This window comes from Xyrauchen texanus, chromosome 6 (genome assembly GCF_025860055.1).
Source record: "Xyrauchen texanus isolate HMW12.3.18 chromosome 6, RBS_HiC_50CHRs, whole genome shotgun sequence".
NCBI classification, from domain to species: domain Eukaryota; kingdom Metazoa; phylum Chordata; class Actinopteri; order Cypriniformes; family Catostomidae; genus Xyrauchen; species Xyrauchen texanus.
Genome location: NC_068281.1, coordinates 9,172,114 through 9,460,471, shown reverse-complemented (window position 1 = coordinate 9,460,471; position 288,358 = coordinate 9,172,114). Strand labels below are relative to the sequence as shown.

The following is a 288,358-nucleotide window of genomic DNA, read 5'->3' as shown; positions in this document are numbered from 1 at the left end:
CATAGCCAGAACGATAGACTTCAGGTATCTTAAAACCCTTCCCAACATCCCAAATCTGAGAGGCAGAAAGAAAGAGACGGAGAGATTAACCAAAATTATATCTAAACAGAGAAATGCTCAAATTTTTGTATTTGGTCACATGTGAATGGTTATGCTTTTTTGAGTCGAGTCATTTAATGAATGCGTGTGTGTGTACCAGATGACGGATGCCATTGAAGGTGTGGAAAGCCACTGGGAAAGCCAGAGCAAATTTGCTGAAAGCAAGGAATTGGGGCCCAAAGGACATGGAGTGAATCAGATCAAGGTAATATGGAAAATTCTCTGGTAACACCAAAGCGGCGAGTGCAAACGCAGAGATACCTGAGACAGAGACAACATCATTATTTAATATCAACAAACAAGCACTGAATACAAAGAGGTTCTTTAATTGTAAATTGAAGCAGTCTACTAAGGCAATTAGTAGTTACCTCCACTAAGCCCCACTCCTGTTCCTCTGTGTGAGATTGACATCATCATGGGCATAGACCACCTGCAAAACACCATTATTTAAAAAAAAAAAAAAAACATTTTTTGTTTTGGATTGGTTGACTCATGTCATGACATCAAAAGTAATAAATCACTAATAGGAAGGGTGTAGTATTGGGCTGGGTGATATATAGAATATTCTCAATATTATCGCAATGATTTTTCTGGGGATATAAAATTAGGCAATATAGTGAATATTGCAATGATTGTAGTGTGCTTTTTATTTGGCAACTACATTTCCTAAAGAGTGCGTCATTAGGCAAATTTCACGATACTTCAGGGCTGCTCACTTCATCAAAATAAAATCTAAAAAGTAAAATTTGATTTGTTAAAATCAAAATATTAATTGAATTATGGTACATTTTCCCAATAGAGATTAGGATGATTAGCTGAAAGGCAGACGTTGGAAAGCAAATGCTAACCTTAGTAAGAGTACCGCTTGAACAAATATTTTCATTTTCTTGGTTGGCTGCAATTTCTTTATTATTATTTGCAGCAAAGCAAAACAAACTCTGAAAACATAATGATTATGTCCCCAAAAGAGGGATCCACAAACTTATCAATTTCTTAAAAGTTCTGTTGGCTTTGTTTTATTCTATTTAAAACTCCACAAAATTAATCATAATTCATCATACACTTCAAAACAAATACCTTCTGTTTACAGTGACTAAATATTGTTCATAAAGGGATAGTTCACCCAAAAATGAAAATCCTCTCATCATTTACTCACCCTCATGATATCTTATTGATATTTTTCACACCAAAAGTGATTGTATCATTTTAGAAGACATGAATCTAACTGCTGTAGTATCAATGACATTTATGCTAACTATCTGTTCTTTTTGGAGCTTCAAAATCTGATCACCATCCACTTGCATTTAAGGGCCTACTGAGCTGAGATATAGTTCTTCAAATGTGTTCTGGTTATGATAGAAAGTCATACACACCTGTGATCTCATGATGGTGAATAAATAACTAGAGAATTCACATTTTTGGATAAACTATCCCTTTAAGCATGTTTAAGAATAAAGGACTTTAAAGGAAAAAATTATGGAAGAAAATCTCTGTATTAGTACAAGAACTTTCACAATGCTCACACAGACCATCTGACCTTCAAGTGTGCAGTTTAAATGTCTGACATTCAGATACCAATATATCAGTCTCAGAGCTGTCATGTTTAACAAGGACATTTGTCAAATCTACAAACAGTTATTTATAGCTTTAGAAAATAAAGCTTTATAGCTTTTTTTTTTTAATAGAAATTCAAACAGGAGACAGGTACTCAACATTGCAAGTAGTTACACAAGCAGAATTCACAATCCTGCTGATGGTAAGATCCATACACAGCAAGATTCAGGATGGGTAACACTCACCCGTAGATGGTTATATGTGGTGAGACAGGTCGGTTGAGTCGTGTGTTTTTTGTCCAATACTTGTTCATTTCCTCTTTAGCTGTGGTTCCCATAGGAACGGCACTAGCAAACAGGGAGGAGAAGAGCTTTATAAGTACAAAATTTACATTCAAAAACACTCCTGAGGAAGACATTCTTAGCATGAAAGATTTGTAGGGAAAATATTTGAATGGTGAAAAACACGCAAAAATAATACTCACTGTCTGTAGAGTACGCCGCCAAACTGTGACCGTGATGTGTATAGACCCTGCCGGGCCACCGTCCTTTGAGAAAACACAGAAAAAAATTAGTCAGGAAATAAGTGAAGGAAAACTAATTAAAGCAGTTAACATTTCCAATAGCAAGGTGGTTCCTCAAGATTAAGAGAGTTGTATTTGGCTGGTCATGTGATCCTAACATGGCAGCCCCCTCCATGAAGGACCCATGAAGATTTAAACAGCTTTTATAAGGTTACTGATAAGAGTGGAGTCATCTTCTCATGCTCACACTTGTTTCAAAATAACAATTAATTTCTCTAAGAGTACAACTTTATTTATGAGGAAAGAAATTATGAGGGCACCTTTAATCATAAGCAACATTACAGGTCCTAGTTGATGAATAATCAGTGCTTAGTTATATAAAACGTATGACAGGTTAACATCTAATCTGATGTAATTCTCCACAAGTGGAAATAAATTCACACTGTCTGTTTATCAAAAGTACGGTAATGAGAATCCAGCAGAGACAGAAAACACAAAAAGGGACAAGTTGAGAAAATTCCTGTCAACTTGCATACATTATCAATAAATTATTTGTATAATTATTATTCATATAAATGTAAATTACAGCACGTATAGATGTTGAAAGCAAAATACAATGCACCTAGAATAAGTATAAACACACAAAGATATTGTATATGACGTGCATTTTAACAGAACCGATCAAAGTGCAGTAAACGGAGTTACATATCAAACAAATTAACGACGTCAGAAAATCTTCAAATATCGCGACTGCAAAATACTTATCTCTGTTTCATCTGATCGTACTGTCACAACGATAACTTCCATCTTAAACAAATTACATCGCAAAACTGTCACATTTAAATGTTCGTACTGACCTTAGAAGCAACGCCATGTTTTGGAGCTTGAGTAATCGGACGTGACGCAACCGGATATACCAACTGAAACCTATGAGGTACATCAGCTGCCGCCATTTTGATAAGGTAAGCTGTTTGAGAAGTAATTTAGATAAATAGTTTTTAAAACGTACAGTTTATATGAATAGTTGTTTTAATAACGTATAAAACGTACTAGAAAACCTTTACAATTCATTTCTATTTTATTTTAATTTAATTTACATGTTCACAGTTTCATTTGCAAAGTGGATTCAATTTGAAAACGTGTCACGTTCAACCTTGAACGTTAAACATCTAGAGATATTAATGCAACTTCTGCGTTCAATTACTTGATGTTTCTGGCAAATATTTAAATAGAATTATATATTTAGAACGGTCACTAGCAATTATAGTAACTATATGTAATTATATGTATACACTTAAGAAAATCAGTCCATTGTTAAGATTATGTATTTATTTTAATTGTCTGACAAATGAACATCAAACTGAACAGTGTAATTTTTAAATAATGTGCATAATCTGAATTCAGGATAATGTGAAATATTTATTTAAACTTATTGAGGAGGATGAACTTTAAAAACGTAGTTAACAAATGCAGGGGTGTAAAGTAACGAATTACAAATACTCACGTTACTGTAATTAAGTAGTTTTGCCCCGTAATTGTACTTTTAAGTAGTTTATAAATTGTGTACTTTTACTTGAGTATATTTTAAGTGCTGTAGCTGTACTTTTACTGCCCTATTTTCCCACCATCTGTGTTCACTACTTCCCTGTCCTGATTTTGTTTTTATCCATCAATGTGATTGGCTAGGCAGAGTGTGACTCCCATCAAATCAAATCACACACTTGAACAGCAGCTGTAGATCAGGCACCAACTGTGGAGGATGCCTCAAGTTCAACACCTAAAAGGGCTTTTCACAGGGAAAAAGTTGCTTGATTTTGTCATGTGTGTTGAACTTGCTCAAGCCAGATATCAGCATTAATACTGCCTCTAATGTGAAGAAACATATCAAGGAAAATTTGATATTTCTGCTTACTAGATTCTGTGTGTCTATAATGTAGCCTGTAAATTATCTATCTGTCACTGAGATTATTGGATTGATGTGAGAGATTAAGGCGATGTTATCAATAGGGCTGTGAGCTGTTCAAAAGTGAGTGTAAACAGTGGGACAAAAAGCATATTTGCATCAAAATGTTAGACTTGAAGTGTAACCGAATTGAGCAGTGTCTAGTAGGCTATGTCATATAAAGGCTATTAATCAAACAACAAGGAAACGAGAAAAACACTCTCTGCTTTTGGCTGAATAACTTGAGTAGCTTTAAAGGAATTAATGTAATAGAATAAAACAGTGATTTGTTTTAATTTTTTTATATATATAATATTGTGTGTTAATTTTTATAATAAATTACCAGGAAAGTAGAGATGATAAAATAATTTATAATTATGCTTAGCCTTTATAAAGATAGAAAAGTATCAACCATTGTAGAGCAATACTTCAGGAAGAACATTCCACCATTCACAAACTTCAGAAAAGTGGGCATCATGCATTAGAATGAGAACACATCTATTACTGGTCTTAAAAGATACAAGAACTAAATCATTGTGGAACATTGTATCTCAAAAGGAGAACAATGTGGCCCCCCATGGGCTACTTAAAGAAATAGTTCACTCAAAAATGAAAATTCTCTCATCACTCACCCTCATGCCATCCCAGATGTGTATGATTTTCTTTCTTCACCAGAACACAAATTAAGATTTTTAGAAGAATATTTCAATCTTTTCATATTTGCTCTGTAGGCCCATAAAATACAAGTGAATGGATGCCAAAATGTTGTCGCTCCAAAAAGCACATAAATGCAGCATAAAAGTAATCTATAAATGTGAATTGTCTATAAGATATCACATTGCTTCATATCATTTTAGTAAATTTTGTTAGCAAAACAAAAGAAGAAGATTGTACTATAGAAATATTGATCTGTATTGATCTTCAACCACCAATATCATAACACTTCTGAAGACATGGCTTTAACCACTGGAGTCATATGGATAAGGCTACTTTTACGCTGATTTATGTGATTTTTGGAGCTTCAAAATTTAGAAAAAACTTTCATTGTATGAACCAAAAGAGCTGAGATAGTCTTCTAAAAAAATTATTTATTTTCTACTGAAGAAATAAAGTCATACACATCCGGGATGGCATTAGGGTGACTAAATAATGATAATTTAAATTTTTGTGTGAAATATTCCTTTAAAGCCCGATGACCCTGCTTTTGACCACGCACCAAGTGACCCTGCTTTTTTTTTAGTGGATTTTTGTAATTTTGTGTTTTTGCACTCCTTGCATTGTTTTGAACATGTTTAATGCACAACAGTAACTCTCTCCGTTGGCATTAAGGGAAATTTAGACCCTACACATAAACTGATTTTAATGTAATTGTTTCATATATACATCTTTTCATTTCTGGATGAACGGCTTGTAATGCAACTTAAAAAATGAGCCCTTCCCGGACTTCCTACACTCTAAACAAAAATGGTGCTAAACAGCACTAAAAGTGGTTCATTGGCTCGTAATCATAGGGGAACCAGTTTTGGTGCTATATAGCACCCATCTTTACAGGTGCTATATAGGTGCAAGTAATATATATATATATATATATATTATTTGTAAAATCTACATTTCTTTAATATTAAATTAGCGAGTTAATGAAAGAAGTGAAACTGGCTAATACAGTTGACGTCCTCAAGTATTGTTCAGTCAACAGCACAATAAGATGTTTATAAGGATTTCAAAAACAAAAGAAAGTGGAACTAGAACTAGCCCAGTGTAAAAGTCCTTGTTCTCTTGAACTGGCCATCCAGAAAGAGATTATTCAGTCCTACAGTCTACTCAGAGATTGAGTTGTAGACTCTTTTTATTGTGACAGGAAGTCCGGCTGCATCTTTCAGTTTCAATATAACACACTCCAAAAAGGTCAGTGTCTTCTTGAGTCCTTTAGGATACTGGATTCCAAACACAAAATAAACACACAGGAGGAGGCCCAATGCCATCGAGATGTCCTCACTCTCTTCTGTGACTACCTGGCCATCCATAGTGAGCACAATGTGGTCATACTGCATAGGATGACCTTCCCTGCTGCCTTTAAGCACCATCTTAGGTGTTGAGATGCCAGGAGTGCTGGTCTGAGCATGGCCCTGGGGAAGAGAGGACACTAGCATTAACCATCTTCTCTCACATTTATTTGAAGGCAAACCTTATGAGTAAACAAATTAATTTAACTACCGTCATACAACTGCTCAAATACTTTTGGCCATTAACTGAAAATAAATGTAATTTTCTTTGACAGCATAGTTTGTGGAGAGCAACAAACAAAAACCTAATGTCTGCATTGAAATTAGGTCTGTAATGGTTCTGAAACAGAGACCGAAATCACGACGGTCCCGTGTTGCGGATCCAAGAGACAGAACTGCGACACATCCGCTTGTCGGAGTGTTGAGCTCTCATTAAGACAGTGTAACTGTGGGGGATGGTAGCGGTGTAAGCCTATCGTATTTGTTTTGACAGTAGCTTATTCTAGGTCATTTTCGACCTTATTTTAGTGTTTATTTATTACTAATTGAATCTGCTTCTTCTCTCTTCTCCCCACACTCACATACACCTAGTCTGCACCGCTGGTTTCTCATGGCAAACACAACGAAATCATAACTGAGATTAAAATTTGATTAATTGCACAGCCCTATGTTATGTATAATTTGTATTTGGGCTTGGGTCAAAAGGCTCAAATCCAAGTGAAATCACGAGTCATTAGTGTTAAAGTCAATGACGACTTTTGAGTCAAGTCTTTTTAAATTTGTCGAGTCTAAAGTCATATTTGTCATGTGACTCGAGCCTACAACTCTGCACTGTAGTCAACTGTTCATGGCTCACCTCAACTTCAAACAGCAACCCTGGGTCCTCCTTGAACAGTGCAGGCAAGAGCAGAATGGCTGCTTCCAACTGTAGGCCTTAATACAAAATAACATTAAGTTAACATAACATGTTGAACGCTTGTACCTAATGCCTTTTTAAAAAAAACATTTATTACTGTGTGTGAGACGGCTCCTTGCAGAAAAGAAGACTGGTATGATATGGGTCACACAGGTATATGGAAAATATGTAGGGGTGTCAGTCCATCAACTAAGCGGTACACTGAAAATCTAAGCAGTGCAGATTTAGTTACCTTTTTTCAGTCTGCCATCTTCACAGTCATCAATCATGCGCCTGAACTTCTCCTTAAGGGGACTCCGTGAAACCTGAAGGACTCGAGGTGCCATTGCAGAAAGTTGTGTGACAATCTGTTGGTCTGCATCAATGTTTGTGTGGTCTCACAGGTCCCAAAGGAGCTTATGTTAAGATGAAGCAAAGTAGAAAAGACATGTGTTAAAATATAGTTACAACTCATACAATTAAATAACGAGGTAGTTAGCACACTACTGTACTTACCATTTTGGCCAGTCTGAAACACGGAAACTCAGAGAGAGTTTCCTCTGTGCTGTGGTTGGACACAAAATTTCTTCGGTAGCCTTTTATCAGTGCCATCCTTTCTTTGAGGAGCTCTATGTTTGGTCGAAGCTTCTCTGTTTCCGCTTTAATTACTCTCAGATGTTCCCTGATGCTTCGTTCATCTTCTCCTGCATCAACCTATTGAGGTAGTTAAATTGTTACATATTGGGGGCTGTCAGTAAAATGTAAAGTCCTAGTTAATATCCCACCATATTTATAGAGACAACTCTTTGAAACCTTTAAGGTCAAGTTTGCTTTTTTTAACTCCGGTCCTATTTAACCATTGTTTGGCATGACGTTGACAAGTACTGATCGCTTTAGTATTGCGATACATTGCCTCACCAGACTCAAATCCAATGGGACAAAAATCATGATACATGTCCTTTTCTAAAATATGAAGCTAACAGTATAATCAGTATCAAAAGGTATGAGTTTCATATTTCCTCAGTAGAACATATGAAGACACATCTGATTATACTATGAGCCTTGCAAAATTACATTACATTATTTTTACCGTGGTGCTTGGATTAGGGTTAGCTGTCTGGTGAGGCCGCTTCCTTCCTGCCCATCTCGCTTTCATTAGCTGAATTTCACTGTTGGCCACAAGTGGCTGCCTTTCCTTCTTGAACTTATTCCTTAGCGATTCAAGCAGGCAGTCCTGTAAACAGAAGGGGGGGGATTGTAGATTTGGTGAAACACTTAACTTTATGCTAACACAGTGAGCCACACTGCAGAACTGTTGGAGCAAGTTTGGGTTGTATATACTTCTTGACCATCTACATTTTGGGTACATGCATACTTGCAGTATGTTATTAAAAAGTTTGATTTATAAACAACAAAAAAAACACTTAATGCATCATATCTAAATACAGAGCCATCTTGCTCTTAAAACGTTTTACTGCCATGGAATAAACTACCTACTTGGTTAGAAAGTAAATCCATAACTTGCAAATATGAATTCATTTTGAATGATCACTTTTATTTCTAGTGTTTCAGTTACCCTTTAACAGTGATATGCTTAATACAATTTTACAACATGAAATGAAAACTTACATATCCTGACCCAATACTTTCCCTGAGGAATGGATGGTCCATTATCACGATCGACAGAAGTTGAATATACTGAAGATGAGTTGGGTACCTAACAGGAAAATCAGAAGGAGAAAAGCTTGGTGTTCATGAAGTGCCACCCACAGTGCATTCTAAGAGTAGCTGCACGCGCATAGCTCCTTGCTGCAAAGCTGCCTTCACCTATTGGTCGAGCATTTGTTATGTTTTTTTTTGGAGGGAGTACTGAAAGCTACATACACACGACCATAAAACTGTTTCAAAATTCATGACGCCTGAATGGAGATATCCATTCTGTAAAACCTGCATACTCCATTCAGGCAGGCCTCTCCACTGTGTCTGTGTGGCCATCAGATCGTACATGTGGTTGCAACTCGGCAGGAAAGTGATGTTTAGAAACAATGAAAAGAGGAGGGTCTGGTTTGTCTCAGCCAGCGATGTTTACAGGAATATGCTAAATTTTAAAAGGTACGTGGCAAACTAAGCTGAACAGTTAAGACTACAGACAGCTTTTATTTGAGCTTGTTTGTAACAATTCACTATTAGCCGAGCTAGCATGCTGTGTTTGAGGGCCTGTACAGTAGTTTGGGTTATAGCTCTGGTCTGTCAATATGTAAAGATGTGGCTTCCAGCTCATTTTACTGTGTGGTAATCAACATGTTACATTTGATCCTAAATGCTCATCTAATTCCTAAAGTAACTGTTGATCACCAGCCAAGATTTGAACTGCAAACTGCATGTGGAGCGGAGGGGGGCGGGGCCGGGTCGGAATATTGCGCTTTCAGAGGACAAATAGGGAATTTGTGGTAAAAAACTATAAAAGTCTATGTACATTTGGAATGGACATACAGTAGTTGCGACCATTGTTAAGGAGGAGAAATAAATGAATGGACCCACGCAGTGATTAAAATTGTTCAGGTACGATGTAATCATTGCTTTCTTAGTGAAGAAAATATCTCTCCACTCACTATTTGTTACATATGTCATGTACTTTGACTTTTTTTCAAGTTAGAAAGGCACAAGTAGTAGCAACTTACATTGACTTCTTACTCAGGTGGTCAAAAAGAGTCTGGATCAAAAGAGTCCGTAGTTTTGTTTTACTTGCACTCTTCAGATTAGAATCTCTTCTGTCTATGGCCATCCTCAGCACTGTTGGAAATACTAAAGAGGTATTAGGACTGGACTGTGCTTGGCTGGAGTCATCACTGCTTCTCTGAGGTTGCTCTCTACAGAGGAAAAATAGGAGGAGAAAAAAAAGAGACACTGAATAGAGAGATGGCCATCAAAGAATGGAATAAAAATAAAATTAGCAAATAGCAAATAACTGGTGAACAACAATGTAGAAACAGTGTGTTACCTGCTCGTTCAGTTGGTTTTAAGTTTCTCCAACTGGGCCAGAAACAGACTCTGCTTGCGAATGACTGGAATGAGCCTCTCAGACATCCTCTCTGAAATCACAGCAAGAGTGGCCCCATCTATTTCATGTTCTGGGAAGGAGAAAGCATTTAACAAAGAACGAGAGGTTCAATAACTCGTAAATGGCAAGCATTGTTATGAATCTATCAATTATACATTGCATTGAGATTGGCTGAGCTACATTCCAGGAACAAAATCTATGTTAGCATGCTGTTACATGTATGCTATAGACTCTAGTGAGGTCTTGAACCATGCGCTAATAGGTAACTGTGAATCTATGTTTTGTGCCATTGACATTAAGGCAAATTCCTGGTGGACTTGTTATACTTTGTGAATGAAGCATTTGTTCAATCTGATTCTGTTCACTACTGCAATCAAACAATCATAACATTTTAATCAATTTGAAGTTGCAAATAACTTAGTATATCTCACAGGCCTATGAAGCAGTGAGATGTACAGGTTGTCCTCTTGATCTGCATATGTGTCAAGTGCATGGAAGTCAGTTTCCTCCCCAGGTGTAATGGCCACCCACTGAGTTGTTGATTGGACCCCGTAGGCATGCAGATGCTCAGAGAAGCACCAAGTTGTGTAGAGTCTTCCGCACAATTTCCACTGACTGTGGTACTTAACAATATGTATAACTTTTAAAAAAACTGGAATTTCCTCAGCATGCACAAGTTCAAGGATCAAGAAGTCTCCAGTGGTGTATTTGACTCTGTCGTATAGCACTTGTTTGGTTTTCCAAAGTGTCTCACTCAGTTCAGATGTGTCCTTTGCAATAATCTCCCTAAGCTGCGAGGGTAGTGCGTGCAGAGGTATCTCTATTAAAGAGTACGGGACATCTTCCAATTCATGGTTTCTAGTTGATTGTGCTTCCCAACATTGGCGCATTTGATAGCGCTTTGCCAGAGTCTTTGCAATATTCTGGTAATTGTTTACAATCGATGAAAGGCGTTTAAAGTACAGGTGTTTGGCCTCATACCTGAGACACCAATGTGCTCTCAGCGGACCGTGCTGTTGGATTAATCGAGGATAGTGAAGCAGAAAGTGAATCTTTGGAGTGAAGTTGTCAGGGAAAAGCTTCTGAAAGCTCTTCAGAAATTCTGTGATGAGAGCAGACAGTGGACTCAGCCAACTTGTTTTGATCGCAGGTGCCAGTACTATGTCACATATAGATCTCAATAGCAAATAGAGACCCCAGTAAGTGTTTTCCTGAGGGACTAAGTTTCCGATCAAAAAGGTAAGAGTCGGAAAAGGGTCAGTTTTTCAACTGCTTTTCCTGGGATGACACCTTGCTGCAGAGCAGATGGCTTCAGCAATACAGGCTTGTGAGTGACATCATTTTGTCCAAACGGGAACTGTTGTAGCTGGTCATTAAACTGTTGCAGCGTTACCAGTCTTTCACCGCTAAGCTTTAGCAAGACTAACTTCAGAACCTGTGGGATGACTCCTTCAAGAATATCATGCATCAAGTCAGGTGGAAAGGATTCAGTAACCTCAAAATGAGGCAGTTTATCAAAAGGGCAGCGTCCAGTAACACCATACAAGGATTTACCATCTGACACTTGTAAATGTCTACGGTGTGTGTCAGGAGTCCGGAGAATACATTCACTTTCCTCAGTTTTGTTACCAATGTCACGGTGGTGGCACAGACAGAAACGACAGATCCGTCCTTGACTAAAGCAAGTACTGAAGCCGGCCAAGGAATGGGCTGATAAATTATCAGCACAAATGGAAATCACAGAGCCTTTGAGAACACAGGACTGGTCTTCAATTTCAACTGATACCCCGCGGCACTGAAGTTCACAAAGGTCACGAAGAAGAGGTTTCAAAATTGGCTCATAACCATACTTCTGAAGCAATCGGTGTCTGACAAGCACAGCCACATGTATATTTTGAAGACTGGAACGATACTTCAGAGGAATATTTCCAAGAACAAAGTAGACACTTGAAATTTTGTGAATCTGCTTTTTGGATCCTAAACAATTTACAATTTCAAATTCATCAGTGTATAACTGGAGCCTCAGCTGTGTCTCAGAGCCATCAAAAAGGCATGTTGTTGAAAAATGAATCCATCTGTTAAGTCTTTTAGTGTTTCCTCATCAAACAACGTGTCCTCCACAACATAATGAAAAACATCCTCTCTTCTCAGAATATTTTTCAAAACTTCCAAAATGGGAATGTACTGGAAAGTCTCTTTTCTTCCTATTGAGTCGTATCCGAGTAAATACTCGACTGGTTCAATTAACCCAAACTCTCTAATACAGTACCTCTCAAACTGATAGTCTGACACAATAACATCAAAACACTTCCCAAAGAAGTTGTCTTCAACCAAGGACTTCAAGTTTGAATGATTGTCAATCTTGATATTTGCTTCTTCAAGACAGAACCGTAGAAGGTCTCTAGACTGTTCATTAAAAAGTTCAAGCAGTATTTTCACCTCACGAGTAACAGTATACAATTTTGGGGAGGATGTGTTTTTCTTGAAGTTTTAAACAAAACAATGCAAAATGTCTCTCAATTAGCGATCTGAAACCATATATTTTTTCAGCAAAAGAGATACTTGGTTCTTCAGAATCAAAAGTCTTCTCCAAATCGATCAAGGTAGTTAAGGTGCCAGGAGCCTCCTGATTTTTCTCAGAGTCCTCTGCGTTTCTCAAGATTTTGTGAGTCCGAAAAACATGGACACGTAAAGAACTCACTCTTTTGTACTTTTTTTGGCAGCCATTGTGTCCACATACAACAACGAAATTTGGCTCATTCTCGTGGAAATACTGCAGGTGTTTGAGGTATCTGTTGTAAGAGACTGTTCTTACATGGCAGTTAGGGCACTGGTACATCGATCACAAAATACTTGAAGCTCACCCACAAATGTTTCACAGAATTCCCCCAAGTCAATATCTCTCAACCATTGACAAACTTGGACATAAGTCCAACATGTGAAGTCCGTCATAACCTGAAGATAGAGAGAAAAAAATCAAATTACAAAACTAGGATGAATGTTAGCCTTTAGCTCTATCTGCAACATAGTGATGACAAACATTAGGCCTCATGGAAACATTAATGACTCATATCTGCTAACTTAACTTATAACAAACAGAAATACTAGATAAAAAGAACAGTAGCTACAGTAACAGTAATGTTAAATTGTTAACTGGATGAAATTAACATTCACGACAAGATTTTTACATCAATAAATAATGATAAATAGCCTAAATTCAGCCAACATTTAACTTAACAGCATTATTGTTTGTTTCCATTCTAGTACACTTGCAAAGAACTGTTTTACATTAGGTTACACTGGCTAATGTAACATATGCCTCTTGCATGGTAACGTTACATTAATACATCATTTGAGCTTTAAATGGTTACTATATCTATTAGTTAATTCTTGTAATATAACATTAATATTTCATTTTGTCAGTCATTTTTTTTAGTTGTAAGGTGTACATATGTGTTACTTTCATATTCTTAAGTTGTTCATATTTAGTACTTTGCTACACATGCAGCTATACATCCTGTCAACGCGGGATAAGACATCCCTACTTGGATTCTACTGGTTAACAAGCGGTTCAGCCGTTAGCCCACCGCCATTTTCCTGTCAGCCGTTAGCCCACCGCCATCTACTCCCTGTCACCACTATCAGCGATATAAATGAGATTTAAAGGGAGCATAACATAAATATACCTGACAAGCAAGTAACTTAACGTTAATAGCCTGTTTCTCTGGCAGCTGTCGCTAAGACACTCAAAAAATATCTGCGTATTGACACTCTGAAGCCGGATCCTCCTAGTTTTCGAGTCCAACGTCGCAGTTGTTTCCAGATTTTCCGGCCGCTCTCGCGCTCGTGCACTGCCAGGGCGCACCTGACCTACGTGCTCTGCGTGCTCTGGTCAAATGTAGTTCCGTGTCAAAAACACATTTTAATGACAAGTGCTCATTGTGGAATTGCTGGATCTCTTAATATTACAAAGAGAAGGCTCTGGTGTAGACCAGCTCTATATGAGTGAAATGCATACACTGATAGGCCTACATGCCTGCTGTGTTTTAATCTGAATTTTGGATTTTTATTACCTTAAATATTGTATTATGGTTAGTGATGAGACTTTTCAGGATATTAAGAATGCCTTTGATGGTAAATTAATATTTTTATGCCACATTGGAAATTAGTAGCCTACTTAATTCTTGAATGCAGTCCTCAACAGAAAGGTATAGGTTCACAGGGTTTTTTTATGATATGATAGTAAATTATTGAAAACTCTACTTACAGAACGCTACAGTCACAAAACATCAAGATATGGCCAAATTATTTGAAATGACACATAGCGTTTAGTATATGCATATAGCCTTATTGACATAATTTCTGTATTCAGCTGACTTCCTACCTCCATACCTTTGAACCCCATTTTACGTTCATTACACAGCCAATCAGTGTCTTATATTTCTCTCATCCCCCAACTCTATTCCTCCTCCTGCATAATTTAAACTGCAACTGACAGCTTTCAGTATCCTGTCTTATTGCATTCTTCTGGCCACCCCATTCTCCATATATTTTAAATATGTTACTCCACTCTTACATGTTTAACAGGGATTAATTTTCAACAATGGCAAAAGCTGTTTCAAATCACTTGCATGCTTTTCTGAGGTCAAAAGTCTCCTGTGGGGGCCCTGGAATATATCATTATACATGTTGGGGAAGCTTAGGGGCAAAAAGGTTGAAAACCACTGCTTTAATATGTTATCCTCAGGAAATACATTGTTTTATTGTATTCAATTATTTCTAAATTGTTTTCTAAAATAAGAGAAGACATAGTTTATAAAAACTTTAAAGAACCATACAGGGCCTTAACAGGTTCTTTTTATAGTCGAGGTGCTAAATAGCACCTCAACTATACAAAGAACCACTGAAGAACCACTAAAGAACCATACTGGGCTGAACTGGTTCTTTATATGGCAGTGGTGCTATATAGCACCTCAACCACCCCAAAGAACCGCTGAAGAACCAAAATTTTTTTGTGTGTAGGTTGCCTATTAAAGCCTGTAGACTGATATTCATGTGAAGTGAGCGGGTCGCTTTTGCTGGGAAAATCAAAAGCATGTGACGTTTATGCGTGCTCCCGAGAGTTTTGCCTCAGACAGCAATCTCTTCCCTTCCGCTATTCAACAGTGACAAAAAACTGCAACACTAGGTAGAGTTATCTTAGAGATTGAATCCAGCAAACTCCCAGTACAACACCGACTCCTACACAAACTCCAAGTAAGCCAAAAAAATAAATACATTTTTCTACTGAATCCCATCTGGCTAAGCGGAAACGTGATCGCGGTCGAGCGAAAACTAGAGTGAACATCGGCAAGGCATTTGATTTCTGGAGGAACCTTCGTTCGGTTTTGGGGATCAAAACTGACCCTGAATTGGCGTTCTTCTTAATGGACAGGTAAGCTTACATAACTGCAAATCTTGTGAAATTTAGTGCCATGAGGATTGATCTGTGTAAATTTATCTACTACAATAACTACAATAATACTTGAAATGCATGCTATGCATTAGTGTAATGTATCTTGGTTATACAGAAATATATACATTCTATTATTATAAAATGAGAGCGTATCGATATATCAAAATGACAGTTGTGATGGGATCACATCAACACTGAATTGTGTCAACATATTTATAATGTACAGTCTATTTTATAAACATCTACTGTCAGCAACCACCAAATTTAGCAACAGCTATTGATAAAGTTGGCTAGCCAGCTAACGCCAACATAGGCTATCCTATAAATGCAGTCAATGTATCATGAAAAGAAAAGTGATTACTTCAAACTACAGTCTCACATAGTCAGACCTATATCCACACTTTGTTTTAGCCTTGTTCAAGCACTGGAGAATCAAATATAATATACAGTCTCAACGTTTGTAGTAAAACAATCGTAACTGTATAATTTTAATTATGGTATTGTGACAGGGCGGAGGGCGGGGCCAGGTTGTGATTCTACACACCCGGTCCCTTATCAGGTTAATCAAGCCTCCGAGAGGGATAAAGGCCAACTACAGACGATGATGTGACAGAGAGAGAGTGTTTTCGGGCAGCTGTCCGTCATATGTGTGTGTTTGTGTCTTTTTGTTTGGTTTCTTAAATATAATTTATATTGTCAAGCCGGTTCTTGCCTCCTCCTTTCCATTAATCCCTTTACAGTTACCTCATCTGTCAGCATGATGTCGGTGAATCACTTTCAGTCTCTTTGTACGTTACGCCATTGTTTTGGTCGATGCTCGCATCCCTATGGAGTGTGCGCATGAGCAACTGCAGTTCACTTAACGGCCACAGGTGTAATTAATAACAAGAACAATTTAACCTTATTGTTTACACACAGACAGACAGACACACACACTGACAGCAATGCATAGAGAATGCAAATGTTTGGCTTGTTAATAGTAGGTCTCTCTGAATTTTGAATTTAAAGTAAGACCCTGGAGGCCTTCCTGTGGCCCACATATAACAATATATTCACATTGCATTGTATCTGTTGAAAGACAATCACTGACAAAAACTATTTTTTATTATTGTAGTACTTTTCAACAACACATTTTTTAACTGTAATCTCAAAAATGTTATCTTAACTCTAGACAATTCTGATCCCTCTGTGGACAAATGTTGTTTAAGGTACCAAGATGTGTCTTTGAATGTGTATGTGTGTACCAATTGCTGTCCATAGGCATCTTCTAGATCATTAATTGTGCAATCGTCCCAGTCCAGTTGAATCCCCAGCAGTGTTTGTTGCAGGAAACCGTTCTCAGCAATGATCACAAAATATGTGAAGAAACATCCCAGTGCCTGAATCATCCTTACACATACAAGTAAACCCCTTCACTTGAACTTGTAAGATTCACAGGTAAACATTTATACATTAAAACCGTGCTACTAATTAATTTTACACTCCAATAGCATGAAAGAGCAGTGTTATTTCATAAAGTTATATATTCAGTTTATTTGCACAGAGGCTTCAATCAAAAACGACATCTGCAATTCTTCACACACTACAAAGTTTACAAGTGTTTACAGCTTTAAAGGGCACATGTGTGGATTCATTTATATTTGTGTGCAAGTGCATAAAAGACTGACAGATCTGTCCATAAGCCATGATGATGAACCGCTCAGGTTCTCTCAACTGTTTGTCAGTTTTGGGACATACTGTATGTTAGATATGTCTAACATTTCACAGCCTGAGAGATATTATTTTGTACCCTATATTCACCACATTGAACCTCAAAGTGGATGTGTGTGAGATATTTTATGTCCAGTGCCTGAGGGTGGTCTCACACAGGAACTGGCATTATGACCGAATGCACACACGTGTGAGTAAGTGTACCATGTCAGTGCTGAGGTCGATGCAAAGGATGGTGACAGTGCCCAGGGGCAGCGGTACACTGGTAATGATCCCAGTACAACACCGACTCCTACACAAACTCCAAGTAAGCCAAAAAAATAAATACATTTATCTACTGAATCCCATCTGGCTTAGCGGAAACGTGATCGCGGTCGAGCGAAAACTAGAGTGAACATCGGCAAGGCATTTGTATGTTAGATATGTCAGAATGACCACATCAGAATGAGCCAGTCAGAATTGGAGGGAAATGTTTTTACCCAAACAGAATCAAAGACACTTCCTTTTTAGTTAGAATAAAAATGTGCTAAATGTGCGCTGATGTTTTATCCTCTCTTTCATCAGCTCAGTTGTAGCCTGTCACATGCAGTTTGGGAATGTTTCATATGTTTAGTTAAAATGTTAAATCAGAAAATTGTGTGTGTGTGTGTTAAACAAAATGAAAGTAAAGAACAAATAATTTTGGTTGCAAGTTCTTCCACTGATACAGCAGCTCCATTTCAGCTCCATGTATTTGTTGTGGGATTCTTGTGTTGTTTGGTGAAGAAACTGCAAAAAAAACATTATAAGTGTGAAAATTTATTCAAAAGACCTGATGTTTGAATCTAGTGAAATAACACTTTTAAAATTTGATGTTTTAACTCTTCCCCACACACCAGTCTTTGACAGCCCTCCACAATAATGAGTTTTTGTTGAGGTGAAGTGCGAGCAAACACAATCTCTGTATGGTTCCCCAGAATATCATCCAGATACTCAGAGCTCATATCCTTCAGGTCTGAAAAATGAATTGCACAGGTCTTAATGTCTCTAAAACACACATACACTGAACAGTGCCCAGTTCCGTTATCTGTGAGGAAGAAATAAAAGCAGACAAAAACCCATTCTACTAGATTTAGTTTACACACGCACATACACCATTACTCTTAAGCAAACACACAACGAAGACACACACACAGACCGTGGGTTGACTTGGTTTAGTGGAATATTAAGTCTTTCAGCGATATCCTCCACTGTCTCATTGACTTCTGAGATGATTCCGACACCTTTAGCAATGGCCTTGGCAGTTATGGATGGTCATCGGTTACCATGATAACCTGTGAAAATGAAATTCAGTCACAGATGACTGGGAGTGAATTTATACAACTTTACAAGCAACTGAAAACAAAAAGTGAAGAGAAGAATGGATGGATAGATAAAGATGAGTGAGTGATTGAATGATGGATGCCTCAATATGCTGACTGAATGAAGAGGATGATGGATGGATGAAAGGATGGATGGATAGATAAAGATGAGTGAGTGATTGAATGATGGATGCCTAAATATGCTGACTGAATGAAGAGGATGATGGATGGATGGATAAATACTGAATGAATGAATGAATGAATGAAGAGGATGATGGATGGAAAAACACTGAATGATTGAAAAGGATCGATAGATAAATGAAGAGGATTGATAGATAAACATGCTGAATTAATAAATACATGAATAAATGACGAGGATGATGGATTGATGGATAAATATACTGCATTAATTAAAGAAGAGGATGATGTGACTCCAGCCAGGTCTCCTAAGCAACACAAATTGATATATTGCAAAGTCATGTCTTCTTGCTTATACTCTTCTTACACTTTTTTATGATCTCTGAAGTCTTTAGAAAATGTAATTTATGTACTTAATGTTCTAAGGATAATCATGCAGCTTAAGAGATGTTTTTGCCTGTTCTAAAATGCACACGAGCACACTGATTTGTGGCTGTTTTAAACAAAAGGCTGTGAGCTTGAATGCACTGATGGGTAAAATGTCATCACATTAATAAAAATCTAATTCATTATTGCAAATCTAATTCATTATTGCAAATGTCGAGGCTCCATAATGGGCGCTGACCTCGTCCAGAGACAGCTTATGATCATCCTGTAGAAACACGCACGTACACAAATCAAACGAAGCCATGACATTAAAACTACTGACAGGTGATGAGAATGACATTGATTATATTGTTACAATGTCACCTGTAAAGGGGTGGGATATATTGGGCAGCAAGTGGACAGTCAGTTCTTGAATTTCATGTGTTAGAAGTAGAAATGGGCAAGCTTAAGGATCTGAGCAACTTTGACAAGGGCCAAATTGCGATGGCTAGACGTCTGGGTCAGAGCATCTCCAAAACTGCAGGTCTTGTAGGGTGTTCCTCATATGCAGTGGTTAGAACCTACCAAAAGTGGTCCAAGGAAGGACAACCCGCGACAGGGTCATGGGCGCCCAAGGCTCATTGATGCGCGTGGGGAGCAAAGGCTAGGCCGTCTGGTCCAATCCCACAGAAGAGCTACTGTAGCACAAATTGCTGAAAAACTTAATGCTGGCCATGATAGAAAGGTGTCAGAACACACAGTGCATCGCAGCTTGATGCGAATGTTAGCTGTGTAGTCCATGCTGACACCTGCCCACCACCGAAAGCGCTTACAATGGGCCTGTGAGCGTCAGAACTGGACCATGGAGCAATGGAAGAAGGTGGCCTGGTCTGATGAATCACATTTTCTTTTAGATTATGTGGACGACCAGGTGTGTGTGCTTCGTTCACCTGTGCAAGAGATGGCCGCAGGATGCACTATGGGAAGAAGGCAGGCCGGCAGAAGCAGTGTGGTGCTCTGGGCAATGTTCTGCTGGGAAAACTTGGGTCCTTGCAAGATACCACAGGACATTTTCAGAGATCTCATGGAATTCATGCCTCAATGGGTGAGGGGGAGCTACACGATATCAGGCAGGTGGTTTAAATGTTGTGGCTGATTGGTGTAAGGCAATAATGCATGTTTTTTTAAATTAGTATAAGTATCTAAATAGACAAGATAGATTTATTTACTTTAGGAGATGATTTGTAGTTATCATCTCTCACACTCTTTTACCTGCTAGATCATACACTCTCTCTATACATTAGCCATGTTGCTTACAGTCATGTACTTCTTACCAGTGACACCACTTTTTTCAGATCATCTAAATCTTTTTCTTTCATCTTTCTCTTTCCTCCTGTGTGAACAGCCTCAGGGCTACTATAATGTCCAGACTGAGACAGAGATGGAGAGAGAGAAATAATAGGATCTGGAAGTGGTCCCTGTGCAAAAGTCACTCCAATGAAGTGCCAATGTGTCAGAGTAACTCCATGTTCTATGTGCCGAAGTTTAATATTTAGAGTTATGAATTTGCTCAAATCCTTACCCCTACATATGAGAATTAATAAAAGATATGCCTGTCAGCTGAATGTCTATAACTGTCATGAAATAGAGTTTGTACACTGTAAAATAATTTACTGAACACTGCACTGTCATAGTTATGTCATTAAAACTACATATGACAAGCAACATGAAACTAGGATATTTGACAGTGGTATAAAACAGTGGTTGGTTCATCTAACGTAGTGTATTTTGTGCTCGTTTTTGCAGGAACAGGGTGTCATGGACATTACCTAGCCCCATCACTGTCGCTCAGCTGTGACTGTATGTGTGTGTGAGAGACACGTGTACAGACAGAACAGCATGTGGACCAAAGAGAAGATTATTTAATATCCTATTTAATCAGGTTTCGTTTCCTAAATGACTTTCTATAATTACAAATTAAACATCAGCCAGCCTAATCTATCACAATTATAACTACCTAAGAAGTAGCACAGACACCGCACAGGTACATTATCAGGATTTCAGTGAAATAACATTCATATAATCATGTACATGTTTGACAACACACACTTAATCCCAAGCTCATTTCACAACATTACGAAATATTATAAAATCAGAAGCTCCTCTCAGGGTGAATCTCATAAAAATGAAATTTCTGGGTCATATTTCACCCACAAATTATATACTTTTTAAAATCTGAAATTAAATGTGACGTAAAGAAATAAAGCTTATTTAGGAACATTAAACAAATTTGCATTATAACATTATTTTCAGCACATTTTCTGCCGAAATTCTCATTACTGTAATGCAAGGAATGTATATATTATATAAACTGGAAAGTACACATTATGGTAACATTTATTTATGCTGATTTTAATAAAAAAAAAAAAATATATATATATATATATATATATATATATATATATATATATATATATATATATATATATATATATATTTGTTTGGCCAGGATTCATTTGTTTATTGATTTTTCACACTTCAGCAATGAAAATTTGAAGGTAAAATGTGCTTTAAGCTACTGAAAACTGTGCAAAAATCTCTGTATAAATATTTAGTATTGTTATAATTAATATTAAAAATATATTATGTAAATATGATGCAGAAATGTCTTTGTGAGATTCACCCTCCAACACTTTTTCTAAGATGAATCTCTCTCTCTCTCTCTTTTTTGACACATACACACACTCCTATATAATCAGACTGTATTCATGGGAAATGCCCATGTGATACTAACCCAATACATTATTTAAGTGTGCATGACACTAATAACAATGTGTGACAAAGAGAGTTGAAGAGAGAGAGACAGACAGAAAGAATAACCGATGAAGCACACAGGAAGACACACTCACCCCTTTACCCATGTTCGTTGATAATGAATAAGTGACGCACAAATTTCTCCCAATCTTTCCTCACATGTGTAGAATACACTGGTGGCGTTTTGTGGAGGTAACATACCCTTCTCCACCTGGTAACACACACACAGCCTGTATTCTCCCCCCATTTGTGTCTCAGGATAACCAGAAGCTCACTTCCCACCCCCTGCCCTTACACACACACACCTCATGCCATGGAGAAGGAAATCTTGCCCCCTCTCTCTCTTTCTCACACACACACACACATCACTTATGATTATCAGTTATTTTTACTGCCCATTTTAAGAGCAGGAGAGAGGCTGAATTCTCTATCATCATGATTTGTTCATGTTGATCTGGCTTGAGGGTTTCTTTGACTTCTAAATCAGTCAGTCAGTTGACTTCTAAATGTCTCAGCCAGATGAATTAAGAACTGGACCTTAGAGGAGGCAGCTGGTATCTTGGTTCCTGCTGTGCCCAGGAGCGATACTCCACATAAAAATCATAGATACATCGTATGAACTTTACGTGATACACTATTTCCAAATACTGTAGAGTTTCTACGTACTTCACTTTTTTGTGCTTAATCTTAGCAAGCAATCAGGGTACTCTGTTTATGCTGTTAAGTGTCATACTGCTTATCCTGTATTTATTAGTATTAAGGATCCTTCTGAAATTAGTCACATGATTTGATATTCAACTTTAGCATGCAATGCAAAGCAAATTTTAAAATTAAAACATTTATTAATATCATTTGAATGTCAGCTAATGTGCATGTCCTCATTCATCAACATTACATGTTTATGGGTTATATAGATTTTGCTTTTATTTTCTTCTGTTCATTTTGTTTTGAAATTAAACATCATGCTTTCACTGTGTAGCTTTAGGTTTTTTAACGCTTTATGCATTTTCTGAGCAAATGCATAACTTGTCTTTGTCCATCAATTTCTCTTCAAACTAATTATGATGTTACATTTCCCCATTGAAAATAATAATTTGATTAAACAAGCAAACATTCAATGCTGAAATATTTTGAATGAGTGCCACACTCAAAATATTATATTAAGATATGTACATTTCAATTTCATTACACATTTTTTTCAAGTTCATTTGAAACAAATAACAAAATATTTAAAGTTTTATGAATTAATTTTTGTTAATTTATAAATACAGTTTTGTTATGAAATTGAAATACATAAATCTTGGAGGGTTGGAGGGTCAGTGATCAAACTGAGCATGCTCAAAAGCCTGCATGTTCTAACTTCACCACCAAACTTGACATTGTATGTGCTCAATGTTTAAAAATGTAAGTTGCTCTGACATAAATGGCATAAACATTGACTTTATTGGTTGTTTTAAGTAAATTCACATTTTTTGACGTTAGATATTTCAATCAACTTTTAAAATGAAGCTTATCTGACAAAATTTAAGTTGGAATTTTTACAGTGAAGTAAAGTGAACAACTACTTAAGTACAAATATCTAGTTACAAGTATTTCTAGTTATCTCATATCTGCGATTAAAGTATCATTGTTTTTATTTAAATATTTAAACAGTATGCAATGCATTATACAGTATGAGTTACACAGTATAAGAAATTATGGATTCTCCTCAGTACTTCTTCATGCATATAAAAATGTTTACGTTCGGAAAGGGATGGCTTGAATTTAACAGGCTCAAGCTAATCACCAACGAATATCGGTAACACTAATAAGCATAATGGTAACTCACACAAATCAAGACTACCAACCAGCTACAACAAAACAACTATAGTGTAACAGTTACCCTGTCTTGTCCCTCTGTTGCCCTTTGTTTGTGATTTTGTCACTTTTGGTATTCCTTAGTTTTCACTTTTGTCACGCTTGTACCTCCATAGTCTTGTGTTCACTGTTCATTGTTTGCACCTGCCCTTGTTAATTTGCCTTTGGTTTCTGTTAATCACCTTGTTATCTTGTTTGAGTTCTGTTCTTTCATTGGCCCCTTTTCCCATGTTTGTGTATTTATACCCCGTGTCTTTGTTCAGTCTTCGTCGATCGTTGTTTGATGTTGACCCGGTGTATCTTTCCCTCCCGAGTTCCCTGTTCGTGTTTACCTTGGTCAGCTTGCTCAGTTTATGTTTCATTTCCCCATCGTGGGTTGTTACTTTGCGTTTTCCTGTGTTGTTCATTCAATAAAGTTCAACTGCGTTTGGATCCGCATCTCCTCGTCTGCTTCGTTACTCAAGCATAACATATAGCCAAAAGAGCTAAAACTATTAATTCTAACTAACAATTAATATATTTGCCTGCATGTCCCCTTGTTTAGTATAAGGACCACTTGGGTGATTTTATTAATGACAACTTTAGGGTTTAGTGTTACGATAGCTTGATTAAAACTTGTAAGAACAGTAAAAATGTAAGTATGAATCAACACATTTTTTATTTGAGATAACTTTTCGTATAGTGAAGCTATGTAGTCTATGTCTTTTCTCTAAAGCAATACTTTAAACCAGATTTGCTTCACTGCTTTCTACTACTGTGTATTCCAATTTAATCCAATTCAAACACACACAAGCAAGGGATCGGATTTTTATTGACGCTTTTCTGAATTATTTGAACTTGAGATTTACTTTCTTTTTACAACACATTTAACAGAAATCCACAGTCAGATTGGTTAGAGTCAACATAAAAGTAAAAAAAAAAAAATAAATTCAAGTTGTAAATGGAATTTGAAGAGAGAATGGTTACCCCGACCTGCACAAAACATGGGAATTCCCTGATATTTAAACACAGTTTAATGGCAAGTACCATGTGGCTGTTCAACATTTACTCTGAGATGCATAAAAAGCATCTGTCTGTAGGCTAACAAACATATCATTTCCCTCAAGCCCTTGCAGTTCTACAATTTTCTTAGCATTCCAGATGAGAGCCGTCTCTAGCTCAGGGCTGACATGCACAGCCACAGACATGAAGACTTTGAAAAAAGGCATATCCTGTGAAATTGAGAACATTATTGGACTTTGGCTTGGCTTTTCGCCCAAATATGAATTCAGTCAAAGTCTTCCTCCCAGCATTTCAACTTTCGTTTACAAAAAAAAGTTCAGCTGTTTTTTTTTTTTCCATATTGCATAACATCCTTAGCATGCAAACAGAACCACCACATGAATTTTGCCATGTCAGTCAAAAGAAAGAGCAGAAATATTATTAAACATCATTAAATCCTATTACATTTCTCCTTTCAACACATAAACAGTACCAGGGTGCTACTTAACAGCATTACTAAATGTACTAACAATGGCATAACCAGTATTGCTATAATGTTGTCTTTATGCCGTTTTGTGTATGTAATGTCGTCGGACCTAAAACATACATATGCAAACATGTGAAAAACATGCATCTTTCATAGTCAGCAGAGAGCTAGCTAGATTAGCATTTGCTTGTTTTTTTGTCGCAATTGCAACATAATGGTCAAATGCGAATTTTCTCCATTGGGCGGAAGCGGGCAGAGAGAGCACTTGCATTTTCTTACCAGCAGAAACAGGGGTTAGGCTATGTTCGGAATGTTGTACTATCCTGCTGCTTACTGTGCAGTATACTGTATACTGCCTACTATATTTTAAAAATAGCAATATATGTGTCAAATAATACCATGCTACATAGTTGTCACATGACCTCATCATATCGCATGTTTAATTTAGCAACAGGCATCCAGTAAAAATACGATTATTTGGCCATTTCTATTTAAGTTTGTGTAAGAATACTGCACCTAATACAAAAAACCTTTGACAGCCCAATCAGATGAAGAGTCAAGAAAAAGATGCTTTGTTGTATACTGCACACTTTGCCGAATAAGGTCATCCAGGTATTCCATGCATTCGCATAGTAGGCACATTATACATGCTATATACTGCAGAAATAGTACAAGTAGTATGGTAGTATGCTAATCCAATCATAGCCGAGGTGGTGGTGGATGAATCTTTGTGATAGTTAGAGTAGAGGAGGATGAGAGAGTGAAATAATGACTCGAGATGGAGTGATGAGCCTTACTATACACAATATGTGTGGAAAGCATCAAGAGAAAGAGCTACTATACAAGACAGACTTTTAAAGGGTTAGTTCACCCAAACAAATTACAATTATGTCTGTATTTACAAACCGAATTATAAGGAAGAATGTAAGGGACTGACAGCCTCATTCACAATGAAAATGAAGGGTGACTGAGGCTATCATTCCATAACATTCGGCTTAATGTATACTGTTGTGTTCCACGGAAGAAAGTTAAGTCATACACGTTTGGAACAACATCAGAGTGAGCAAATTAAGACTTTTCATTTTCATCTATGGGTGAACAATCCCTTTAAAGAGATAGAAAGGGAAAGGGAGTAAGATAGTGTGTGTTCTCCAGTTACAAGTGAGTGTTAAAATAATCAGCTTTTTGTCAGACAACAGCTTATGCAGACAGACGTGAGAATTTGGCTTTTTTGACAGTTTTTCTCACGCAGTGTGTTTGTGTGTGTCTCTTCCAGCAGTATCAACGTCATTCTGTGGATTTCAGTCACTGCAGTCAAAGTAAACACACACATACCAACTCACACACACCAAGACTAAGATTCTTAAGTCATCGTGGATCTGCTTAAAACTGTGTCAGCTCCAGATTTTTCAGAAGACTCTTAAAATGGCATTTCTGACTACATAATGGGACTGTTAGTGTGTGTGTGATAATTGATGGAGCTTTGACAGAAAATGGACATGCAGACACAATATTTTAAAAATACAAATCATATATTTAGCATAATATAAATGAGGGTGTTGGGGGGGGGGGGGCTACTTTAGGGGGCCAGACTACAGTGGCAGAGGAAGTGATGTAATAGCACCATTGTATCAGATGATGAAAGAAGTGAATTATAGATGAAACAGTCACATAGAAAATAATAATAATATAGTGTCAGAAAAACTATAAATAAGAGAGATTAGAGGATTGAAAGACCAAAGACATGCAGTAAAACAGAGAAACAGAAAAAACACAAGAGATAGGGAGACAGAAGGAGGGAAGAGAACGAGAAAAAACGACAGTTAATATCAAGTTTCCAAAGTAACTTTGTAAAAAATAGTACAGAGTGTAAAAAAGATTGTGTTCTTGTATTAGATGGCATGTGTGTGCTGTCAGAGCTGTGAGAAAGAGACAGACAGAGAGAGAGAGAGAGAGAGAGAGGGAGAGAGAGAGAGAGAGAGAGAAAGAGAGTCTGTCACTTTTAAAAGAGAATGGTTCACTATTCTGACACATTACAGCTCACGAACGCGAGTGTAAGAGTGTGAGTGTGCAACAGAAGGGCTTCAAAATTTGTTGTGAATATGTGATGCTGTTCAAGTGTTATTTTCTAACGAGGTGTGATGCTACAAGTTTAAAGGGGTAGTTCACCCCAAAAATAACACAAACGAAGATTTTTAGAAGAATATTTCATCACTTTACAATGCAAGTGAATGGTGATCAGATTTTTGTAGCGCCAAAAAACACATAAAGCAAATATAAAAGTAATCCATATGACTCCAGTGGTTAAATCCAGATGTGATATAATAGGTGTGGGTGAGAAACAGAACATTTACGTCCTTTTTACTATAAATCTCCACTTTCACATTCACTTTCAGATGAGAAAGTGAAGCTAAACAGGAACCACGTTTGACTTTCAGATGTAAAAGTGAAAGTGGAGATTTAGAGTAAAAAGGACATAAATATTGATCTGTTTCCCTCCCAGCCCTATTATATTGCTTTTGAAGATATGGATATGGAGTCATTTGCATTACTTTTATGTTTCCTTTATGTGATTTTTGGAGTTACAAAGGTCTGATCACCATTCACTTGCATTGTATGGACTTACAGAGTAGAGATATTCTTCGAAAAATCTTTGTGTTGAGCAGAAAAAAGAAAGTCATACACATCTGGGATGGCATGAGGGTGAGTAAATTATTGGATAATTTTCATTGATGGGTGAACTATTCCTTTAAAGATGCATGTAATGTCCTCACTGAAAACTTTACAGCCAGTCAGAACATAAATATTATATACAATGTATCAATGAGAATTTACCAACATAGTCTCATGACATCTTGCAATAATTCATACGACATGACGAACTTGTGACATATTGTTTGTCTTGGCTCATACGAAATGGTACAAATTTGATTCCCATTGAGACATTGAGAACCAACTTGTATGCTTTTTGTCACCTCTAATTATTAGTATTAATTATTATGACTTGTCATGAGACCGCGTAGCTCAACTTGTAGAACATGCGTTAGAAACACTAAGGTCTTGGGTTCAATTCCCATGGAACACTTTTACTCATAATATGTATACCTTGAATGCATTGAAAGTCTTTGGCCAAATGAGTAAATGTAAATGTGAGTGGACTCAAGCTGAGATTAAAATGAGAAACATTGCACCCCTCTTGTCTTGACTTTCTGATGTTATGAGTGATATGTCACTTCTCTCCTCCAAAACTCTCCACCACCCCTTTGTTCACACCTCTCTCTCTCATTTGAGATTGATTTCACATGCTAGTTGAGAGAAAAACGTGGCTGGGCTCGTTTTAGTTTGTGTTTCCACCCTCTCTTGTTTAGTGAGTTCTAGCTCAATGGTCATAAGCACCCTGCCCTGCCTGCTTATCCCTGCTGCCTCCTCCGGGACTTGGGTCTGGGTGGAGGCAGCCTCAACCTGGAGTTCTAGCTCTCTGCTTCTCAACCCCTATTTCCTCTCTCTGCGAGACTCTTGCTTCTTCTTCTCTGATGCCGCCACCTTCTGCTTGGCCGGATCCATCAGAACCGAAGCCTGGAAAGAGAGGGAGTGTGGAGAGGGGAGGAGTGAGTTACTACGGGAGGAGAGAGAGAGAGAGAGAGAGAGAGAGAGAGAGAGAGAGAGAGAGAGAGAGAGAGAAATAAGATATTGAGAGAGAGACAGAAACAAGAAAAGAAAGAAAAAGGAGGATTTGTGAGATGTGGATGGTCAAACGGATTTGGAGGATCAAAATAAGGGAGGTAGATTCATTATAGAGATGAAGAAAAGGATGAAAAAGAGTGAAGTGGGTCAACGAGTGGTTAGAAGGAGAGGAACACCAGGGGAACTCTCCGTTTCTGGAAGGGAGCACAAAAAGGAAATGGCCAGTTAGGGAGTGACAGCGTGACATCACAGCACCTGAATAAAAGACTTGTAATACAGCTGAACATTAAATGTGGGTCGCTGAAACTAGCTTTCCTTTGTGAGGATCAGCTTCACTTGTTCGGTCAGCCGCCTGAAAGGTGTTTTACAGTACATGCAACTGAATAACAGGTGGAGTGTGTTATGTTTTGTATGAATTATAGTTTTCACTTTACGTCAAACTGGTATAGGAGAAAATAAGTTATGAGTCCAAAGGTTCAGTACACCTCCTATCAGAAGCTAATTGGCTAATTGTCTAAAGGCTTGACATAATTTTCTGGAATTTTCCAAGCTGCTTAAAGGCACAGTTACCTTCTATATGTATGTAAACTTCTGACCCACTGGAATTGTGATATAGTCAATTAAAAGTGAATTGTAAAAATTACATGCAAAGCAGATGTCCTAAACGACTTGCCAAAACTATAGTTTGCTAATATTAAATCTGTGGAGTGATTAAAAAATTATTTATATTTTATTATATGCACTTTCAAGACATCAAAATTGATGGAATACATGAAATGTGTCCATTGTCGAAAAGCTAAAACGTGACTAAACTTATGATAAAATACATTTTGTAAAATGAGTGTTCTCATAATGTACCTAGTTAGAAGGTCCCCTGTACCATTACGAGCATTAACGGAGAGATCATTTATTTTATATGTGAGCAAAATGGACGTAATAACTCAAATACATCCAAAGGAATTGGAATCTAATCAAAATCAGATGAATCAAATCAAATGGAGAGCTTCTGAGTTGGATTTTGATTTAATTGGGAAATTTATATCAATATCCAGCCCTATTTCCAAGTAAACTCTTTTGAATGTGAGCCAATATGGAATACAGTCGATACGTGCACATTACAGCTACATTTAGTACAGTCAATGTGTGTGCCTATAGTAGCGTAGAAACTACACACTTTACCTTTAAGTTCTATTGTGATGTCTATAGTCAAATATGTAATTACATCCCAAAAAGTCATAGTAACTTTTTTGCTGCCTTTGTCATAGAAATGTTGTTTTAGCTGTGTTTGTTGGTATTGGATTTTATACCATTTGCTTTGAGTTCTGCGGTCTTTGCTAAGAAACAAAACCTGCTAGCCTGCAGCACATAAACCATTTATCAACCTGCATTCAGTTCACTGGACTGAAAGGTGGACTGGGTTTACACTGACAGAACCAAGAAATAAAGAAATGAAAGAGAGATACTGAAGCTGACAGGAGATACACAGAAAGGAGAACAAATAGAGGTATGTAAATATAAACCGATTACAGAATGAAAGAATGAACAAACTCCATAAAGACAGAATCTGGTAGTTTGATCCTATAAGAGATGAGATGTGTGAGGAAGAAAGTGGTTTAATTGTATGTGACACTGTTTCATGAACTAATACATTGATTAAAGCTGATCCATGATTAAATGTGACAGCAGTTTACTGTTCACCTGCAGTAAGAAGAGAGGATAGCAGCTAAAGGATTGGAAAAGACAGCTAGAGGAAAAAAAGAAATGATTGTACGGAAGTGGGATAATGGCATGGACAAGTATGCACAGAAGAATAAAATCAGAGAGAGAGAGAGAGAGAGAGAGAGAGATTATGTAAATTAGTATATGAATGCGTGGCACAGAAAGTGACATATGAACTCCATTTGAGTGCCAGTTCATGTTTTTGAAAGCACTAGGTGGCTACACTGGTACAACTGAGTACATCAATGGCCCTGTCCCAAATGGCACCATTAGTGTGGACTCGCTGTCTTATAGCTTTCGCTTGTGTTTGTCCATGAAGACCACAAGAGCACTCCTATGCAGCCCTTTTGAGAAAACATAGCGACATTACAAAGTGGCACAAAAGTATGAACTCCAATGTCATTTTCCACTGCACATTACGGTTCGACTCGACTCCACTCTGCTCTCGCTTTACTTTTCAGAGCTTGCTTTTCCACTGCAGTTTAGTGCAGCCTCAATGTAGGTTTGATTATAGGCTGATCTTCGTAGTTTACTGCCGTGACATAATCTTAAACGTGACACAAACACACAACAAAGGAGCAATGGAGGATATCGAAGAATTGGTATTCTTGATTCTCGGCATGTGGCTATTTTTCACAGCAAAAGAGACTGGTGGCAGCAAGACAAAATACCTCTAAAAAACCCGGAGAGTTTGAGAAATCATGCATCACTGTGTTAGCTCGATGACGCACGAGGGTAAGATAACCTGCCATCTAGCTTATAGATTCTCTCTGAACAAGGGTTTTGATTTTACATTTGTTATCGGCTTGGCTCGCTTGGAACCTCGACCAAGGGGGTAGAAAAAAAGTACCAGGTACTGTCCACAGTGGAAAACCCCCCAAAAACGTTTGATTTAAAAGGTGCAATATGTAACATTTTGCCAATGTCTGAACAGCTTGTAACACAACTTAAAAAATGAGCCCTTCCCGGACTTCCTGCAGCTGGAACCAGCTTCCAGAAGAGATCAGATGTGCTCCTACAGTAGTCACATTCAAATCCAGACTCAAAACACATCTGTTTAGCTGTGCATTTACTGAATGAGCACTGTGCCACTGTGTGTCCGACTGTTTGTACTGTATTTTATTTTATTTTATTTTATATTCTAAACTGTTTCAATTATTCTTATTTTTTTATTCTTATTTTAATCTCTTCTATGTAAAGCACTTTGAATTACCATTATGTATGAAATGTGCTATATAAATAAACTTGCCTTGCCTTGCCTTGCCTATTAAAGCCTGTAGACTGATATTCATGCGAATGGAGCGAGTCGCTTTTGCCGGAAAATCCAAAGTTTGTGACATTTATGCGTGCTCCCAATAGTAGCTTCTCTTCTGAGTCAACAGACAGTCAGCTATTTATCTACTGAATCCCGTCTGGCTAAGCGGGAATGTAATCGTGGTCAAGCGAAACTAGTGTGAACATCGGCTATTTGATTTCTGGAGGAACCTTCGTTCGGTTTTTGGGATCAAAACTGACCCGGAATTGGCGTTCTTCTTAATGGACAGGTAAGCTTACATAACTGCAAAGCATGTGAAATATAGTGCCATGAGGATTCATTATTATATTGATTGAGTAATTTTGGCTAACTTTAACTTGTTTGCACAGTAACATCGTCATCAACAATGTTAATATGTAATTATTCAGCAAAGTAAACTACAATAACACATCAAATGAATGCTAGACAATGTTCAAAATAATGCAAAATGTTCCATTCATTAGTGTAACGTAACTCGGTTATACAGAAATTATATACATTCAATTATTCTAAAACAATAGTTATCGATATATCAAAATTACAGTTATGATGGAATCACATCAATTCTGAATTGTGTCAACATATTTATAATGTACAGTCTATTTTATAAACAGCTACTGTCATCATCCAACAAATTTAGCTAACAGCTATTGATAAAGTTGGCTAGCCAGCTAACGCTGGCATAAGCTATCCTATAAATGCATCATGCAAAGAAAAGTGATTACTTCAAACTAGAGTCTTGCATAGTCAGACCTATATCCACACTTTGTTTTATCCTTGTTCCAGCACCGGCGATTCAAATATAATATACAGTCTCAAAGTTTGTAGTAAACCGATCATAACTGTATAATTTTAATTATGATACCTCATCTGTCAGCATGATGTCAGTTAATCAAGTTCAGTCTCTTTGTATGTTACATCATTGTTTTGGATGAAGCTCGGTCGCTTGCATCCCTATGGAGTGTGTGCACGAGTGCGAGCACGAGCAACAGGTAGCTGGCTGCAGTTCACTTAATGGCCACAGGTGTCATTTATAACAAGGGTTTCTGAATCTTACATATAGCACCTTTAAAGTTGAAAACGAGACTAAATAAAAGCATGAATGAGCATCTCTGTATCCCTAAAACTCAAAACCTGTCTCACCTTAGAAATGTTCCTTAACTGATAAAAACAAGACTAAACTAACTTCCTGATGTCATATTCAAAATTTAAATTTGTGTCAAAATAGCCACCCAAATTTCTCACCATTTGCTGAATATTCAGAATTTAACTGCAGAAAATGATATGCCATCCAATTGTTTATATCTGCTATACACACTTAAAGAACATTTAAACAGATCATTGTGATTCATTGACAAATATAACTGTAGGTCATCTGCATGGTAATGAAAATGTATGTTGTATTTTCGAATCACAGCACCAAGAGGTAACCTATATAGAGAGATATATAGGTTACTACATCTCATCTCCACCAGATACTACACATTTTCTATTCAACAAATAGGGAACAAACAAGTCTAAAGCCACCCCAGATATTCCCACTAACCTCTTCAATGTATCATTGTAACTGTATCAAACAGTGCAGTTAAATCAAGCAACACTAAAATGGAGCACTCTCCGGCATACGCCGACATCAATAAATCTTTGGTAACCCTAAAAAGAGCAGTTTTCTCTAAAACCTGCCAGAAATGTTTTCAAAAATGTTATGGCACTGTAAAGGTGTTCCATTGCCTGACGCTCAAAAGATAAAAAATATAAAGAAAACAATTGTAACCGTTTGCTTTGTGGGTGATCGTCTGTCAACAAATTGCAGAGGATAAACGATGCTATGCCGTGCTAGCAAGGTGTATGATTATCAAAGAGAGGATCATCTATCGTGTTTAAAGGTGCATTCAAGTCACGAGGTCAGAGATCGTACTTATGTTTGTTCAAGTGATTTATGTAGAAAAGAACGGACCCGTTTTGCAATGTCATATTTCTTTCTCTCTTTTTCTTACTATCGTGAAGCTTTTTTAGCACAATTGAAAGAAAATGAAGGGAAAGCCGTCCATTAGGTGTGTAATAACCGCTTTATGTATCTATTTTATCATTATTATGCCGCTACAAATAATGATGGGTAATGTAGTTCTTACTGCACAGCTGTCGCTTCATAAACCAGATAAAATGAGTCTTATTTTCTGGCAAGCTTTCCTGTTTTTCTTAAAAAACTGAATTAATATCAATAACAATTTGCTTCTGCAATGATTCCTAAATCGACACCCCCCAACTTATAAAATCAGGGCTAAAAGATTACTTCTTTGTGGTGGAGTTCATGTACTCTCAACTCGTAAATATGATCATTCTGACATGACTTGAATGCACCATTTCACACCTGTCTCTGAACATTTTATTTGCATAAAAGTGAATGATTATCATTACACCTCAGTACATCTCCTTTGGTGCCTTCATGTTTGCATGACATCATACACCTGCATATCGGTGAAATGTAGACAGTTCTAGATTTCCGCATTTTAACGTTAGTAGTCTGACTTCAGGACTCCCCTACCCCCCACCATCCATTACCACAAATCAAAAAATAACTGACAGGTACTGTAGAGAGGCACCTCCAAGTTTTCCAAAATACATTTTGCTGTTTACAGAGCCTAGGGCTATCACAGGGTCAAATGTGATTTCTCAGGATGCCTATGTCAATTATATCAATCAGGTAGAGAGGATTTTTTGCTGGGTATTCAAAAAGCTTACAGCAGATTTATCTAATCACAGAAAAAGGAGGGAGGAGAGCAATGGAAGACAGAAGATTTTAAACACAGCCAAGTGAGAGAGACTTGCAAGCATGTAGTGTGCTTGTGTGTGTGCATCCGTCTGTGTTTGGGTGACAGTAGGTGAGCACTTGCCTGTTTTTGCTGTGAGCCTTCTTTTCCTTTGCCCTTCTTGCCATGTTTGCTAAGGGAACAAAAAATAAATACAAAAATGCATGATCAATGTGGCCCTCTGGTGGCTGGAGGACTCAACCGTAAGCGAGCTTGTCATCTATCAGCTCATAGTTTCAGCCCACTGTACGTTCACTAACAATCTGAAGCATATCGCACACAAAAATGGCAAGAGCTGGCAGAAATCGCCAGTTATAATTTGATTAGTAGGGTTTACATAACTTCCAGGAGTAAAGGCACACAGGTTTTTGATCAGTCTGTCAGCTAGCAAAGTTGTTTTATATTGTACCAGGTTGATACAATGAACGCTTTTAAGCTAATCAAATTGATTTTTGATTAAGCTAATCAAATTGATTGATTTTTTGCATCAAATTGGAGTTTTGTTTGGGGGGCTAAATAGCAACTAGACTAGAACTTTTAGTCAAAGGTCTGGCTAGACAAGACCTGTTGGCTTAGTACTCTCCAAGTTAGTTGGGGGTTCTGTCCATACCTTGCTTGTGATGTGTGTGTTTTTGTGTGCATGCTTTTCAAGGACTGGTGGAGATATGGGCTGTGTCTTGGTAAGAGTGTGTGCGTGTATAGTAGTGTGTGTGTCAAGGCCAGGCAGAGGGTCGGGTCGGGCTTCAGGGAGCAGGTACTCCCAGACTGACCTCATGCTCAAGCTGAACACTCGTCTGGCCACCAGGAATCGCATCAGATAGTAAATTGCCACAATGAGGATCAGCAGTCCCAAAACAACGCCAATAATCACCCCTGTTATCACACCAGCTTGAACAGGAACTGAGAGAGAAAGAAAGAATGGAAAGGTGGAAGTGTTAAGATCACAGCAGCTTAAAGGAACAGTTCATTCAAATGAAAAATATATATATATATATTTCCTTAAACTGCATGCAAACTGCACACAAAAAGGCAAATTATTGAAGAAACTTTGTGCACCTCTTGCTATACAACAACATTTTGTTGTGGCCATGTCAGTAAAGCTAAAAAAATTTTAAAAAAGTCCATATGACCAAGGTTATTATAATTTTGCATTTTCTAATTACACATTTGCTATAAATTTCAGTTTAGATTTAGTTAGTTTCATTGATGGTTTTGCAAGTTAAAGTTTATAGATTTCTACAGTAGTACAGTTTTTAGTAATTATAGTTAATAGTATAGTTTTAGTTACCCAAAAATACAGTCAAACCTTTTTTACTCCATGTGAATGGGGTGGGGTGGGGGCAACGGACATTGCTTATGCAATAACATTACAGAAAAAAGGTTCCAAACCACATCAATCAATGCCAACCTAGACATTTTCTCCTTTTGTCTTCAGAACAAGCCAGAATAACCCACAAATACCAGATTGAGAAGCTACTGTTTTAACAAAAAAGAAATATTCATTTAAATGTACTTCAAAACCACCAGTACAAAAAAGCATTTACTTGATGAATAATGCACCTTGTGAGGCAATTTTTCTCCAAAGTTGTGTTCTCAGAAAAAAAACTGTAATGACCACACAAGGAAACCACTCAGGTTCCTGCTTTGTAGTTATTTTACACTTCCATTAGTGGCAAACTTTCATCTCCCAGTGTATGATCTCCTGGATTTTGTATGCCAAAATGGAATAAGATGAGCCTAAAGGCACAAAGTAGGTCTTGATTGCTATGCAGCCAACTGTAAGCGAGGAGAAAGCAAAAAAGGAATTTGGCTGGTTTCTCTTTCTATTGCTCTTTCTATCACTTTAAGTATTTTTTTCTTAAAGACAAAATGCTCGTCGTAATCTATTACCCTTCTCAAAAACCAGCAGACGAACACTGGAGGGGTGACCCACTATGTCGGGTGGGTTCTTGGCATCACAGGTGAAGGTTCCGTTGTCACTGTAGTCTAGGTTCCGGATCAGAATGGAACCGTCTCGGCGAGCAGGGTTGCCAACAAACTCCAGGCGGTCCTGGAAGGGGCCTTTGTTATCCACATAAGGAGCTCCGCCTGTGTAGTGGAAAATCTAAACAACCACAGAATGCATATGATTATGTAATTATCACATACTTAATAATAGTTACTTAAAATGAACTGATTATAATAAAGGAGGCAGACAAATTAGTCTCCACAAGCAAAACTACTTTTAAAATCCAATGAATTGGTAAACTGTTGAAGGGGTGAATGTTCAATTCCCTTTTACAAGTTATATCTCATCTTTTATCATCCTCGTTTATTCTTATCATATTAATCAATGTGCTATTGTCCTTTTACAATAAGTTGAAAGTAACATGTATGTCATTTGAGGGGTGACTGAGGGTCTGACTCTGATGCTAGGAATGCAATAACAGTGATTTTTCATTTAGTGCGGCTCCCGGAGAATATGCATTTATATTGTACTGCATTTATTTAGAAAGTATATATCTGTTGTAATTATTACATAATTAATCAACTATTCTATAACCATTTGATTCTATTTTAATTCAATCATAATTAACTGAATGAGAGAGATTTTAGTTATGACCTTATTATTATCATCCATGTTTTTATATAGTTCGTAAAAGCAACCAATGCGTACAACATATCGACTTCATGTAATCATTGAACTGAAACATCTAATTTCTTTATGATTTATCATATTGGGTGACTATGTGTGCTCTTTGTCTTTCTCCATGCTCTGTTCTAATTTTCCACAGATGGTGAGGCCCTGCATTCCACCAAGCTTAGGGAGAAGGCCTCCAGTCCTAGAGGAGATAATGCCTACCCATTGCAATGTCTAACTCATTCAGTGTTTGGATTGTTTATGGTGCCCTCTAACATGTGACTTTGCCATAGCCAAAAACCTCAAAGGATTGCTCTCCTTGGTACCTTCTTGATGTAGAGACAGATGTGTAGTCATAACTGATAGCTAACCCATGATATCTGACATAATAATTTCTGTATTGCCAATGATGGGAACTTGATTAATGCTATGGCTAACTAATTAGACCATATTTGTAAAGTGCTAAAATGTTTGAAGTGACCTATCAGAATCTTAGAAAGTTTTGTACTGTGACACCTCTAGTTCTATAATGACTATAATTGATTCTGAATGTTTTTGAATGGGTAAATGTTTCTTTCTCTTTTTGCTTCTTCTCTTTCTGTCTTTCTGATCTACTGGATCCTGTTTACTTAGTGATGCTTACTGGAACTGCAGTGAACAATCAGTAAACTCTCTCTCTACTGATTGCAAACCTGACCGAGTTTTTATTCCTCAATATTCATATTGTGGACCCAGCTGTTTCCCCAACACAGTATTCAGTTATGCATTTTAACCTCTTAAACTCTGAAGATCTGGTCATTTGTGGGGAGGCACAATATGGCAAGCCATTTTATCAATTAAAACACTGAAGTCACTGGATGCATAAATTAGGCGTATGTGGTATAATTTGAAAGCGTAGAATCTGCACTTAGAAACCCCATCAATTTGCATTTAGTTACATAAAATAAGACCTGAAAACATTTGTGTTACAAATTGGCCCCATGTAGAGGTTATATTGCAGGAATTTTTATATTAATATAAAAGTCCTTGCACTTAAATTGACCAGTCATATATCGAATGAAAAGTCTCATTCTCAGGAAGGTGACTGTACATTTACATTTTACATTTACATTTATGCATTTGGCAGATGCTTTTATCCAAAGCGACTTACAGTGCACTTATTACAGTGACAATCCCCCCGGAACAACTTGGAGTTAAGTGCCTTGCTCAAGGCCACAATGGTGGTGGCTGTGGGGATCGAACCAGCGACCTTCTGATTACCAGATTACCAGTTATGTGCTTTAGACCACTACACCACCACCAAGGTAAGGTATAAAATGCTAACTTTTCTTTTCTGTGCTGACCACTTATCTGTAAGCCCCAACTAGCCTCAAACTTTATATCAAACCTTACCTTGGGTTGTTAGCTTTAAAATTAGTTAAATAAATGATTAGTTTACTTGTTTGTTAGCTTGCTTGGGTGAATAATCTAATGTTGTTTTAAAGCATGAGAAACAAATCATCAAAAGGTTCCCATTTATAGAAGATGAAATGTTGCACATCATTGTAAAGCTGGGATCCCTTTCTTTCCAGTGACACCTAGATTGGGCTTCTTGACAACTCAAAAGTCAAGATAATCAACAAAACAGCATGGAAGCTCTTAGCTCTTCAAAAAAAGATGTTGTCTATTGGTGAGGGCTAAAATGTGTTAGAGCACCACCTACATTTCAGATCAGTATAATGTAACCAGTAGTGATAAAAAAAATAAATCTTTATTTTAGTACTTGCTGCCATCCAATGGAATAAAATAAGAATTTTTGCTTGAACATAGAGGAAAATAATTGAAATGGCATGCTTTTAAACTTTAGACACAATTTTGTTTAATCATAAAATTGTAAATATATACAATGTTGTTTATTAATTATTGCAATAATTTCTTAAAATATAGGGGGTTATCTGTAAAATGAGACCATTTTTATTAAATCAGTCCACTGTATATGTGAACAGGGTGCTTTAATTGTGAGCGTGAAACATTTCAGGCGGCAGCACAAAAGTTTTACAGAGTATAAGAGGTTAAAAGCCACACTGTTACATTGTAATCATTGTGTGTTAAAAATATATATAAACACAAAATTTGAACTCTGTATTTTTCAGTCTTATTGTTTTTTCCAGAATTCCCAGTATAATCAAGCATCCACAAACCAACAGTCTCAAAGGCTCAGCCAAATTACAAACTTGTATGACACATTGCTGCTGGCTTTCCATTTTGGTAAGCAGAAGTACACCCACAAGTAAGGCACTAATGTTTATTTCTAATTCACATTGCCTTGGATTGTTAATTTGCGAGGATGTTAATTATCGCCACGAGTCATATTGTCACATTGATCTTATTCCCAAGGGGTAGACATGTTTTGGAACAGATATTAGAGTTGTACATACCCTTTTACAGGTTTGGTGAAATGCAATTACAACTGTTTATTTATTTATTTTTTGTTGTTGTTGTAGTTGTTGTTGGCAGTTCTAGTATAAATACTGAGAGGCTGCATGCTGTAATTGGCAATTAATGTAAGTATGAAAATCATATTTTTTTCTCAAACAAGCATTGGATTATTTTTATATTTTTTGGATTGTACATCCAATCATATAATTGTATTTTAATTTGATGATCAAAATGTGCACATTATGTATGCACTTTAATGCGTCATTCATGAAAAAAACAAAAACTGTTAAGCACAGAATTTCTATTTACAATTAAACATCTATTGTAACTTATAATAAACACTATTGCTTTGTTTGCAATCAAGTTGCGTGTCTGTATTTTTTGCTGCTGATTTGTGAATAAATTACTTTTTTTAAGTCGGTTCTTTTCAAAGAATCATTCAAACAAGCAAACTGGTTTGAATCAGAATCAGTCAACTTTGTACAGCAGCAAAATATATTTTAAAAACCAAGCGAGTATCAGAAAAACTAAAAGAACACAAAACCATTAAAAGTTTGTTTATACATTCCTGTTTGTTTAGACGTTTAGGACATTCTTATTTGTAAAAAATATATATTTTTTTAAATCCATTCATAAATAAAAACAGTTATCTTCTTAGGATTAGAATTGGGGTGCTGTTACATTTACTTCTGTGAGATATCTTCATTTAGACAGCTAAGTAAGCATTGTGTGTGTGTGTGTGTGTGTGTGTGTGTGTGTGTGTGTGTGTGTGTGTGTGTGTGTGTGTGTGTGTGTGTGTGTGTGTGTGTGTGTGTTGCTACGCACTGCGATGCTGTCTCTTGCCCCATCTGCACGGTAGCTCCACGAGAAGGTCACTTCTGGAGAAGTCCAGTGCCAGGAGAAGAAAGAGCAGGAAAGTCTGACATCTGAGCCCACAAGTGAATGTTTCTCCCAGCTTGTGTACACAACTATAGCTGCAGTCTGAGAGACTGCAACACACAACACACAGGGTGAGGAGTATTACTGACACATATACACTTCAAATCTAAAAAAGGAATTAAACTGTACTAATAGAAACTGCTGAATGTTAAATACAATTGGAATGTGAAAAAATAACATAAAAATGTCTGCAGTACAGCACAAAATATGTTTATAGTTATTAATCAATTTATAGGTGTATAGTATTTGCACTAATTAACAAGTGTCTAATAAAGATTTAATCAAATCAACAGTGAAAGGTGATTTCCACATGACATGTAGCAACTGGAGTATTTCAAGTACATATTAGAAACTGAGTTAAAATGCAGCGAATCCACTGTTATAAAAATGAACCTTGACACAGATTAAAAAAAGAACCTCGATGCTTGAATTGTTATTTCTTAGTGCTGAACATGTGCTTTTCAGTAGCCTACTAAAGTTTATTCTAGTTAACATTTGAGGGGAAGAAATATATATAGGCCTAAACAAATCACATTGGAAATGAAGCAATAGTATATAAAATAATAATAAACAGTATATATATTTAATGAGGAAATAATAATAATATTTCCTCACTGCTTCAGAGTCTATTTAACTGAGTTCAGTTAGTTGAAACGCTTTACTAATAAACCTAACACCTCAAACCTGCCCAGTCTTTAACAGGTGAGCATCAGGTGCACACATGACAGGTGCCTCTAAAAGTGCAATAATTCTGTGAAAATATATCCAAGTAAAAGTGCAGGTCTCTTGGCTGTATCTCAGTTAAAAAACTTAAAATAATAATAATAATAATAATAAAACGTTTTTTTTTCTTTTTCTGAAGTGCCATTTTTAGTTTAATGTCTATGTTGTAAAAACAATTATAATAAAAAATAAAAAATGGAGGAAAAGTTCAAAGGAGAGTTTTGAAATGTATATTTACCTATGCCCAAGAGCACCACAGTCGTCAGTGCCAGTACAGACAGCATGATCTCTCTGATCTCCCTGCTGGTCAGTATATGAGGGGCTTCGAGAGAGCGAGGGACAGAAAAGGGAGAAGAGATGGAGGGACGACGGGGATGAGACCATAGAGCATCAAGATGATAGTATTCAGTCCATGACTTTATACCCCACCACACCCCAAACTTAAATCCCACCCCCATCACCTCTTTATATCTTACCCGCCAGCGACTCTATCGCTGGATATCACTAAAGTCGCCCGTGGGCGTTCCTCCATCTATTGCTTTAACGTTATTGGTGGACTGCACGTATGACCATTTCTCTTAACACAACAGATGAGCTATTTTACATGTAAAACTAAGAGATCATTTGAATTTGACAAGGAGGGGAGAATGTTTTTATATAACCGGTAGCAGTGCTCAATGCACATAATTACTAAGTTGAATTAAACTTAATTCTATCCATGTATGTGGTTACAGACAAATGACAAATCATATAAATCAGTGACATCGCTCAGAGAAACGTGTCTGTCGTGCCTGCACTCGACTCGACATTACTCAAAGGATACGGGTGACATGAGCTCCACTGACACCCTCTTCAAAGGATCTTCTGTCAGATTTTCAAATCTATGGTCAGACGTGAAGTCCACCAATAGCGTTAAAGCGACAGCAGTAGGAACGCCTACTAGCGACTTCGAGCAGAGCATGGAGCTTTTGCTTAAAGCCATAAAGTCACTAAACTGCTCTGATGCCATTATCTCTCACACTCTTCCTCATCATCTCCTTCTAAAAAGACAAGTGATACAATAACCTGAGAATGAACCAGCTCTCTGATGTCTGTTGGACAAGGGAAGCTCGACTTTTAAGTAAAAAGATAAACACTGTCTGCAGTAAATAATTAAATGACCAAGAATGTACGCTGAAAAAAGAAAAAGAAACACAAATAAAAAATTAAAGAACTAGACTAGACTATTCAGTAAAAATATTTAGGCCAAATATTTTTTATTATTATCATTAATAATAATAATCATCATCATAATAAGTTTGTTTTATAGAGCACCTCTCTAAACGCAAGGTTGCTTTATAGCATCAGCAAACAAACAAGCACGTACAAAACAGAGGAAGAAACATGCAAACCAAACAAGTTGTAATAAAGAAAAGCAAACAATACAACAATTGAATTTACGCTTGAAAGTAACACATACAGTAAATATATGTTTTGAGCAGTTATTTGAAATCAGACAGGGAAGCAGCTCTCCTGAGATTTGAAGGGAGAGAGTTTCTTAGTCTGGGAGCAGCCAAACTAAAAGACCTAGCACCCATGGACAGCCAAAAACACAGCATCAGAGGACCTTAACGGGAAAGTTCACCCAAAAATGCAAATTCTATCAGAATTTCTCACCCTCATGCCATCCTAGATGTGTATGACTTTCATTAATTTGCTGAACTCAAATGAAGATTTGTCCATACAATGCAAGTGAATGGAGGCAACATTTTGAAGCTCCAAAAATAACACAAGTCAGCATAAAAGTAATCCTTAAAACTCCAGTGGTTAATCCAGATCTTTAGAAGCAATATGATAAGTGTGGGTGAGAAACAGATTAATATTTATGTCATGTTTTACTATCAATCTCCACTTTCACTCTCACATTCTTCTTCTTTTGTTTTTGCGATTCACATTCCTTGTGCATATTGCCAACCAAAGGGCATGAGGGAGAAAAAAGGACTAAAATATTGATCTGTTTCTTACCCACACCTATCATATAACTTCTGAAGATATAGATTTATCCACTGGAGTTTATGGATTACTTTTATGCTGCCTTTATGTGCTTTTTGGAGCTTCAAAAATATCATACCCATTCGCTTGCATTATGAGGGCCTACAGAGCTGAAATATTCTTCTAAAAATCTTCATTTAAATTCTGCATCTGAAAGAAAGTCACACATCTATGGCATGATGGTGCAATGGCATGAGTGTCAGTAAATTAATTGAGATTTTTTATTTTTGGGTGCACTATCAAAGTATTTTATCATCGTAAAATGTCACACTTAACCAATAACCCTTGAAATCACTTAACAAGCAGTTTTCTTTCCTATGTTGATCTTGAAACAGGAGATTTGACCAGATCAAAGGTCCCCCTTTTTTAATGACCAATAGTCTTTCGTTATGTCACAGCAATGAACCATGATTTGCTAATTGTTAGTTGGTAGCAGGTGGAATAAGAGGGGAGGGACTCTTTCATTGCATCTTTTTTCCATACAATGAAAGCAAATGGTGACCGAGAGTAACATTCTGCCTAAGCCATAAAATATGCGTAATTGTGAAAGTGAGTAATTGATAACAGAATGTACATTTTGGCTGATCTATAACATTAAGGAAAAGGTGCAAATTACTGCACGATGTGGACAATGTCACATGAAAAGGAAAGATGGATAAGAGAGAAAAACAGTGAGACTTTAAGACCCCCTGACACTATTTCTTCGCTCGCTGCCCTTTTAACAGGACATGCTTAAGAGATGAGACAAATACATTTATTTCTCCATCCCTCTCTTTCTCCATCTCTCCAGATTTCTCTCCTCTGACGTCTTCCAGCCACAAGAATAGAGAGAGAGAGAGAGAGAGAGAAATGGGGTAAGCTGGCATGTCTAATTTAGTGCTGCTTTCTTTCTCTTCCTCCATTGTTTTGTCTCTAGACAAAGGTTTGCATTCTTTTCTTCCTCCAGACTCACACCCACCCCTCTTATTCCAGGGTAAAATGGACAAAGCTTAGAGAGGGTGATATAAATACATGAGTTGATATGAGGACACTGGCATTGACTTAAGGAAGAACGAATGGAAGTAGACAAGATAATCTTTAGATATGATAAAAGTGATAAATAGACACGTTTAAAGGAGAATATGGCATCAGCTGATTGTGCAAATTTCAGATCATTCTACTAAAATGTGCTTTGGATAAGGGATGCTGGTGTGTTGGTAACCACTATGCTACTAGACAGCAAGACCACATAAGTGACCAGCTAAACTACTGTAGCAAGATTCTGCTGATTCACTGGCTTTATAAGCATTGATTTGCTATTGAACATGAATTATACTAACAGATGAGAATTATATTGCTCTCCTCTGAGGTCCAGATCTGGTGCTTTAACTTGATTCAGTGCTCATTGTATCTTAGGTTAATGCAAGTGAAAAACCCTTTGCAACAATGCGGCCCTATGTCTTGTGTTATAAATATAAATAGCATCATGGTGTGATCATGTTTTTAAACAATGTTTTTCAGGCTTGTTCAATGAACCATGTTCATTTAAACAATTAATGAACATGCACCTGTGGAACAGTCATTAAGACACTAACAGCTTACAGACGGTAGACAATTAAGGTCTCAGTTATAAAAACTTAGGACACTAAAGAGACCTTTCTACTGACTCCCAGGGTCCCTGCTCATCTGTGTGAACGTGCCTTAGGCATGCTGCATGGAGGCATGGGAACTGCAGATGTGGTCAGGACAATACATTTGCAATGTCCGTACTTTTAGATGCGTAAGAGAGCACTACAGGGAGACAGGAAGAACAGATGATCATCCTTGCAGTGCCAGACCACGTGTAACAACACCTGCACAGGATCAGTACATCCGAATATCACACTTGCAGGACAGGTACAGGATGGCAATAACAACTGCCTGAGTTACACCAGGAATGACAATCCCTCCATCAGTGCTCAGACTGTCCGCAATTGGCTGAGAGAGGCTGGACTGAGGGCTTGTAGGCCTGTTGTAATGCAGGTCCTTACCAGACATCACCGGCAACAATGTCGCCTATGGGCACAAACCCACCTTCGCTGGATCAGACAGGACTGGCAAAAAGTGCTCTTAACTGATGAGTTGTGGTTTTGTCTCACCAGGGGTGATGGTCGGACACATGTTTATCGTCAAAGGAACTAGTGTTACACTGAGGCCTGTACTCTGGAGCGAGATCGATTTGGAGGTGGATGGTCCGTCATGGTCTGGGGCGGTGCGTCACAGCTTCATCGGAATGAGCTTGTTGTCATTGCAGGCAATCTCAATGCTGTGCATTACAGGGAAGACATCCTCCTCCCTCATGTGGTAACCTTCCTGTAGGCTCATCCTGACATGACCCTCCAGCATGACAATGCCACCAGCCATACGGCTCGTTATGTGCGTGATTTGCTGCAAGACAGGAATGTCAGTGTTCTGCCATGGCCAACGAAGAGCCCAGATCTCATTCCCATTGAGCACATCTACACGTTAAGTTTGCTGAAATTAAAAGCAGATGAAAGTGAAAGGACGTGAAAGGACGAGTTGATACACTCTTTACAATCTGGATTACTTTTAAGCTGCCTTTGTGTGTTTTTTAGCACTTCAAAGCTCTGACCACCATTCACTTGCATTGTAAGGATCTACAGAGCTGATATATTCTTCTAAAAATCTTCATACACATCGGCGATGGCATGAGGGTGACTAAAGGATGAGAGAATTTTCATTTTTGGGTGAACTATTACTTAAGGCCAGTTAGATATACCTAATGCCAAGAAAAGCCAGCTAACAAAAAACAGCAGCTCTAAAATGGCATGCCCACTGGTTTCCAAGGTTACGGGTTCCTACTCTCATTTGTTCAGTTTAGATCTACAGGGAACCTTATTACATATTTCTGTAAATATACCAGTTTAGCCATTTCAGCCAATTTTTAGCCCCTAGGCAGGTACAACTAAAAACAGGAAAGATGAGCATACATGAGACAAGGCAATACAAACAAAGTTACATACACACTGACAGCAACACATTTTGGATGTTTGTTGCATGACATAAGGAAGGTAATTATAGAGCATAACCCTATTGTTGACATTGGCTTTGACATTGACAGCAGGACCAATCAAAAGGCACCATCACCTGAATCCCAAATGAGAGCTACTGAAACACACATCCTTGACTGACAGCTTTTGAATGAATGAAGGGAGAGAAAGACAGGGCAGAGAAAACCCTGTAAAATGAGAAAATTGAGAATAGATAACAGACGACTGTGTATGTGTGGAATGCATAGACGTAAAAAAGCAGCAGTGTATACATAAGAATAAGCCGGTGAAGTGGAATTTAAACAATTTAATATCTACTTTGCTGAAAGTACCTTTGCAAATAACAGTAAAAGATGCAAAAATGTCCAGAAAGCTTTGAGAAGAGGGTCTTCATTTTCTGTCCACCTTGCTTAAACATTATCACTGTTTCATAATCGGATGTTCTGGTTTAATATAAGTACAAAAATTAAAAAAATTGTTTTTTTTTCATCTACTAAATTATTTACCTATATAACCTTGAGCTTGAACATTTATTTTTGACTTTTCTTATGAATATTAATATTATTCTTATGAATTTTCTCAAATACTGAACCAATCCTCAAACTATATACCACAATATCCATAATTTTTAATTTTTTTTTAAACCAGATGAAGTTACAAGTATAACCACTAGATGGCTACAGAGAGCTACTTATTCATCCCTGGTTGAAGAGAAGATGATTTCTAGATTTTGTCACAAGTTCTGCATTTAGATATATATTTAAACATTATCAAAGACTACTTTTGTCGAAGTTTAGCATTTTGTTTGATTGAGGTAATTTTTTGTCAGTTTTTGCATACCTGAAATGAGTATAATAACAAGTAATAACCTAATTTATCCCTTATTGTAACAAGATGTGTGTGTGTTCAGCATTGTAGATGTGTTATGGTCTCACCAATACATTTTGGTGTGTGTGTTCTGCATTATTGTTTTTTTTTGTTGTTGTTGTTGTTTACAAATATGTTTTGTGTGTGTGTGTGTTTTGCACTGTTGATGTTTGGTAGTCTCACCCCTTCATATCTGTGTGTGTTTTCTCTGTATTGTGGTTGTGATTTTTAGTGTTTAACATTCACTTCCTATTGCTGTCACTTTTGACTGGGAAAAGGCTGATCAAATCAACTGCAATTTTTTTGTGTGTTCAGATATCAAATGGATGAAAAGTTACCAAGTCTCATAACGTCAGATAAAGGAAACCAGTTTTATTGAAGAAACCAAATTGATTTTGGTAATAAATGACAGAACATTGCATGAGGGTTAAGCAACCATCACTGACCAATCAGAGCATGCTCCAGCAAGACCAGAACAGATATAGATCATAAACAATTGTGTACACAGCCATAAAAGTAGAAAAGTATTACACGCATAGACATTATATCTAATGACATTAAGCCTATAATTCACTCAAACAACACAGCAAAGGACCTCTTCAAATTGTCTGACATCACCATAGTCAAGCCATGGACTGCTACTGCAGCATTCGCCTAATGGCAACAGAGATGACATTCAACAGAGTCATGTCAGGACAAAGGAGCAATCTGTCTTTTCTTCCTCCCTCCATTCTACCCTCGGCACTTGTTCTCACATGGCAGGGATGTCACAGGGAGCACCAAAACAAGGGAGGCAGAGGAGGGGCACAAAATGCAGAAGAAAGGCATTGTTTGGTCTCAGAAGGTGAGTTATTGTGTTGCAGATCCATGTGCTGGTGTAGGAGTGAAGGAGAGAGAAATTGAGAGCATTTTAATTTCTCTCTTCCTTTAGTCAACAGGGGAGGACAGAGAATGGGATTCGTTTGACTCATTGCACCGATTCTGTGACCTGAACACTCTGAGGGAGTGTTTCAGGCTGTTTGCTGATAAGTTAGTATAACATACACTGTGGTCTTCTGGGTGTGCCGTGGATTATTGACTCAGAAGAAACAGATTATGGCAGAGAGACCTTTGAATGCTCTCACACATATTTTGACACTTACTTGTAGGCCAAATGAATACATGGGCGAATCTAAAAGAGGGCTAGTGGGCATAGAGGAGGCATTGGACCCACCAGGTTTCTTCGTACCCCCAAGACAATTCTGATGCCCCCCAGAACAATGGCAAAACATATGATGGTCAACCTGTGTATGGTTTAAACCCTGCAAGAAGGGAAATGAAAGATCAAATGGAAAGTCAAGTTGCACAATGTGCGATACAGCATATTTTGGCAAATTTAGTAGGTCATACTGTACAGGTATTCCATGTATAGAGATGAATTGCATCCTGCAGAAAAGGTACAAGTAGTACTTAATTCTATAGAAAGCCTATGTGTATCAGGCGGACCAGATAAATTCAGTTCTCAGATTATACAAATTTGTGTGGTTATAACAGGGGCCCTGTTTAATGAATGGCAAAAGAGGTCATTTAACTGCACGCTTCAAGGCCCTTAAAATCAACATACATCTGCAATCCAAACTAACCAACTAAATTCAGCTCATGGGCTCTTTTAATGAGCAATAACTGTTGAATAATTCATCCTGTATTCATTTCACATTAATTGAATTTGTATTAATTCAGTTTAATTCCATTCTCAAAGACTTTCACAGATGGGTGAAGCCTCCCACTGTTACAAATACTCACTTTTACAAGACTGTCACACCAACACTATAAAATTCTCTTTACAGTTTTAACTCCGACAGAAGCGCCGTATCAAAATCTGCCAGGCTCATTTCAGAGAGCGAGACCCAACAGTGAGGAAAAGAAAGGGAATTCTTTGAAGGAAGCGACAGAGAGGACAAAAAGAGTGATGGAGAGAAAGAGCTGGATAATTTAATTTATCCATCTGCAGTCACTGACAATAGAACCGTTCCCCAATTCATTGCAAACCGACCACCATAAACACACTGTAGGGAGGTTAAAAGGGAAAGGAGGAGGTGAGAACGGGCTTGACAATATAAATAATAGGTTAATTATAAATTTAACCAAAAAGACAAACACAAACACAGGTGTTGGACAGCTGTCCGTAAATGTCCCTCTCTGTTGCACTGTACTTATCCATCTCAGAGGCTTGATTAGCCTAATTAGGGGCCGGGTGTGCGGAATCATGACCCGGCCCCGCCCTCCGTCCTGCCACATTCCTCCCTCGTTCTCTCAGGCCGGAGAGCCCCCGGCATGACGTGCATCCCCCCTCCTCTTTCCCTGGGGAGGGGCGTGCCTTCCGCCCTGTCTACCTACAGGTCATCCCCGTCTACCTGGATGAGAGAGGGGACAAGTTGAGGGAAACAAAAACAAAATTTGGCACCTACACGACGATCGTGCCAAATTAACAAAACTTAAAAGAGAGGGAAAGGCCAACACGGAGCGGCAGTGGGAGAGAGGAGAAAGAGAAAAAAATAATAATAATTACTCGCTGGTCCTCGGCCACTCCTCCACACTCTATTGGAAGACAGCAAATCCTCCCCAGGCAGATTGGAGGTAGTCCTCCGGCCCCTGGTGAACAGAACACCCCGCCATGTTTTTGGTGGATGATCGGGATCTCCCCGCCCCTGGCAGCAGTAACCGCTCCAGGCAGTTGGTTGGTAGCACCTCCTCCCATCGCGGTCGGCGGTCATTCCTTCCGAATCCAGGTACAGAGTATTTTCCAGCCATTTGAATTCACTGGATAAAGTATGTGAACCTATGGAATTTGCTGGCTTTCTGCATTAATGGTCATGGAATGTGATCTCATCTCCATCAAAAGACAACCACAAATGTGCTTAAGCTTAAAACACACAAACAATTATATTATTTAATGTCTTTATTGAACACATCCCATTAAACTTTCACAGTGCAGTGGAAACAGTAAGCAAACCCTTGGATTTTGATCGATCATGCTTTGACAGCAATAATCTCAACCAAGCATTTCCAGTAATGCAGATTAGAGCTGCACAATGTTCAGAGGGAATTTTGGACCATTCTTCTTCACAGAACTGCTTCAGCTTAGCCATATTCTTAGGATGTCTGTATGAACGGCTCTCTTGAGGTCATTCCACAGCATCTCTATTAGGTTAAGGTCTGGTCTCTAACCGGGCCATGCCAAAAGGTGAATTTTCTTTTTTGAAGCCATTCTGTAGTGGATTTACTTTGATGTTTAGGGTCACTGTCCTGCAGCATCACCCAACTTCTGAGCTTCAGCTGGCTCACAGCCATCCTAACATTATCCTGTCGGATAACTTGGGAATTAATTTCCCCCTCAATGATGGTAAGAGGTCCGTGTCCTGAAGCAGCCCCAAATCATAATGCTCCCTCCGTCGTACTTCACTGTTGGGATGATGTTTTAATGTTGGAATGCAGTGCCCTTTCCGCCATTCGTAATGCTGCATGTTCTTCCAAACAATTCAACCATAGTTTCCTCAGTCCACAAAACATTTTCCCAGTAGCACTGAGGAGTGTCAAGGTGCTCTTTGGCAAAATTCAGGAGGTCAGCAGTTTTTGTTGGAAACCAGCGGCTTCCTTTGTGGTGTCCTGCCATGGACACCATGCTTCTTTAATGTTTTCCATAGACTCATAAACAGATGTTACTCTAGGATTATTTTTTACCTCATTGTGCATTCTGCAGTATGCCCTTTGACTCATCTTGACTCATAGCCACTTCTAGGGAGAGTATAGCCATAGTGCTAAATCATCTCCATTTACTGAAAATGTGTCTAAATGTGGACAGTTGAAAATCTAAGCTCTTCGAGATAACTTTGTAACAGTTTCCAGCTTTTGCAAAGCAAATATTATTGATCGTAGGTCTTGGGAGATCTCTTTTTTGGGGGGCATGGTCCACATCAGCGGATTCTTCTTGTGAATAGCAAACTCAAAATGTTTGAATGCTGGATGCCAAGTTTGCCAACTACTGGCAAAATAAAAAAAACTTATAGAAATAAATACATGAGCTTTTTGATATCATTAGCCTAGGGGTTCTGGTGCTGTTTCCAACCTGCACTGTGAATGTTTGAATGAATTATTCAATAAGTGCAAGAACAATACAACAATTTGATCAAACCAGATTTTAAGACAAACTTAAACATAAATGCATCATACATATATATATATATATATATATATATATATATATATATATATATATATATATATATATATACACATTACAGCAAAGTGTCATTTCTTCTGTGTTGTCACATGAAAATATATAATCAAATATTTACAAAAATGTGAGGGGTGTACTCACTTTTGTGAGATACTGTATGTGTGTATATATATATATATATATTAGAGCTGAGCATAACTTTAAAAAAAAAAAAATCGCTTGGGTAAGTTCCAAGATATTTAAAGATATTATTAATTTCTATTACTTTCCCAGGCCTGGAATTACCATTTTAAAATTCCTGGACTGTGGGAACCCTGATCAATGTTTCTGTGAGCTGATAAATGTTGATACAATGATCCCAGACCATGAACACAAGAGACATGATCACATGAAAAGACAAACAAGAGACAAATCATTCATAAACACTTGCACACCAGCAGGCAGACAGTTTGTGAAAAGCAAGTGTTTATTTCAGCTCCATCAAATCATCGGCAGACTATTTACATTTTAATTTCCATTTTTTATCAAGTCTTGCAGTGTCGCAGCATTAAAATTCAGCATGTAAATATGCACTAAAATATTGAAAAACAAAATTCATGCAAACTTCCTCGCTCAATGAGAATAAATCAAGCTGGCAACAGGAGCTAATCAGCCTTAATCCACAGGAATCAATAGTAGTCCTCCAGATCATGTTTGTCACCCTGATTTTGAATCTGCTGCTGTTTCTTGTAGAGATCAGCAATCTCGAGCGAAAAAGAAAGAGATTAAAGCAGGTACCAAAATATGTTTTGTACCTAACCCTGTTACCTACCAACTGCAAACAGCCCACAGCTAGACAAATTATAATTTATAACTAGAAAACTATTATTTGGATCAGGTGGAAAAATAGTTTATTCATATTTTTATTAATAATAAATTGAACAGCTTATTAAACATTGGTGTCATTAATTACACTGCTGTTGCTACCATTTAAAAAAAGCAATAAGCTATTCATACATTATGATTGAAAGAGAGCGTACTGTTTTAAAGCAGTAGATCACAAGCATAATCAAAAGAGTCGATTTTCTATTATTTTTCAGATTACACCAGGTTTACAATATCTAATATATATTTTTGGCCAAAAATAGCCAGACAAGTTCAACTGTTGGCATCAGTATTTCTTTTTTAAAGCCAGGAGAAGCCAAAACATTCCTATGGCATCGTTGCAATTTCTGGAGCAACTTCTGTGTTCTGTAAATACAAGCAAGGATAATTAAAGAGGATTCACTCCTATACGTAAATGTGGTTGTTACTCTTAAATCTTTGCAGTACGATGCTATTGTCTTTGTGAATGTGTGTGTTCTTCTGAATACTGGGAGACACGAATTAATGAAAACCCAAAATAAATGAACTGTGAAAATGAGGGGGCTAAAGGAGTGTGGCAAAGACAGTGTGGCACGTAAAGAGATGGATTTCCTTTATCGGATCCACTCCACTTGCTGCACTAAATCACAATGTCACGACTCCAAAGTACACCAATGTCATTACATTTGACTTTCAAGAGGAAAAACTAAAATCTCACTTTCATTCACATGTGCCATGAAACTTCAGGGCACATAAACTCACAAAGACTCAAATAGTGTAATTTCTGTATTGTCCATACATTGTGTATTTATGACATTTTCAAAATAAATGTTGTCCCGTCTGGGGTAATTACTGCAGTCTCCTGCACTGGCGAGTTCATTCCCATGAGCCTGTCCTAGCTGTGCTTCCAAGTAATTTCCTCTGCAGCATTTTTCCAGTTGTGAGACCTATTTTACGTCTTTCTGTTTTGTGTTACCTGTGACACTGTCGTGGCATCCTCTGTTTTTTTTGTCATCTCTGATCCTTAGGAATCGTGGGAAACAGAGTGAAATCCCTTTCTCTGGGTCCACCTGATGGCCAGGGAGAGAATTGCACCATAAGCCTCTAAAGTACATATTTTTTCCCCTCCTCTTTTCTCCCCAATTTGGCATGCCCAATTCCCAATGCACTCTAGGTCCTCGTGGTGGCATAGTGACTTGCCTCAATCCGGGTGGTGGAGGACGAATCGCAGTTGCCTCTTTTGCATTTTATCACGTGGATTGTGGAGCATGTTGCCGCGGAGACCTAGCGCGTGTGGGGAGTCACGCTATTCTCCACGGCATCCATGCACAACTCACCACGTGCCCCATAGAGAGCGAGAACCACATTATAGCAACCATGAGGAGGTTAACCCAGCGTGACTCTACCCACCCTAGCAACAGGGCCAATTGGTTGCTTAGGAACCCTGACTGGATTTGAACTTGTGACTCCAGGTGTGGTTCACACTTCATAATCGTATTTTATCAAATTACACAATGATCACTAAGACTTTATAGGTATTACGGTTTCATTTTCTGTTATTGCATGATTTTCTGTAAAGCTGCTTTGAAACGATGTGTGTTGTGAAAGATAAATACAAATAAAAATGACTTGACTTGACATAAATAGCCTAAAAGTAATCTATAAGACTCCAGTGGTTAACTCTATGTCTTCTGAAGCAATATGAAAGGTGTGGGTGAGAAACCGATCAATATTCAAATCCTTTTTTTTTTTTTTTTTACAATCGCTCTCCACTTTCACATTCCTCTTTTGTTTTTGGTGATTCGCATTCTTTGTGTATATCGCCACCTACTGGGCAGGTAGGAGAATTTAAGTTAAAAACCAACTTAACTATTGATCTATTTTTCACCCACAGCTATCATAATCACTTCAGAAGTCATGGATTAAACTGCTAGAGTTTTATGGATTACGTTTATGCTGACTTTGTGCCTTTTGTTTTTTTAGCTTAAAATGTTTGGCACTCATTCACATTTACATTTATGCATTTGGCAGATGCTTTTATCCAAAGCGACTTACAGTGCACTTATTACAGGGACCAGTGGGGATTTCTTTAAGACTGCAAGGGAAGCTCAGCTTCCCCTATAATGTCAAAAAAATAATGGTCAAATATGTACTATTGTGTAAACAATTTATTGACTAAAAATGCGTTAGAACACGTTCATCTCGAAGACGAGTTCGTTCAGAATCAGCTACATTACATATAACAGGTCGGCTGACTCGATTTACTTCTCATACATTCCCGTAGCGTCAGTGCATTTCCCTGTTGAAGCCGAGCGTCCATTGACTTCAATGGGGCTGCTCTGAACAGTTTTTTCAGTGCTCGAAAATAGGCGGTCATTGGATAAATGCTGCGATTATGTCCGCCCACGGACGCTCAGCGTCTCTGGGGGTGAATGAGGAGTGGGCTGGCCCGGACTCCGGGCTTCAGCGTGATGATTGGAGGATCTGTCGAAAGACTGCATCTCCTTTTGATTGACAGCGAATCTGTACTATAAGAAGTCACTGAAGCTATTTCAGGCTCAGTCCCATCGCGGATTTCTCAAGTGTAGTCGAAAGACAAACTGCTGCAACCTATTTCTTTATATTTGTTTGGCGAAATTGCTAGTCAATTTGCATAATACATTTCACACAATTATACACCACATTCCTTGTTTCAGTTTTACCAAGTTTAATATATTTTGTTTTAGAGCGTTCGTTCGTTCGTTTGTTCGTTCATTCATTCATTCATACAGTAGGCTAGGCTAGCGTTGTACGGGTGAAACTGCGCACGATGGCAGACGATTAGAATTAAACAGCAGGGCAGATCAACACCTAAGATTGATTTAGTGCAAAAAATAGGGTAAATAAGTTTATAATGTAGGCCGAAAATGAGCTTCCCCTCTTTGAAAGACCAGCAGCCGCCACTGACAGGGACAATCCCCCCGGAACAACCTGGAGTTAAGTGCTTTGCTCAAGGGCACAATGGTGGTGGCCGTGGGGTTCGATCCAATGAATATCTGATTAACAGCCCTGGGCCGTTTTTTTTTTTTTTTAAATAGCGTAGTAACAAGCTAGTTCCCTTTTGTGAAACTCAAGCTGCGTATGACCACTATAGGACACTGCCCGAGTGTCACGTGGTCTGAAGCCCTCATACAATCACGGCAATTTATTGGCTGATGGCGCTTAAGTGGCGCACCCTAGGGAGCTACGTAAAAGGCACTTGCTTGTGCGCAAATTAGTCATATTTTCTGTTCTTCAGTGCACAAAACTGTCTAAGCCCATGTTTGTTTCTAGCAACTCGAAGCGAGGATTACTTTTCTCCCTTTTGAGTGGCAAACACACAAGGACATTGTTGACACAACGTAAATTTCAAAGCAATATCAATTTGGTTTCTTCCAAACATTACAAGGGATCGACGAGGACAACAGCGCTTCGTAGAGGCTTACAATTTCTCACCGTGAGGCGTTATCCCCACTTGTTCCATTTCTACGGCCTCCAGATTTGGAGCTCTGTGTGCTGGAGCCATTTGGGATTCCGGATTTGCGTCTGAGAAGATAGGAGTGCGATCGGACACCTTGGGGTGCTGTACACGAAGGTCATTCAGCCAATGGTTTCTGGAAGGGCCAGTGCCAATATTGGCACATAAACTGGCTGGAGATGCTCACAGTGCTATTGGGATTTAGTTTTTTCCTTCCGGAGATTCAGGACAGTCATGTCCTCATCCAGTTGGACAACAGGACGGTGGTGTCCTACATCAATTACCAGAGAGGGGTGCGCTCTCGTGCCATGCTAAGGCTGGCACGTTGCATTCTTCTGTGGGCACGGGACAATGTATTATCTCTATGAGTAGTACATTTTCCAGGCCGGTTGATCTTGGGGGTGGATCTCCTGTCCAGACAGGGTCTGACCCCTGTAGAACAAATCTGGAGGAGGTACAGCAGAGAGGAAGTGGACCTGTTTGCTTCGATCGAGACGTTGCACTGTTCCCTCTGGTTTTCTCTCTCGCCCCCGGCACCAGTGGACATTGATGTGCTGGCGCATCAGTGGTCGAGAGCACATCTTTATGCTTTCCACTGATCAAATCTCTGCAACAGAGGTGTTTCGGCATCAAAGCAAAGACTGCCTCATTGGCTTATTGATGCAATTTCAAATGCTTAAAGTGTGCGGTTTACCTTCGCCTTCGGAAATTTGCAACGTTTCAGTTACGTTCAATTAAGTATATAACCTATGTAGCTGGCCATACTCTCTAGCAGCTACAAAAGCTCATGCCTTTTGGAGAAAATCTGACTCGATGACACGAAAGCGAGCGCCTTTATGGAACCCGTGACATAGCTCCCTAGGGGGCATCACTTAAGCACTATCAGTCAATGAATTGCTTGTATAAAGTGATTGTATAAGGGCTTCAGACAACGTGACACATAACCAAGACATTTTCCAATAACATCCTGACACATCTGGATATAAACAGTGAAATCAGCAGTCAACAAAGTTACAGATTCAGCTTCATGTTGCAGATGTTTGTGGGGTACTGACCAATCCCATCGCTGCTTTGTAGACCGGTGACAGTGAAAGGTCATCACATTTCACCTCCCATACTTGTACTGCCTCCAGCCAGACGTCTGGCTCTGCTGATTGGTCCACACGATAATATGGGCGTGGCTTAGTTAAAATGTGCTCCTGAAGTGCATTACAAATGAAAAGATAAATACACACCCATATACTTCCAAACACACACAAAACAAATAGTGCAAACACTGCAGTACCTTCAAGAAATTGTAATGTTGTTCCAGATCTTCATCCTTGAAGCCTGTTCCAATCTGACCAAAAACAAAACACTTTTTTTGTGTGATGTACACACACACACCCAAATCCTTTGAACCAGAGCACTTTATGCATTTTAAAATGTGTATGGAAAGTGTATAAATTTCACAGTTCTTTTTCAGACACACACACACACACACACACACACCTTGCAGACAGACTGGAACTCTTCGTTCTCCTCATCGTAACAGGCCAGTAAAAATCCTCCGTAGCTGCCTGCTCTCTTTCCCTTCCCCAGATAAGCACCAATCACACACAGATCCACTGTGTCCCCGACACCTTCAAGATAGTCCTTCTTCAGCTGCAGACAGAAAAACAGACCATTAGAAACAATATACCAGACCAGGATATAATAGTCTTGACAGTAGCATACATATAAAAACAATTGCCATATGACACTGCAAAAAAATCATATTACTTTCTGTATCTTTGGCTTGTTATTTAGAGTAAAAATATCTATAAATCCTTAAAACAGGATAAATTTACCTGGGAAGCACATCTTGAATCAGAGTAATTTGTCATGTTCCACTGGCAGATTTGTTTTTCCACTTGTTTTAGAAATAAACCTTACTAAATAATTGTTTTACTTAGTTAATTGGATTTAAAATTCTGCTAAATAAAAAAAAATACAATTTAACATGCAATTCTAAGCATGGCTAAAAAATATCTAATGAAAAAAAAAAATTTAATTTAGAGTTTTAAGCTTATCTTAAGCTTTTTTTTCCTTCTTCTTTAACCCAAGGCCAAGTGACATGTAATGACATCCTGTGAGTTATTGAGGTGTTAGAGACAAAGGCTGTGGAAACAGAGTTGTAGAACAGCTTAAAGGAATAGTTTACCCAAAAATGAAAATTCTTTCATCATTTACTCACCCTCATGCCATCACAGAAGTGTCTTTCTTTCTTCTGATGAACAAAAATGAAGATCTTTAGAAAAATATCTAAGCTCTGTTGGTCCACACAATGCATGTGAATGGTGAACAAAGCGTTGAAGTTCTAAAAAACACATAAAGGCAGCATAAATGTAATCCATAAGAGTCCATTGAATTAATCAGTGTCTTCAGTAGAAATCCAATTGGATTTGGGTGAGAAATAGACCAAAATATGACTCCTTTTTCACCGTTCATCTTGCCATTGCAGTCTCTAGGCACGATCATGATTTCAATCTCGATTACATTTCCTAGCACTTGACGCATACGCAGAGTGCTAGATGGTGCTATAGGAAAAAAAATTGAGCTTGAAATCATGGTCGCCATGGAGATAGCTGATGTCAAGATTTATAGTGGAAAAAGGAGTAATATTTTGGTCTGTTCTCAACCAAAATCGACTGAATTGCTTCTGAAGACATGGATTAAACCACTGGAGCCGTATGGATAACTTTTATGCTGCCTTTATGTGCTTTTTAGAGTTTCAAAATGTTGGTACCCATTAATTTGCATTGTGTGGACTTACACAGCTGATATTTTCTTCTAAACATCTGTGTGTTCAGCAGAAGAAAGAAAGTCATACACATCTGGCCTGTATTGAGGGTGAGTAAATGATGAGAGAATAAAAATGTTGGATTGAAATATTATTTTTATGGAAATAAATGTAATGACTGAAAAAAAAAAAAAAGGATTCACATTTAGCCGGAAAGTGTCAGAGGCAGGAGCAGCTTCAGTTCTTGCAGTCTGACTTTATAAAATAGACTTGCTGAAATGTAACAAATAACTACCACAAGGTTTCTACTCCTTAAAACTGAAAAGGAAAAAAATAACCTTGAGCCAGTTGTGGGAGCGTTTGGCAATCTCGTATGTTGCATGTTTTTCCAGAGTTTTCACCATTAAGCCCTCACAAGAATCTGTCAAAAAGACAAAATTGCATGTTTAAACTCCTTGAACATAACTAAGTAATAATATAATATAATTGGTTTACTAATGATTATTACAAATTTGTATTGATAGATAATGACGGCAGCTCACAGTGAGATGCACAACCTAAACAATTCAGTTCTCTAAAGACTCTCCATCAGTTGTCTACATTTCACAAATGGACACACCTCGTACAGACTGCTCCATGAACTCAACGATGGTTTCAGTGTTATCAGAGTTAACTCTCTCGTAACAGAGCCCTGCGTTTGCACAGAGGCTCTCACACCAGAGACTGAAAAAGAGATAATTCAAGAAAAGAAACAGAGGCAGACACAATTTATAATATAAAGCATATAAAAAGTTTTACGAGACATGTACAGTTTCTCAAATGTGATTGGCTATTAGCTGTCATCATCATCATCATCATCATCATATTACCTATCTGTTCAAGTAGAGCAGGTCAAAGGCGTATGCACACACCTGAACCTTGATCTCAGAGGCGTCCACATCCTGAAACACATACATTCCTCTGCTCAAGTTTACAATACATTTACCAGATGCTTATATCCATTCAAGCTACTGTATATGTGTATACGGTACATGTGTTCTATTGGGTATCAAACACATTTTCTTGGCATTGCTAGTAACATGCGCTACCAGTTGAGCAACAGGAGTACCCCCCCCTCTCCCAACAATAGTTTCATTCTTTTGATAACACATTTAAGTCTTTTCAAACTTCTCACTTCCATCACGATTATGAATTTTGCCTAGCAATTAATTGTCAAACAAATTATTGCAATTATGTTGATCTGTTTTAGGGTTTTCACGATTAACTGTCAGAAAATGGTGTGCATGTGTACTTCACTCCTTAAGAAGTTACTTTTTTATATATTTAACTTAAAATATGTAAATTACATAATGAAATGGGGGTATATGATTTCCTTTTAAGGCTTCAAAACATAATGAATGACATGAAAAATTATGTTTTTAAGATCAAATTATTTCTAAATACTTAAAATATGTCTCATTTGGTCAACTTTAGTTTTGGTTAATTTTATATTTACACAGTTGTTTTTATAACACACGCGTACATACACACACACACACACACACACACACACACACACACACACACACATAATTACATTTTATTGAGCAATAGTAAAACATTTCTGTCCTAATTTCATCACTTTTACACGCTCTTTGATTAAAAACATGAGCCCTTATTTCTCATGAGGCAATATTTTTATATTTCGTTTCATAATTTTATCACCCCACAGAAATAGAGTAAGCATGTGTCTTCTCCTCTGTGTCATTGCATGTAATTAACACAGCATGTATGCACCTGATATGACCAGGAATATTTGCCATTAAACGATAGTTTAAAGTGAAGCCGGAGGACTTTGCGTTCACTATCAAAGTTTACATTTGTTAGTTTTTATTTTTGCGGGAGTTCCTGACACGTGTATTTGCTCAGTGTCGCTTGGAGTTCAACTGAATGAGACAAACACACCACTGATGGCATTTATATATTCACTTAAAATTCCCTTATTTGGGCATTAAAATGTAATTGGAATTTGAAGTTCACAATAAATCGTTAGATCAAATAACCGTAATCAGATGGTTATTTAATAATCGCAACAGGCCTACTTCCATATTTAGCTTTTTTTTGTATAATATCTCTTCCTCTACTCATTCTTCTCACCTTCCTCTTGTGTGTGGTGAGGACTTGAAATGGCTGGATCTGTTTTTTTCAGAACACAGGACCTTACACTGGCTTTCTTCACCTGAGAGAAAGAGAGATAGATGTGAAAACATCTATTCAATCAACAATCAGCAACTGAACAAGACACAACATCAATGCTGAGCAAAGCCCCCCCAGACACACCCCTCAGACCTTTTAAATCACTTGTTTATATTAATAATAATTTTATTTATATAGCACTTTTCATCAAGCATACAATGCTTCAAAAAAATAAAATGAAAAAAATCACTCACAATAAAGGTCACTGTGGCTTTAAGAAGTACCAATTCGCAAAGCACAATCACGTGACATTTATACTTCTATTGCTATTCCTGTGATAAAGTGTATTCATAGAGTGTATGGCAGTTGCAGCTGAGCATATGAGGTTTTTTGTGAACATGCTTGTAATTTAATTCCCTACATGACGTCATGCTGATGACTCAAGACGGCTTTGATTCTCATATAACACACAGTTTTGCATTTTATATCAGACAGCTTAGAAAAGGGGAGAGCAGAGTGAGATATTGAGAATATGGACACACTGATAAGCAAAACAACAGACATTTGTGAGAGCTTTCACTGATTTATCTGTGTGTATGTGTGGGCTTGTGTCATTCATCAAATTCTTTCATTGCTTTAGGGCTAGAATCCATTATTGCTTTTCTTTTGAAGGGTACGGAGCAGGGTGACGGAGAACAAATATCGCCTTTGAGAAATAGAGAGCAAGAGACAGATGCACAAAGATAAAATAAAGAGTCTGAAAAAGTAAAAGTGAGTGATAGAGAAAGATAGGAGTGTAATAGTGTCCTAATCAGGTGTCACAAAACGATAAAACGTCAAGCGAGAAATCATTTCCATGTTTATTTGAGTCTTTGTCCCAATCAACACCGACTGCAACAAGACATTTTTGGTTGCTTGGTTTCAAAATTTTTCTGAAATCCACTGCTGCCGTACTAATAGCGTTTAAGTATGTGTGTGTTAATGTGTCACCTGTGGGATTCGTGAGATGATATCAGGGTATTTGGTTGTGTTATCCTCTTGGTTTCCATTCTCAAGAATATGGATCTGTCAAACACAAAAGAAAAGTCTGTAATTCAGAGAATGTTCAATGTTCAATGGCATCACTATAGAAACAGAAACAATAGTCTTGAAACTTATGAATGTGGCTCCATCTTGTGGAAAAAGATTAAAATATCACACCTGGGCCCTCTCTCAATCATACTTGTACTCGCAGGTGAAAGACGCCTCAGGAAATCATTCCATTACCTCACCGAACCCTTTAGTGGGGTGAGCCAACATTGGCCGAAGGGGCACACCTGGAACACAAAACACCATTTAGTGTGATTCTAAATGGAAACTTTCAGCCTATTAGCTGTGTAAGAACAAAGTTAGCTGTGATTGGTCAGTACCTGGAGTGAGCTTGCAGTGTTTGGGCAGCTCGTCTATGCCCCCTTTCAGCATGACACGGATAATGGCATCATAATTTGGCATCTCACTGAAAAATAGGAATGTATCCGATATGAACATTATTAGTGTACTGAAGTGATATCTATAGAAACTGTACCACTTGTCTAATTTGGTAACAATATTCTGTAATTCCTGTAGATGTAAGGTACAAATTATGGAAATTTTAATATATAGACAACACTTGTAGCTACAATTGTAATTTTGTTTGTGGATGGATGGATGGATTTAGCTAATAGAACTGGGCAATGTATAATATATATATATATATATATATATATATATATATATATATATGAAGGTTTATATATATATATATATATATATATATATATATATATATATATATATATATATATACAGTATACAAAATATTCAGTATTTCTCTAATGTACATATTTATGTATTGCTTTGAATGTCTTCCACTGCCTAAATGAAAAGGAAGAATGTTTATTCGTGTTAATGTATATGCACCAATTTAAATATACATAGTAGAACTATTTAATATATTTAAAACCTGATAAAACATTCTAAAGCATAAGATGTTAGCAGTGTTCGTACAGATGCTTCCAAATTAAATTCAAGGACTTTCTAGGACTTTTAAAGTGCATTTTTATTTGTTTTTAAGGACTATGCAAGAGATTACATTCAAACAAATTATTAATTTGTTCTATTTAATTAAAAAAATACATATATTTATTTTATTTACAAAATAAGTGTGCAGCCTTATAATGCATTGTGCTTTCCAACAAAAGTAAATAATTGGAACCTTAAAAAGTAGTTCATATGACTCTTGAGCTAAGTTCCAAGTTATCTAAAGTCATACAACAGCTTTATGTGAGGAATTTACAGGCCAAAATTGCAAATGTTGTCAGCTACTACCAGGTTTCTGTGAGACACAAATAGTTCTTTCCCCAGGGGGATGCTTGAAGGAGAAAACCGAATCCTCCAATAAGCTGCATTCAAACCTTAGAACATTTTATTTATCTAATTTTAGAAATTTTTACTCTGGAGATTGTTGAAAAGATTTGTACTTGTGAATGGAAATACAGTGAGGAAAATAAGTATTTGAACACCCTGCTATTTTGCAAGTTCTCCCACTTAGAAATCATGGAGGGGTCTGAAATTTTCATCGTAGGTGCATGTCCACTGTGAGAGACATAATCTAAAAAAAAATCCAGAAATCACAATGTATGATTTTTTAACTATTTATTTGTATGATACAGCTGCAAATAAGTATTTGAACACCTGTCTATCAGCTAGAATTCTGACCCTCAAAGACCTGTTAGTCTGCCTTTAAAATGTCCACCTCCACTCCATTTATTATCCTAAATTAGATGCACCTGTTTGAGGCCGTTAGCTGCATAAAGACACCGGTCCACCCCATACAATCAGTAAGAATCCAACTACTAACATGGCCAAGACCAAAGAGCTGTCCAAAGACACTAGAGACAAAATTGTACACCTCCACAAGGCTGGAAAGGGCTACGGGGAAATTGCCAAGCAGCTTGGTGAAAAAAGGTCCACTGTTGGAGCAATCATTAGAAAATGGAAGAAGCTAAACATGACTGTCAATCTCCCTCGGACTGGGGCTCCATGCAAGATCTCACCTCGTGGGGTCTCAATGATCCTAAGAAAGGTGAGAAATCAGCCCAGAACTACAGGGGAGGAGCTGGTCAATGACCTGAAAAGAGCTGGGACCACCGTTTCCAAGGTTACTGTTGGTAATACACTAAGACGTCATGGTTTTAAATCATGCATGGCACGGAAGGTTCCCCTGCTTAAACCAGCACATGTCAAGGCCCGTCTTAAGTTTGCCAATGACCATTTGGATGATCCAGAGGAGTCATGGGAGAAAGTCATGTGGTCAGATGAGACCAAAATAGAACTTTTTGGTCATAATTCCACTGACCGTGTTTGGAGGAAGAAGAATGATGAGTACCATCCCAAGAACACCATCCCTACTGTGAAGCATGGGGGTGGTAGCATCATGCTTTGGGGGTGTTTTTCTGCACATGGGACAGGGCGACTGCACTGTATTAAGGAGAGGATGACCGGGGCCATGTATTGCGAGATTTTGGGGAACAACCTCCTTCCCTCAGTTAGAGCATTGAAGATGGGTCAAGGCTGGGTCTTCCAACATGACAATGACCCGAAGCACACAGCCAGGATAACCAAGGAGTGGCTCTGTAAGAAGCATATCAAGGTTCTGGCGTGGCCTAGCCAGTCTCCAGACCTAAACCCAATAGAGAATCTTTGGAGGGAGCTCAAACTCCGTGTTTCTCAGCGACAGCCCAGAAACCTGACTGATCTAGAGAAGATCTGTGTGGAGGAGTGGGCCAAAATCCCTCCTGCAGTGTGTGCAAACCTGGTGAAAAACTACAGGAAACGTTTAATTGCAAACAAAGGCTACTGTACCAAATATTAACATTGATTTTCTCAGGTGTTCAAATACTTATTTGCAGCTGTATCATACAAATAAATAGTTAAAAAATCATACATTGTGATTTCTGGATTTTTTTTTTTAGATTATGTCTCTCACAGTGGACATGCACCTACGATGACAATTTCAGACCCCTCCATGATTTCTAAGTGGGAGAACTTGCAAAATAGCAGGGTGTTCAAATACTTATTTTCCTCACTGTATGCCACAGCAGTATCTATAAAATATGTTTTTTTAATCCTCAACTAATAATAATAGTTTGTGATAGGCCCATACTGAACTGCACTGCGAAAAGCCTCGTGACAGTGCCGTCTATGTGCCGCTTCATCAGCAGTCTTCACCTTATTTACACCTGATGATAATGATACTAAAATCTTAATTCAAACATTAAATAAAAAATGCAATGCACTGCCCTGTATATTAAGCTTGCTGGACCAAAGGCAATTAAACAGTCGCAGTTGGAGTGCATTTTGCTTGCTTCAAAAGCGGAATGAAACAACACTACACTGATCAATTATCAACATGGCTCAATCATGGATAAAGCAGCACGAGGGCAGAGCAGGTGGAGCTTGAAAGTGTTGGACCCCATTCACTTGCATTGTATGGATATATTCACATCATCTCCATTAAAGGAATAGTTCACACAAAAATGAAAATTCTCTCATTTACTAATTTCCATCCCAGAGGTTTAAGACTTTCTTTCTTCTGCTGAACACTAAGATTTTAAGAATATCACAGCTCTTTTCATATAATGCAAGTGAATGGTGGCCAGAACTTTGAAGCTCAAAAAGCACTTAAAAGGCAGCATAAAAGTAACCCATATGACTCTTGTGGATCAGTCCATGTCTTCAGAAGTTGTATGATGTTGGCGATTGTGAATCGCCACAAAAATAAAAGAATATCAAAGTGAAAGTGGAGACATGGATTTAACCACTGGATTACTTTTATGCTGCCTTTGTGCTTTTTGGAGCTTCAAAGTTCTGGCCAACATTCAGTTGCTTTGTATGGACCTACGGAGCTGAAATATTCAACAAAATATCTTCTAAAAATAGTGTTCTGCAGAAAAAAAGTAAGCCATGCACCTCTAGAATGGCCTGAGGGTGAGTAAATGATGAGAGAATTTTCATTTTTTGGGTGAAATATTTCTTTAAAATATCTTTGTGTTTTGCAGAAGAAAGAAAGTCATACAGGTTTAAGTCCGCATATGGGTAAATGAGGTGTTATTTTCTTCTATACTCACAGAGTTTCCACTCATGCTGGCAATCTCCTTCAGTCTGCTGAACACGCCCCCTGCACTCAGAATGGCCGGTGCAAACATCATTCTTTGGTTGCTGCGTGAACTTTCTGCAACCAATCCAAGGTCACCTTTCTCCTGAGCCTCTGCCTTGAGTTTGTCTAGCTGTCGCCCTGGCAACAGATGTAAAACCCCAGGGGTCAGGCAGAGAGAGTGTGCAAGAATACCGAATCACTTTAAAAAACACACTAAAATTTGTGTACATCTCTGTGTTCCTCACACCTGTTGCTTGAGCAACGGCTTTCATTAGGATGGTCTCCCCAACGCCAAGCTGGGCGCAGGGCCAAGCTGGTTCAGACACAGGTATACACAGCACAACAGGTCATCTAAACAAACGGACAACAGACTAAATACTGATCTGGAAAACATTCATGCTCTCCCCCTCTTCAAATAAATACACACAGAAAGCATACAGGTAAACCTCAACACACAATCAGGGTCCAAAATCAACTTCGCTTTGCCTGTCGATGGTAGCTGAATTAAAAAAAAAATTACTAATTTCTAATCAGCCATGAAACTGTACTTTACTTTATTTTTATAAAAAAAACTACATAAACGTGCGATGATCAAATGACAGAAAAGTCAGCAATATACATTTGTTTATAACAAATGTATATAAAATTTATAACATTTGTACTGAGGAACACATTTTTAGAAGCAGCACAGGTCACAAATTATTTTATCTTTATAAGAAGGTATTTATTTATTAAAACATATCCCAACTTAAGAATCCTACCTTATCTACTTGGTTACCATGGCAATTTCAGTTAGGATCTCATTTAGGACAAAAGCTGTTACAGAATAACATTTCCTAAGTGCATTGTCAGACAGGAATTTTCTGAATACGACCCCTGTATAATTAGTGTGATTAAAGAAGAACGACACAAACACACAGTTTGTGTCGTTCTTCACCTGAGAGAGTAGAATAACAGAGCGCAGAAAGTGTTTCGATGTTTTTCAGTCTGGGGGAAAAAAAAAGGACCAAGACTAAAATGTAATAACTAGTCACACAAACACATACCTGAAGACTTGTAGGCCTCAGTTTTTATTTTTAAACACCATGCCTATTTCTATGGCTATTTTAATGGCAAAATATACAACATTTAAAAAAATTCTTAAAAATGTAAAAAAAAAAGTTTAAGATCCATTTTTATTAAAACTGGAGTCACATGATGGTATGTGGGTGAGAGCAGCCTAGTGGCGTTCTCCACTACACTTTGCTAAAATTATCCTTTCATTCAAAATTACCCCAAAGATAGCTGCAGAAAAACCCGCCAGACTCCAAAACTGAGAGGGAAAGGAAGGTCAAGATATGGTCAAGTTCCTGGATGGGCTTATTCCGAATTTGTTCGACACAGCATGCGGTCACCTGTAAATAAAGCATGCGCACAGAGCTCTTGGTCGACTTCCCAGAGCGGGTGATAGACACCGATCCATTCTGGCAAGATTTCTGCAGTCGGCAGACAGAGACTTTGTTTTACGTGCAGCAAGGAATAAAGGCAAGTTGTGCTAGGAGGATTACAACATTATGATTTTTCCGGACGTTGCCAGAGTTACACAAGCGAAACAGGAGAGATTCAAAGGGAGTAAGTGGGTGGCTTTGTCTGTGCTGAATCAGCGGTATGGACTACACATCCTACATTTTGCTGATGCAGTCTGAGAGTTTGTTATTTGGTTGGTTGTCTCTCTCTTCTTTTTTATTCTCCTTTATTGGCTTGAGTTTATTTATTCATTTTGTGGGTTCAATGTTGTATTTTACTGGGGCCTATTTCATTGAAAACTTTTATGTGCAGTTCAATTGTACAGTGTATGTAAAAAATGTAAATAAAAACATCAGACTGAAGTAATCTTTTAGCAATGGTGTCACGGAGGGTCTCGTGTGCATGCATGAACTGTCGAATTTCCAGGGGATGGACACAAGTTGGGACTATTATGCGCAAGGTTGACATGCATTTTTTTCCTGTTCTGTGGGTTAAGGATTTTCTGCTTAGGAAGCTGAAAGTCTTGGGGTGGGCATGTGTTGCAGTGCTGGTTCGAGTAAGAGCAGGGGAGTCAACACATTGATAAGTAAGCATTTACAATTTAAATGTCTCAAACTGATCAAATATTACTTAGGACGAGTAATTGTTTTGGCTGAAATACAGGGGCAAAATCTTATTTTGGCCATTTATGCACCCAACACTGATGATCAAAACTTTTTTATAGATCTTGAGAGGAAGTTAACAAGCAGCTGGGATACTCCACGATATGGTTTTGGGTGGAGAGTTCAATCTATTCATGGATCCGGTCTTTGATCATAGTGATGAAGTGTGTAGACCTTTTGAAGCAATGTTGAGACTACAGAGGATGTGTAAAAATCATGGTCTTTCAGACATTTTGAGACTTCTGAATCCATCTGGGAGGGACTAAACATTTCTTTCATCAGTTCATAAGATTTACTCTAGAATATATTTTTTCTATCTAAGTCATTTATTCCATTTGCCACTGATTACTCAATTGGGAACGTTTCAGTTTCAGATCATGCTTTGATGTGTTTAGATATGTTGCTGCATAATAGAGAAAAGAAAATCATATACAGTTGAAGTCAGAAGTTTACATAAACCTTAGCCAAATACATATAAACTCCAAATAATAGTAGAGAAAGTGATATATTTCAGCTTTTATTGCTTTCATCACAATCCCAGTGGGCCAGAAGTTTACATACACTTTGTTATTTGGTAGCATTTCCTTTAAATTATTTAACTTGGGTCAAACATTTTGGGTAGCCTTCCACAAGCTTCTCACAATAAGTTGCTGGAATTTTGGCCCATTCCTCCAGACAGAACTGGTGTAACGGAGTCAGGTTTGTAGGCCTCCTTGCTCACACACGCCTATTCAGTTCAGCCCAAAAATTCGGATTGAGGTCAGGGCTTTGGCCACTCCAGTACCTTGACTTTGTTGTTCTTAAGCCATTTAGTGACAACTTTGGAGGTATGCTTGGGGTTATTTTCCATTTGTGACCAAGCTTTAACTTACTGGCTGATGTCTTGATAGGTTGCTTCAATATATCCAAATAATTTTCTTTCCTTGTGATGCCATCTATTTTGTGAAGTGCATCAGTCCCTCTTGCAGCAGAGCACCCCATGCAGACAGAATGTGTCTCCTTAGCGGTATGATGGCTGCGTGGTCCCATGGTGTTTAACTTGCATACTATTGATTGTACGGATGAATGTGGTACCTTCAGGCAATTGGAAATTGCTCCAAAGGATGAACCAGAGTTGTGGAGGTCCACAATTTTTTCTGCCATCATGGCTGATTTATTTTTTATTTTCCCACGATGTCAAGCAAAGAGGCACTGAGTTTGAAGGTAGGCCTTAAAATACATCCACAGGTTTTCTGGAATTTTCCAAGCTGCTTAAAGGCACAGTTAACTTGTTGTATGTAAACGTCTGACACACTGGAATTGTGATATAGTCAATTAAAAGGAAAACAGTCTGTCTGTAAACAATTGTCGGAAAATTACTCGCGTCATGCACAATGTAGATGTCCTAAACAACTTGCAAAGTTTAAGATTTTGCACTGTTTCTATTGGACTCCCTCTAGATTGTTTAAGTTTGGTTTTAAAGACACACCTTCCTACTAGGGATGTCAGTTGGAGGATGGAGATGCTCTGTGGTTCTGGGCTAAGATTCAATAATTCTGGTTAGGTGTCCAGAATTTTATCTGTGAGGTTTTGGATACTCAAATTTAATTCTGCCCCAGACTATGTATATTGGGTGATGGGTCGGTTATTAAAGTAGATGGCAAATATACAAAAAACTGGGTCCAAATGATTGGCAGACAAATAATTGAGGATTGTCAATTGGTGCACTGAACATTTTATACTGCAAGCACTCCAGATTCACTTAAATTTCACTTTTGTGTAATTCCAAATATGTTTGGCACTACAAATTAATTTACAAATTAAAATACTATACCCTGTGCTATCAGGTATCTGTGGACGGAGATAAAAAATGAGGGGGAGAATATTGCACAGCCGTTGTGACTTCAGCTACACACAAACTCAGCGTTTCATGGTATGTTTCATGTTGACAACCAGATAGAGCCAAACCAAATCTCAAGATGCTTGCTACAAATGTTCTCTTTCAACTCAGAGTTTGATATTGAGTTCACGCTTAACTCTGAAGCGCATGCACATGAGTGACGTTTGCTACGAACAGCCAATGCGTGAAGTAGCGAGAGAGTTGGCGTGATTTACTTCTCGTCAGAAATTCAGCATAATTTACGTCGCTGAAGATCATGAGATCACATTTACATTTATGCATTTGGCAGACGCTTTTATCCAAAGCAACTTACAGTGCACTTATTACAGGGACAATTCCCCAGAGCAACCTGGAGTTAAGTGCCTTGCTCAGGGACACAATGGTGGTGGCTGTGGGGATTGAACCAGCGACCTTCTTATTAACAGTTATGTGCTTTAGCCCACTATGCCACCACCACTCCCACGTGATCATTATTAAAGTATGAAGAATTTGAACATTTACACAGCATAAAGAAACATCACTGCTGCTACGGAAGTTTGAGGTGACTGCTGGAAAAAAAATTACTTAATATGGAGTAATTGAATATATATATGTTCACAAATAGCACAAACAGGCTTATTATTATAAAAGCATAAAAATCAATTGATATATCAAATGTAAAGGCTTTTTTATTCATTTAAATTAGAAGCCTAATATAATTTAAGTGCAAGCCACATCGCTTTTTTTGATAGTCTACTAAATATCTTTACCCAGTATATTTGTTGAGGTGGAATTATACGTCACACAATAAATGCATCTTTCAAGTGAGAATCTCCTTATGAACACATCTGCAAAAAGTTTTTTTTTTTTTTTTCCAGAAGTTCTCAGCATCACCACTGCATGCAGGTACAGTGTGTAAAGAAATGCAAAAAACTCAATATTTTAATGTGCTGCTCAAAAGATACAAGGTTCCCTGATCTCTCAAATAAACCATCTTATAATGTCTTATATACTGTGTGTATGTGTATATATGTCTAATATATACAATTTTAATATATAAATCTAAGTTAATTAAATATATACTGTACATTTTCCTGTGAAGTGTACTGTACTTTGGAGCAAGAGATACAGGGGGAGTGATTGAGTCAGACAAGCCAATTTACTCAAAGCTGATTGGTTCAGTATCTGTTTGCCATCTGATACCCAATAAAAACACAGGTAAAAACTAACCTGCCTTCTTGAGGCTGAAAAAACAGCTTAAACTAAACTCAAACTCACCTGGGTAGCCAATGAAACCCACTTCATGCAATTGGCCACTGCATAGCAATGCCCTGGGCGTGTTAGGATTTTATAGGACAATAGTAATAATAATAAATATAATGTTCAAGTTGAACAGGGAGTATACAGTCCTCTCCTCACATGGAAAATCAGACCATGGACATAACTTTGAACAGAACAAGTGATGCCATTCAATCAGATCCTGAGCAGGTGGCACCAGACACAAGTGAATGATCCTCTCCTCACATGGAACGTAAGACTCTGGACATAACTTTGAACAGAACAAGTGATGCCATTCCATCAGATCCTGAGCAGGTGGCACCAGACACAAGCGAACAATCCTCTCCTGACATGAAAAAAAAAAAAAAATCAGACCACTGATATCACTTTGAACAGAACAAGTGATGTCATTCCATCAGATCCCAAGCAGGTGGCACTAGACACAAGTGAATGATCCTTATCTTCAAATGGAAAGTCAGCCCCTGGACATCAGAAGTGATGCTATACCATCATGTCCTCAGCAGGTGGCACAAGACACAAGTGAACAGTCCTCTCCTCACATGGAAAATCAGACCCTGGACATAACTCTGAACAGAACAAGTGATGCCATTCCATCAGATCCTGAGCAGGTGGCACCAGACACAAGTGAATGATCCTCTCCTCACTCTGGACATCATTTTGAACAGAACAAGTGATACAATTTTATCAGATCCTGAGCAGTTGATGCAAGATACAAGTGAGCAGTCATTTACATTTACATTTACATTTACATTTATTCATTTGGCAGACGCTTTTATCCAAAGCGACTTACAAAAGAGGAAGAACATCAGCGAATCATCTTAGGGAGACATTGGTACAAAAAGTGCCATATTACAAAGTTTCACTATCATCAGAGTAGTATACAAAACAGATTTAAGTGCAACAAGAAATGTAAATATTTATTTTTTATTTTTTTTAGTGACCGGTTAAGTGCTTTTGGAAAAGATGTGTTTTTAGCCGTTTTTGAAGATAGAGAGTGAGTTAGCTTCCCGGATTGAGTTGGGAAGGTCATTCCACCACCGTGGTATGATGAAACTGAAAGTCCGGGAAAGTGTTTTAGTGCCTCTTTGTTTTGGTACGACAACGCGACGTTCCTTAGCCGACCGCAGGCTTCAGGTGGGAACGTAGCTCTGCATAAATGTTTTTAGGTATGCTGGAGCAGACCCAGTGACTGTTTTATATGCCAGCATCAGGGCCTTGAATTTAATACGTGCATGAACTGGCAGCCAGTGGAGAGAGACAAAGAGTGGTGTAACATGTACTCTCTTAGGTTCATTAAAGACCAGACGTGCTGCTGCATTCTGGATCATTTGCAGGGGTCTAATAGCACATGCAGGAAGGCCTGCAATGAGAGCATTACAGTAGTCCAGTCTAGTTATGACAAGTGACTGAACGAGCAGTTGTGTGGCATGTACAGAGAGGAAGGGTCTGATCTTCCTGATATTGTAGAGTGTAAATCTACATGATCTTGCAGTTCATGTGGGGACTGGGGGGGCAGGCTCAGAAGTTCTTTGAGATACTTAATGCTGTGTTTCCCAACCTTTTTTCTGCCACGGCACACTTTCAATTCAGCTATGCAAAAAACGCAAGTCACGTAGGTACGGTGTATAATGAGATCACAGGTGGCAAGAGTGCTAACTGGGTAATGAATAAAACAAAAAAATGCATCTTTTCTTATTTTTAGATTTGTTCTTGCAAATTAATTCTTGCAATGCCACAGCAAATATTTTTTTTATTTAACTATTTATTTACATGGCACCAGACTAACAGTTAAGAGTGGTAGCACCAGTGTTAAATTCTACAAATGGTTGCACCCGTCCAACTGAAAGAAAATTACTTTTCTTTCATGGTTTTTCTTTTTATCAGGATCTTGATGATTAAAATAGTCATCTGAAGATAAACTAAGCCTTTTTCTACAATCAGAGGGCATTAGAAATAATTTTACACAGAAGGAAAGTTCCACTGTATCCAAAGATTTAACTGTGGCATTTGCAATAAGATCATAATAACCAAAAGTAAAACCATGATTAGCAGTAACCATAAAACAAATTAAGGCATTTTTCATAAGAAAAACACATCCAGAAATTAAATTATATTCTCTCACTACTAGATTGATGATTGAAGTTCATGGTAAATATATTTTTAAATATCTGTGATGTGTGGATTGAAACCATACAATTTCCTTACAACCAAGAGTTTGGTTCATTTTAATATGACTCAAGTGTGAGGACCCTTAAATAGTAGCCTACATTTTTTTTTATCGGCAGTAGAGAATTGACCAAAACATTATACATTTTGCTACTTGCTTTTTTGGTTTATCATATTCAGCACTTCAAATCACAATATATATATATATATATTATATTAACTATGATTTGTAGTTTCATTGGATTATTTATATATATATATATATATAAATAATCACAATGAAACTGTACAAATCATGCTAGGTTAGATGTTTAATGAATTTACTGGGTAGTTTCAAGTTGCAATGGGCTGATAATGTACAATTGTGATTTTACACCAAAACACAATTTTCACAATAAATGTTGTTTTGAAGCTTCTTAGGCTTTGTCCACATTAATCTGGATACATCTGAAAATAGCGTTTTCGAAACGCTCTCAATCCACACCGCAGTTTCCAAAAGATGCTTGCCCACACTGAAACATGTGAAAATGCTTAAATCCCTTTATGCGAAAAATCACTGTTCCATGTACAGACTGAAACGCATTGCCCTCGTGTTCAGTCGCCGGAAAGCAATTCTGAGTAAACTTCCCATCGCCTTTGAAGGAATGCAATGTGAAGGTTGTACAAAGAAATATTTATCTTTAACAACACTATTGAAGTAAATAGCAGGTGCAAAAATGGAGCTACAACATGAACCACCATCTTGATTGATTTGAGTTCAATGGATTACTTGACTGCGTCACATGACAACAAATATGTAGTCGTTTTCCTATATTCCTGTTTTGCCTGTCCACACTAAGATGACGTTTTCAAATGTATCCTCTCAGGACAGCGTTTCAGAAAAGCAAAGTTTTCGATGTCAAAAACATTGTCTCAGTGTGGATGAAAGGCCAAATGTAGAGAAAAGGATGCACTTTTAAACAAAAACGAATTAGTGTGGACATGGCCTTAATGTGGTGACCATGGTAGTTAATTTAAACAAACATGCTGCTATCTTTAGAGTCCATTCAAACATCCAGCATTTAGGTTGAAAAATTATTGCGAGGCACTTGCTCCTTCAAAACTGACAGATGCGTTTCTTGTTAAGATTCACCAGTGTTGAAGTATTTAATTTGTTGTATTAGACAAGGCAGCCTAATGCAGACAATGTGAACGCTTGTCATTTAATTCTTATATTCAAATAAGAAAATATTTGTGATTATAATAGAAACAAGCCTTTTAGCACCCCTATTGGAGTGGAAGAAGACGAACTAGTTAAGCAGGCAAAGATGCCAATACAGTCAGAATTTAACATACACCTTAGGCTCCTTAGCCAAATACATTTAAACTCAGTTTTTCACAACTCCTGTCATTTTTTTATCATAGCATCTGTCTTAGGTCAGTTAGGATCACTACTTTATTTTAAGAATGTGAAATGTCAGAAAAATAGTAGAGGGAATGAATTATTTCAGCTTTTATTTATTTCTTCACATTCCCAGTGAGTCAGAAGTTTACATACACTTTGTTAGTATTTGGTGTCATTGCCTTTAAATTGTTTAACTTGGGTAAAACATTTTGGGTAGCCTTCCACAAGCTTCTCACAATAAGTTGCTGGCATTTTGGCCCATTCCTACAGACAGAACTGGTGTAACTGAGTCAGGTTTGTAGGCCTCCTTGCTCGCACACGCTTTTTCAGTTCTGCCCACAGAATTTCTATTGAATTGGGATGGTGTGACCCCCCCGATTCAAATGTTCCCACTACATAAGTAACTGTTTGTAAAAGATTAGATTGAAATATGAAAATCCTACCATCCTTCTCTCAGCTAATAGGAGAGTGGGAATGAATGACCAGAGGTCATTTCACAGTCACATTGTGGTGCCCGGTTTCTTTTCAATCGATCTTTCTGCACCTCAGGACATTTATATGCATGGGGTTGCCCATGAGTAGTGTACGAAGAGTCTGTGTGTTGATAACGATTTGGGTATGTGAGCATTCAGACAGGTTGTTGTAAATTCGGACTGCCTGCTGGAAGATACTGTTCTTTAAGCTACTTGGCATTTTTCCAGAGTGAAGATACCATAACAAATGAGTGACGTCACGTCTAAGGCTGTGGCTTTCCTTTAAATGTCTTTGCTAACAGGAAGTTTGGTCTCATGTTATTCTGCGAAGTTCCCAGTACCTGTTGCTGGGCCAGGGCCAGATCAGCTGCTTGTGTTGTTATTGTTAATGGAAACTAAAACTAAAAGTATTTTTGTTAAAGTGATAGTTCAGCCAAAAATGTACTCATGCTCATGCCATCTCAGATGTGTAAGACTTCTTTCTTCTGCTGAACACAAACAAATCATTTGAAATTGAAGCTCCAAAAAGCACATCAAGGAGTGGTTAAATCTATATCTTCAGAAGTGATATAATAGGTGTGGGTGAGAAACAGATCAATATTTAAGTCCTATTTACTATAAATTCTCCTCCCTGTTCAGTAGGTGATGATATGCACGAGGAATGCAAATCGCCAAAAACAAAAGAATGAAAATGGAGATTGATATTAAAGAAGGGCTTGAATATTGATCTGTTTCTCACCACACGTATCATATAAACATATGGATTTAACCACTGGAGTCTTATGGATTACTGCCTTTCTGTGCTTTTTGGATTTTAAAAATGATCTATCCCTTTAATTAAAATAAAATTTAAAACTTATATGGTTAGAAAAACCGATACAACAAAAATACCTTTTATTAACTCCAAAATTCACTTAAAAAAAAAAAAAAAGAAAGTAAATGAACCCCTCTTCCCTATACTGCTCTGAAAAATATAACGCTGTTAAGCCTACCTGTACATGATCTCAAGTAAAGGGATTGTCGTTTCAAACCTGTACATGATCTCAAGTAAAGGGATTGTCGTTTCAAACCTGTACATGATCTCAAGTAAAGGGATTGTCGTTTCAAACCTGTACATGATCTCAAGTAAAGGGATTGTCGTTTCAAACCTGTACAACATTATTTCCTTGGTGTAACACAAAAACAGGAGATGTTCAGTAGAATGACAGTCTCTTTTTCTGTTAATTATTTGTAAATGAATACGGAATAAACAAATATTTATATGATTTAATATATTGATAGTACTAAATTTACAGATCAGATCATCAGTAAGTGCTGTAATCAGAAAGATTTACACAGGGTTTGTAAAATGGGAATAACAGACATGTACTGTATGTTGTGTGAGGTCTCACTCCCAAACATCCAGTGTGACGTCTGAAGTCTGTCTACATAAGCATTTTCACATTGCAGATGCAATTTGAAACACACACACGCGCCCTAACAATATTTGGTGTGGTTTATCTTTGAAAGTACCAACAATTTGTCTGTGTGTACTAAAAAAGGACCATCATCCCAGTAATGACCTATTGACTAATTTTGACAAATTTCAGTAGTCTTACAATCACTCCTCTTTCCAACAACCGTCAGAAATGATGTGTCATTATCCCCATAGTTCCATGGTGCCCATAACATCTGCCAATATAAACTAATTTCCACAATTACTGTCATTATATTTAAGCTGTAATCAAAAGACTTTAAACAACATGACAGAAAGCTTCTAAAATATCTTTACTAGGGATGTGCCTGGATGGTTGTACTGGACTAACTATGGGATGTTGGTGAAAATCATGGTTACCATATTTTTGTAAGTTAGTTCTGTAATCAGGACACATTTGAAACCTTGAACTCAGTAACAAGCAGAGCTCAGGTTTATCTTATCACTTATGGTGTACTTCAGCATTCTGGCCGTGTGTTTGAATAACAAACGGTCTTGACTCACATGGTGCCCTACAGAGATCATGCCTTCATTTCAGGCAGAATGGATGTTGGCCACAATTCTGTGAAGATTTTTAAAAGAATATTTCAGCTCTATTGGCCCTCACGATGCAAGTGAATGTTTACCAGAACTCAGAAGGTCCAAAAATAATGTACAGTCAGGTCCATAAATATTGGGACATCGACACAATTCTAATCTTTTTGGCTTGAAATGAAACAAACAAGATGTGCTTTAACTGCAGACTTTCAGCTTTAATTTGAGGGTATTTACATCCAAATCAGGTGAACGGTGTAGGAATTACAACAGTTTGTATATGTGCCTCCCACTTTTTAAGGGACCAAAAGTAATGGGACAGATTAACAATCATTAATCAAACTTTCACTTTTTAATACTTGGTTGCAAATCCATTGTGGTGGTGTATAGAACCAAAAAGATTAGAATTGTGTCGATGTCCCAATATTTATGGACCTGACTGTAATTGCGGCATTAAAGTAATCCATAAGACTCCAGTGGTTAAATACATACATAAATACACTTCTGAAGCGACAGAATAGGTGTGGGTGAGAAAAAGATCAATATTTATGTCCTTTTTTTATTATAAATCACCACCTTTGACCAGACCCTATGAGTAGGTGACTGAATGGGAATAGAAGTGTAGATGTAAAGTAAAAAATCAGTTTCTCACTCAAACCTATCATATTGCTTCAAAATAAATGGATTTAACCAGTGGAGTCATACGGATTACTTTTATACTGCCTTCATGTCCTTTTTGAACCTTCTGTGTTCACTTGCATTGAATGGCCCTACAGAGCTGAGATATTCTTCTAATAATCTTTGTGTTCGGCAGAATGAAGAAAGTCATACACATATGTGATGGCATGAGTGTAAGTAAATGGTGAGAGAATTTTTGTTTTTGGGTGAACTTTCTTTTTAATGACATTGCCACTGAAGGTGACTTTTGCTTTCGTTTACTGTAGATATTCACCCTATGAGGGCATTAGGAATGTTGGGCGGTATCTGAAATGTTCAAACACATACCATGTGAGACATGAAAATAATTTACTTTGTGGAAATAATTACTCTGTTGAGATGTCAACCTCAGAGACCATGGTAAGACATCACATTGTTTTTGGGTGTGAAATAAATTCCTGCTCAAAAATAAATGAATGGACTAGTTCTCACAGGAAAGATATGCTGACCTATTTCAAATAACAGCTATATGAGCTATATATAAAATGATTACACAAAATAATTAAACATTTAATTTCTTTATTGATCTCTGTAGACAAATTTGCCTTGGGCAACAAAGTTTCTGTTACATTCAGTACACACACTCAATAAAAATAACTAATTGAAGAAAAAATCTGTTATATGCCCATGGTTCGCTGGGTACTTTGGGACGGCCTGCTGCTGCGCAATCACCAGCCGATCCCACAGGTGATATAGGCGGCAGCCCAGGGCTCCAACATGTCTGCACAAACCCCATAAAAAATGGACATTTTATAAACTTCGCAAGATAAAGCCAGTGCAATAGCTTTTATTTTGTAAATTCGTACACTTCGGAGCACACATCCATATGAGCGTGTTTAATTCGTATGGTTGGAACTGATTATTTTACATAAAAATCACAATAATAGTGACAACAAAAACAACATATTAAGTCTAAGTTGAGCTCTGAATAATCACAAAAGGACAAATAACTGCAAGTTACAAAAAATACAATAACAGCAGCATATGTAAAATTGACAAACAACAAAGCTATTAGTAGTACATTGTCATTTGCATATTTTATTCAGATCGCAAAGCATTTCTGGGAGCAGAAGTGCGGCTTGCTGAATAATGCACACATCTGATAAAAATGCAGAAAATAAGTCATGAACAATATTACTTTGTGGCTATTTGAGTCTTTGAGGCTTACTTTGTTTAAAGGATAGCAGAAACAGCACTTGTCAAAGCATTGGGCTTTTCACTTTTTCTCAAGAATAATCTGGGGAAGGAATTAAAACTGCAGATGTAAAGATGCGACAATTCTCATAGAATGAGAATATGAGCAATTTATCTGAAAACTTTAAGAGACTTTTAAAAAACTTTTAAGAAAAAGAAAATTTTTTTTTTTTTACATATCATATTTGTACATATTCTGCCCAAATTTGCTTTCATAGATTTTTTTAATATACATTTACATATAGTTAAGTTGGCAATTGATATTACATTTTATGTATTGTCATCAGTGTCCTGCTGTGACACTTTCTTCATCTAACTATTTTAAACAACATTTTATGATCTTGCATATATATATATATATATATATATATATATATATATATATATATATATATATATATATATATTGTAGAACAGTTAAAGGATGGAGGACAGAAAACAGGTCTTCAGCACACGGTAAGCCTTTTAATTCCCTTTTGGTGACAGCAGTAGTAACATACACACACACAATACAATAAGGACTCAAACGCTGGGTTTGCTGTCGGTCTCTCTCTCCCCATGCTCTGTGGCTGCTGGCCTTTTATCCGCTCTCCTCGCTCTACTGCAATTAGAGACAGGTGTTAGACATAATTTGGCTCAGGTGTGAGCCCTTACCGCTTTTCTCTCCCGGACGGCGCTTGACCACGCCCCGCTGCCACATACCCCCACCGCCCGACTCAGGCCGAGGCGTCATCCGACCTGCCTACCACTCCCCCATTTCTGGAGAGGAAGTCAGCGGCAGCCATCTGCACCCCGGTCTGTGGACCACCTTGAACTTAAAAGGCTGGAGGGCCAGATACCAACGGGTGATCCGGGCGTTAGTATCTTTCATGCGGTGGAGCCACTGCAGTGGGGCATGATCCGAGCAGAGGGTGAAGGCCCGCCCCAACAGGTAGTATCGGAGGGTGAGGACCGCCCACTTGATGGCCAGACACTCCTTCTCTATGGTGCTGTACTTAGTCTCCCTTAAGGAGAGCTTCCGGCTAATGTACAGCACCGGCGCCTCTCCCTCCACCACCTGCGAGAGTACGGCCCCCAGTCCTCTGTCTGAAGCGTCCGTCTGCAATACAAAAGGAGAGAGAAGTCAGGTGCATGCAAAAGCGGCCCCCACAAAGTGCAGCTTTAATCTGCGTGAACGCCTGTTGGCGCTGCTCTGACCATTGGACCGGATCTGGAGCCCCTTTTTAGTGAGGTCAGTCAGCGGGCTGGTGACGTCCGAATAATTAGGCACAAATCTTCTGTAATAGCCAGCCAGCCCCAGGAACTGCCTCACCCCTTTTTGGTCTTAGGTCTAGGGCAAGTCGCAATCGCCGCGGTCTTATCAATTTGGGGACGCACCTGGCCATGACCCAAGTGGAACCCCAGATACCGTACCTCCACACGCCCAACCACGCACTTCTTGGGGTTTGCTGTGAGCCCGCCCGCCGCAGCGATCTCAGGACGGCCCTCAGATGTTGCATGTGCCACTGCCAATCATTGCTATAAATGATAATATCATCTAAATAGGCAGCGGCGTACGCGGTGTCGCGGTCTGAGGATCCGAGCCATGAGTCGCTGAAACGTGGCTGGTGCCCCAAACAAACCGAAAGGAAGCGTCACAAATTGGTGTAATCCAAACGGCGTAGTGAAGGCTGTTTTCTCACGGGACATTGGTGTCAAGGGGATCTGCCAATAACCCTTCGTTAAATCCAAGGTCGAATAAAATCGAAGCAGTACCTAACCGATCGAGCAGTTCATCAACACGGGGCATTGGGTACGCGTCAAATTTAGACACCGCGTTGACTTTTCTGTAATCCACACAGAATCGAACAGACCCATCACTCTTGGGAACAAGAACAACCGGGCTGGACCAATCACTGTGGGATTCCTCTATTACGCCCATATCAAGCATCGCATCTAATTCTTCCCGTACTATTTTCTTTTTATGTTCGGATAGCGATAGAGGCGGCAACGCACCACAGCGCCCGGCTCGGTCTCGATGTGGTGCTGTATGGCGTTTGTACGGCCCGGTAGAGGGAAAACACATCCGCAAATTCCTTTTGTAATTCAGAAACCTCTGTGAGCTGCCGCGGTGAGAGTTGGTCTCCACAAGTAACCGGAGTGTTGAGATTGTAGTTTTTGTTTATCTCCGGTCCGAGCTCCACCCTCTCGGAACTACCGTGGCCAACGTCACAGAGGCCGCCTCCTCCCTCCATAATTTCAGGAGGTTGAGGTGATAAATTTGACGCAGCTCCCTCTATCGGTACGTTTAACCTCATAATCGAGATCCCCACTGCGTCGTGTGACCTCAAAGGGTCCTTGCCACTTGGCGAGTAATTTAGAGCTTCGATGTTGGGAGTAATACTGAGTACCTTGTCTCCCGGTGCAAATTCCCGTAGCCGAGCACCCCTGTTATACAGCCGGCGTTGGCGTTCTTGAGCTTGGAGCAAATTCTCCTGTGTTAGTTGCCCCAGTGTGTGGAGTTTTGCTCTAAGATCGAGAACGAACTGAATTTCATTTTTACTATTAGAAGGTCCCTCCTCCCACGCCGCGGATGACGTCAAGGACACCGCGGGGCGTCGCCCGTACAGCAGCTCAAACGGGAGAACCCGGTGGAGGCTTGCGGGACCTCTCGTACTGCAAACAACAGGGGTCTAGCCACTTATCCCAATTTCTAGCGTCATCGTGTATGCAATTTACTGAATCATGTTCTTGAGCGTTTTATTAAATCGTTCCACTAGGCCATCTGTCTGAGGATGGTAAACGCTAGTGCTGAATCGATTTGATGCCCAAGAGCTCGTAAAGTTCGCGAAGTGTTCGTGACATAAAAGTCGTGCCTTGATCGGTGAGGATTTCTTTCGGAATCCCCACCGGAGATTATCTTGAAGAGTGCCCCTGCAACACTACGTCGCGGAGATGTTGCTCAGAGGCACTGCTTCCGGATATCGCGTCGCGTAATCCACTAGGACTAACACGAAGCGATGTCCGCGTGCTGACCGTTCTAATGGCCCGACGAGGTCCATCCCAATTCTTTCGAAGGGGACCTCGATTAATGGTAGAGGGCGCAATGGCGCTTTTGGGGTGGCCGGTGGGTTTACCAGCTGACATTCACGGCACGCCTATACACCACCTGCGGACGTCACCGCCAATGCCCGGCCAATAGAAACGGGCTATTAGACGGAGAAGTGTTTTCCGTTCCCCTAGGTGACCGGCCATGGGATTATAGTGAGCCGCCTGGAAAACCATTTCCCGGCGGCTCCGTGGAATCAATAATTGCGTTACTTCCTCCTTTGTTTGAGCGTCCTGCGTCACTCTGTATAACCGATCTTTAATAAGCGAAAAATACGGATATGAAACGGCGACACCCGGCCGGAGTTGTTGACCATCGATTACTCTCACTTGGTCAAAAGCGTGCTTAAGGGTTTCATCCCGCGACTGCTCCAAGGGGAAGTCGCCCTCCGGAATTCCGGAGAGGAGGGCGACCACCTCGCCCCTTCCCACGTCATTCGAGCAGCAGAGGACGGCCCCGGCTCCGCCTCCCCCGCCAAAGCATCGCACATCACACATCCCTTCACTTTCATGCAGGACCCATCCGCACAAACTCCCTCCAATAACTTTCTAAAATTCGGCCAATCAGTACCCAAAATTAGCGGATGGGTGAGGCGGAACTAACCGCTGCCTCCACACTATGTCTTTCTCCCCGAATTTGATCGCCAGAGTCACCACGGGATACTTGTGAATATCCCCATGCACACACCTCACCCTCACCAGTTTAGCTGAGCCCAGAGCCCGGGTTGAACCAAGCGTTGGTGGATGGTGGTCTGGTTACAGCCGGTATCCAACAAAGCTTGGTATGTACCCCCTGGATCCTTACCGAATCCGTACGCTCCAGCCCGATCGGGGCAGCCTGCGGGACATCGGAGACCCGCACCACTGTCCCTATTTCCATCAGCGGACACTGATCCTGGAAGTGGTCCGGGTCTCCGCACCTCCAGCAGACCGGCCCAGGCGCTGCGGCCGCACCCGTGCTGGCGGGTGCCCCCACCTGAGGAGGAGAGCGGCTGAAGGACGGGGAAGGGCTAGGCGGGTGTTCCCACGGCCGGGAAGCTGGTCTCATGAGTCCTCCGTGCCTGCGGGGGGCAGGAACGGGCCCTGGGGAGAGAGCAGAGCGAGAGGGAAGAGGGGAGGGAAGAAAAACAGGGGAAGGCACAGGGGAAGGGGAGGGAGGGAGAGAGGGCTCATCCGCCCTGGGAATCGCCGCCATGTGGTCCTCCGCGAGTCGCACGGCTTCCTCCAGCGACGCCGGGCGGTGGCACTGGACCCACTCCGCCGTTTTCGGGGCAAACGCTGGACAAACTGCTCCAGTACCACCTGATCGACTAGCTCCTCGGCGTCAGCGGTCCCGCGCGAGCAGCCACCTCCGACAGGCATCACGGAGCCGCTGGGCGAACGCATAAGCGGGCGGTCGGATTTATCCAGCTTCAAGGCCCGGAAGAGCTGGCGACTTTCTTCCGGACTCCGACCAACCCGTTGCAGGATGGCTCTCCTCAGATCGGTGTAAGCCAGGAGGCTTGCTGCCGGCAGCTGTTGTGCCGCGAGCTGTGCTTCCCGGACAAGAGAGGGACGAGGCGGGCTGCCCACTGGTCGCGGGGCCAACCCCAAATTTCCGCCGTGCGTTCGAAGAGGTCCAGGAACGCCTCTGGATCATCTGCCGGGCCCATCTTCTGTAGCGAGGGCGGGGCAGGGTGACGCAGGGGTCCGGGGTCGCGGCTGCGTCTGGGGCAGCCTCCTGGCTGAGGAGGCTCGGATGGCAAGCCGGTCCTCTGCTTGAGCCCGCATTATCTCAAAGAACCGGCGATCCTGGTCCTGTCGGAGCTCCACCAGAGCCTGTTGGTGGCCCTGATGAAGAGTAGCGAGGGACTGGAGGACTTCCGCCAGCTGGGAGGACTCTATGGGGCGATTCTGTTCCATAATTTGGAACAAGAACAGGTGTTCCTAATAGCTTCCGGGTTTCGGCACCAGTGTAGAACAGTTAAAGGATGGAGGACAGGAAACAGGTCTTCAGCACACGGTAAGCCTTTTAATTCCCTTTTGGTGACAGCAGTAGTAACATACACACACACAATACAATAAGGACTCAAACGCTGGGTTTGCTGTCGGTCTCTCTCTCCCCATGCTCTGTGGCTGCTGGCCTTTTATCCGCTCTCCTCGCTCTACTGCAATTAGAGACAGGTGTTAGACATAATTTGGCTCAGGTGTGAGCGCCCTTACCGCTTTTCTCTCCCGGACGGGCGCTTGACCACGCCCCCGCTGCCACATATATATATATATATATATATACACTCACCTAAAGGATTATTAGGAACACCTGTTCAATTTCTCATTAATGCAATTATCTAATCAACCAATCACATGGCAGTTGCTTCAATGCATTTAGGGGTGTGGTCCTGGTCAAGACAATCTCCTGAACTCCAAACTGAATGTCAGAATGGGAAAGAAAGGTGATTTAAGCAATTTTGAGCGTGGCATGGTTGTTGGTGCCAGACGGGCCGGTCTGAGTATATCACAATCTGCTCAGTTACTGGGATTTTCACGCACAACTATTTCTAGGGTTTACAAAGAATGGTGTGAAAAGGGAAAAACATCCAGTATGCGGCAGTCCTGTGGGCGAAAATGCCTTGTTGATGCTAGAGGTCAGAGGAGAATGGGCCGACTGATTCAAGTTGATAGAAGAGCAACTTTGCCTGAAATAACCACTCGTTACAACCGAGGTATGCAGCAAAGCATTTGTGAAGCCACAACACGCACAACCTTGAGGCGGATGGGCTACAACAGCAGAAGACCCCACCGGGTACCACTCATCTCCACTACAAATAGGAAAAAGAGGCTACAATTTGCAAGAGCTCACCAAAATTGGACAGTTGAAGACTGGAAAAATGTTGCCTGGTCTGATGAGTCTCGATTTCTGTTGAGACATTCAGATGGTAGAGTCAGAATTTGGCGTAAACAGAATGAGAACATGGATCCATCATGCCTTGTTACCACTGTGCAGGCTGGTGGTGTAATGGTGTGGGGGATGTTTTCTTGGCACACTTTACGCCCCTTAGTGCCAATTGGGGATCGTTTAAATGCCACGGCCTACCTGAGCATTTTTTCTGACCATGTCCATCCCTTTATGGCCACCATGTACCCATCCTCTGATGGCTACTTCCAGCAGGATAATGCACCATGTCCCAAAGCTCGAATCATTTCAAATTGGTTTCTTGAACATGACAATGAGTTCACTGTACTAAAATGGCCCCCACAGTCACCAGATCTCAACCCAATAGAGCATCTTTGGGATGTGGTGGAACGGGAGCTTCGTGCCCTGGATGTTCATCCCACAAATCTCCATCAACTGCAAGATGCTATCCTATCAATATGGGCCAACATTTCTAAAGAATGCTTTCAGCACCTTGTTGAATCAGTGCCACGTAGAATTAAGGCAGTTCTGAAGGCGAAAGGGGGTCAAACACAGTATTAGTATGGTGTTCCTAATAATCCTTTAGGTGAGTGTATATATATATATAAAATATTATTACACTTGTTGTTTCCACAACCTCATATTAACAAAGACAACAGCCTATTTGCACTTCTAGAAAAAGGTTGAAAGGGGTTTAAGATCTTTAAAAACTTTGAAGAAATGCTGACTTGTCACAGCACCTAAAATACACACTTTCACTTGTACTTTCATGTACATATTAACCTAACATCTATATGTTGGGAAAAAGGGTTTTGGACATGCGGAGCTATAAAGTGCTTATTTTGAATGCTTTCTCTATATAAAAATGTTTTATAAACTCATGACATTTACAGTGGTTTTAAAGTTATGACCATTTTTGCACTGGTGGGACCTGTTGTCATGACATTTCTATTGACTGCTAGTCATTTTCTTTTTTTTTTTTTCGCAATCACAAAAATTTTAAATTGACCCACAAAATGAAATCAATGAGCCGGTGTGTTATGTGTGGTGTGTTGCAGGCATGGGCCGCTCTAGGCCAGGAAGTCCAGGGCTACTTTTTAGTCCCAGACCGCACCTGCACAGGAATGACACAATCAGCAGGTGAGTAAACTCCAAACAGGGAAATATAACAATATGCAGATGAAGGGAACACTCACAAAGTATTTTGGTCTCTACAGGAAATGTAAACTAAACAGGAGAATTCAAACACTGGGGAACAAACAGAGAATGAACTAAACTCTGATGAGGGGAACAATAACAGGTAAGTAGCTATATAATTACAGGTAAGACTAGACAAACTAGGGAGTCCGTAGTCTCCAGGGAAACACTGACAATGAGAACAGACAATGACTGTGAGTGAGAACAGGTTTTTTTTTTTGCAGTTCTTGATTAATCACTGATGATGTGCATGTGCGTGTGATCCACTCAAGGGAGAGTGAGGGAGGGAGTCCGATGGATCCGTGACAACTAGACAGCATTGGTGGCATAATGTTGATTACCACAAAAAATAATTTGGAAAAAAAAGAAAACCTAGTTAGAGTGAGGCACTTACTTACTGTGGAAATAAATGGGGCCAATCTGTAAACATTAAAATACTCACTGTTTCAAAAGAATAAAACAACATACGTGTTAACATGATTCAGTGCTGGTCCTACCCCGTTTGGTACCATAGGTGAGACCCTCCAGTAACCCCCCTCCCCCCACTAAAATTATTAGAATATGTATTACTTTTTACACAACAGAAGTACAAATGAACACATAATACATCCTAATGTGTGTAAACCCAAACTAGCAAATCATTAATTATAACAATGTTGCGAAGAAGTATGCAAGTGCATGTTACAGCTTTTTAGGCATCATACATGGTATCACTATATATATAGGATTAACTATAATGTAAATTGCATGTAAATCAAGTCACGTGGTCTAAGATGTAAAAACAAAAATGGCACACTGCCCTAAAGATCTATACACATTACGGAGATAGCGTGCGTGTGCTTGTGTTAGGAAAGATGTGTCACGTGTTCTACGCACCGAGGTTCTCGAACTATATACGTAATAATAATACGTCTCTATCCAATATACGTAATGTATATTTCACAGCAGGCACATTTATAGGCTTTTATCATTACTAGGGATTCTGGGGCTCATCAAGTACAATCTATTTTACTATGGATGATGTAGACTTGTAGTAGAATTATTTATTTAATTTATTAGTTTAGCAAAAAACAGCACCAAAGCATTAATTTCTCGTGATTTTAGGAGCAATATATTTCGTATATATATATAGTAGCCTATATACAGTATGTGTTGCATTAATTTAACATTATACAGCACAAGCTGGCTTATCAACGTTAAAAGCCTATAGCAGAATCATGGTACAGTATGTTAAAACCTTGGTATTTTTTATTAGGCCTATATAGGCCTATATCATGGTAGGGGGAGGGGCTTATTGTGATTTCACAGATTGAACACTATTGGCTCGGTAGATCGGCGCTCCCGAAGCGCTGCTGCACCATAGGCGCTTAATGGGTTCATCGGCACTTTTAAGTGTGATAAAAGTGCTTACTAACCAAACCGTGTCTGTGTAAAGTCAGCTCAAATAATACACAAGTTTTAACATAATAATTAATGTAATTACTTTTATAAAATTATAAGCTTCACATTTCGAATTAACCCTCCAAATATTGTCACCATTAAATTCCGTTGTAAGTGCCTCACTGTAACCTCGAAATAATTTTGAATGGTTATCAATATTATTCCACAAATGCTGTCGATTGAGCTTAATTTGTATTCAACCTGGAATATTCCTTTAATAGTCAAAGACCTATATTAGATGTCATTTGATTCATGTTGGGATGACACATGAACTCAAAGATATACAACGGCTATATAACGATTAATGCACCTGACTCCACTTGTGCTCGATGAAAATATATTTCACACGGATGTACTGAACGTAACTTTTGATAAACAAAAACTTAGTAACCAATTACATCAAATTTTATTTTTTTATAGAGCTTGTCATGAATGTTCATGTCAGGTTTTACTTTTGTTTTTTGTGCAGAATGGAAATCCCCGACAAATGGGTGGAGTCATGTGATTTCACGTGTCTCTAAAACATGCATAAATTGTGTGTGCGCCACTTGATTACATTGAGTTGAAAATATACACAACGTTTTCTGATTTTTTACATTTTGAATATCTGGTCATGGGTATGAAAGAACTTCTATTATTTGTGGTGTGCTTTTGGAACGTCTGTATTTTAGGGCATGAATTCTTCTCATCAACAGGTAATGTTTCTTGCACCAATTTTTTTAAATACTGTATTTATTTTTTCAAATGGGACATTTTATGCTTATTTAAATGTTATAATATTATATGTTACATGACCTGGGCTGGGCTGGATTCGATCCTGCGTTCCCAGCTAACAGCTGCGCCACATTTCTGACTAATTAATTTACACTATTGTCATGACAGTTATGTTATTTTTTATTTGTTCATTTGAGATACTTTTTAGACCAAAGTAAGTCACAGTGAATATAAACAGTAGACACAATATGCTTTGCCATAGTTCCACTCCAACATTGAACTTATACATAATACTTAAATGGACAGTTCACCCAAAAATATAAATTCTCCCATCATTTACTCACTCTCATGCCATTCCAGATGTGTATGACTTTCTTTCTTCTGCTGAACACAATCAAAGATTTTTAAAAGAATATTTGATCTCTGTTGATTCATTCAATGCAATTGAATGGTAGCCAGATCTTTGAAGCTCCAAAAAGGACATAAAGGCAGCATAAAGTAATCCTCACAACTACACTGGTAAAACCATATACACTTATGGTTAGTCCAACATAAAAAAATTATATGTTGGACTAAGTTAACTTTTTTATGTCAACAGGATGCACACAAGTGGGTTATGTTGCATTTAAGTAACAATATTTATTTCGGTAAACATAAGTGAATTACTTAAGGTAAATGCAATTTTGTTTAGTTGAATCAACTTAACAGTCTTGGTTTTGTTTTAAACAATAAAGTTAATTAACTACAATTATCCTAAAATTAATATTTTTTAAATTCATCTAAAATAAATAATAAATTTTCATTCTGTTCCAGTTTTTTATTGAATCCATTCAATAACAATTCTGAAAAATTTCCAAAAAAAATTCCAACAAGAATAACTTTTCAAAATCAAAGGTATCTACTTTACACATTTTTCCAAAAAGAATAACTTGTACAAAATCTGTAATCTCAAAAGACTAACTTTTCTTTTCAAAATGAAAAGAATCTGCTTATTATAAGAAAATAAAAATAAAAGCATGCTGTCTTTAAATTAAAGGATTTATAAAATATACACATACAAGTGTTATACTTGAAAAATAATAGCAGTCTTCTTTTGCTTCTTGTGCCTCCTTTTAATTGCACAACAACAAAAATAAAAAAAAATAAAAAAAACAGTATTATGTACATCAATATATGTACTGCAACAGCCAAACAACAGTGCAACATTATGGAGAAAACATAAGTCCTGGCTCTTGGTCCTGACCTCAAGTTACAGCGTTTCTGAAAGGAGTTTATTTTTCAGGACCTGGACCTTGTTTGACAGCTTGTTTGCATCTAGCTCCATAAAAATCTTTTGAAATACTTCAAAAGTGTACCTCAGGTCTTGTGGGTAAGCCAAGTTTAAAGTGTAAATTAGACCAAGCATCATAGAACAAGCATTTGCCACATTGTTCAGGTCTTCAAGTATTTGGACGGCTTAAATGATAATGCCAACATCTTGGTAATGGTCTGTAGCATCTGCCCCTTCATGTACGAAGACATAAATGGGTGGTGTTTCGCACTGAAGTTTGACCTTCATCATGTTCAACGTTAGGGCTGGGATAAACGATTATTTTTTAAACGATTAATCTAGCGATTATTTTTTTGATGCATCGATTAATCTAACGATTCATTTTTTCAGTCCGATTCCATTTCGATTCGATTAATCGACTTGTGACAACACCGGTAATACCTGTTTCATCGGGGGTGGGGGTGTATAAAATGTAAAAAAAAAAAAAAAACATTTGCCGGGAGTTTGATTGACTGGCGATCTGATCAATCAATCATAATACGCCATTTTTGTCCGACAAAGTAGTCAGGAGAGAGAAGATTAACGTCGGTGGATTTGAATTTGAATAATGGATTGTAGGCTACTGTACTGATGTCTTTCTGCGGTTAAAACAACAGTCCTTCTGATGTAGGCTACATTCATGTTTAGCATATTTGACGCTATAAATTAACAAGGAAAAGATGATCGGTTCACGAGCAGCTTTAACTGAGGCAATCTGTCACGACACATTAAAGAGCCACAAAATAGTAGGCCTATTTATGGTTTAATTTTCTTTGAATGACCAAATTTGAAAGTTGAGACTTTATTAAATGTTACCTGCTTGGTCCTGTCTGTCAGCGCGTTGTCAGTGTCCTCAATGTATTTTTCACGACATTCATAGCTATAAGCGCATTATTAATAGCTATAAGCGAAAACGTTATGTGTCGACAACGTATTATAGCCTACTCCAACATCGAGTGCAAAGTGGGGAGTTGAAAAAAAAACTTACGGCGCTCTGTCATCTGCGGCTGCTCCCGGGTGGCGCTAGAATGGAAGGCCATCTCCATTTTGCAAAGATGACATATCACGGAATTTTTTCCTTTAAAATTAAATAATTCCCACACTATAGAGGAACGAGTGCATGCCGCCTTGCACTTCTGATAGTCTGAGGAGCCACTCGTGTTGGCGCCGGCGTCGCCATCTTTGTTTTGGGTCTGACAATTCGACGCACATATTTTGCGTCGACGTATTTTTTGCGTCGACGTCATCCCAGCCCTAGTGCTGGTGCATTGCCGTGGTGCTAGAATGGAAAGCCATCTCCATTTTGCAAAGACGACATATCACATAATTTTTTCCTTTTAAATTAAAGAATTCCCACACTTTAGATGAACGAGTGCGTGCCGCCTTGCACTTCTGGTAGTCTGAGGAGCCACTCGTTTTGCTTCTACTCTCCGGCGCCGCCATCTTTGTTTTGGTCTGACGAATCGACGCGCATATTTTGCGTCGACTTATTTTTTGCGTCGACGTCATCGATTACGTCGACGCGTCGTCCCAGCCCTATTCAACGTCCTAAAAAAGTTAAATACAAATAGAAACAATTAATAACCGATCAGGGGTGAAAGTGGGAGTTGGTTTTAAAGAAACATACAATAGGTTTAAAAAAAAAAGTAAATAACTTACCAAGTACTCCTTCACAAGGTTTGAGGGGTCTTCGTTCATGTAAACAGTAAGGGCTTTCGAGATGCATTCACGTTTTTTTTCGTTGTGTCATTCTGAAAAAAAATTGAAATGAGCATTAGTTAGCACTTTGCTTTTTAGACTTGTTACTGTACCTCTAACATTTTAAGTAGCATTATACAGATTATCCCACTGTGTTGTTTTCATTCAAGTCAAGTTTGTCATTCTTGTGATTACATGAATAAACAGAAAAACTGAGAAAGATTAAATCCAGAAGAACTGCATCAACATCTCCAAGACACCTGAAGAAACCTTCCTGCAAAGCTACCTGAAAAACTATGAGCAAGTGTACCTGGACAAAAGCTTTTTTTAACGCAAAGGCTGGTCACACAGAGTATTGATTTTATGTAGTTAATAGAAGTTAAGTAAATAAAATCTATTTATGGCATTGTGTTTTAAAGCAGTACAAAAAGTACTGTAGCTTCGCAGGAACGTTTCTTCAGGTGTCTTGGAGATGTTGACGCAGTTCTTCTGGATTTAATCTTTCTCAGTTTTTCTGTTTCTTCATGTAATCACAGACAGACATGATGATGATGAGATCCAATCTCTGTGTGGATCATACTGGCTATTGTCAGACACCTTGTGCATATAAAAATGTCACTGGATTATTACAATTAATGGCAAAAGGAATGTTTGGAAATGTAAACCGATATTTCGTACTGACACACTGCAGTAAAAGATTTAAATAACTGGCTTAAAACCATTTTTTTGGGGTGAAAATATTAACATGCCTAAGACGTTTGCACAGTACTGTATATACTGTATATACATACTTTAAAGGGATACTTAACCCAAAAATTAACCCCCTCGATAACTTGAGGCTATACATAATGACTGAATTTCCATCTTTGGGTTAAATATTCTTTTAATCTATTATTAATTATTGTCAGATTTAAAATTATGATAAATTTAGAGAACATACCTGATCCATAACTGAGAGGATGTTTGTCATCTTCTGTGTTGCTGTTCCTCCTTTCTTTCTGAAGATTCTGAGCTGGGTTGAGAAATGATCCAGCTGACCCATAAATTTGGACACCAAAGGGATAGCTGCAATCCTACTGAATTCTGCAGATACCTAATACAATTTTGAAAGGACAAATCATGTTGGCTGCTGATAAACTGACAATGTTTTCGCCTCTTATGTGAATTGAATGTGCTATACACATTTGATTTAAATGAGCAGTCCTTAAACATACAACTTACTGTCTCATGACTGCGCAAATGCTTATTTTTGTGGAGAAAGTAATCATTTACTGAAGGAATGTCAGTAACATCACAAACATGACAATTTATCTTTGTACCTTCGCTAGAATTTTGCTTCTGAGGTTGCTGCTAACTACCATGTGATCTGCATAAGTGGGAACGCAGTGCATTCCAGGTTTTAAAAGTGCATGTATAGTAAGAATATGTGCATGTATATGCTTGTCTGCGGCCATAGTGTCCATGTACCAACCTGAAGTGTTTTAAAAGCTTTGATCTTGATATGTGAGATGAGCCACAATCTCTGCACAGCCACATGTAGGACTCTAGAACTCCAAAACTCTGTGAGAAAAAAAAAGATGTAAGTCACCAAAGAATAATAATAATATAAACAACACTGTAACACTTTATAATAACGTTCAGTTATAAGTGACTTATAAGTTATTAGTTAATGATAAACTAATAATTTACAAAACATGTCTATATTCATAAATGATTAATAAGTGATGTGCTAACATTTTATGAATGTTTTGTTAAATTAGTTATAAGTCACTTATAAGGTTATTAGTTAATGAAGAACTAATCATTTACTAAATTGACTATACATTCATAAATGACTAATAAGTGATATGCTAAAATGTTTTATTGTTTTGTTAATTCAGATATAAGTCATTTATAAATTATTAGTTAATAGGTTCATAAATTATTAATAAGTGGTATGCTATACAGTAAAAATCTGTATATATCCATGATAAATAGTTTACACTTTAGATTAGGCCTAACCACCAAGCTTGCATTACTTAGCTAACATCAATGCCATCTTATTCATGTGTCAAATGTGTTTATAGCTGTTATTTGGGTCTTCCAAAGTTTGAGTGTTAACATTTGACATTAAATAAAAATGCTCAACACCATTATTTGAGACCGTTATTAAAACTGATAATATTACTAAAATGTGAAAAAGTGCTTTGCTTTATACAGTAACATTACAATCTGTTAACACATAAATGGAGAAACTCTTATTAACTAGAAATTTAATAAATAATTTGTGTCTTTGTGTGGGGAAATTCACATCAAAGTTCAACAAGTATATATATTACATAAGATCGAAACACACGAATGTAACGTTATAGTCCTAACTAACAAAAATGCGAAAACCACACGAGGAATGTGGCAACTTCATTAAAATACCATACAACACACGATATCCGCGATACACCATCTACTGACAGACTCTAGCCTATATAAATACATAAAAAGTAAAATACCTCACCTCTGTGTCCACAAGGACTAAACGTTGATTGTGAAACGTTGCGTTTGACTGCACAAAATGGCGATGAGGGACTTTGAGTGAGCTGAAGGATCAAAGTTGATCGTTGGATGTGCTTTCCATCTGCGCATGTGCAGATATAGCTCCACCTGCTGACCAAAGTGCGGTACTGCAGAAGCAACACAACTGCATTTCATTGCAGTTGTGCACAAGTGAGCTGTGTAAATGGGAAATATCACTTTTTGTAATTTTGTCAACACAACTGTTTTAATTTTAATGCACAAACGTAAGAGCATTATTTAAATTAAACATAATTACATTCTTTGGACCAACAACTACCAATTTTCATTTTTTTGAGTGTATTCTGAAATGATATGGTAGTTATAGGTGAGAAACAGATTCATATTTAAGTCCTTTTTTACTATAAATTCTCCTCCCTGCCCAGCAGGTGGCGACATGCAAAAATACTGCATATTGCCAAAAACAAAAGTAAAAGAATGTCAAATTGAAAGTGGAGATTTATAATAAAAAAGGACTTTAAAATTGACCTGTTTCTTACCCACACTTATCATTTCGCTTCTGAAGACATGGATTTAACCACTGGATTCATATAGTTTACTTTTATGCTGCCTTTATATGCTTTTTGGAACTTCAATGTTCTGGCCACCATTCACTTGCATTGAATGGATCATCAGAGCTTAGAAATGATTCTATAATCTTTGTTTTTGTTCTGCAAAAGAAAGTCATAGATATCTGGGATGGCATGAGGGTGAGTAAATGGTGAGAGAATTAAAATTTTTGGGTGAACAATTCTTTTAAATCTGCATTTATGCCCACACACATATGAATAAACAGTTACTGATTTTTCTTTTTATTTTCTTACCTATTGTATAAACATTTTTCATTTTACAGTACTTGAAATGATATACATCATACAGTCTTATAGTTTCTAATGCATTTTGGGGAAAAAAATGTCTTGACTGTTAAGTCCTGATGTCATTTTTTAAAGATCAAATTGTACAGCTTGTGGAGAAGGAGAAGGACCTTCTGGAGGCCTTTAGTCTGTACATTGATGCTGAAGAAGAGAATTTAAGGACACTAAAAAGGTGAAAACACCTATATAACCTTTCTTCTTTACAGATTAAATTAATTGATAACGCAGCATGCAGCATTTCGTTGATTAAAGAATCTTGCTTTCCATGTTAATAAAAAGTAAGGAAACAATTGTAGAGGTTTGACATTCTATATGTTGTTTCAGATAAAGGATATATGTATTTTATTACATTTATTAAAAACAGCAACTTCATGTGAACCTCTATCTTTAATCCAGGGTTCTTCTGATTCTTCAGATGGTCTCTGTCTTTGATTCTGGAGACCCTGAGAAATCCGTGTATGACCCTGTGGCTGCTTACAAACTCCTTATAAGACTGAGAAATGAATGGAGGACTATTTTGAAATACACTCAAAGGGGCCTTTATCAGGGTGAGATCTTTTCTTCTTAATGAAATGTAAAAAAAAAATAGCATCAAATAAAAAAAAATACAGAAAGGTAATTTGGTAGCAAAAAGTATTTTCTTGAATTACCATAACTTTTAATTTATAGAATTTTTAACATTATTCTGCTCTCACTTTGGTCACTTTGGTGATATTTAAGTGACAAGTTCTTTTCGAACGATTCAGTGATTCATATTTTTTGGGTTCGATTTTTACGGTTAAAAAGTGATGTTTATCATGATATTTTATATCTAATAAAGCTAGGGGGGTTAAATTCATGTGCTAGAAAATCAAACATCACCATTCTGTTCTGTACTGTTGTCCTAATATTTAAAGATCTCAAGGATCTTTAATAAAGTCAGCCACTGCTAGATAATTTGATCTTAGATCTAACACCAGTAAACCAGATTCTGTTTTATTTGAAAACAGAAAAGTTTGAGGAACTTTTGGAATTAATGTTTCTACAAATCCCTCATAAGAACGATTTGGATGAAGCAGCTTCAGGGTTGATCACACTGCAAGAGATCTACAAACTCTACCCACACAACATCACAAAAGGTGAACTCTTTGCAATTTTGCACCTTGGAGAAAGAGATTTTGTTATCATTATATTCTAATTATTTTAGTGGCACTTGCTTTGGCAAATACTACTTCTCTGATTTAGGGTAAGGGATTATTTAAAATTCCTCAACCTAATGTTATTCTTTTGGAGAAAACGTCAGCGCATACCACAAACTGTAACTCCTTCCACAGTGTTTGTGCTATGGACAAGAATGATGCCTGAAATTATGCTACTTTTTGAGGAGAGGGATCAAATCTTTGAATCAAAATATCATAGAGGGTGGGATTCAGTAAATAGCTATACACTATAGCAACATTACGTGCCCCAGGGATGGACTCTTTTGACTCTTTTGAAAAAGCAGCATTTTACACAACTAACCACTCACATTTTTCACACCTGTCTAGTTATTATTGTTTGTATGATTTCATATCTTCTAAATATCAGCTGCTGTGTGAATGCTGCTTTGATTTTACAGGAATGTCTTTAAGCGTGGATGAAGCTTTCCATGTGGGGATGGTCGCTTATGAGGAGGACAAATTCCAGCATGCATTTCTCTGGTTTGTGTACAGTCTGAACAAATTAAGTGAGACAGAATTCACATCTGTTACTATGGAAGAGTTACTACGTTTCCTTGGCTCTTCAGCCTATCATTTTGGCAGTCTACCTGTGGCAATCTACTTCACCCAGCAGCTTCTAAATCTGGGTGAGCATTAGCTGATGTCCTAAAGTTTAATACAGATATATTTATAGTTACAAACCATGGGATTTTGATGTTATTATACTTTCTCCTATACCTACTAACATACTGTATTAAGCTTTCTCCTTAGCTTCATGTGCTATACTATTAATCATATATAAACAATAAGTAAGCCATTCATATGTTAATTTCCCCAAAAGGTGAAACTTTCAACATTGTTCTGTTTGTTGAAGATTACTGACGTAGCAACATTGGCTTAACCAATGGTGTGAGCTTGAGGTGGGACATTCTGTTTAGTAGACCAATAGTAGATGGAGGGAGTGTTTGGGAAACTTATTTGAAACAGTTATTACTTTTGCAATTCCATTTGGTAATGGCGCAGAAATTACACACTTCACATTTAAGGTTGCTAGATAGTCATGAGACTAATTCACCTCATAAACTTTAGATCCAACTAATGAGGATGCCAGACTTGAGCTGGCCTTTTACAGAGAGCTTCGCCTCAAAAGAACTTCAAACCCTGATATATTCACACTGAACCAAGAGTCAAGTAACTCTTATGAGGCACTGTGCAGAGGAGAAGTTGATGAGAGGGCAAGTCCAATGTCTCAAATTTAAATAAATATTTCACATGAAATGACAGAAAAAATGAATTTCTTTTACGAAAAAAAGTATTGATTGGAAGTTGAAATGTTTTGACTTTTAAAAATCAGACCTCCAAGAAGCAGCGGGCACTGTCCTGTAGGTACAGCACAGGTGGAGGGAACCCCAGGCTGATTTATGCTCCAGTGAAAGAGGAGGAGGTGTGGGCCGAGCCTCGAATCATCAGAATTCATGATGTATTATCAGACAAAGAGACAGAGATCCTGAAGAACATCTCCAGATCTAAAGTAAAAGTTTAACACTAGGCATACACAATTTCTTTATTGTTCATATTGTCAGTATAATTGTTTACATTTTATTTTGCCATTTACTTTTGAGATATACATATTTCATATTTGATGGTCTTTACTCATTTGTCCTCTAGCTTTCTAGGTCTCAAGTTGGAGAGGGCACAGATTCAAAAGTCCGGGTGTCTCAAAGGTAATATTGTCATTATTAATGCAAGGACTTTTCCTTATTCTAAAGCTGATAGATTTGAATGCAGACTCTTATTGTGGAATAAAAATCATGTTTTCAGTGTTGGTTTAATGGAAGAAGACCCTGTGGTTGCTCGTGTAAATCAGAGGATTTCTGACATTACAGGACTCAGCTTCGAAACAGCCGAACTACTAGAGGTATGCTCACAGTAAAGAGATACAGTATGTCTAGTCATAGTAGAGACGATTTGAAAGTAATGCAGTATCTAAACAGTGCTTGCTTGCAAGATAGCACTATGTTTATATTCCTCAAACATCCTGGTTAGGATTATTATTACTTATTACTCTTATAATTAGACATCTACAATTCAGCCAATTAAGCATTCAAAATGTAACAGACAGTGATGACATCATCTAAATATTTGCATACTGGATTGTAATTGGTTTTCTTTCGTATGCCAAAGTGGCTCTCATGCAGCATTTCACTTACACAGAAGCCTAAAACATAAGCTTACCCTGTAACTTTATCACTGTTCTTTTGCTGACTTGCAACACTGACATTTCCTTCAGGAAAAGCAAATCTAATATTAAAGGAATATTCTGGTTTCAATACAAGTGAAGCTCAATCGACAGCAGTTGTAGCATAATATTGATTACCACAAAATGTTTTTGATTGGCCCCTCCTTTTCTTAAAAAAAAAAGCTAAAAACAACAGTATAGTCACAAATCATATCTGTCAACCTGTGTGTTAATATGATTTTAGTGTGATAAAACTCGCTCTCTAACCTTTTCTGTGTAATGTTGTCCACATTTTTCCTGAATGTAGAAGAGTTCCACTATTCACCTATTTTCAATTTCTGGTCTCCAGTGTTTTCACTCACATGAGCGGGTAATGTGATGTTTAAGGTTTTACATTTGTAAAAGTTGTCAAAACACATGTGGCTGTATAGAGCCCGTACTTCACAGAGTCGAGATGACTGATATTATTGACAGTGCCTCACCAGAGTGCAGGGCCGTAGCTAGTGGGGTGAAAGGTGGTAACGAATCTAGGGGCCCACAGGTCCAGGGTGGCCCACAACAACTTCGAAACTGTATTATCTTAATAGAAAAGGGACACAGAGTAATATATAGTCAGGGGGGCCAGAATTCCTTGCTACAGCCCTGCCTGAGTGTGTACATGACATGAAGCGATGGTCCGAGGTTACTTATGATTTTATTAACTACTTTGAGTTATGACTGCCAACAAAAGCATAAGTTTGTATAAAATAAATTTTTACTCCATATAACACTTTGTTGGTTGTTGTTCTCCGGATTGCTTGTTTCGGTAGTTTTACATTGTGTCTCCAGACCAGAAACAGTAAACAGGCAATTAGAATCGATTCATCAGGAAAACTGTGGACAGGCAATTTTACAACCTGTTGTCATGACGATATACTGTCAACAAACCCTTAAAACCCTAAATTAACTGCAAAAATGACAAGTTTTAACAAAGAATTGAAAGTGCTTTTATAAAATTATAAACTTAAAATTTCTGCCTTTAAACCTTCCAAAAATTGGCCCATTGTAAAAGCCTTATTGTAACCTTGATTTTTATTTTTATTAAGAAACGAGTAGAAATTCAAATTTGTGGTTATCAAAATTATGGCACAAATGCTGTCGCTTAACTTGTATTGAACCCGGAATATTCCATTAAAGGTATTTCATCCAAAAATGTTAATTCACTCATCATGTACTCAGCCTCATGCCACTTCAGATGTGTATGACTGACTTTCTTCAGCAGAACACAAAAAATATTTTTTGAAGAATATCTCAGTTCTGTAGGTCCATACAATGCAAGTGAATGGTGATCAGACCTTTAAAGCTCCAAAAAGCACAGACAGTCATAGTAAAAGTAATCCATTTGATTCCCATATTTTCAGAAGCGATACGATTGATTTGGGTGAGAAACAGATCAATATTTCACTCAGCCTCTAGCATGATGAAATGTTCATATGAAAGCAAAACCAATGAAGCCTGTGAACAGCATTCTCTTGTAAACAAATCGAGCTGCATTTCCGGTTGTGTCAGTTCACATGCATGCCAACATGCTTACGTCATGCGAGTGGCAGCCTAAACTGATTCCCCTTATGGACATTTATATTACATTTAATCATTTAACAGACGCTTTTATCCAAAGCTACATACAAATGAGAAACATAGCAAGTAATATGTCATGCAAAGGTGCGAGTGATTAATAAAGGTGCAAGTGATTTAGAAGCACACATTAGCTCTGTGAAGCATAAAGGTGAAAGTTCATCAGGTAAATTAACAGACTACTTTTTGCGACCAGGTAAAATTGTTATCACATTGACTCATTTACCATGGCAATTCAAAATAAAAATAATAGTCAATGAAAGTACACTCGTGGCATCATATATTGTATTTTAGTACATCGACATTCAAAATAATGTTGGAATTTGTATTTATTTATATATATTTCTGTTATGCTAATAGAATGTCTTTTTCACTGTATTATTATGTATATGTAATTTTCATTCATAGGAACACTGTTTTGAACCCTATTATTCCACCCTAACCCTCCACGAAAAAAAAGGTGTCCTCTTTTATTCACCCTACTTATAAACTGTGTCTACACATAGGCCTACAGCATATGCGAAGGTTATGCAATGCACGTTCCCCAAAATCATTGTATTATATATTTTTGTTCTGCTGAAGAAAGAAAGTCATACACATTTGGGATGGCATGTGAGTAAATGATGAGTGAATTATCATTTTTGAGTGAACTATCCCTTTAACGCACCCTATTTTTAAATTATAAATATTATTATGTTTATATTTACCTTATTTATCAAACTTGATCCCTTTAATCAGTTAAACATTTATTTTCCCAATGAACTGTTGGGTGTTAACATTGCAAATTTAAATAAATTGTATCTGTGAGTTATGAGTAATTAAATAATTTTCCAGGTTCAGAATTATGGAATTGGGGGCAGATTTGGACCACATTATGACTCATCGGTAAGATGACTATGCTGCAATTTTGTTCCAATGAAATCTTAGGCACATATTGCCAAATTAATTCATTGCAAACTAACTTCTGAAGAATATTTAATCACACAGGATTATGAGGATGATGAAGATGATGAGGATGAAAGGATTGCCACATTCTTAATTTATGTAAGTCGACTCAAATGCCGCAAATAACATTTTGTTGCCCACATTTGACATGAATTAGCACAAATATCATAATGTAAACTTCAAATACCTATTCATATTACTTGTGGTTCACAATCCTGATGGACCCTAATAAGAGATATAATGCTATTGCTGTAGATGAGTGATGTGGAGATCGGGGTGCTACTGTGTTCCCTGAGATTGGAGTTAAAGTGGAGCCTGTAAAGGTAAACCTTTACTTGACTTTTACATTTATTCAGTTTCACTTTGACAATTATTTATTTCATCCATAGTGTTTTACAGATGGAGGAGGAATAAGAAGTGTTGGCTAGAGATGTATGAGCTAGAACAGATACAGATGTGACAACGCAACAGTGAAAAACAGATTAGCTTAGTCTTATTTTTAGTTTAATCGGGAGTAAAAAGGTGTTCCTCGGAAGAGTTGTGTGTTTAGACACACACCTGTGGTCAAACAAATAAAAATGATCACAGTCAAATGTCCATGTCCTTTCTTTTGCAGGGTTCAGCTGTGCTTTGGTACAACCTCCTACAGAATGGCAGCCTGGATTTAAAAACACTGCATGCAGGATGCCCTGTCTTAATGGGCAATAAATGGGGTAGGTAATTGAATAAATCAAATTTAATTGATCAATCCAAAATTTGATGGGTTGAGTTTATTAACAATTAAAATCTGCCTTCACTGATTTATTTACTTTCCTGTTTTATTGCATACAGTGAAACATAAATGTTGAGATGTATAAATTCCCATTTTAGTCAAGAAATTGAGCTCTATAAGGGTAGTTGATGTATAATATGTTCATGGGCTGTATCCAGGGTTGGGGAGTATTGGAATACATGTAACGGGATTACATATTTAAAATACAAAATATTAGTAACTATATTCCATTACAGTTACATTTTAAATCATTGGTAATCAGAATACAGTTACATTCAAAATGTATTTTGATTACTGAAGAGATTACTTTGCATTTTATTGTCATTTGTTTCATTTAATATTTAGTCTTTTCAAATGGAAAACATTTATACATATAAATGATGCGATCCAAAGTGCATTTGAATAGTAGTGAAACACTTTCTTATGATGTGTTACATTCATATGAGCAGACAGAGAAGTAAGTTTGAAGTAAATGTGGAGCAGAAGAAATAGAAATAAACCTTGTGTAAATTGTCAGATTTATGCTAAGCTAAAAATGCTAATTTTAGCCATTTACATGCACACGTTACCAGGAACAATATTATTTTTTTTTTATCAAGAAAATCCATGTTAGATAATATTTTCTCTCTCACTCTCTCTCTCTCTCTTTAGTAAGATATTTAATATTAGGGCAAAAAAATCTTATTCTTGATGAGAATGTTTGTATTTTTCTATAAAAAAAAATATCAAAAAATCCTTAAAACAATATACATTTGCTTTATCTTGTTTAGAAGTAACACTGCATTCAATATTTAGGCTTTTTTTCAAAGAATGTGTTTTTAACATGTGTATTTTATCTTACTGTACTGGCAGATTTCTACCAGTGCTGAAGAAGTAATCCAAAGTATTTAGATTACGTTACTGGATTTGAGTAATCTAACGGAATACTATACATATTACATTTTACAGCATGTATTCTGTAGTGGAATACATTTTTAAAGTAACCCTCCAAACCCTGGCTGTATCATTATCAAGTACTTCACCATTTAAAACACTTTGCCTTTACTAGTTTACTTTGAATGGTATGTTGGTGAAAAAGACATTTATCAAAATACAAATACTCCATGTATTCTCTCAATTATGCTCATTATTATGCTCATTAAAGAAAATTTAGATGAAGTATAGCATGTCACACTGCAGGACATGTCAACATTTCAAACTGTAAATATTTAATGTCAAGTACCCATGTAGCTACCTTTATCAAAAGTTTAAATATTTTCATTTAAAGTAATAGTTCACCTTATTATTTACTCACCCTCTTGACATCCCAAATGTTTCTGACTTTCTTTCCTCTTCTGAACACAAATGAAGATTTTGAGAAGAATGTCTCAGCTCTGAAGGCCATCACTATGGTGGCCAGAACACAGAAGGTCCACAAAGCATATAATGTGGCATAAAAGTAATCTATATTACTCCAGTGGTATATATTTAGTTGTGGGTGAAAAACAGATCAATATTTAAGTCCTATTTTACTATCAATCTTCACTTTCAGATTCTTCTTCTTTTGTTTTTGGCGAATTGCATTCTTTGTGCATATCGCCATCTACTGGGCAGGAAGGAGAATTTATTGTAAAAAAGGACTGTTGGAGCCAATCATTTGTATTTAATTATTTTACAATTTAGATGATCTATTTATTTTGAGAATAGTCATTTGGATTTATTAATTGTTTATGTATTTAGCTGTTCTGATTAACTTTCTGATTTCGGACAGCTGTGGAAGGAGGAAGAAGTGTGTCTGAAGAAGTCCTTTGGGTCTTAACCTACGGTTAGAGAGGACCGACACAGTCTTTGACCTCATGTTTAGTTTGACAGTCTTTTTTGTTGTTCGTTTAGCCTTATATTTTGATCATTTAAACATGTGAGTCAGACGTAGAGCCTGGTAACCTGGCACAGCGGTTTTTAAATTAAAATGGACAAGACAAGGACTTAAATCCCAACACCTATCATATTACTTCTGAAGATAAAGATTGAACCACTGGAGTCTTATGGATTATTTTAATGATGCTTTTATGTGCTTTTTTGAGCTTCAAAATATTGGTACCCAATCACTTGCATTGCATGGACCTACTGAGCTGAAATATTTGTTTAAAAATCTTCATTTGTATTCAGCTGAAGAAAGAAAGTCATACACAGCTGGGATGGCACGAGAGTAAATGATGAAATCATTTTCTTTCTATTCCTTTAAGTGGTTTATGGAAAACAACTTTGCTATTCTTTAGTAGTGGTATTTGCAACAACAACAACAACAAAATAATGTTTCCTCTTCTTTTTCCCAATAATTTCCTGTCTCCCTTCAATGACCTCTCTAATAAAAAATATCCCACAGATAATTTTAAAAGAAAAATAGTACAGACATTTATTAGTTTAACTGGCTAAAACTCTTTGTGGCATTTCATCAGTCCACATTTTTTATGAAATACAAATTGTTTAGCTGCACTGAAGATTTAAAGTTGAATGTTAAATGTAAAATTACATTTTTGTTTTCTTGGTGTTTTTCAGTGGCTACCAAATGGATCCATGAGTTTGGACAAGAGTTCAGGAGACCCTGTTCTTTGTCAGAGTGGGAATAAAAGGAACAGGACATTACAGGACATGTAGCCATATAGAAATAATTACTTTTGTATCTGTACAACAGAAACATCAAACTTATGCAGCAAGATTTGTTACTTTAGTTTTTGCATTAACTTAAACTGTTATCTAGAGGATGGAAATGTATTAACTTGATCCACAGTCAAACCTGAAACACTGAATACTGCTATTACTAATTTATCATTTATATGTTTTTGTTAGTAATCTAGAAATCTCAAAACTCAAACCTCAAACCAAGTCACCTCAGTGTGATCCTCACATTTTTTGTGATGACACTAGAAATCTGGAGAGACACATACAGTTATTTAAACCCACAACATATGTGATAGATGTCGTAATGAACAACATTGTTTTCAAGATGTGAAGTACTTAATGAAACTCACCTTTATTTAACAATATCTTATCAGACAGATACTATATCGTTTTTTGTTTTAGATTAAATTAAATGTTTTACAGATAAATTATTTCTCACATGTCTATATACACAGATTGTCTTTATGTTAAACAGTGTCAAATGTACAGTATACTGTAAAATACTCTACTCTTAACTGGCCAATGAAGACAAAAAAGTAATACCCATTATATTAATAATAAAATATAAAATATAGTTGTCTTCTGAATGGTGGGCTCAGGACATCATTTTTTTGTTTTCTTTTTTGTCATGGTTTTTGCCCTTTTCTCCTTCACTTCCAACCGACTCTTGTAATATGTTGACTCTCTGCCACTTTTGATTGGCCAATTGTTACAATTGTGGGTGAATTGGAGGGTGGAGTTGACTGGCATTAGGCCGAGAGCTCTGATAGGTTATTAGCTGAGGGAGGAGGGCAAGAAAAGAAGGGGAACTGCTTTTGGATTGGATATGCCTGAGGAAAAGGGAGGGGTTTGGGGAAGCAGTGGGGTTGCAGAAAGGGATGAGAAATTGACTGCACAGTTGCCAAAAGACAATGCACAAAAACAAAACAAAATACTAGTGTTAAAAGCTGGGGAAATGTTACATTTCAGTGTTATTTATTTAAAACAGTGACAATCCTTCTTTTGACATGTTCAGCAGACACTTACCCCTGTCAATAGAAGGGTTGTAGAATGACAGCTGTGAAGAAAAGAGGGAGAAGGGGAGAAAGGCTGCAGGTTAAAGAGAGAGATTATGATATGAAAAACTCCAATTTGCTGTTTAATTCAATGATCTATGAACACAACATAAAACACTCTCACCTGTGGGCAGGTTGGTAGACTTGGGTAGTTCACTGAGATTAGTTTGCTGAAGTTGAACTTGTAGGTGAAACGTTTCCCTTTGGTCTTATGCAAGATTCGCTTATTATAGTAATACCTGAGAAAAGAAAACCTCATCAAAATAGGGAACAGCCTCTTCACACAATCTGAGAAAAATTAGTCCATGAATTGGCATTTGTGTGGGTGTTTCTGTGTTATATTTTGTGTGTATGTATGCCTGTGTGTGTCTTTAAATTGTGTGTATACAGTATGGATTGATGTGTGTGTGTTCATGTACCTTAATGCTCTGCTGAGTTTGTCATAATTCATACGCGGTTTGCCCTTCCTCTCTCCCCACAGTTTAGCCAGTCTCTCTGGGTCTCTGATCACAAACTCTCCCCATTCGCTTCCCCATGTGATAGCTCCGCCATTGCCACGCCCCAGCAGCTCTAATAGGAAATGCCATAATTGCACCTGCCTTGAGCCTGGAGACCAAGCTGGCTTATATGCCCAATCAGGGAACAGCACTGCTGAGGGAAGACAAAACACTGAAAGTTTTTAGCCTTTCACAAAGCACAGCACTGCTTACAGACACAAACTGAAACTGCCAATTTTCTTATTTATTTTTCGAATCCCCTTTTCTCCCCAATTTGAAATGCCCGATTCCTCGTGGTGGCATGGTTACTCACCTCAATCCGGGTGGCGGAGGACAAGTCTCAGTTGCCTCCGCTTCTGAGACCATCAATCCACGCATCTTATCACGTGGCTCGTTGTGCATGACACCGCGGGGGCTCATGCTACTATCCGCAATCCATGTTAAACTTACCATGCACCCCATTGAGAGTGAAAACCCCTAATCACGACCACGAGAAGGCTATCCCATGTGACTCTATACCCTCTCTAGCAACCGGGCCAATTTGGTTGCTTAGGAGACCTGGCTGGAGTCACTCAGCACACCCTGGATTGGACTCCAGGGGTGGTAGTCAGCGTAAATACTTGCTGAGCTACCCAGGTTCCCAAAAATGGTTAATTGAATCAAAATAAAGTAGAAATAAAAAATAATACTGAAAACAAGAGTAAGATGAGTGGTTGTATAGCACAATAGTTAAAAAAAAACAAAGGTTCAATTTCCTTAAAGTGTGATCTAGGGTGAATGTCCTCTAAAAACATCTGCTAAATAACAAATAATCAATATGATAGGACATGTTTTAAAACATATCAATACGTATTGAGTGTAAGGTTTGGGATGGAAGCAGTCAGAATAACTCAACACAAGGAGGCTTGCATCACACTAATGTCAACATTTTTGGTCTGGACATGTGCAGACTTTTTCACAAATTCTAAAGTACAGGAAGTTTGCTTGAGTGATAATCTAGAAAAGAGAGTAATCTTTTCTTAAACAACCAAACAATGGCAAAAACAGTTTAGAATCAAATCCCATAACATGGTTCACCAATAACATTCATTGGATCTCCGCATACATGTTTTCTGGAATTTGCCATTAATTTATTATTATTATTATTATTATTATTATTCATATTACAGGGTTGTATTGGTCACCTTTTGTTTGGATGAAATAATGATCTAGTTCAATAAAAAAAGAAATATTGAAAAAAAAACCATTTTAATTTCCATATTTCTTTTAAGATAATTTCAAGGATGGGGTAAATCTAATCAAAAGGTGATCTAATATACAATTCTTCTAAAATAAATCTTAGATAAAAATAGGTTAAATTACTTCTTAAATAAATCATGTCATTTTCCCCAAAGCAACATTTTTCTGGATGGCACCTAGGTCAAACTTTTAACTACTGTCAGCTGATGCTGATCACAAGAACTGAAGTTATTTCAAACTGAATTTAGTGAATTTAGAATTTCAAAGGGATTTCAATGGGATAAATGATGTATGAAGTGAACTGCTCCCCAAAGCACAATTTTTCTATCATGGTGGGGACTCCCCCAAACCCCACACAGAGAGAGAGATAGAGAGAAACTTACATCTGCTCCAGTATGTCGAGGAAAAAGGACCAAGAGAGGAATTGCAATTACACTCCATCTATAAAATATTAAAACGAACATTATAGACATATTTTTATTCTCTCAAAGAAAATAAATCAGTGTGCAAAAATTTGATGCATTTAGACGGTTGGATTTATTTTGCGGAGTAGTTCGAGTGGATCCATTATAGAGTTCGCAGTCACAGCACTATTGTCGCGTAAATATTCGCGGCGGAATATTACAAGGAATTATTGAAATTTGTAGATTTTTTTTCAATGACATTCCATAATGTTCTTCCACATATTTTGTACGTTTCTGATGAGTTTAGAATTTTAAAGCAGCTGCTTGTTACAAATTCCTTTCACAAAGTGAATAACACTAATATTTCATATTTCTATTGATTTGATAAAAACAGCAACCAACGTCATCATTTCGATATAAATTAGCTGTTGTCATTTTTATTTTAAGAAGGAATATGATCATTAATTTATCTGTGTACGTTTAGTTAGTGTTGTGTTTATATCATTTTAACAGATAATTTATGTTCCGATAAATCTGGTGTTTGTTTCAACAGTTTCGCTTCTGTGATTTAATTAAAGATTAAGAACACAACGCTTTAGGCGAAATGTATTTAAATATAGCCTATATATATATAAAATATGGAAATTATTGCCTACACGATTTATCTGTCAAATAAAATTAATTGTAGGTTTTTATTTGTTTGTTGTTGTTTTTCCTTTTGTGAATTCATAAAAACACAATAATATTTTCTAAATTAGTCCTGTACAGTACCTGTTCAGTGGAGATGCTCTTTTCTGGAAGAACGTTCAGAAGAAGACTGTAACCCCTCCCTCACTATTTATCTTTACCTTTATCCCTCTCTTTAATTTACAGCAATTTCTTTAATCCCGGACACTCTCACTCTCACTCTCTCACTCTCTCTCTCTCTCTCTCTCTCTCTCTCTCTCTCTCTCTCTCTCTCTCTCTCTCTCTCTCTCTCTCTCTCTCTCTCTCTCTCTCTCTCTCTCTCCAGATCCAAACTGCTATATTGATATCCAAGCTGTCCTTTTTTTCAGTATGATTGTATTGGATGTGGATTTGTCAGTTTTAACACACACACACACACACACATGTTGTGTTTCCATGTTTTATGGGGACTTTCCATAGACATAATGGTTTTTATACTGTACAAACTTTATATTCTATCCCCTAAACCTAACCCTACCCCTAAACCTAACCCTCACAGAAAACTTTCTGCATTTTTACGTTTACAAAAAAACATAATTTAGTATGATTTATAAGCTGTTTTCCTCATGGGGACCGACAAAATGTCCCCACAAGGTCAAAAACTTTCGGGTTTTACTATCCTTATGGGGACATTTGGTACCCACAAAGTGATAAATACACCACACACACACATACACACACACACACACACACACACACACACACACACACACACACACACACTGCATTCCAATGTTCACACAAATTCTGCTCCAGACAGACATCAATAATTCATGCTGTTAATTGAGTTGAATATTATGCTTTTAGTCGTGGGACTGTCACTCTTCTCTTTTTCTCTGTGAGAACTCTGTGTGTGAAAGTGAGAACTCTGACATTATCCTCATTTAGAGTCACATATACAGTTAGAAACACACAGTTCTGCCATATCACTTCATCAAATATGTTATATTTTTATCAAAAAATTCACAGCTGAATTTGTATCACACTTTACATTTGGCAGATGCTTTTATCCAAAGTGCCTTACAGTGCACTTATTACAGGGACAATCCCCCCCCAAATCAACCTGGAGTTAAGTGCCTTTCTCAAGGACACAATGGTGGTGACTGTGGGGATCGAACCAGCAACCTTCTGCTTAACAGTTCTAAGATTTAGCCCACTACACTACCACCACTCCAGCGGTTTAATTATATAGCGTCTGTTTGTGTGTGTTTGTACTGTGTGTGTTGAATATAGTTTGGGGACAAAGTGATTTAAATTTCTCCTGAAAATCAGTTGATAAATAAAGCCAAAAATAAATGTTTTTTTGTTTTGTTTAGTTTTTTATTCTAAAAATGCAAAACGTTTTCTTTTAGGGGTAGGGTTAGTCTAGTGGGCTAATTATAATTGCCTTTACATAAAAACATAGAATTATATTCTATTTCCACATTAATATACCAAATATTTACATAATTGTGTGTGTGTGTGTGTGTAGCCTTTATATATATATATATATATATGAGGATTTGGTGGTCTTAAAAAATTGTTTGTTTTAAAATGGACTGTGCAAAAGCTCCTTACACCCCTTCCTCATCAATTTATCTTATCCTTTCGTTCTCATCACCCCTTGCTCCTCATCCTTTCTTCCCAGATCTGTCTCCCTCTATCCGTCTTACATCTGCTTATTCCTGTTCATGCTGAGAGCACTGAGGAGCAGACTTTTCAGATTTGAGAGTGTGAGTGTGTTTAACAAGCATGACATAGAGAAGGCTGTGTGTGTGCGTATGTGTGTGTGTAAGGTCACAAGGCTCATCTTTAAGGATGAATCCTGTTATATGTTAGGAGGATAAAAGGCTCTTGTGTGTTTGTGCAAGCTCAGTAATCTAGACCACAATGATTCCAATGGGATCTCACTCTCTCCCCTGAGACACCATGACAGAGAGAGAGAGAGAGAGAGAAAGACAGAGAGAGAGAGATTTGCCTCTGTTTCTCTATCACAAAACTGTTCATTATTGTTACTTGCATGTTTTGTGTTGTTTTTATCTTTATTCAGCTTAATTACACAACATATACATTTACGTCCACAACATATTCCTTTTAATACATAAATTATTCGATTTTCTTAATATTCTAGACTATTTTATAATTTTAATGTATTTATTAATATTAGTTGTTTAATGAACAGTATTGTTTAACAGCATTTATAAATATCAGTTAATGTTAATTTATGAAAATCCAATTGTTTTTTGTTAGTTCATAATGCATTAATGTAATGTTAACATGTTAACTATTACTTGTTAAAATGTTTTGTTTATTGTTGGTTCATGTTAACTAATACAATTGATTAGTGTTAACCAATACAACTTTATTTAAAATCTTTACCAAATCTTTTTAATTGATTGAATTAGTTTTTTTCTAAGATGTAAGGTGTCAGTGATTGTTCTTCTTTTGTCTTTAGAGGTGGCTGTTATGCTGTAGAGCCAAACCATTCTAACTGTAAAATCCTTCGAAGAAGGAACACAGAGCAATAAAAAAAAAGAAGAAAGAGAGTTACGTATGTGTAACAGAGTAAAGGTTAGGCAAGGAGGAGGCGGAAACTAGCTGAACAGTCAACATAAAGTTTAATGGTTAACATAAACTTACCAAGATAAAACATAAGAACACACACACACATCACGGCCACGTCTGTCTCTCTCTCTTGAACCGGCATCTCTGGCTTTCCTTTATCTCATTCTCCCGCTGATCAACTGATTCAGCTCCGGTTGTGCTTCATCATGGCCCGGCCCAGCCATCATCACACTCCTCCCCCACCCGATACAGGCCGGGGCACCACCGGTCAATAGCACCCGATGCAGCCACATTAATAATAATAATAATTCCTTGCATTTATATAGCGCTTTTCTAGGCACTCAAAGCGCTTTACATATTATAGGGGCAATCTCCTCAACCACCACTAGTGTGCAGCATCCACCTGGATGATTAACGCTATAATATCTGGAAAAAGTATCTGTAGATGGCCAATTAACTGCCACACAAATGTCACTTTGGGGGACGGCCCTCAGACGTGGAGATACCTCTACTGTAACTGTGTGGCATCTTACACCAGTTGGTATTGGATGGTTGTTGATGATCTAATAAGCCTGGGTGATTACCTCCACCACCAAATGTTACAACCTCTGCTTCGAAAGAGGCCCTTTTTTACCCACTGTAGCAGAGAAAGAGTTGGTCTGATTGCCCCAAGCTTTCTGTGGCCCTTAGGTAGCCACGAAGGGCTCGCACTGAGTATAATAGTTTGATTTGACTGCTCTTCTGTGTTTTTGACATAGGATGATAAAACACTGCCAGCTCGATTGCCTGGTTGCTCAATAAGGTCAGGAGCCTATGGGGAGGAATGTCGGGTTGGGCCACAATGTCACTAGGGAGCAATCCGCATTCCAGTGCATGCAAGATGCATTAACAGATAATGCGTGGAGCTAACTTAAGTTTTAGCTGAAGTAATAGCCAGGAGAAATGCAGTCTTTAATGAAAGCCACTTCAGGTTACTCTGCTCCATGGGCTCAAAAGGGCATTGTGTAAGCAACCTTAAAACTAGACTCATATCCCATGAGGGCACCGAATGGACTGAGTGGGGCACAATCACTGAGCACCTCTATGAAAACGCTTAATTAAAATGTGAGACCCCAATGGTTGACCGTCTACCTTTATGTGTTGTGCCAAAATTACAGCCACATATACTATTAGGGAAGATTCCATTCTGTTGCTTTCTAGTAGGGACTGCAGAAAACGTAATACAAAGGGTACGGGCAACGTTCTGGGACCATTGTTCGTTCCCTACACCAATCAGAGAACAGCTTCCACTGACAAGCGCAGACACTGGTGGAGGATGCTCTCAAGATTGTATTTTACACCTCTTGGCCACAAGCCCTCAATAGTGATTCTGGCTCTTCAGAGGCCAAACACAGAGCTGCAGACAGTCTAGGTACCAAATCTGCCCTTCTAACTGGTGGAGGAGATCCTGCCTCCTGCGAATGCTCCAGAGTTCCCCCTCAAGGAGATAGAACAATACAGGAAACCATGGCCTCCTGGGTCAATTTGGTGCCATTAGGAGGAGCCTGTGGTGCCCTTGATGGATCTTGTGAAGAGTTAACAGGATTAAGGGGGTCTGAGTAAAGTAATAAAGTAACAGGTCTGGCTAGGCATGCGCTAGTGGATACTGACCCAGAGGGCTGGACTCCTCTGTCAGAGAGACCGGAGGGGATAGTGTGTCGAGGATGCTTAGGCGAAGATGTCCACCTCCGCTCAGCCAAATTGTTGCCAGATAATTTCTACTACCTCTGTGCTGAGTCTCCATTCTCTCTGGGCAGGTATGTAGTGAGACATCAAATCTGCCACCATGTTTGACACACCTGGGAGGTGCAATGCCCTGCCACTCTTGAACCGATGGAAGGCCCAAGTCAGGAGGACCTGTGCCACATTCAGGTATTGGCTTGACCTGGTGCAGCCCTGATGGTTGATGTGATAGACCACCGATCTTTTGTCCATCCTGATAAGGACATTCCTGCCCTCTAGGACTAATCCAAAGTCTAAACTACTAGTGCAAACTACCGGGAGGTCGCAAAGTGTCCTCCTACAAGTTTGAGACCGTGGTGATTGTGCGAGCCAGACTTGACGGAGTGTCTGCGTAAGAGCTAAAATAAGTCTAGCTCTCTTGACATGAATGCGAATGTCTGCAGTGAAGCATCACTTAGGTTTTGGACTGAAGGATCACCCCTCAGGGACTGGAGAGAGTGAGATAGTGCTAACATATTACGGGAGAGCGAATTCTCAATATGACCCATACGTGCTGCTGTGTTGTATGCCTGGATGAGAAGATCATCTGTAATTCGGCACTGAGGTCACAGTCAGCGAGCATTAGGCCTCAAGGCCTCCTCTGGCGAGAAAACAAAAGAGGCAAAAAATTAAATAAACTTTAGGCATCTGTACCAAGCCATAAGAATCAGCTTCAAGGCCATGTTTGGCTGGTATGGTGTGTAAGAGATATGGGATTCGCCCAGCACTTCTGTAGCTCATTGATGTAGTCCTTGGATGGGGGAAACTAAGAACAAAAGGTTGCGAGGCTCTTCTGAAAAAGGCACTGGTAGGGGGTGCCACTGAAGGGGATGTGTCTAGGCTTAAACGTGTCAATGCAATATGCATTGCAATATGCTTTACTACATCCTGATCTGACTCTAATCCTTCAGAAGACCTGTACATGGTGTCCTGGGAACCATCATGGGATAGGTGAGAGTGAAGTTCAGTCAAGACCTTCTCCCTTTCCTCCTCATGAAACTGGGAGGCCACCATCAATAGGACATTATCCACCAAGATTGATGGTTTTATGGTGGGGTTTTCCACTGCAGATGCTAGTGCATTGCCAGGTTGCAGATTTAATATCAGGATTTAATCTGAGCAAACTCCGAAGTCAATGCTTCAACTTTCTTGGTTAAGGGGTCCTCCTTATGTCAGTAGCAGGGGTAATGCTTCCATCAAGAGTCCTTCTACTGAAGCTAACCTAGAAGCCCTATGGTCCTACGACATGGTGCTACAGTTCATGCATGCCTCTTTTGTGATGCCCTGTTTCAGGTGCTCTAAGCCTAAGCAGGAGGGAGAGTAGTCATGTCCATCATCCTTCTGGAGAGTCCCTTGCACACAGTGCAGTCGTGGATTAATTGTTTCATCCTGACAAGTACAACACTTCCTGGAGGCTGAGCGTAAACACTCTGGCTATCACTGTGACTCCTTGAACAAGCCCGAAACCTGGCTGTTCTATATAAATATATATAATTTAAATAGCTAATGTAGTAACAGTATGAATGAATGAAATTAAAGTTTTTTTGTTGCAATGCTAACTAATATGCTACTTACCCAACTGTTCATTAAGTCACACAAGCTCAACAAACATAGACCGCTACATAGAGCGCAAACACTCTACATCAGTATTGTACAGCTGAATGATCTGGTATGGTATATGGAGTGGTGGTGGCGTAGTGGCTAAAGCGCAGGGCTGTTAATCAGAAGGTCACAGGTTCTAACCCCACAGCCACCACCATTGTGTCCTTGAGCAAGGCACTTAACTCCAGGTTGCTCCAGGGGGATTGTCCCTGTAATAATTGCACTGTAAGTCGCTTTGGATAAAAGCGTCTGCCAAATGCATAAATGTATGCTAGCAAATGCTGTATTGCTGATCCATTGAGCAAAAACACTCACTAGCCACTACAATACTATTCAGGAAGAATGAGAACGAACTCCGAAATATACTGTATATAAGCCACACTCACCAGCCAATACGTTGTTTCTGGTATACCATCTCTGGAATACACACAGATGAATGTAGCATGGTTACTCACTTGGTTTCCCAGCTGAATCAATTCACCAACCATAGTCAAGTTGTTTCCAATGAATTCAGTTTGCAATATGCTGCAGCCTCCGAAGGATGTGTTTACTGCGTGACTCCAACAAAACGTTTGTTATGGGACTTTGAAGGACGGAATCCAAAGTTTTTTAATGAAATTCAAAAAAAACTTTTATCAACCTACAATCCTTGTATGTATGCAAGATTATAGGAGGCTCGTTGAGCAAAATCTGCGCAGCACCGATCACCGTGAGGTGCATGCCGGTTAGAAATGTGTCAGAGTGTGGTCCCACTTGCTCTCATGCCATGTTGACATGTGCCAAAAAACTCTCGCGGTAGTGAGGTGGCCAAGCCAGGCAGCACAGTTGCTCTTCCCCGACCGCCCTCAGTCAAGGCATGATGGGAAACGATTTGCTGATGCTGATTGGCTCAAACAACAATGATTCTTTGTTCTTTTTTAAATGTTTGATCTTTTTAACTGTCATATCATGTTTTTGTGTATAAATTATGTGTGAATATTCCCAACACTCTGACAGTGAGAGCTGTGTAAGGGATATGTGATTGGTATCATATTTCTGAAATATCTTAAATACATGTCTTTATTAAATAAAAAATGGATGAAAATACACAGCTATGGTAGAAATGAAATATCTTTACATTCACTGTCGTTTTCGTCATATTTAATTTCAATATAAAGCAACAGAATTTAAATTATATCCTTTTAGCAACAGCATATGAACGTGAATCACGTGATATCTGCTTTGAACTCGTAGATGTCTGATCCACTACAAGAAGTGAGAACTGTCCTTACTTTCAAAGTGGGGCATTTGACATCTCGAACAAGCCTTGGGACAGTTTGCTGGAAGTCACAGGGTTAAATAGGGGAGGACCCTGTGTCATCCTGGGTCACAGGTGACCTGAGCATGAGCAAAGCGAGATAATATCCAGCGTGAAGCACTGCCTCTGGTGGTCAGTAAGAACTAAATAGAACTATCTGCATAGATATTTACCAATAACGATGTTCCAGAAAGCAACTATCGGCACCAATATATCTGTCTACCTCTAGTACACAGTTAAGCTGTAAATGCTTTGGCAATACAAATATGTATATTTTGTCATGGAAATAAAATTACCATTAAAATGAAATGTAATTAAATAGGAATTGAGAAGAGGACAAATCGAAACTTTGCTTTGTGTGAATTTGTTCACAAGTGTAATTCATAATAGGTGTATATAATGAATAACAATCAGGTTGACTCTCCCACAGAGGTCTCATTCTGTGGCCTTTAGTGTCTCTGACTTTTTGTGGTCACAATCTGTGTCACCTCTAGAAGACTGAAACCTCTCTCTCTGTAAGTGTCTCTACATCACTTCTCTTCCATTAATGCTGACAAATCTCTCTCTCTGACCGACTCAGGGGAGTTGTGGTTTCTAAAAGGTTTCTGTACGTTTCCCATGCCTCTATCTGTCTTTGTCGGGGAAAATAATATATCTGCCCGAAACAAGAGACAAATTGCCAGGAACTTTGAGAACAAGAGTGCCGAAAGAGAGCGACATTAACACAGTCAAAAGAATTCAACACAGGAAAGCAGTTCTGTCTTCACTTTTTCAGTTTTATAGCTTCATCATTATAATCAACATTTTAATCATGTGTAATCATAATCTCATGTGTAAACAAATTCAGAGAAGACCTCCATCATTGACCATCTGCTCTTTATAAATAACATCCTGACCCCTTGTTTGGTCTTCCAGACATCCAGACCCATTTCTTTCAAGGAGAAAATAAAGATTCAGAAGTGCTATTATAAAGTTGGGAATTTGTACACACTTATTTGGAATATTTCTGCAAAACAATGCACATTCAAAACAAGCGATAAGCAACTGTATGATTATTAGTCCACATTCAGAACATCGTCCCAGTCTGTATGGACATAAAGGCATATCACGGAATTCCACCAGAGAGAAAAGGGGTCTTGAAGTCTAGAATCCAAATCTATCAACTGATTAATCTCATTTAATCACAGTTCAAACATAATCACTCACAGATCATGAAAATTGACAATTAACTTCACATGAACATGAGCGGGAGGGTTAATAACCCATAAAATGTCCCTGACATTACACAGAGCAGATATCTGACCTTTTTTGCTCTCTGAAGGTGCGTTGGTGTTCATTTGTTTATCTTGACATTTTCCTGGTCATTCAATTATCAGTAGTGATTTTGTCCAATTAAATAAAAACACAAAAAGACAGAGGAATCACAGCATGTTAGAGCTACAGTGCAACTGCTCAGTAATTCATGAAATAAACAACATATATTTACAAAGAAAATTCACTTATTTAAAAAAAAAAAATACTATTTTCAAATTCACAACTAAAGATAAACAGGGAAAGTCTTAAGCTCACTTACACTTTTATGTGCTGATGAGAAATGTCTGCAATTCACGTTTTATTTTTTATAGGTCCACTTGTTTTGGAGTAAATGTGTGTCTGTTCAGAGATACAGGCATCTGTGCGTAGATTATGACAGTACTTCAAAAAATGACACCCTCTAGTGGAGCTCAACTTGTCTTTCTTCCTTCTTGTCTGTCTTTGTAAGGCTTCTGAGCTTATTAGGGCACTAGAGAGACACAGACCCCTAAGATTTCAAGATTTAAATGTGTGAAAGACTTTTTGGTGAGTACGTTTGCATTGTAGTGTAACTAATTTAAGACATATAATATTGAGTTTGTGTATTTTGTATACGTGTGGGTGCGATCAGGTAAAACGAGGGGAGCTTTTGAATTAGCTGCATAATGTAACTGCATGTTTGCATGTAACTATGAGTAACAGGTCAGTTCATATTCAAGGATGAGAACACATCCAGAAAAAATTTCAGAATAAAAATAATTTTAAAATGCTTATCTTCTTTGCCATAGTAGCATTTTCGCTCATTTCTCAACCCTGGATTTAACTTTATTACTGCGTTCATAATCAACTTTTAAGAGTTAACCATGATTCTCTCCTTCTCTCTATCACTGTGGCCTATATTTTTTCCACCAACCCAACTCTCTCTTTAAATCACACCCCTTTTGCTCTCTATGTGAGGTTGTGGAGAGGTTGGCTGACCCTCATGCAGCTCCAGTAAAGCGCCCTGGCCAGCGTCAACACCACCAGCAACAACGCTGCTGCCCAGGAAGCATAAATACCCCCATACACATGCGCCTGTGACCACGTCCCTGCCTAAAGACACAGAGCGAAAGAGAGAGACAAAGTAAGACAAAATACCATTATTGTAAATTACAAGTTGTGTTATTGCAATATTATTCTGACAGGTGTTACTATTGTGTTCGTGTAATGGGGATTGTATAATATAATACTTAGTGAATAGAAAGGACAAACAAAATTATTTACTTATATAACACAATCTATGCCAATCTATAAAATTTTGGCTCGTTTTATCCTTGGACATAAATTGATTATGCACATACATCTTTAAAAACAAACTAGAAATTTGCTCACAGTAAGTGACATGGTAATTGTTTATTACTGAAATTACAATATTTTACCATTTACATAATAAATAATTATCTTTGTTTCAAATTCTGAAATGAAATTAAACATCTTCAACTAAAAAAGATAAAATTAGTATACACACAAACTCCAAAGTAAAAAAAAAATCCACATTACGATAATCAGAATCGACAGGGCGGCAATGCAAACATTCTTAATATAGGTTTCGTTTTATTAATGCAATAGACAGTTTCTCAGAATTTTGTTCTTGACAGGCTTCAAGAGGATCAACTGAACACATTTTGTAGTGCACACTTACAATCAGTCCAGCTGCTGCTATGCTGAACAGCAAGCAAAGCAGGTAACACCACAGACTCCGCCTCCTTGGATACATCTGACCAATCGAAGATCTAGTGAAGGCAAAAATAAGGGGAAGAAAACCACTTAGAGGAGGATAAATGCTGTTGAATATGCAACACTACTTAAAGGAATAGTTCACGCAAAAATTAACGTTCTCTCATCATTTACTCACCCTCATGCATTCCCAGATGTGTATTACTTTTTTTCTGCTGAACACAAATGAGGGTTTTTATAAGACTATTTAAACTCTTCAAATGCAATTGAATGGTGTCCAGAAATTAGAAGCTCAAAAAAGCATATAAAGGCAGCATAAAATTCATCTACAAGACTCCAGTTGTTAAATTAATATCTTCAGATGTGATATGATAGATATGGGCAAGAAACAGATCAATATTTAAGTCCATTGTTACTATAAATTCTCCTCACATCCCAGTAAGTGTTGATATGCACAAAGAATGTGAATCACCAAAAAACAATAGAAGAATGCAGAAGTGAAAGTGGGCATTTATAGTATAACCCCCCCACCCCCCCCAAATATTGATCTGCTTCCCACCCAAATCTATTATTTCACTTCAGAAGACATTAATTAAACCACTGGAGTCATATGCATTACTTTTATGCTGCCTTTATATCCATTTTGGACCTTCTGAGTGAGAAACAACAGAGCTGAGATTTTCATTAGTTATCTGCAGAAAAAAGAAAGTCATACACATCTGGGATGGCATGAGGGCGAGTAAACGATATGAGAATGTTTGGAGGAACTATCCCTTTAAGGGACAATAAATATGCATATTACTTAACAGTAACAATAGGCATTCAAAAATGCATTCAAATGATTCAGACCTTGATGAAGGCTTTGTAGGCTGCAACACTATGGTTTGTGGTATGTTTCAATCCAATAGCCATGACTTAATTAAGGACGTTTTGTTTTTTAAATCCTACTCTGAGTGCCTTGGACTACTAGAGCATCTGAACAGAATATCCCTTATACAAAGAGCACAAGTGGGAATTATTTTACACCCAAGTAGCACTCCTTCCATGCTCTGTTTGACTGCACTGAAATGATTATTTATGGAGTGAAGATTGAGTAAGAGATTATTTGTTGATTTATTATTAATTATCCATTAAAGTGAAGCATGATTCATGTGTCTAGATATGTTGGCTGTGAAATACTCACACTTTTCTGCAGTGGGGGCATCGAGCCAGCGTCTTGTCAGTAAACTCCGTCCACTGAAATGAAAAAAACCTTTGAGCAGCTAATTTAAGGTAGTGGCATAAATAAAACATGAGTAAATAGCAATCGGATATACTTTAAGTCTACACTGAACCTGAGCTGAGCGGTTCTGTGATAATGTAACAGCAGTGTGTAATGATACTCTGTATGTCAATAAAATTTTGTTTTTATGTTTTTTTAATCAGGATTGTACAGTGCTGTTCAGGTTGTAGTCCAAAAACAATTAGCATTTGAGCCATCTGTTCCCTCAGGAATTTCCGATTTATATTTTGGATTGATAAGTAAAATAATGTTTGTGATAAACATTGCTTAATGATACTTGGATAATTTGTTCTACAACATAAATTAAACACAGTCACACACCTAATGTGAATTTTAAAGCTGCTGTGTTTCATAAAAAAAAAAAAAAAAGGATGCTGCTAACAAGTTGCTAGATAAGAACTACAATGGTTTTCCGTTTCGTCAGGCACGTTCACTCGCATGCTTGTGGTATGTGTAGTCTTTATCTAGCAACTCATTAGCCACATAACTTTTTTAAAACACAGCAGCTCCAAAATTCACATTTGAGGTATGACTGTGTGTAATTTATGTTGTAGAAAAAATGTCTAAGTATCTTCAAGTTATGTTTACTACAGACCTTATTTAACTCAGAAATTAAAAAACCCAATAGGAAATTCCCAAAGGAACCCATCCAGGTGGATGCTGCACACTGGTGGTGGTTGAGTAGTCCCCTGTTCACTATGTAAAGCATTGAGTGTAGTGTCAGAAAAGCACTATATCAGTGTGACATTCATTCATAGCGAATTAGACTTTCAGGTTCGCCAACATACAACTTGATGCAGCTGAACAGCTCTATTGTGGGTATATGTGAGTTTTTGTGTACCAGGAAGGTGTTGCTGCAGTGTCCGCAGGAAACTCTAGCTCCAGCAGGTTGTGGTTCTGGACTGGCCGGGCCCGGGTGGACTGGTCCCAAGTTAATGATCCTTTTACTGGTTCAAAGGAAAGCACGGAGATGGGAAATGAATTCTTCATATAAACAAACCTAGCAGCGTACCTCCTCAATCAAAACATTCACTGAACTCAAAAAAAAAATGCGGTTGATGAGTGTCAAACATTTGTTTTGATAATTGTTTTTAATCCCATCTTTGTCTATGTCCTCCCTCACATTTTTGTCTTGCTTACCAGTAGGGCCGTGGGCAGGCAATCCTCTGGGATGTAACCTTGCAGATGAGGAGACAGTTACAGGGACACCGCACATATTTCTTCCCAGATGGGGCATTCTTTATGGGCTGGAGAGAGTGAAGGTTAAAGAAAAGGAGAAAAAAAAAAGAAATCCATACAGAGAAATAGAGAGAAACAGAACGAGAATCAATAACTGCAGCATACAAACATATCAAACAAAACTTGAGTGTTTAAAATGTACATATTTGCACATAATTGCATGAATAAATATCCATATAGCCTAATATTTATATATTAAATATGTACAGTACCGCTTTGTGACGAGGAGGAGGGCAGGGTCGGGCCGTGACTATGCACGCCCGACCCTCAATCGGGCTAATCAGCCTAGGAGAGGGATGAGTGCAGCTGGACGGGGCAGTTCGGGAGCGAGAGAGCCACGCGCAGCTGCAGTGTGTGCGTGTATGTTTTGTGTCTTTTTGTTTTCATTAAACATTATTTTGATAACATAGTTCCCACCTCCTCCTTTCCATTTTTAACATGTTACTGTTAATACTAATAATATATATATATATATATATATATATATATATATATATATATATATATATACACACACACAGTATAAATATACAGTATAAACTGCACACATGATACCTCATCCATTTTCCAGAGTTTTGCTCACACCTCTTTAATAGGGTACTATTGGGCTAAAGGGCCCCCAGGGTAAAAGGCTCCTTTGATTTTATTTTCTTCCAAAACACTAAATAGCAACAAAAACTACTACAGGACTTTCCTAAAATCCTGTTTGATACTATACACTGCAAAGCTTTCCTGATCCATGAGTTCATTGCGTGTAATGTCTAAGGTTGGTATTGAGACAATTTGATCTAAAATTTTATCATTTAAAAAAGGTTGTAAATTTATGTAGCTAATGAATATCCTGGAAATTATTACCTTTATTTTGAGACAAACACTTATTTGTAATTTTCAATTTTGCTTAAGGTGATTATTTCAAAATAATATCAATAACTGTACAATAAGTGAAAGGATAGTATTTGGGATAAAGAGCCCCCCGTTCCAGGAACTAAAGGCCCCTAAAAAACATGTTGTTTTTCTTAAGTGGGGGTAATACTGTAGATTTATTATGAAGAATGTTCAAAGTTGGTTCACAATGACTGATCCAATCACAATGGAGATTTATTTCTTTATTGAATACTTGAGATGTAATGTGATTGAAAAGAACAATAAATTGTGCACACTTTTCAAGTGATAATTTTGAATAAGCATTATCTATTTGCATAAGTTGAGAAATTGTATCTACCGGTACACTATATAAATATAACCTCCTGGGGGGCTTTTACCCTAAGTGAGGGAGACTTTTAACCCTGGTGTGGGGTAAAAAGCACCCTCGCCACCTTTAAAATAAATATTCAAAACAACATTTTCACACAAATGATGTTGCACACAATCAATTTTCAATAAAAATAAGTGTATTTCTTGAATCTTGATACACTTTGTAACCAGAATAAAAACACATTTTCTTTAAGGTGTTCCTTTAGCCCCATTCTACCCTATTCTTAAACCTTTCTCTTCTGAATAGTGTTAATAAATAAATAACAATAATAAAACAAACGACAATACTGCAATATATATATATATACACACAAACACACATTTATGACTGGTTAATTACCAAAAGTGTATAGGCTTATTAAAGACCCTGGATATGCAACAGTTTTGCTTTTCTGTGCTTCCATAAATCATATTTATTTGATTATTTCATAACTATATAAATGGAAAAAGATTTCTTTGTTTAAACAAGACAAATACGTACTGTATTCATAACACTTACTACTACATCACTTTGAATTTCTGTGTGACTATGCTGAATTGTCAGTATCCCATATGTGTGTCCACTTACATATTACAAAGGCTATTTCTTTCTCAAGGTGGTGTTAATGTTTCAGTGATTGACTTTTACATTTAGCATTGCTATTTGAAAAAAAAAAGGTTATGTGGAAGTAAACTATAGCAAGTGTAGCAGATGAATTGGTATGATTTGGCTATCATCATTTGGGTGTACTTCTATACTTATGTAAGTTGCGCATCCATTTAGATTTAAAAAGTGCTTGAGAAAATACATATGTGTAAATTCTGTGTAGCTCAATATACATTTGAAAGCCAGTTGTGTCTCGTGAAATTTCAGTGTGGAAGTAATTAATCCTGTTCTATATTTGTTGCATCATCTCTTTGATATATGAAAACATATATCAGAATATATTCTGTTCTTTTATTTTCATATTGCCTTGAAACTTATTTGAAAATTTGACACTACCTGGGCATTTTGTAGATCCATTTTTTATATACAGTATATATGTGCTTGGTCACAAGACTCAAGGTATGTAATATGTTTGACAAACACCCATGCATTAAAGGGTTAATAAGATTTTACATGATTAAAGCATGTAGGCTGTGTGTATGAGTTCCATCCCAACTCACTGTAGCTTCGTTGCAGACTCCGCACTTGACCACATGTTGGTGGATTTTGCCCTCGACGCTGATGAGCGACTGGCAAACCCTGCAGCTGATGACCGGGGCACTGCCACTTTCGGGAGATGTTAGGGGGGAATAGGGTGGAGGATTCTCGCCAAGCAATACAGGGGGCTGAGACGAACTCGGAAATGGAGGAAAACCTGAAAAGAGAGAAAGATTGTCAATCTATATTATCAATAATGTTTAGTCTGCATATTTAATCTAATATGAGGAGTTTCGTTTACATATATGTCACTGCTGGATAACAGTATCACTAACATATCAGTGTTGTTTCTGTAGCTGAACTGGTAGAACAAGGCACTAGAAATGCTAAGGTCATGGGCTCGATTCCCAGGGATGACACATATTAATAAAATGTATACCTGTAAATCGCTTGGATAAAAGCATCAATTAAATGGACAAAAATGTAAATGTCACTCCAGTTCAGCACAGATATGAATATACTGGATTGTTAAAAGGAGAAAACACAGGCTTTTATTTATGTAACAAAGTGAAACCTGCAGTTTTGGAAGGTGGAATAGTTTTTTGTTACCCAGCCCATTCTGAACCAGGATTAACAAGAAAATCAGATTTGGTTTCGAGATCAGCTCAAAGGAGCTTTATAAAGAGACTGGTGGAATGCACGCGATTCCTAGGTTTTTTTTTTGTTGTTGTTTGTTTTTGAATATGTGAATTAATGCATGTGTTGACAAAACAACATACGCAATGTGAGATAAAAGCCGCCCTATAATAATACACTGATATTTGAGCTCTATCTAAAATGTGTTATCACATCTGTTTAAAAATCGTTAACAATACGCCCTTTAGTAACTTTCTATAAGCCCCACCCACACTGTACAATGATTGGTTGTAGTCTCCTCATCCAATCCTTTGGAGATTCCTGAATGGTCCACTGATGTGTCAATCACGTCTGTCTGGGTGTAGCTGGGGTTAGCGTTTGTAGCAGCTTACTGTAAACATGTGATGCGGAGACGGTGATTTGCCGGAAAATGTGTAGATACTGTATGCTGTGAAAGCTTTTGTACGCAAATAACAAGTCTTAGAAAACATTAGGCTCATATTTCGTTTTATGAAAGGCTAAGAAGAACACAAAACAGTAAACAGAACTGAAGCAAGCAAGCAGTTGCATTCATTCACTAGTGTGTCAGCTTTTCTGATGAATGACAGTAAATACAATGGTTAACATTCAATTGGAATGATCTAAAAATAAAAGCAAAAATAACTGCACAGACCTGGAGTGAAGCTGTAATAAATGCACAGTCGTGCGTGTCTGTGTGTGTAAGCGCGGGCCTGTGACAGCGCAGAAACAAGCCGCGCTCGCTACTCACTCTGCGGTTTGTTTGGTACACCGTGCGGAGCCGCTCCAAGAGACACACCACCGTTACCACTGTCGAGAGCTCCATCGCCGAGATCCGAAAGCAACGGGGACCGCTCGCCGTCCGCCATAACGAGAGCGAGGCGTAGGGAGGGGAAGCGGCGAGGGAGTAACAGAGAACGCGTATTGTTGTGCTACCGGAGAGTGTAGAGCTGTAGATGGATGCCTGAGCCTCACGGGTACGTCCGCTGCTGTGGCAACGCGTGTGCGCATCCGTGCGCACTGGGGGTGTATTGCATGAGACCTCCGACCAATCGCGCACAAAGGTAAATCTCTTACTGTTCTAACTGTCATTTTACTGCCATTTAAAAGAAAACAATAAAAGATTCTCATGGAAGCCCGTTTCCACCACATTGAAAGGAAAAAAAATATTATAATTAAGCATATTTATTTCTTTGTTTATTACAAGACAAAAGAGTACTGTATTCATACTAATGTCTACTATATCATGTCAATTTTCTGTGCAACAATGGTGATCAGTATCGCATATGCGTGTACACATACAGTATATATTATACAAGCTATTTGTTACTCAAGGTGGCACTGTTTTTTCAGTAATTCACTTGATTTAGATTTTGCTATTTGATGAAGAAGTAAACTATAGCAAGTGTAACACATGAACAGTATGATTCGGTTCTTGTCATTTGGGTGTACTACTGAAATCATGTAAACCATGCCTCTACTTAGGTTCAAAAAGTGCTTGAGAAAATACAAATGTGTAGCTTATGTGCTTTGTGTAGCTCAATATGTGTCAAAGCCAGTTGCGTCTCATGACATTTCAGTGTGAAAGTAATGAATCCTGATCCAGAATTGATGCATCATCTGCTTGATATATGAAAAATAAAACATAAAAAAATTCTCAGAATATATTCTATTCTATTGTTTACTAATTGTCTTGAAAATGCTTTAAAAATGTAACACTATTGGGGCATTTTGTAGATCCATTTGTGGTAGATATACTGTACATGCTGGGCCTCTAAAGACCTGTGTATGTCTTGTGATGTTTGGTGAAATACCCATGCATTAAAGAGTTAAAGGAAGACTTTAACACTACAGTTACGGTTTTAGAAATTTCCAAAAATAAATAATTAAGTTGTGTTCATTTGATCTGTAATCTCTACCAGATAAACCAATGCTGAGACACTTTGTCATTTGTACAGTTTGCTTTAAAATATGCTATTGTAAACATCACAACAAACATCATGAATGGAAAGGATTAACAATTTTTTTATGGGCCATTACAGGAAAAATAAAACGGCTTTGTAATAGTAAAAAACAGGACAACTTTTATAGGGACTTCTTACATAGGACCTGTTCCTATTTCCCATCTCACTCCTTTGTTAGTTGAAGTTGTGGAAATATTTCAGTGCAAATATATTTCCTGGTTCTGAGCTAACACAATTGATGATTAGTGAGGTACTTTAATCAGAGGCAAAACTGTCTATACAATGTAAGACTGCAGCTACAGTCCTAGAAATTGCAAATGCATTTTCAGCCCCTTTGCAGGTCTAAGCAGCTCATGGTTCATTCTCTCTCATGGTCTCTCTCTCAGGCCAGGTTGATGCAATCCATTGGTCTGTTCATGGGCAGTGTAATCTCCAGTTCTTCCCTTTCTGTGATGAATCTGGCATTTCCTTCCTGTTTGTGGACTGGATGAGGCAGGTGAAGACCTAACTTACTGCCAACACAAAAACAAGAAACATGCAAAGTCATTTACAAATACAGTATGTACACTTCCCAGTGAATACAATGCAAACATAGCTGGTATGTTTTAGCTATGGATTATGTAAACTCACTAGTTTGGAGTTCTGAGGTCAAGAAATGTCTCTCTCACATCCAGCACCAAATCGGAAGCTCTTGTACCTGGTAGTTTAACTCTCACCTGAGCAAGAAAAAGAGAAATAGAGAGAGAGAGAGAGATTGTGAGATTAAAGATAAGACGATGTTGCTATAACTTTTGAAATAAATAATTTTAAGCTCTTTTGACAGTTTACGTAGCATGCTGATGATTACTGCAGAAACTAATTTAGAAGAAAAAGAAAACAAAATCACACTTTCAATGGAAATCTATGGGGCAAGGCATTCCAATGTGGTTAAAGGAAGAAATGTGCAACTCATTCATAAAAGTACTGTCTTCTGTTGACTTCAGTGTTAAAGCCATGATGGCTTGAGTAGAGATAACAATTTGTTAACTGTTCGTTATGCATTCACTAATGCATATATCTGTCTAGTAACAATTCAGACAGTCTCATTTTAAAACCATAGGGATTAATCCCATTTTTTGCAACTCTAACATTTACACTCACATGGGAAGGCTTTCCACTTGATGTTGGAATATAGCTGCATGGATTTTCTCCCATTTAGACACAAGGGCATCAGTGGGGTCAAACATCAGACTCAGTAAACTATTTCTTTAAGGGCCTCACTTTTATTGCAAAGTTCAAAGCACACAATTCTATAGAATTCTATTGTATGCTGTAGCATTAAGATTTGTCTACACTAGTATTAATGGAATAGCCAAACATGTTCATTAAAAGGGGTTGTCTGCAAACTTTTGGCCATGTAGTGTTTGTGATATTAAACGGAACTGTATTTTATGAGTAATGACATGCTAAATTTATATGGAGGTTGTATTAAGGTTGTTTTCGGATTTTATGTGTGAAGAATGAGAAGGGATACCAGCATGCTATCACAGCACATGGATGAGGGGTCCTTTCTGCTCAAGCCAAGAAACAAGTCTTCAGTCCTAACAGACTGTTTCAACACAATCTCGTACCTAAACAAACACACACACACAGCGAGACACTGTTATTGGTCCTCAGCATATTAAAGGATTGTGACCTGCTTTTACTGTATTTTCCTCCTACTCTGGCTGGGGCCTTGGGTCTGTGATGTCATTAAAGTGCGCTCCCTCAGTCACTTCACCCTCATCCCAGATATCTTTGCTGTTCTTCTTCATATAGGCAGTGCTACCTAGCGGAAACAGAGAGATGAATCCTTAACAGAATCTATCTTCCTATATTATCAAAAATACACTCAATAACACACTTCTGAATGATAACAGCATAACATGCCATATCTAGTCCCATGTCAATGTCACAGCTTACTTTAAATGACAAATAAAAATAATAAACATAACTTGACTGTTATAAATCAATTTAAAGTTATTAATAATAAATTATACTATGTGCATGTTATATATATATATATATACATACATACATACACACACACACACACACACACACACACATACATACACTGACGGCCAAATGTTTGGAATAATGTATGGATTTTGCTCTTGTGGAAAGACATTGGTCATTTTATTAACCAAAATGTATAGTCAGGACATTAATAACATGAAAAATTATTATTAAAATTTGAAAACAATGTTCAGAAATTTGGCATTTAAGCTGTTAGTTTGTCCAGATACTCAGGTGACATTTCACCCCACACATCCTGTAGCACTTGCTATAGATTTGGCTGTCTTGTCAGACCCTTCTAACGCACCTTACAGTCTAGCTGATCCCACAAAAGCTCAATGGGGTTAAGATTCATAACACTCTTTTCCAATTATCTGTTGTCCAATGTCTGTGTTTCTTTCCCACTCTAACCTTTTCTTTTTGTTTCAAAAGTGTCTTTTTCTTTGCAATTCTTCCCATAAGACCTGCACCCCTGAGTCTGTTGTACCACTGTTGTACATGAAACTGGTGTTGAGCGGGTAGAATTCAATGAAGCTGTCAGCTGAGGACTGCAAACTAGAGACTCTGATGTACTTATCCTCTTGTTTAGTTGTACATCTGACCTTCCACATCTCTTTCTGTCATTGTTAGAGCCAGTTGTCCTTTATCTTTGAAGACTGTAGTGTACACCTTTGTATGAAATCTTAATTTTTTGGGCAATTTCAAGCATTGAATAGCCTTCATTCCTCAAAACAATGATTGCCTGATGGGTTTCTAGAGTTTCCTTTTTGCCATTTTTGACCTAATATTGACCTTAAGACATGTCAGTGTATTGCATACTGTGGCAACTCAAAACAAACACAAAGACAATGTTAAAGGAATAGTTAACCCAAAATAAATTTCTTCAGGTCATTCAAGATCTATCTGAGTTTCTTTCTTCATCAAAACAGAATTTAAGATTTTTAGGATTTCATTTCAGGCCTCCTCCTTTAAACAATGCAAGTGAATGTACTCAATTTTTTTGATGGTCCAAAATGCATATTTAGGGTGCATCAAAATAATCCACATGACTCCATTCAACAAATAATGTTCTTCTGAACCCAAACAATTGATTATTTTTAGAAACAAAACAATACATATATACGTTTTAACTACAAAATTTTCTTCCGTAGGCTACATCTCTGTGATGCGCACTCATGAGAGGGATGAGGTAAGCTCGTTGATAAGGTCACGCATCACAAGGAGGAGGAGGAGGCAGGAAGCGCGTCATTGTTTACAAGAGAAGGAGTGCTGTAGAAACGTTTTATTGAAACAGCAGAAGAAGTGTATAGTAGTAGTAATGAAATCAATGTTTTTATGAGAGAAATATTTTACTCTTTATGCAAATGTTTACAGATGGATCTAAAGATCCATATAATCAAAATGTTGGTATAGGAGTATATTTTCTGAGTTTTAAAACAAAAATAAGTCTAAGAATAACTGATAAATTGTCTGCATATTCCATAGAGTTAATTGCTAAAATAGTAGGGCTACAATGGATTGAACGGACTAAGCCAATTAGGTCTGTAATTTGTTTGGATTTGTTGTCATCTCAGAGAAGATCTACTGATGGAAATCTATACATTATTGTACAGATTGAAAGCAGAGTGTACTTTTGTTGGATACAGCACACATTGGGATAGCAGGGAATGAAATAGTTGATAAATTAGCAAAAAAAGCATTTAAGAAAAACTTGGTGGGTATTAAAGTACCCCAGGGGAGAAGAGAGGTAAAATCAGTGATTAAAAAGAAACTAGTATATTTATGGCAACAAAGGTGGGAAAATAGCAGCACTGGGAGATGGTATTATAATTTTGCAAAGTTAGTAGGAAAAGAACAATTTTATGGAAGGTATAGAAAGGAAGAATTAATGATCTCTAGATTAAGACTGGGACACACAGGATTAAATTCAACTCTTGCAATAATGGGGAAGCATGAAAATGGTATGTGTGATGAATGTGATGTTTTAGAAACAATAGAGCATGTGTTTTTTTAAAATGTAACAAATATGATGATCAACGTAGTAGTCTTTTTAATAATATAAAGGATAGACCAGTAAATGTCACGGACCTCTTGGGAAAGGGTTTGAGAGATTCTCTGACATATAGGGCTGTTTTAAGAATACAGGAGTAGTGCACAGGATATAATGTAGTGGTGGTGGCGTAGTGGGCTAAAGCACATAACTGTTAATCAGAAGGTTGCTGGTTCGATCCCCACGGCCACCACCATTGTGTCCTTGAGCAAGGCACTTAACTCCAGGTTGCTCCGGGGGGATTAAGACTCTGTAATAAGACTGTAAGTCACTTTGGATAAAAGCGTCTGCCAAATGCATAAATGTAAATGTATGGGGATCGCAGTGCTTCTGCCCATCGTGGAGGTTGAGGAGCCCTGTGTGGAAGCTGGAGGTGCTGAACACACCAGCTGAAGCTCTGATCCTCTGGGGTTGGTGAGGCATTACATCCTCACATATATATATATAAAAATACTGATGCATCACCCATGTAAGCTATACAATAGGTGGCGGTAATACTCCTAAGGAGTGAGTGAACATTAACAAGAAGAAGAAGAAGAAGAAGAAGAAGAAACGTTTAAATGTCTTTGCTGTAGAATTGTATTTGTATAAGTGTATTGTTCAAAATGGTCGTTTGGTGTGTGTATCCTGGATGCTTCAACCTTCAGCAACCCCAAAGAAAATGCATGGCGGGAAAAAATATAAACTTTTAATTGACTGCCTATACATGATCATGAGCGATTGAAGCTCTGGCTTATCGTGCTGAACCTGGATATCAGTACACCCCTACATTCTCTAAAATATTGGAGTGTGTGCAGTGAACATTTTACCCCTGAGGATTTCAGACATCGAAAGAAACAAAATCTGTACATTATTCCAAACGTTTGGCCAGTATATATACAGTAAATATATTGTATGCATAAATGAATTATAGTTTGTTATAATTTATTTGTAAAACAATATTTTTACGCATTTAATTACAGAATTATTTATATTACTTACATTTATGTTAATTATTCGTTTTATTAATATCATACCCTCTTTGTTGTTTTCCCCCGTAGGTGCAGCAGGAGCACCGATGTGTCCTGGGCCCATTCTCGCCATAGGCTTCAATTTCTACAAAACAACAACAACATATTTAGGTACTTACATCATTAATTGAAAATTTAGAGTAGACAGTTTGAAAAGCATGATAGATATCGCCGAACATGTTTTGGGAGCGTAAACCTGGAGATCTTGCTCCTCATCCTCGTCCTGTGGGGAGAGCAGAACGGACAGCGCCTGCAGATCCTGCACGGACGCAAAACCCTCCATCTCTGCTATTTCTTTTAATTTAAACAACAAGAAAAATATTTTAACTTTTAAAATAAAGTATTTACTTTGTACTGGATTAGCTCACGTGAACAGTGGCCACGCTGCTCTTCCGGGGGCTCGTTTACCGTTGACATGGAAACTTCACGCAGAATGTGGTAGCAACCGTTGCTAGGCGTCGCGTATGTTTTATATATATATATATATATATATATATATATATATATATATATATATATATATATATATATATATATATATATATATAGCCTAACATTTTACAAGTTTCCATTTGTTAACATTATTAACAATGAACAATACTTTTAGAACATTTAATCATCTTGGTTAATGTTAATTTCCACACACTGACACTTTTTTTTTTAAATCAAAATTTGTATTTGTTGACATTAGTTAATGAACTATGAACATGAACTAACAATGAACAAGTGTATTTTTTTTAAATAACTCTAACTATGATTAATAAATGCTGTAATAATATATTGTTAATTGTTTGTCCATATACCTAATGCATTAACTAATGTTCACAAATGGAATCTTATTGTAAAGTTACCATTCTATTTTTTTTTTAAAGAAAATGGCATTAATTAAAATAATATTTTTTTAAATGCCTATTGAAATGACTTGAATTTTAAACAACCATTTTTAATATGAATGTTTTAAATGATAAAAAAAAAACTTGTATAGATCAATTTAATAATTTTATTTTATATTATTTAATAAAGGACTATTTCATGTATTAAATTACATATATTTGCGACCAATATTAATGTTATTTGTAAACACTTTTATTTTTAAACATTTGAAGATCAATTTATTAATTGAATTTAAAATATATCCTAATAAAAGCCTATTTTATACATTAAATATCATATGATTTATTTGAATGACTTTTATCTAAATATTTTTATTTTAAAACTTTTAAAGATCAATTTGAATCATTTTAAAATGTCAAAAAGAGCGTCTTTGTGCCTTGTTGCTGCCACTGTATTTTTATTTTGTACATATTTTAACACATATAAACATGAAACATTTCTTAAAATATCTTCATGGCTACGGACAGTGGCGGATTTAAGCATGGGCGGCACGCCCCAGAACCGCCAATGTCTATTAACGACATGAAGTAATAGCTTTTCCCGCAAATAAAATGGATCTTGCAGTAGCAAATATCGCACAGCAGATGGCAGACACGTATTACTCTGAGTCTACAACATTCAGCCACACATATAAAGCCACTGTGAAACCTGGAAGCATATTGCCTGCTTATGCACATTCATAAACATTAATATTTTTCCAACTCAGGAAGCAAATTAGTGCAATAGATTATAGTACTAGTATATATAGTAGTATATAAACTGTAATTAATGTATCTTCTCTTGTCTGAGTTGTACATATTCTGTATTTTCTTTTTGAATGAGCAAACCAATTAACCATGTTTTCTAGCTGTTGGATATACAAGTATATAAATATGGATTTGCCTGTTATGTTGTTATATCCAAAAAAACAACAACAGCTAAACATTTGAGCCTCAAGATTACTGTAAGTCTCTCTTCACCTGTTTGTATGCACATGTACATTTAACCACTAGAGGGCATGGTCAGTTTGATTTAGAATAATTTACTGAACGTGTAACGTAACATTGTAATCAGTCAAGCCCCTGTTTAGAAATAAGTACAGATGTTGTGAGGAATATGTTAGATTATTGCCTCTCATGAATGTCAAGCAAAGAAAAGTGGTTTAATAGTTCAGGGTCTTTAACAATGTACATTTATTCTTAATTTTTCTTAATAGAAATACAGTATGTCAGTTTGTCATTAAAACACATTAGGCCTACTGCTTACTGCAGTTAAATTGTGCAATACCTATTTACTAGAAGAATATATGTTTAGGACATATAATAACATACACTGGTGATCAAAAAGTTCTTCTTCTTCTTCTTCTTTCTCTCTACAACATATATCTCTTTATGTTTTTTTTTCCCACACTCTCACATATTCAGTGTCTCTCTTGTCTTTCCTCTGTCTTTCATCTTGCCCTCCTCTTTTCATCTCTGTACACTCAGTGCAGACTTCTTGAAAGTAATCCTCTCTTCTCTCTTCCTCTGCCTGTTTGCTGTTCTCAGGTTTCAAAGTCTTAATTTGTGTACAATTGTATTTATTGAGTATGAGCACAAATCTGTTGAAGTGATTCTAAATAGGAGAACAAATCTGTTTAAGAGAGTCTGAATTGAGAACAGTGGTGTAGTTGGGGCCATACACACATACTTTTTTCCCAGGGCTGTTTGCGTATAACGACTTCTAAAGATCAATATTTGCAAATACCCTTGGTATGCCCACTTGTTTTGCAGCTTCAGAAGTACATAATCTACTGTCGTTAGTTTCCCTTTAACTTTATTGGATGCTGTTTTGTGAAACTGGAGATTCTTTGTTGAAATTGGTGCATTATCACTTGAATTCTACCATTTCCCACACCTGACAACCGCTGTCACCGCTTCCATTTATGGAAGTGAGTGGGAGAGAGACTCACCCTCTTGCTGAAGCAGTATCATTTAAAATGATTTAACAAAATATGCCAAATGGGAATCACCCTGTAATTAAGGGGAAAAAATTGTGTTCTGTTTGGAATCCATACGTGTGCAGTTTGTCCCGTATTTTAGCATCACACACCCAAACTGCTGAGTATGTTCCACAAAATGGAGAAATGGACCTGAAACACACACCTTTCACGTGAGTTGTGTGAGATATCGGATGTTGCTTTACACAGATGCTACACTTGACAGGAACGGCTGGGGGAAAGATCAGAGACAATCGGTGCACATCTACTGTCATGTTTTCTTTCAGAAGCAATATCATTTTGTCAAAATCATATAGCATTAAAGTGCATATTGATTTAAAACACCAGTAAACGCACTTATTCATGACATGCTATTACATTTTATTGCAAATGTCAGAGCTCATTCTGGAAGAGAGAGAGAGGGGTAAGAAATTTGCATTACTTCATTAATTCAAAATAAAAGTACAGTAGTACAGGTTTACTTATCATGATTTGTTTTACATTTCCCTTATTATAAACATGATATACTGCCAAAACAATGATACCAATCCAATGAGAAATACACAATTTTCAAGTTAATCCTTTCCTCTCCCTTTCTCTCTTCTTCCTGGTCTTTGTATTATAGCGTTTTTCGTTTCAAGATTAGTAGGGGACGTTCACACTGAATGCGTTTTTGCGTCCGTCCATGCTGTTTTTCAATGATAAGCAGCGTCTCGCACAGGAACGCCTGTAAAAGGGGTCATTCCTACAAATCTTTTTCATTTAAGTCCCCATTACAAGTCTGTGTGTGTTTAATTATTGTTTAATTTCACCTGATTACAATTTTCATAGGCTTGCTGACAAGAATATAGACTTTTTATAATGTTACACATTTCTTTGAGCTTAAAAGTTCAATTTTAAATAGTTGAAATCCTTTTCTATTGTACTGTCACTTCCTCCTGTCACAAAATATGCACGTCAAACAACTTTGACAAAAATAAATGCTAAATCAATGGATTTCTATTTTCCCCCCCACATACAGTTAAGAGTTTAGTATTACATTCTCTCACTAACATGTATTCATTTGTGGGAAATGTGTGATTTTAACACTGACAGTTGAGGTTTTATTTGTGTCCCTTGATTTATTGCCCATCCTGTTATGTCATGATATCATGACCTTTCATTGAAGATATATGCTAGGAAATGACATCACACACACACACTGGATGTGGACACCAGCCATTCTGCAAAATGTATTTGACTAAGTTTATAACTCTATTGTTTTATTTACGTTTTTCTTTATTTTGTGGTGTTAGTAAAATGTGGTCATGCATAACATGTCCACCTTATTATGGGAAGATATATTGTAAATTAATATAATTTTATTTATAACATTTTAAATTTATATATTTGATTAACAACTTTATTGCATTTTTGCATAGATTGAAGCAGATACATTTTTGTCAGAACCCCTAGTAAATTATGTTACGTTGTTTAATAACCTTATGTCCAAGTTTTATAAATCATTGAAATAAGCATTTTTCTTCAGAATCATGTGAGAATCATGATCTTTATTCAGAGTAAAAAAATACAATTCTCAATTTATCCAGATTCGTGCAGCTCTACTCTGAATTGAGAACAAATCTGTTTGAGTGAGTCTGAATTGAGAACAAATCTGTTTGAGTGAGTCTGAATTGAGAACAAATCTGATTGAGTGAGTCTGAATTGAGAACAAATCTGATTGAGTGAGTCTGAATTGAGAACAAATCTGATTGAGTGAGTCTGAATTGAGAACAAATCTGATTGAGTGAGTCTGAATTGAGAACAAATCTGATTGAGTGAGTCTGAATTGAGAACAAATCTGATTGAGTGAGTCTGAATTGAGAACAAATCTGATTGAGTGAGTCTGAATTGAGAACAAATCTGTTTGAGTGAGTCTGAATTGAGAACAAATCTGTTTGAGTGAGTCTGAATTGAGAACAAATCTGATTGAGTGAGTCTGAATTGAGAACAAATCTGATTGAGTGAGTCTGAATTGAGAACAAATCTGTTTGAGTGAGTCTGAATTGAGAACAAATCTGATTGAGTGAGTCTGAATTGAGAACAAATCTGATTGAGTGAGTCTCACTCTTTCCTAGCATTTGTCCCATGTAGGTGCGGGGTCCTCTTCATGATAGTCTGTATATTTATATATATATTTGGTTTAGCACAAGTTTTACACCGGATGCCCTTCCTGATGCAACCCCCAGTGGCTGGGGGACTCTCACTCACACACATATGGGGCAATCTAGAGTCTCCAATTCACTTAACCTGCATGTTTTTGGACTTGTGAGGGAAACAACAAGGTTACTGTTGTAACCTCCATGCCCTGATGGAGAGAATGAGAAAATGTGTCAAATGAAGCGACAGTAGGGGTCCTTCTTGAAGGCCTCGTGGCAGGGGGGACTTCAAATGAAGCGAAACTTGGGGTCCCTAATCAATCACACCATGCGCTGAACCATGTACATGAACTGCTGATGCAGGTGCGGGCAGGCAATTGTGTGCCAAAGCAGTAGGCTACATCAGACTGCACATACCCTTCCCCAATGCCCCATAAAAACCTCATAATCATTTTAGGTTCCCGGCATCCTCAAAAAAAAGGGGGGGGGGGGGGTGCAAGTGACGTGCCAAGCATGGGAGCAGGCCGCGCCAGCCACGCCTTTTCTCTCTATGTTTTCTCGCATAGAGTTAAAGCGGCTGGGACCATTTAACGCTATAATGTTCTTTTCCAACTCCTATTCTTTCAGGGGGAAAAGACCCCAAGGAGACCACATCCTGCCCAGGCAGGGGGGAGGTTAAATGTGGCGAATACGTCACATGGGTTTTCAGGCCACATGTGGAAGTGGCACAGCGTGGTAGATCTTACCTAGCGAGGGAGGAGTTACTACAAACACAGCGACCGGGGGGGCAGAAGGGACAGCTCAACGGAAACGCAGATCCGCAGGCAGGGGTGATTAATCCGTGATGGCCAAACCCTGTGGAGCACCTATTCTAGTACAGAGTAGTTAGTACCCGTAGTAGGTCTGGTCGGGAATACCTCCGCTGAATTCGCAAACCAGAGGGCTAAGGAGGAAATACATCCAGGGAGCGCGAGTTTAGTGGACTCTCCTGGGAGAAACAGCACACATGATCACCTCAGTGGAGGGGAAGGGTGCTATGTGCAAATGGAACACCCGGTCAGCCGTTCCACATCACCGAGTTCTACGTGCTTAGACCTAAGAAAATACAGGACGAGACCGACTCAACCCTGAAATTGTAGAATCTCGTAAAGATGTTGGGTGTTGCCCAGCCCGCCACTGCAGATGTTGACTGCAGACTGCTGACTCTAGCGGCTCGAAGGGGGGGTCTCTGAAGCCCCAAAAGGACCATGGAGAGATCCCACGAGGGGAACAGGCATGGCCTTGGAGAGTTCAGCCTCCGGGTGCCTCTAAGGAACCTGATGATCAGGTCATGCTTCCTTAAGGACTTGCCATCCACTGCATTGTGGTAAGCCGACATGGCGGCAATACATCCAGCAAAAGGGCAACAATGTAATAAGTGCTGTAATTCAAGTTTCAAGCAGCCTAGAATAGTATACGTACCATGGGAAGGTTTTATTTTTTGGGTTAAGTGTTCACAAAAGAGATGTGTCTTTAGTTTTTTTTTAGGTGGCTACAGACCCCACTAATTAGGCAGGTCATTCCACCAGTGAGGAACAGCCATGGTGTAGGTCTGGGACAGCGATTTCGTGCCTCTGTGGGATGGCACCACGTGGCGTCGTTCACCTGCATATTACAGTTTATTGTGATAATAAATTATATTCAAGCCTCCACTGAGGATGATTTGGAAGTTTTTGTCAACACCGTCAAACTATTTGTCACCACCATCAGACAGAAAACCTGACAGTGTTGATGGCTGATGGTGGTGTCAAAAACACTTTTTTACATGATACGTATAAGCCATCTTGTTTTCCCTCTGTCGCTAGCTGCCTCTAGCCTCTACTTAAAATGCATGAATTTATGTCATAATTTAAAATAACTATTTCTGTATAAAAGAGACAGAGTTGACATGTCATGTTTGTGACAGTAGCAACATCAATAAATTGAAAAATCGTAAACATTCAGGAGCTTGTTTGAGCTTGTTGCATTTAGCAGATGTGTTGGGTGGAAAGGGGGTCAATTTGACAACAGCTTTTAGTTTTAAATAGGTTTCACTCTATTCTTTCATCTGGCATGTATATTATACATTTTAAATGATTTTTTCACAGTTTATTTTGTCAAATTGAAATGATAATCTCTGATTTTGTGGGTACTGAGCTATATTTAATCATATAATTAAAAAATTAAAAACAAACATATGTATGTAAAATTTACATTTGTGCAAAAGAGTGTATCATTTATCAGATGATAAACCCTGATTATTTTAAATAAGAAAATGTATTTTATGTTTTTATTTTTTTATATAATTAATATTTTTCTTAATGGGACATGTTTTCGCCAAAGTCTCAAGAATTAATGAAATACTGTATCTTTAATTGAGTCTGAATTTCATAACAAATGGAGTCTGAATTTAGTTTGTTTTTTCAAATGAGTTTAAATTTGAGTGCATCTTTTATGACATGAATCTGAATTTTGGTCTGTTAAACGTTTTGTGATTCTGAGTCAGTAGAGGTTCTTTAAAAGAGTCAGATTATTGATGGTGCTCCATCTCATATTTGTATTGGCTGCAATTCACTTAAAACCATTCCACGGATCTGGGCTGCATTTCCCAAAAGTAGATCGTAGAAATCATTGGCACCAATGGTCTCTACTATCAATTTAGGCTTACGATGCTTTTGGAAAACGCAGCCCTGATCAGATGTCAGAAATATGGCCAAAGCTTTTCCCAGCTTACTGCAACAAATGTGCTAGCAGCCTGCACTGATTCCAGGCAGTGCCAGAGCCCCAGCAAGAGTAGCAGTTGTTATCTGAATTACATGTCAATCATAAGGTTGTATCATAACCTAGTGCCCTTGAAAGCTATCTGTGTTTAGCAGTTCATGTTTGGAATAAGTGAAGTAACGATTTACAGGTATATATGACTGGTTTACCACTTGTCTAGTAGCATTTTAGATAACTAAACTTTAGGCTGACCTTATTGTGGCCTATCTGGGTCTTGAGAAAATGTACGCCTAAATATGAAGTGAACAAATGAATAAGTAAAGCACTATTCATTTTTAGAAACACAATCACGTATACTAAGTTTGTTCTTTGCACTGAGCCTATTATTTTGTTCTGTTTTATTGGCACAATTACAATCCATTTCATATAAATATAATTTAATTCAATACAGGTTTGATTTCATATGAGAATCAGGAGCCAGTTTAGACTGACATAATTAAAATTATTAATCCTAATTTATTTGAATTTTAAAAATTATTAATTCTGTAAATACAGCATGCTGTAGTTTTTCATTTGAATTCACTTGTGTACTTTGTATTCATTATACAGAATAAATTAGATGACCAGTAATGGCTTACACAAGTAAATTAGCAAATTAAACAAGATATGTATTCAGTTTCTGACTGTTTGACTAAATTAAGATGTTTGTATTTACAGTAATAGAATTCACAAAGCTGGAAAATCCAGGTCAATGTGTTTAACCAAGATTAAAGCTGTAAAAGAAGGTTTTAACTGCATCTGACATATGTTTGCTACTTTTCAATTAGGCTTGTTTGTTGCATACTGTATGTAGACACTTTTCATTTTTAGATCATGTCTTTTGGGTTTGTGGAATGAAAGCACAAGTGCCTGTATGATCAGTGCGTGAAAGCAATGTATGGTAATGGTAAATATTGTCTATCACATTATAAAATGTTGATTATGTTTTGAAACACATGAGTCAGTTGAATCATTCTATTCTTTTGCTAGAACCAGGAGGAGTGACTACTGCTGGGTAAAATAACGTTATTAACTCTGATCAGCAGCCATAAAATACAGAGGAGAGGATACAGATGTTGATGAATATTCTGCCAGGGTTGTTTTCTGGGGGCCCACTAAGGTCTTCAATGGAGTGGTCCTCACCTGGTTTTGCTTCGGGGCCAGATTTAACATTAGACATCAATTGAAGAACCAACACAGTGGCAAAATTGTTCAATTAACAAAAATGTCTTTAAAATCAAACTTTTAAATGTATTATTATTCACATAAAAAGGCCCAATAATATGCTAATTGAACACTTTTTAGTTCCTTATCCAAAGTGCTTTCACTCATTTACGGTTGAGAATTTTATTTGGGGTCCTGCATAGCTCATTTCCATGGCCAGTTATTGAGAGATTACGGATTCAAACTGTTTGTATATTCAACATACCATCTAATGGTCTTTAAGAGGTGTAAGATTATATATGCAGAAGAATTCCACCAACATGATTTGAAATGAGAAAAAAACAGCCTTTCAGTTTGGAATGTTTCAACGTCGTTAATCACTGGCCTTCACAAGGACCACCACAACAGACTTCTCTTTTGTAAGGCTACCAGGACCATCAGATTTGCAAAACTCTTAAGACATTTCATCTTAATCTAGCCTTGCTAGATAATGGTGAAAATCACTTTGAACTGTGGTAACTTGTATAACTGACAAATTAATGATTATAGCCTGATGTACCTCTTTAAAATGTGTGTAGCGATGTGCAATCACCAATAACTGATAAATATAATCTTTAATTTTGAACGATTCATCTCATTCTACTAAGAATGGTAACTATAAGGCTTAACTTGATAAAATGAAATGATGACCAATATGATTTTGTAACCAGGATATTCATGTTTTGTTACCTACACGTATAAGATCTATAAAAAAAACATATGTTTAGTATGTAAGCATTCGCTGGTGTATGAAGAAAAATCTGGTGAAAATTAATATCATGTCTCTTGTACCATTCTCAAGATATAAAATCTCATGATTAAATATGCACTATTTTTGAGAGGGTCTGAAACAAAGGACCATAACTCAACTGTCGGAAAAGACAGCCCAGTTGACAATGTGACTCTGAATAGTCACTTCTGATTGACGGAATGAACTTTCGACCAAGAACCAAGGCACACAAAGAACGCAAGGAAACACCACAAAGACAAGCAAGTACATCTCCAATATTGTGCTCAAAGTGCTGGTGTATTAATTCAATCATTTGGGTAATCCGATTACAAATCGATGTAGACTCAAAGAAGGATAAATGGTTCTTAAGGTATTGTCAACAAACTCCGTAAAGTTCATTTTCACTGCACTGAGCAGTTATTTCACATTCTGTCACTTTTCACCAACCTGTCTCATGTATATATACTGTATATGTTAGATTAGATTTATGTTTAGAATAGTAATAAAGTTTGTCTGTGTTCAAAGATGACTTGACTGTGGTATATTTTGAGAAATAATCTCATCCCTGTTTCTGAAAGATTTAGCTTCAAAGCTGTACCTAAATATATGTGATATTATTTTCAACAATTAATCATAATTCACTTATTAAAGGTAATTCCTTACAGTAGAAATTGTGAGCTGATACAACTAGATGTTGTATTACGATTTCAATGGTGGAGAATCTATTAAAGACAAATAATCTAGTTATTTATCATTTATCTAATTTATAATGGTTGTCGAACATGACTAAATTCCATTATACATTTCATTACCTAATAAGGTACGATAAGGACAGTTTAATCTAGTCCATTGCTCACATATTTCAAGACCCTAAATTCCCTCCTAAATTTATCATGCATGCAAATACCCATTTTAACTGACTCCGTCCACATATTTAAATTATATATGTAATACCCTACAGAGGCATTAAGCTCATTTACAGCAAAAACAAAAACAAACCATCTGCATAGGTTTTAGCAGATATGAATGATAGTGATCATTAGCGATGCAATGTGGACATGCCCAGCAATGAGAAAGGTTTACTCTTATGCAAATGACTCAAGTAATGTGGGAACTACCAATGGGAGTGAAGGCATTGGAGTATAAGTGATCCAACCCCTGTGAGAATGATACTGTGGTTAAAGCAATAGTTCACCCAAAAATGAAAATCATTTACTCACCCTCATGATACCCCATGTGTGTATGACTTTCTTCACCAGAACACAGCTCAGTAGGTCCCTAAAATGCAAGTGGATGGTGATTAGGCCTTAGAAGCTCCGAAAATCATAGACAGTCAGCATAAACGTCATTGATACGACTACAGCGGTTAAATTAATTTCTTCTAAAGAGATACAATCACTTTTGGTGTGAAAAAGATGATTATTTATGTACTTATTAACTATAAACCTTTGCTTCCGGTAGTCTTCAAGAGAGGTTGGAGCTCACGCGGTCTATTGTGTCACGGATATGCATTTGCATGTTGTCTCACATTCTCACATTCACATTCATCTCTTGGTTGAGACCTCCAGGACAAGCACACAAATGCACCATTGTGAGTAAAGAAACAGATACAAATACAGATCTAAAACAAAACCAACTAAGCTTCTGAACAGCGTTCCTCCTACTCTGTTGTTAAAAGTTTACAGTTAAAAAGTACTTCAATATTTATATATTTCACACCAAAGACGATCGCGTCGCCTTACAAGACTAATTTTTTGTTGACATGCTAACTACTGTATCTGTTATTTTTGGAGCTTCAAAAGTCATCATCCACTTGAATTTTAAGGACCTACTGAGCTAAGATATTCTTCTATTTTTCTTCAAATGTGTTCTGGTGAAGAAAGAAATTCATACACTTTGGATACAATGAAGGGGAGTAAATTATGGGAGAATTTGCATTTTTGGGTGAAGTAACCATTTCAATGCAGGCAAGATAGAGAAATTAATAGTAACTGTGAGCAATTTCCCTCTGTAAAGCACTTATCCCTGCGCACTTCCAGGAACATGTCAAAAATTGTCAGTATTCCAAGTGAGTTTGATTTATGCATAAATAATTGTTCATTTTGTTCGTGACATGATGCATTATGAACTGCTGCAATTTATATACAGACACATTTCCCTCTTTTTAGCAGCAAGAGAATGGATTTCTTCAATTTTTTACTGGCAACACATCCCATTTGTGATCATATTTTCAAAAGCCACTACCAGTTATACAGCGCAGGAATACATTTAAGGCAACCAGCTGTAGGACTGCCCACCACAACCAGCAATAAAATCCTTGTCATTATGAACATACCTTTATTGTGGTGCCCACACCAGATTCTCACATTTAATTATGTTTTTAAATCAGTCACTTTCTAGACTGTTCTTGGAGAGGAACTTTCCTAGCTAACACTAATGTATAAGATAAACTAAGAAGTTTAAAATGAGGCAGCAAGGGTCCTCTGAGAGCTCTTTCGAAACCACGTTTGACTAAACTAATTTCCTGTACGAGCTCTTTATTTGGACGGAGCGTAATAAAGTGGGTTATCTCTGACTGAGTCTCATTGTCAGGGGGACATTTAGAGTGATCTTTGTCTCAGGGTGCCAGAATAGTTTTCCATACGGGACGCCAAAGTGTGACAGCATCAGCTTAAGCTTATTTTAATGACACACTTACACTCAGTTAAGACTGTCAGATGGAGGGAGTCCTGAGTAGGCACACACATAGCACTACATATGTAGATTATACATATGTAGATATAAATATCACTCACACAACAATAATTCATACACTGTGTGCACAATTATTAGGCAAATTGTATTGTTTAATTGTATTGTTGAACAAACCCAATACTCTCAGTCAATCCAAAATGTTATTGAACCTCAAACCTGAAAGTTTAACAAAGGAAATGATTTGTCTTTCCCAGGGGAATATATACAGTAAGTGTGCACAATTATTAGGCAACTAAATTACTAAAAGTATTTCTCCCAACTCAATTGTTTGTTCTCAATTTTTAGAGTAAGTGCAACAAATAAGTAACACAAAATGACAATTAAATAACATTTTTGGCCTTTCAAAAATATTCAGTGACCAATATAGCCACCCTTCTTTTCAATAACTGCCATGAGCCTTCCATCCATGGAGTCTGTCTGTTTCTTGATCTACTCACGATCAACTTTCGCTGAATCAGCAACCACAGCCTCCCAAATGCTGTTCAAACCGGCGTATTGTCTTCCCTCACTTTAAATCTCATGTTTGAGAAGGGCCCACAAGTTCTCAGTAGGATTTAAGTCAGGTGAGGAAGGGGTCAAGCCCTTATTTGGGCATCTTTGAAGCCCTTGCTGGCTAGCCAAGCAGTGGAGTACTTGGATGCATGTGATGGAGCAATGTCCTGAATAAAGATCATGGCCTTCTTGAATACTGAGGACTTCTTTCTGTACCACTTCTTGAAGAAAGTACTTTCCAGAAACTGGCAGTAGGTTTGGGAGTTGAGTTTCAGTCCATCTTCAACTTGAAAAGGTCCAGCCACCTCATCCTTAATGATAGCAGCCAATACCAGTACCCCACCTCAACATTGCTGGCGCCTGACTCAAACTAGTGCCCTGTGTCCATTAGTGATCCAGCTACGGGCCCATCCATCTGGTCCATCAAAAGACACTAATTTCATCTGTCCATAAAACCTTTGAAAATCTGTCTTCATGTATTTCTTTGCCCAATCTTGATGCTTCTACTTGTTAACATATTCAGTGTTGGTCGTGTTTCAGCCTTCTTGACCTTGGCCATGTCTCTGAGCACTTGACACCTTGTACTTTTGGACACTCCAGGTAGATTGCAGTTCTGGAATATGGTAGCACTGGAGGATAATGGGTTCCTGGTAGCTTCATGTTTAATTCTTCTTGAGTCTTTTGCAGTTAATTGCGCCTTTTCTTCTTCATGCATTTTTTTGTGCCCCAGTTGACTATTCGCAACAAAACGTTTGATTGTCCGGTGGGCACGCCTCAGTTTAGCTATTCCAAGAGTGTTGCATCCATCTGAAAGGCATTTTACAATTTTTTTACTTTTCAGTGTCAGTTAAATCTCTTTTTTGTCCCATTTTAGCTAGAGGTAATGAAGCCGCCTAGTAATTATGCACACCTTGATATAAAGTGTTAGTCACTTTCAGCATACCCTCCCTCATTACGCAAATACATATCACCTGAAAATTATTGAATCCAATAAGCATTCAAGTTTATATGGTTTGGAGTTGGAAAATATGGATGTAAATAATGATAAGATCAGAATAATCAATTGCCTAATAACTGTGCACGCTGTGTATAATAATCCTCCACAACTATAAAAATATTCATACAATTGTTAGAATGTCATAATCAGTCACAAGACACATTAGAAAGCCAACAGCATTTGGCATCACTGATGTCATAGCTGCCATAAGGTTCTTGAGAATGTTTAAGTGGGCTCAAGATCTGACTGTTAAGGCAGATGGGAACATTGTTCCTCAAAGCGATCAAACGGCATCGAAAGACCTGGGATATAGCACTCCAAAAGAGGATTTCTCTCATGGACATTTTATTTGTCCTTTTCTAATTTCTGAGCCATAAATCAACTGTGTCCCATGACAATAAATATAAAAATTAATTGATAAAGAAATGAGGAAATGATGACAGAATCAACTAATTCATTTTGGGTAAAGTAATGGAATACTCCACATTTATTAGAATGTGGCATCAGAGTGACATTTAACAGCTGAACCAAGGTTGAAATTTGGTTTGGCCACAAAAAAGGTTGCCCCAGTGATGTTTTGTCATGTTGATTCTGGAATGCTCTAGGAGAGAATTGCCAGAAAATGTCCTCAGGGAATTCTGTTCTGAATAGACTTTTGCTACCTAATCTAAGCCCAACAAGACCCAACAAACTGTGGGGTTTTGGGCCAGGTTCGGTTCAGCATACCTTCGGGTTTTCATCGGACACAGGAGGTTTAGAATTGATGAGAACCCATACATGTTTTGCATGTGTGTATTGTCTTGGAGTATCGCCAATGCATCTGGGTCTATAGATTTCGGGTTCAGTTTGGTTCACAGTTGTTTACATTGTCATAAACTTACTGCAGCAAGAGGGAGACTTAAGAAGCAGAGTTCAAGACAGCATTGTGGGATAGGACTCCTGAAACAAACCCACTATTGCAGTGCAATGCAGCTGCAGGTCGTGATAGAACATGAAGGAAACAAACACAGCAACAACTCTGGATTATATGGAAATAAAGCAAACCAACAGATAATAAAATAGCAAAGTCTTTCTCGGATCTCGTGTTTTTTATTTGTTATTTGTTAGTGTCGTGGCGTGGGGAAATTGTGTTGCTGTGGAGAAAGCTGCTTAATGATCGAGCCAAATGTATAGTAACTGGAGTAAAGAGTATGCTGCTTATACAGTGAATGTAAACAGGAACGCTGTCGTCTCGCAATAAACCGCTTTCTCACAATAAGACGCGTTCTCATGTCCATGTAAATGTAGTCAGTGCAGCGATAACAACTGTCTGAAAAGTTTGGCATGTTAATGTGGGTATGACATATTGATAGGATATTGGACTTGGCAGACAAGATCTTCTACACTGCTGCTCTATTGAAAATTGAAAATCACAATTTTCGAGCATGTTGAACATGCTGCTGAAAAAATAGACATACAAATAATTCCCTTGTGGCAGATCTAAACAGTGGAACTTGGTTGGAGGTGGGTTTCAGAGAAAAACTCTTGCAGCGTACTGCAGTGAAACTGGCTTATCTGCAAAACTGAGGAATTTAAATGAATTAAAAAGAGACGCAAGTTGATTGGTTACCTGATTACATGTGAAAGAATCAATCAGCTTACACCATGCCAGCTGATTAATGCCATGTGAACGAGCCAATTAGCTAACAGATAACAAGTTCAAAGAACCTATCAGCTTGAGCCAAATAGAGCTTCATAGCTGAACTTTGGTCATAACATCAAGAAACTATAGAAAAATAAATCCCAAAATAGGAGATTTGCCTTAACATGGAGGCTGCACATTTGTGTGTTATTTGACTTGTAGAAGACCCAGCTACATGTTCTTACAAGCGTTTTATCTGCAAAAAATATCAAGACATTGTGTCAGTGATTAACTGTTGCATCATACACTGTTCAGTTTTAGTACTGTGGCACAATTGAAAATGTGAATGACATCCGCATTATTAGGGTGTCCATGCATATCACACACACACACACACATAGTCCCATCCAGATGGATTGTCTTCACTATCGCTGTGCACTGAGCCGCTGGTGAGAGACTGCAGTTATTTCAGTCCTCATGCAGTCTCACTCTCTCTTCCCCCTCTTTCTCTCTCTTTTCCTCTGCTTCTCTCTCTTTCTCTCTCTCTCTCTCTCTCCTCCTCCTCCTTCCTGATCGTCTTTGATTGAACATCATTCTCACATGCTTTGCTTTCATGCCTCTTCTTTCACACACACTCTTTCTATTTGCTTCACTTCCAGGCACAGTGATCATGCAGCATCCTCTTTCTTCCTCTCTCTCTCTGTCGCCTCCTCTGCCTGTCGGCTTTTGTTTACATATTTCCTCATCAAACTGACTGTTTTCAGTGCCAGCCAACTGCATTCGCCTTTAAGAGGACATGTAGATGCGGAACACAGAGCGGTTTTACTATGTTCTGACCTTTCATCTCAGTATCTCACAGGGTGGACCAGATTTGGAAGGGGTCTTGCTCTGTCCTGGAGTTTCAGTGGTCTATCAGTCATCCAGTTTGGTGCCTGCTGCATTGCTGTGCATTTCCTGCACTGCATGCTGACAGCTCTTATAGTCTCGGTGTGGTGTGTTGCCTGAAGAAAACTAAAGAAACCCCCACCCCCCACCCTCTACCCATCATCACCCATCTCTGTCTGGGGAGGATCTCCGTGGCAGTTCAGCTAAGACCATTGGAGGGGAAATAGTGACAAAAAGGAAGATAGGAGTGAGAGACAAAGCAGTTTTGCACAGGGTGAAGAGCACATTATTGTTAAACGGCAAAGACGAGAGTCAGAGCTGCATGAGGCAAGAAAGAGTGAGCTTTGATTTATTAATTCCATTCTTGAATCTCACTTGAAGGTGACTCTGAACTCTTCCACCTTTGGGATCTGATTTTTGCACTTCAGAATTGCATCCTTGTTCTTCAGAACTTCCAGGACGAGCAGTGTCATATCCCCTGCTAATCTGAGCCAGTTCTTCTACAGTTAACAGCCATGCAGGTGTCCTTTGCATGTACGGATCACGGGCTTAAGGCCCCGCGGACAAGCGAACCAAATAAGCAGAACACTTCGAGTCCAAGCACGGCTAGCGCAGCACGGGCTCGGTTCCGAACAGTGGCGCTGATCGCTCGCAGTCTGGGTTCCTTCTCACACAGACACCATATTTCTCTTAAAGAGTCCACTGGGAAACTTACCGGCATGAAGTACAGGTACGGAAACTTGTGGAAATCACCAGGACACTAGTCAGAGGAAATAATTTTGCTCAATGATTGCTCCATCATAGCTTGGTAGGCTTAATGGTGTTATGTTTCTTTCATGTTTATCCTTATTCCTTAGAAATTAATATAGAATCAAATTAAAGTAATTGTTGACATACAGAGTATCTATTAAATTAAAGCTTTTATACTTGTAAAAAAAAAAAAGGCAGATTAAAAGCAGAAAATGTGGATTGGTTGGATAATTTGCTCTGGGAAGAATTGGATGAGAAATGTTGAAATGTTGATTGCAGAAATGTTGTGCATTTTTTGATCCCTTATGAAACTAGGGGAGACATGTGAAATTGCTGGGACGTTTTCTCAGAAGGAAAATTAGAGAAGCAACAAAAATCTTTCTCTCCATTTAATCTCATGGCTGTCTAGGAGACACGATTGAGAGATTCTAGTAAATAGATTTCTTTCTATTTAATAAGCATCCACAAACATCTTATTACATGTTATATTGCCTCTATTCTTATAAATTGTGTGACTAAATTGAGTACTCCATCTTTTTCAACACTGACGGCTCAAACTTAAGTCATGGTTTTAATAACGACCTCAGATTTGTACAGTTCTGTTTATATTGTTCTATTAAATCTATTAAATACTATTCCATTTTATTCCTTTGTGTCTATCACTTATAAAAGGCTTCTATAAAATATAGTTACAGATAAAGCTAAAGTTATAGTTGCATAACCCTTTCTAGTAAACTCTGACTTACATTAAGGTAATTGATGGAATTGATAAAGTTATTGTTTGCTTAATGGAGTGATTGCTAATGTAATTGGTGGAGTGTTTGATAAAGTGAAAGTAGATTGTGCTTTGTGTGACAGCAGAGGTTTAGATTTTTATAACACATTAAAACCTAATAGCGGTTACAGAAATCATTTGTGTAAAATTGTCAGTTAGTGAAAAGACTGTAGCTGGCAATTGAGAACAAGTGTGTGTGTGTGTGTGTGTGGTGTGAGAATATGCGGGGGAGGTGTGAACTAATGGTTTTTGTGCTGGAAATAATTCATTGCAATTGAGACACAAGTATACCACAAGCATGCAACAATTATTATCACATAGCTGCTAGTTTCCATAATGATTGAGAACTGGCAGTGTTCCAAGCATTATTCTAATTTGACACATTAGCTGTTGGACAAAGGTCACAACTGGGCAATAGGGTGAACCTTTTTTTTTTTTTTGTAATGAATTTTTTTTATTGATTCATATGTACATGACAAAGAAAAACCAAACGCCTATACCAGGAATTAACATTTTACATTCAAACCCCACTAATAAAATCCCACCCTGACCCCCAACGAACAACACACACACACACACACCAAAAAAGAAGAAAAAAAGACATATAAATAATAATAATAACAACAAACATACATAATTAAACTAAACTTCACTCTCCACATCTCCTCCCAGCGAGTCCCTTAAATAACTACCACATTTTTTTAGTCCCTAAATCCCAGACATCTACTTACCACTTCATCAAATGCAGCTACGCTCCCCATTTCCACACACCACATGAAAAAGAGGGCACTCCATTCGACTTCCAACCCCATAAAATTATTTGCCAGCCGATCATGACATTGGTCAGAACCCAATATTGAATGTGATTATCCCCAAAATTGATGACTGCCCTATCACCCAAAATACAGAGTCTGTAGTAGAATGTAGTAACCCCTCTCACAATCAAATCTGACGAACAGAAAGGGGACTTGTTGATTCATAATTTGGGATTCAGCCATATGCTTGAGGCAACATTTAAATAAATGTCTGAATTAAATACTCTGGCCTCTCTTGTCCAAATTACGTGCAAATGTGAAATAACGGGGTGTGACTTAACTTCTCCGGTTCGTTTGATAGAAAGGCTTTGTAGAGGCGAAATCGGGGCAAGGACTTTCTTTTCAATAAAAAACCAGGGAGGGGCTCTTTCAGGTGGAAGTGACCAATGAGCCAAATGCCTGAGACGGAATGCATAATAATAAAACAAAATCTTGGGTAGGCCTAGCCCATCTTTGTCAGTCAGCCTATTTAATTTGATGAAATGTAGTCTGGGACCTCTACCACTCCAAATGAAGAACTTCTCTATGCTATAAAACTACTTGAAATAAGAGAGGGGGACATCTATAGGGAGTGACTGTAGCAGGTAATTGAATTTTGGAATACAATTCATTTTAATAACATTAACCTTCTCAATCTTCGATAAATGTAATGAAGCCCACCTGTCTACATTGCTCGAAAACCTTTTTATTAAAGGGTCAAAATTAACTCAGACTAAATCAGACAAATTTGCTGGGAATAAAATACCCAAATACTTAATGCCCTGTTTGTGCCACTGGAAGATGCCCGGCTGAAAAGCTGTTACAGTATGCTTCGTATTTAGACCAATTGACTTTGTATTGGAAAAGGAATGAATAATTCTGTGGAGGCAAGGCATAGATCTAGTAGGGTCAGAGACGAATAATATCATCTGCGTAAAGCAGAAGCTTATGCGCCCCATATCCCGCCACCACCCCTGAAAAATCATCCTCCTTTCTTATCGCGGCTGCTAATGGTTCCAGGGTAAGACAGAACAATAATGGGGAAAGAGGGAAACCCTAACGAGTGCCCCTATTCAGAGTAAAATAATCAGAAATGAATCCATTTGTTTGTACCGCTGCTACAGGGTGTCTATAAAGTAACTTAATCGAACCAATAATTGTACTCCCAAACCCTTACATTTCCAAAATCTTAAAAAGATAATCCCATTCTACCATATCAAACACATTTTCAGCATCAAGTTAGATGGCAGCGACCAGAGACTAATTGTTATGATTCAGACGAGGGCAGACGAGGAGTGAGGATCTAAATGCAGTTTTTAATAAAGGAACAAACAGTGAACAGGATAACTAAAAATAACTAAACAATACTGTGAACAAACAAAACATCCACGAGGGGAAAACAAAGTATAATCTTGAGAAACATCCACGGCGAACACAGGCAGGAGAAACATAGAGGACAACCATAACATTATTTGACGACTGACAATGAATGAACAACCAACAGGGTTTAAATACAGTAGGGTGATGATGATTAAATTACATACAGGTGAGAACAATGACACTGGCAGTGATGAGGGCAGGGGATTATGGGAAGTGTAGTTCGGGACAGGTGACAGGGGAGAAACACTGAGCAGACAACGGTGAATCGTGACACTAATCATTCGCTACTGATCACGACATTGATGAAACGCCTAATGTTATCAGAAGAGCTATGTCCCCGAATAAACCCCACCTGATCTATATGTATAAGAGATGTCATAACTTAATCAGTTAGCCAACATTTTTGACAATATTTGTACATCTTTACCCATGTGTGTTTGACATTTATTAATCTATTCTACCCTTTCAATGTTTTAATCACATTATTAAGAATCATGAAATACATCATGAGAAATGATTTGTTCAGTGTAGTTTCATGTAGTATGAAAACATACTACAACTGTAATATTTAATGTGTGTGTTCATGTAGTTCATGTCTTTTATTTTCAAAAGTTTAGTTCCTATTCATGTCATGTGTTCCCTAGTCATGTGATTCCTGTTTCCCTCCATGTTCATGTGTCTTGTGTTCATTGGTTATTGTCTTGTTACTCATTATCAGTTCTAGTTTGTCATTGGTTTAAATGTATTAGTCTTGTTATCTTGTTTATAGTTCTGTCTGTTCATTGGTTAACTTGTTTGTCTTGTTCTGCCATGTCATGTATTTAAGCCTCATGCTTGCCATTGTCAAGTATTGAATGTGTATATAGTTGTTCATGCCATGCCATGCCATGCCATGCCATGCCATGTTCAGTTTAGTTCATGTATGGAGTTAGGGTTTTCACGTATGTAAATAAACTGCACTTGGGTTCTCCATCTTCACCTCTTTGTCATTGCCAGCGCCAGCATGTATGTTACAACAACTTTGAGAACTCAGAACTTCCTCTCCTGTCCAAAAAGTCAATTTATTTACACTAAGCTGCAAACAAAGGTCTAGTTTCTGATATCAGCTAGGTGAATTAATAATGAGAAGGTGGCATAGATACTATTATTCCTAAACAGCAAAATAACTTAAGCTGAATGTGAAATGTGGTTTAAAACTTTGCCAAACCTTGTGCTGTTCCTGGTTGTGAGTAGCACCTGCAACTCTGCATGACCTTCCGAAGTATCCCATTGTTTTGAAGGAATGAATGAAGTTTAGTTTAACAAGGTTTCTGCAGCACATCTCAGCACAGAATTTTTGTGTGAACTTGTCAGTGCAGTGCAGGCTTTGCAAAGAGGCTGTTATTTAAAAATGGAGCAGCACAACCTATTGTAGATCCGACAGCAAACCCTTCCTGCACAAAAAATTATAAAAAAAAAAATTTAAATCATATGACCCCTTTAAAATAACGAATTGTGATAAAATTATAGAAGCGTCTTGGGGAAAAAGCTGAGGAGACAGCATATTGAATTAATTACCTCAACTTATTAAGGTCAAAATCAATTCACATGTCAACACGACATTCCAAGCAGTACTTATGGAGAGGCACATTGCAAGCAAACAAATTGCTTGCAGGGAACGACTTTCTCTTGCCGATTTATATAGGTTCTTTTCACAAGGCAATGTTAACCATGAGTAATGGCCCTCTGTTTATTTGGATATGTCGAATGTCCTGGAGAACAAATATCTGTCTCTGTGGTTTAATCATCTGTCACTCACAGTGATTTAATCTTTATAAATTGTAATTGCTCTGACAGCATAGAACCTCAGGTCTTTTTGTAAACATTAAATTTTTTTAAGAGATTCCTCTTGCATTTTTCTGAAGCACCAGTATGTGTGAGTGTGTTTAAGAGTGTGTATGTTGAGTGATCAAAGTGAGTAAAATTAGTTTAAATTAGGGCTGTCGATTTAACGCGTTAATTCAGTGCGATTCATTTTACAAAAAATTAACGCAATTAATCGCATGCCGACGGACCATAATAAGGAAGATTCCAGAGTAATGCAAGCTTGTAGTACCAACTGTTTACTCCAGAGGGCAGTAAGTGAAATTTCAGCAGTATGAGCAACACACAGTTTAAACAGTGAAGAAAACACTTCAGTAGGCAGAACAACACAAACATGCGTTACGTTCTTGCGTTCAAAAAACTAGAAGGAGCGCAATTGCGATCTAAGGGATCTCAAGATGTGTTTAAAGATTGAGTATTGAACTATATTTAACTTGAGACAGTGACCTAAACATTTTATGTTTATGACGCAACACACCCGAGACATCTGACGTAGGTGTAAATTGATGGGCCCTTAAACAAGCCCTCATAATATATCTCAAACTGATTGACAAATATACTTGTGAAATTGATTGATTTATGATCAATAATATGGTAGTAAACAATACATTGTATTCTGAAACCGCTTTTTGTATTGTCTTATTAATGATTAACTCTTCTGCTACAGGAATGTAAAGCATTTTAATTATCTGAATATTTATATATATAATTTTTAAATATTTAAAAATAACTGTATAATTATATATTGATATGAATATGTCTAATCATTATATATTAAGTTATTGTTATATGAGGGGCTTTCTCAGCAAATATTTGTATGCGATTAATCGCAATTAATTAATCGGGACACCATGTAATTAATTCTATTACAAATTTTAATCAATTGACAGCTCTAGTTTAAATGAATAAATGTGTGATATGGAAGTAAATCAGTGTCCCAGTCTCCCTTCTGTTCTCTAGTTATTACTATTTCTCACTTCTGCCAAGGGTGCAAAATTGACTCTCTGCCTCAGCTGTGAAATTAAGAACATTTACTGGCCATGGATCTCTAAGAAAGAATAACAAAGGAATAATGCATGTAATATACAGTCTGATTTAGTTTCTGAAGTTCGCATTTCAATTTCACAAGGAATGTATTGTTCTGGAGATAAAATGATTAAAAAAAAGTTTCTCACCTTCTTTGGAGGTCATTTAGAATTTCTTTGTAGATGGTTAGTAGATCTTTTCGTCGTCGCTTACGCAAGATAAAAACAGTGAATGTCAGTGTAACCCGCACAAGAAGAGACAGTCACAATGTAAGTCAAAACTGCGTTTTATTGCAGGCAGGCAAAAGTACAATCAAGGGGCAAATCCAGTGAAGAGTAGTCAAGGGGAGCGAGAGGTCGAAGCCGGGGAATCGGAGAATATAAAAGGGGCAAATCCAAAGAGAGAGGTCGTGGAAAGCGTAAGGTCAAAGCCGGGGTAATCAGAATCAGCGAGACGGGACTAGTGGGAGCAAAGAGACTGGGGAGCTGGCAAGCTAAGGGGTAAACCAGAGGAGTACTAAACTATACGAGACTAGCGGGGGCAAAGAGACGGGAAACTAAACACAATAACCAACAAGCGGGAGACGAATGTGCTGTGATATTTATAGAGACGAGTGCAGGTGTAAACAATGACAGGTGATAGGGACGAGTGCAAGTGTATGCAATGAACAGGAGTGCAGATGACGCGAGTGCAGGTATACATAATGTTCTGACAATTGGGAGCGGGCATGTGAGCCCGAGGGGGGAGATAGTGTACGAGCAGGAGAGCTCGTAGGAGCAAAACAAGCGTGGAAGCTCGAGGGAGCAAAACGAGCGTGCAAGCTCGAGGCGAGCAGCGTCGAGCTCAGCGAGCAGTGCGAAGCTCGAGCGAGCATGGAAGCTCGGAGGGAGGGAGCGGGGTTCGTGACAGTCAGACTATTGTTTTTACATTGTGATTTAAACAATGCATAATTTTGCAATTCCTAACAAAGTTTCAGACCAATAGAAAGTTACTTTTATTTACTAACCAAAGTCACATTTTCCCCACATTTGGTGCTTGTTGAGTGTTACATTTGACTTCTAGACTTTAAGGTGCAGTTGGTCTTTTTTCTGCAAGCAAAAGGGATTGCAAAAATATTGTCTATTTTCAAATTGGTTTCCCAAAAACTCTCCCTGGCTCCCACTTTTGGTGTTAGTCTGGTCATGATGCTCAAACAGGCGAATGTTTTGGTAGAGCCACAAAGCGTTACCAGTGTTAACACTTTTCAAGGGAAATTGGCATTCAATTGGCCTACTTTTAGTTGTCTCTCCATATTAAGCTGAAATAGGAGAAATTGTTTTTAAATTGAACAAATTGCACACACTGTGAGCCATAAACCAATCTTATCTGAGTACAGAGCAAACACGCTACTTTCTGTTTTCTATACTCTTTTTCTCTATGTTTGTTATCGTGGATTGGAAGCTCAGTGCTTTGGCAATATAATCACAGTAACAATCTCTTTGACATTAGAGAGGCTTAAAATATAGTTGAAAAAACTTTGATGTCCACAGATATGTGAAATGCCGTATCTTATGCTCTGGGTATTAAGAAAAGTGTCTGTGAGTTTTGGGGGGTAGTGGGAAAAGTCAACATGAAACGTTCACATCCCATTTTACTTGATGTATTTCCAAGTGAAACAGGATATTCAACAAAGAAAAAAGTAGGTCGGGATTTTTTACATCAAGAAGTAATTGGATTGTGAAAAGTGGTCTCTGTAGATTAATTTATTGTTTACAAGCAAACTCTTGGAAATGGCCCTCGAGTTCTTTTGGCACCCCAGAAAATAACTGCTTTTAATGGGTGCTTCGATCAAATGAATCTGAAAATTCTCCAAAAGTGCTGTTTGAAAGGTTAAACACCCCATTTCTATTTGGGCTTCTGTAGATTTCCATAAGGATTAGTTAATCAGGACAAACTCAGGTTTTGACATAAATTATTATATTTTAGGGATCACCGTCATTGCTATTGCGTCTGCTCTAAGACACAATGGCCTTTAGATAGTGTTGGTAGATTTGAATTTTCACAATGTAATCCTACAAACTCGCCTCTTTTTTAATTCCCAAAGTGCAACTGCTGTGACAGAAATGAGGTCAAATGTGATCTAATGATGTTCTCATGTAATATGTAACAGGACAAATGCATATAAAGAGCTGGACATACCGGGCCCCATCTCCACCATCACAGTGTACACTGTTTGTGAAAGGAGACTCAAATACAAATAATATAATACTTCTAAACTATGTCTTCCCTGCTGGAATCTTAAGATGGTAGCTGTGTTTTGGGACATGGTAGCTTATTTCTAGTTGGTCCAAGCTGGTCATGAGCTGGTCATTAGCTGGTCCAAGATGGTTGTTAGCTGGTCTAAGCTTAGACCAACTACCAGCTTGTCATACCAGCTCAAGGTGGTCAGGCTGGTTTTTGGAACATGGTAACTGGTCTATCAGTTTGGAGCAGCTTGGACTAGCTCATAACAAACTTGGACCAGCTCATGATAAGCTTGGACCACCTTGGACTAGCTAAGGACCAGCTTGGACCAGCTATTATTTTCCAAAACAAAGCTACCTGCTTAAGATGGATTTTGCATTTATTTTGAATGCAGTCCCTTATCGTAAACGGCTGTTTATAAGTATGAATAACGAATAATGCAAATACAATTTTTTTTATAATTTAAGCAGTAAAGCTGCATATTTCATGTCTGATGGTTGTTTTAAATTTTATATGATACATTTCTCAGACTTTAGAATTGTGTCAAATGAGGATGTGTATTCACCAACCTTTTATATGTTTTACAAAATCATACAGCCCTACTGAATCAAGTTTAAACTGGTTTTGTCAATAGTTCAAGTTTAACCTACGTATATTTCTTCATTATAAAGATATGCCTTTATAATAACTTTCATTAACAGTGACAAACATTTTACATTATACTGTATAATGCTTAACATATTATTAAAACGAAAATTTATTGAAAAAGCAGCTTTCTGAACAATGCACAATAAGACCAGGCACGTCTATAAAAAAAATAAAAAGGTTTTGATTTCATGTTGACCTTAAATGCTTCAAAAAGAGATCCCCTTCTAAAGGTGATGAATGAAATGTAGCACTTACTTTTTTAAATGCCTCTTTTTTTGCTGTATTCAATAATTCAAGTAATTTTTGCTTCAAAGCACAACAGCAAAGAACTATGTATAATTATATATTGATATAAATATGTCTAATCATTATATATTGAGTTATTGTTATATGAGGGGCTTTCTCAGCAAATATTTGTATGCGATTAATCGCAATTAATTAATCGGGACACCATGTAATTAATTCTATTACAAATTTTAATCAATTGACAGCTCTAGTTTAAATGAATAAATGTGTGATATGGAAGTAAATCAGTGTCCCAGTCTCCCTTCTGTTCTCTAGTTATTACTATTTCTCACTTCTGCCAAGGGTGCAAAATTGACTCTCTGCCTCAGCTGTGAAATTAAGAACATTTACTGGCCATGGATCTCTAAGAAAGAATGCAATTTTCATTGCAACACAAAACAGCTGTTAGAGGTGATTTCCCACAGATGTCAATGCTTACTGATCTTCTTCTTCTGGCCTCACTCTCCAAAGACATCGCTCGGCCAAGCCCACATCACCACACACCCCCATCGCCCGACTCAGGCCGGGGCGCCATCCAGCCTGTCAATTACTCCCCCCATTTTTGTAGAGGAAATCCACAACACCCATCTGCACCCCTGGCCTGTGGATCACATCAAACTAAAAAGGCTGGAGAGCTAAATATCAATAGGTGATCCGTGCATTGGTATTCTTCATTCGATGGAGCCACTGGAGCAGGGTGTGGTCTAAACAGAGGGTGAAAGCACACCCCAACAAATAGTACCGTAGGGTGAGGACCACCCACTTGATGGCCAAACACTTCTTCTCCACTGTGCAGTACTTAGTCTCCCTCAGCGAGAGCTTACGACTAATGTACCGCATGGGATGTTCCTCCCCCTCCACCATCTTGGACGGTACCGCTCCCACTCCCCTGTCCGATGTGTCTACAAGATAAAGGGGAGAATTAAGTCAAGATAGTGCAATAAAGGCCTGCTGCAAAGTGCAGCCTTCACCCGAATGAACGCCTTCTGACACGGCTCTAGACTGGATCTAGTGCCCTCTTTTCAGTAAGATCAGTCAGCGGGCTGGTGACGGTCAAATAATTAAGCACAAACCTGCGATAATAGCCAGCCCCAGGAACTGTCTCACTGCAGTCTTATTAATTTGGGGCCGCACCTGCCCATGACTCTGCCCAGATACTGTACTTCCACCCACCAAATCGCACACTTCTTTGGGTTTGTTGTGAGTCCCGCCCATCTCAACGACCTCAGGACAGCCCTCAGATGCCGCAGGTGCACTGCCAATCACTACTGAAAATCTTGATGCCATCTAGATTAGCAGCGGCATAAGCAGTGTGCAGTCTGAGGTTTCTGTCCATGAGCCACCGAAACGTAGCCAGGGCACCGAACAAACCGAACGGAAGCATCGCAAACTGGTGTATTCCAAACGGTGTGGAAAATGCCGTAATTTCACGGGACAGGGGATCTGCTAATATCCCTTCATTAAATCCAGTGTTGAAAAAAAGGGAACCACACCTAACCGATCGAGCAGCTCATCAATCCGATGCATCGTGTATGCATCAAATTTAGACACTGCATTGACTTTTCTAAAATCCACAAAGAAGTGGACCGAACCGTCGTTCTTATGAACAAAAACCACCAGGCTGGCCCAGTCACTGTGGGATTCTTCTATTACCCCCATATCCAGCATGGCCTTTAATTCTTTCCGAACCACTTCTTTTTTGTACTCGGGTAATCGTTAGGGATGACTATGTACCACTACCCCTGGCATCATTTCTATATGGTGCTCTATGAGATTCATACAACTGGGAAGAGGCGAGAACACGTCAGAGAATTCTCCTTGCAACCTGGCAACTGGCGTGAATTGGGATGGGGACAGGTGGTCTCCTCAAGTGACCGGCATGACTCGATCAGTGACTTTCAAGTTCACCTCCGATCTGAATGTCCCTCCTCCCAATTTTACCGTAGAAAGTCGAGCATGCCGACGTTCCTCGTGGAGGCTTGCAGGACCTCACCAACTGCAAAAGGGGCTCGAGCCACTTGTCCCAATTTTGAGTGTCTTCATGGACGTACTTACGAATCATATTCTTTAGGGTCTGATTAAATTGTTTGACCAAGCCATCCATTTGGGTGTGTTAAACACTGGTCCAAATCTATTTAATCCCCAATAATTCGTACAGTTCACGTAGTGTACATGACATAAACGTACTGCCCTGATCAGTGAGGATTTGTTTCCGGAATCCCTGAAGAATCTGAAGAGTGCCTCCGCAACAATTCACACTGAAATGTTGATCAGAGGCACTGCTTCCAGATATCGTGTTGTATGTGTGTGCAACACACCAGTTTCCATTTCATACCACAGAGAATGCACTGTGTAATTACATTTTAAAAGGAAATTCTCAATTTTTACAATATATTTTTCATATTTATTGTACTACATCTACAAACCCATACCCATTTGTACATAATATCCTTTGCACATTCCTGTATAAAAATCTGTGTACATATAATATTCATCTGTTAAATTCATCTGTTCATCTGCAATTCTGTGTCTAGCTGTGTATTTCTGTAGGTACTGGAAGCTTGTGATCAGAGGCCAAATTCCTTGTGTGTGTGAGCACATCTGGGCAATAACAATTTATCTGTTGGTTATCTGTTGGTATCATAAGATGGTTATGGTATTTTTTATGTGTTCTTGTGTCGGCTACAAAGTGTTTTGATACTCTTTTGTCATAAAACATCTTTACCTGCAGTAATCATTCACTAGGTGCACATGTGTTGAACTTAATATAGACCTTCATCACTGGCAAATGACAGGACGCATTTGCAGGTTTGGTTTCCATTGATTGTAGATCCACTACAAACAGCATTATCTCAGTTTTCCGTGTTTTTTTGGTTGTTTTTCTCCCCTTTTCTCCCCAATTTGGAATGCCCAATTCCCAATGCACTCTAGGTCCTTGTGGTGGCATAGTGACTCACCTCAATCCGGGTGGTGGAGGACGAATCTCAGTTGCCTCTTCGTCTGAGACCGTCAATCCAAGCATCTTATCACGTGGCTTGTTGTGGACATTACTTTGGATACATAGTGCATGTGGAGGCCTCACGCTATCCTCTGCAGCATCCAATCACAACTCACAATGTGCCCCACCGAAACCCAGAACCATATTATAGTGACCACGAGGAGGTTACCCCATGTGGCTGTACCCTCCTTAGCAACCGGGCCAATTTGGTTGCTTAGGAGACCTGGCTGGAGTTACTCAGCATACCCTAGATTCAAACTCACGACTCCAGGTGTGTTAGTCAGCATATTTACACGCTGAGATACACAGCCCCCCTGTTTTCTGTGTTTTAAATATTCCGTGAGCATGTTGGAAAGTGAGAGCGCGCACCAAATGATTCAGCAGCGCACAAGGCTTTTCAGAGTCATTCAGATTGAATCGTGAAACGATTCACACTGCTTTGCAATCACATGTAATCAATTAATTGTAAAGATAGGTGTGGTTGAGCGCCGGTTTGTGAATGGAGAGCGAGAACAGGAGATGAGAATGGTAAGGATCATCACCTGGAAATTATTGTCTCTAACAGCTGTTTGTCATTACAGTGAGAGTGGAGAGGGTCTTTAAGAGTGAGCCAGATGCAGTGAGATGAAGAGAGTTACGAGAAAGAGACTGTGTTCATTTGTGTTCGCTGAAAAGCGTGTTTTGAAGTGTCTGCTGAAAAGTGTGAATTTTGAGTGTAAAAATAAAAAGACTGTTTCAGTTGTATTCACCGTTTCCCGCTTCCTCTGTTTCCCTAACTGTGAACATTGTTATACTGGTGCCGCAACCCAAGATTAAGGGAGGAAGAACACACCATGGAAACCTCATCTCTGGAAGAAGTGGTCAAGACCCTCACCAGCATCCAGTAGACACAACATCAAGCCCTCCTCGAGCTGCACATTGATCAGGAGCAGTGATTCATTGCACTCCTCGGAGGTGGTTGCTGGCTGAGCAACGCAGTGTTGGAGCTGTCATTGATCTGGTGGTATTAGAGCAGTTCATCACTCGACTTCTAAGAGGGACGGTGCAGTGGGTCCAGTGCCACTACCCGACGTCGCTCCAAACAGCCATCCAGCTGGCAGAGGACCACATGGTGGCGTATTCATTAGCTGGCGAGCCCCGAGATCCTGCTCTCTCTCTCTCTCTCTCTCTTTCTCTCTCTCTTTCGTTCTCTTCTCTCCCCCTCCTCTCCCTGCTTTCCATCCTTTTCCTCCTCCCCGAAAACAGAGTATTAAGGGGGTACATATCAGGCCTTGGTGGATTTGGGTTGCAGGCAAACCTCTATCCATCAATGCCTGGTTCAAGGTGAGGCTTTGGGTGCTAGTCACAAAGTGAAGGTAAGATGTGTGCATGGGGATGTCCGTCCGATTATCCTGTAGTGACCATGACGATTACATTTCAGGAACAAAAGCGCAGTGTTCGGGCTGTGGTTAGATCGCGCCTCACCCATTCACAAATTTTGGGTTGGAATTGGCCTGCATTTTCCACTATTAAGGGAAATTTGTGTGAATGGGTCCTGTAACAGAGTTTTCGGTGTGGGATTTGTTATGTGCTGGCTGGGTAGGCTGAGCCAGGACCATAAGGGAGGGGGGAGTGTCAGCTTCTCAAAGGATTTCCCACAGGGGATTTCCCTCTGGAGCAGATGCGAGACGTGACTCTTAGGCACGCCTTCGCCAAGATGAGCGTTATTGATGTTCACCATCTTCAGCCAGACATTGCACTCGTGTATCTGTACTTTCCTATTATAAATGACCAGTTGTATCGAGTGACGCAGGATGCTCAGACAAAGGAAGATATGACCCTGTTATTGATACCAAAGAACCATTGGGAAATGTTATTGGCGGGTCACTTAGGGCAGGAAATAACACTGAAGTGTCTCCCGTTTTCATTGGCTGGGCATTCGAGATGTTCACCGACTGTGTGTGGCATGCCGTGAATGCCAGCTGGTGGACCCCAAGAGTGCCTTTGCACTGGCTTCCTTTGATCGAGGTCCAATTTAATAGAATTGGAATGGACTTATTCAGGCCATTAGAGTGGATGGGACGCAGGCATTGATTTGTGTTGGTTATGGTGGACTACACAACACGATATACAGAAGCAGTGCCTTTGCGCAACATCTCAGCACATAGTGTTGCAGAGGTACTCTTCAAAATTATCTCCTGAGTGGGGAATCCGAAAGAAATCTTTACTGATCAAGGCACTACTTCTACGTCACATACACTATGCAAGCTGTATGAATTATTGGGCATTAAATCGATTCGGACAAGCGTGACCCACACACCAATGGTCGGCTTGTTCGAACGGTTTAACAAAACCACAGATGCTCAGTTCCTTGTCTCTGTCCACGCAGCGGTCATCAGTGAAAACACCCTCTCCACGAACGCGTTGGTGACAGGAATGCTCAAAGATATCAGAGCTGTCATGTTTGGGGCACTGAAATGCTTCAGCAGAGCTGTCCGTGAAACTTCGGTGGCATACCCTGCACTCTCCTTTTTTAGGGTCACCTGTAACTGGTTTTAACCATGTATATATTTTCTCCAATTCTTTATTATACGAACAAAGACACTTTTTCTTCTCTGGAGCTCCGGATAGACCCAGTTTTTTTTCCTCAGTGTTTTCCCGCTCTGGCAACAAAGCTTCCGATTTCGGGACTGCTCACCCTACCATAGCGTCAGACATGCTTGTGTCACGTCTCGGGTGTGTTGCGTCATAAAAATAAAATGTTTAGGTCACTGTGTCAAGTTAAATATAGTTTAATACTCAATCTTTAAACACATATTGAGATTCCTTAGTTCGGATTTGAACCCTTAGTAACCACTGATCAATATATATAGATCAGTGTTAGTAACGCATATCTGTGTTGTTTTCTTCCCTGTATAATCTGTGTGTTGCTCACACAGCTGAAATTTCACTTACTGCCCTCTGGAGTATACAGATGTTACTACAAGCATGCGATTAATGTGTTAATTTTTTTTTGTAATAATTAATTTTTTTTTGTATAATTAATCACGCGTTATTAACGCGTTAACTCAACAGCCCTAATTTAAACATTTACACATATAAATGATGTGATCCAAAGAGTTTGAGCAGCGGTGAAACTCTTTCTGATGTGTTACATTCATACGAGCAGACAGAGAAGTACGTTTGAAGTTTGTTTGGAGCAGAAGAAATAGAAATAAACCTTGTGTAAATTGTCAACTTTACGCTAAGCTGAAATGCTATTTCTAGCCATTTTACATGCACATGCACGACCATATTTTTTATCAAGAAAATTCACTGAAAATTCTGTTTGCTAAACTTAACAAATTGTCTCTTCAGTGCCCAAACACTTAATTAAAATTATTAGAATAAATGGTGATGTTATACAGAGTGGTAAACACTATATCTAGTATATTACCATGGTCCATTGTCAAAAAACAACAACAAACAAAAAAAAAAAAACATGGAAGTACCATAGTACATTTTGTAAATAAAACAGTGTCTGATACCATATTTCTGTGTTATTTGTGATTTGAGCATCAAGTCAAACAAGGAAATAAATCTGTTATGTTCCTATATATGCAGATAAGCACATATACAAACAAATACAACCTGCTATCCTGTCATCACACATCTGTTTTTTATACAACTTCCTCTGAATAATGTGAGCGAAATGATGCATACAGTTTTCACCAGCTTACTGAGGGATTTCTTAGCTCTTCTGCCATGCAGTGTCTCAGTCCTCTGACTCAGCTCTGTGTGAAGAGGAAAGATCTGTTGACACCCAACAGCGCGTGTGTCTGCTTCCCTACACCCTCTTCACACAGAGCCCTAGGAGTTTTAAATTATTTATATCTGCAGCTGAGCATGTGTTCTGGTTGTAATGTTACACAAAACTAATAACAGCTCAGAAAAAGGCAGACAAAAAATATAAAGAGGGTGATGATCTTTGGCGACATACAACAGCTGTATCTGTGTGAAGGATGAGGCTGCTATTTTGAGAGACAACAGATTTGTCTTAAAGGTAGTATTCTGAGAAGCCTGACCTGACCTGCAGGGATGAGATTGCAAAATAAAGTGGATCATTTCATCTTTTTTTTTTTTACTCAGCTTTTACTCTGTTAAATTTGTTTCGTACTCTGGTTTCAAACAGACAGTTTAAAGGGATTATATGCAGAAAGTTGGAGTGAAAGAGATCAGTTTGAAAGGGAATGCATACTGTGCATGCTGATTTAGTATTCTCACCATAAGCTCTGAATATCAGGGTGTGACGGGTGTCCGCAAGCCAAAATCAATTCTCTTAATTTCTCTCCAAATCAAATGCATCCTAACTCACTTCCTGAAAAGTCAATGCAGCATAGTTTAACTGGCTCACAGAAATAAACAGGGCTGAAGAACTACGGTGCTTCTTTTACTTTGAAAACAAGTACCGGATTTTATCCAAGTTTTGAAGGGATAGTTCACCCAAAAATGTAATGCTGTCATCATTTACTCACCTTCATGTTATTCCATACATGTATGACTTTTTTAGGAAGTTAGGCAGTTCCCCTTCTGTCGCTCTCTCCTTGTTGTGTCGGAGAAGTGACACTAGGGGTCTCTCTTGAGCGCCGATATCCACCTCTGATCTATGAAAAAAGGCCAATGAGAGTTGGCAGCCGGTATTTGCATGTCCCGCCCCCGGACATACGGGTATTTAAGCGGCGCAAATACGGGAGTTCATTCAGAAAATTTCTTCGGAGCCGATGGTCTTTCTGCAGTTTGCTGCGAGTTACACACCACTTTAAACATTCCTGTTTCCTCTGACGATCTGCTTGCTGTTGGATCTTGACGGCGCACAACAGCGGTTTTCTCCTTCACATTGCACGGAGTGCATTGTTCCCCCTGAGCGCTTCGACAGCGCAGACACACACACACACTGTGTATTAAAAGAGTAAATTCCTATTAAAAGAGTAATTTCTCTAAAAGAGCAAAACACAGCGGCGTTGAACGTCCTTATCAGGATGCGTCTTTTTCAAGATGCCCTTCCGCCCCTGTGTTGTTCCTGGATGCGGTAGAGTGCTCTCCACTTCAGACGGCCACAGGCGCTGTCTCGTGTGTTTGGGCCGCGATCACACCGAGGCGGCGTTTGTGGATGGCTCATGTTCTCACTGCGAGAACATGACCATGACCACGTTGCGGTCACGGCTTGCTTTCAACAGAAAGCAAGCCACCCCAGCTGCACCCCGCATTGCTCCTTCTTCCCACGTGATTGAGGACAATGCGGTTGGCGCTGGGGGCGATTTGGGGGCGGCAGCGGGTGCAGTTTCGCCAGGTAGCACCCCGCGAACCTCCCGTTCCCCGACACGCTCGCTGGTCCCTGTCTATGCTCGCGGCGATAGCGGCTCGCCTCACGGCCCGGCTGTCTATCCTGCCCGAAGCAGATGAGCTCGCCGCTGCATCGGAGAGTGTGATGTCTGATGCCGAGGACTCCCCTGGACTGCCGCCTTCGGGCCAGCAGGCCCAGGCTGAGGACGACGCTCAGATGTCTGACATGCTTTCCCGGGCCGCCGTGAGCGTGGGGTTGGATTGGATCCTCCATCCTCCCCACAGCCTTCACGGTTGGATGACTGGTTCCTGGGGGCAGCGCGCGTTCGCGGCCTCGCATCCCCCGGTCCCGCTTTTCCTGGAGGTGCATGACGAGCTGGCGTCTACGTGGAGAGCCCCGCTCTCCGCCCGTCTAGGTGCCACCCGCTCCACTCTCACCACCCTCGACGGCGGAGAGCGCCACGGATACGGGCCGATTCCCCAGGTCGATAGGGCAGTTGCGTACCATCTATGCCCCGGTAGCCCTACCTCCTGGCGTGGCCGCCCCGTACTCCCATCCAAGCCCTGTAGGACAACATCCTCACTCAACGCGAAGGCCTACAGTGCGGCTGGACGCGCTGCCTCCGCCCTGCATGCGATGGCCCTCCTGCAAGTCCACCAGGCCAAAGCACTCAGAAAAATGCACGGGGGTGGACCTGATCCTGATGTGCTGCAGGAACTGCGCTCAGCGACCAACCTCGCCCTGAGAGCGATGAAGGCCACAGCGCAGGCACTCGGACAGGCGATGGCCACCCTAGTGGTCCAGGAATGCCATCTTTGGCTCAATCTGGTTGAGATGGGTGAGGCCGACAAGAACCGCTTCCTGGACGCACCTGTGTCTCAGATTGGCCTTTTCGGCAACACCGTTGAGGACTTCGCCCAACAGTTCTCCGTGGTGAAGAAGCAGACGGAGGCCATCTCTCACTTCATGCCCCGCCGCAGACCTGCCGCTACGGGCCCTGCCCCATCTGCCCGCCGAGGGCATCCCCCTGCGAAGAAACCAGCTCCTGCTCCGCCTCAACCCGGGCCCAGCTCTCAGCCCCAGCGTCGAGCACCCCGCAGGCGGCGCACGCCCCCTGTCTCACGAACCCCCTCTAGGACCCGGAAGGCTCCCAAGCGTTCCTGAGACAGCCAACCCAGAGCCGAAGACGTTAGCTCCGGAGGTGGTAAGACCGCTCCGTCCCCCGGTTGAGGGCCGGGAGGAGAATACTTTGTTTTTTAATTTGCCACACCCCCTGACGGGGGCTGCGGTACCCACATTCTCAATAAAAGAGCTATTTCCTTTGCCTATGGGTCATCTGGCGCGCAAATGCCGTTCTCACGGCAATCTGCTTTCAGATTACGATAGTCCCGGTACACCAGACGCGGCGATCCCACCTTCCACCTGCCCACGACTGTCCCCCGGCCGGCCGGTTCAGACGAGTCCAGAGGACGCCAGCATCAGACCTCCTCTTCAGTCACGAACCCGCCCCCTGCCGGGTGCGCGGAGCAAGGTAAGTGCTTTGAGTCTATTCTCAGCACCTCAGCCTCAGGCCGCAACGAAGCCGCCCGACGCTGCACTACCTGTTCCGCCCGCTCGCGAGGCCCGCCGGTACGTCCAAAATACTGCGTCCCTTTGGTGCCCCTAGCGCAGAGCTGGGAAGCGTGGCTTTCGCTTCCCAACGCATCACGCGGGCTGCACCGGACCATTCGACTCGGTTACGCAATTCAGTTTGCCCGGCTCCGCCCCCTTCAGGAGCGTCCGCTTCCGCAGTACACGGCGAGCATGCCAGTTCCCTGCGCGACGAAATCGCGACCCTCTTAGCCAAGGGCGCGGTAGAGCCCGTCCCTCCAACCGAAATGAGGAAGGGTTTCTACAGCCCTTACTTCATTGTACCCAAGAAAGGCGGCGGCTTACGACCAATCCTGGACCTGCGAGTTTTCAATCGGGCCTTGTTAAAACTCCCGTTCAAAATGCTCACGCAGAGAAATATTCTGGCTGGTGTTCAGCATCTAGATTGGTTCGCAGCGGTAGACCTGAAGGACGCGTACTTCCACGTCTCAATTCTGCCACGACACCGACCCTTCTTACGGTTCGCGTTCGACGGCTAGGCATTTCAGTACAAAGTCCTCCCCTTCGGCCTGTCTCTGTCCCCTCGTGTCTTCACGAAGGTCGCAGAGGCGGCCCTTGCCCCGCTACGAGTAGCCGGCATCCGCACAGAGACCAGGTGCTCCGGCACCTCAGCTGCTTGGGGCTTCAGGTCAACTGGGAAAAGAGCAAGCTCACTCCGGTTCAGAGCATCTCTTTTCTTGGGTTGGAGTAAGACTCAGTCTCAATGACAGCACGTCTCAAGAGCGAGCGTGCTCAGTCGGTGCTGGACTGCCTCGCTTCCTTCAAGCCAGGCACAGTGGTCCCTCTAAAACTTTTCCAGAGGCTCCTGGGGCATATGGCGTCCTCCGCGGCGGTCGCGCCGCTGGGGTTGATGCATATGAGACCACTCCAGCACTGGCTCCAGACTCGAGTCCCGAGACAAGCATGGCACCACGGCACGCATCGGGTAAGGATCACCCCCGCCTGCCTCAAAACACTCCGACCCTGGACAGACCTCTACTTTTTACGGGCAGGAGTGCCCCTTACAGCAGGTGTCCCGACGCGTTCTGGTCACAACCGACGCCTCCCGGTCCGGGTGGGGTGCCGTGTGCAGCGGGCATGCAGCAGTGGGCCGTTGGAAAGGGGCCACGCTGCGTTGGCACATCAATTGCCTGGAGTTGCTGACCATCCTTCTTGCTCTCAGGAAGTTCCTCCCGTTAGTTTGGGACAAACATGTCCTCTTGAGATCGGACAGAACCACGGTGGTGGCGTACATAAATCGCCAAGGCAGCGTACGCTCCCGCCACATGTCACAACTCGCCCGCCGTCTCCTCCTATGGAGCCAGCAGCGACTCAAGTCGCTGCGTGCCACTCACATCCCCGGCAAGCTCAACGTCGTAGCGGACGCGCTATCACGACAACGCCTGCCCGGCGGGGAGTGGAGGCTTCACCCCCAGTCGGTCCAGCTGATTTGGGAACGGTTGGGCAAGGCCCAGGTAGACCTGTTTGCCTCCCAGGAAACCTCCCACTGCCCGCTCTGGTACGCCCTAACAGAGGCTCCCCTCGGGACAGACGCGCTGGCACACAGCTGGCCCTCGGTGCTGCGCAAGTACGCATTTCCCCCAGTGAGCCTTCTTGCACCGGTGCTGTGCAAGGTCAGGGAGGACGAGGAGCAAGTCACGTTAGTGGCCCCCTACTGGCCCACTCGGACTTGGTTCTCGGAACTCAGACTTCTCGTGACAGCTCCTCCCTGGCGAATTCCCCTGAGAAAGGACCTCCTCTCTCAGTGATGGGGCACGCTCTGGCACCCATGCCCAGACCTCTGGAACCTCCACGTCTGGTCCCTGGACGGGATGCGGAAGAGCTAGCCGGCTTACCGGCGGCCGTTGTGAATACAATCAACCAAGCCAGAGCCCCCTCTACCAGGCACCTTTACGCCCTAAAGTGGCGCTTGTTCGCAGATTGGTGTTCTTCCCGAACTGAAGACACGCAGAGATGCGTGATCAAGTCAGTGCTCCTGTTCCTACAGGAGAGGCTGGACAGGAGGCTGTCCCCGTCCACCCTCAAGGTGTATGTGGCCGCCATTGCCGCCCACCACGATCCTCTAGACGGCAAGTCTTTGGGTAAGCACGACTTGATCCTCAGGTTCCTGAGAGGTGCCCGGTGGTTGAATCCCTTCCGGCCAAGCCTAGTTCCCTCCTGGGATCTCTCGGTAGTCTTGGCAGGACTCCAGAGACCTCCCTTCGAGCCGCTTGAATCAATTGGACTTAGGGCCCTCTCTCTTAAGACAGCCCTGCTGATCGCGCTTGCCTCTATCAAGAGGGTCGGGGACCTGCAAGCGTTCTCTGTCAGCGACACTTGCCTGGAGTTCGGTCCGGCGGATACGTCTGTGATCCTAAGACCGCGACCGGGCTATGTGCCCAAGGTTCCTACCACACCCTTCCGAGATCAGGTAGTGAACCTGCAAGCGCTGCCCCGGGAGGAGGCAGACCCAGCCCTTTCGTTGCTATGTCCAGTGCGCGCCCTGCGCATTTACCTGGACCGCACACAGAGCAGATGCTCTGAGCAGCTCTTTGTCTGCTTTGGGGGATGGCAGAAAGGAAATGCCGTCTCCAAACAGAGGCTCGCCCACGGGGTTGTCGACGCCATCACACTGGCTTATCACACCCAGGCCGTGCCCCTACACTTGCGGGTCCGAGCTCACTCAACAAGGGGTGTTGCGTCCTCGTGGGCACTGGCCAAGGGCATCTCCCTAGCAGACATCTGTAGAGCCGCGGGTTGGGCAACACCCAACACCTTCGCGAGGTTTTACAACCTCCGCGTCGAGTCAGTTGCGTCTCGTGTTTTGTCAGGTCCGAGCCCGTAGAACTCGGTAACACGTAGACCGACCGGCCGGGTGGATCACTTGCGCCCAGCGCCCTTTTCCTGATGTCAAGGTAAAGTAGTGCGCCTTCTTCCCAGGGCGCCCCACTCCAAGTCGGGACCCTGGTCGATTCCTCCCCAGCCCTCTGGGTCCGCGGTTCAGCGGAGGAACTCGCCGCCCAAGCCACTGCGGGTACCCTGAGGGCTACCCTGTACTGGTATAGGTGCTCCACAGGTAAGGCCTCCTGCTCGGACTCCCCCTGTGTGTAATTCCACGGTTCTGTCCCCTTACGAGCGGACCCCCGTGTCTCCCTTAGGCAGTTACAGCTGCCCCGGTTGCGGTGCTGTAGCAACTCCCCCCTTTCGAGGCTGGATCTACCACCGCACCATACTTTCCACACGAGCCCTAAGACGGCCGTGTGACGTGTCTACCACTTTTCCTCCCCAAGAAAAAGGGCAGGTGTGGTCTCCGCAGGGTCTGGGTAAGACCCCCTTCCCTATATGCGTGTAAGGGCCCCGGCCGTGATTGCTCTATGCGAGAAACATAGAGAGAAAAGTTCCCATGTTGGCAAACATCGCCTTGTTCCCCTTCCAGGGTAACTAGAAGGATTCCGATGTTCTTATGGGGCATTGGGGAAGGTGCAGCCAGGTACAGACGATGCGTGACACTGGATGAAATGCCTGCCCGCCTCTGTATCGGCGGTTCACGTACATGGTTCAGCGCATGGCAAGATTGGAATGGGTCCCCTAGTGTCGCTTCTCCGACACAACGTGGAGAGAGCGACAGAAGGGGAATGTTTGGTTACGTATGTAACCTCCGTTCCCCGAGGGAGGGAACGACACGTTGTGTCTTTCCTCCGCCATGTCGCTGAACCGAGCCACTGTTGTGGCCGGACCATTTCCGGCTCCTCAGAAAAATCCTGAATGAACTCCCGTATTTGCGCCGCTTAAATACCCGTATGTCCGGAGGCAGGACATGCAAATACCGGCTGCCAACTCTCATTGGCCTTTTTTCATAGATCAGAGGTGGATATCGGCGCTCAAGAGAGACCCCTCATGTCGCTTCTCTGACACAACATGTTGTTCCCTCCCTCGGGAAACGGAGGTTACATACGTAACCAAACGTTTGTTAGTCTAAGTCACCATTCACTTTGCTTGCCTCTTTTTTCCATACAATGAAAGTGAATTATGACTGAGGCTGTCATTTTGCATAACATCTCCTTTTGTGTTCCACGCAAGAAACATAGTCATATGGGTTTGGAACATGTGGTAGAGCTTAGCACAAGAAATCCTCAGAGCACCAATGTTATTTGTATCCCAACCACACACATGCATGCACACATACTGTATCTGTTCACACAAACCAGTGGCATAGCCACAGGTGTGCCAGGCTGTGCAACTGCCCCTGAATGTAAGCTTGCACACCTAAATTAAATTGCAGTTTTTTTTACGCTTTACTCTTTGTATCATGTCAGACATGATACAAAGAGTAAATTATCCTTCATTTGTATTAGCTTAATAATTAATGTAACAACAGTATTATTTTTCTTTTTTATTATGAACCAAACCGCCCTGTATAAATATAAAGGATATTAGAAAAAGATTTTGAATCTTCTAAACAGTTGTGCATTCTTCTGTTTAACACAATGCATAACTGATATATTTATTTTCCACAAATTAAAAATGTTGTTAGTTCCACAACTAAAACCTGGTGCATTTTTTTTTATTCTGAATTGTGCAAATTGTACCATGTCTTTAGCAAATTTGGGAAATAATGAAAATATTAATAATGGAAAATTATTAAGCTTAATTTTTGTTATAAATATTAACAGGGCAATTTAATACATTTTTTTATACCAAGCTTAAAAAACTATTATAGTCAAAAAGAAATGGATGCAGTGGTTGCTAATGGTCATTTTGTATATTTAACTTACTATAATTGTTATTTAGTTCTTGCACACCCAGTTTTCACTTGGCACACCAAAATGTTGTTTCTGGCTATGCCACTGACAAAAACAAACTGAGGGAAGATCAAGAGCATCCCAACAGTGCAGTCTTAACACTTCAGTAAATGGCTTGAATTTACAGAGCCATTTAAGGGATCTTCGAAGAGCTTAGATTAAACTGCTGAACCAAAGCACTGTATCTTAATGCCCTACTTGTGTATGATTAAACACACCAGGCTTCTTCCGCACTGGATCATCGTAATCACAGTAGTCTCACAATGGCACATAAGGTCTGGTCCACATCGCGGCTTACTCTTGCCAAGAAACGACTAGCATGCACATTAAAACGACCGAAGTTTAGGCACTTCAAGAAAGTAAAGTCTTGTTAAAAAAAAAATTCAAATTCTCACTAATTTAGTTTATTTGGCAACCAACAAAGTCCAACAGTGTATGTACATGCATCATAGGGGATTTATGTCGTTTTTGTCATTTTTTCTAAAAGTCATGAAAATTCCCTTCACAAGAGTGATCAATTGATTTCCATGGAAATTACATTTATATTTTAAATAAAATGGCTGACTTGCTATGGCTAATTTCATAGCTAACATTTTATGAATCATAGATTGTTTGGAAAAGGAAGTGGTGGTGGCGTAATGGGCTAAAGCACATAACTGTTAATCAGAAGGTCGCTGGTTTGATCCCCACAGCCACCACCATTGTGTCCTTGAGCAAGTCACTTAACTCCAGGTTGTTCTGGCGGGATTGTCCCTGTAATAAGTGCACTGTAAGTTGCTTTGGATAAAAGTGTCTGCCAAATGCATAAATGTAAATGCCCAGTAAAATATTGTGCTCACAAGTGATTTTTACCTTAGTTTGTTTTCTTCAAACATCACTTAGTTGTCTCATATTTCAACTCAAGTATAATCTTTACTGACTCTTTTGTCAACTTGGTATCAAGTAGGCCTACACTATCTTTTGAAAATACTTTGAGGCAAAATTGTTTGGTGTGAATGTTGTAATTTTTGACAAATTGATAGAAATCATTTCTGCAAAATAAATATTAAAAAGGTCTAAATTTATTTCTCACTTTGTTCAGATTATCATAGTTTTAAACATGTATGTAAAGGGATCAATGGAAAGGAGGAGGCGAGAACCGGCTTTTCAATATAAATAATAGTTTTAATGATAAACTTAAAAGACCACATAAACACACATGACGGACATCTCCTGCACAATCCTCTGCAGTCGACCTTTAAACCTCCAGAGGCTTGATTAGCCTAATACGGGACCAGGTGTGTATGATCACGACCCGGCCCCGCCCTCCGCCCTGCCACAATGTATGTTTAGTATATTTAGTTTAGTATAGTTTTCCTATATTGAAAGTATGGGTCACTGGCGACCTGTCCAGGGTGTCCCCCGCCTTTCGCCCAATGTTAGCTGGGATAGGCTCCAGCCCCCCGTGACCCTGTACACAGGATAAGCGGTTGACGATGGATGGATGGATGGAAAGTATGGGTCTGGGACAAGGCTAAAACAGTCAAATTTATATATAAAAGGGATTTGAAAAGTACCAAAATAATGACGGCACAGTAAAACGTTTCCAATTCAGTTTTAATGTGACCTTAATAAAAAAAAAGTTGGAATCTTGGGACAATGAATTGCCTGAAGAAACAACCATAAATAATTGCACAGCAGAAAAATAGCAGAAAACGATTACAGACTCTGTGATCAGAAATATCACAATGGTTAACTTGCTTTAAGTGCCTTAAACAAACCTCATGAATATCTACTGTAGCCGGTGGGTTGTGAATAAACCACATAGAATTCAAAAATATATTTTGGGGTTTTATTCTGACGGCTGTTTATAAAAATAATAATAATAATTTTTAAAAAAAAGTGATCGATGGGGTGTATATATACATACAAAATAAATTTATTAAACATGTGTTAAGCGTGTGCACAAAGCACGACTTTTGTTAAATAAAGACTGTATTATTGGAACAAAGTACGCTGTCTCCCACTTCCTCATTCCTTGGAACTAAGGGATTTGTTACAGTTGTTTTCCAGACCTGTCCCTTCCTCTTTTACCAATAATTGATGTACTCTCTCTCCTCTCATAAACAAAAATGTAAGAGATTTTTTTTTATGTCATTGTGAAAGCCTGTCCTTGGTAACACATTTTTTGCTCTTTCCACAGGAATCTTGGGAAGTCAGGACTACGAGTGTCATGTCTTGGACTTGGTAAGCACTTTTTTGATAAACATTTTTTTTTATACATTTTCAATTTAATGAGCACATCATTACTAGTTTTGCATAGCATTCATTCATAACCATTTCCAGGTCACACAATAAATATTGTAGATCGGTGAATACGTTCACACAGGATATTTCAATGAGGTACATGTAACACTCTCCTGTGTTTATATACTGTGAGGAGTCACGTGATCTTTAAAATGTCCCCCATGTTACTCTCATCCATTCATATTTAATTTATAATAAATGAAAACAGAAGCTCACTAATTGCCTCACACACTCCAAACACAGCGGGAGAGTGATGGGTTGACGCTTAATTTATTCACTGCTCGTTTTTAGTTTTAGGATTAGCTGATTTCATTAACAAGCCTCATGAATGCAGACATAATGATGGTTTTAATCTGTTCCTGGCTTCCCATTAAGAGGAAAACACACAGTGTGACATAAATATCATGCAGTTGTACAGTATATAATTTAATAATCAACTTTTAATTTTATAATTTAATAATCAAACACTGAAAACCCCATATCAGTCAAACTTCCAAAACACATTAAAGGAATATTCCGGGTTCAATACAAGTTAAGCTCAATCGACAGCATATGTGGCATGACATTGATTTCCACAAAAATTTGTTTTGACTTGGTATGTGGCTTCATTAAAATAATCGATGATTGAGAAGGTTAATGTTATTAAAATGAACTGTATTCCAAAATTCAACTACCTGCTACAGTCACTCCCTATAGATGTCCCCCTCTCTTATTTCAAACAATTTGATAGCATAGCGAAGTCCTTCATTTGGATTGGTAGACGTCCCAGTCTACATATCAACAAATTACATAGGCCGATTGATAAATGTGGGCTAGGCCTACCCAAGATTTTGTTTTATTATTATGCTTTCCATCTCAGGCATTTAGCTCATTGGTCACTTCCACCTGAAAGAGCCCCTCCCTAGTTTTCTATTGAACAGGAAGTCCTTGCCCCTATTTCGCCATTGCAAAGCCTTTCTATCAAACTATCCGGAGTATTTAATTTGGACAAGAGAGGCCAGAGTATTTAATTCGGACATTTATTTAAATGTTGCCTCAAGCATATGGCTGAACCCCAAATTATGTATCAACAAGTCCCCTTTCTGTTGGTCAGAGTGGATTGTGAGGTGGGTTACTACACTCGGCGACCTGTATGAGAGTGAAGTGTTGAGATCTTTTGAGAATTTGGGTCATCATTTTGGGATCTCAGTGTTATAGGTATTTACAGCTGCTTCACATGCTCTGTACTGTTTTGAGATTTGAATTTGGTATTAGAGGAAGGATTGTGGACTGAGATTCTAAAAAAATGTCAAGTCTGCATCTAGAGATGCAAGAGTTTGCCTAATGCAATTTAAGATTTTACATAGATTTTATTGGACCCCCTCTACAGGCTTGGTCTTAAAGACACACCCACCTGCTGGCAATGCCAATCAGAAGTTGGAGGCACAACTAATTTATTTTGAAGATTTTTTGTTGAGGGTTCAGCTTTATTTGTGTGATGTTTTGGGCACTCAAGTTTTACTTTGCCCCAGACTTTGTATTTTGGGTGATGGGGCAGTCATACATTTGGGGGAAACATTTATAAAAAAATTGGGTTCTGACATGTCAGGGTAGTAATTTAAGTATTAATTCTGTTTGTAAATATTTTTGCTTTTATTTGTTAATATATGTATGAATCAATAAAAAAAAAATTATCTAAAAGGAAACATTAAAACACATACTTTTTCAAAAGTATATACACAATATGCATGTAAACATGATTTCAGTGTGATAAAATTGCTTATTAACCTTTTCTGTGTAAAGTTATTGCCAATTGTACAACTTCGTTGCTATGCCGATGTTATGTCGACAAACCCTAAAACCTTAAAATGACTGTAAAAATGTCAATATTTAACTTTAAAGCTCAAAATACATGAGTTTTAACAGAAGAATTAATGTAAGTGCTTTTATAAAATGATAAGCTTCACATTTCTGCATTTAAACCCTCCAAAAATTGGCCACATTCACTTCCATTGTAAGTGCCTCACTGTAACCTAAATTTTTGCTTTTTTTAAGAAAAGGAGGGACACATCGAAATAAATTGTTTTGATATTCCACATTATGCCACAAATGCTGCTGATTGAGCTTAACTTGTATTGGACCCACAATATTCCTTTAACATGATGATTTGAAAATTCACCTTGCGAATGTACTTTTATCCAAAGCGACTTACAAACGAGGAATAAAACAAAAGCGATTCAATCGTGAAATTAAGCATGACAGCAGTAATTTATCAAACAATTATCAAATGAAAAAGAGCATTATAACTGGGCATATACTGGTGCTAAATCAATGTAAACTTGCAAACCCAATGTTATTTGTGGCTGCAATTCTTCATGTATTCCACCATCCAAGAGCAAATCTTTCTAATGATGCTGTAATGAAATGAGGCTAAACTGGTTTGGACAAGAGCGAACTGTACTGTACTGATGTCTAACATGAAGGTTTTCAGTAAGACCATTGAGGAGCAAACATCTGCTATTCTACCATATGGAAAAAGCCCCAGGCATATCTTCACAATGAATTTTTGAATGTGGCCTCTGATATTAGATCAGGTTTTATCCTCTGTGTGTAAAAGTGCTTGACTCTAAAACTAAAGGAGCTGCTATTATTGCTAATACATTATGAGCCTCAACTCAATAACTCAACTGTAATTCAGTCTTTGTAGCTGTTATTTTCCTGGCAAAGGTCAGTGCCCCAGGTCAGACATCGTGCACATTAGCAACATGCTCAAACGCTGCTACAATGCTGCAAGCTAATCAGACTTCAACGCTTAAATCAGATGTGCACTTTACTGAATGCATGAGAATGGCTTTTAGTGGAAACCACCAAAGCAGCAATAATTATTGTATGTGCTTGCATGAATGCATGCATGCATGTGTGTGCATTCATACTGCATAAAGACTGTGTATGTTAAAGCAATGTCGGTAGCACTTTACAATAAGGTTAAGTAATAATCATGAACAAACAATTAACAATAGATTTTTACAGAATGTATTAATCGTCATTAATGTTAGTTAAAAAAATACAATAGTTCATAGTGCATTAACTAATGTTAATATTTACAACTTTATGTTGACATTGACATTAACCAAGATTAATAAATGCTGTAAAAGTATTGTTCATTGTTAGTTCATGTTAACTAATGTTGTTAACTAATGTCAACAAATTAGTGTAAAGTGTTATCTGAATATTTAACCCAATAATGAAAATTCCGTCATTATTTAGTCACCCTCATGTAATTTGATGTTGTTCAGTTCACTCTGAAACACAAAAGGAGATTTTGAATTATCTTTACACAGCTTTTTTCATTACTGTGACTGTTTATAGTGAATTCTGGCTGTCAAGCTCCAAAGAAAGACATAAACACCTCAAAAAAGTTATCAAAACAAAATTTTGGTATTCAAACAAAATTTGAGACCCACTTACTGAGTTGAATGGATAGTTTGATATTAAAGTGAATAATGACAGATTTCACTCTGTTCATCACACAAAGCTATCATATGGCTTCAGAAGACATGGAATATAGCGTACAAGGCAAATGGGCCACTGTTATTGTGCTAAATCTAAATTCATCCTTTTATGTTCCACATAGAAAATAACAGTATACAGTTTGGAACAACATTAGGGTGTGAACTATGAAATAATTTTCAGTTTTTGGGTGAACTGTTCCTTTAAGGTATGTAAATGTACAAAGGAGTAATGCTTAATTTTAACTAAAGCAGTGATACATGAGGAGAGACAGAGAAAGGGACTGAAACTAAGAAAAAGAAAGGAATGGATCCAGGATAGAGATGAGATCCTGTTATTCCTTTGTTTCTCTCAGTTGATGAATTGCCCAAGACTTTGCTGCTAAGTCTAGCTTCACACAAGTTATTTGGCAGGATAAATACCATCACATGGTCTACATAATGTACGAAATACTAGAAAGGCGCCAGACTTTCCTTATTGCTGCACAGGTGTCACCAAGGGAACATAATGCATGCAGTCACCCATACTATTTCCTCATTTATCCTACAACCCATGGGCACTTAATCACCATGAGAACAGTTAAGAGGAAGTCACCCCTGACAAGTTCGCCAACCTGAAACACAGTCGGGTGTCTTACTGAATGTCAATCTGAGCGTGATAACAGTGATATTGAAACCCAGGATGCCAGTACTTGCCGGAGAGATTCTCAACCTGCAGCCGGGGTGAGTTTTAGGGTGACAGTAGCTGTTTTTGACAGGGATGTGGGGCACTAAACTGACAGCGATAAATCATGGGTGTTTTAGGCTGCAAGGAAGTGTGACGCAGGCCAAGAATAGCAGCGTCCTCAGGAATCATGGGACAGTTTTTACCAAGAATTAACCTAATTTATGCCTCTGTCTGTTAAGCCTGGTTAGTACAAAAGTTTAGACAGCCAGTTCACAGATAAGGATGCTTACTGAAATTGTTTCTGACAAACTGTTAGTAGTTACAGACTTGTATTACATATTACATACCATATTTAAATAGGTTCAATGAGTAAATGTGGACTTCTTATTTCTAATGATAGGACGTAAAAGCAAATGAAGAATTGAAATGTCATCTTAGTCACAATTCTTATGTTTATTTGACACTGTTTGTTGATGGTTAGGGATGCACTAATGTAGATATTTTACAGATTTTGGAATGTTATGGGCGATATTATAACCGAGACCGGAGCTAATTGTCACTTTGGGAAGTTGTCACTACGGCTGTGTCAAAATCGAAATGCATGTTTTCTCAATGAAACTTTTGTATGTTGGTTTTAAATGGCTAGTTCAAAACCCTTTAAATGGCTAGTTCAAAACCCTCTAAAATTAAAATAATTTTTGTGAATTCTACCATCATATTTTTGTAACAGCTCTTGGGTAAACAAGTGAACATAATCAAATCACACTGGCTTACATTAAGGCATGGGTCAACTATATTATGAAATCAGATTTTTACCGAATTTTAACCCTTGTGCTGTGTTTGAATTGTGCTAAAACATTTTGTGTTCCAGGTCAAAAATGGCCGGCCCACTTATATGTTTATAAATCTCTCAAATTGCATATTTTATCACAAGATATTGCATTTGATCTTTTTAACAACTTCTTTTTTAGTAATTATGAATGGTTTTGTACTCCTTTTTGAACATATTTTTATTGATAGAAGGATAACTTGAATTGAGCTTATACCGGGCTAGCGGATGGCACTCCCTGCGGAAAAAAACAAACAAAAAAACAAAGAATTACATAATAAATTAATAACTACTCTGAACAAAATAGGCGTCATTGCTGACAAATAAGAACTGTTTCGTTCTCATCATTTGCAAATTTGTCATCACAACAACTATATACAGATTTGGTTAAAAAAAAACAACAACAAAAAAATGAGATGAGATAGCGATGTGTTATATCATTGGAAAGGTCTCAATTAGTAAAATGCAATGAGCAACTCTTTTTTTGAAGTGCATTTTTGTCATGTTTTTCCTTTAGTCCAAACACAACGTAATATGATAAGTAGATCTTGATATATTCCTCAAAGAGACAATGCGCAAAAGGGCGCTAACACATGGTGTGTGTGTGTGTGTGTGTGTGTGGATTTGGGTGGTTGATGAGGAAATTGTTTGGGTGACAAACTGCTAATTAAGGGTATTAAGAAATATATGTGGTTTATGAGGACATTTCTAGTGTCCCCATAATTCAAATTGCTTAAAAAACACACTAAACAACTTTTTTTTTGAAAATGTAAAAATGCATACATTTTTATGTAAGGGATAGGGGATAGGATCTAGTTCGTACGGTATAATAATCATGTCTATGGAGAGTCCTCATAAGGATAGCCGTACCAATGTGGGTGTGTCCAAGGACTTTGTGTGTACAAACACACATCCACATAAATGCTCATCAAATGGATTGGGATGCTCCTAAACACTTAATGTGTTTTGTGGTCTAGTCAATTAATTTCCAATGGCCGGTCATTTTTGACCGGGAACACAAAGTGTAACAAAGTGAAATAACACCAAAAGCATTTAAAGAAAATGGTCAAAATGTTTTGGAGTGTGTTTTTAGATACCATATGTACAAAAAGTCATCAAAATTTCCTGAACACAACATAAGGTTTAAATGTATTCTTAGGACAAAAGTATTTTTAATGTAAGTCAGGTTGGGGCATGTTGCCACATTTTTATCGGGGCAGGTTGTTACAGGTATTTTTAATGTAAAAATTTATGCAAATGATCCAATACAATATTTCCTGGCCAAAACAATGCATTGATATTTTTCTATGTTATTTGTGCAGCTTAATGAGATATAACCCCAATATCGCTACAGTTCCTGGATCACACCTGCTTGTACATCTATTTATTATGTTATTGGCTCTGATTCTGGTTGGACTACCACAATCCCAGGTAGAACAAGACAAAACTGAAGCAAATGAAACTAGTCATGTTCAGGTGAATTCTTATGTAGGGTTAGGCGACTGCAGCTGGTGTCGGTCAGAGAAAAATCACTGTAAAACATTCGGGATCAGGCCTGTGTTTCATTCTAATCCGTTCAGATGTTTCTCTGACAGGAACCAGAGCAAATACATCAAGCTCTGCTCAGAATAAACTAACTGACTGAAAGACCTCTGACTCATCCTATCTCTCTTTCTCCCTCTTTCTCTCTCTTTCACTTTCTCTCTTAGGCACTTGGGTGACGTTTGGGGGGCAGATTTCAGATGAGGTGAGTTATGCACATTTTCATGTTCATAAACAGAAAATTAACATAATTGATAGCCAAGAAATCTCCAACAACAATTAGTACGTCTTTTACTATACATTATAAATCAATCAGTATTCTGGGTTTTCAATTAGGTACTTCAGGGGACAATGGAAAACATGTATAAAACATATAAAACTTACATTTTCATGACTAACTATTTTATAACTATAATGATAGTGAGTGTTCGTAATAAAAGTAATTTTAATGTGTTACAGAAAAACAAAATGGCTCTTTTTATATTAGGAGTCTCTGGGTTAGAGTCTTGGTGGGGGTCCCTCGGTCTGTAAAGGTTGAAACCCTTGGTTAAAATTAATAGTATGCTGATTTACCTGTGTTTTATGTCTTTACCCATAATTCACATTTCTAAATCCGGTCTAGTGACTGGCACAAAGTTGGCAGAGTTATCCAAGATAACCATGTTCAGTGTTTGACAGTCTTTGCATGACTCATAGACATGTCATGCTGTGGTCTTCCTCATTATTCAAAAAATAACATCACTCAGCTAGTGCCCCTTTCTGACACTCACCCAGGGCAAATGCACAAGAATACTAGCGCTACTTACATCATAAACGTCCCTTTGGCAACAACTTCCACGACAACCCAGTCTCTCCCCAGAGGCGGAGTCTCCTCTATTGTCCAGTCATTTTCATATCATCTCTTGTCCTAACAAATTATACAGGATGTGGACGTCCCCATTCTGTCCTGTTCTACACATGTCGGAAGTCACCTCGTCAGTAGTTGAACAGATGGTTTTCCCTCATCGGCTAGCTAATACACAACTACACAGACAGAATGTATAAATGTCACACATACTGTACTGACAGTTCTCCATCACATACAGAGAGAGAGAGCAGAGAGAGAGAGAGAGAGAGAGAGAGAGACTAAATAAAAGACTTAATCCACCTACCTAAAAGACCAAACAATGAAGTAAACACTGCAAAAACTCATTTTATGAATCAATATGTTTGTTTTGTTTTCCCATAAAACAAATACATTTACTAGATAAGACAAATTGCTTCCAGCGAATATATCTTCAAGGTTTTTTTATTCTTACTACATTAACGTGTTGTTTTTACAAGTTAAAGCATGAACCTCACTAGATTTTGTTAGATTTATCTTTAAACAATTTGCCAATGGGGTAAAAAGAAGATAAACTTAATTCAAGATATGTTCTCTCAAAACTTTGTTCTTTGAAAAATTATACTGAGATATTTCTTTTAATGAAAAACAAGACAAAATACTGATTGGGGGGAAAAAACTGAAATAGAGCAACGTAAGGCGACAGATGATAGACTCGTTTCATTATTTTGGTTGATTAGTCACTGGTAAGACTCATGTGACTCAGTACTTTAACAGCTTGTGCTTTAAGTAATTGAATATGATCGTGATATTACAGTCAATTTTTATTTATCTCATCGTGACTGGCTGCTGTGTTTTGATATATAAAATAATAAGCATGATTTTTTAAATCATACATTTATAAAGCATCCATGCATAATACTAATTTGGTGTTAACATGCACAAATGTACATCAGCCTAAAAATCTTTCCATAAACTTAATGCATTTACTATTTTATTTTGCATTGATGTATAAACAAATCAACCGATAAATAAGAGCACATATATGCTCCAGCGCATTGAGCTGTGACATTCATGGCTGATGCGAGTTCAAGTCCAGCTCATAATATTTTCTCATGTCTCCATTATTTCCAGATTTCCCTTCACTGTCTATATGAATAAAATTGTCTAAAAGTCCAGAAAACTAAATAATGATATTCTGATATAATTTTCTTTAATTTAACTATTTATTTATTTTGCAAATTCAGGCCAACCCTGAATTTTGTCTGGACAAATCTGAACACCTTGGGTGTTAAACATGATATCTTTCTAAATACTGTGGGGTTCATAAGTCTTGAGTTCACTTGTGAAAATGCTTCTGCTTTTCAGTTCTGAATCATACATATTTCCTAGTAATTTTATGTTATAATACTTTTTATAAAAAAATTTATAATAATTTATTTTTTATCCTACAGCTTTGGGTTTATTATTTAAATAAAAATTTGAAACACAGATTTTCACTTTTGGACTTTTGAACCCCACTGTATATTATACGCTTGTGTATATAACAGCTTCCCAACCATGAGTCATGTGGAGTGGATTTAAATAGTTCTGTTTACAGACAGGTGAGCACAGAAACGGCAAACACAATTATGCGCTTACATGCACAAAAACATTCTGTGCAATGATAAGTGACAGCTGTGAGTACCTGATAGGTGTGTGTGTGTGTGGGGGGGGGGTGGCATGTTTATGTGGTTTACAAGGATACTTTTTTAGGTTATAAACTAGTAATTACAAGGGTATTATGCTATATGTGGTTTATGAGGACATTTCTAGTGTCCCCATAATTTAAATAGCTTAAGAACTTTTAAAATTTTTTGACAAAGGACATTTTTATTGAAAATTTAAGTTTTTTGTGTGGGTTAGGTTTAGGGGTTGTGTTAGGTTTAGGGTATAGAATCTATAGTTTGTACAGTATAAAAATCATTATGTCTGTGGAAAAAGTCCTCATAATGATAGGTAGACCAACGTGTGTGTGTGTGTGTGTGTGTGTGTGTGTGTTGCAGGTGGCAGAGCAGCTAATGACTATAGCCTATGAAAACGGTGTCAACCTCTTTGACACTGCAGAGGTCTACTCAGCTGGGAAGTGAGTTTGACCTTTGACCCACACATCTACACATAAGAGAGTGGGGGAATCCCAATTTACATGCTAAATGTGAATATATACAGTATAGACACAGTAAAATGATTCTAGCACAAGGGGGTAATATTAGCAGAAATAGCATGCATAGATTCATACTTTAAAAATAGGTAAATAGATATGAGAATTGAGATACTATTATCTAGTATCTCAATGGTATCGAGTGATAACTAATCTAATCATATGATCTAAATTGTAAATACTTTATAGGATGAATAGTATGCAAATTGGGATTCAGCCATTATGTAAGAGCAGAACTAACACTCAAGCATGTAAACCTCACACCCAGACCTACAGCTTACCAGCTGGTTCATCTAAATCTGTTAAAACATACAGTGCCATGGAAAAGTTTTTAGACGCATTCTCTTGATATGTGATTTACAAATCTGCTTAGACTCAAAATGAGTAACTTTCTTTTTCACAGAGCTGAAATAATCCTAGGAAACATTATCAAGAAGAAGTGTTGGAGGTACTGAATGAGTGTGTGCTTGTGTGGGTTTATTCCTAATGCACTGTATATTACTGTCATATAACATTGGTGTATTTGTAACCATAGTGATTTGAAAAGTTATATAAGCTCTAGCTGATTTGTTAGGACAAAGCTTGTGGGTGGGGCTTCCACTGATCAATTTCATTGGTTGAGGAAATTAGCAGACCATTAATCTCATACTTAATCTGTGTGTGTGTGTGTGTCTGTGTGTGTCTGTGTCTGTGTGTGTGTGTGTGTGTGTGTGTGTGTGTGTGTGTGTGTGTGTGTGTGTGTGTGTGTGTGTATTTATCACTTTGTGGGGACCAAATGTCCCAATAAGGATAGTACATTTTTTACATTGTGGGAACAATTTGTCAGTACCAATGAGGAAAACAGCTTATAAATCATACTAAATTATGTTTTTTGAAAATGTAAAAATGCAGAAAGTTTTCTGTGAGGGTTAGGTTTAGGGGATAGAATATAAAGTTTGTACAGTATAAAAACCATTATGTCTATGGAAAGTCCCCATAAAACATGGAAACCCAACATATATGTGTGTGTGTGTGTGTGTGTGTGTGTGTGTGTGTGTGTGTGTGTGTGTGTGTGTGTGTGTGTGTGTGTGTGCGTGTGTGCGTGTGTACGTGCGTGTGATGTGTGTGATGTGTGTGTGTAGGAGATCCAGTCTGGTTATCACTACCAAGCTCTACTGGGGAGGAAAGTAAGTATTTAGTGGGGTGAATACTAAGTTACATGAAATCTATCTATCTATCTATCTATCTATCTATCTGTCTGTCCGTCCGTCCGTCCATCCGTCCGTCCATCTATTTTTATGCGGTGCATAATTTAACACCTTTTACTATATTTTTGTTATTCTCAGGTTAGGTGAAGTTAGTCGAATCTGGCCTTAATTATAAGCATTTTAAGCACTTACAAACTGCACAGAAGACTCCTTTGTGAAATATGTTCTTGCTCACAATCTCAAAACATAAAAAATCAAAGCCTTGGTTGGCAAATTTCTTACAATCTGTAAAATTCTATTTAATGGTTACAATTTCTGTTCTAGCAGTTAAAACGATTTTTGGTAAATACAAAGTAAAAAATAAGGTACAAAGATCAAAAAAGTTTTTCTATCAAAAGCAATATCAACAAGGAATCTACCATCGGAAATACTGTTTAAAATGAAGCAGCATCTGATGTAATCATCATTGCATCAGTATTTTATAGAGTCCTGTCAATCCGTAACTGCCCAGTTGATGATGTCAGTTGTAACTTCGAGTCCGCCGACAAAAGTCTCAATAAATAATCTTCGCTTTGCCTCCTCTGTCGACAACGACAGTCCCGCTGTTGTCCACAATGCCTCACCTGCAAAACATTACACTCTATACATGGTAATATATATTTTTTAAACTTCTTTATATAATATGTAATATTACATATACACTGGCGGCCAAAGGTTTGGAATAATGTATAGATTTTGCTGTTTCGGAAGGAAATTGGTCATTTAATTGACCAAAGTGGCATTCAACTGATCACAAAGCATAGTCAGGACATTACTGATATAAAAAACAGCACCATCACTATTTGAAAAAAGTCATTTATGATCAAATCTAGACAGGCCTCATTTCAGGCAGCCATCACTCCATCAACACCTTATCCTTGCATAATCATGCTAAATTGCTAATTTGGTACTTGAAAATCACTTGCCATTATATCAAACACAGTTGAAAGCTATTTGGTTCATTAAATGAAGCATGTCTTATGGTCAATATTAGTTAAAAAATGGCAAAAAAGAAACAGCTTTCTTTAGAAAATTGTCAGTCAATTGTTGTTTTGAGGAATGAAGGCTATACGATGCTTGAAATTGCTTGAAAAGATTTCACACAAAGGTGTACACTACAGTCTTCAAAGATAATATTACAACTGGCTCTAACAAGGACAGAAAGAGATGTGGAAGGCCAGATGTACAACTAAACAAGAGGATACGTGCATCAGAGTCTCTAGTTTGAGAAATAGACGCCTCACATGTCCTCCGCTGACAGCTTCATTGAATTCTACCCGCTCAACACGAGTTTCATGTACAACAGTAAAGAGAAGACTCAGGTGTGCAGGCCTTATGGGAAGAATTGCAAAGAAAAAGCCACTTTTGAAACAGAAATAAAAGGTTAGAGTGGACAAAGAAACACAGACATTGGACAACAGATAATTGGAAAAGAGTGTTATGGATCTCAACACCCATTGAGCTTTTGTGGGATCAGCTAGACTGTAAGGTGTGTGAGAAGTGCCCGACAAGACAGCCATCTATAGCAAGTGCTACAGGAAGTGTGGGGTGAAATGTCACCTGAGTATCTGAACAAACTGAATGCCAAAGATTTGCAAAACTGGCATTGTTGCATGTGGAGGATTTTTTGATGAGAACTCTTTAAAGTAATTTAAGAAGTTCTGAATTTTTTTTTTTTTTCAAATTGTAATAGTAATTTTTCACATTATTAATGTCCTGACTATACATTGTGATCAGTTGAGTGCCACTTTGGTGAAACAAAGTACTAATTTCTTTCCATAAGAGCAAAATCTGTACATTATTCCAAAGTTTTAGCCACCAGTGTATATAAAGTTGGTCTAACTTATGACATGTTTTTCTCTCAATTCTAAGTCAAATAAAATATTTGTAAAACTAAACATCTTCTTGACCAGGAATTCAAATTCAGCTCCTGCAGCTGGGTCATAAATCTAACTTGGCAAACCATTTTCTCTATCTGTTATCTCCTTTGGCTGACATTTTGCCTGCACAACATGTTCAGACATGCCCTATCTACAGTAACATGTTCACTCTGGTTTTAACTGTATATAATAAATGATGTTTACCTTATTGAATACATACAACACTAATGGGTAGACATACGGTAGTGTACAAATACTATACTCATTGTTTAAATGTTTAACACACTATACAGAGAACAGAAGTTCACACATAGTTTCACGTATCTCTTGTAAACAAAATACTGTATTTAATACATTGTCTAAATGTGTGTATCAAAATGTATATATAAAATAATCAAAAAAGGTGGCAGGGTAATTGCGCAACACTATTTACTTTCAGCTTAGTTTCTTTCTCTTTCTTTTCTCTTTGACTTTTTTTTTTCTTTTCTCCAGGGCTGAGACAGAGCGTGGGCTCTCAAGGAAGCACATTATTGAAGGTAGATATTCTCCTTCTTTTTGTAATTGACCTGAACCTTCTTTTATCTTTTCTTTTCTCATTCCCTCCTCCCTTATTGATTTTTTTTCTCTTGCGCAGCAGTAGACTGTGTGTGGCCTCATTCCTAATAAAAGCTCAGCACCCACACTAACATTCATTCTTAAACAGTGTGTAATTTTCTCTTTCTTTATCCCTGTCTCTCTGAATCTTCATTTTTTATATACATTTATTTCTGTGCTTTTTTGCCTGTACCAACCGGACAGTATAGTGTGCTTAAAGGCAAAACAGCCCAGGAAAGTAGGCATGAGTGAGCAGGAACATGGGACAGCCGATGTCAGTTTTGAACCTGGATACATGTGAGCCAACAACTCTCATTGGCTAGTCTGTGTATTTATTAAATCAAATGCAAACTCATCCCCACTTTATTTAACATTTATCTTAATGAACTGGAATAGTTACAGGACCACTCTAAAAGCCCAGGTCTTGAGCTTTATGATGCTCAAATAAAATATTTACTGAATGCAGATGACCTGCTACTTATGTCTAAGACACCAGAAGGTCTCTAAACCAGTCTGGACATCTTAAATGAATATTGCCATGATTGGGCCCTAGAAATCAGCATCCAATAAACAAAAATCCTGATATTTCAGAAAAAAATACAGAAATCTTGAAAAAAGACACATATTTACCATCAACAACTTCAAACTTCAGCACACCTCACAGTACACGGGGTTGGGCGTGGTGTTCGCTGTCCTTTTCTGCATATTACGATGCCGTTTTGTGGTCCATTCTGCATAACGCAGCAGCTCATTTTAGCTTATCGTGGCCCGTTTCACGGCCGACCCACCGGACCCCTCGGTTCTCCCAACGGCCAGTCCTCCCCTGATCGGCCCCAAAGTACATCGGCTCACCAGGAAAATGCCCGGTATGCCAGATTACCAGTCCAGCCCTGACATACATAGAACATTGGAAAGAGCATATAAAGAGCTGTATGAAATGTTATGTTGATCTGGAAAGACGATACAGTCTAGTTGAATATCTCAGACATAAAACGTAGGGAGTGATCACCGGCCATAGAAAAAGGAACAAACAAAAAAAATGGCTGCCCAAGGAAGACCGACATTATGAGATGAGATGCCCTTCATCTTTCACTGCCCAAAATACTCCTCCTTCGAGACTCACTCAACACCAAAATACAAACATCTATTCCTGAGTTTCAATCATTAAATGAGAAAGATCTATTTAAAATTTTACTTGGTGAAGGGCCCACTTCCTCCAGAGGTGCCCATCATTTACAGAAGTGCCATATACTTAGAAAACACAATTAGATATCCACTATATGCTGTGTATATACAGTACAGTACACCATCTCTTTATTCACCCCCTCCCCCCAACTTATCTTCTACTTTTTTTACTTATTTATTTATTTATTTATTTATCTTTCTATTACTGTTATTCAAATTTTTTATTATCATATTTATATTGACCTTTTTTAATGCTTTGGCAATATGTACGTATTGTATGCTATGTCAATAATTTATGAATTAATCATTTGTAATCAATAATTTAATCATTTGAAATTGAATGCTTCAATTTCAAATGTTCTTTAATCTAATTTAATTATTATCCTAATGTGATTACATGTTAATTTGTTTTTTTATTCACTTTATTGAAAAATATTTAATTATCATTTAAAGAAAATTATGGAAAAAAGGGAGGGGGTGGGGGTTCAGAAAATGTCACAAGCCAGATACAAACGTGCATCACCCATATTATCGGCATGGCTCAATGTGTCAGAACAATAAATATAGACCATTTCAATGCCCCCATACATAATTAAACGGACAAATGCATGTGATATTATGACGATCAATCATCATGTTGATGTGATGATCAACCACATCAGCTTTATCTGAGTGCTGGATTTAGAGTGGAAAATCATCATTTATTCATATTCTGATTCATCTTTCCCATTACTTTATTCCTTTGAGGCTGACCAAGAAAGGATATTAAAAGTTTCAAATCTGTCATTTTATTCCCATATCCCTTTCACATTAATTTGACTGTCGGTATCTCAAGAAATCGAACTATTTAAACTAATTCAATCACTCACATACTGTGTTCATCCATCCCTCACTCCCTCTGTTTTAAAAATATTTTAATCACTCTGGTTCATGTGTAGTTTTTCTGCTTGGCTCTAGTATGTCTCTTTTCTCCTTGCCAGCATCTCCGTGTTTGTTTGACATTGTTTGAGGGCTGGAACAACCCACTGTGTGTTTTATAAAAAGCTTACTGCTAAGAATATCTCCTCCACAAACCCAGTAACTTCCATCTTATTAGCAGAGTGGCAGGTGCAAGGGTGCTTTCAATGAGCACGGGGATGATTAATAAGTCTGGGATTAGCTGGGTTACAGTGTTTTGTGACAGAGGTAGTGCATCTGTCAGATTCATTTCAGTATAGCAGAGTGACCAGACTAATCACACCAGCACCTGACAGCTGACAACTTGTTCCTTACACAATGCTATCATATGACATTAAAACACTTTTACTAGGCACTATATTTAAAAATTTCCTTTAAATAACCAACTACATTTACAAGCTTGTAAAATCTGACCAAATTGTGCATTAGCTCAACTGATAAAGCGTTGCGCTTGTGATGCAAAGGATTGTGGAAACAGTCCAGAAGAGCATACGAGTCAACAAATGAGCTGAAAGTGTTACAGAAGCAACACAAAATGACAAGGTTGCTTCAGCAATTGTTATTCATTTAACATTTTCTTTATGTTTAAAGTTAATGGTAGAGAGGTTGTTTTAAAGGGGTCATATAATGCCATTTTTGTACAAGTTAATATGAATCTTTAGGGTCTAAATGAAAACTTTGTAATATACTTTTATTAAAAATTCTCATTAGTATTTTAAGAAAACACTAATTTTACCTGCTCAAAAACAGCTCCGTTTTCAGCACGCCGTTTCAGAGCATATGACTTTAAATGATAATGAGCTTTGGTCACCCCGCCCCTCCGTTCTGGAGTTATTCTCCGTATAACTGTTTTTTGACATTACTTCTTAATCAGTAACATACAAGTAAACCAGGTGTAACTTAGTGTTACCATGTTAACTGTAACACCTGCGTACACAGTTTTTAATAACACAATAACCATAACGCGTTGTTCATTATAAACGTGGGATCATGAATTATATTGAGAACGTCGTAACGTTATGGAAAACATGCCGTAATGTACCCTGAGTGTAAACATTAGCCACATTCATTGTGAAGCATGCAAGCGATTTGCAAAGATTAATATAAAGGTTAATAAAACGTTACACTTACTTCTTCTGGAGGTGCAGAGGGAATATAAATAGTTGGTACCGAATCTTTTTTCAGCAGCAGCTTCTTAGCAAAACCAGCTTTATACTGACCCTCGTTTATAAAGCAGTCTGGTGAAAAAGATTCGCGCAAACATGAACGCATTGACGTTGCTCGTGGGGAATATTCCCATCGTAAACAAAACTCAGCCACTGCGTCTTCAGCGGTTCAGATTTAGGAACATCAAAATGACTGCTGTGTTCGTTATTACACCGAAGAACAGAACACCACAATCGCTAGGCGCCATTCTGCTCCAGTGTATCAACAATGATGACGGACTATGATTGACAGCTCGCTCACGAGCGAGGGCGGGTCTGTGTTGAAACACTGCTGTCAATCAACAATCCTGGGAGGGGCGTCCGACCGTGTGACGTCACACGGTCGAACGGCTCGATTTGAGGCAGGGGAAAATATATAAGGAGATTAAAACAAAAACACTGGATGGATTTTTATCATAATAGGATGGTTGTGTACAGGCACAGCCAACACACATTTCAGTACAATCAACTTGAAAAAGTGCATGTACCATTATATGACCCCTTTAAAAATAATAAATTATTACTGATTATTGAACTTAATAGAGCATTACAAAAACTCATCTGTTTTTATCTCACATTTGTTTTTTAAAACTCAATATAGCATTAACCTAAAACAAATCATCTGTTTGGGAGAATATTTAACTTACTTGTGGATATTTCATATTGTAACTGACATGATACTTGTAATGAACCACGCAAATAAAATTTTCGAAATTTCAAAAATGTCACCACAGTCATATAATTTCATTGAGAGTAGGCTATTAAAACTGGTTAAAAAAGGGGTTATATGGTGGGATAAATAATTAAAAAATAAATTAAGATAATAAAAATAAAATAAAATAAATACAGAAAAATAGCACAAGCACCCTTTTCAAGCCAAACATTCCACAAAAGGATGTTTGTGCGGTTCTGAATGATAAAAAAATAAATACACTGTTCAAATTTAGGACAAAATTAGTATTTGGGCATTTTATGGTTATCAAAAGTTTCTACACCTATAGTAGTATAATCCTGTGTCATCTAACGTTTGTGGCGAAACTGCAGACAGCAAAAGTTAGTATAATATAATGACAATATTAAATTATGCATGTTTAATTCAATTACTGCATATTCTTTTTAAAAAGCCTGTTTGATTTTACGTGTAATGTAACAAAAATTTGTTGTAACATTTTGGGAGTTTACTACCAAATTTTAATGCATTAACTATCAAACATGTACTAACATGTAATTAAGTTTGCCGTTATTCATGCATAAAATCATGTAACTCTAGTCGTGGTTAAGGTTAGCTTTTCATTAGTTCTTGACTAGCCCATGCCTTAACTTATCATTAATTCATGCTTAACTAAGTATTAATTCAGGGATTCATTTGTGATTATTCATGTATGCTTTTTGTAAAGTGTTATCTTTAAAAAGTGTAATCTGCAGAAATACGGATGTCAATATTTTTCAGTGAAAAACTCCTAAAAGGGATAGTTCACCCCAAAATTAAAATGCTGTCATAATTTACTCAGCCTCGTGTGGTTCCAAACCTGTATGACTTTCTTTCATCTGTTGAACACAAAATGAGATGTTAAGCATAATAGCCTTAGTCACCGTTCACTTTTAATGCATATTTTTTCCAAAAAATGAAAGTGAAATGTGCCATTCTGCTAGACACATTTTGTGTTCCACAGAAGAAAGAACTATCCCTTTTAGTTCTCATATCATGTTTTTGTTTCCTTATACCTTCTTTTCTTTCTCTCTGTAGGTCTGAAGGGTTCCTTGCAGAGGTTACAGCTAGAATATGTGGATGTGGTTTTTGCCAATCGCCCTGACAGCAACACACCTATGGAGGGTAGGTGAGGCATTCTCTGTGTGTGCATATAACAGAATGTAGGGTGCTATTTCCATACATCTCAGGAGGCCAATTTTTTCTACAGTGTTATCAAAATCCCTGTCTAATCTCTCTCAATTTCTATGGTTCTGCAGAGCTCAGGAAGTCTTCCTCTTTCTCACTACATCACTATATCTGTCTTTCTCTCTCTCTCTCTTTGACTCCCCCTCTCTCTCTCTCTGTCTAAGGGGATTAGAGATTTGTCCATTGAGTCAATGCAGTATTTTAAAACTGCTCATTCCCTGATATGTCTTTAAGCTCAAAAACTCTCTCTTTCTCACACACACCTGAATTCTGTTCTCGGGCTGCTTTAGGTTCTCTCCTCTATAGGAGTGCGGCATCATTACTCTTGTCTTTCTCCTATGTCTTATCAACACATAAACACATTTTGCATCAGGGTTACAAGCCCAGTAAAGCAACTTCATACAGTGTGTGGATAATCTCAAGAGGAACTTGCCATATGTAGCAGAGTTTAAGAGCTGCTGCTTTGCCTTGATGTTTGGAAAAAAGCAATGTTTGGAGAAAAGCAGTTTTCAAAGAAAATGTTTTTAATCATGGTTCTACCAGCAAGACTGGAATGGTGTTAATCCAAATGAAGTTTCAAAAGATGATCCAAATTATCCAGAGTGTGCTTGGCACACATAGTTTGATTCTCATGAGAAGAGAATGATGATAAAAGTTTTTTTTTGTTTTTTTTTAAAGAACATTCTGGACTTATTCAGAGAACTCATTTCGCTACCTGTGGTTCCCCTAAGATTTGTTGTGCTTGTTGTCACTGAGCTCTATATAATGTATGATAGATTACCAATTTGATTTGAAACAAAAAAATTGGTGTATGGCTTTAGAAGAATATTTAGTGTTTGTTAAGCCTCATGGGGCAAGGTATTCTTAAGGGTAAAGCAGAATGTGGTCATATTTATGGTAACACTTTACAATAAGGTTCAATTCGTTAACATTAATTAATGCAGTAGGATTTGTGAACAAACAATTAACAATATATTTTTTACAGAATTGATTAATCTTTGTTAATGTTAGTAAATAAAATGTATGTTAGTTAATAGTGCATTAACTAATGTTAACTAATACAACTTTTGATTTAAAAAATGCATTTCTATATGTTTAAATTAGCATTAACTAAGTTTAATTATTGCTGTAAAAGGAATGTTCATTGTTGGTTCATGTTAACTAATCTTGTTAACTAGTGTTAACAGTTGAAACCTTATTGCAAAGTGTAAATAAATTAATTCATTTATCATGCACTATTTATTGTTTAATTCGCAAATTTGTGTTATTTGAGCTTTAAAGTTGTGTATATTATCCGCTTAGAGGTAGAACTATTGTTTTAAGCAGATAAACTTCTGCCTATGTGTTACTGATGCAATTCCTGAAGGAAGAAACAGTCAATATCTAGTATCTTTGTGAGTATAATGTGAAAGGTACAGGTACAGAGAATTGCTGCTGTTTTGAAGCCAAAGGTGGTCACACAGAATAATGATTTAGCTTTTTTTTATGTTTACTGGACTTTGTATGATGTTCATTGATAATTGAAAACAATTTATGGCATTATTTTTAAGACATCCTCACTGTGCAACATTTCTCCCAAGTGCCTAAAACGTTTGCACAGTACTGTATAAATGTGTATATATATAGTATATATATATATATATATATATATATATATATATATATATATATATATATATATATATATATATAGTCTCATGTTAACACAAAGTTTAGTGGCTATACTTGCAAAAATGTATTGCAGTGTTTATTAAGGTGCAGTGCATTTCCCCATAAACTTGTGAATTACGTGAAGTGAATTACACTAAAGGCAATTTATACTTTTTTTTTAAACTGAGGGATAAGTTGGTGTGGGATACCACACACTTACAAAAACAGTCCTGTCTCTGTGCATTTAAACATCTTTTAGGGAACATTCAAAGAATAATGAATACAGCATTACTCTATAATGCCTTAGTGTTCTGTAATATTTGTCAAATGCATGTTCTGACATTGTGCATCTGCTGGGGGTTTCCACAAATATCAATTGACAGACCTCAATTGACTTGTTTGTGGTTGAGTAGTCCACATCAATCCACAGGAGAGATATTAAACCCACAAATCAAAATCATAAAGCACGCTGTCTTACTCTTTCACACACACATACACACACACTCACACCCTCTCACACAAACGCACACACATAGCACGCAGATCATATTGATTTGTCAAACAGCTACATTCAGCACAGAATGACTAATCCCTTACAAAACTGTAATGGTTTCAAAGTGATTACACAGTGATGGTGTGAGAAAGTTATATCATGGTTACATTTTCAAGTTAAATTACTTTATTGGCATGATTGTGTTTACATACAATATTGCCAAAGCATTAATACACAAAACAGATAATGACAAGACAATTAATTATAATGGAAAATTCTTGCTTACTCAAGCATCACTTCAAAGCACCATCTTTGCACAGCTGCAAAACCTCACTGCGCTTAAGGGATCTGCCCTTATGTTGTGGGAACTTGATTAATCAAGACAATCTTAATTAATTTTAATGAAGCAAGATGCACTGTTGAAGTATGTGACATTTCTGGTTTATTTAAGGTAAAAAATGACCTAAAACTGTTGTGCCGGGTATGGCGAAATTAATGAATGCATCATGTGTTATGAAAAAATAAATATTTCTGGCATAAAAAAATTATTAAAGATAAACCTCCATTAGATGTTAGTTAATGGAGAAAAAATAACTGTGGGAGAAACAGGGCTCACTTTGGGGGCCAGTTGAAAGTTCTGCTGTCTGTGCTTACCAAAAATCGAATTAGTGCCCCAAGTGGTTGAAGCTGGAAGTGTTGTTGAATGTTTAAGCACCTGTGAGCTCCAGTTTTGCTTGAAATGCCTCCCTGGCCTCCTGATCTTGTCTCGGCCCTGTGGCCACCTCCCAGGCCTCCTGACCCTGTTTCGGCCCTGTGGCCACCTACCAGGACTCTTGACCCAATCCCAGCCCTGAGGTGGTCTCCTTGGTCTCCTGACTGTCCGCTTGGTCTACTTGGCCTCCTGGCCATCCGCCTGATCTGCTCCGGTCTCCTTGGTCTCCTGGCCATCCGCCTGATCTGCTCCGGTCTACTTGGTCTCCTGGCCATCTGCCTGATCTGCTCTGGCCTCTTTGGTCTCCAGGTCCACAGGGGTCCTCCCTCCCATTGGCTCTGCCTCGGTCTTCTGAACCCTTAGCTCCACGTCAGCCCTCTGAACCTCTGACTCCAGCTTGGTCCTCCGAGCCTGCAGCGTCGCACTGGCTCTTTAGCTGCCTGTTTCTCCCTTCCCCCCCATGGACACATTTTGTGAACATCTAGAATCCACTCCTTAAGGGGGTGGGGGGTAAACTCTGTTACGTATTGCCTGTTTTTTGCCTTGACATTTATGTTGAAATTCTTGTTTAGTTCCCTGTTCCTGTTTCCTGTTAGTTTTGTAGTCCTTTTGTAGTTTTCTTTCATGATTTGTTTTCCCATGATTGTTTTCCCCAGGTCTTCATTGTTCCCTTATTTACCCTTGTATATGTAAGCCCTTGTTTCCCCTGGTTTCTTTGTCAGTCTTCACATGTGTTGTCATGTTCTGTGCCTGGTTCCCTGTGTTTTGTTTCCTTTTATTCTGAGTTATCTTGTTTATCTTTTGTTTCATTTAAAGCTGCGTTTAGATCCTCATTCCTTGTCTGCCTCGTCACAGGGTGAATATAGTATATAAATCACTCTTTTTCTTTTTATTAGCATTTTTCAAACTGTCCCAACTTTTTTGGAATTGGGGTTGTACATATGGCTGCTATTTTCTACTCACTTGTTCTTTTCTCATTTCAACTCTTTTGCCTTTTTCCCCTCTCAGAATCCTGTCATTTATGTCTTATACATTCACCTGTCTTGGGCTACCCTACTCTGCCGCTGTTGGATGAAGAGGGTAGCTCAGACATTATTCATCAGTGGGATACATTGAAGATCTATAATATATTTGCAAAATTTTGTTGGCAATATAAAATGGTAGATCTTAGATATCTTGATGATTTTAATGCTGTTTTTGTTTGGCCATTAGTTTCCTAAAGACCGCCTCATTAACTAGCAAATATTATAGTGTTTATACATAATGTTTGGGAAAATCCAATTGAAGTGATCATTCCTCTGCATGGCATTACTCTATGAATGTACCCTTCACAAACAGTCCTGTGGAAGGGCCATTAGTAAAAAAAAAAAGTTCTTATTTTCGTTTGGAATGATACTTCGAGTGGTGTCCCCTTCCTACAGTGCCATTCAAGGGAGCAAAAATGCAGTTTGGTAAATTCCCAGAGTCTGATTTAAACTTAGCAAACATTATATATATATATATATATATATATATATATATATATATATATATATATATATATATATATATATATATATATATTATATACATGTGAAACTCGAAAAATTAGAATATCGTGCAGAAGTTCATTAATTTCAGTAATTCAACTTAAAAGGTGAAACTAATATATTATATAGACTCATTACAAGCAAAGTAAGATATTTCAAGCCTTTATTTGATATAATTTTGATGATTATGGCTTACAGCTTATGAAAACCCCAAATTCAGAATCTCAGAAAATTAGAATATTGTGAAAAGGTTCAGTATTGTAGGCTCAAAGTGTCACACTCTAATCAGCTAAACACCTGCAAAGGGTTCCTGAGCCTTTAAATGGTCTCTCAGTCTGGTTCAGTTGAATTCACAATCATGGGGAAGACTGCTGACCTGACAGTTGTGCAGAAAACCATCATTGACACCCTCCACAAGGAGGGAAAGCCTCAAAAGGTAATTGCAAAAGAAGTTGGATGTTCTCAAAGTGCTGTATCAAAGCACATTAATAGAAAGTTAAGTGGAAGGGAAAAGTGAGGAAGAAAAAGGTGCACAAGCAGCAGGGATGACCGTAGCCTGGAGAGGATTGTCAAGAAAAGGCCATTCAAATGTGTGGGGAGCTTCACAAGGAGTGGACTGAGGCTGGAGTTACTGCATCAAGAGCCACCACACACAGACGGGTCCTGGACATGGGCTTCAAATGTCAGACGTCTTACCTGGGCTAAAGAAAAAAGAACTGGTCTGTTGCTCAGTGGTCCAAAGTCCTCTTTTCTGATGAGAGCAAATTTTGCATCTCATTTGGAAACCAAGGTCCCAGAGTCTGGAGGATGAATGGAGAGGCACACAATCCAAGATGCTTGAAGTCCAGTGTGAAGTTTCCACAGTCTGTGTTGGTTTGGGGAGCCATGTCATCGGCTGGTGTTGGTCCACTGTGCTTTATTAAGTCCAGAGTAAACGCAGCCGTCTACCGGGACATTTTAGAGCACTTCATGCTTCCTTCAGCAGACAAGCTTTATGGAGATGCTGACTTCATTTGCCAGCAGGACTTGGCACCTGCCCACACTGCCAAAAGTACCAAAACCTGGTTCAATGACCATGGTATTACTTTGCTTGATTGGCCAGCAAACTCGCCTGACCTGAACCCCATAGAGAATCTATGGGGCATTGCCAAGAGAAAGATGAGAGACATGAGACCAAACAATGCAGAAGAGCTGAAGGCCGCTATTGAAGCATCTTGGTCTTCCATAACACCTCAGCAGTGCCACAGGCTGATAGCATCCATGCCACGCCGCATTGAGGCAGTAATTAATGCAAAAGGGGCCCAAACCAAGTACTGAGTACATATGCATGATTATACTTTTCAGAGGGCCGACATTTCTGTATTTAAAATCCTTTTTTTATTGATTTCATGTAATATTCTAATTTTCTGAGATTCTGAATTTGGGGTTGTAAGCTGTAAGCCATAATCATCAAAATTATATCAAATAAAGGCTTGAAATATCTTACTTTGCTTGTAATGAGTCTATATAATATATTAGTTTCACCTTTTAAGTTGAATTACTGAAATTAATGAACTTTTGCACGATATTCTAATTTTTCGAGTTTCACCTGTATATACTGTAAGTAGCTTTATGAGTTCATAATGGCTGCTTTTGCCCAAAAGCTAAATGTTACCACTGAAGAGTAATGACTAAAACTGAACCCAAAAAGCAGTAAAGGGCTCCACTGATACTCTGGTAATGGTGCAGAACAGTAGTGCCTTGAGCATGCCAGGGCAGATGGTCTTTCTGCAGGGAGCCAAAGTGGTGCTCTGTCCAATGTACACCAGTGCATGATAACATGTTTTGTAGCTGTATTTGTTTCTTATTATTGAGTTAAGATGTATACTACATGGCCAAAGATATGTGGACACCAGAACATCATACCCACATGAACATGTGTAAAACCAAGTGAGTTAATAGGGAGTTGAGTCCTGCCTTTGCTGCTGCTTACACTAGATGTTGGAACATGGCTGCAGGTATTTGCTCCCATTTAGATCCCAAAGAGATCCATTCCAAAGGGGTCCACTGGGTTTCTGTGGGCTTTGTGCAGGCCAATCAAGTACATTTTTTATTTGCATGTATTATTGAAGCGCCCAATTCACTAAAGGAATTATACAAATCGGGTAATGGTGTAAACAAGGCCACAAAATTTGTCCTGATCGCAACTTGAACTGTGCAATTCCCCGGGCCAGATCGAAGTGCTAAATTATGGAGGCTGCATACTTAACTGGGACTATACAGCATTGCTTTTGCACTGTGATCCAGGCATCTGAATTGTCTCTTTAAAATGTAGAAAGTGCACTTGACAACACTGTCTGGATAAATGCCTGGTTAATGTTCTTCTCCATCATTTGCTCATTCATCATGATGAATTTCTGCTACCATTATCACAAAAATGTATACAAACATTCAGTTTTAAGTAAAATGAAGTTTAGTTTACCACCAGCTTTGCATGGGGGGTAATAGTGCAGCGGTGACTGCATCTGGCAAATTCCATAATGAGCCTCATTTGCATAAAAAGGAGCCGTGATTGCCCAGAAAACAATGAAAATGACTGAATTTAAATACACAGCTATTTATGCAGTGCCTGGATCATTTTTTGTTTTACTGCAGGTGTTATGTGAATAAGACATTTTATTAAGATTTTGCCCTGAAATACTAAGTGTCCATTTAAGAAATATCGCCCCTGTATCTTTCATAAATGGACACTTAGTCAATGGACACTTAGTCCAGTAACTTCTCTGAAATGGAGCCAAAACACATTACATTTTAAGAACAGTCTTTCTGGTAAGCTCAAATAAAAGTGAACTGAATAAAAGGGAAGTGAATTAAGGATTGATTAATAAATAAAATAAAGGTATGCTGCATGCTTATAATGTATAATATGCTGTGATGCCTTTTTGGTCTCTCTTTTAAAGGGATAGTTTTCCACGATCATTTCCACGCCCTCATGCCATTCCAGATGTGTATGGCTTTCTTTCTTCAGTAGAACACAAAAAAAGATTTTTAGAAGACTATTTTAGCTCTGTAGGTCCATATAATGCAAGTGAAAGGTGATCAGACCTTAGTAACTCTACAAATAAAATAAAGGAAACATAAAAGTAAAACCTTCAGAAGCAATATAATAGATTTGGGTGACAAACAAATCAATATTTAAGTAATTTTTAATCCAAATCTCCACTTTAACTATCACTTTCAGATGTAAAAGTGAAACTAAACAGGCACCACATGTGAATTTCAGATGTAAAAGTGAAAGTGGAGATTTAGAGTAATAAATAAATAAATAAAATGACTTAATTTTGATCCGTTTCTCACCCACACTTATAATATCGCTTCTGAAGATATGGATTTAACCACTGAAGTCTTATGTATTACTTCTGTTACCTTTATGTGATTTTTGGAGCTACAAAGATTTGATCACATTCACTTGCCTTGCATGGACCAACAGAGCTGAGATATTCTTCTAAAAATCTTTGTTTGTGTTCTGCTGAAGAAAGAAAGCCATACACATCTGGGATGGCATGGGGGTGAGTAAATGATGCGATCATTTCCATTGTGGGGTGAACAATCCCTTTAAGGAGTTATATATTATGGTACATGTGTCATATCTTAATTTAATGGATTTAAATTTAGTTCACTCTTTTAGAAACTATTTCTTAACTCTTTCTGCTCTAACAGAGAGCTGATGATCTTAAAGCTTAAAAAAATGTCATCTTTTCTAAAAAGCTTTAGAATGGAATAGATTTGACTGTTATCCTTGAATTTATTATATTGGGAACTTTCAAATCATTGCACATTGTTTTATGTGTGGGACCCCAGAATACTTTCTAACTGAGATACTGAGGCGTTGCCTGACTCACAGCTAAACTGCCTCTTGTGTATAACCCTGTTCATTCAGAGGGCTGTGAAATTGCTCTTCAGCTTAATTAGAGTTTACCTTTCTGAAACTCTGTTTGTCAGAGAAAATGAAGGCAGTGCAATCTAACGGTGACCAGGCACATAAGTCATAAACAAAATTACTCTCTCTGGCACAGGCTGTTTTAGAAGTAGATACAATTTTGTCTGTGATTGTGTGTTTCAGAGATAGTGAGAGCCATGACTCATGTCATTAATCATGGCATGTCCATGTACTGGGGAACGTCACGCTGGTCAGCTATGGAGATCATGGTGAGTAGAGGACAAGCATGATATTTCCATGACATTTTTCTCTTAATCTAATCCTTGTGCTTGTTCTGTGCACTCTTTATAGCTTTCTTTGTCCCTCCTCTATTATTAAAGTCTGTGCTTTTTCTCTATATATATATTTGTTCCAACCTATCAATAAGAACAGTTGTTTTCTTTGTTAGGCTGTTTACTTTTTGATTGCCCATGACAGTGTGAGTGGGCGTTTAAAGTTTGGCAGGACTCAACATTGTTTGGAGATCGAATATGAAATAATGAGATTTTGAGTTTATTTGTTCTCATCCTCTCTTTCTTTTCTCCCTGTAGGAGGCGTACTCTGTCGCAAGGCAATTTAATCTTATTCCTCCTGTGTGTGAACAGGCAGAATATCATTTTTTTCAAAGGAATAAAGTAGAGATGCAATTGCCTGAACTGTACCATAAGATAGGTATAAATGCATGCATGTACACAAACATTTATGATATCAAAATTTGACTTCTAAGATAGCCCAAAAGGGAGTTTCATGAAGCCCTAAACACACAATTTTGCTTTTCAGGTGTTGGTGTGGTGTCCTGGTCCCCTCTGGCTTGTGGGATCATTACAGGAAAGTACGAGAAAGGCATTCCAGAATCCTCCAGGGCCTCTCAGAAGGTACTTCAGGCCTGTTTGTTGTGGCAGAACCGTCATATGCTGTAAACAGATATAATAATTTCTGTTGAGTAAAAAACTGACATAGTACCAGAAACACAAGAACAAGAATAAAACTGGTGGAAGGCAGGGCCGGGTCGTGATCATACACACCCGGTCCATTATCAGGCTAAGCAAGCCTCCGAGCAGGATAAAGGCCGATGACAGACGGTGGTGCAGGAGAGAGAGATCGTTAACGGACATGTCCGTCATATGTGTGTTTGTTGTCTTTTAAGTTTCTCATTAAAATATTATTTATATCGTAAAGCCGGTTCTCGCCTCCTCCTTTCCATTGACTGCTTTACAAGCATGTTTTTATGTCCCAGAGGCCGGTCTGCACGAACAAAGAGCTGAAGCCCGAACCTGGCCTGAAAACCTGTAAATAAGACCCTGACCAAACCTGATTCGACTGGGATTGGTACAAATTTTAAAACTGAACCCGACCCGTACCCAGAATACTTCACCAACAGCTCACTTAAAAGGGATTGTTCTCCCAAAAATGAAAATTCTCTCATCATTTACTTACACTTATGCCATCCCAGATGTGAATGACTTTCTTTTTTCCTGTAGATCGCAAACAAAGTTTTGTAGAAAATATCTTAAGTGAATGGTGGCCAAAATTTTGAAGGTCAAAAAAGCATATAAAGGCAGCATTAAAGTAATCCATATGACTCAAGTTGTTAAATCAATGTCTTCAGAAATTATATGATAGGTGTGCGTGAGAAACAGATCCATATTTAAATCCTTTTTACTATAAATCTTTTTTTACCCAGCCCTCCTATTCATGATAGTTCTTCTTCTGTTTTTAATGTTTTGCATTCTTTGTGCATATCGCCATCTACTGGGCAGGGAGGCGAAAGAAAAAACTAAGGAAGGGATAAAGCAAAAGAAAAAAATAAATAATTTTGCACAACTGCCCAGTAGGTGGCGATATGCTCGAAGAATGTGAAACGGCAAAAAACAGAATAACTCTCGAGAATGTACTGAAACTCTCGTGTGTGAAAATAGTTTTATAGTTAAAATGACTTAAACATTTATTTGTTTCTCACCCACACTTATCATATCACTTCTGATGATATGGATCTAACCACTGGAGTCGTATTAATTACTTTTATGTTGCCTTAATATGCTTTTTGGACCTTAAAATAGTTGGTCACCATTCACTTGCATTGAATGGACCAACAGAGATGAAAAATGCTTCTAAAAATCTTTCTTTGTGTTCAGCAGAAAAAAAGAAAGTTATACACATCTGGAATGGCATGAGGGTGAGTAAATGATGAGAGAATTTTCATTTTTGCGTGAACTATCTCTTAAAGCTCTGACTAAAAGTTGAAGAAGCATTTGTGTATGTGTAGTGCACACAAATTGACCTGAACCAGACACACAAACTTTAAGTTACAAATGAAAAATGGACCTCAGACCTGACAGTTTGTTGGATCCCTTCAGGCTTGGGTTGGGTAGAAGACCTTTAGTCCTAGACCACATGATACATTAGATTTCTGACTACCATTCATCATTAGTAACTATAGCACTGCTGTGATGGCAACTAGCAATCTGAGTGATCCATATTTAGTTTTATTGGTTATTTACATGGTCTAATGTAAATCATTTTATCCAAAGTCTCTTTCAGTGCACTCATTTCATAGACTTACCTCTTGGAGCTGAATTATCTGGCTTAGATCACAGAAACGAGATCTTATAACCTCCTCTGTTCATAAATTACACTTACATTGGTCTAAATTTAGAATCATCGTATTACAAGTCTATATTAGACTGTTTACACACCATCACCATCCAACCACATCGTTAGCTAGAATTCAGGCTTGAAGGCAGCAAATCTGTTAGGGCATATTTGGTGTGGGTCTATCTGTGAGGTTGTCTGTGAACTCTTCTGACTCTCTGCAGTCATACCAGTGGCTGAAGGAGAAGATTCTGAGTGAGGATGGCAGAAAGCAGCAGGCCAAGCTTAAGGAGTTGACCCACATTGCTGAGAGGCTCAGCTGTACCCTGCCACAACTTGCCATCGGTCGGTCAAAATAACTTTCCCCATTTTCACTTCAACTGTCACAGTGTGCTACATTTTAATGCTACTATAGAGATTCAACTGTTCAGTTATTCTGTTAGTGTTTACTGTACGCAGACCTGAAAAAAAATGCTGATTGTTGGGCCCCAAAATCCAGTTTGATGCAATAGACTTCTTACTTCATGCATATCTCCTCACTGAGAAACAAACCTTTTTTTTTTCTAAATTGCAAGTCCGGACATTTACCCACAGGATTTTAAAGTCCCCAAATGAGAGGTTTCTCTTTTAATTCTTTGTTCATTGTAGGTAAAGCATTCAGTTGCCTGTTCATTACAAAATTAAGAAAGTCCTGGGATTCTCTATAGACAAACAGGATGACATCAGATATTACTTTAGAATAAATAACCTACTATATGAAAGACATACCTGACATGTTTTGGTCAATTTGGAAAGCTTTTTATGATGTTCAATAAAAGCTTGATGATGACTCTTTTATACACTTAAATGGCTCGCCCAAAAATGCCAACACTGTCATTAATTATTTCATGTAGTAATTATCCTCATGTTGTTCCAAACTCTTACGATTTTTTTTCTTCTGTAGAACACAAAAATAGATGTTAGCTAGAATGTTAGACTGTCACCAATCGTACGCAGTCATTGCATCTTTTTTTCCATACAATGAAAGTGAATGGTGACTGAGAATAACATTCTGCTAAACATCTCCTTTTATGTTCAGTGGAAGAAAAAAGTGGTACGGGTTTGGAACAACATCAGAGTGAGCAAATGACAATTTTTAAAATGTTTTTTAATGTTTTTTTGTATGTGTGTGTTTAGTATAATGTATGTATTTATTTAGTTTTTACATTTTCCTTCCTTATCTATCAACAGTAATTTAATAATTTATGGGCGAATTCCAAACCGAAATTGTGTGCCCTTGGAGGGCACAGCCGGAAGGGACAACACTACAAGGGTCATTCCAAATGAAAGTGAGCCACTAAATTCACAAAGGGCCCTTTTTCAAGACTGTTAGTGAAGGGTATACTTTCATATACCAGATAATAAGGATGCTCACTTTTGACTGGAATTTACCCTATACTTAAAAATCTCAGTTGTTTTCTTCTATCTCTGTTCTTCACTTTGGAAAAAAAAAAAAGTTAACCAAAGCGTGTCCTATACAAATTATTACCATATACTGTATACAATTTCCAATAATTAACAATTGGAAGCAGCAATATATCAGAACCCCACCAGCTCAAGTGAGGATCAGATTTCTCATATATGTGTTGTGTATTCCCCTGTAGCCTGGTGCCTCCGTAATGAAGGAGTGAGTTCTGTTCTCCTGGGTACCTCTAACCCTGCACAGCTCACTGAGAACCTGGGGGCGATACAGGCAAGAGATTTATCAAGATATCGCAATTCCACTTGCACACTGTGAATCACGGCCATCCCTCAAGCTCCGGTGACCTGCTACAGCATTGTGCTCTCATCTCTTAACACATTTCATCTCAATCTCACAGTCTGCCTGTGGTTGATTTACATTTAAAGCTTTAAACACAGAGTATTGCTTGGCATTTTGTATGTGCCACAGCAAAATATATACTTTTCACACACTGCTGGAAAGGCCAGCTAAATCTTCAGTTTCTAACTGGTCCAAGCTGGTTTAGAAGACCAACTGCATGGTTAAAAAACAAGATTGACTACTTAAAAGAATAGATCACCCAAAAATGACCTATTTCTTCATTAATTTATTCACTGTCATGTTGATCTAAACCTGTATGGCTTTCTCAATTCCATGGAAAACAAAAAAGAAGATATTCAGCAGAATGTAAAGGCTGCAATGAGATTTGAAAGCTATTATGGAGGGCAAGAATCATTTTTATAGGAAAAATGACAAACTGTGAAATATCTCAATGTTCCAATGAAGAAAGAAAAATAGACGGGTTAGGAATGAGGGTGAATACATGATTACAGTTTAAAGATTTTTCAGTTTTGAGTGAACTATTCTTTAAAGATGGTATGCCCTGTTTATTTCCTGCAGTAAATCTATGTGATTCTGTTTATGACCTGTGTGATTTATTACATTCTCATTTACAGGTTCTTTCAAAGATCACCTCTCATGTGGCCACAGATATTGACAAAATCTTGTGCAACCGCCCCCACAGTAAGAAAGACTACCATCAATAGGCCTTCCTGTGAACTTGTACTACTTGAGACTCAGGATCCCAGCCCTCTTGTGTCGACGGGTATCCGTAGTTATGTGATTCCACATTTGTGTGTCTATCTCAACTTCTCCTGCAGAGATCCATCGTTACTGTTACAGTAGAAATGCTAAAGTGTTATGCATGCTTCTGTTCAACCTAAACCTGAGCTCAACCTTGCGTGTAGATCTCTGTGAAGACACACCTGCCTGTGAAGCACAAAAGATCCTGGACTCCCTCATCCATGGGATTATGCATTCAGCTGTCCATCACCCATATGTGCCAAAGTAAACCCTGGTCTTGACCTTAAAAGGTCCTCAATAATGGGTAGACAGAGGGACACATGACAGGCCCTTGTGAGGGAATGGTCCTGATTATTGTCTATTAAAAGAACATACTGTAGGTAAACATTTCATATTGTGCTGAGAATGTAAATACTAAGAACTGTGAAATGTGGCAGAGCAGCATGTAGAGTTGAACAGGGTAAGATGTGTGCATCAGTAACAAATGTGTTGGATTAAAAAGCCATCAACAGCAGAGTGGGCTGTTATTTTGTTAATATGATCTCAAAAATTTTCCACATTTTGTCTCAAGCATCTTGAAATGCGTTACGACTGTGTGTTTCCCTATGTGATCCCTGAAACTTGTGCTCTGTCTGATCTGTCCATAATTTCTTCTTTCCTTTCTGCTTTTAATGAATACTATAACTTTATTCTATCACACTAGTTAAAGGAATAGTTCACCCAAAAATGAAAATTCTCTCATCATTTACTCATCCTCAGGCCATCCCAGATGTGTGACTTTCTTTCTTCTGCAGAACACAAACAAAGATTTGTAGAAAAATATCTTAGCTCTGTAGGTCCATAAAAATCAAGAAAATGTGAGCAGAACTTTGAAGCTCCAAAAAGCAAATAAAGGCAGCATAAAAGTAATCCATATGACACCAGTGGTTAGTCCATGTCTTCAGAAGAGATATGATAGGTGTGCATGGGAAAGATATCCATATTTAAATTCTTTTTTTACTATAAATCTCCACTTCTACCGCCATTGTTCTTCTTTTGTTTATTGGCAATTGCATTCTTTGTGCATATCACTACTTACTGGAGATTTATGGTAAAAAAGAACTTACATTTTAATCTGTTTCTCACCCACACCTATTATAAGGTTCAGAAGACATGGATTTAACCACTGGAGTCATATGGATTACTTTTAGGCTGTCTTTATGTGCTTTTTGGAGCTTCACAGTTCTGGCCACCATTCACTTGCATTGTATGGACCTACAGAGCTGAGATATTCTTCTAAAAATCTTCATTTGTGTTCTGCAGAAGAAAAAGATCAAACACATTTGGGATGGCATGAGGATGAGTACATGAGGAGAGAATTTTCTTATTTGGTTGAGCTATTCCTTTAAAGACATGCTTGCTGCTGTATTTGCAAACTTTTGAACTGCTAAGCAGTACATACTTGAGACTCAGAGACTGATAGAAATGCAGAATAAGTTAAAGTCCTTCACAAATAGGCTCAAAATGTTTACAAACTTGAAAATGATAAAACTCTTAATTAATGCATTGTGCAGAGTGCTTTTAAAATCAGAATAAAAAATGTGTATCTCCAGTTTTGTTTACTTTTATTATTTTTGAATAGATGTATTTTTTAATCAATTAATGTTAAGCTACGTTGATGTTTGAGAAACACAGCTAGAGTAGTTGTTGCTTTAAAGGAATAGTTTATTCAAAAAGGAAAATTATGCCATTATTTATTTACTTTCTTATGTTGTTTCAAACCTGTATGTCTTTCTTTCTTCAGTGGAATACAAAAGGATATGTTAGGCATACTGTTAGATTCAGTCCCCATTCACTTTCATTGTGTGGAAAAAAAATGCAATGAAAGTGAATGGTGACTGATGCTACATCTTCTAACATCTTTGATGTTTAACATAAGAAAAAAAGGCATACAGGTTTTGGAACAACATAAGGGTGAGTAAATTATGTTTTCACTTTAAAGTTGCAAATAGTTACTAACAACGTGTAGGATAAAGAGGGGAAAAATACAACAAAACAATCAAATAAAGAACAGTGGCTTAACTGAATGGCGAAAACTCGGTCATTTGAAGCAGCGGAAAATACTAAATAACACAGACACTTCACCATGTGTCTCCATAGAAACCACGCCCCTCCCTTAATAAGACAACTTCCGCCCACTAAAGCGTTCTATTGGATGAATACCCCGTCAGTTTCAAAATTCAGTTTTTTCATTGGCTCCAACTATCCCCTCACGTTATTTCGATTCCACACGCGCCAAACATCGTACTAGGCCGCGACCAATCTCAGTCAAGCAAGAGAAGCTACACTTGTTTATGACCACAATGCACTAAATGACCTTATTTTAAAGTATTTATTTGTTTTTAATAGTAGAATTAAGTCGTCTTAAAAAAAAAAACTCAGGAAAAACAGTATATTTCTCCGTCTCCAAGGTTGCAGGCAGCAAACGGAAAGCTACGCGAGTGTGTTGTTGAAACGGTGTGCGGTGGGTGAGTCGCGCGCCTTATGTTCACATTATAAATCGCGATATATTATACTATTATTTGACATATATGCGCAAGAATAAGGTCTTTAATATTTACTGCTGTCCAACTTCATTTGTGAAGTGTATGCTGCGATGTGGTTGATGCACGGCCGAAGGAGCAGCCCCAGGGGCGACAGTGTTTGTGTTGCTGATGGTGACTGCAGTAACAGCAGGCTGATGAAGAATGATTCCTTCTGCTTGAACCAATCCTTCCCCTCCGCACGAAACTGCAGTCTTAACAGCCTAGACGCAACAGGTGGGACTGACTTTGAGTTTGCTCCTCTGTAACTTTGCACATGTTGACGATTAGATCGAAGTATTCTTGATTGTTACATTTTTATTAAGTGACAATGTCCAATACAAATATATGTCATGTGCAATACCAGGGAAACTATGAAAATCTCATTGCGATTCAATGGTTGTCAGAGTGGTTGCTGAAGTTTACTGCATTTAAAGGAATAGTGTCTCTTCTCTTCCTCCTGAAAATGCTCTTAATTTTGTAACCCTCATTCAATTCTAGATGTGTAGGATTTACTTTCTAATGCAGAACACATGTTTACATTTTTAGAAGAATATCTTGGCTCTTTTGGTCCAATCAATGCAAATGAATGGCAACTAGAACTTTGAAGTTCCAAAAAGCACACAAAGGCAGCATAAAAGTAACCCATAAGACTCCAGTGGTTAAATCCATGTCTTCAGAAGCGATATGTCAGGTGGGTGAGAAACAGATAAAAATTGTATGTCTTTTTTTTTTTTTTTTTAACTCTAAATGTCCAGTGTCACCAGCCTTCCTTAGTAGAGGGAGGCTTTTGAAACACGCTTCAAAGAACGAAATGCTGTATTTATAAGAAAGAAATGTGATTTATTTAAAAACAAAAATTTGTGTGTGGAATTTCTCTGCTTTTCTCCCCAATTTGGAACCGCCAATGCTCAAAGTCCTCATGGTGGCATAGTGATTCACCTCAGTCCGGTGGTGGAGGAAAAATCTCAGTTGCCTCCGCATCTGAAACTGTCAATCCGCGCATCTTATCATGTGGCTTGTTGAGAACGTTACCTCGGAGACATACGTGTGGAGGCTTTTCGCTCTTCTCTGGAGCATCCACGCACAATTCCCCACGTGCACCATCGAGAATGAGAACCACATTATAGCAACCATGAGGAGGTTAACCCAACGTGACTACCCACCCTAGCAACCGGGCCAATTTGGTTGCTTAGGAAGCTCGATTGGAGTCACTCAGCACACCCTGGATTCAAACTTGTCTTGACTAGCTGAGCTACACAGGCCCCATAGAAATGTGATATTTAAAGACTTTATTTGTTTTAAAAAAAAAAAAAGCGAATCTGGAATTTTGACTGTTGTACATGATAACGAGCCTTCACTTAATTTTCTTTTTTTATTTAGTACACTCAATGACAACGTTACAAATGCTGCACTATGTAGTGGTTAACACACTCACCTTAATCTAAAATACTTGATATTTGAGTTCGAGTCCCACACTGATGTAGTGTAAACTATTACCTTAAAGTTTCATTTTCAAATGTTTATGGCACCATCTGTAAAAGCTGCATTTCAATCAATATTGTATGTTATTTAAAAATAATTTAAATAATAATTTAAAAAAATATATAAAAACTTATCTGTTTCTCAACCCCACCTGTCATATCACTTTTGAAGACATGGATTAACCACTGGAGTCATATGGATTACTTTTAAGATGCCTTTATGTGCTCTCTGGAGCTTCAAAGTTCTAGCAAACAATCAGTTGCATTAAATTGACCTATAGTGCTGATTTTTTTTAATTTATTTTTTTAACAGTCTTCGTTTGTGTTCAGTAGAAGAAAGTTAATGATGAGAGAATTGTAGTTTTCGGGTGAACTATTCCTTTAACTGCATCTGCTGATGTCTTCAGCCAGTGTGGACAAACAACTCTCTTGTTATTTTCCCAAAGGTGATTCTCATGGTGGTTCATCAGTGGCAATGAGGAATCTTCAGCTATCTGATTTGCATATCTCCCACTCTGCACCTCAACCTTCAGATCAGGGGTCTCCTGTGTTGGAGAACTCCCTGCTCAGACAATTTATTAGTACCACTCCTGAGAATAGAGGCACAACCCTCACGATCAACCCCAATAAAGCAATCCTGTCCATCAACCATTTAACATCACAGGTATCAGACAATTAGGCTTGCTGTAAATGGGTTTTCTAGACACTGATTAAAAGTACCTCAACACTGAATCATTTTGGTTATAGTGATTCTTAAGCCCAAAGTATAGGTTTTTATGTGTACGTTAGCATATAAGTCGAATGCTTTAGCCTTACAAAGTATACTCCTTTTGACCATGCGGACATATGCACGACAGTCAACACAGGCACGCTGTGACTCCTATGCAATACTGGAATATTTCTGGACCGTAAATTCCATAAAGATGCCTTTTTATAGGCTTTTTGACTATAGAGATACCTCCTGAGGTAGTCATGTCTACCTCAGATGTGCTTTTGACATACACATCCACTGCTGTTGCATCCACCTTCGTCTCCTGTTGTTCACCAGCATTTATGTTGTCTTCTTGCACCACTTTATGAAAGAAACAGGTCAATGGGATCGTTGCCTCCTCGTGGACACAGACTATGCATACAGAGTAAATGTAGTTAGACAAATTGGGCTGTAAATGTACAGTGCTCACGTACCCTGCTAATGATGAAATGTACATCACTCGTCTTGTACGCATAGGCTGGCGTACACGTAAAAAACACATTATACTTTGGGCTTTAGCTCCAACTGTATTTATGAAAGTGCTTCTGATATTTTGGTTGATAATAACAGTTGAGCATTTTTAGCAAATAAATGGTTGAATATTTTATTTTTCCGTTAGGTTTTGGATGCAAACAAACACGCTTGTAAACTATTTGAGTGTGAAAATAGTGATTTGATTGGCCAGAAGCTGACCTCTCTCTTGAGAGTCAATCATATGCTAGAGGAGGTCCTGAGGGAAGACATTCTGGATTCTGCTGGGAACCTTATTACTGTTTCTGCAAAAGTGGTATGAAACAAAGCGGTGTCTCTAAATTAAACAACAACTTACTTTGTAACAGCTGTCACTATATATCATTTTCACACTTATTTGTGCCATAAATACTTCATATATTCCACACAGTGTGTGTTGTTACTGACATTTATATCTCAAACGCTGATCTCTGTTTTCCTGCACTGGCTGTGATATTAATTAATTAAAGCCAAGCTCTGACCTGTTGTCTCTGACAGGTGACTGCTGTGAGTTTGTCAGGAGCAGAGTTTCCTGTGTCAGTGTGGCTTCAGACTCCCAAGCAGCAGCTGCAGATCTTTGCGATCCTGCTGGAGAGAGTGGAGAGAATCACGGCACATGTGACATTTGCTCGGAATGTAAAACACACTTCCTTACTGTTTACCTGACATTGACAGGATAGGTTAATTTTTTGGAATTTGGATCGTTGCATTTTAATTGCCTATACAACTGTTATTCTATTATATTGACATGAATATTGACATGACCTCAGAAATCTTATAAACCTGTTGTGAAGTGTATAAGAAAATTCTAGCTCCTCCTGCTGTTTCCTCAGGGTGGAATCCTCAGTTGTGACGCCACTTTTGCCTATCTCTATGGTTACCACACTGCTGAGGAGATGACAGGCATGTCAATCATGTCTCTGATGCCATCATTACAGATCCCTTTTAACTGCAGGACAACTCTGAAGGTCTGAATCACACTGAATCTGTGCTACCCACTTCACTAATTTAATGTTGACCGCATAAATGCAGCATTAATAATGTACACGTCACTTACTAAAACAAATACCCTTTTTGTTCAAAAATTGTAGTAAATTCACAATTCCCTTCTGGTTCTTCGTGAGCTATCCTGGTCATTTGTCTCATTTATAAAGACATTTTCGGATTCTTTCATTTGTGACATTTTCAGCAAAACCATAGGAAGCAATCATCAAATATAACTAAAAGGAAAATAATTGTCATGAGCACATGTAAATGATTGATTGATTAATGTGTGAGCATGCTGGTCCTAGATTCATACATGTTTGCTTGATTGCTTTTGCCAAATCAGCAATCAAGAATGTACCTTGATATGCAAGCCTGTTTATTTGTTTGTTTGTCTTTGTGTCTCAGGGATTACGTGTACAGAGGTTGTGTTTGCAGGCCAAGTCTGGTTTAGCTATTCCTGCATGTGTCCGTCTGCAGGCAGCCGTGTCCTGTGTTAGATCAGCACTGCTGATGAATGGACCAGTAAATCCAGAATCATCTGATCGCCGAACACCATCAGGTGAGCTTACGCTCGTTTTCATTTACTGCAGCACATAAGTCAGTCTGTAAATTTAGATAGTTTTGTTGCATTTTTACATGAAAATAAATATGCTCAGGATGAATAATGTTAGTTTGTCTCCTGTGAGAGACATTGAGACAAAGGCATTATCTCTTTTACACACCATTACAGCACATCAGACTTCATTACCATGGCTCGCATTTTATTTCCATGGTCCAGATTTCATAACTGTGAATCAGATTTAATCAGATTAGTCTCCTCTGCCTGTGTGTGTTTTTTGGTTTAGTTTTTTCATAACCTATTGTGGTTTTTCAGGATTTATTTTAGATTTGGTCTGACAAAGTCATCTAGTTGTTTCTTCTAAGTAGTTAACAAAAATATTCCATTTACTTTTTAAATTGCTTTTGATTTCAGTGTGATCAATACAATGCTTACCACTTTTGTCATCGTGCAGGTGGTAAATCAGGTGCAGGTGGTGTTCTGTCCCCCAGCTCAGGTGTGCTGTACTCTGGATCAGTGTCTGTGTTTGCTCCTAGTAGCTGTCTCCTGACACTTCAGCCCAACGGCACCATCCACAGTCTCAGTAACATCTTCAGCTTCCTGCTCCTCGGGTACAGCAGCAGTCAGCTGCTTGGCAGGGTATGGAGAACTCTTCCTAACTCCTTTAATAATAATTAATTCTTTTTAAAACTGTTTCCCAAGGGATGTGAGTTTAGTTGGTCTAAATTGATTTATCCAACCATAGTGATATGTTTTCAGCTTAGTTATAGGAACTGTTCACCCAATATTGAAGATTTGCATAATTTACTCACCCTTATGTCATCCCAGGTGTGTTTGACTTTTCTTATGCTGAACACAAATATTTTTAGAAGAATATCTAAGCTCTGTAGGTCCATACAATGCACATGAATTGTGGCCAGAACTTTACGACTCCAGTAGTTAAACCCAAGTCTTCTGAAGCAAAATGATAGTTGTGGGTGAGTAACAGATAAATATATAAAAACTCCTTTTTGACTATAAATTCTCCTCCCTGCTCAGTAGGTGGCGATATGCACGAAGAATGTGAATCACCAAAAGCTAAAGGAGATATATTGTAAAAAAGAACTTAAATATGATCTGTTGCTCACCCACACCTATCATATCTATTCTGAAGACATTGATTTAACCACTGGAGTCATATTAAATATTTTTATGCTGTCCTTTTTGGAGCTTCAAAGATCTGGCCACCATTCACTTGCATTGAAAGGACCAACGGTGATGATATATTCTTTTAAAAACGTTTTTGTTCTGCAGAAAAAAAAAAGGCATACACCTGTGATGGCCTGAGAGTAAGTCAATTATTAGTAAATCAATTAAGATAGAGAATTTTTATTTTTGTGTGAACTATCCCTTTAACTCTTTCCCCGCCATACACAGAATTTTCCGGGTTTTATGAAAAACCGCTTCCCCGCCAAACACGGAATTTTCCGGGTATCCGTGTTTTAGGTGGTATACGGTAAGGAAGACCCGCACGCATGTTTTGAAAGAGTACGCAACTCTTTGATCAAAGAAACGGACTGCGATCGTCTCAAACGTGAAGTGGAACACCATACTAATACTAAAGCACTTGTTTGATAAAAATGCCTTTTTCTCAGCTTTTTGTCCGAAATGTTGTTTTTGACAAAACCTACCTCTGTTCAAGTGGCAATAAAAAAAGAACAAATGAAGATAAAATAAAATCGTTTTTTTTGGCCTAAAAGCAGAGGCTCAGATCTTTATTTTGATATACGTATAGCATCTTCATATATTCATGGAAGAAAATATTCTGCGGGCCTTTAAAGTTTAGCGAAAATCGTCAAAAACCCTGGCGGTGGCTGGCAACTTTTTTTAAAAACGCTGGCGGGGAAAGAGTTAATAGTGGCTGGCATTTAAGAGCAGCCTTGTGTGTGTGTGTGTGTGTGTGTGTGTGTGTGTGTGTGTATATGTGTGTGTGTGTGCAAGGTTCTCTATAGCGGTAAGGACCACATTTTTTTAAACAATCTCACAAATGTAGCAAAAACTTTTCCGAAGTCCTCACTGTCTAAAAGGGTCCAAATGCTATTTTAAGAACAATCTAAAAGTATAGGATGTAGCAATTATACAGTGTAATATATTACTTTAAGAACAGTCGAGGTCAATGTGGGATCCTTATGTGTGTGCACGTGTGTGTGTAGAATGTCACCTACCTGATACCAGCATTTTATGAGCGAGTTTGTGCTATGGAGCGAAGCAACAACCCTGTATCTCATCCAAATGACACATCCAGCCCGTCCAGTTGCCACACAGGTATACTGTAAAGTCAACTTATAAGGTTACATTTACTAATGTAGTGTCTGAGATCATACTGAAATTCCCTTCTCTTTTAGACCCCCGTAGATTCTCTGTTAGTGCTAACTTTCCTCCTGTTGATGTTCTAACCCTTACTACTGACACAACAAAGGACAATCAGCAAGACACATGTAGTGAGTTATTTTACTGCTACTGTAATTTGAACACTGATGCCCTGTTTTCACCTGGTATTAAGATGTGTTTTCGGTGATCTGAACACAAGTGGTCAGCCAAGATGTATTGCTGTTTCCACCTGGTATTAGCATGCATCGCAAGTAAGCCTCCTGTGACCACTTGTGTTCGGATTTCAAGAGGAAAGGTCCCTCATTTAATTATACGTCAATCACTTGGTGTGTTGCTACATGATAATAAACCACAAAAAAAGTCAGAAAAGACAAATCGTGAAATAATGGTGCACTGTTTCTTCCCAATTGAAATTTTATCTAAGCAACATTTCAAATACTATTTTAGTAGTGTACCTGTATTAACCTGATCTTCAGATGTGTGTGTTTGTCATCTATGTCTCTGCATGCTGAGATCAGACACACTGAAGAAGATCGGTAAAGTTCTTATGTTTTCTATATGAATTTAATTTTTTCAAATTTTCCAATCGGACAGTTATTCCTTTTTAAAGCTAGACATAATCAGCAAAGTTTAAACTCTTGTTTTAGTGCAGCAGAAAATTGACAGGTTTGGGGTGGTGCTTCACTTCTGTCCGGGACGCACTCAGGACAGATTAGTGGTTACACCTTATTTTGACGACCTCCGTGGTTTCAGTGATCGTATTACAAAACACCCCGTTTCCACCTGTATTTAGCACTTACCATTTGTTAGCGGACCACCAAAAGATGCATCTTGCACCAGGTGGAAACGAGGTCCCATTTAATGAATACATGACAGTACAATCAAAATACTTTCTATGATTGTTTGGGTGTGTGTAGATCCAAATACAGTGCTTGCTGGTGACAGTGTGATGGTGCATCTGGCCATGCGGAGGAGAGCAGGTCTTGGGAAAGGAAAGAGGATCTTTACTGGGAACATTGCTAAACTGCAGAAGGAAGGCAGCGTGCCATCAACCATGACCTCACCTGTTGTCACCTCCACACCACTTAATGGGTTAGATACTAGAGCTGTCGGAAAATAATTGCACTGATTTGCACACAACGGGGGAAAACACAGAAGAAAATAATGATGAGGCAGCGGTTCGGGAGATGTTTGTGATGTTTTCATTTAAATATTTTTTTCTACCCCCGATGCCTTTCTCTATTCTTGCGCACTCAATTTCATTTGCTTTTTTCATTGCCGGTCACTCGTTTGTCAGGACAGTATGCACACCTGATGATAAGTTGTATCTTCTATTCGTAGAGCAAACAGATAGAACAGTACGTATGAGATGCTTGATATATTTCTGAAGCAACAACTGCACTATTTAAACCGCTTTACTATCACCTGTGCCGGTGAGAGGAGAAGCTGCTCACAGCTGTACTCTCATAGAAGCAGCTATATCTCTCATTCTGAACCAGCAACTTCCATTTCTGCTTAAAAATGAATAGCATTGAATAGATTAATTTTAAATAATGATTAAATACTATTAAATTAATTACAATTACAATGCTTAAACAAAAATAATAATATAATCAGTTGAAGTAATAGTATTCAGTGTGTTTTGATGGAGAACCAATATTTTTTTGGTGCTTTTATGAGATTTTTTTGTAAGGTTCTAAAGAAAGAAACTGAGATATTCTTTTAAACTATAGAACCATTTATTTAGTCTTGTTGATGTTCCATGTTTTGTTCACAGCTCATATTGAATGTAAAAGGCCAGTTTATGTAATGTGACTAATTCTGATTTTTAACACTGCTGTTAAATAAAAACCTAAATGGGAAAAAAACAGTGAGTAAAAAATGTATTTTGAAGAAACTGAAAAAATAATGATATTGAAGGACTAGATGGATCAAGAATTGTTTTAAAATGGAATCGTTACCCTTTGAATCGTAATCGAATTGTGAGGCCAGTGAAGATTCACACCTCTATTAGATACTCCACTTCAAGATTATCACTGTATTTAGAGACGTTAATAAATGAAGAAGGGCCATTGACTTTTACAAATGCTGTTTTATTATGTGGTTTTTGGATTTACAATTTTTAAATTATGGGCACAATTTAAGCATGAATCTTACAAAGCCTTTCAGAAAAAATTATAATAAAATGAAATTCTCTTTGATCTCAGGTTGGATGATACTACAGAACTTTGTGAGCAGGCTGTAGACGTGACTGCTCAGGTTTCCGAGTCTGACTCTGCCAACTCCACAACTGCTCTGCTTCGGACCTTTGCTTTGGTGGAGTCCCTGGAGGTCCATAAGACCTGCCTATTTCCCAAATTCTCTCCTCACTCTGGGCAGCCCCTCACTGGGCAAGACGCCTCCAAGTCCCCATTGAAACAGGAACCCCTGAAATCAGACTGTAAGAAGGCTCCAGTGAAGTCTGGTGTATCTGCACCACATGGTGAACCTCACTCATTGTCCTGCCAGTGTTCAGAGCAGGCTCAGTTTCAGGACTCCAGCTTTGAAGTGATTTCCCTGGGCAGTGGCTCATCCTCTGGGTTTTGTGAGAAGCTTGTAGGAGGTTCAGGTCCAGAAAAGTTTGATGAATATCAGCAGGGACAGCAGCTTGCTGAATCCGGGAGCTGCTTCCTGGACTTGAACTCTAATGGAGATGTTATTGTTCATGCAATGTCAAAGATGGACCTCAATGAGAGCATTGAAATTCCGAACGCCCCTGCTGACCTCGACGGATCGCTGACCTCATGCGATACTGCTGAACTCCTACGAACCCCTTCGCCCTTCATTGTGGAGTCAGACCCTGAATCAGAAGCTCAAATCCACCCAGAGGAAGAGGAAACCCAAAAAACTACCCCATCACTAAAAGAACAAGAATGGCAAACAAGCTCTCATCAGAAGGCTGTAGAGCCCCTGCAAAACAATCATCTAACCAAAGTCCTGGAACAGTGGAACTCGTTTTCAGAACACACTGTGGGGCGGGTTCTAGATCTCCGGAAGGGAAGTGGTGTAATGCTGTTACCTGGTGATGCTCCCACAACCTCCACCCCTAAGAAGGTCCAGGCAAATTCTCCCATTCCAGAGGGCAGGTTTTATGTCACGTGCTACCACAGAGATGGAACCCCAGTTGGTATGGGTCATCTGTGTCTCTCTGGCTCTCCTGTTTCAATTATATGTTACCGTTTTAAAGAGTAAATGCAATAGACTGTGTATTTTTTATTTATACAGTTGTGTTTAAGTTTACATTCCAGCAAACATGTTTCTGGAGAGTCTTTCTCTCTCACCTCCTTCCGTCTCTTATTGTAGAGGTGCAGTGTGATGTGCGCGAAGTGTCCTTGTGCAGCGGCAGTTCTCTGGTCTGTGTATGGCTGAGTGGGAGTCATCTCTTGATCCACCATCAGGAGATCTTACAGAGCGTAATGTCTCCCACACTTGGGACAGGAGCTCCAGAACAAGATGCCTTGGCCTGTAGCCTTGCTGAGGTGATCTCTCTGAATACTTTAAACTCTCCTAAGCACCTGTTTATTGACGTAAAATGGTGACCGGTTTCCATCCAGAATTACACCATGTCCAAGCCAAATGTGATGCTATAAAGTGACAAGCAATGGATCCCTCCATGTTAGTCTGACATTCCCAATCATGTATATGACCATCCTAATCAGCAATATGATATTTTGTCAGTTGCTTGGTTTATATTTGTCACATTGTGCTGGGTAGCTCAGCCCACAATAAATTCTTATTGTTCTAAAAATCCTGCTCCAAATAGCTGTTTATTAAATATCAAAATATGTTATCTCAATTATGTGTTTTTCATTTTTTTTTTGCTCAGGCAATCCGTTCAGACGCCTTGCATTCCTCTTTAGACCTGGAGCAGTCTGGAGCATGTGAGGGTCATTTTGAAGAAGACTACCGCCCACTGCGTTCAGTTGGAAAAGGAGCCTTTGGCTTTGTCTGGCTTGCTTCAAGACGACAAGATGGAGAGGAAGTCAGTTACACTCTCTGTATTTACTTCTGTATATCACTCACGTTCCTCCAATTGCAAGATCATTACCACATAACTGATTTTAAACATTTGACTCTTGATCGGGTCCTAAATAAAGGACATGTACACTCTGCCTTGGTTTACAGACGTTGCAGAGTCTTTAATAAAATATTTACAGCCTGATCTCATGAAAGTTGCATGAACATGACATGTTTTGCAATTCAAATTTAACATGTGGTATAAGATGTCTGGCTGTGGTTTTCCAGTGAAATGTCCAGCTGGGGGCGAGTAAAATAGTGTCGTATTCAGACTAGGTTTTAAGGTGAATTATAGATGGATGTTTTTAAAACATACCTCCCCAACCTAAAATTCTGCCTAATCCCAGGGGCGGACTCGCCATAGGGTGAACCCTGAAACAAGGACGAACGGGCGGTGATAAGTTGAAACGGGGCGCCGCATTATGCCGATCTGGCCGCGACTGGCCAAAGAGGGCCGCAAAACGGTGTTGCTATAAGTTGTAGGGGGCCACGATATGCTGAAGAGCCCCAAAGTCAAAGCACACAGTTGCTGTAGCGCCTCTAGTGTTCATTTCACCTGGAAACTGTGAGACATGTATAACAAGATTGCAAAAATGTAAATAGTCACGTTTTCACTGAGACCAGGTTGAATTCTTATGATATATGATTATATATAATACAATTAAAAATGATAAGTAATGTTTTTTGTAATTATAAAATTTGGTGTAGTGATTAAGGTTATTATATACTCAGATCTGTTGATTTAGAAAATGTTTCGTAAACTGGAATAAAATTCAAGTTTAAAGAATATTTAATGCATATGGATGTAAAGCAGATGTGATATGTGTTCTGGATACATGGCTTAAACCCAGACTCTGATTTCGTGCTGGGGGAATAGCTAGTTGGGAAGTTCTAAGTAAGTGCACAATGGGGAAGTGATAATTTTCCAATATTATCAGGGCTCCAGACTAACTTTTCCACTGGTTGCACTGGTGCTACCAACTTTCTCAGTTGGTCGCACCAGCATATGATTTGGTCGCACCTTTTTTTTTTTCTGCTACATGCCATGGGATTAATCAATGCATGCTAATGAACAGTGGTCTTAATCTGCATACCCTAGTTTTGCACTGATGTAAAAAGACTGACAGTGACACAAGACCTCATGTTAGCAAAATGTTTTAATCTTTTAACTATCAAATCAAAAAAACTATTATAAAAACATTTATGTTTTTAATGTTTGATATATAATTTTACTGTCTTCACAGCTGTTCAACCCTTTGTTGCCTTGGTTGTGAATAAATGTCAACCTTAGTAACACATTGCAATTGAATTCAGAGGGGCCAGCTCTTATAGTTGGGCCTCCTGGTCCTCTTTGCTTGGGAGAACCACAGCCTAACATCCTGACTGGCATCATAATCCATCAGCTCTGGCCCCTCAACACTAATTCAAGACTAGCAAAGGCTTTCTTGGTTGCAGCATAAATACCTGTAATTTATTATATAAAAACACATGTAATATTTGGTAATTATCACTGCCAAATTTCAGGATTTTCATAGATTTTGGACAGTAATTTTAAGCATTTTACATTTGAATTATATACAATCTATTTACATTTTAATTATATTCTATCTGTCTGTCTGTCTGTCTGTCTGTCTATTATCATCATCTTTCTATCTTTTGAAAATCATTAAACATTCAAATGTATGCATTCAATTTTAAAAGATTAGACTATTATAATACGCTGATACAGATTTTTCGTTATCAAAGTTTATAGTTGTAATAAAAAAGAAATCTCACACTCCTTACCTTCTGCATGGGCGTGTTGAACGTCAATATGACCAATTAGGATATTGGTAGGTCTTCCATTATCAATGACACGGGCATAGACAATCTCACATTCTTTGTTGATGGAGATGTCTGTATCTCCATCAATCATAAATTATAAATAGTGGGCGGAGGAAATTTTTTCAGCCGTCTTTTTTCGCAGATTGTCTGCTATCACTCCTATAAATTGGGCACAGGCCATGTCGTTGGCATAAGTGGGATTAACATTCAACCCGTTCTTTTTCATCAGTATAATTTCTGATTTGAATTTTGTGAACGGGAGTTCCTCTTTTGCTATGTTATAAGCAGTGTTAAATTTTATAATCATTTCCTTTCCTCTGTCGAGCGATTACTGTCATCTAACCGCTGAAAAGACGTAGGAAGGGGCTCGGTGTTTCGTGAGACACACCGGTCCCTACAGGTTTTATGTTTTTTGCTTTCATTGTGCAGTTTAATAGACTCAATCTTAAATTGCTTAGACCCTGTAACAAATTTAGAATGACCTGCAATGGATGGGCCACACTGTTTACAGTACAAACAATGCATGGCATTAGCCTCGTATCGCAACCACGGCTACTGTTTAAGCCATTGCTGCAGGAAGTTGTGCCTTTTCTTTTTCCTTTGCTCACTCGGTTCCTCCCTGTCCGCACCTGTGCTCTCGTCATCAGTTGTGTCTGTGTGCTGGCTCATTGGCTGGTCCTTTCCACCAGCATCCTTGACTTCCACACTTTGTTTTTAAAGTATTCAGCAATTGACCTTTTCATTTTAATTCGTGAATTCGGAATTGGCGCGTTTCACCATCAGTGTGCAATGCGCGTGACGTGTACGTTGTTTATAAATAAACTGCACGTTTCTTGCGGAAGAACACTGTAGCCGGAGCTACTTCTCTCCGTTAATGTCTATGGCGAGTCACGCAGGCACTGGGCAACATCGCAGCCAAGCCGAGCCCGGGATAAAATAGTCAGAATATAAACACTTATTATAGGCGTACCGTAGTGATTCAGGATAAGTCAAAAACACGATTTGGAAAACGGATTCATGATGTACTCGTTCATTTTGAACATAAGTTACGGACTGCAGCAGCTGCTGTTGATACAACGGCGTTCTGTTGCACGAGCGTCCACTCGCACAAATGCGACCACATAAAATTTGAACTCGCACATTCTTAAAAAATGGTCGCAGTCTGGAACCCTGATTATGTACATGGTGATGTACATTATGAGTGGTGGTGGGATACGGAGTAATGGTCAGGGGAGTACAGGGAAATGGATGTATGATAAAGCTAATGGGGCAGAATTTGTGAAAATGTGTAATGAAGGGTTGTGTCAGATTGAGGTAAATCAAAGTGGTAGTACTGAGAAAATGAAATAAAAGTAGACTTAAAGTAAAAGTATTTGAAAACTAACAAAAAAATTTTAAACATACTCTTTTCATAATAACTGAGCAAGCTTCACATGACAACAGAGCCATCTTACCTGTGTGGGATTAGATAACCTTCCTGCAATTGCTAAATGCAATGTTATGTATTAATAATAATGAATACATAATATTTCAATAATAATAATCATATATATCTATGAGATCAAAATAAACTGCAACAAAACAATTTCTGAAACTAACTAGAACTATTATTTTAGAAATTATTATTTCTCACTTTACATTACAGGTGATTGTAAAGTTCATCAGGAAAAGTGCAGTGGTCAGTGAATGTTGGGTGGATGATCCTGATCTGGGTCGAGTCAGTCAGGAAGTGGCCATTCTGGCACGTCTGCAGCACCCCAACATTGTGAAGGTACATGCAGAGGTCACCAACTCACTGCTGATGGTTAATGTGTTTCTTGACCAGTGATTGATCTGGTCAGTGGAGTCTTATTGTGGCTGGTGTAAGTATTGTCAGACCTGTGTTGTGTTGCTGCAGGTGCTGGAGGTGTTTGAAAACGAAGGGTTCTTCCAAATGGTAATGGAGAAACATGGAGATGGCCTTGACCTATTCGAGTTTATTGACATGCAGCCGAGACTGGACGAGGCTCTGGCAAGCTACATCTTCAGACAGGTGTGGAAGAGGAAGAATACATTCTTGGAAAAAAGTTTGATTTTATCATTTTATTTCTGGCTGGTGTTTTTTTACATGTGTTTGTACACAGTTGGTAGCTGCAGTGAGCTACTTGCGTAGTACGAAAGTACTCCACAGGGACATAAAGGATGAAAATATCATCATAAATTCTCACTTTCATATCCGGCTGATTGATTTTGGCTCGGCCACCCTGCTGGAACCCGGAAAACTCTTTTACACCTTCTGCGGCACTCTGGAGTACTGCTCGCCTGAGGTGCTTCAGGGAAACCCGTAAGTTAGTCTCATATAATGAATGTTGCTTTAACACATTTTTTTGCAAACTGACTTTTACGTGCCCTGTTCAACAAAAGTGTTTTGTCTCAGTTTCCTGTGGAAATTAAACTAGAGGCACTATAATAACTGCAGCTTATTCACTTTCACACAAATCATGACTACAATGGCTGTTTTTGACTTTATAAACACTTAGATAAGCACTTACTCCTGCACTGCTATGTTATAGAAACACTTTAACTCTTAACACATCATTTGAAAAATGATACATTTTAACACTTTAATTACAGACCCACCTAGATTTACACACTTAATCCAATGTAATGAGCTTCTGTGGTATCTCACCTGATGGAGTGTTGGACTTTGAACTCAGAGCTGCAAACCCACAAGTTGACACATGAGATGAAATATTCATAAAGCAACTCAAAATGACATTGGCGCTTCGGAAAATTCTTTTGAACACTATCGTTTAGATGTAGGATATCTGTTTATTTTACCTCTCATTTGCTTTTTCAGAACACTTGGTTTAGGTTACAAGTGTAGGTTAGGGAGGTATGTATTACTCATTAAAGCCTCCATCTGATTAAAACCTTGTCTGATTAAGACACTGATTTCACTCACTTTTGGCGTCCCCTGCTAGACATTTCACTAGGAAACTGTAGCGTAACGTGTAATAAGGCACGTAATTTCATTCGATCAGGCTGGTGCTGAAACATCATATATATACTGTATATCGTTTTCAAAATGTATCTAATTTGGTGTGTAGGTATGAGGGTCCAGAACTGGAGATGTGGTCTCTTGGAGTACTTTTATACACCTTACTGTTCAGTGAAAATCCATTTGGCAGTGTGGAGGAAACACTGCAGGCCCAACTTAACCCTCCCTGCCAGATATCCACAGGTGTGGAGCTCGGCTTCATCTCAGCCTTGTTATTGGAGACACATGACTAATTTTGCAGATCCTGACTTCATAACTTGATAACAACCCATTGCTTTATGTTTTTAGAGTTGAATGGACTCTTGGCTGGTCTTTTGCACCCATCAGTTGATCAGAGAATGACTCTAGAGGAGCTCTTAGAGTTGTCATGGATACGGCAGCCCATAAACCTAGCAGAGTACTCCTGGGAAGAGGTCTTCCCCTCCAGCAACGGTAAGAAACCTCATTCCCAGGGTAACATGGAATTTGCGCCCACAGAATTGCAATGCCTGACAAAGGTCTACACATCCCATGCCCCTTGAGTGTTTTTGAGCTTTCTTCACATTTTCCCCATAATCATTGCTGAAAATGTGAAAGTATGCAGATTCTGTCTGGGCCTGCTAATTTCTTATACATTATCCCTACCATAAGAAATGAAATGGGAGCATATTATTTTGACAATCTTTTTCAGAATCCACAGAGCATGTATTGTCGAGCACATGTGTGCACAAGGCAGACATCCTCTACCTCGACAACAACTGGAGCACCTCTGAGGACACCCCTCTGGAGGATGAGGATGAAGAAGAGGATGACGAGCAAAAATCAACAATGGCAGCGCTCCAATCTGAACTGCTGAAATATCTCACAGATGAGTGAAGAGCTGTTCTATAAGAAGCATTTTACTGCATTCTGCTCCATTGATTTTGGCATTACATCTAATGTCACCATGAACACTAATGCACAATCTCTCCAGAGCCATCCGTCCACACCTGCTGCTATTCATCATGATACAAATCCATCTAAAGAGCAAGAGCAAAGTGTGACTGTGTATGGAAAGGAAGCCATATGTGTTGCTAAGAAACAGCTATATCTGTCTTTGATGAAAGAATAGGAGTGTTGTAATAATTTATTAAAAATTATGCATTTCACCAGTCATTAGCGGTTTAAAACATACTCCGATTTGTAGAAACCTTGAAAGAATATCTGTTTTTGGCTCTTGGGATTGTAGGAAATACCGCAGCCATTGTTCTGTTTAAAACATGGAGCACATGCACTAGATTTGGTTGGGGGTCAGGCCTTTAGAGCTTCAAAAGAATCCGTTGTGTAAGCAACTTATATTAGGTTGATTTTAAACCTTTTTAAATGTAAATTTTAATTATTTTTAAAGCTTCTATATTTATCCAATTAATAAATTGATATTCGCAATGTAATTATTTTCTTTTGCTGTCATCAACTTTGTTTTATTTCAAACTGTGCACAGGCTTTGTAAAGCCATTGTATGAATCGTAGTATGTCATTGAAATGATCTTCAATAAAAATAATTGCAATCTATTTGTGGTAACAGGCTTCCCCATAAATATTGAGGGTGGAGGAGGTAAAAGTAATAAGTGACAGAAAAATACGAAACAATCAGGAAGGCTTTGTAAGTAGCATAGGGGATAGTGAAGGAGAAGGGTGAGATGACTAGTAGTAGATGTGAATTTAGGATGGTGTCAAAGAGTAGGAAATGGTTTGAATGGAGTAACCCCAATAGCATTGACAAATTACCTGAAAAAGTTAGTTGGAGAGCTTAAATATGGGAACGTATTTCAGGATGGAACGTTGATTGTATCATGTAGTAACTCCCGGTCAAGATGGAATTAGTTCCTCAATTGTACCTCAGAATTGGGAAGAAGCTCTGAATTGGCCAATTCAAGGAAACCAGGGAAAGAGTCTAGTAACCCATTGAATTATAGTCCAATAGCCTCGCGTCTCACTTATGCAAAGACATGGAAAGGATGATAACAGATAGGCTGGTGTATCCTATGGAAAAGGAATGTTTTTTTTTCCTCCATGTCAAAGTGGGCTCAGGTATGGATGAGGAACGATGGGTCCAGTAATGTGTCAAGAGGATGATATCAGGAAGGCAATTCTTAGTAAAGCGACTGTGCAGCAGTATTTTATGATGTTGAAAAAGGCATACAATATGTTATGGAAAGATGATTGTTGGTGAAACTAGGTAAAATGGCTATAGATGGAAGAATATATCATTGGATTAAAGAATTTCTTTTCGGTAGATTGACCAAGGCGAAGGTTTAAGAATCCATATCTTCTCCGGGTTTGGTTGAAAATGGAACTCCCCAAGGAAGTGTAGTCCTCTGTTATTTATTATCATGATTAATTATGTATTTTCATCAGTTGACAGAATTATATTGTTTGCAGATGATGGGGCTCTTTGGTTTAGAGCCAAGAATTTAGAATAGTGTACAGAAAATGCAGATGGCATTAAATTAAGTAGGAAATTGGTCATTTAAATGGAGATTTAAGTTCTCAGTAGAAAAGACAGACAGTTTTTTTTTTTTACAGACATAAAGTGGATAAGAATTTAAAATGATAAAGTATTACAGTGAGTATCTATTGTTAGATTCTTAGTTTTGTGATTTGATAGAAGGCTAATTTGGAAAGGGCACATTTTTATATATATATATATATATATATATATTGTAGAGAAGTGCAAGCGAATTATAAATGCAATGAGTGTCAGGAAGAGAGTGGGTCGGATAGGATGGCATAAAAAAAAACTATATGTAACGATGGTCAGTTTTGTATTACATATGGATCAGCAACACGTAATCATTTGGCTATAGAAGCTTAACAGTCAGACAGTAGGCAAGATATAATTCTGGACATTTTGCAGTGTTTTAATAGATTATATCAAGCAAATATAGAAGTAAAATTAGTATGGGTCCCGACTCATGTGGGTATAGAGGGAAACGAGGAAGCAGATCAGTTGGCCAAGCAGGCTGCAGAGAAGAATGAAGTTGATCTTCAAATAGCACATTTTAGATCAGAGATTAAATTTGTAATTAAAAAGGACTATATAAAGAATGGGATAGTGATACAAAGGGTAAACGGCTATATCTAATTCAACAAACATTAGGGAGAGGAAGAGTATCTTGTAGGAATACGGTTGAGGAAAACAATATCAAGGATGAGATTAGGGCATACTGGATTAAATAAAATGTTGCACTTAATAGAAAAACATCCAAAAGGTAAATACAAGTGGTGTGTAGAAGAGGAAACAGTAGAACATGTATTAATTCATTGCAGGAGATATATATGGGAAAGAGAAAATTAATGGAGGCAATGAGGGGAAATGCTATCATAAATCCTTCATTAAGGAATATTTTAAAGCCAGAAATGGGAACTAGTTAAGCACTGATACAGTTTCTGAAATCTATGTTTAATAAATCCGATATAGAGATATGTAGGCCTCGGGCCAGAGAGAAAGAGATGCAGGTATGTATATGTAGGTTCGTCAGTATGTAGTATATGTGCTAATATACTGCATGTGTGTGCAAAGATAGGAAGGAATAGGTTAAATGGGTTTTCCCTAAGATTGCATAATAATTAGTCAAATATAGGTGATACTATATGGGTTTTATTTTCATCGTGCTGATCCTGGGACTGTGAGGCTCTCTAAGTATGAGGCTGGAGGAGCTAAACACGCAATGCCAGACGAAAATATTGGTTCCGAGAGGTAGTGGTCCTTGCTAACAGAAGGTGGCGGTAATGCACTATTTTGGTTTATGAGCCGCCATAAAAAAAGAATAAGAAGAAGTCTGTGTATAGTTTCAGTGGGGATCTGATGCCGCAACAGTATGAGTGCGCACGCTTGCCGACGGCAGGTGAGGACGAAATGATAAATCAATGATTTGACACCCGATATTTGAGACATTACAAACTGACATGAATGTTTTAGAACTGCTACGCAAATTGCCGTAAGATGTATTGCAAAATACTGAACAGTTTCCTTGTTCTGTTATGGAGTCCTTGAGGTCAACTAGAGTAAATAAGTAAACTCTTTTGCGATGCATAAAAAACATTGGCAGACAATAAGTCGAGTTTAATAAAGAGGTGTAGCTAATTTACAAATTATTTGTTGACGCCGAATATTAAATTGAACTGCACAGAAGCTAAATGTTGATTAGAAGTAGTATATGTTTAATCATCTCATATATTTACATTTTAAAATGCATTTTAAAATGACATATATTCACTAAGATAGAGAGATAGTATGCTGAACTGAACAGCATTTGTTTCCTCTCTATCTCAGATAGTACGATGGATGTGGAGATGGAGTGTTTGTCCTGTGGAGACGAGCAGAGGTCTTATGTCATTCTGTTCCACACAAAAGGAGCCCAATCAAGCCAGTTCATCATCTCACAGTCAGGTCACACACAGACCTGTGAACCAGCTTACCATGCCATCTCTTCTTGAGATGGGCTTTACAGAAACTCAAGCCCAGGAGATGCATGAAGGCGCGATAAAGAGCCGTGGAAAGCATGTTCCCTCTGTACTGACAGCACTGTTAATCCTGGGCTTAAATCCATCAAGTATCCTTAAAATAATGCAGAAATGTCCAAAGTTATATTCACTGAAGGGCATGGAGTTACAGCAACGCATTGATCATCTGAGGCAGCTGGGATTGGTAGAAGGTAATGTTCATGCTTTGATCGATTACCAAGCTTGGGGAGTAACGGAATACTTGTAACATAATCAGGATACAAAACATTGTGTAACTGTAATCCGTTACGGTTACATAAAAAGCCAATGTAGTCAGATTATAGTTACATTTGGTCAAAATTGGGAGTACTAGCAGGATTACAATTTATAACACAAAAGTTCCTCCTGACATAAAATGAAAAGGCCGCTGCTTCCTTTAGTACAGAATACAGATATGATCAGATGCACGCTCAAGATCTTTTCTGGTTCTCTGTCGTGATTCACGTGAATCTGGTGCCACATACTGTCGCATTTGCTAATAACATCTGACTCACATCAACACTGTGCTCTTGAGGCAAACAAGGTCAAACCATTAAGGACTGTTTCATCACAATGGCCAATGGAGAAATATTATTTTTGTGGAAATTTCTACATTCATGTCTCTTCAGCGAAGAAAAGATAAACAACATTACAGTTCAGTGCAATTTAGAGGCTACCTTCCTGTTGTGAAGATGCAGTGATTTTTCAAGGATCTGACATATAATTTAAAGAAGTATTTTAAGGTAAGACCCACACGAATATCACGTTAGCTAGGACAGCTATAATTAGTCATAAGTGATCCCTAATTTCGCTGTCCGACCATCTGTCGATCGTTTTCGACGTTGCAGAAATGGAAGTGGAGAAACGACCACTCCCCAGGCGAATGGCCAGTGTTCAGGTACACGGGTGGCCTACTGTTGAAACTTTGACTTCTCATTTCCATCTTAACTATGTTAAAACTGTTCTCTGAAATGCAGTCATGTTGTAATGACAACAGTAACTGGTACAGCATTTCTTTTTTTTTTAAATACAGATTGTACACATGGAGACCAAATTAATTGAAAATGTTCTTAGGGGAAAAGTGCAATGGATAATTGATCTGATTTTGATACTTTTTAAAAAATATAAATATATTGTTAAGAGCAGTTTGGGTGAGGAAGAAATACTGGCATATGTAACATTTAAAAACTCATAGAAAGTAGGAATAATAAATCAAGACACTAAAAGGGTTTAAATCTATTTCGATCTATTCTTTAAAACAGGATTTTGTAAAACAGAACCACCCATAAACGTTAGCTGGTGATGTTTGACTGGATCGTGAGCAAGTAGAGGACAGACAATGGAGGCACTGCAATAATAATAATAATGATGAAGAAGATAGCTTGTGATCTACCTATTACAGTCGGAAGTTAATGAATGGTCCGTGCCAATTGCAATGCTAACTGCAGTACATGGCAGAATTTAACTTGGTAGTTTTTTTTTATTTGAGATATATCCTGTTAGATTTTGTTTAATGTTAACCAAGACATAATTTAGTCCATCTGTTCTAACTGTATTTGATTGATGAGAAAATAAACCAGTTTCTGTAAAAGGCTAAAATAATTTGGTTAAAATGCGGAGTTATACATTTTAACATATTCTGTTTTCCTAATAAGGAGGCACTGTCCCTGCTTCATGTTTTTTTCTTATAATAATAGCTACATTACTCAAACATGGTTCGTTTATATTCAGAAGGCATGATTAAAATCTTCGAGAAAATATTGCTTTTCTCTTGACTAATCACATATGCGATCTTGTGGCAATTAAAAAAAAACAAAGCAATCTGATTACATTAATTTCTTATTGAGGTAACTGAATTAAGTTACTGATTACATTAGTTACTAAGTATTTGTAACGAATTACATTTAAAAAGTAACCCTCCCAACCCTGTCGATTACATAATAATAATAATAATAATAATGACCTTTGTAAATGGCTTATCCAATTGTATAAAAAGCACATTTCTACAAAGATAATGCTTAAACCATTGCAGTTTTATTACTGTAGGTTTCTAAAATCTGCCCTTTCCACAGGCAGTCTGCAGAGGGTGATCAGTCACTTCCCCAATGTCATTGTCCTGCCAATCAAGAGGGTAAATATGGTGTCTCGATTGCTCAGAGAAAAATGCCACTTCACTGTTCAGCAGGTCACAGACATCCTCAGAGACTCACCTGAGGTTTTGGAAGAGGACTTGGCACGGCTGGAATACAAATTTCAGGTAAGGCAGGTGTTACAGATGTACAAAAGACAAATCCTCCAGGGGGCCTGGGTAGCTCAGTGGTAAAGACGTTGCCTACCACCCCTGATGTTCACTAGTTCAAATCCCAGTGCGTGCTTAGTGACTCCAGCCAGGTCTTCTAAGCAACCAAATTGTCCCTGTTGCTAGGGAGGGTAGAGTCACATGGGGTAACCTCCTCGTGATCGCTATAATGTGGTTCGCTCTTGGTGGGGCGCGTGGTGAGTTATGCGTGGATGGTGTGAAACCTCTACATGCACTATTACTCTACGGTAATGCACTTGTTGACGTTGGCACTACGAGGACTTGGAGCACATTGGGAATTGGGCATTCCAAATTGGGAGGAAAAAGGGGAGAAACCCCCCCCCCCCAACACACACACACACACACATTACTTTTGTGATATTATGTTTTTTTGCATAAATTATAGCCACTACTTGGATGGAAACATAGCTAATGTCAACTTTACTGATCTTCTGTGGCTATTCTTTAAAATATTTTAATTTATGGTTTTTGTGGTAAGTGATCGCCTATTATGTGATGTCCTCTAACCTTAATGGAATAGTTCATCCAAAAATGTACATTTTGTTATCATCTACCCACCTCCATATCAGTTTAAACATGCATGATATAATTGTATTTTATTTGATGATTTATTACCATGAAATGCCTAGGGTGTTAGCTAGCAGAATGTCTAGCCTGCTTTTTCCAATGAAAATGAATGGTGACTACGGCTGTCAAACCCCAAAAGAAAGAACAGTACCATTAAGATTAAAGTAATCCATATAAATTGTGCACGATTTTCCAAGTCTTCTGAAAATGTACACTCACTAAGCACTTTATTAGGAACGCCTGTACACCTGCTTTTTTTATGTGATTATCTAATCAGCCTATTGTGTGGCAGCAGTGCGATGCATGCAGATATGGGTCAGGAGCTTCATAAATATTCACATCAACCATCAGAATGGGGAAAAAGTGATCTCTCTTCGACTGTGGCATGATTGTTCGTGCCAGATGGGCTGGTTTGAGGTTTTCTGGAGCTGCTGATCTCCTTGGAATTTTATGGACAACAGTCTCTAGTTTAATCAAAATGGTGCCAAAAATCAAAAACATCCAGTTATGTGTATGAAAACACCTTGTTGATGAGGACAACAGAGAATAGCTACACAAGTTCAAGCTGACAGAAAGGCTACGTTAACTCTGATAACTGCTCTGAACAATTGTATCGAGTAGAATAGCATCTCAGAATGCACAAGTCGAACCTTGATGTGGATGGGCTACAAAAGCAGAAGACCACGTTAGGCACTTTATTTGGACCATAGTGCTCTTTATGAAGTGCTCGGTGAGTGTATAATTGCTTTGTGTGAAGAAGAGAAGTCGCTATACATCGAAAATCTTTTCTTTAGCCTTAGCTTTCAAATCTCATTTGCGCTTTCACGCGTTCAAACCTGGTTGATGACAGAATTTCAATTTTTTAATAAACTCTTTTTAAATGTTGTTCTTATGATGTTTCACTATTGTGTGGTACATTTGAATCATAGTGAATCATATAGTTGACTAAGGGCAGTCCTTTACATTAGTTGCGGACTGACATGCATGTTTTTTGTCCACAGTATGCATATTTCCGCATGGGTTTGAGGCAGGCAGAGATGGTGAAGGCGAAGCTATTCCGGTTTTCTTTGTCCGAGCTGCGGTGTCGTCACTGTTTCCTTGAGCGGAGAGGACTGTACCAGACACCAGACAAGAAGGGCCAAACACTTATCCTCAACCCCCCACTCAAAGACTTCCTCTGCGTCACCGAGGAAACCTACCTGACGCAAGTCGCCGTGGCAACACCAGAAGAGTTCCATGTTTTCCGTAAGATGATGGCAAGAGAGCAGGAAGAAGAGGAAAGAGAACAGGAGTATAGCAGTGATGAGGAAGTGGAGTTATGTGAGAATGATGATGATGATGATGATGTTGAACAGAACAGGAGAAGGCCTGACAAGAACACTGGCTACAAGAGGGACAAGAAATGAAGATCCATTTTGTACCATTTATTCTTTATATTTCTGTTTGGAAAGAATAAAACTGTTTATTCAGCAGAATTCCTTAATGTTTTATTGTTTGTTAGGGAAATCTAATAACAGCATTTCATGTGTTAAAATGCAAACCAATAGTATTTTCATAAGAAGTAGTGTTTTGTGTTGTGACTCCCAACATTTGTTTGGTCATTTGTTTCAGGTTTGGTGTCATGCCAACATTTTTGTATATGATTTGCATGTAAACCCTCCATCTCATGTTTTGCTTTATAATCTTTACCAGCGGATATGAGATGCGTAGTAGTGGGCAGGAACATCAATGTAATAATAGTGTTAGTTTATCTGAACGGCCTGCCATGGGTTGGGTCAGCACAATTTACACCAAATGTTGAGTAACCATGGAGAGCCTGAAGAGTGTTAGCGATGAGGGATCATTTACAGACCTGTGCGCATCAGTGAAACGCCTGCTCACTGATAACAAGGGCAGATTTGTGAGGTATTGATCTGGGGAGTCAGTCTAATGGAGGCGTGGATCGAAGTAGAGGTTGCAGCACATTTGGCTGTATGGAAAAGGTAAGTTATATGAACACTTACTTAATAAATAATCAATGTGTCTGTTTTTCATTCTTTCTCTGTAGGCCATGTGTTACCACGTCACTGATAAATCTTGAAAATGAACAATATTGACTATAAATATAGTATAGTTATAATATAGACTATAAATACGTTAGAACTATGACGTGTGTATTTAAGACAGGCATTTACATCAGAACAACCTATTTGTATTATTTTTGCATAGATTTGCAAGACCAGCAAATAAGATTTATTTCTGACATGGCTTTGGAATGACTAGTGTAGTCAAGAATTTCAAATGAAACTTTAATGTTGTCTATTAAGCTAATCTAATTCTACTAACTAATAGATTTTTTAAATGAGTTTAATATTTAGTTAAGATTGTACAAAAAACAAATTTCATGCTGCATCATCACTTTGAGCTTTTTTAACTTGACGTCCATTTTATGGGTTTCTCACAGGGATTTTAAAAGTTCTATTGGGAAAAACCTAAGAAAAAAAGTTTAAACATCCATTCTGATACTATAGACCGAGTATGGACTATCTATTTGTTCTATTTCATTGCTGAGACCCACATCCTATCAGCTGGGATGAGATACATAGAAATGAGAGATGAAAAAAGATTGTCATTAAAAGCTTGAAGTATCAGGGAATTTTAAAATTGGGATTCCCAGGTCCGGAAATGTCAAATTAATTAAATCTTAAAAGATTTTGGGAATAAGCGTTGGAAACTTTCTAGTCAATACAAATCTTACTTATTAGGCAATGCTGAGCTAAAATATTTCATCTTAACATTCCTTTGTGAGTGCAACTTTATAAAATGATTCTTTCTTTTTATGCGTATCCAATAATCATGAATGACAAGAATAGTCAAGTAATTTCATTATTCAAAATGTGTGGGAACCCTGTATGATGTTCCTTTTAACAGTTATTTATCATTCAGTTTCGATTTGCACAGGATCTCCTAAACAAATTGATAGGATTTAGGCCATTATAACCATTTAAAAAAAATATTTCCATGTACTGTAGTGGTATGAACATTTATCAGAAACCTTATCCTTCTCTTACAGGTCATACCCTGTTAACATTAAATGATGCTCGTGTTTCTATGTTTGTTCCTGTTTTCTGTAGGTAGACAAACCGTAGGGGTGATCCACTGTTCCTATCTCAACGTATGGAGGAGTCTTCTTTAGCTGGAGACAGTTTCAGGGGTGAATGCCCTTCAGCCACTCTCAGTATGTGTCCATCTCTCCTTGTTAACATCTCTATGGAGTGGCTCTCCATAATGAAAAGCAGACACATGGATATGTTCCTCATCCCTACTGTTCTACTAACATCTGCCACAATGCTGGTCAACCCTGTACTGTTTCTCGGCATCCTGTGTTTCCCTTCACTACGTCAGGAGACCCGCTACCTGCTCCTTGCTAACACGCTCTTCGCCGACATGCTCTTTCTCACCATAAACCTCGCAGTTGTGTCCTGCAACAAAGTGGGAATGTTCTTGCCCCACATGCTATGCGAGTTTATGATGGTAAGCACGGTAACCACATACAGTTGTTCTGTGCTTACCCTCACACTGATGGTCATCGACACGTATGTGGCGGTACGCTGGCCGCTACGTTACAATGAGATTCTCCCAGCATCCCGGACCAGGAAGATAATCATGAGCTTGTGGGTTGTGGCATCATTGTGCCCAGTTTCTCTTCTTGTAATGTTTGAGTTGGTGATGGACAACAGCCAACAAAAGCGGCCGGTTTGTTTGGTGTTGATTGCGTTGTTTTCATTGGATCACAAGATGAAGATTGCCATTAATTTGTACTTCATCTTTGCTGTTAGCCTCTGCACGGCTCTCATTGTGTACTTTTACATCCGTCTCTACATCATCACAAAGACTTCGGGAATATGGCGTAGTCGGTACTCCCGAGCACGGATGACGCTCCTGGCTCACACTCTGTTGCTCATGATGTATTTCATTCCTGCACTGGTCTTTGCAGTTGAGCTGGCTCTTTTAAAGCAAGATGAAACTCTGAGTGATGTGGGAGTGTGGATTGATTTGGTGAACATGTGCGTGCTTATGTTGCTGCCACGCTCTTTAACTCCTTACCTGTACATCCTACGCTATCGTGAAATTTACAAGACTCTTCAGCAGGTGTTGTGGAAAAAAGACATCTCAGCCAGATCAGCACAGCCTAGTGGAGTTGACTTGAGGCAAGAGGCATCCAGCGTTCCTCTAGAAATTTGAGGATGATTGTGCAAAAAATGGATTTAAAAACAACACACATGTCTCCACCCAGAAAGTGACTATATTAAATGACTATGAATTATAACTATATATATTCATATGTTATACTATTTTTCAATGAAGGCATTTTACTGTTAACATGAAGGTATTGATGGCACCAATCTGGAATGGATGCATTGAATCTTATATAAAAATTATCTTCACAATGCAACTATATAAATTACAGCCATACATCTAGGCTGCGCCATGATTTTGCATACTGTCGGAGTATGTACTGCAAGTATAAATACATTCTTGGACCTAATTTATATGAGACCGTGGACACTGTCTAGTGACCCGTATATATGACGTAGTAACAACAACCATGAAAACAATATACTCTGCAGCTCTAGTGGCATAAGAAAAGGGTTCAATGGATATGCACTTCAGAATCTTTCCAGATTTAGTAGGTCATCCCTGAACTTTTTGCTTACATGAATACTGAGGATTCGGATATCCTACTCCATTGACACTGCTTTTGGCATACTATATAGTAAGGAAGTATGCATATTCAGCTGCGGCCTTTGTTCTGCATGCCCAGTTTCCCACCATATTGCTTCAAATTCTTGTATTCCTATGTTGCCAGTCAAAGGTCGATAGAGCTGTATTGTTCTCATGGTGATATTTAATAAATGTGCATTTTTTACATGGTTGTGTCTTCCTCCAGTTTCCTATAAGCGATCAGTCTTTAACCTGTGTGGCACTTAAGCCTCTATGCTAACCAATCAATCGGGCCAAAAATAACACTGTAAATGTTTTATAATAGTTCTGATTCTAGGAAAACATATCAATAATAATGCCTTGGTCCAGAGTCTCTGAGTGCAATTCAGATCCATTTAGCTGTGAAGTGATATTTACCAGGGTTTTTTTTACATCTCCATGGAGACCTGAACATGAAGTGTGTCTGTGACAAATCAACATCTGTCCATTGTATCACTTACCGCAGTCCGCAGGAAGGAGAGACACATTTACCTGTCTGTCTATCTGTTGTGGACACACAAACACATGCTCAGAGATGGAACTTCTGATGGAGGGAAGGTCTGAGCGTTTTTTCCTAGCAGCAGAAGACCTCTTTTTATCTTTGCTGTGCACGTTTGGCAATTGGTACAATAGATCGGGTCGAGCAGAGTTTAATGGACATTTTTTAAATTTTTCGAACTCCTCTGAAAACCAAGTAGAGATGTTTGCACACGAGTGGCATGGGTTTCTCCCTCCCTACCACACAAGGGTACTCCAAGTGTGCCCCATTTTGGCTTTCCTGGCCATGCTGCTAACCACTCCTGTTCTTCTTGTACGAATAATGTCCCGTGTTGACCTGCGGCAACAGACGCGTTACCTTCTCCTGGCTAACGTTCTCTTCAGCGACCTGCTCTTTGTTTGCTTGAACATCCTGAGTGCATGCATCAATTCAGCTGGAGTTTTGATGACAGAGTGGCCCTGTGCCATGCTGCTGTTCCTATTGGGAGTCTTATACAGCTCTGGAGTACTAAGTGTAACTGCAATGGTGCTGGATACCTGCTTTGCAGTGTTAGCACCTCTTCGCTACCTGGCGCTGTGGCCTGTGTCCCGAACCTATGGAGCAATTGCTGCCATCTGGGTCGTCTCAGTCTTTTTCCCTGCAGCATCTATTGGCATCTTTGTGTGGTACCATAGTACAGGCCCTTGTGCACTCCACATCTGCTCAATGCCTTTATTGATGGTTTTAACAGTGAGCCACTTTCGCCCACTGCATGTCTCCATGTTGCTGACTGTCACTGGTATCATTGTCATCCTTCTCCTGGTGTTTTCTGGTTATATCATCCTCTACTGTTGTACCCGGAATTCAGGCGTGTGGAAGGGCAAAGCCTCATCCCGTGCCAGAGGAACATTTCTTATTCATTATCTCCACCTTTTCCTGTCTTTTTGTCCTATGCTGATTTTAGTTATAGAACTGATGCTTTACAGCCAACAGAGTAAGACTCTGGACCTCAGAGCCAACCTGTGGGTGTCCCTGGTGGTGTGCCATGTCTTACTAATCTTGCCCAAAGGCTTAGCACCTTACCTGTATGGGCTCCGTTACAGAGAACTATGCGGAGTGCTGTTCCAGTTCTTTAGGTTGAGGAGGCCAGCAACCATCACACCTGTGATGTAAAGATAGTAGAATGTGGCAAGGAGTGAATTGTTTATATGCTGAACTTGATCCTGTGAAGAAGACTTTTGTAATTAGGGTTACTGTGCTTTCCAGCATCTCCTTCAGTCAAAACATTAAATTAGCTAGCTTTGATGACACTGTTATGATGCTCAACTGGGAATTTGTTCACAGAAGGAAATTAAAGCAAATGAGATTAAAAGGTCTACACATGAAAATGGAAAACTTTATGAATATCATGGCATTCACACAAAGGTTTTCAGAATAATAAATCTAAATTGAAGAGTTGTGGTAATTGGTGTATTTAAGTACGTGATACATTTTTTTGTAATCATATATATATATATATATATATATATATATATATATATATATATATATATATATAGATATAGAGCCTTTGTCCCTATCACCTTACAAAATATCACAATGATTACCATTCTTTCCGACATATATTACTACTTATTGTTTCCACTGTAATAAATTAGGATCCTTGAAAAAGTCAAAGTATTTCATAATCAATCCCGTCATTGAGTTTGATTGATGATACAGTAATAAAAAAAGTTACCGCCGTTTTATTGTAGAATAATTGTAACTTTTATTTTGGCGTATATATTGATACTTAGTTATTTTTGTAGTAGGCTACATGCTCTCCCTTAAAATGCAATCAGAGCACTAAGCAATAGGACCTGAAAAGTTGTCAAACGCTCGCGCCTTTTTGGACAAAACGGGGCCGGTTTTCTTCAGTAGCTTCAATGACTACAGTCATTGCAGTTTTTGATTATTTGAAAAGGTACTCTGATTGAATCACAATAGCAACAACTTGTTATTTTATCGGGGGTTTTCCTCACCTAGTGTTAAAGTTTTGTCTCGATTCATGGAGTGCCCGAAAACGCGCGAAATACCCGCGAGATTATTGACATAACCACGAGATGGCGGCGTTGGCGCTTTTTTTTTTTATCTGAAATGATCTTTCCTAAATTGAGTTTTTGTTACTAATTAGATGACATTTTATATAAAGTAAGCCAGATTTATGGATGAAATTATACGTTGCAGCCTGTCTCATGCCGTGTTAAGTTTAAAATTATTCTCCTGACATACGCTCTCTCTATGATCTGGCACCTCGTTATATATGCTACATCCATACACACAGCACGCACTCTTCGTTCTTCCGATTCCAAATTGTTGTCTATCCCCAGATTTCGTCTATCCACTTTTGGTGGGAGATCCTTCGGTGAAATTGCACCTAAACTGTGGAACTCTCTACCTCAGAGCCTCAGTATCTCCTCTATTTCTATATATTTAAATCTCATCTTAAAACACATCTTTTCTCAGAGCATTATCTATATATTTACTGATTGATGTTTTCTATCCCCCTTTGTAATTGAGATGTACCTTCTATTGAAATGTATATTAATGTACTTTGTCCTGTTGAATGTATATTAAGTGTAAAGTGTCCTTGAGCTTATGGAAAGGCGCTATATAAATAAAACGTATTATTATTATTATTATTATTTCTACCATACATTATCCCATAGTGTATCATATATTATATGACTGGTTTCATGTATCGACAAATAATATTTGTATCCAGTATTTTTATGACCACGCCAGGAAGCTCCCTTAGGTGTCACTCTAGTCCATTTGTCACGCCAAAGTCTTTCTAGCAAAACAGTACACTGTCGGCCATCTTCGGAACACTCTCGGGAGGCTAATTCCAGTCATGCCAGTGCAGCTCCTATCTACTTGAATGAAGAAAGACCGAAATCACAAAAACGGTTGGTTAAGATTACGATCAAAGAACATATTTCAAATCAGCAATAAAATCTGACAATACTGGTATCATACTTTTTGATTCTCTACCTCATATTTCACAAAAAAACCGCAATTTTTCTGGCTTGTATCGCTAATGCGCATGCGCCTTCTAGATGTTGATTGACAGTTGATGTCTGTATCTAAAAGGTGATTGGTTCATTCTACATCCGTTGACCGCTGGGCTCTCATAGCTCCTTGATGGAGCGTTCCTATATCGCCCAATAATTTTAATAGAAGTAACCCATCTCTGCCAAATACTCTCTGGTCACGCTTTCCTTTTCCCCTGATCTGTCCAGAGATCTACGTTGTTTTTCAGCGTTCTACAGTTACAGAAAAAAAATTAGATATATATATATATATATATATATATATATATATATATATATATATATATATATATATATATTGCCAGCCTTAAAATATCATCATAGACGCTAATACTCTCTACTAAAATACTTGTAGCATACACATTTATTATCATTCTCAATCTAAATAATATAATTCCATTGGTTTGATTAAATAACATCCATATGTGTATTATGACAACAATATTATGCGGCTTTGCACATTTCATAGACTGTTCACGTTTGCCATGAACGTCGCCATAAAATTCCACTCTCTGTTTTGACGGTTGAAAAAGTGTTGCATATTCAGTGTAAACATACTACTCGCACTACTTACACTTCAAAATGACGTAAAATAGTGCAGAAGTGTGCTGTTTGGAACGCAATGTCTTCATCCATTTTTCCGAACTTCTCCGCTGTTCGAGTTTTTGTTTGTAAACAACAAACGGCCACATGGAAAGTCGCGCGCTAAGAACAAGGGGATATGATGTTTTTTGGTTGGCTTGAAGCGGCTTGAAGTGCTGTGATTGCTGATCTATAAAACTACATTTCCCATATACATGCCGCTGAACAGCTGACAGGACAACTGCGCTCGGCGGAAGGCAAAGCTGCGTGTGCGCTCTTTGTGTCAAAGCACGGGGAGAGTGACTATGAGACGGACGTTAACAAAGAAAACTTTACACTGTAAGCACAAGTGCTCACTGTTATGGACCTCTTCTTCATACAAGGATGTTTCATCGCCTTAACGTTTGAGGAAGTTTAACTGTTGATACTTTTTTATGTTTTCCAGAAAGTTGGCCTCCTAGGGATAAGGTGAGGATTTTTTTATATATATAACTTTTATTTTTTTTAACACATCTTAAATAATCGAGATCAGCACATTTGTGTAGTTTTATAAACACTTTTTAAATGCATATGAAGTATCCAGATATGTCGTTATTGTAATATTTCAATATACGTCTAAGACAGAAAACGTTGCCTGAGAAACCATACATCAATCCATAAAAAGATGTTCATTTAGAGTCACATTGTTGCTTTTAAAAGGCTCCACAATTTTAAACGGTGTTCAATGTTGTATTTGTTCTGATACTTGGTAGTCGTTCTCAAGGCTCCAGATAAAATCTGCTTGTGTGCGCAGAACTTGTTTTTTTATTATTTGAGAAAGCATTTTTGGTCGTCAGGTTGGGTATTTTTGGGATATATAATGTAGGTAGCAGTCTTCAGAATCTGCAACGTACTCTCAGTTCTCAAATATTTTTTGGGAGTCTTTCAATGTGTTTTAAAGCCTTTTTAAAAAGAGTCTGAATCACTGATCTAAATATAAAATTACACAATTGAGTTTAGTGCTATGACGTCATTATTTCACTCCGCATGGGGCATGTTTTGCTTTGGAAGAAATATTGAGCAACCATCTTCGTTCTTTCAAATCTAGCCCACTTCCAAAACAAAACAAACCTGAATGACTTTCTTTTAAAAGGTCGCGCAAACTCCGTCTCTCTCTCTCTCTCTCTCTCTCTCTCACGACGTTTTTACTATTCTCCAATAACCTTCTCTCAGATATTTCTGAACTCAGTGCCTTGAGCAGATTTCGATGACGATTGTGCAATAGTTTGCCTTTCATCATATATCACTTGGGCTGGACACATGTGACAGACCATTTTTTATAACACAAATGTTCTTTTCGTAACAAAAGCAGCTACTTTAAATTGACATGAAATCATGGTTTTATTTAGCATTATTCATCAGTCATAATCTTTCATAAAAAAATAAAGTAATAACATGCTCCACCTCTGAAATAACTTTTAAGCTGAGCTTTTAGGCCACACAGGTGGGGAACATTTTAAACAGAGCATAAGGTCTATTTGGACAATGTTTTAGGTTGTTGTATATAATTCAGCCTTTCTAAAGTGTTCTGTGCAGTAATTTAATGCCGGTTAATGTAAAAAAGGTTATGCAAATAATAGCAAAACATACAACAGCTGTGAGCAGCAATCATGGGGCCAAGCACCGAAATGGCCTAAAGGCCTATTTGACCCAAAAAAAGGATAATAGTCACTCCAAGCAGGATTCAAAAACCTCTACTTTACCGATCTCCAGTCCAGTGCACAATACACTTTACCACATGGCCTAACAGTCACCAAAGGAAGATACCAAGGATAGGGAGAACAACAAATTTAAAATGTTGTTGTTGTTACAGCTAAGTGGTTATGAATTGTATCAGGAATAATTAGGTGAAGTACAACTTGCATGTAGTAAGCCAGATGTGAAGACCCTAAGGTGAACAAAAGTATAAAAAAATAAAAATAAAACATCCTCTGTGGGATTCGAACACCCTACCTTCTGGTTGTAGTCCAAAACTGTACAGACTCTGTGTCACTCAGTTGACATCTCAACTATGGCAAATAGACATGCCAAGTTTAGAGTCAGCACACAAAATTGTTTGTTATCTTTTGAACTACATGTGATGTTATCTCCACACTGCTCAGGAAATGATGTCGATGACGCATACCAATATTATATTAAATATGACTTAATGAAAAAAGATCCTGAACGTTTAAATAGATTTCTTGACCCATAGGTGGCACTGTCACCAAACTCAGCAAGCACCCTCCGATCATGGTCTAAATCCAATAGTATCCAGCTGCAGACCCGCAGCACCACCAGTTTCAGAACCCCAGCGCCAGAACCTGAAGTGAGGGGCGGAGCTTACGTTCTAAACCGAGTAGCGCCACCTAACGTTTTGGAGAGTACTTTGCTTTTATTACAAACTAAACATCATACTTTATACATATGTTATAATGATACATTAAGGTACAGTACAATAAGCATTTTAAAACATTGAGCTTTTATAAATGTATATAGTTATCCATTTCATTGTATTATGAGCGTTACTTCCTGATCATGATGGTGAAAAATAATGCTTGAAACTTATGGGCATTTTATATAAAATATACTTTATTTCACAAGAACATGTGCGCATGCATTTTTCTTTATGTAAAATAAAACATTTCAAAAAAATAAAAAAGTGAGAAAATTCAGCATCATTTTAAAAGAAACAATAAAAATATATACAACAAATGACCAATTCACCCGTAGGCCCATTTTATCATGACAATCCTGTATAAATTAAACTTAAAATGTATCAAATGAGGAATTCACTCTCAGGCCCATTTTGTCCTTACATTCTTGCAAAAATAACTCCATGTCATCCCTGAACACAAAATGAAATAGAAAGGGCTCTCTGGAAGCTTCTGACTGTTCCAGGAGATTGTTGCGGTCCTTTTCCTTGTCGTCTTCATTCATTCGAATGAAAAGAGGCTCTTCCACTGGACCCCTGAGCAGATGGCTGTTGGAATGGAGCCATTTCACAGCTTCTTTCATGTGCCGGATTATTGGGAGCTCCTTCATTACAGAATATTAAAAGAAAATGTGACTTTATAAATGTGACATATAAATGTATTATATGTTAAGAGATTATATATACATATATATATATATATACACACACTGCCTCACTGCTGCTAAGCGTAGTTTGTTCTTCACATGGAAGGGACTCTTGTAGGGTTTCTGCACTGGAATATATACATCTGGTTAATTTAAAATTGATCAGAAGAGGGTGCAAATGTAACGGTGGGCTGGAGTAAATGTCCAGTATCTACCTTTCAGAGAAAACCCCAAAGTTCTCCAGAAGAATAAGAGCCCACCATCTCCGTATGTTTGGAAAGTCGCACTGGAAGACAAAAATAGAGAAATCTTGATATTTCAACTGCTACAAGATCATAAAGGTCAATTACTTGAACTGGTAATTACTTACAGATGTAAAAATCAAAGGGTGCTCCCAAGACAAGATGTAGAGCATACTGGAAAACAGCAAAAATTAAGGAACATTATCTCTGTAAACGTCAAATTAAAAAAATTCTTCCTTGTTCTGTATTTAACAACTTTATAAAATTAAAATAAAAACACCACCACACCAATCATTGGTTTAATTATATCAAAACAATGTCTCACCATCTACATGAAGACTCCATAGTCTACACCACCTATCTGTTTGGGGATATCCTAAAAAAAAAAAAGCATGATTTTATTAAGGGTTTGACACTTCAGCAGTCCCAACTTTAGCAGACTTCTTTATTACCTTGTTTTTCAGTAGCACCCATGTGCCAGGTGCAATTTTGGCTGTCATCTTACTGCAACAAACATACAAAAATAATAAAACAGATTTGTTAATATGAAGTTACATTGTGCAGCACACAGTTTGAAGCTCTGAATCCATGCAAAAACACAGTCAACAGTATTTGGGTCTTTCTTGTAAAAACTGTCACAGCATGCAAAATCAGAACATCATGAAAGTAGCCATGCATATCATAATGCATATAACAGAGGAACGTGGAACAAACACTTTAACACCTTCACAAGATGTCTTCAAAACGTCACCGCAAGGCCCATTTACAACACGCAAAAATGTATCGAACCATCCGTACAATTTTTTTTTAATACAATAAAGTATGACAACATATTCAAGCTTCAATAAGATGATAAAGTTATGCACAAATTAAATATTTAGCAAACGCTGAACTTAATATATGCGATAATGTTTCACCACATGATGTCAAAAACGTTAGACAATTCACCATGCTCTCCGCCATGCTTGTCTCATTGTCAATAACTCCGCCCCTCACTTTTAGGTTCTGGCGCTGGGGTTCTGAAACTGGTGGTGCTGCGGGTCTGCAGCTGGATATATCTCTCTAAAATTAAGCATATCAAGTTTTGTTTCAATAAACCAAAGCATTGCCGAGATACAGCCTTGCATCCTGTTTAATGCAAACATAGTTTGTTTTACATTGGGCTAACTTTGGAATGGCAGAACAAATCAAAATTCTGTTTGGTCGTTTCTCTGCGGCTTGGTCTGAAGGTTCTCTGAGCCAATTTTTGGTCTAATCGGACATAGTTTGTAGGATGTGAAAAGAAAAAAATCAAATGTCACAAATCAAGATGGTGGCTGGCCACTCTAATTTGGCCATTACAATCATCACAAGGAGAGAAATTAGATAACATTCCCCCCCAGGCCAAACAGTTCAAAAGTCATGTGCAAAAGAAAAGTGAATTTTTTTTTTAACTGGTGGTGGCTCTATAAAGTTTGGCAAAGAGAGCCTCAAACTTGGTCAGGGGGTTTGTTTTTTCTCCCCATTTTCTCCCCAATTTGGAATGCCCAATTCCCAATGCGCTCTTAAGTCCTCACTGTGGCGTAGTGACTCTCCTCAATCCAGGTGGTGGAGGACGAATCTCAGTTGCCTCTGTGTCTGAGTCCATCAACCCGCGCATCTTATCACATGGCTTGTTGCATTTACATTTATATTTATGCATTTGGCAGACACTTTTATCCAAAGCGACTTGTAGTGCATGGACAATCCCCCGGAGCAACCTGGAGTTAAGTGCCTTGCTCAAGGACACAATTGTGGTGGCTGTGTTATGTGCTTTAGCCCACTATGCCACCACCACTTTGTGGCTTGTTGAGCGTGTTACCTCAGAGACATGTGTCTAATCCAACTCCCCACGTACCCCACAAAGAGTGAACTACATTATAGCGACCACGAGGTTATCCCATGTGACTCTACCCTCCCTAGCAACTGGGCCAATTTTGTTGCTTAGGAGACCTGGCTGGAGTCACTCAGCACACCCTGGATTCGAACTTGCGACTCCAGGTGTGGTAGTCAGTGTCTTTACTCGCTGAGCTACCCAGGCCTGGTCAGGGGGCTTATTATACACACGGTTCATAGGGTTGCCATAGACACCCATTGGGGAGGAAGATTAATAAAAAAAGCATCTTGGGTGCTTGGCCCCTAAAAAATATATATTAAGAAAATAAAGTGATGCCATTGGGAAATCTGGGATGATGCATTAACTTATATGGTTTGTAAATGCCATTTCATGTTGACTTCAGATCTAAGGAACACTGCAATACATGTAAGAAAATATTCAAGACATCAATAATACATGGCAGGGTAGTCAATCCTACTTCAGGTCCACCTTTCCTCAGGTAGGTGGACCTCCAGGAGTAAGACTGAATATAAAGATAAATGGTGTGTGTTGATTTTAACTGCTGTTCCTCTACAGGTGTTGATAGTTGCTGATTGTTTTTCTGCAGGCAGGGATTGTTAGTTGGTGAAGGGTTCCTTTCAGACAAAGTCATGGTGCTAATTTTGGGTCGGCGTGCCAATCATGAAAACTCTGGTGGTGTGCCAGAATCCCCTGCAATCAAACGGAAAGTCTTGGAGATGGAGTCCAAGAACCTGAGTGACGTGTACAACTTTTCTTCCGGTTCTTCTCATGCTGAGAGTGTACTACAAGTCTTCAATGAGTTCCGTGACAGTCGTCTGTTTACGGATGTGATCATCAGTGTTCAGGGTCGTGAGTTCCCATGTCACCGCGCTGTGCTGTCAGCTTGCAGCAGCTACTTTCATGCCATGTTCTGCAACGACCACCGGGAGAGCCGCGAGATGCTGGTGGAGATCAATGGCATCCAGGCGGATGCCATGGACACTTTCCTGCAGTTTGTTTACACCGGTCTTGCCTGCATCACCACGCACAACGTCCAGTTTCTATTCGAGACATCTAGCCTCTTCCAGATCGTCACTCTGCGAGATGCTTGCGCAAAATTCCTAGAGGAGCAGCTGGACCCCTGCAACTGCCTTGGAATCCAGCGCTTTGCAGATGCACATTCTCTCAAACAGCTGGCCAGTCATTGCCGTGGCTTTGCCCTGCAGAATTTTCCAGAAGTGGCGCAGCACGAGGAGTTTCTCGACTTGTGCAAAGACGAACTGGAGGGATACATAGCTAGTGATGAGCTGTCCATTTCCCGGGAGGAAGTAGTGTTCGAGGCAGTGATGCGTTGGGTCTACCACAGTGTGGAGGTCCGCAGGCCCATGCTCAAAGACTTGTTACAACATGTTCGACTGCCTCTCCTGCATCCAAACTACTTTGTTCAGACGGTGAGTGGCATATTCAAATAGGGTTGAGTGGGTCTGAATGGAAGGTGCCTTTCAAACAGAAGAATTCAGATAATTCTGATCATTTTTAAACAGTTTTGCTGTGATGCTTCGAGTATGATCCAATTATGAATTCAGCCTTAATTAATGTCCTCAAGTAAAAACAAACCCCACCATGGGTACAAAATGTATTGGAAGCAGAGGTCAGTCCTGCTTCTGGAGATCTGACCTCCTGCAGAGTTTAGCATGAACCCTAACAAACATATATATGGTACAGTTTGCGTAGCACCAACCCCCTAGGGGGGCACAAAAAGAGTCCACCGACTGCCCTTCCTTGCATGCTATATGCTATTGAAGGACCCGATAGCAGTCGTGGAACACTCTTCCCATCAGACGTTTGCTATGGCAACCCCACTCTGCGTAGGGGTGCTGTTTGAACAGCACTGACCTTGCACATGTAAACCAGCTAATCATGGTGGGTCAAAGATTTTCTTATAAGGGGGTAGATTGTGACTTATGGGTCTGTATTACTTGAAAAAGTGTAATTGAAAACTTTGATCAAGTGCCCCTTTAAGCCAGTCTTAAAAAAATAACTTGACATCACTTAAACATTTTCAAATTTTAATGACATTTGGTTATCATTATTGGTGACCTTTTAGGTAGGGTAAATACAAAAATTACATGCAGGTGTGTTAGATGGAAGTCAACTCCTTTGGAAGGTATATCTCAGGTTTTAGTAGAATTGTGAAAAAAGTTAAAGCAAAAAGATGATGGTAAAAAAACATAATATTTCTGTTGCAGGTGGAAGGTGATCAACTGATCCAGAATGCTCCAGAATGTTACCAGCTGCTGCATGAAGCACGTCGCTACCACGTACTTGGGAATGAGATGATGTCACCACGTACCAGACCCCGCAGGTACAATCTAGTTTCTGACCAGAAATTGGTAAATTAAATTACAAATCACAAAGCTCCAAATCCAAAGAAGCATCTTCTTAGCAACATAATCAGTACTGCTCATTAAATCGTTTTTTCTCCCTCTGAGCTGCTAAAATGACATAAATGTCACTGATAAATTGAAACCACAGACAACATTACAGATGACTGGCTGGATAATCACTGGCTTTGATTGTAGATTGAGTGTGTGGTCCGTGTAGAACATTTTCTGATTCTTGTCTGCTTTTTATAATGAAGATGAGACATAAGACAGGTTAGGTTTTTGCCTGTCAGATGATTAAATTGGCGAAAAAAAATGCCATAGGCTTCCATTGATAGAGGGACCCAAACCATATTTTCCTGGTCAATGCTATTTTGCGTTTGTCTATTTTAATAGTTTATTTTTCATTAAAAATATATTATCAGCATTACAGTTTGAGTGAAAAATGTGTGCAAAACCTGCATGTGAAAAATCTTGCATATGAAATTTCACAGAGCATCTTGTGAAAGTGCTTTAATGAAGGTAAACCTGTCCTTAGGTACAAAATTAGTTGTCACTGTTAATATCACAAATTTGCTTATTTAATTACTAATCACGAAATTGTGTGGAATCTTAAATATTTCTTATATATCTCATACATTTTTCAAAATCACAGAGTGTTAATCATTAGCACGCAAGCAACGGTGAGAGAGGAGCAGGCTATTTTATTTATATGACGTTTTTCGCACCTGACCTGCATTCCAATCTACATCTTTGATGTAATCCCTCCTCATGACAGCATGTTTTCATCAGCTGAATGGGAATGTGATGCCGTGTTCACACATTCTCCATGAGTGTGGCGTGAGTGAGTCGCGTGCGGCACGTGAGTGTGGTGGTCGCGTTGGACATTCACATTGGCCTCGTCTCTTCCACAAGAAACAGCAGCGCCTCTGCGCAGAATATAAAGTTATCTATGGGGTCCTACGCCAAATATTTTCTTAAATAAAGTCATAATAAGCTGAGGTTATTGGTGCTTCAACTACAACAGTGGGCAGTCACGTGTACTTCATCTTTATCAGCACACTTGGTTGTGATTAGTTCATGTTGTGTCTATACTGTATACACATTATGGCAAAAGGTCTGGCAGTTTATTAATTCTTTCTTTTATTAAGTTATTTTATTTGGTTTACTTGCTTGCAGACATAGAAATTGTAGTGTACTATAGGTTCGGTTTAAATAATATTGATTTGCTTTTCTGTCTTTTCTATATTATCCTGATTATTTTAGTGTTGTACAGTACTGCCCCCAGAGCCACTGAGTCCAGCATGAGCCGCATGGCAAAAATAGACTCAATGCCAAAACTATATGCTTACTGCCACGTCTGGGATGCGTCACCTCACGACTCACGCTTGCTGTGTAAATGGTGTCATCTGTTAATATGGGCACTGAAACGAAAATGTTGTGTTAACACATCCTCCGTGAGCACCCGACTGTGCATGCTAGCCATTCACACATCACAAGCCGACCAATTATTTAGCTCTTTTCATTGAATCGCACCTGCAAAATCCTAAAATTTTATTTCCAGGTTTAATTATATTTTCAATAGATAATTCTTTTAATGTAATTTAGAATGTGTCCATGGTTTAAGGATTGTGTTCCTGTATGCTGGGTTGGAAATCTCAAGGATTAATAGTGGTGTTTTCCTTATTACATCACATGTATTTCTGAAAGCAAAAAGAAACTAATGAAACACGTAGTACAGGTCATCCGCGCAGCTTCACCGAAGAAAAGTGTGAGTTTACTCTCGTGATTTATCAAATGCGCTGCCGGGATTATCTGCCTGACAAGATGTGCTACCTAGGTTTTTAGCTCATTTCATGCTATTGTAGTACATAACGACAGGTTCTCCCATCCTGACATGTGCTACCCATGTTTTAACTTTACATAATCAATGTTTTTACTGCTGGTAGCATGTCCTGAGCAGGTAGCACAGATTGTCAGAACACCGGCTCGTGATGCATGCATGGCTTGCATGGGAGATAGATTTAAACTTGGTATTGGAGGAGAAAGTGTGGGCTAGGATTAAAAAAAAAAAAATTTAAGTCTACATCTAGAGATATAAGGGTGCACCTTATGCAATTCAAGATATTTCATAGATTCTATTGGACCCCCTCTAGATTGTATAGGCTTGGTCTTAAAGACACATCCACCTGCTGGTGATGCCAATCAGAAGATGGAGACACAACCCATGTTTTTTGTGGGTGTGTTAAGATCCAAGAATTTTGGTTGAAAGTTCTCAACCAGAGTGACCATCACACATACAACCAGTTGTATTTGTGACGTTTTGGGCACTCACATTTTACTTTGTCCCAGACTCTGTATTTTGGGTATTTTGGGTGATGGGGCGGTCATAAATTTGGAGGATAATCGTATAAGAAATTGGGTTCTGACCAGGATGTTGGATGGAGTGGCCTAATTTTTGGAGTGGTTTGTAGAAATGGATAGGGTGGCTGCTTTCGAGGAGGTGGCAAGTAGAAGGCTGGGGTTGTGGGACTTATTTGATAGGAAATGGGTAATTATTTGGTATTTTTGAGGGACTCTTGGAGAGGGGTTGTGGAGCATGTAGTTTAGTTTAATTATGTATGTGTGTTTAATTTATTTTCTTATGTTTTGTTTTTTGGGTTGTGTGTGTGAGTGAGTGTTACTATGTGGAACCACAGGGGTGTTCATTGGGGGTGGGGGGTTGTTGAATGGGGATGGATATTAGTGGGGTTTGAATGTGAAATGTTGATCGTTGTATATGTGTTGGGTTTTTCTTTGTTGTGTGTGTATATATGAATCAATAAAACATTTGAATAACAAAAAAGAAAATGCCTAAATGTAGTTTGGTTTTGGCTCTACACATAGGACTCGTAATGGGTACAAAGGTAATTTACAAATTGTACTTTTATTTAGAGACCATTTTAGTTTGAGACAGTATCATTTTGAAGGGGGCATCAGAATTGGGAAATGACTGTTTAGCAGCAGCATATTTGAAGTAGAAGGTGATATGTCATTAGGTCTGTAAATTTGTATTTTAAGACTGTATATTTATTGGAGCCAACTATGTATTTAGAGGCAGTATCCTAATATGGAGTCCGTATCTTTATTTTGGAGATTTTATCTACATTAAGACACAGTATATGTATTTGTGAGGTGGCTATATCTGTATTTAGACTTGGTATGTGAATATGGCATCTGGATCTGTGTTTAGAGGCAGTGTCTATATTTGGAGTCAGAATTTTGTTGCTTTCATTAGGAGGTGAAAGTGTATGTGCATGTTCTCTGAATTCTGATTCACAAGCTCTCGATTCATTTCTGATTTGATTAAATTCTGATTATTTTGTGTACATCTCAGTTATATGTAAATTTTTGCTTGTATTTGAAATAAATTCTCTCTCCACCAATACTGTAAATTATGCCAGGAACCTTCTAACATGGTACATTATGAAAATAGTTTTCTTATTAACAATTGTTATTGACTCATGTGTACAAAAAACAGAATAAACTATATATAACCGGAATAAACTTTAACCCCAATTATTTCCCACTCCCCAACCCCACCCTATCCCTCAACAAACATCCCTGTGGTCAAAGCCCAAATTACACAATGCACACATAAACAAACAAACAAACAAAAAAATATTTTAGAAAATACAAAATATAAATATCAACAAACATAGTGAAAAGAAAGAATTCCACAATTTTGTCTCTATCCACCTGGTCCTCACTGAGAGCCTTCCAGAATGGACAAATACCTGTCCCATTTCTTACCATACACATCCAAGCTGCTTATACGACATCTTTTCAAATGCAGTTTTCCAATTCGGTGAACCACTCTTGAAATAAGGAAGCACCAGCTGACTTGCATCCTCTAAGAATTATCTGTCTGCCAAACATTACACTAGTTTGAACCCAGCTTTTTGTATATTTGTCACCTACTTTAATAACAGCCCCATCAGCCAATGTACATAGTCTGGGGTAGAATTTGAGTGTCTATGACCGCACAGATAAAATCCTGGACAGAATTCTTGAATCTTAGAGCAAGCCACAGAGCATTGGCCATGTCTCCTTCCTCCAACTGACATCACCAGCAGGTAGGTGTCTTTTAAATCAAACCTAAATAATCTAGAGGGAGTCCAGTTATGGTCTTTTCAGACATTAAGACCCCTTTTTAGTGCGTAAATATGTGTGACTTTAATTTTAAAAGGAAGCGCTACAGGCCTTTTGTCAACACATCTACACTGTGATACAGTACATGTGTGTCCCTGTGCAGAAGTGAGTGTGTGCTGATCAGTCTCTGTGACCAGTACAGGACACATCAGAACCAGTATCCTTGCATCCATAGACATGGTTTTAACTTTCTTTTTTTTTTTTTTAATTGTCCCACTCCCCATCCTACAATACCAAGTTCAAATCTCTTTCCCATAACCTCTTTAAGAGCTGTTAAGTCCCACTCACAAAGACACTGAATCGACAAGGAATAATACACTGATGCTTCATGCCCCTTCCAAAGTCTTTGAGCACCATATAGAGAGTGTCTGCAGCTTTAGGGGGTTGTGTACTACACCCAAAAATGGTACAAATAGATACTGCAACTGTAAATACACGAAAAATTTAAACCTAGAAATCCCAAATTTCTGTGTTATATTTTGAAATAAAGCTCCATTTTCATAAATGTCACCAAGTGTAGCAACACCCCTCTCCATCCGTTCTTTCCAGCAAAAGGGGGGCTTTTTAATACACAATTTGGGGTTCAGCCATATGCTTGAGAACATTATGAAAATATGAATAAACAATATTACCAAAAAGGCTCAAACTATGTAATTAAACTGGTATTAATATAACTGGTGCAATAATCAACACAAATAAAACTGAAGTAAAAGTAAAATCAATAGCGAGATCTTAAGAATTGATATATGAACTGCTCAAATTAAGATCACAATTAATCAGAAAATCAGTATTTTTCCCAGCCCTAATGTTTGGCGATTGATTAACGTCCAATATCAACTTGTTCGATATAATTTGCTATCATTAAAAATTTGTGTTATGTATTTATCAGCATTATATTGTACATCAGCCACCCAGCTCTCTAGATATTGGTATCGACCATTACAAAATCACCATGATATTGGTTAAAGGAATATTCTGGTTACAAGTTAAGCTCAATTTGTGGCATAATGTTGATTACAAAAAAAAAATTATTTCAACTCGTCTGTCCTTTTTCTTTAAAAAAAAGCAAAAATCAAGGTAACAGTGAGGCACTTACAATGGAAGTAAATGGGGCCACATTTTGGAGGGTAAATACAGAAATGTGAAGCTTATAATTTTTAACATTAATTATTCTCTTAAAACTTGTGCGCTAGAGCTGTAAAGATGTTTAAATCTTAGATTTGACGAACAAAATGAATGTTTATTTGATGTCTGTTCCTAGAGATCACATTAATTCTCCTATGAATCATGGCTGAAGTCCACTTTACCTTGTCTGTGGAACCCATTGTTCAACCACAGTCTGATGGTGTCACCTTTTTATCTTACCAGTGCAAAGCCCATACTTATCTGATGATTTTGTATTTCCTCTCTCTCTTTGCCACCAGGTCGACTGGTTTCTCTGAGGTCATTGTGGTAGTAGGGGGGTGTGAGAGAGTGGGAGGATTTAATCTACCCTACACAGAGTGTTATGATCCTGTGACTGGAGAATGGACATCTCTTGCTAAACACCCCGAGTACACCAAGTCCGAATATGCAGTCTGTGCCCTCCGCAACGACATCCTTGTGTCAGGTGAGCTCCTTATGCGCCTCTAAATGGGTCCCATCTTTGTATTTTCTGCAATTATGTTTACCCAAAAATGAGAATTCTGTCATTACTCACTCACCATCATGTTGTTCTAAACTTCTATGACTTGCTTTCTTCTGTGGAATGTGAATGTTAGGTGATTATGTTGGCCTCAGTCACTGTTCACTTATATTGCATCTTTTTTATTTTTCATACAGTGAAAGTGAATGGTGACTGAGGCATCATTATGCCTAAAAAATTCCTTTATCTTCCATGAAAGACCAAAAGTTTGTAAAGGCATGAGTGTGACTAAACGATGAATCATGGGTGAACTATCCATTTAAAATAAGTAAAACTGATAAAACTAATGTTCCATGTCCTCATTTTAACATGTGTGGTTTGACACTATGTCCTACCCAGGCACAATGCAGCAAAGCAACAAGAAATAAATCTCCATGTTAATCCTGAAGGAATATGTTTTGATGGTCATTAGGTTTTCTATTACTGTTCTGTTGTGCTTAGCAGACCCATGCAGACCCATGCAAATATTGTTGTTCCAAAATCCCCATAGTTGGATGTGATTTTGTCATGCCACGCAGCATTTTCGTTTTCATGGAGGACAAAACATCTACTTGGCGCCAGAAATTCAGAACGTCTCGCCTGTTTACATGGTGATACATGCTGTCCTTTTTTTGGCTGTGGTGTGTCCTGTACTGGTCACAGAGGCTGATCAGCACACACACACAAACACACACACACACACACTTTTCTGCACAGGGACACACATGTACTGTATCACAGTGTAGATGTGTTGACTCAGGCCTGAAGCGCTTCCTTATTTATGCTCTAAAGAGGAGACTTAACGTTTGCCAAGACCATAAATCAAATCTTTCAAAAAGTTAATTTATGACTCCTGCTGACAGGAGTATTTAAATGCATTTGGATCCAAAGTCTGAGACCACTAGTTGAAAATGCTTCTTCTATTCAGCATTTTTCTAATTTAATACAAAATTATCATTACAAATTATGATCAGAATAATCATTTGAGTGACAAGGTGAATCGAATAATGTACATGAATTTTAGAAAGCCTTGGTTATTTTGGTATGTCCCTATTTTGCTTTACTGACCGCATGCTCTCAAGTTGGCATCCAAATTTTTTTTAGCAAAACTTAATGATCCATGTTATCCAGCATGATTTGAGAATATTCCAAAGAGCATCTAATGTGCTTCAGAGGAAGACAGTAAATCTGACCTTTTGTACAATGTAGTCAACATGGTCAATGTCACAAATTTGCTTATTTGTTTAGTGACCTAAAGCTATAGTGTATCTGTATACTGTATCTTAAATACAGTAGTTCTTATTCATTTTACGTCATAATATTTATTCATTAAAAATCTTCAGAATCCAAAAAATTGCTTATTTCCAGTTAACTGTATGTTAGACTTTTGTACCCCATTGTAGTGTTGTTTATAACCAGATATTGGCTTTGAAATAGACTCCATATTTATACTTGTTCAAACTAGTATAATTGTTCATATTTCTGTGTGCTTTGTTTGGAGTTTTAACCATTTTAACTGTTTTAATTGTCTTTATCTCATACACATTTTAGGTCACCTTTGATAAGACCACTTATGTATAAACTGTGCAAAAGACTGTTCTATCTTACCATAAAGAGAATGATTCAGAACTTTACTTTCTCAAAACTTTCATTCCTTGGCTTCACTGGTTTTGTTTTAAATTCATTTTTCAGCTGAGCTTCAACTAAACGATAAGTTCCATATCATGTTTGGATGAGTTTGACAAATGAGTCCAGTTTTCATTTCTGTGGTGGGTTTAGGGCTTTAAACCAAATGCCTTTTTCATGAGGAAATAGCTGGAACAGCTGGTTATGATTTGAGGAAAACCAGAAACAACAACTGCCTCTGTGACCAGCCAGAGCATCTAGGGAGGGTTCACGCTGGCAAGCACTTATGCCCATTGGCCAAAAGTTAAGAACATTTAAACTCTAACTGACTAAGAGCTGGGCAAGTGGCATCTTGAGGGTTTCACAACAGTTACAGGAACGTCACATAAAAAGTGTTTGGCTGCAAATGTTGACAAGAGACCCAAAGGTTACCAGCCATATTATGCTGGTCATGTACTTGTGAAGTTTCCATGATTACAATTTTTTAGTCGACATTCATAAAGATTTATGTACTTAAATTTGTCACACATGCTTTTTGTTTTAATATGGTAAACAAACAAGCTTTGTGCCATAAAGCGGAACTCTGAATTGTGTTATTCTTTTTCTTTGTCCAGAGCTAATTTTTAGCACATGGAAACATGTAGTAAAGCGTGTGTGTTTGTGTGTGTCCATTTTCTATTAATTGAGCTGTAAGAAAAATGTAATCCCACCTTTTGAGTGCAGGTTCTGTGCGTGCTAGATCATGATATTTTACCTGGATTTGAAGGAGATCCTAAAACTTGGTCCTAACCAGATGCGACAATGATGTTTCCAGTGTGACGTAATTTGTTTTTGTCCTCAATGATAGCAAACTGCATAGCAAAGTGACAGAATTACAGCCAATCAGAACATATTTTATGTTAATAAAGAGCTGTATGTGGCAGCATTTTGGACCAAAATATTTCACTAGGGTTGTGGCTAACCAATGACAGTCACAAGTGCCGATATAATTAAATTTGATATTTAATATGCAGCTTAATGAAGCTTAATATTGGACCAATAATATTAATTCTGGTGCTTGTATGATGTGGTTTAAGACTTTAATTTATAAGAATTTATCAACAGTTCCTGCCCAGGTCAATGGATTTGAAAGAGATATGTGCAGCAATGTTAAGAAATTCTCCACATGCCTTACAGTCAAGAGAAACCATAAATCATTTTGCCTGTTTCGTACATGATCCATAAAAGAGAGACCTTCTGTGTTACAACTTGACTTTTTGAATGAACGTCTAGTAATCAGACGTTTCCTGGTCACAGTAGACATAACATACAACAGGTTTTTTGCAGCAAAGTTCATCATGTTGATGATATAGAGGCTTAAGAAAATCATCTATCAACTATGATATGCACGTGTTATAGGGATAAGCACCAATGTATTATACCATCAGACTCCATTTACTTTACCCTTGTGCCACTGAAACATTTAGAGGCTATCCAGCGATGATTCAGCACTGCAGCCCCTATAGTACATGTCTAACAATGCCCCTGCTTATGAGTAGCTTCACTGTTCACCTGTAGGTTTTGCATCCGTTCTTAAAGAGTGTTTGTTTTAAACAGGCTCAGTGACAATACGTTAACTGTTGGCTGGAAACAGACTCCTTCATAAATATTGTTTTGGCTGGTCTTCAGTCTCGGTGAATGAGGTCTCATGGTCTTTGACGGGATATTTATGAGAGAACAGTGAACTAAAAGCCCTGGAGACAGGCTTTATTATATTTACTCTAGATCAGAGGACAAAGCAAGCACATCCCCTTTAATTAGACAGAGATTTGACTCCAGTTTTGTTTACATGGCTGTTGCTGAACTACTCTGCTAATGGAGTTTGTGAGTGCTGTAGTTCTTGTTTTGGCACTTCTCCTTCCTCACAAAAGTTCTTCTTTTGCTTTTTCTCATTGAGTTTCCCTTTTTTCAAATCCCAACTGTAATTTGTGTTTTTGGCCAGAAGAAATTCTATGCAAGTAGGCAAAGGCAGACAAATGATTGGCCAACACATTTCAAGCAGTGCTGCTGTGCATGCTTAACATGTATTCTTGCGTTACTCAAAGGGGAAATACTGACTGTTTACATGAACACCAGAAAGCGGCTTATTGCGAGAAAATGTGTTATTGCGAGAAAACCGCATTCCAGTTTACATGCACAGTTTACATAATTTTTTACTCGAGTATACATTAAAGGAGGAAGGAGCTTTCTCCACAGCAATGTACTTTACCCATGACTCTTGTGTAAATAACATAAGACGTCTCTGTTGCTTCGCTTTATTTAATATATTCCAGAGTTGTTGCTGTGTTTGATTCCTTCACTTTCTATTATGACCTGCAGCTGAATTGCACTGCAATAGTGGGGTCTCCCTCAATGTAAAACTCTAGGATTTCCCCAATGTAGAAGCGCATAAGCAAACGTGTTTGTTTTAAATCCAATGTTTGAATGTGACGTCTCCTCCACTCCCGATGCATTGTGGGATAGGAAAGGGTTCAACCAATCCACACTTTGGATTCCCACCAGAATTAGTAGGTCATCTGGGCATTTCTCGCTTACTGTCTTATGAATACCATGGATTCTGACATAGTACTCCACTGGCATACTGTTTTGGCATACTATATAGGGAAGTATGGTTATTTGGATGCAGGCATTGACATAAGTAATTCAGACCTTTTGCTCTGACACGTGAAATTTAGCTCAGGTGCATCCTATTTCTCTGGATCATCTTTGATATGTGTCTACACTTTGATTGGAATCCACCTGTGGCAAATTCAATTGATTGGACATGATTTGGAAATGCATATCAGAGCAAAAACCAAGCTATGAGTTCAAAGGAACTGCCTGCAGAGCTCAGAGACAGGATTGTTCAAGGCACAGATCTGGGGAAGGCTAAAAAAAAACTGGGCAATCGGGGGGAGAACGGCATTGGTAATTGAGGTGACCAAAAACCCGATGGTCACTCTGGTTGAGTTCCAGAGATCAGGTGTGGAGATGGGAAAAACTTGCAGGACAGCCATCACTGCAACACTCCACTGATCTGGGCTTTATGGCAGAGTGGCCAGATGGAAGGCTCTCCTCAGTGCAAGACACATGAAAGCCTGATTGGAATTTGTAAAAAAAAATATATATATAAATAAAAAGCACCTAAAAGAATCTCAGACTGTGAGACACAATATTTTCTACTCTGATGGAATGAAGATTGAACTGTTTGGCCTCAATTCCAAGCAACATGTCTGGAAGAAACCAGGCACCACTCATCATCTGAACAATACTATCCCAACGGTGAAGTATGGTGGGGGTAGCATCATGCTGTGGGGTGTTTTTCTTCGGCGGGGAATGGTCAGGGTTGAACAAAGCAAAATACAAAGATATACTTAATGAAAACCTGGTCCAGAGCACTCAGGACCATTGACTTGGCTGAAGGTTTAACTTTCAACAGGACAGTAACCTAAGCACACAGCCAAGACAATGCAAGAGTGGCTTAGGGACAACTCTGTGATGTCTTTCAGTGGCCCAGCCAGAGCCCAGGCTTAAACCCAGTCAAACATGTCTGGAGAGGCCTGAAAATGGCTGTCTACCGACAGTCCCATCCATCCTGACAGAGCTTGAGAGGATCTGCAGAGAAGAATGGCAGAAAATCCCCAAATCCAGGTGTGCAAAGCTTGTTGCATCATACACAAAGACTGTAATCACTGCCAAAGGTGCTTCAACTAAGTACTGAGTTAAGGGTCTGAATACTTATTTCAGTTTTTTCTGTTTAATACATTTGCAAAGTTATCAAAAATCTGGTTTTTGCTTTGTCATTATTGGGTATGGAGTGTAGCTTGATGTTAAAAAAAAATTATTTAAAGTATTTTAGCATAAGGCTGCAGCATAAAATGTGATGCACTGTAACAAGAATCTCATCAACGTGTTACTGTCATGACAGTTGTCGACCTATAACTGTCCTGATGCCTGAGATAACTGTCCTTGGAGAATACTTCTACCTTAGAGAAGTTTCAACATAATCACACAGGAAATCGACATAATTATACAGAATTTTACGGTACCCTGAAATGAACCTCATTGTGAAAGTTACTGAAAATGTTTTTACTAGGGTTGTCAGTAGATACAAATTTTTAAAAATAGCTGCACAGCAGGCTTGTAAGAATATACAAAGACACGTGAAGTCCCTTCAGCATTCGTTTTATAAGAGGTTCTTTCTCCAGCACTTGATTGTTGGCACAGACTTGCTGTTATGTGTTTGTTTTTAGTGTGTATATAAGTGTAATGTCCCCACTAAACACATTGCAAAGGCCCCCAAAGCTTGTTGCACGAGCAGCTTCACGAGACATGGGCTCTTGTCCAATGGAAACCAGGAAGTAATCGCATTCTCCTAATCGATGAGCATGATTCGTGGTTTCATTTTACCTCTATGATTTAACTTTTACTCCACTGATGGCTAGGGTTATGTTTAGGGTTTGGGTTAGGGTGTAGTGTCAAAATAATATACATTCCTCCTGACTGTATTACATCATTTACAACTAATAATCTCACTTTTGGTGCCACTTTATGGACATTTTACCCAAAATCTGGAGCTCACACATGCCCATAAATTCAATAACACTTCCAGCTTAGGCAATTAGGGGCAGTGGCTCAAACTTTGGTGTGCACAGACCGATTTCAGTCTTTCGACCTACTGTTGGTGAATTCACAGTGAGATCAGTCTGTACCTTTAAAGTACTCGCGGCAAATCTGAGAATGCAATATGGACTTGTATTGTGCTATAAATTGGCGTTTGAAACATTTTGGAATGCTTCAAGCTTGCATAGCTAGAAGTGTTTGCATTTAGTGTGCTTGCATAGACCGTTTTGGGTCTTAATGTTTTACATTCTGCAGAATGGCACTCTATGAGAAAGTAATGGCCTCATGTGCTATTTGAATGGTTCTGGGACCATTATTATCAATGTCTGAAAACAGAATTAAAGTGAAGCGGGCTCATGCCGGGTGTTTGCCGTGCATATCTATGTAGGAGAACATGAGGGGTAATCAGAGCTTATCTTGAAGCTGCCGCTAAGGTGATAACTGGCCAGTTGGCTGATATGTGAAACAGCAAAGAATATAGCAGCATCTGCAGGTGTAGGTAAACATAGCCATCAACAAGGAAGGACGTTCAGATCAGAGGGAGCATTTCTGTTCAACAGACACAGCTGTGATGCCTGAAGCACTGTAGTTTGTGTAATTACAGACATGGTGTTGTTTGCAACTGTGATCTAATAAGCTGTTGAATGGTTTGCTAAGTTTAAAGACCACAGGAAATAGAAATTATCTGACCCAGATAAGGCATGCCCTCTCTATACATTTTCTAACAAAACCCCAGATCAAAGCCAAATCGGTGTGTCTGCTAGTACAGTCGGCAACGTTCCTGAAGTATAAGCATTTCAGCAATGTGATCTGAGCCAGTCTTGAGCTGTCACAGATGCTGCAATATTTTCAAGCATGTTTGATATCATCCCCATATAAACTTGAAGTGTGAGTGAACTGCTCCAGCCAACCACATCTTCTGCATATTTGTACAGGAATGGAAAGCCACAGTTTGATCATAATTGTGTTTTATTGTAATATACTTACAAGCAATTTTTTTACAAATAAATATATGGTCTGGGCACTCCACTTGATGTTTTATTTACCTCCAACTCAGACATCCTGCCCACGTCGCCCCAATCAATGTTTCTGCCATATTTTAATTATTCATCTCTTCTTTTGTTATTCAGACATAATTAGTACACAAACAACTGCTGGACAGCATGCTAATCATAAACATTTAGTTCTGCAAAAGCCTTGTGTTGGCCAGGGATGCATCTTGGCCGCTGCTGTGTAGTATGTGCGCTGCTACAACAAGCAGACAACAGATGAAAAGAAACCTTGTTGTGTAATGTGAGGAGTACAGCGACTCATGTAGTATGAGCACGACTTATGTGATAAATTGCCCTGGTCTTATTGCACAAGATTAATGATTTTCTATTGTCTCAAAGAAATCAAAATATAACACCTTTCTATACCTCTAAAATTACTTTCCTTCTCTGTTGATGAAACCAAGGCCACTATGGGCAGGAGAAAAATATTTACCTATAATGTCAGCTTTCTTTTCACAATCCAATTAACTCCTGATGGATAAAATCGAGTCCTGTCTTCCTGGGCCTGCGGCAGGTGAGAGGGGAAGGTGGGCCGGCCTCTAGCCTGTCGGCCGCAACGCGTACTGTCCTCCTCGGCGACGCATCTAAATGCGCAGGGAGTCCGTACCCTCCCCGCTCTCCTCCTGGGCCTGCGAGGATGCCACTGTGTGCACACAATAGAAGCCATGTCCCCGAGAAGAGGCGCTCTGTGTTTATTTGGCAGCAGTAATGAGGCTAAACACAAATCAGGTGTGCCTCATTCCCCCGCTGCACAAATGTAGCTTATTAATTATGCGCCTCTTTTTGCCCAACTCCCATCGTGAGCCTGGCTGAGGATGGTCCTCAGAGGCGGGGCGAGGATGACAAGACGGACGGGTCGGTCGTTTCGCCACAATCATATACAACTTGTACCATGAGATAAATGTGATCCATGATCACATGCTCACATAAATCACTGCTACTAGATTGTTTGTTTGGCTTGTGTGCCTGCTCTTTCTGATATTAATATTAATGTTGTTGTGGTTGTTATTTACAGGTGGACGCATCAACAGCAGTTACGTGTGGATGTATAACTCACAACTCAACCTCTGGATCAAAGTGGCATCTCTCAATAAGGGTCGTTGGAGACACAAGATGACTGTCCTGCTAGGGAAGGTGAGAGAGGCTCTTGATTAAAAGTGGCGTGCCTATGTGTGTGAGTTTCCATTTCCAGCTCAGTCACTTCCCACTTCCTGAAGCAGTTGCACGCTTCCTCTACTGCAATGTGACATCATACAGTATGGAGAAAATAACAAACATGAAATGGGTAACTGTTTTTCTTTCTGAAAATTTAGTTAAATTAGATTTATTTAATAAATAAAAATAAATTGATCAATTGTCACACATTATACATACATTTCTGCATATACATGGTGAAATTATTTATTTTTCACATATCCCAGCTAAGGTCAGAGTGCAGGGTCAGCCATGATACGGCGCCCCTGGAGCCAGATAGGTTCAAGGGCCTTGCTCAAGGGCCCAACAGTGGTGTCTTGGTGGTGTTGTGGCTTGAACCCCTGACCTTCTGGTCAGTAACCCAGAGCCTTAACCGCTGAGCCACCACTGCCCTATTTGAACATCCTTTTTACAAATTCATTGTTTAGCAGTCTCATAGGACACATGGAATCTTTTCCTGCAGGAATCAGCAGAAATTTCAACAGCTGTCATCAACAAAATTCTTTCACCCATACCCCGTACCACTTGTTTGTTATTAACAGTGCTTGTAAGAGACATTGTATTGAAATCTCTTTCTCTTCTTTTCTCATTCTTCTCTTTTTCCTCCTCCTCTTCTGCCTTCTTTCTCCTCATCTTTTCCTCTTTCTCTTCCTCCTTTTTCTTCTCCTCTTGCTTCTCATTCTTCTCCTTCTTTTTTCTCCTCCTTCACTATCTCGCTCTTCTTTCTCCTCCTCCCCCTGCTTCACCTTTTCACTCTCCTCTGTCTTCTGCTGTTTTTCCTCCTAGTCATCCTCCTACTTTTTCCCTTCCTCCTTCACCACCTCCTTTTTTTCCTGCTAATTTTATTATCATTCTCTTCCTCCATGTTCTCTTTTTCTACTACTATTACTAGTTTTGCCTTCTACTACTTTTTCTTTATCTCCTTATTTTTCTTTTTGTATTTCACATTTCCCTCTGCTTCTCCTCCTTTTCCTTCCCCCTCCTCCTTTTCTTTTTCCTGCTACTTTTACTTCTCGTTCTTCATCTTCTCCTCCATTTCTTCCCCTCCCTATTTCTCCTTCTCCTATGTCCTTTTTGACTTCTACTCCTCCTTCCTCTCCTTGTTTTCTCATCTCATCTCATCTCCTCTCCTTTCCCTCACTCCTCTCGTTGTTCTTCTTTCTCTTCCTTCCTCTTTTCCTTCTTCCTTCTGCTTCTCCTCTTCCTTTTTTTTTCCTCATTCTCTTCTACTTCTCATTGCCCTCCATTTATTTCTTCTCCATCTTTTTTCATCCTCCTCTTTTGCCCCCTATTCCTCTTTCTCATCCCACTTATTTTATTTTAATTCTCCTCCGTTTCCTTCTCACCCTCCTCCTTTGTCTGCTGCTTCTTTTCTTTCTCCTTTCTTTTTCTTCTCCTTTTACTTCTCATTCTTTTCTTTGTCCTTCCCTTACTACTTGTCCTTCTTTTTACTCCTCATTCTCTTCCTTTTTCTCCTATTCGTTATTCTCCTTTTCACTCTTCTCTCCACAGTTTTCTGCAAATAATTACACTTTGTGCGTAACAAACTCCATTTAAACTTGTTTTGTAGTTCAGTTCAAGACCCACGCTGAGTGTCATGAGTGTCATGACAACAGCAAAGCGATGCTCAATTGCTTATAAACAGAAACAAAACCTAACCTTTAGCTCTAGCAAAATCAAAACCGTTCTTACTTGTAAGGGTGTAGTACTCAACTCAGCTCTGTTTAACACATTTAAATCAACTCAGCAGAATATTCATTTTCAGATACCATTTGGCAACAGTTGTAATCAGTTGTGTTGTTTAATGTTTGTGGTGTTGCCGTTTGGCTGATTATTTTCAGAAATTAGCCTCTCCATAGCAGTGTGTTGGTGTTTAGTATGCCCAATCATGCTCTACTTTCTCTTTTAACATGTATATGAGTATTAGCAGTCCAGAAATGCTGTAATTACAATAATACATTTTTGGGTCTTGTGTGTGCGTTTCCAAATTTTATCTGTGAAAAATATGCTTCTCTGGGTGTTTGTAGATGTTTATGCAGCACATGTGCTTAATTACAGATTCAGGGGGGTAAAACATCCTCCCAGATTGGATGTAATAGATTTTTTTCTTTTAGACACGAACACTTGTCCTTAGAGACAGTTCTTGGAAAATAGTTACTTCTTTCTTTTCCTGTGCTTGTGTGTGTGCGTGTGTTAGTGCCCAGTGCCCATCCTCCTTGGGTATTTACAAACTTATTTTTGGCTTTCAGGATGTTTGCAGTTCTTTAGAAAGCAGTTATGAAATTAGTTTCCATTTATTTTACATGCATTTCACTCCGATTTCTTTCGGATTTTCCACTTTTACCATTAAAGTTCTTTTCTTTTTTTCTGGTACATCTATTTTGGTTCTACTTTTGTTTATTGTAACACATTGATTTTCAAATATTGATATCTTGTTTGCACACCAGATCATTATGTTTGGCCCCTTGTAGGTCAGTGTTTACTTTCTGAAGAAAGGTCCTCAAAGTTTCCAGATAAGCTTCTGTCGTGTTTTGCTAAAAATATGATCAAAGATTTCATGATAAAAACATCTAACTTTAGATTTCAAAGAATCTGTATGTTATCTGATTGGGTCTGTGGGTCATTTCAAGGGGTCAAATGTGCAGAAAAAGAAAATTGTAATTTCCTCACCATTATGTTGTTCCAACCTTATGGATTTCTTCCTTAACCTATACTTTTTGAGAGGGCACCAGTGGCAGTCCTGGCTCATTTGATGGCCTGAGCGAGATGAGACATGACCAGAGGAAAAAAAAAAATTGGGGGGGGATCAAACAAGTTAAAGTGCCTGTAACAATTCAAACGTCTGTCACGGTCTCCTCTCCTTAAATACTCCCGCCGCCCTTAACTGGAACGCAAGACCGGTGTAGCACACATGTGGACCTCATTCACCGCTTATCTTCCTGGCCTCACTCTGCCCAGAAGCCGCTCGGCCCCACCCTGCACACCACATACCCCTATCGCCAAACTCTCCTATTCTCCGGCCTGTGATGTACTCCCCCACCCCCATTTCTAGGGAGGGAGCATTGATGTGTCAGGATGGTCTCTGGGTCTGACACACATGTGCCTGGGAGTGGGAACAGGAGGAGGGAGAGGATAGGGGGAGAATGGAGAGCGAGGAGAAAGCAGAGAGAGAGAGACATGCCATCGACTGGCCCTCAGCTTGCTGTACTGCTTCCGTCTTCAATGCCGGGTGATGGCACTGGCCCCCTCAGCTGTTCCTTTCAGTTGCCAGTTGACGCAGAGTTCAAGCGCCACTGGATGGAGCACTCTCTTGGCATCACAATCCTCAGTCAGCAGTGAGGACTCCTTGACAGTGCATCCTTCCTCCTACCCTAGTTTCGGCACCAGTTTAACAATTCGGGAACGGAGGAAGCTGGGGCCGGCTTGACAAAACATGCAGACATTTATTGTTGCACATTTCAGCCGCACACAATAAGACATCCCTTTTCAGCAGTGCACAAAAGGTTTGCTTTTCAGCATACACCCCACTGACACACAGACACGCACACACAGACACCCACACTGGAACACGAGACTGGTGTGGCACACAGGTGGACCTAATTCACCACTTATTTTCCCGGCCTCGCTCCACCCAGACGCCGCTCGGCCCGCCTTGCTCGCCACAGTGCCATAGGGGGGAGTAGATAATGACAGAATTACACATTTTTTTTTTTTTTTTTTTTTTTGTTCAAGGTTTTTTTATTATTATATAGTCATGAAAAAAGTTACAAACATTGTACAATAATAATACAACATAAATGAGGATAAAATAGAGCTTTCATTTACCCGAGCCCCTAACATCCCCAATCCCATATCACCCACCCCCCAGGGTAGGTCTTACATGTCACACATATACATAAACGCACAAACAAACCTTTACTGAGAATCCAAATTAAGTGAAAGTATAAAATAAATAAATAAAAATGTAAAAAAATAAATAAAATAAAAACAATGGAGGAAAAAGTGGTTGTGAGTGAATGCGCACCCTAATCAAGGAAGTGTTTGTAGCTCATTGAAATAGGTAATAAAAGAGTTCCAGCGTTTAAAAAAGTTATCAGTGTTCCCTCTGAGAGTGAATTTCACCTTCTCTAATTTTAAAAAGAAAATAAGGTCCTTCAGCCACAGGGACACAAAAGGGGACTGTGAGGATTTCCAAGAGAATAGGATCCTACGCCTTGCCAGCAGAGCAGCAAAGGTAACCACATCTGCCTGTTCTCCATTAAGGAGCTGAGGAACTGGTGTAACACCAAAAATAGCTAGTAAGGGGGCTTGGGTCTAAGTGGACGTGAAGGACGTCTGAAAGGATATTGAAGATAGAATTCCAAAAATGTTCAAGTTTGGGACATAGGGAAAACATATGGCTAAGATGGCAGGGAGTTGATCCACACTTGACACAAGCGCCAACAACATCTGGGTAAATTTCTGATAATCTTGATTGTGAAAAATGCAATCTCTGTACCACTTTAAACTGGATAAGACCTAGGCGAGCACGTTGAAGAGGTACGTATTCTTTTGATGGCTCTCTCCCAAAGATCATCCCCAAAATCAACTCCCAGTTCAGTCTCCCATGCAGCAGAGGCTTTAGAGCTAGTCTGCTTGTCAAAAGACAAAATAGTTTGATATATTTTTGAAATGAGAGATTTTTGATGAGGTTCATGAAGAAATAACTCTTCCCATGGTTGCCTTGGTGGTGGGGAGGGAAAGTCGGGAAAGGTGTTGGAGACACAGTGCCTAGCCTGGAAATATCTGAATAAGTGAGTAGGGGGTAAGTTGTGAAAGGTGGATAAATCTGAGAAGTTGGCAAAAACATTGCCAATGTATAGGTCACTGAAGCTCACTATGCCATTTCTCTCCCAGAGACGAAAAACGGGATCTAACTGAGGAGGAAAGAGATGATTGCTGCAGATGGGCATTAGAGTAGAGGCAGAACATGACTGAAAGTGACGTCTGAATTGATACCATATTTTAAGAGAGGTACAGACAACTGGGTTGTCTGTGTAGCGAGAAGGAGATAAGGGGATGGAAGAGAACAAGAGAGCAGGTAAGGAAGATGACACACATGACCCAGCCTCAAGTTGACACCACAATGTCTGTGGAGCATCCAGCCAAAACCAGCACTTCTGGATGTTGGCTGCCCAGTAATAATACATAAAATTAGGCAGAGATAGCCCTCCGCTGAGCGTGCATTGCTGCAGTAGGGATTTCCTAACTCTGGGAGTCCTCCCTCCCCATATAAAAGAGATGAGAGCCTGATCTATAGATTTAAAATACGATTTGGGTAAAAATAGGGGAATGGATTGAAATAGGTAAAGAAATTTTGGCAGTATGTTCATTTTAACAGCATTAACTCTCCCAAGCATAGACATGGGAGTGTTAAGCCATTTCTGAAAAGTAGTCTTCATATAGGAAAGGAGAGGAGTGAAGTTAGCATCTAACAGGGAAGATAGTGAGCGAGTAACATTAACTCCTAAATATTTGAAACCAAGATGATTCAATTGGAATGGCAAATCAGACTGTTGAAGTGGAAGCGCTGTTGCATTTAAAGGCATACATATACTTTTTTGCAGGTTGAGCTTGTACCCAGAAAAAGAGCCAAAAGTTTCCAATAGAGACAAAATATTAGGTATGTGGGAGACAGGGTCAGTTACAAACAGAAGCAAGTCATCGGCGTATAAGGCAAGTCTGTGTTCTGACCCTCTGCGGGTTATCCATAAAAATGAGGGTGAGGTTCTGAGCGCAATTGAGAGAGGTTCAATAGCTATAGCAAAAAGCAGAGGGGAAAGTGGACAACCCTGGCGAGTTCCACGAGACAGGGTAATATGATCAGAATTGAAATTATTAGTGTTGATAGAGGCTAGAGGCGATGTATACAAGCGGCGTATCTAAGATATGAATGCATCACCAAAGCCAAACTTACTCAATGTGGCAAAAAGATACTTCCATTCAACTCTATCAAAAGCCTTCTCGGCATCCAATGAAATTACTAACTCAGGGCGATTATTTATATCTTTGGAATAAATTATATTAAATAGGGTTTGAATATTGAAAAATGAATGACGACCTTTAATGAAACCAGTCTGTTCTTCCGATATTATGCTGGGCAGAACACGCTCTATGCGAGATGACAGTAACTTTGCCAACACCTTAACATCAGCATTGAGAAGGCTAAGGGGCCTGTATGAACCACATGTAGTGGGGTCTTTCCCCTCTTTTAGGAGAAGGGATATTGAGGCTTGTCTCATTGTGGGGGGGAAGAGAGCCCAACTTTAGTGACTCCTCAAAAACAGACAATAGCAGTGGGGCCAGTTTGTCATGGAATTTTTTGTAAAATTCAGGGGGAAAGCCATCAGGGCCAGGGGCTTTCCCTGACTGTAAGGACTTGATAGAACATATGATCTCCTCTAATGTTACCGGGGCATCAATTTGCTCAGTCAGCGTGGTATCAATTGTGGGTATCTCCAAGTTATCCAGAAATTCTACCATCACATCTGAATTATCTGGGGACTCTGATGTGTAAAGTGAGGAGTAATACGTTTTAAAAACAGAGTTGATCTCCATAGGGTCAATTGTAAGAGTTCCAGAAGGGCATTCAATTTGAGATATAGATCGCCCAGCTGCATGACGTTTTAGCTGATGGGCCAAAAGGCGACTGGCTTTGTCACCATACTCATAATACGTGCCTCGAGAACGTAGTAACAGCCGCTCAGCTGTGCCTGTGGATAGAAGATCAAACTCTGCTTGAAGGTCAAGGCGTTGTTTATAGAGTTCAGGAGACGGAGTCAGAGCATATTGGCGGTCAAGGCTGAGAATAGCATTGGAGAGATCCACCTGTCTAGCTTTCCTAATTTTTGTTTGATGCGATGAGTAAGAAATAATCTGCCCTCTGAGATACGCTTTGAGTGTCTCCCATAATAAAGAGTAAGAAATACCCTCTGTTTTATTTATAATAAGGAAATCGTCAATAGATATAGAGATGAAGTCACAAAAGGCTTACAAAAGGAAAAAAATTAATATTCTCTGGATTGAGGGTTATGAAATCTCCAGGGATCAACACATCCATGTTGGGCCATAAAGTCAGAAAAATATTTTGACATGGCAGAGGGAACATTAGTACATGACCTAGACCGGTCCATTGCAGGGTCCATGACACAATTTAAATCACCGCCAAATAACAATAAATGCGCATTTAAGGCTGGGATCTGCATCAATAGATTATTCGTAAATTCTACATTATCAAAATTAGGGGCATAAACGTTTACCAAAATAATAGGCGTGTAGTCAAGCAAGCCCACAACAATCAGATATCTTCCAGCCCTATCAGAAAGAACCTTATCTAAGGAAAAGTGTATGTTTTTATGTATTAATATAGCTACTCCTCTAGCTCTGGAATCTAAATTAGAATGAAAATACTGACCAGCCCATCGGGGTTTAAGTCTAAGTTGATCTTTAATGCGTAGATGGGTCTCCTGAAGAAAAGCCTCTGGATCTCTTCACAGGACTATTCCCCCCCTTTACATTCCAACTCAGAAATCTCAGGGAGGAACCATTTCTGCACCTATCAACCATGGCTTAGATTAGGTTGCATGGAAAAGTGAAAAAAGATACTTGATAACATTAAAACCATTATGACAGTGTACAAACCGAATTAACTGACTGTAGGGGCAAGCCAACCACATCAGGTAAATACATAAAGTAAAGATAAGTAAATAAAAGAAAAGGATAAAATAAAAAAAAAAAAATAAAAAACAGATACATGAAAAAAGACAGACAAGACCTTGTCCCATACCCCCCCCCTTCCCTTCCCTTCCCTCCCTCGTCAAACCTTCAATTTCCCTTCCCAAATAAGGGAAACTGCAGGCTATTACCACATCTCGACATCCGTTGCATCTAAACAAGTCAAACAGATTACCTCTCGTAGTCAAAGAGGCTCCTCAACATAGAAAACAAGAAAAAATACCCGGTGAAAACAATAGTTATTGTAAAAACTCACATAAACATTGTAAGTAATTATTGTAAAGACACGCCTAAAAATTGCAATAAATAAGAACACAACTTCAAAAACAGTTGTTTGTAATCATCAGAACATAAAAGGCAGACTGTGCACTGTAATCAGACAAGATTACATTGGTCTACAGTCTAGAGCTGGCTACTGGTAACATTAGCATTTCTCCCATCAATAAGCAACAAACAAACAAAAAAAACCTCAGAGCATGTAACATTAAATCAGCTTTAAACGAGCCATATTGCCCTATCAAGTGAACCTAAACAACATATTAACACACACAAAAAAAAAATATATAAAATATTTAAGTAAGCCAGTGGCCTATTGATGAAAACATTTGCCTCAACAGGGCGGGTGTGCAAAACTAATCAGTTGCACTTTGCTAGCTAGCCAGCCAAAAAACTAGGTCGCAAACTTTATGCTAAAGCCTGTTAAAGCAAGTCTGAAGCAGGAATACAAAAAACTGTTCCATAGGCCGAATACACACCTGTGTCATCTCACCCAAAAGCAGATAACACTCATTCCTATTGGAAATGGTCGTCAAACCATCTCTGTGCTTTATTTGGACAGTTAAATTGTAGCTTCTCTCCATCATAGTCAATGCGGAGCTGGGCTGGAAAACGAAGGGAGAACTGCACATCCTTATCGCGTAGACAGCGTCTCATATTGGAGAAGGCAGCCCTCTTCTTTGCAGTGCTGGCGTTATAGTCCGGAAAGATGTAGATTTTCCTCTCCCGGTGGAAGAGTTGTCGCCGATTAACAGCCCCCCAGCGACTGGCACGTTCCTTATCGCTGTAATAGTGGAAGCAGACTATAAAAACCCGTGGTTTGCCGTTGGCCTGGTTATCCAATGGTTTAGGGCCGATTCGATGAGCTCTGTCCAAGACTGGTGGGGATGAGAAGACATCAGGTCCTAACACATCCGAGAAAAAACTAGACATGAACGCAACAGGGTCCTGTCCTTCGGCACCCTCTGGAATGCCGATAACACGCAGATTGCAGCGGCGGGAACGTGATTCGAGGTCCTCCATCTTATCGATCAGTTGCTTATTGGATGTAGCCAGGTCCTTAACTGCCCTCTCTAGAGTTACGATGCTGTCGCTATACTCATTGAGTTGCTGTTCCAGTTCAACTATGCGGCGGTCTTGGGCTTCAAACTTTGCCGTAAACCCCTCTAAGGAGGCGGCGATGGGTGCAAGGGCGGTATCAATGGCGGATTTTAGCTGACTGGTGATAGCTGCTGTCAGCTCTGACAACAGAACCGTGCAGAGATTTTCCAGGTCAGCGGGTAGATTGGCAGGCCCAGCCGCGGAGCCATTACCATCCGAGGCGGCAGGACAGACCGTAGGTGTAGCGGAAGTAGCTTTAGTCTCGTTGCGTCGACTTTTGGCCGCCATCCATAATTGATAAAGTAAAAAAAAAAGTCTTACAAGTTGAAACTAGTGCGTTTAGAGTGGGAAAATATAGGTTTTTTTAGGAAATTTTATTGATATCGTCGGGAGCCTACTCAACTGCGTGCCTCACGCTTACATGCTCAACCGGAAGTCCTGACAGAATTATACATTTTGATTGAACAATCCCCTTAACTGATCCATGGAAGACCATACATATTTTACTCACTTACAATTTTGTTTGGAAGTTGCTTTCAAAATCCACTTAGAAATCTGACGGTGTACAATATTCCAAGTCTTCTGTGGCCATACGACAGCTTTGTAGGAACATACTGAAATTTTAGTTCTATATATATATATATATATATATATATATATATATATATATATATATATATATATATATATATTTTATAAGTGAATTATGTGTTTAGCTGTGAGAACAGGGTTTACTGTTATCCCCTAAGTGTGAGACACGTGTTTGATCTTCACTCCCAGAGGTCAAATGTCATCTCTCAGTGTTTGTTTATATAACACATGATCTTAGGCATTAGGCAAGTGTGATTTCTGCTTCTGTCTGTTCTCTATTGGATAATGCTTCCTGTTGAACAGCTTTAATGTGGGTCAGTGTTGTTACTGTGGCCCTCTCGCCCCCTCCATATTTCCTCTGTTGTGTCAGTTTGAGGATAATGGGTTGTGTCTGTAGAGTGGATGCCTCACATTATCTTGCAACAGCAACTATGAGCTGAGGTAATGTGATAATTTTAGATCTCTATGATGAATCAACAGTGCTGTCACGGTTGATTATGTTGGTCTTTTGAGTAATCTGCCAATTATGCTGATGAATTTTGACTTGCATGTTTAATGTCTTAACACTCAATAACGTAAACTGTATTCAAAGATTTCATTTTTTAACCAAGCACTCAAGTATAACTGGTTTGAAATGCAAAAAGAAATGAAAATGAAAAAAAGTTCTTGCTGGGTTTATCACCTGAATTGTTCCTAGAAGTGAGAAAAATCTGACTAAAGCTTCCTTTGGGGACATCCTCAATTTCTGTTTTATATATTACAGATGTGCACACATTAGTTGATATTTGGTGTACTGCTCGACGTGCCACTATTTGGTTATTCTACACATGCAATAGAGGTCTTCAACCTGACCTGAACTCGACGAGTTCTGACAATCTTTCAAGTTTGGATCAGTTTTTCCAAGTATAGGCTGTTCAAACATGCTTTGTTGTGCATCTGTGCTGTATTTCTATGTACTGTTAACAGTCTTTGACTGTTGCGTTAAATCTCACTGTTCTCTCTTTCAGCCTCTCATGCAGGATCACCAAGTAAAGTTAAAAATATTTATATATTTTTTAATTTTAATAAACATGTCATGAAACACCTGCGTTTTCATTTGTTACGCTGTGCTGCTTTCTGAAAAAGTTCAGGTTGCAAAGAGGACTTCATGTGTGTCTGTTAAACCTGATTCCAGGTTGTTTTTCACCAAGGAAAGTTTCAGCACTTATAGACTGTTAAGACTTTGTTTTTCCTTTTTCTCTAATGTGTACATTTATGCACAATAGTTAAACAAGTTCAATGTCATTTGATTTTAAACCATTTAAAAATCAAAGCACCCAGAAGAGGCTATTTAACCACAGCACATGACAATACTTGTGTTCACTGCCTCGCGGAAATGTCGGCCCGTCCGGTCAGAGCGCATATATTACATGCAATGGCAATTTGATTATTTTTGTTCAAGTTTAATGTGAGATTTTATTAATTGAAGATCTACGTATTTTGCTATTTAGGCTCATAGCACATTGTGCACTTTATTTGCTGCTATTTTGAGTGTTTGAGGAAATTCCATCAAAATAAACATTCTCTATTTATGTGTCCCAACAAAAAAACTATTAAAAACCTCAACCTGCACATCCTTAAAAAAAACATGTGTGTGCAGTTGAAGTCAGAAATTTACATACACCAAAGCCAAATATATGTAAATATCACAATTAAATTCACAATTCCTGACATTTAATCATATAAAACATTCCCTGTCTTGGGTCAGTTATTATGATCACTACTTTACATTTACATTTATGCATTTGGCAGATGCTTTTATCCAAAGCGACTTACAGTGCATTTTATTACAGGGACAATCCCCTCGGAGCAACTTGGAGTTAAGTGTCTTGCTCAAGGACACAATTGTGGTGGCTGTGGGGATCGAACCAGCGACCTTTCTGATTAACATTTATGCGCTTTAGCCCACTACGCCAACACCACTCCACTTTATTTTAGGAATATGATATTCAGAATAATAGTATAGAGAATGATTTATTTCAGCTTTTATTTTATTCATCACATTCCCAGTGGGTCAGAAGTTTACATACACTTTGTTAGTATTTTATAGCATTGTCTTTAAATTGTTTAACTTGGGTCAAATATTTTGTGTAGCCTTCCACAAGCTTCTCACAATAGGTTGCTGGAATTGTGGCCCATTCCTCCAGACAGAATTGGTGTAATTTATTCTGAATGGTGCCAAAAACAAAAAACATCCAGTGAGTGGCAGTTCTGTGGATGAAAATGCCTTGTTGAGAGAGGTCAACAGAGAATGGCCAGAGTGGTTTGAACTGACAAAGTCTACTATTCTGCTATTCTGAGATGCGGGTATATATAGGTTATCTGTAACGCTTAAAAATTAGATAATATAAAAGAATGTAAGTTTATATAAAATACTTTTTTATATAGACAATATACTGTAGTGTTCTCACTCTTCTGAAATACCAGACGTTTTTGGGATTACTCAAGATCGTTTATTATTTCCTCGTTTCCAACATGAATAAAGAACCGACTATATGAGTTACTGTTAAGGCCGTAAACCACGCCAACAAAATGCAGTCCTTGCATCTTTAGGCCTCCGAAATAAAGGACAAGCAAGTGAAACTTCCCCAGTATCCCCCCAAATAATCACACCCCTTTTTACCAGGTGCCAATCAGAGAACATATCAATCTCTCTGAACTTGGAGAACTCTAACCTTTTAAAGAAACATTAAGTCCATTTGACATTGCATTACACTACGTATTTATATAAAGACAATAGATGTCTATGGGATGTTTTCATTTAGAAAGGTAGGTAAACATTTCTGTGTATCCTGCAGGCGTATGCAGTTGGAGGTTATGATGGCCAGTGCTGTCTCAGTAACGTGGAAGTGTACGACTCCTTCTCCAACCGATGGACAGAGGTGACCCCTATGAAAGTAGCCGTCTGCTCCCCGGCGGTGACCAGCTGTGATGGAAAACTCTTTGTCATTGGTGGAGAGCCCAATGAAATCAGTTGCTCCAATAAGGTGGGCGATATATTCCACTACACTGTGCTAAATAAACACAAACATCTGTATGAATGGATAAAATATCTAAGATTAGGGATGTAGTGGTTTTAAAAAGAGACTGTTATCAAACCGTTCACTTAACATTATCATTCACGGTATTACTTTAGCTTTTTTTTTTTTTACAATACAAGTAAAGAAATAAAAGTTTCTGTTAATTTAAGAGCGAATCCACTATATTCACACATCATCAAATAAACTTGATAAAATAAATGTGGAATATATGAAATATGGTGGAATTTAATAACCATCATAGCTCAACAAGAACTCAGTTTTGTGAAGGTTATCATACCGTGAATATTTCATACCATTACACATCTATCTATGATGATGCAAAAAATTTATTCCATTGTCATGGAGACTAGAGTTAAAAGAGAGAATGAAGCTGCTTTTAGAATATCAGACAAAACAAAATCACGCAAAGCTCATCCGCAAAACAAAAAGCACTCTTAGTGTTTGTTCTATACATAGAAATACTGTTGAAAATGCCACTTATGTCTTTAGTCTTTAGTTTGGATCTGGGTGTGTACATGGGGAAAAACATCATGTCTTGGTGTATGTTTAAAAAAAAAAAAAAGGGTGTGTAGTCGATGACTGTGTCAAATGAAAACTGCTTTTTCGCTACTTTTTGTTTGTTTCTGGAAGGGCAAATGTACCCACGCCTTTTCTTTCCCTTTTATTTGCCATAACGATAAGCTAATGCCAGGTTGAAAAGATCTGTCACACCTAATTGGACTGTCATGAATTTTCTGTTTGAGACAATGCCTTTATGAAGCAAACCAAGCATAACCAGAGCAGGAGAGAATTTTTCCAAACTGTCATATGGGCTCTGTTCCAAACCTTAGTGCGCCGCCTATACATCATTTGAAGGCATAATAGGCATGTTCTGCATGTGAAGGTTGAAATAAATCGTAGTCAGCAATATTATTCTGCCTTAACAGGGCCATAACCACCACAGAAAAAATAAAATAAGAGTAAAATGATGCTTGATCCCTACATTATAAAAATTTGATTTATTGATTTATAAAAAATATATATATTTTCTCCCCTTTTTCTTCCCAATTTGTAATGCCCAATTCGCAATGTACTCTAGGTCCTTGTGGTGTCGTAGTGACTCGCCTTGATCCAGGTGGTGGAGGACGAATCTCAGTTGCCTCCGCGTCTGAAACAGTCAACCCGTGCATCTTATCACGTGGCTTGTTGAGCGCATTACCGCAGAGATATATGGAGGCTTCACGCCATCCACCACGCCATCCACGCACAACTCACCATTCGCTCCGCTGAGAGCAAACCACATTATAGTGACCATGAGGAAGTTACCCCATGTGACTCTACCCTCCCTAGCAACCGGGCCAATTTGGTTGCTTAGGAGACCTGGCTGGAGTCACTCAGCACCCCTGTTCGAACTCTCGAACTCCAGGGGTGGTAGTCAGTGTCTTTACTTGCTGAGCTGAGCCCCCCCATTTTTAATTATTAATAATTTGTCCCCCTCTCAATCTTAAAGATACATTTCTTTGGCCAAAATGTAAGCCAGTGTTTCATGGATCCTTTGCAGATAAAACAATCCTTAAAAATACATTGCGACAAATCAGGTTAAGTCATTTTTATTTGTATAGCACTTTTCACAAGACACATAGATTCAAAGCAGCTTTACAGAAAAGATGCTATGACAGAAAATTAAGCTGTAATGTCTATTATGTCTTATAGTCATCATTGTGTGATTTGATGGAAATGTTTTTATTGTAGATTATGCCTTAAAAAATATTTAACCAGTTCAGTGACAATTTTCATTCAATATGGCAGAAAGAGTCAAGGGAATTGAGTATAACCTGAGGGCAACTGCTGTGTGCATTTTCCATTTGTCTTTGTATCTAGCCCCTAATAAAAAGATTTTTGACAAGCAAATAGTTTTCCTAATATTTTGGGGGGAAAAAACAATATAGAAAGCTATAGAAAATTCTGACCATGTTGAGTGGTGCAAACTTCATCTGCAGCTTGAAACTGAACTTTTGACCGGAAGTTTGGAGTTTATGCATTTAGCTGCATAGAAAAGCTATAAGCTGCTCCCTTGCTCCCTATTTAGTGAATGACTTAACCTCCAGTTTGCTGGCTGTCTGCACTGGCATCAGAAATGTTTGAAATGCACCTTAGTTTTATCCTAACTCTGTATACAGCCTCTGAAAGCAACATTTTCCATGTTTTGAATTCACCCATTGATTCTCAGTATGATAATGCGCAGTGAATATAAGATTTCTTAGGGAAAAATAGCCCTCTAGTCTGCAATCATTGTGTTTAACTTCGTGCCATTTCACGATAAATCGATGACATTTTCAAAATGGCATATCGGATGAGACTAGAGACCTTTTGACTCAAACAGATTTTAATGGAGAAGCTTACTGAGATTTCTTACCAGATGTAGTTTTGTTGGCGTTCTCCCAAAGACAAACTTTGCTGTGATCGGCACATGTTGTTTTGTAACATGACTCGGTGCGTCAAAAGTTTAACCCTTTAATGACAGCCCAGAGTGTCCTGAACTGAGATCAGTTGGTTTAAATTAAATTAAATAATGCATATTGTATAGCGAAGACAAACCATAATGTATGAGCACGAGAACACGTGGTCGCACGATGGTAAATATACTTAATGTTTTTGTTTATTATGCTCAGTGCTGAGAAGTACCAATAAGAAGTTCCCTCTAATTCACATGTCAAACTCAAGGCCCGCGGGCCACACGGAATAAGGTGGTGGGCCGGGTGCGCGCGAGGGATAAAGGTGCCCGGTGACGACAGTTCGAGAGAGAGAATGACATGCAGCTGCTCTGTGTTTATGTTTGTGTGTTATTCGTTTATTTCTTCATTAAACTATTATTTATATTGTCAAGCCGGTTCTCGCCGCCTCCTTGCCCATTAACCGCTTTACACCATGTTAATCAGCCCAGTCATTATAAACAACAATGACAGGGCACACATGAATCAGAAGAATTTTTACTCCACATACACATCATATACCTTACAAACTTTTACCACGGATTCACTGTTAAAAACACTAACTGTATTAATTATGGTATTTTGCCTAATAGTTTCTAAATGTATTTTGATTACTGTTCTTCTTAACTGTTCTCCCATAATTTTCATAATTATTATGAACCAAGCTATCAGTTTCCTTCTGTGTAATTTCTGGACTCTATAATAATGCTGTATGGTTGATGGAAAATGTAACTGGTTTGCTTGCTTTCATAAATTCTAAGAGATGACTGTATTTTAATAATTAGGAGCCTGATGAAAGACATCTATAGAGGAGACCCATATTAGTTGCTCTGTCAAAATATTAGAATTTAGCCCTATACAGATTTGGCATTAATTTTCTCACTAATGTTACTGTAAATATAATAATTTACATATACATCCCAACCTCCAATTCAGTGCTTTATTGACAAATGTGCATTTAAATGCACAAAATATGCAATTTGCAATATTGGATATTGCATGGTTGCTACCAAATAAGATTTTCAACCGGCCCTTTGAGGGCATATATAATGCTGAAGTGGCCTGGCCTGAAATTGAGTTTGACACCCCTGCTCTAATTAAACATTTACCATTTTACCCAATAATTGTTTGTACTGATTTCAGTTGTTAGTTTAGCAACATGCTGTCTCTTTTGGAATCAGTCTCGTTTGGCATTCCATCTTTGCGGTATGTCTTCAAAAAATATATTTCCAAAGAATTCTCTAGTATCCAGGTCCTAGTAATCATTTTCGTATATATTATTCAACCAGAACATACTTTTTGTGTGGCGTGCATGAGTGACCATTTACTGTTGACCGTTGAACACCCCTGAAAAGCTTTTCAGTTCATTCACTAATGGGGTTGCATTTTTAGATCAAGATGAGATCTGATCTTCTCTGTTTCCCACAAAATTGGAGACATGATCAGACATGATCAGAGCTGAAGTCCCTATAACATTTGTCTCGAGTACCCTTCTATCTTTCCAATATGGGCATCTCTTTGTACAGAAGGACTGTTAACGGCAGATGGGGAGTGAATGTGTGTGTGTTTGTGTAGGTGGTCTGTACCTGGTTGACAGTTGGGCCAGTGTGGTGAGCTTATTGTCCTCTTAGACAGTGCTGCTGTCTCAGATAACATTTAACACAGATTGCACTCTTTGAATTTCCACTTCTCAGATTACTGCATTCTTTACTCGCCATCTGGAACAGAAAGAAAGAGCGATAGAGAATGCCGTGTGGAAGAATAGGAAGTGTTTAATACAAGCTCTTTGCCACAGAATGTTGCATTTTCAGAATGTTTTTCCACTTATGTAAGTGGTGTATCTGTCATCTGAGAGTTTCTAATTGGTATCTGTCCAACAAGATGTCTTTACACTCTGTCAGTATGCCTGTCTTCATCAGAACACATTTGAAGAAAAATAGAAAGATATCTCCGCTCAGTAGGTCCTTAAAATGCAAGTGGATGGTGATTTGACTTTTTGAGCTCCAAAAATCACAAATAGTCAGGATAAACATCATCAATACTCCAGCGGTTAATTTAATGTCTTCTAAAGCGATGTAATCACTTTTGATATGCAAAAGATCTATATTTAAGTACTTTTTAACTATAATCCATTGCTTCTGATAAGCAGCAGTATACTCACGAGAGCCAGTAGCGGTTCTAGCTTTATGGCACCCTGGGCAAAGCCCGCTTCAGCACACAATTGTGATTGTAATTGTGATGGCTATTCAACAATAGACTAGTCAACATTGTGTTGGGAATGTTAGAGCATGTCTTCTTAGAACATCAAACTTTTTTTATGTATACAGTAAAAAGAGAAAATCCTGTTTTCCATTATATGTTCCATTTAAAAAAAACTTATTTGGGGGAAAATGGCTAAAATTATTCCACAATCCCATCTCAAATCTACACACTGTTAAGTAGGAGCCTATATACCAAAAGTAAATGGTCTGTTAGGTTGTAGAATTTAAAGTTTAAACCTTTCTAAATGGAGATTGTGTGTCGTCTTTCCACATAAATGTGTCACAGGTCCAGTCTTATGACCCAGAGACTGACAGCTGGCAGCTGAGGGCATGTGTTCCCTTCACCAAACCCAACATTTCTGCTGTCTCTCTCAATAAACTCATCTACGTATGTGGCGGCCTGACCAAGTCCATCTACTGCTATGATCCTTTAGAGAACCTCTGGATACATGTGGTCAATACCTTCAGCAGACAGGTATCCAAAAAACTTAACTCTTCCTTAATTAAAGGAATGTTCCAGTTAAACACAACTTAAGCTCAAACTGTAGTGTTGGTGGCATAATGTTGATTACAACAAAAATAAATTAACTCATTCCTCCTTTTCTTTAAAAGATGCAAAAATTGAGGTTACAGTTATTCACTTACAATGGAAGTGAATGAGGGCCAATTTGTGAAAGTTAAAATACTCACCGTTTCAGAAGTATAGCAAAAATACATAATATGCGTGTAAACATTATTTTAGTGATGTAGTAACATTATTTAATGTCAACAAACCCTAAAATGACTGAAATAATTACAATTTAAACAACTTTACAGCTCCAATAATGCACAAGTATTAACAAAAGAATTAAATCAAGTGCTTATGTAAAATCATAAGCTTCACATTTCGGTTTAAATAATTTTAAGTGCCTCAGTGTAACCTCAATTTTAGGTAATCAAATTTATGGCACAAATGCTGTCGATTGAGCTTAACTTATACTGGACCCGGAACATTCCTTTTTAAAGTTCTTTTGATTTCATCCTTTACACAAATATAAAGGCATTCTGTAATATTGTGAATGTATATTTAGGAGAGCTGTGGCATGTCCGTTTGTAATGGAAAGATCTACATTCTGGGTGGGCGGGGAGAAAACGGTGATGCTTCTGACAACATCATGTGCTACGACCCCGCCTCTGGCATCATCACGGGTTTGGCTGCCATGCCCCGCCCCGTCTCCTACCATGGCTGTGTTACCATACACCGTTTCAGCGAGAAACGACACAAAACCTGAGCATCCACAAACTCACAGCAAGCCGAATGTGTCACCATCTCCAGTACTGCTTACATTTTTATACCTATCCTCAAAAAGCCAGAAGTGGTCTGTTAAACGGTCACACATAATTGATATTGATCTCCCAGTTATACAGTTAACGAATAGAGTATATGTGGAGTTAACACATAGCTTGTCCACTGATGTTTTGTCATCAAAGATTTTAGGGTTCAAATTTATAGGAATTTTAAGGGGTTATGATACAAGGAATAACATTTTCCTTTATATATTGACACATACAAGGTCATTGTACTATGAAAACATACTGTTAAGTTTCAGAACTAAAATTTCCTCCTCACTGCAAAAACAGCATTTGTTGAAACCAAGCTGCTAAAACGAGTCGTGCTCACTACAATGTGGAGGAGGACATTTGTATCTGACCGCCTCCACAACAACATGTCAATGCCTGCTTTACCTTATCACTTCAGTAGCCCTGCCCAGTAATGGTGAGCAGTGAGATGGCAATGAGAGAGCAGGTCAGTCAAGAGCAGAGAGCCAATCATAACAGTGGCCATTTATTGTCAAGTCTTAGAGGAGCAGCACCAAAACAGAGCGTTTCTGACAGACGCTCAAAATGAGGGTGGAAAATTATTTAAGTTTTACAAATAAATTACCAAAAATTGTTTATCATAAGTTTATAATTTTATCATAAGTGAACCTCAAGGAGCTTATTAAAATAATAATAAAAAAAAAGGCATGTCATGACCCCTTTAAGGGAAAGTGTATTTTTAGATGTCAAGACTGGTAACCCCCTCTTCTGCATTTTTCACCATTTTTAAATCACCCTTTTATCTTGTCCAACAGTGCGAAAAATACATTTTTAAAAATATTCCATGTCTCTCAGTTTAAAATGGAAAATTACAGATGCATGCATAATTATTATAATCTTTTTTTTCTTAAATAAATAGCAAAATGAGGTTTTGTCACACTGCAGAACAAGTCAACTTCCCAATAGTATTTCATGTCACACAGAATTCGGGACAGTATTTAACCGCTTAAGTGAAGAAAAGTTCAATTTCATTAGCGTCATGCCAATCCTGTTAAGATTGTTATCTGTGAGGCAACAGTTCTCTGGCATTGACCATTTCTTTGAAACACTAGAAGCTTGTAAAACCTCCCCATCCTCTTAACTGAAACTGCAGGCTGGTAATCATACATTCCATAAAATGATCAAATATCCAGTGGATCAATCTGATTTTCTAGGTGCTGTGATGGTGCCAACATAAACAGACTCAACAAATGCTCACGTCCTGTCCTTTTTCCCTTTTTTCTTTAGTTTCTGACATACAGTTAACATACAGTTCCTTTTATTGTAATTTTTGACCTTTTAAATGTACTTTTTTACATGTTGTTTATGTCTTAATCTTTACTTGTATGGTATTTTTAATGTTTTTGTACCATTTGTTTTGTATTTTGACATTGCTTGGTTGATTTCTTGACGTGTCAGTCTGCAGACCTAAACGGAGGTTTTGACTGGTGGAATTTGGGGTGGTTTTAATATTTTAATAAGACTTTCATATTGTTATGCTATTGAGCTTACTAAATGACAGACAACACTTAATTACTACATTAGCTTTAAGGGGGTTTCATATAGAGGTTTTTGTTTTCTAATAAACTTTTTTTTTTTTTAAGAAATGTAGCAGTTGATTTGAAAATCTAAGGCAGTTCTGATTTTGAAATGTCACTATTCCTTTGGGTTCTCAATGAACCGTACAGCTGTGAATTAAATTTTTCCCTAGTCTGTCATATCTGTATTTAAGTGAATGAATATCTTTAGTGTGACAACCAGGATGTGCCTTTCTGATTTGTTTTTTGAAATCAGAGCCCCAATCATGCACTTCTATGTAATTAGTGTTAGTAATATGATTTCTTAGTGTAAATAAAATTGTTTTGAATTTCCTTTTTTAAATATTTTCCTATTTTATGTTGTGATTGTATCTTATTCATGGAAATGGAGTGTAAGGTTTGTGTGCTTGCATGTACTGTATGTCTGTGTTCATATTAGATAGTTTTAGATCAATGTTATGTTTATCGGTCAGATAACTGCATCCTCTGCTGTAGTGTTTATCAGTACTGGAGAACAGACATGTACTATATCAGAATCATCTACCATCAGTTTAATTTCGCGAAATTCATCTGAAAGTTTCAGACAGGATGTTGGCAGCATGGTCTCCAGGATAACTGTAGCACTACACCTCAGTTACTACCTTTAACGACAAAGATACACGTATGTCTGTATGTAAATATGTATTTATATATTTTCATATACATGATTTGTAATTGGATCATTTTAATAATTACAAGCTGTACTGTTCAATACTTTTTGTAAATGTTATTTTGCCAATGTATGTACTATTGTGCTATTATGCAATGCTGTTTGATTTTCTGTCTATTATATGATCTTTGATTTGTATTGAATATGTTCATTTTACTCTGCTCTGTGCTTTAGTGGAGATTCAAAGCTTTAATCATCATGTTGCCATGGTCACAAAATCTACAGATATTGACTTGCTGAGCAAAACTCCACCTGGTTATAGAGCACAAGAATGTGTCTGATCATCTGAGCTCGGAGTTTGTCATTCTCAGGATTTTTATTTAAAAGCACATCCTGGTATTTATATATCCGTAAAAACTGAAATGCCGTTAAAACCCGACAATGCAGTTTTACACCATTTCACTTCCCTGGAAAGAAACTGTAGCTGAGTAGTGATTTGAGTATGTGTCCAAACATTAAAAAATATTGGACTGTATCCAAAAATAGTGATGGGCCTTAACCCTTGTAACTGATTGAGAAGATATGTGTTGAACTATTCTGTTTCTTGTCTTAAGTGTCTCAATAAAGTTTTTACTTTCATCTGATGATTAAATATTTGCTGTATTGTTCATACTCTGGTCTGCTGTTTCAAAAGGATAGTTCATTATTTACTCATGTTGTTCCAAAACCACATGACTTTCTTTCGTAAAAAAACAAAAGGGGATGTTCGAAAGAAGGACAGCCTCAGTCACTACTCGTTTTCTTTGTATGGAAAAAAGAAGCAATCAAAGGGAATGGTGACAGATTGATATTCTGCCATCTCCTTTTGGGTTCTGCTTAAGAAAGTCATAAAGATTTGGAACAACATGAGTTAATGATGACAGCATTTTAATTTTGGGGTGAACGCATTAAGCAAATAAGAATTCTCCGACCCCTTCATACAAATACATAATTAAATTTTCAGCAGGGCTTACTAATTCAGTCATAAAACTGTTTGGCTGAAGCAAAAATAATGATTTGATTGTTTAAAGTGCTTCAGGCACTGATTGTTATTGACCTGCTAAACATTTAATGTGGACAAAATGCTCAGATAAATAGAAATGTTACACATGCACACAATTTTTTTATCAAATGTACCCAACACTGGCAAACCTCCAAAACAACAATTTTCTCTGTCCAGTACAGTTCTGAATAACATCAGTAAAATGCTGACCAGCAGAGGATGGGGTTTCTTTTTGAGAATGTATTCTTTTCAAGGTTTATTCCATTTGCATTATACCATTGTTGCCTTGAGCTTGTTCACTGGAGAACAAGTGTATGCCTTATGTCCTGAAATGCTGCTTTGTGACCATTGTTAAAAGTGCTATGTCCATACATTTAAATTATATCGAATTGATTGTGTTTGCTCTGCTGCTGTGAAAAATGACACTTGCTGATAAGGTGTCCTTTGAGAATGAAAACGTGGAATAATAAGAATATTTCACCAAAAAAAGGACCACATTCCTGACCTGGAAAAGGCATGAAGTGTGAATTCCTGTAAAGTTTAAAGGAATATTCTGGGTTCAATACAAGTTGGGCTTAATCAACAGCATTTGTGGCATAATGTTGATTACCATAAAACATAATTTCATCATGTCCCTCTTTTTCTTTAAAAACAAAAGAAAAGCTCAGTTACAGTGAGACACTTAAATGGAAGTGAATGAGCCTAATTGTTATAGGGTTTAAAGGCAGAAATGTGAAGCTTACAGTTTTATAAAAGCACAGAGTAAATCGTCTGCTAAAACTCATTTATTATTTGAGCTGTAAAGTTGTTTAAATCTTACTGTCATTTTAGGGTTTATGGCGTTACATCATCATGGCAACGAAGGTGTACATTTAGATATAACTTTGCACAGAAAAGGTTCGCAATTGGATCACCCTAAAATAATGATAACACACATATTGTTTATGTCTTGTGGCTATACTGTTCAACAATGAGTATTTTAACATCTATGTATTATTGGCCCCAGTCACTTACATTCTAAGTGCCTCATTCTAAGCTGTTATCCAGATTACATTTTTATTCTATTTATTTAATTGTATTTTTTTCTGTCCCCATTATCTCCCCAATTTCGAATGCCCAATTCCCAATGCGCTCTAAGTCCTCGTGGTGGTGTATTGACTTGCCTTAATCCAGAGGGCCTCCGCATCTGAGACCATCAACATGCGCATCGAGCCCATTACCGTGGAAACATTGCGCATGTGGAGGCTTCAAGCTATTCTCCACGGCATCCACGCACAACTCACTACACACCCCACCGAGAGTGAACCACACTATAGCGACCACGAGGAGGTTACCCCAAAGAGACCTGGCTGGAGTCACTCAGCACGCCCTGGATTCAAACTCAAGACTCCAGGGGTGGTAGTCAGTGTTTGTACTCATGGGGCCCGCTTATTTATTTAGTTTAAGAAAAGGAGGGATAAGTCTAAATATTTTTTTGTGTCTACCACATGATGTGCTGTGCATTAAGCTTAACTTGTAATGAGCCTGGAATATTCCTTTAAGTCTCTTCAGAATTTACTCCGCAAGGCCCTCAAGCCAGGTGAGGTGTTGATGTATAAAGTGCTGATTGGAGCAGCTGACTAAGGCAAATGTGTTGTTTTCAGAGACAGAGAGATAAACATGAAGCTAAATGAAACTTCAGGTTTTATTTCAGGTGTCTTTATTGATATGTCACAGTTTTTCCATTGTTTTTTCTCCTATGTTTTACCATGATAATTCCATGTTTTTTGGACATGTGCCTTAGTAGTGTAACCCTTATTTTTTGACTCTGCGAATGGCATTCTGAGATGATATTCTTCTCACCACAATTGTACAGAGCGGTTATCTGAGTTACTGTAGAATTTGTCGCAGGAGATAAGCAGTTACAGAAATACTCAAACCAGCCCATCTGGCACCAACAATCATGCCATGGTCAAAGTCACTGAGATAACATTTTCCCCCATTCTGATGGTTGATGTGAACATTAACTGAAGCTCATGACCTTTATCTGCATGATTTTATGCACTGCACTGCTGCCACACGATTGGCTGATAAGATATTTGCATGAATAATTGTTGGTGCCAGATGGGCTGGTTTGAGTATTTCTTTTACTGTTGTCACATGTTCAACAGATTCCATTTCCTGCCATTTATCACATTAACCTGTGTTAGGTTTGCCCATGATGTGAAGTGTTGTGTTATGTTTAGTATGGCCCATTCTTAAGCGTGTGAGCATGACATGTTCCTCTCTATACCAGAACTTCTGCCATTTGTAATAGCAAGCTTCTAAACTCAAGTTTTTCCCTTCCGCCCCACTTAAATTGACTGTTAAGTTTATATTATCTAATTTAAGTGCTTCCTTAGCCATTTTATCTGCTTTTCCATTTCCTTGCACCCCAACATGTGCTGGTACCCATGTAAAATGTACTGAGATTCCAATCTGCCTTAATCTAAACTGACAAATATTTCTGTCAAGATATCGTCACTAAATGTTTGAAATGTTTGAAGGCTTAAGAGTGATGCCATTGAGTCCAAACATAACATCCTTATCTGGCAACACTTCCTCCACCCAACCAAGAGCCATTTTAGTAGCAAACAATTCTGCAGTGTACACAGATGTCCCATCCGTTAACCTCCCAAAGTTTCAGATTTTCAACTCTGGTACAAAATAGGTTGCACCTGTTCGTCCAGTGTCAGGGTTTATTGAGCTATCAGTGTACACTGGAAGAAATGCATAACAGGCAGTTAAAATATGTTCCAATGTTATAGATTTTATATTAACTTCACATATCATGTTCACTGAATAAGCACGGGGGTGTCGGGGATATTGTAACAGTTGGTCCAAAGACTATAAGACTTAGAATCTAATGACATTTCTTCTGCCCACTCCTTAGCTTTCCAAGCAAATCCTGACCCTCTTGAATTTATTGTTTCCCAACTCTGTTCTAATACTTTCCATGCCATATGTTCTTTATTACGTCACTGTAAATTTAACCAATATGCCACAGATAATTTTTGACACTGTATATTTAACGGTATTTCTGATAGCTCTGCCTGTATTGCAGCAACTGGTGTTGTTTTAATGGCTCCTGTAATACACCATAATGCTCTGGCTTGTATAATATCTTGAGCAAAGAATGTGATGCACACTCATACACAATGCATCCATAATCTAGTACAGAGCAAAGAAGTGCATAGTATATATCCAGCAAGGACTGTTTGTCTGCACCCCACTCCTGTCCTGCTACACATCTCAATTAAATGATATAGGCTGATAACACTTCCTTGAGGTGTTCCATTCTCAACATTAAGTGTCACCCACCTTCACTTGAATTGAATGTCCAAACAAAAAACTCAAAACCCAATTGTACAGCCATCAACCTATTCCTATCTTCTGCAACTTTAATAATAATCCTTCTTTCCATGTCATGTCATGTC

At 38.5% G+C, this 288,358-nt stretch overlaps 11 protein-coding genes, 1 long non-coding RNA gene and 1 pseudogene across 17 annotated transcripts in view; 7 read left to right on the top strand and 6 right to left on the bottom strand.

Moving 5' to 3' along the window:
• LOC127645318 (succinate dehydrogenase cytochrome b560 subunit, mitochondrial-like) overlaps positions 1-3,073 on the bottom strand; it is a 3,620-nt gene extending 547 nt beyond the window's left edge. Inside the window, exons 1-6 of the mRNA XM_052128895.1 lie at positions 3,034-3,073; positions 2,138-2,200; positions 1,899-2,000; positions 468-529; positions 197-360; positions 1-55 (exon numbers count right to left, since the gene is read on the bottom strand). The exon at positions 1-55 is cut by the window's left edge and continues 547 nt beyond it. Of these exons, the coding sequence (XP_051984855.1) occupies positions 1-55; positions 197-360; positions 468-529; positions 1,899-2,000; positions 2,138-2,200; positions 3,034-3,050 (463 nt within the window). The 5' untranslated portion in view covers positions 3,051-3,073. The remainder of the gene's footprint in view (positions 56-196; positions 361-467; positions 530-1,898; positions 2,001-2,137; positions 2,201-3,033) is intronic.
• Positions 3,074-26,780: 23,707 nt separating this feature from the next.
• Positions 26,781-41,834, bottom strand: LOC127645756 (myelin protein P0-like). 4 transcript variants are annotated; one of them, XM_052129422.1, is made up of 6 exons: positions 41,671-41,834; positions 40,596-40,759; positions 36,623-36,836; positions 35,503-35,632; positions 34,817-34,865; positions 26,781-26,929 (listed from the first exon to the last, which is right to left on the bottom strand). In XM_052129422.1, the coding sequence occupies exons 1-6, from the start codon at positions 41,714-41,716 to the stop codon at positions 26,921-26,923; spliced, it is 612 nt and encodes a 203-aa protein (XP_051985382.1). In that variant the 5' UTR covers positions 41,717-41,834; the 3' UTR covers positions 26,781-26,920. The 4 variants fall into 4 exon arrangements, with proteins under 4 accessions (XP_051985382.1, XP_051985381.1, XP_051985379.1 ...); XM_052129421.1 differs by having other exon boundaries at positions 26,781-26,817; XM_052129419.1 differs by lacking the exon at positions 26,781-26,929 and adding an exon at positions 27,800-28,801.
• A 10,409-nt stretch (positions 41,835-52,243) lies between these two features.
• LOC127645077 (DNA ligase 1-like) lies at positions 52,244-66,298 on the bottom strand (annotated as a pseudogene).
• Positions 66,299-88,523: 22,225 nt separating this feature from the next.
• On the top strand, positions 88,524-104,580 carry LOC127645555 (prolyl 4-hydroxylase subunit alpha-1-like). The gene is made up of 14 exons (XM_052129210.1): positions 88,524-88,605; positions 95,129-95,225; positions 95,450-95,601; positions 96,043-96,171; positions 96,651-96,878; positions 97,321-97,466; positions 97,586-97,762; positions 97,900-97,955; positions 98,053-98,149; positions 100,919-100,969; positions 101,081-101,144; positions 101,300-101,352; positions 101,646-101,742; positions 104,340-104,580. The coding sequence occupies exons 1-14, from the start codon at positions 88,524-88,526 to the stop codon at positions 104,408-104,410; spliced, it is 1,500 nt and encodes a 499-aa protein (XP_051985170.1). The 3' UTR covers positions 104,411-104,580.
• LOC127645556 (uncharacterized) lies at positions 89,634-94,165 on the bottom strand. Its single transcript, XR_007970788.1, has 5 exons — positions 94,123-94,165; positions 93,103-93,191; positions 92,572-92,724; positions 91,593-91,684; positions 89,634-91,481 (listed from the first exon to the last, which is right to left on the bottom strand). It is a non-coding gene; the product is annotated as an uncharacterized LOC127645556 (long non-coding RNA).
• An 11,770-nt stretch (positions 104,581-116,350) lies between the features above and the next one.
• pip4p1a (phosphatidylinositol-4,5-bisphosphate 4-phosphatase 1a) lies at positions 116,351-125,118 on the bottom strand. Its single transcript, XM_052128926.1, has 7 exons — positions 124,900-125,118; positions 123,518-123,711; positions 121,019-121,125; positions 120,720-120,825; positions 119,780-119,832; positions 118,562-118,652; positions 116,351-117,972 (listed from the first exon to the last, which is right to left on the bottom strand). The coding sequence occupies exons 1-7, from the start codon at positions 125,015-125,017 to the stop codon at positions 117,829-117,831; spliced, it is 813 nt and encodes a 270-aa protein (XP_051984886.1). The 5' UTR covers positions 125,018-125,118; the 3' UTR covers positions 116,351-117,828.
• Positions 125,119-126,195: 1,077 nt separating this feature from the next.
• dnaaf6 (dynein axonemal assembly factor 6) lies at positions 126,196-131,632 on the bottom strand. Of its 2 annotated transcripts, XM_052128928.1 has the most exons (7): positions 131,618-131,632; positions 131,406-131,503; positions 131,216-131,294; positions 127,814-127,919; positions 127,626-127,722; positions 126,743-126,828; positions 126,196-126,624 (listed from the first exon to the last, which is right to left on the bottom strand). In XM_052128928.1, the coding sequence occupies exons 2-7, from the start codon at positions 131,490-131,492 to the stop codon at positions 126,495-126,497; spliced, it is 585 nt and encodes a 194-aa protein (XP_051984888.1). In that variant the 5' UTR covers positions 131,493-131,503; positions 131,618-131,632; the 3' UTR covers positions 126,196-126,494. The 2 variants fall into 2 exon arrangements, with proteins under 2 accessions (XP_051984888.1, XP_051984889.1); XM_052128929.1 differs by lacking the exon at positions 131,618-131,632 and having other exon boundaries at positions 131,387-131,561.
• Positions 131,633-147,444: 15,812 nt separating this feature from the next.
• Positions 147,445-207,159, top strand: kcnab1b (potassium voltage-gated channel subfamily A regulatory beta subunit 1b). The gene is made up of 14 exons (XM_052128772.1): positions 147,445-148,388; positions 174,316-174,359; positions 181,113-181,150; positions 183,814-183,893; positions 184,372-184,416; positions 185,090-185,134; positions 187,567-187,610; positions 192,763-192,849; positions 201,399-201,484; positions 201,806-201,926; positions 202,035-202,129; positions 204,071-204,191; positions 205,490-205,578; positions 206,283-207,159. Exons 1-14 carry the CDS (start codon positions 148,174-148,176, stop codon positions 206,370-206,372), a joined length of 1,200 nt encoding a protein of 399 aa, XP_051984732.1. The 5' UTR covers positions 147,445-148,173; the 3' UTR covers positions 206,373-207,159.
• Positions 207,160-208,806: 1,647 nt separating this feature from the next.
• On the top strand, positions 208,807-226,000 carry pask (PAS domain containing serine/threonine kinase). Its single transcript, XM_052129100.1, has 20 exons — positions 208,807-208,916; positions 209,034-209,207; positions 210,901-211,118; positions 211,825-211,992; positions 212,214-212,351; positions 212,549-212,683; positions 213,108-213,261; positions 213,716-213,900; positions 215,454-215,565; positions 215,646-215,741; positions 216,549-216,723; positions 217,839-218,797; positions 218,974-219,149; positions 219,497-219,652; positions 223,157-223,282; positions 223,409-223,543; positions 223,635-223,834; positions 224,601-224,734; positions 224,840-224,983; positions 225,222-226,000. The coding sequence occupies exons 2-20, from the start codon at positions 209,045-209,047 to the stop codon at positions 225,404-225,406; spliced, it is 3,759 nt and encodes a 1,252-aa protein (XP_051985060.1). The 5' UTR covers positions 208,807-208,916; positions 209,034-209,044; the 3' UTR covers positions 225,407-226,000.
• Positions 226,001-228,344: 2,344 nt separating this feature from the next.
• Positions 228,345-233,467, top strand: mterf4 (mitochondrial transcription termination factor 4). The gene is made up of 4 exons (XM_052129081.1): positions 228,345-228,417; positions 228,846-229,227; positions 231,127-231,311; positions 232,943-233,467. The coding sequence occupies exons 1-4, from the start codon at positions 228,391-228,393 to the stop codon at positions 233,345-233,347; spliced, it is 999 nt and encodes a 332-aa protein (XP_051985041.1). The 5' UTR covers positions 228,345-228,390; the 3' UTR covers positions 233,348-233,467.
• Positions 233,468-233,658: 191 nt separating this feature from the next.
• LOC127645456 (probable G-protein coupled receptor 148) lies at positions 233,659-236,670 on the top strand. The gene is made up of 2 exons (XM_052129080.1): positions 233,659-233,923; positions 235,055-236,670. Exon 2 carries the CDS (start codon positions 235,098-235,100, stop codon positions 236,163-236,165), a length of 1,068 nt encoding a protein of 355 aa, XP_051985040.1. The 5' UTR covers positions 233,659-233,923; positions 235,055-235,097; the 3' UTR covers positions 236,166-236,670.
• A 176-nt stretch (positions 236,671-236,846) lies between these two features.
• Positions 236,847-238,335, top strand: LOC127645651 (probable G-protein coupled receptor 148). The gene has a single exon (XM_052129326.1). The coding sequence runs from the start codon at positions 237,220-237,222 to the stop codon at positions 238,333-238,335; it is 1,116 nt and encodes a 371-aa protein (XP_051985286.1). The 5' UTR covers positions 236,847-237,219.
• A 2,757-nt stretch (positions 238,336-241,092) lies between these two features.
• On the top strand, positions 241,093-284,500 carry LOC127645447 (kelch-like protein 24). 2 transcript variants are annotated; one of them, XM_052129069.1, is made up of 9 exons: positions 241,093-241,175; positions 241,282-241,304; positions 246,640-247,483; positions 248,282-248,397; positions 254,032-254,216; positions 262,605-262,723; positions 275,362-275,550; positions 280,623-280,811; positions 281,407-284,500. In XM_052129069.1, exons 3-9 carry the CDS (start codon positions 246,683-246,685, stop codon positions 281,605-281,607), a joined length of 1,800 nt encoding a protein of 599 aa, XP_051985029.1. In that variant the 5' UTR covers positions 241,093-241,175; positions 241,282-241,304; positions 246,640-246,682; the 3' UTR covers positions 281,608-284,500. The 2 variants fall into 2 exon arrangements, with proteins under 2 accessions (XP_051985029.1, XP_051985028.1); XM_052129068.1 differs by having other exon boundaries at positions 241,132-241,304.
• Positions 284,501-288,358: the final 3,858 nt, after the last annotated feature.

What these genes read in the sequence shown, in the direction of transcription:
- pask (XM_052129100.1), top strand. Translation starts at nt 209,045, where the DNA reads ATGTGGTTGATGCACGGCCGAAGGAGCAGCCCCAGGGGCGACAGTGTT. An exon ending in TTACTGTTTCTGCAAAAGTG is followed by an intron (nt 211,993 to 212,213) that starts GTATGAAACAAA and finishes TGTCTCTGACAG; the next exon opens with GTGACTGCTGTGAGTTTGTC. An exon ending in TGGCCTGTAGCCTTGCTGAG is followed by an intron (nt 219,150 to 219,496) that starts GTGATCTCTCTG and finishes TTTTTTGCTCAG; the next exon opens with GCAATCCGTTCAGACGCCTT.
- LOC127645651 (XM_052129326.1), top strand. Translation starts at nt 237,220, where the DNA reads ATGGAACTTCTGATGGAGGGAAGGTCTGAGCGTTTTTTCCTAGCAGCA.
- LOC127645756 (XM_052129419.1), bottom strand. Translation starts at nt 41,716, where the DNA reads ATGCTGTCTGTACTGGCACTGACGACTGTGGTGCTCTTGGGCATAG. An exon ending in TGTGGTGCTCTTGGGCATAG is followed by an intron (nt 40,760 to 41,670) that starts GTAAATATACAT and finishes TGTGTGTTGCAG; the next exon opens with TCTCTCAGACTGCAGCTATA. An exon ending in GTGTTCAGCTTGAGCATGAG is followed by an intron (nt 34,866 to 35,502) that starts GTCAGTCTGGGA and finishes TTGTTCCCTTAG; the next exon opens with CAAACATGGCAAGAAGGGCA.
- LOC127645447 (XM_052129069.1), top strand. Translation starts at nt 246,683, where the DNA reads ATGGTGCTAATTTTGGGTCGGCGTGCCAATCATGAAAACTCTGGTGGT. An exon ending in CAAACTACTTTGTTCAGACG is followed by an intron (nt 247,484 to 248,281) that starts GTGAGTGGCATA and finishes TTTCTGTTGCAG; the next exon opens with GTGGAAGGTGATCAACTGAT. An exon ending in TGACTGTCCTGCTAGGGAAG is followed by an intron (nt 262,724 to 275,361) that starts GTGAGAGAGGCT and finishes TGTATCCTGCAG; the next exon opens with GCGTATGCAGTTGGAGGTTA.
- mterf4 (XM_052129081.1), top strand. Translation starts at nt 228,391, where the DNA reads ATGAGTGCGCACGCTTGCCGACGGCAG. An exon ending in GCAGCTGGGATTGGTAGAAG is followed by an intron (nt 229,228 to 231,126) that starts GTAATGTTCATG and finishes CCCTTTCCACAG; the next exon opens with GCAGTCTGCAGAGGGTGATC. An exon ending in GGCTGGAATACAAATTTCAG is followed by an intron (nt 231,312 to 232,942) that starts GTAAGGCAGGTG and finishes TTTTGTCCACAG; the next exon opens with TATGCATATTTCCGCATGGG.
- pip4p1a (XM_052128926.1), bottom strand. Translation starts at nt 125,017, where the DNA reads ATGGCGGACGGCGAGCGGTCCCCGTTGCTTTCGGATCTCGGCGATGGA. An exon ending in ACTGCAGCAACACCTTCCTG is followed by an intron (nt 119,833 to 120,719) that starts GTACACAAAAAC and finishes TTTTCATTTCAG; the next exon opens with TGGACGGAGTTTACTGACAA. An exon ending in TAGCAGCAGCTGGACTGATT is followed by an intron (nt 117,973 to 118,561) that starts GTAAGTGTGCAC and finishes CTGTGTCTTTAG; the next exon opens with GCAGGGACGTGGTCACAGGC.
- LOC127645456 (XM_052129080.1), top strand. Translation starts at nt 235,098, where the DNA reads ATGGAGGAGTCTTCTTTAGCTGGAGACAGTTTCAGGGGTGAATGCCCT.
- kcnab1b (XM_052128772.1), top strand. Translation starts at nt 148,174, where the DNA reads ATGCAGGTGTCCTTTGCATGTACGGATCACGGGCTTAAGGCCCCGCGG. An exon ending in ATCAAGAAGAAGTGTTGGAG is followed by an intron (nt 184,417 to 185,089) that starts GTACTGAATGAG and finishes GTGTGTGTGTAG; the next exon opens with GAGATCCAGTCTGGTTATCA. An exon ending in CAGCAACACACCTATGGAGG is followed by an intron (nt 192,850 to 201,398) that starts GTAGGTGAGGCA and finishes TGTGTGTTTCAG; the next exon opens with AGATAGTGAGAGCCATGACT.
- dnaaf6 (XM_052128928.1), bottom strand. Translation starts at nt 131,492, where the DNA reads ATGGAGGGTTTTGCGTCCGTGCAGGATCTGCAGGCGCTGTCCGTTCTG. An exon ending in GGGGGAAAACAACAAAGAGG is followed by an intron (nt 127,920 to 131,215) that starts GTATGATATTAA and finishes TGTTTCCGCTAG; the next exon opens with GTAGCACTGCCTATATGAAG. An exon ending in GACCTCAGAACTCCAAACTA is followed by an intron (nt 126,625 to 126,742) that starts GTGAGTTTACAT and finishes TTGTGTTGGCAG; the next exon opens with TAAGTTAGGTCTTCACCTGC.
- LOC127645555 (XM_052129210.1), top strand. Translation starts at nt 88,524, where the DNA reads ATGGGTATGAAAGAACTTCTATTATTTGTGGTGTGCTTTTGGAACGTC. An exon ending in TGAATTCTTCTCATCAACAG is followed by an intron (nt 88,606 to 95,128) that starts GTAATGTTTCTT and finishes CATTTTTTAAAG; the next exon opens with ATCAAATTGTACAGCTTGTG. An exon ending in TTATGTAAGTCGACTCAAAT is followed by an intron (nt 101,145 to 101,299) that starts GCCGCAAATAAC and finishes AGTGATGTGGAG; the next exon opens with ATCGGGGTGCTACTGTGTTC.